General features: G+C 42.1%; 2 protein-coding genes across 6 annotated transcripts; one reads left to right on the forward strand and one right to left on the reverse strand.

Moving 5' to 3' along the window:
- Positions 1-10,762: 10,762 nt before the first annotated feature.
- On the reverse strand, positions 10,763-195,568 carry TTC7A (tetratricopeptide repeat domain 7A). 3 transcript variants are annotated; one of them, XM_064446062.1, is made up of 20 exons: positions 195,374-195,568; positions 192,487-192,650; positions 190,681-190,849; positions 173,821-173,951; positions 172,043-172,164; positions 164,634-164,712; positions 161,211-161,371; positions 160,709-160,772; positions 150,605-150,742; positions 150,102-150,185; positions 138,288-138,392; positions 127,409-127,526; positions 120,962-121,019; positions 117,548-117,620; positions 110,778-110,938; positions 73,421-73,537; positions 69,381-69,478; positions 62,477-62,611; positions 50,262-50,464; positions 10,763-16,058 (listed from the first exon to the last, which is right to left on the reverse strand). In XM_064446062.1, the coding sequence occupies exons 1-20, from the start codon at positions 195,531-195,533 to the stop codon at positions 15,837-15,839; spliced, it is 2,562 nt and encodes an 853-aa protein (XP_064302132.1). In that variant the 5' UTR covers positions 195,534-195,568; the 3' UTR covers positions 10,763-15,836. The 3 variants fall into 3 exon arrangements, with proteins under 3 accessions (XP_064302132.1, XP_064302131.1, XP_064302133.1); XM_064446061.1 differs by lacking the exons at positions 110,778-110,938; positions 117,548-117,620 and having other exon boundaries at positions 195,374-195,550; XM_064446063.1 differs by lacking the exons at positions 190,681-190,849; positions 192,487-192,650; positions 195,374-195,568 and adding an exon at positions 189,900-189,936.
- Positions 195,569-196,939: 1,371 nt separating this feature from the next.
- MCFD2 (multiple coagulation factor deficiency 2, ER cargo receptor complex subunit) lies at positions 196,940-201,349 on the forward strand. Of its 3 annotated transcripts, none has more exons than XM_064446054.1 (4): positions 196,940-197,048; positions 197,722-197,870; positions 198,596-198,755; positions 199,920-201,349. In XM_064446054.1, the coding sequence occupies exons 2-4, from the start codon at positions 197,728-197,730 to the stop codon at positions 200,049-200,051; spliced, it is 435 nt and encodes a 144-aa protein (XP_064302124.1). In that variant the 5' UTR covers positions 196,940-197,048; positions 197,722-197,727; the 3' UTR covers positions 200,052-201,349. The 3 variants fall into 3 exon arrangements, with proteins under 3 accessions (XP_064302124.1, XP_064302125.1, XP_064302126.1); XM_064446055.1 differs by having other exon boundaries at positions 196,949-197,031; XM_064446056.1 differs by having other exon boundaries at positions 196,957-197,048; positions 197,795-197,870.
- The last annotated feature ends 14,224 nt before the right edge of the window (positions 201,350-215,573 follow it).

The raw sequence follows: 215,573 nt of genomic DNA on the forward strand, positions 1-215,573 counted from the left end.
GATATGCCTGGCAGTTTCACAAACACGTTCTTGGTTAAAGTCTGTTGCTAAGCAATAGTTTAAGATAAGGGATATATACAAATCCCCAAATGTTCAAATTTTAGGGCCTTAGGCATTCAGAAGAGAGAGATATAGCAACATCCTGCTTTTGTCCAGAGCACGTAAAAGAAATGTTAATATTTGTTAGCCTGGGAACCGCATTAAATTGCAGGATCTGCAGTATGTTCTCCATCCTGCAGGCAGCTGCAGTGCACAGCAGAGCAAGCAGGTTGGATGAGTAACCAGCTGTACTCCGAATCTAAGGTGACAAGGTACAGAGAAAGGACAACTCCTTCTACCTATGCCTTTATTTATGTCAGACTTTTGCACAGGGGGGATGACGGGGAGGGAGCCAGAGCCTTTCACTACTTATCCCTCTCTCTGCTTCTGTGCGTGCCAGCCGTGTAGCCCTTGTGGCTAGAGGGCACCTCGGCAGTACTTCTGTCACCCGTGTTGCCTTGTGCCCATCAGCCAGTGAGTCACTTTGCAAGCGAAGGGGAACCCTCCAATAGCGGCTCTGTGCTGCTCACATCTCACGAATCGTGTCACAGACTTGGGCTGATTTAATCTAAAAATGAACCTCCTTCTGCATTTGCCACCTGCCCTGTGCTTCAAGTCACCCAGTTTCCACTTGTGCCCCATGAGAGGTTTTCTCTGCTTGCTGCCTGTCTTCAGCACATGCAAGCAACGCTGCAGGGGTTGGAGGTGAGCCCCATCCCTGCATCACAGCAGAAGCCTCATGAACAACCTTCCTGTCTTCCACTCTCCCTGTTTCTCCGGCGCGTGTGAGGGAAAAGCTAATAGCTGCAGGAGCTTGGCAGCAGTGGTGGGCTTGAGCTGAACTGACACATAGGGTGCAAATAGAGTCATAAAGTATATGTGGCGGTGTGATGCGTATTAAAGCGATTCGGAGGGTAATGTTTCCCTGAGTATATTCTTAGTAACAGAGAGAAGTGATCTTCCCACCTTAGCTGTAGGCACATTACAATGCCCACTGAAGAGGCTGTTGGAACCTGGATGCAGTCCTGGCTCCAGAAGACCTCAAAGCCTGTGTTTGCAAGGCCCCCGTCCCTGCTCCAGGGGGCCAGCCTGCACCCTGCGACTCTGTGCCGTGCAGAGGCCCCGTGCTGTAAGCCCACGAGCGAGCACATGCTGTCTCCCGTTCTCAGCTCTCAGTGGCATATATAAAAACATGCCCAAGAAATGACTGTGTTCCCTCAGGAATAAGGAAAGACCAGCCTGGCTAAAAGAGAGGAGAAAGTTTTATATCCATGTAGTTACTAACTCTTTATTTGGAAAAACAGAACTGTTTGTCTGGTGCATCTTGGACCTTTGGCTTAATATTAAAATGACCTTCACACAAACCTTCTCCAGCTTCTTCCCAGAGGAGAATGCAGAAATTACAGTTTTCTTTCCATCAGCTTTTGCTCCAGAGCAGAGGCTTAAAAACTGGGCTGCAGCTGCCCTCTTTAGTGAGGCCACAAAAGAGGCAACTGCATTTTAGTTCATGAGATATTAACCCCTTAGTCTGCTGGGCGGGTCACTAAAATGCCATCTGGCGAGAGGCCTAGCGAGCCTCTCTGGAGTATGTCCTAAAGCAGGCGAAGGGTCTTCCTTCTCACCTGTTCTTTCCAGGTCTGAGAGCTCTGAAGCTCTGGGCGTGGGATCATCTTCTCTTCTCCTCCCTCCCTACATGCGAGCACAGGGATGTGTTGGGGTGGGCAGGACTGGAAAGAAGGAAAAGAAGCTCTTTTCTTTTGGTGTATCTACATGGTTCCTCCAAAGCCTGCTGCCAAACACCAGCAATATAATTTTCTGCCTGTGGCCTTACTTTGCCAACTTCCCTTTCACAGAATCACAGCATGGTTGAGATTTGAAGGCATCTCTGGAAACCACCTAGTCCAACCCCCTTCTCCAAGCAAGGTCAACCAGAGCAGATTGTTGATCTGATGGGATTTTGACCAGTTCGAAGGGTAGTGTGCCCTATAACCTCTCTGGGCAACCAATTCCTGTGCTTGACCACCCTCACTGACAGAAGTTTGGCTCCATGTTTAAATGGAATTTCTGGTATTTCACTACCACCACCAGCATAACCTTGTCTGAGCTGGGCCAGGAGTTCCTTCTTCAGGTATCTGCTCAGAGAAGGAAGGATTGCCTTCCTTCGTGTGCTGTTTCTGGGTTGCTACATTTGCTCTCCTCCAAGCAGAAGGCAGTAGCAATATCTACTTAGTTTCCAGCAGATTTAAAAGTCTGCTCACATATTTCTTACAAGCATGTGAAGTCGTATGTGCAAAACTGAATTTGAAATGCAAGCTCATCTATTTAGTATGCACATTACAGTCTCTGGTGATGGTGTTCTTGACCACCTTTGCACTTTGCTGCCAATGTGAATGAAGGCATTCTGAGACTGCGCCCTACCTTTTCTGCAAGTTACTTCTTACCCTGATAAGAACACTAATATCATTCGCCTCTACAGCCTGAGAACAAAAATGCCTGGGCTTCTGTTAAACATGTTGAGCGCTTTCCTGTGTATTCTCCTGGGAAGGTTTGATCATGGAAGTTACTTCTGTTTTACCCAGTTCTACTAAATGGATCTCCAATTCTCCTGTCTCCACGTCACATATTATATGTTAAAGAGCCTAGAATAACAGCTGCTGCCACTCATGTTAACTGAGAGGAGCACAAGACATTGAAGTGTCTAGTTTCTCATCACTTATGGGATGGATAAAAGTATCTGTTGTACTGACTAGTCCATCAAATATGAATGATGCAGATAGAGTGGCTGTTTACACACAATCTATTTTAGTTAAATTGAAAACACACAGGGGAGTGTTTCAGCTCTGTGGATAGAAAACACTGGAAACGTTCTTTTTTTTTTGTTTCGTCTTTTCCGTTTGCCGGTGACAATTAGCTGTCAGGGGTGCCCAGTCTGCCGCTGGCAGAGGATGAGCTCTCTTCTTCTAGGATGAAGAGCCAAATACCATTAGTTATCCAACCAAACTTCATTAAATTGAGGACAAGGCATTTGCCTCCCTTTATCATTCTGATTTTACCCAAATACTCAACTATTTTGTACACTGTTAACATAAGCATTTACAAAGCCGGTCCCTCTGGAGGATGACAGCAATTGTTTTGCTTAATGTTTAATGGCTTCCTCTCCCTCTGGACTCCGTGCCAGTGCATATTATGATGAACAAGCTCTGGAAGAATATTGTGGCCTCACTTCATCTATTAGGACACTTTACATAGAAATTTATTTTGCACTACCATGAATTATATAAACACACAAATTAAAGATACATACACAATAACTGCTTACATGCTGCATTGTCTGCAGCAAACTCATTAGGAGAATGAATTACTCTGTAGAAAATCACTTAACCTTTGTGGATTTCCTGGTACTGTGTTTATTAATGCACTTGCTTTGTTTTGAAGTAATATCTCCGTGTTATCTGAAAACATGCTCCTGATTTGTAAATTAATGAACAGCACTAAGGTTTCCTCTGAACATGCTAATTATATAGAAAGCAAAAAGTGAGGTCTTGTTCTGCTCTCCCACATCTGTGTATAAAAGAGTACAGATGTGTCCCCCCCTGTGCAAAGACTTTTGAAACCAGAACCAAATCATACAGGGCTAAACTCCTTTGGAGGAGGAAAAGAAAAAAAATAAAGGGCTTTGGTTTCCATGGGCAAATGTTGATTACAAGCGGAAAGCTTTGCTGAATAGCCTTTATCAGGATTCGTCCGCAGGGCTCAGTGGCTAACGTTTTGCTGTGGAAAATATTTCTCCAACAGCAAATGGAGATGAGGGAAAACAGCAGACTAACTTTTTGGCAAAAGGTCTACTTCGGTTAAAAAAACAATGCTCAACATGCACATGTTTCTGTCAGGCAGACTGCTAGCAGGAGTACTGCAACCATAGTAATTTTGCAAGTAGTAAAAAACAGGATGCGTCAGGAATAGCACGCTTCGTAGGGAGTAACCCACACAGAAACGCACCACTGCAGGAAGGTATGTGTGTGCGGAGACTTGCACCAGTATGTATTTTCAGTGGCAAAGCGTTGCTGAAGCTTTACATAGTATTTTTGCAGTAACAAAAGCTAGTGATTAGTCACTGAAAATTTCAAGTCACCTCAGTAAGACGACTTCCGAATTGTTCTGTGGCAAGACAGTGGCTTGTTCTGTTTATTGGGAGAGCAGTGACTGGGGTAACTGAGGAGAAGCTGTTGCAGGTGCGTATCAGGGTGACTCACTTGCCATCATGCTGCTGACTGCACAGACATATGGGACCATGTAATGAAGGCAATGTTAAAATTTAGTTCAGCAGGTTTCAAGTTTGTAGCCTTATTTCAGGGATGTACTAATGGAAATGAAAGCAGACGGCGACCCTGATGTGTGTTGGAGCAGATTGACGTTCCCTGAATCCGTTGTGTTCAGGATTCGTGGGGTTTGATACCTCTTCGGTGGCACAGAGGAGTCCCACAAAGGCACTACCTTTGCTGTAAAAATACACATCATTGTATGCATGTTATATCACTCTTGTATCTTATATAGCTGTAATTATAACCTGGCAGAGTAAGTCAGTAGACAGCAAAGGTTATTGACTTCAACTGATATGTTCCAGGTGATATTAATAAAAATAGAATAAAACTTTGGCCTTGAGGGGAAAACTTCAGCAAAAGGTTATAAGAAACCTATCATACAAGCCATATCATCCTGAAATGAATCGACAAGCAATATTAACCTGACTGACACTCCAGCCTCCTTACAGGTCCAAAGCCCTGGCACTGACTGAAAAGGCTGGCATTGGGGTGGGGGGCTGGGGGGTGTCATCCTGCTTTAGCTGGCAGCACATCCGAGTCTTGCAATTATTTAACTGTAGAGTAAGAATAAGCTGCTTCTGCACATCAGCATCACCTACTGCTTTATCCTTTACATGTTGTGAATTCAGTATGGGATGGCTGCCAGCAGGGGAAGGAGGGTTGGGTATGCAGGGTGTTGCCTATGCTGCCAGTAGTAGAAGCCCTGGAAGGGGGCAGGGGGAGGAATTGAGGTGACGGAGAGAGGAAGATCTGAATTTCTGCAACCTCTGTGCTCTGATGTTTCACTTCCACCTTAGAAAAGGAAGCAGCTTGTAAGAAACTGCTAATTTAGACAGGCTGTAGTTCAACAGATTTCAGTCTCCTATGGATTACGTGAACGTTGTTATTTATTGCTGGAGGTTATAACAGGTTAAACCTGCATATCGGGATTGTAAGATTTCTCAAGAGCAATACAAAGTGTTTCACTCATGGGCCAAACAACTGAAGTGTCTAGTCTGTAAAAGCTCCTGATCCAAACACGGTAATTTGCAAAGACAAATGAAGCAACATTACTTATTTCTGGTGGAGACTTACAGGAAGAACATATCTTGCACATATTTATATCTTTCTCCAATAAGAGGAAAGGGAGAAGATGATACTAAAGTAGATGAGAGGTACATCATCCTTTTGTCTAAGAAAAAATGATGAATTTTAGAACTGTTCTTTCTAGTAAAACCAAAACAGCTCTGATTTTGAAACCAACTTCGTTGTCCTGGAGTTAGAGTACAATGATTTGCATGTTGAAACTAAAACATATCTTTGTATATCCTATCCGCTTTATCTGATCACAAGTGAGTATCTCCTATCTGTAACAGTGGAGTTCAACTCTTGAACAAAAATGCTTCTTGGAGCATCTATTTGTATTTTAGTTTTCGCATAATGAAGTTGCAAGACGCACTGTATGAGGATGAACATTTCTGTTTTCATAGTAGGTTGGTAACAACATCTTTCTTTCATGTGGTAAGACTGGAAGCATGGCTTCTTAGTCAGCATTTTGTTTTTCCTGGTATAGTTATCAACATGAGTGAAAATGTGCATACGCGGAGTTGAGAAAGTGGACAGACTGTCAAATCCATTGATCAAATGTTCAGAGAGAAGTTGAAGACATTTCTCAACGCTGTAAGACAGCTGTTAGTCTCTAATTCAATAGTGAATCGTGAGACCCATAAGGTGAATCTTCTCACAGTTCTTTTGCAAAACATGCATGCTCCTTGTTTTTGCAGATGTTTGGGGGGTTTTGTTTTTTTCTTAAAGCTCTTCCAGCATGTACATATTCTCATCTTCCACCTCACTCTCCCACGTGCAATCATCTCTGTGCTGATTGACCTCAGTGATCACCATGGTTTCCAACTCAATTCAGGTCCCCAAAGAGGACTTTTAATTAAGAAGCTCTAACAGAATCTAGGAGAAAGCTTCTAAGTCCCCAGCCTTCAGGCTGTGAGCTACAAAGATCCCGGGGGTGTCTATGGCCAACTAGTATGAGACCCTAAATGAGCCCTTTCTGGAAAGGTCATAGCCTATGCAGAAATCTGCATGAGTAAACCTCACAGATGTAGACATCCCCTGCAAAATTCCTAGGGATCACAAAAAGTTGAAAAGCTCTGCAATAGGCCGCTGCTGAGCAGTGGGCAGTGACTGAGACAGCGGTGAGTTGAAAGCAGGCGCGCACAGAAGCGTCTGCGTGTGAAGCTCTAACTACAGCTTGTGTGAGGTGCTCAGCCTAGCTCAAAGCCAGCTCAAGTGCCACTGCAGCGCGGGGGGGGCTGTGCCGGTGCTGCAGGTGCTGCTACTACAGGACTTTGCTATGGCTTTGCTCTATGTAAAAGCACTTTTGTTGAGGAAGCAAGACCCAAAATATTTAAGAACTAATTTTTACCCAGACTGTGTTTGAGCCACAGACTTTAACCACCATCACCTGAATTGCAGATGTGTACGTGGGTGGGATTTCCAAAAGTTCTTGGGGTTGGTCTGTATTATTTCAGTGGGGACAATCCCACCTTGTGTGTGCGTGCACGTGGAGCAGAGCATGCTGCTGTTTACTCAGCAGCTCATACTAATCTCCAGGAAACAACTTGTGCTGGCTGGACTGTGGGCGCGATGCTTGGTAATGTTGGCAGAACCACGTGAGAACGCTTTCACACCGGGAACTCCAGCATTAGCCACATATGAGAACAAAAAGTGGGACTGGAAAACACTTCTAAATTCTTTCAAATATGGTATTTGCTGAAAAGCAAAGTTCCAGAAAACTGGAGCCACATATTAACTTGAGAAAACTTTGGTGAATAGTTCTTGGCTGGAAGACAAAATGGAAAATTTAAATGTTCTGTGTAGATTGTTTCAGGATTAAACATCTTGAATTTTTGTTTCAAAATGCTCTCCCTTCTGGCAATTCTCTCAAAACTTCTGGTCATATAAATCTCAGTTATTGAAGATAGTACTTGAGGAATCCTGTCAGAACAATATTTTGCTTAATTGGAAGTTTTTTAAAGCTCTTTATTTAACTGAAAATCTCTGAAATTTCCCTTTGGAATGTAGCTTGAAACAATTTTTTTTTTTTTTCTGCTTATTACTTCTCGGTTAGCTGGCTGAACAGAAAGTGCTTTGCAAGTACCCAAGAGGGGACGATGGGAAAACAGAAGAAATTACTGAATAAAAGCTTTGGTTGTGGTAAGTCATCCCCTTGCTGCAGCAGTGCTCCAAGGTGAGACCTGGACCACTTCTACAGAGATACCTGTACCTTCCTGTACCTTGTAGTTGCTTCAGCACGTGTCCAGTGTGGGCCACTCTGCTGATTTATAGCAGTCATATATACTGTATTACTATAATGAGTACGTGAAAACTTGCCTTAGCTCCTCCGCCACAAAAGAAACCTGAAGAAGGCAGAGCAGAAGCCCTCTGTGGGGGTCTGAAGGAGGACTGTGACTGGCAGGGAGGCAGTACTGCCCAGGGACTGCAGAAAGGAACAAAACCTGAGCCACAGCAATTTAACCAGTTCTGCACAGAAAAACACCCCTCTCTCGGCTCAACTCCTGGCAGACTTGCTTTTCCAGCTACTGAAAAATGGGGATGAAATACCTCCCTTCCTACCCTTCCAAAAACACTTCAGTATCCTCCAAGGAGATATAAGAGCAGCATCATTATAACTGGGAAAGGAATTGCTCGCTTGCTGGATTTAGCAGCTTCCTGTTTTGGAAACCTGAGATCTCATCTCAAATTTCTGTTTGTTATCAGCCTACAAGAAGAGACTCCAAGGCTGCAAAGCCTCTGGTGAGGCGGTGCTTCATTTGCTAATTGTCCCTGCCAGACAATGCCATTTACACTGAGCACAAAATCACCTCTAACCTCCCCTGACCAGAAAATCATTATATCCTTGAACTCCCATCCTTCTGAAACAGTACCCGGCATTGCAAACTCAGGCTGCGTATGTCAGCTCCTCTCACAGGACAGCAAAATACAGGAATGCTTATTGCTGATTAATTTACAAACACCCCTGTTTCCAGACCTAATTATGATATTACAAGCAACTGCTTTATAAAAAAGATGTCTGACTTGTCATACATAATGTAATGGATCTTTTGTTTTGAGGATGGTGCCATCTTTTGAAAGGCCATGAGAGCTGGGCACAGGACTGGCATCTGCCATAAGCCCGCTGTGGAAGGGGCAGGGCCCCAGGCTCTCAGGCTGGCTTGGGGTCTCTGGCTGTGGCACAGGGTAGAGGCAGAATTAAGGTTCAGAGGGGCCTTCGCAGTCAGGAGGCTGGTGAGGGGCTGCTTTACATTTGCTCTTATTCCTGGGATTTTTGTGTATTTCTGTCAGAAAAGCCAGTGAAGCTGGGGTTTGCCTCTGTGAGAGCTTTTCAGTAAGGAGAATGTCTCCCATTTCACAATTTTCATTGCTCTTCTGCTTTCTTAGGACATGTTACAACTCTTACCACTTTTGCTGTATAAAATTCAGATGTTCTGTCTACCTGCTTCTCTTCCTCCATCAGCCAGGTGATTGCAGTGGTTGCATCAGTTCTAAACGGGATCAGATCTGAAATGGCAGCTCTGCAAATTCAGGGGAATGACCTGTAAGGGTTTTCGCCTCCAGAATTCAACATTTGCTTAACTTGGAGCACTGAGAAATCCTTGGATCTTGCTCTTCAGTTGGTGGATCTGTGGGGACAGTTTTGGCTCTGAGACATTGCTCTTTGTTTTGGAGACAACATAACAGTTAAATGCTATAGTGGCTGTAAATGGCAACGGAATAAGCCAGTGATACCTAGGTCTACTTTCTCTAACACCAGTCTTTAAAGAGCAGTAGGCTACGTGTATTTTTTTTTCCGTTGTGCCAAAGACTTGTTCAGGCACATCTGACTGGGATGTGACATCTCCCGAGGGATGTGGTTAGAGACAAAGTCAACACTGCTGCTTTGGTGACTCCACAAAAACCTGACAGCCAGAGACTGTCGTGGAAGTGAGTATCTGGCTAGCAGTGATGCTGCTCATCTCTTCCCCTTGCTGTTTATGGGACTGCTAAATATCTGGGCTTCACATGAGGCAGAAGTATACTGTATGTATCTGAGTTGGTTTTTCCCAATCTGCAGCAGAAAGACAGAAGTGGAGGTATGACTCAATTATTAAAGATTATATAAATTATAGATTTAATTATTAAAAAATATTAAATTATTCTTAACGACCTTTCAAGAGCATCATGTCAAAATTACCACTGAAATATAACTTTGTTCTCTGCAAGAGAAGAAGTGATTTTGAATTAAGGGTGGAGACTACCCAAATAATCTGGGGCTCCTCCCAGCAAAAATGAGGGTTGAACAGGCTTATTTCTTCCCATATAAGCAGAAATGGAACAATAAACACCTGTGTGATGTGGAGAGAACAGGCAGTGTACCAGCCTAAGGCTGGAAGCAAAGATGAGTGGTGTCCCTCAGAGGGAACTGAATAATGAAATTCTCCATTTTTCATTGGGGTTCAGTTGTATGCCTCCAGCTGGGCTCCTGCTCAGAGGGGCCATGACAGCCTTCTCCATCCTTCTGCCCCCGCAGAAACCCCACACCACTGTTTTCCTTCCTCTCTGTATTGGGGGGAAGGGCTGAGGGGGGGGGGGGCGGGAAGGTCAGAGCTAGTATTTTGTTCACTGCAATTTCTAGTTTTTAAAACTTTGTACTAACAGCTAAAGGACTTAATTATCTTATTGCCACACAGGAACCTCGTTCTGCTTGAGTTATCCTGAATACACTTGTAAACCAAAGTAGCCATGGTTATAAAGAAATGCTCTTCCAAAACCCTGTCCTTAACCTCATTTTAGTATGAAACTGAGGGGCTGGCTTTTTAAGAAGGCCCTCTTGAAGCCTGCCCAAAAGATTAATGTGTAAATGCGAAGAATGCTCTGGAAGCCCTTGAATGGAGACGTTTTACTTCCAAATAACCACAGGAGTAACTGTTTGTAGCAAAAAGATGATTAATGGCATTGTGGCCAAAATAAGGTGAGGCTCTAAACTTGACAGCATAGTATTTGCATATTACCTCAATGTTAGAGTTTCTCACACTACCTTTGTTTATTTTTACTGGAAGAAGCACAAGAAAAGCATGATGCTCGCTTAAATCTCCATGAATCCAAACATCTGAAGCTACGTTACTCTTTTTTCCTGGCTGTGTTCCTCTGAAAGCATGCTGCTTGCATGCTCACTCTCATTTTTCCCATGAACTACAGGGTAGGCCAAAATACCCTTTGCAATGGGTAACTTGCTAGGGATGGTAGGTTCCAGTTGATATAACAAATGGTCATTTCATAGTGCTTGAGGTATCTGTGGCATGAACACTAAAAATCCTGAAATTGTCAGGAAATAATGAGGAGCATTTTTTGTTTTCCACAGGGTCAATTTTATTCAGCTGGTGCAAACACCTTACAATGACAAAAAGGTTAAACTACAAGGAAGATTGATTCCGACAACCGCGTTACCAGTATCCGAGTGGCAGGTAGGAAACGCTCGTATGTGCGAAAGCTGGGCACCTCTCTCTGCACTGGCTCAGGGAGGTTCTTACTTGTACCGTCATGGGCTGCTCTGCAGTGGTGTGGTCTCACATCCCTAACGGTGGTTTCAGCTACAGACCAGCTTGCCTTTCTGTGGGGAAACGAGCTGGAGCCTTCAGCATCCAGTTACCTGGAAACCTGCCTTGGTTTGTTGGAGCTGAAGGCACGAGCCAGTTTATCACAGGCAAAGTCAGAGGAACCACCTCGGCAGCTGCTGGATCAGGGGTTACCTCCCCTCCTGCCAATATCAGTGAGCTGATGGAGGTTTCAGTTTCTGATTTCTAAGAAAACAACTCTTCATCTGACCACGCACTGATATCCTGCAGCATTGAACAACAACAACGTAACAGTAGGGAGACCCATCCCCGGGAGCCAGGCTTAGGGAACAGTCAGAGGGCTGGTTAAACCTGCACGAGCGAGGGGTGCTGGCGAGCAGGACCGTTCAGCTGGTGGCAGCCGCCACCTCGCAGGTGGGAGCAGGCGCCAGGGCAGTGTTGATGGGCACCCAGAGGGGTGCTGCAGTTGTCCCTTTGGGCATAAAGCAGCTTTCCTTAGGCAAATATGGGACATGCTGGGGGGCGGGAGAGACGTCTCAGCTACACACGCTTGTGGCATAATTGTCAAATATCCCTGTAATACAATTCCGTCAGAGGCAATTATTGGTGCAGCACGGTTGCTCTGGGAAGCCTTTCTCTGCTAGGCTGAATTGCAACTACCAAACCTCTGTTGGTTTGGCTGAAGAAAGATCATGGCAGTGATGTCTTTTCACTAAAAAGGAGTTTCCCACTCTGCTGTCATTAAAATGAAATACAAACTAGCCAAACTCTGTCTTCACCAAAACTCTCCAAAAATGGAATGTTTTTTTTGATGAAATAACTGTAATTCAAACTGCAGCAGTCAGTGCTGTGCCTACTTTTGTTCCCAGCCTGTGAATTTTAAAGTAAACACCCTCCAGGACTGTTCTCCATTTGGATTTATTAGTCATTACCAAGAAAAGATAATTAGCACTTCTGAAGCATTGTGATAATCAGTAGCATGAACTGTTACCAATAGAAACGGACTGGGGTACTTGTGCAGCGCAGGAATACGGCAGCTCCCTTGTACTCCCTGTACGGAGTGAGTACAGCGGTGGGCAGACCCTCAGCTGGAGGAAATGCTCACAGATACCAACAATGCCAGGGGAGCTGATGACAGTTTACACAGGGTAAGGCAGGGAGCGGGGTTGTCCCCTGGCCTTCTGAGCTTCTCCTTCTCTTATCCTGGAGGCAAAGACATTTTTGTTATGATATACAAACATTGCACATCAAAGGGAACGGTAAATACTACTCCTGTAGTCTGTGCAACAGAAAAATAGGAGCGAATTATTATTCTTTTGTATGCACCCTGCCAACACACAGGAAAATAACCTTGTGGTGGAACAAGAACCTGGGTATACCTGGATCCTTTAGGCAACGATACCTTTTTTTATCTTCCTATTTCTAAACCAATGAGAAAACTCTGTTGGACTCAAGTCAGGGCTAAAACTCACAGAACCGGTATTTCACTTACTGTTCCCCAAACTTCCATTACTTATGATAGTCTGTGACAGTCATGTGACGGACGGGATGTAAATCTGTTCTTAGACTCAAACCCTGAGCGTTAAGCATGCCGTGCTCCCTGCTATACAAAGAAATATTACTTACTGAGCTCAGGGAAGTAGGTCTATTAGATTTCTCAATGTTGCAATCTGAATAACTACTAGAAGGCGCAGGCTTGTCTGAAGCAGTTGTCTTTGTTTTTCTGTACCTGGAAGTATGAACAAAATCCATGCTGAAGAACAGAGGTTGCATGTAAGCCAGGGAAGGCTTCTGTTTTGGTGAGCACTAATAACAAATGTAGCTAGAGGATCTACCCCCGAAATACTTGCAAGTCTGCAACAACCGCCCTCTTTCCTGCACTGTGCAGAGCATTTCAGACCAATATAGCACACCTCCAGCCAAGAGGTGCTTCGTACCCTCTGGGAAGTATGCAGCAAATCTCGGGATTGAGTCCAGTATGCATACAAAGTACCTGGTCTGCCACTGATGTAGGGGCTGTGATGTGCTGTGCTGGTAGAGGGTACCGTACCCGTGGAATTCCTATTGATACCGATGGCACTTACTTGTGTCCATCTTCCTTGCCACACCTGGAGCAGAAGCTCTCAGGACTGCAATTCCAATGCCAGTAACACTCGTTAATGCACATGACAAATTCGGGACCACCCTGGCAACATCTGACTGGTTGATGCACTGAAAGTACTCGTGCACGTTTGCACCTCTCCTAGGAAGGTGACTGCTGTGGCAAGAGTGATTACTGCCGAGATGAAATTTGCCTGATGGTAACAAATGTGATGTGCTGGTGGCTGTTTACAAGCTATGCATGCAGAAGTAAATGCGTCTGTGAGTGTTTGCTTCTCAACTGCTGCTGGGAAACAGGCACCCTCCTGCCAGGTCACAGACCAGCTACATTACAGACCCCTTAAAGCGGTACGTCGGTTGCAGAGGTGAATGCATAGCTTGTACTCAAATAGCTGTCTGGTACACAGAGGTTGCTATGGCAGCGCTTTACAGATATACATTGCACAAGAAAGCGGTGATGTCGGACCAGACTGACTCTTTTTTTGCGTCTTACACAGAAGGCTCGCTCCCACCCTGGGAACTGCTGAGCAGAACAAATATCAGAATCTAATATCTGTCTATACGTATCGACTTAAGTCTATTGTCAGATTGCATCTGACTCTGGAACTGGGTTCAAAACACCTGGGTAACAATTTACATGTTATGTCGTCAACAACATCTCTCCCTCTTCCTTCCCCCCTTTCCCACCTGCAGTGCAGAGCAAGCCAAATTCATAGCATCCTTCACAGCAAAATGGGTCTCTGCCACGCCTTTCTGTCTTCATGAAACTCATTTAATTCTGGTACTTTAACACCTATTCCTTCCTCTGCTGCTGGTGCTATTGCAAATGAGGAATGTGGCTGGGTAACAGTGTCTCCCTGGAATCCTGCCTCTGGCCTAAAAAGCTGGGTTTGGTGCCTGTGTGGCACTGGAAAGCCAGAGACCTCATGGGCTGAGCACCTTTCAGGCTGGCCTGCTTTCACTCCAGATCCCTCGGTGAACAGAGGAATAAGCTGGGCTATGGCACCAGCAAGATTTAAAGGAAAAAAAATATATATATTGGCCTGGGAGTACAACAGGCTGCTGAGAGAAACCTGAGGGGAGTCAGGAGCTGAAGCTGCCTGGGGGCAGGAGCTCTACGATGGTGTGGTCTGGGAGCAGCACGAAGGGCCCACCTCTCGAGTAGCCTGCAGATTTCCAAATAATTGTAAACGATGCTGACTTCAAGTCTGCTGCCAGAGCCTCAGGCTCTTTAAGAAATAACCCCTACCCATTAAGTGCCTGAGGATATTATTATTTCTGGAATGAACTAGTTGCAGATCACAATACTGGGCAGAATTATAGTACAAAGCATGTTTTAGTGCAAACCTACTTATGAAATAGTCACAAATCTTCTTTGGACAGAAATGGGCACAGAGCCCCAACCTTTTGTGTAGAAAAGTGCCTGCAGCTCATTTCTGCATCTTCGTCTTGGGACTGGTCTGGATGGGGCTGGCTCTTGCGCGTCGTGTGACAGCACGATACAGCTCTACCTCACTGCCGAGGCCCTGGGGAGGTCAAGCACAGCTAAGGAGCGGCTTCGCAGGGGGTATGCCAGCTGCGCTCTCCGCCCCGGCCGTGCCAGCGTGGGGACGATGCGCGGATTAGGAGCTCTTCAGATGGCTCTGAAGAGATCACTCTTACATCTGATACATTACACAAAATGATCCTGCTCCGCTGAACGATCGACTCCTTACCTCTAATCTGAAATTTCTATAGACAATCCAAAGATTTGGTTTTAAGAAAGGAGTAATTAATATATACACATACTGCCTTCAGCATACATTCCCTTAAAAGACTGTTGCCATCTTTTATATCATGAAAAGACAGATCTGAAAATGTTTTCTGTCAGGAATGGTAATGCAGTAAAGCACAGAGTTCAGTCACTATACACTGGTAATCGTGATATTCCTCACTAAAAGTGATGCAATAGGTGATTAATAAGAATGAAGCTCAGCGTTTATAATTAACTACTCCATATAAGCCCTTTCAATAAATATGTAATTGGAGATACATATAAGTTTTTAATACTAGTTCACGTGCGAACTGGTTTGGTCTTTGGTCTTTTTGCTTTTGTGACCCATACTGCAATAGCAGCTTTTAAAAAAGAAGTTTTTTTAATTTAAATTGGTCTAAGCAAACAATGCCACACTAAATATAGTGAGCATATGCAGTATATAAGAGCAAGGCAGGAAAAAGGATTATGAAAATAGCTGAAATAGTTTTGTAAATGGCATATACTGCATGTCTATATGGTTTAATTGTCATTTCTATCCCGTCAGATCTGTGTGGAGGCAGCCACATGCTTAAGCAGAACTTGGTCAAGTTAGCTGGTGCATTTACTCCTGCCTAGAGCAGTCCCGGGCTTTAATTCAAGGCTTGGGGTTTTTATCCTTAATGAAAACTGAAAGATGCAAGTGCTTAGAACAGCCATACCCTAGCATGATCTATTCTACAGACAGTCACCTTGAACCAACACTTTGAAATAAGCCTTGAACAGGAGGGAAGCCAGGCACATGAGAAGAAAAAGGCATTCTCTATTTCTGCCTGTTGCAAAATCTTCTACAGTTAGCCTTGTCTCAGCTAACTGTGTGACCCAAGCCCCATCCTGGAATTATTTTGCCCAGTTCCAAGGTACAATGGCACTTTTCTGTTGGGCTTTTTCTTTGTTTATTTGTTTGGTTTTGGTGTCTGTCCATGGAATGAAGGTGCTTAGCTGCAGGGCAAAACTTCAGAGCTCCCTTGGTATGACAGTGAACGGGATGACAGGACTGCTGGATTCGAGGTCCAGAGCGGTGAGGAAGCATTCGATGGCTGCTTCGTTTTTCCCCTGAGCTTGCAAGACCTCTCCAAGGCTCTTCCAGGCCCTGTGACTGGTGGTCTGGATCCGGATGGCATCTCTGAGGACTTTCTGGGCCAGGTCCCTCCGCCCAAGTTTGCTCAGCACCAGGCCCTGTCAACAAACAAGTGATGAGCAGTTAACAATGGCACAAAACAGAGGAAGAAATGGAGTGCACCGAGGTCCCAACAAGTTGGGCAGACATATGAGTGCAGGCGCAAGATTCCTCTGGGGGGGATCTCCACCTATTTCTGGAGAAGAGTATTAATCAACTGTTAATCTCTGCTTTTTTTGATTAGGGTGTGTAAGTTTAAAAAAACCAATTGTGAAAATATTTTTTTTAAGCAGAGACCGATTCAGCTCTGCAAGTGCTCCTGCTGCTTGTTACTGGAAGAGTGTATACTGGTGCTATATCGAGAAAGGCTACAGGCCCTTTAAGCATCCCTCTCTCCTTCAGTTAGGTTACACTGGCTTCTAATCCCCAGGAAAATATGCATGGGTTCAATTACACTGAATATCTAAATAACTCTTGCACATCTGGAACATCCAACCGAGGCTGATGTAAAGTCTCTCAGCTCCTACATCTTGACCATACAGACTTCTCCTCTTGACAAATGGGGCTAGAGGGGCATGACCCCCTCCAGCCTTCTAGGGGCAGGCTGCATGTAACAGCATGGGGCCCTCTGTCCTCCTGCTATTTGCACTCCAGTATAGATCTTAAAGCCGTGTGGGGGAGGAGAAGGATGGAGGAACCTTGTTTAAAAAGCTGTCCTTAGGGTAAGAAAAGACACAAGTGGGTGTAACCATCTGGAAGGAACAGGAGGGGGAAGATGAAAGAAGTGGTAGGAAGAACATGTTTTCCTATAGGGCTCGCATGGATGCGTCTAAACCCACAAAGCATCTAATGAGCCAGACTCCCTTTTAATTATACAGCAGTCAACCACACCGAGCCCAGATGGTCACGTGGGCTTTGCAGGCCACGATGCATTAGTGGCATTTTTCTCCTTCCGCCTGAAGGTGCACCCACCAGGGCGAACCTCTCACCAGTTTTGTCCAGGTGTGGCCTGTGGAGGAAGCAGCCAACACTTCCATGTCGCCTGCCAAGCTCCGCATGGCCTCTGCCTGCACTCACCCACGGAAATGTTCGCAAGTGAGATGGCTGCTTTTGCTGGGACTATGGAGTATGTGGATGCATATATATAAAGAAAAACATTAGCTTAATCTTTAATGTGTCAAATTGTCTTTAGTTGATGTGAAAAGACATAAGAAACCTGAAATCTCTCACAACTAGAACCCAAGTAAATTCCTGATGAAAAAGCACTGATGCTTTTGGAAGTAGTGAAGATTTTTCCTTTGTCTTGCTTCGTTCGCTCTTCCAAAAGTGCCATCAGATGCAGGGTGCATCAGCATGACTAAGACCCTACAGCCAATGACAGTGCTAATACCTACAGAAACACATTACTTTGCCTGAGAATAGAATTAAGAAACGCCCATTTAATCAAGTATCAGCGGTACCATGAAAAATTTCACCGCCTCTTTCTTGCCCATAGCCTTGTCCTGAATAATCAACTCAGTATCAAATCTGACCATCTAAAGATGCAGTGGGGATGTTTTTTCTTTAGGTTTCTCTCTCTGTTGGAAAATGGCAAGGCAACAGGGCCTAACCTTACCATACCCTTGCAAGCAGGCACAGGTGGCTCAGAGGTACCCCGATGGGAGAGGCTGGCTCCTCTGGAGATAGCTGCCTGGAGATGACCGCAGGCACATAATGACAGACTGGAAGGAATTTGTGCAATTATAATTTGAGTCACCCACTTGACAGGGATAATGAGGCACAGAAAGGGCAAGTAGCGTGGCCACAGCAAATCTGCTGCTGAGCCAAGAATAGGCGGGAGCTATCTCAGCTCAAGTTTGTCTTCAACCACAAAACCACTCTTCTGAAAAACTCTTCCCGTTGTGCTGACCGAACAGAGCCAACTGTGCTCTCTGGTGGCCGGGGACCCATTGCTGTCCTCACCCTGACACTAAGCGGCATCAAGCCTCTCGACGCTGCCGGAGGGCTGCTGGCCTTGGAGGCACAGGGGCCAGCGAGCCCAGGCAGCTGCTGCCTGTCATCCCTCTCCAACGAGGACAGGAATTCCCTCCCTAGCTGACATCTCGCGCCTCTCAACAATGCTGCAGTGAAATCCACCTCATCGTAAACTGCCCGTGCAGCACAGATCCCTTGTCTGCCCCAGACCCTTGCTGGTCAAGGACCAGAGGCTGGCATGGCTTTCCCTCCCCTACGGCTCCTCAGTGTGGAGCCGCTGCATTTATTTTGCCTGTGCTTGAGGTTCCTGCAGCTGTTTTGCAGCACTGAGAGGAAACTGTATGCAAACCCCAGGTACTGTGTTCACCTGGGGAAGACGCTGAAGCTGATACCCACCAGTAAGTGCAACACATGTGAACATTTGCTCGTTGGTATTCTGTGCCTTCAAGCATGCCAGTTAGCTGAAAAAACATCTGTAAACCCTCAGAAAGGGTGATCTCAGGCTCCCCAAAGCCAGGGCAAAGCCTCCTGCAGATGCTGCAGTATACTAAATAAGTGAAAACCTGCTATATGTTTTTGGGGAGAAACACAGGAGGAAGCATTTGCTAAAGGAGGTAATGATTTCCCCCTTCCTACTTGCTTACATGTGTGATTATTAGTGCCAAAGGCTGCCCAGATCCATGGCACTTCCCTGGCATGCCCACTATCTTGCTTCCCTCTTGTTCTGACCAGGAATGACCCCATGTCCCCTTCTTGCCCATGTGCCTGGATTTCCACGAGGTGTGGGTGTAAGACACTGTGCTTCAGGCCTCAGCCCAAGTGGGGGCTGCAGTGTGGCCAACCCCCTCGCCAGCCCTGGCCTGCAAATGCTCCCAAACCCCAGCACTGAGACCTATTCCTTCACCCAGAGTGAGCCGTGACAGATGGTGTCAGCCTTTCCAGTGAGGCTTAACTGAACCGGCAGAAATATGCTGCTGGATGTTTAAAGGACAGGTTGAACATCATTAATTCTGCATGCAGGAGAGTTTCTTGCTTTCGCTTTCCTCTCTTCTCTCCTCCCCACCCTGCCCTTGCAAACCACAAGCATTTTGTGAGAGCTGGAGGCTGCACAATGCCCCAGCCTCACAAAGACGCAGCACTGAGCACTTCAGTTTTTTGTTTCCCTGAGGTATTTCCACTTGAGAGCTTCTCCTTGCTACTGAATTTCTTATTTCCCCATGGAGTCTGGCTTGCTATAAACAATGCCTGCATGTTGTTGCTATGTAGGTCCAGCTGGAATCTGCCTACAGTGCAAAAGAAAAAAAATATACATAAATTCAGAAAGCCACCCACTGACAGGCAATTTGCATTTTTATCTGGAAGATATTTTTTTTTAAAAAAAAAGATTTTTCTAATGAAAGTTCAGTTCCTGAGTTTCTATGGAAACTCATCTGCTTGGTGTGCATGCATAATTTCATAAAGTCAGATCTCAGGAAGATGAGCAATTAGTATAAATACAAGCAGGAATGTTATTAAGGGTTTCATCCTCTTATTCCTGCAGATGGAGGGTGGGGTTTGGTCTTGTCTTTCCTTGGTTTGTATTTGTGGTTTTGCCAAATTAACGCAGAAACCAGTGTACGTGGTGGCCCCACTCCTCTGCCACCTCCTGGCTAGCACCGACACTTCTGGTTTTGCCTGGTTATCTTCCTCCCAAAGGTGGCGAATACCTCTAAGTATGGTCTTCTCTGTCAGTGTTGTTGGTACTGAGTCAGGCCCTAAGGAGCAACGAGGACAGGCTTCTTTTTAAACTCAAGCATATTATGAATAGTAAAAAGCGCCAAACCAAACCAAAAGGTGTGTGGGATTCATTTTGCTTTTGAGCTCCTGCGGGCAGCACGTCTCTAGGGCTCACACCAGGCCTGTGGTAGCCACACGTAGGCATTTCATGTGCTGCTTGCGTGAATACAGCTGTATAGTGCTTGGATGCTAACTCGCTTACTCAAGGAGGTCTGAGGGTAACTTGTGCAGATTAATTTAATTTTCTTCTTTAGGTCTAAAGACATCCTTCCAATCTTGTAAACAGAGGCAGAGCAGTGAAGGTTGCACTTTCCAGCCAGACTGTAAAAGACAGCACTGAAAGCACTGGAAGAAATTCATTTGAGGTTAAGGGCTGTGGCACAGTGAAGCTGGTACAGTTGAGCGGTGCATGAAGGCAGAGGGGAGGTAGCAAATTTGAGTTGCTGATTTAGGGTGCCTTAGGCTGGCAGCTGGACTCCTGAATTTATTGTCTTTAAATTCAGGACACGGGGGTGTGTATTGGAAGCTTTTTCAAAGGTATTTTTGACCTTGTCCACATGCAAAACAAACAAAACCTAAACCACTTCTATAGTGACACTGGGTTGGACTCCCTTGCCTTCAGTGATGTGATACTTAGTAATTGATACTTGAGTGAGGCTATTTTTGGTTTAGGAGAGCCATATTTCAATTTAAGTTAGATGAGCAAAAAAGTGACTTGTTTTCAGTTTCCACTAATAAAGACAGAGAGCATAAACCCCACTTGAAGTCCCACTTCAGAAGGTCGTGAAATTTCTGATCTGTGCCTTTATTTCCTTGGAATTTGACAAAACCTTCTTAAAGTTTGTTAGCTCATAAATTCCCAGAAAATAGTGGAGAAAAGACATTATGAAAGACTACAAAATAAGCCTCATGCACAAGCTGGAGTTTATTTTTAGTAATGGAAGTCAAAACTTCCTTTGCAAATGTTTAGTTCAAACACCTGATGAGCAGCGGGGCGTTATCCTGAATCTTGGCATCCTTGTCTTCTTCCACTAAGGTGGCACAGATTTACTCATTCTTTCCTTTGGTGCTTGCTTTGGACAGACATATCCAGAGAAATGCTTTATTTCATTCCTGGAAGACTGCTTTTTGTTTTGTTTGTGTGGTCATCTCATTCTTGGAGAATCTGTGTGGGTGGACTAGGCTCCATCCTCTACAAATTGCTTTTAAGAATTACTTTAAATGCAAGTTCTCTTTCTTTGCATGAGACTCGAATTCTAAAGTGAGGTTGCCTCTGATGCTTTTCTCAACTGAGCAGAGCATTTTTGCCCATTATTGTCTTAGGGTATTTACCCTAAGAAGTTTCCAGAATAAATCAGACTTTGCTGGCTTTGCTGTTGGACTTCTGCTAGTGCATTAGCTCATTAACTTCAAGGTAAATGGGGTATCCTTACTGTCTACTCCAATGTGTAATACGGACCTGTCACCAGTGGTTAGTAGGAGGGTAATCAGCAGCTGGCAAGACCAGGGCATGCTGCAGAAAAGCGCTCATTCAAAAGTGTGCTTATTCAGCAGAACCCTACAAAAAGCCTTTCAAGATGCATTTGGCACTTGGTGATAACAGTCTCATGTAACAGAAAAATCCGCACTGCTGCAGGGCAACATACGCTTCTCTAATTATTTAACAATCAGAATAAGTTGTAAGCAAAATCTGTTGCATAAACCATGAAATAACAGAGTCCTTTTGGAAAATGGCAAAGATTAACCCTGGAAATCCTAGGTCTCCTAGAATAAAGACAGACAGGTAACTAGACAATTGCTCTGTTCTTTCCCCCTACATTCATGACCTTTGCATTTCTGAGGAGCCAGGATTTTTTTTAAGCTGTGAGCAGTGAAGTGAGTTTTTGTTGTGGTACCACTTAGCCATGCAGCAGCTGGCAGTGTGCGGGGTAGCTAATCATCCATTTTGCTGATTCAGTCCAGGTTGTGGCGAACCTGAGCTATACATCTGAGCTTTGTTCTCTGAAAATACACTGTAGGAATACATGGAGCAGTCAGGGTCCACTCGCCAAACACTGATTTAGGGACCGTATCTTAATTTGCTGCCTTAACAAAGGGTGACTGGGATCCGCTTCTGGAGCAAAGCTTGTCTTTCAGTGTTTCTGCTGCCTCTTCTGTTGAGTGCAGCTTTTCCTTCTCTTCCTTCCCCCTCTCCAACTTGCCTGCTGAAGCTGCTGCATCCCCCATCAGTCAGTGACGCTGAAATGCTGCATTTGATAAAGCAGAGGCCGGGAAGGAGAGGGGAGGAGAGGGAAGGCAGGCAGGGCCACTGCAAAATGCAGCCTGTGGAAAGGAAAAATGAAGGAACAGCTCTGCAGGGGGGGAACTGGCAAGTGCTGGGAAGATCAAAACCCCAAGTTTGCATCATGATTTGTAGCTCTTGTACACTGTCTGTGGGTTTCAACTCAGTAGGTTCAACCTGAGGCAACCTAGCAGCAGATGGTTGCTTAAACTTCACTGCAGCTTCTTCGTGTGCTGCAGATGAGTGTGAGGTAAGAAAAGAAATGAGACTGCAAGGAGGTATCAGGAGAGACAGACTAGCTGAGCGTGAAGACAGATATGTCTTAAGCCCACCACAGTTCTGGGCATAGGGATACATGTTACCAACCATACCGAGGTAGCTTTGGCAGAGAGAGGAAAAAAGCAAAAGAAAGAAAACATCAAAAGTGGTGAAGACCTGAACAGAGAAGCATACCCTTCCTTAGCTCCAATGTGTTTTTCAAGGCAGTGTATAATTGCAAAGGCACCATCTCGCCCAGGCCCCCCCGTGAAGCCAAGGTGAGCTCCCCCCGTGCAGAGGGGAAGCACTGTGCTGCGCTGCACACTGCCCTCTGCCCAGCCTTGCTGTCTCTATTTGAGTTCATCAAATGTTAGCAGGGATGTTTTACCGTGTTTGAAGCTTAAATGTGATAAAACATTTATTGACATAAAAAGCAAACCCTAAGGCAGCAATTCAAACCAGGAGGCTCTGATCTCTTCATAGGGAGGCTCGTACAAGCCTAGGGAGAATGAAGAGTTTTTCTGCCTTGTTGGATTGTCGTCACTTAAGCTTCATTCACAGCAGAATTGTTTGCTGCATGCTGAATACTCTCTAGATAGTTCTTCCTTTGCTGAGACCTACATGGAGATGAAGTAGTAAAGCAAAGAAACCTAACAGGATGCCTCAACCACATCTCTGAGACTAACTAAATGCAGTGTTTGTTTGACACTCTCTTTTCCTAGGGAAGGCAAGATTTCTCCCAGCCCTCATCTTAGCAGTTGTCATAGTAATGTTGCAGCAGAGCGCACAGTAGCTTCAACTAGGACTCAAGCTCATGGTCCCAATTCTGTTGTGCACTGTTCCGGCTTGCCTGGCAGAAAGCTTTGTTGAAATTAGTGAGATTCAGCCTAGATATATCCAAGTACTTAAAAATATGGGCAAAATCAAGACTGATCAGCATCAGCAATGAGAGAAAAGGCATGCAACATACATGCAGGATGCTGAAAAGCATAATGTGCTGGCTAAAGCACTTGACTAGAAAGTGGCTGATGTGCTTCACTGGCTGCTAACGCATTTCGCATTGAATAACCTGCCATTACTCAGGAACAATTCAGAGAGCAGGGACAGGGTGAAAGACAAGCTTTGGGAGGCATAAGTCCTGGGTTTAAGTATTCTCAGGCTAAGGAGGGTTGAGAATTTGCCTCTCTTGTGCCCAAGGGGTTCATGCGTACTTCTTGCAAATATTTTTAAGAAGTTACGGCAGCAGTTAAGCACCCCCATTGCCCCCTGGACGGGAAACAGCTCTCTGCCTCTATTTTGATAGTACGCAGGTGTCTGTGTTCTGTTGCACATAACAAGATGTTGCTGCATATAGCTGGGGAATGTCTAGGCTTAAAACTTGGACACCCAATTAATCTGAGTGCCCACAGCATGCTGTGGCTGATGAGCAGAGAATTTCTGTCTGCTTAGGTTTCCTCCAGTGCCAGTGCTGGATCTTTTCGCCATTTTTAATGCACTGCTTTGCAACAAAGGAGGGGCTGATGTGCACATTTCCCATGCGTGTTATCTTCCCCTCTCTGTACAGAGTAAATTTTATCTGAATGTATGAGTCATGAACAGGTTGCCCTAGATAACGGCTTCAGCTCTGCAGAGGGTCTCTATGAACCTCAGTCCCACAGAACTAACTGCTAGAGCAAGTGCTGCATTTAGTATGTCTCTGAGGAAGGGAAGATGCGCATGTGAAGACACGGCTGACAGAAGCACATAGCATGCCATGTAGACTACAGCAGATGTCTTCTGAAAGGAGAGCCGAGATATTTTAAAAATCTTAATTTGCTTAGCTTTCCACTACTGGCAGTCTCTGGGATAGCATGTTATTAACGACATCCTCTGCACAACCACAGCCGAAGCCTCAGAGTGCAATATCTCAGCTGAGCACTAAGCTAGCTGAGCTGCTGAGAAACACAGAGTGAGCTGGGCAGGAACGCACTGCTGTGGTCCAGCCAGTGCCTCCGGCTTCTGCTCTGGGGCCTCTGATCCCGCAAGGAGCATGTTTCCTTATTGTCTCTTAACATAAAATCTCTCATAAATCATGAACCTCCATGCACAAAGAGATTTTGCTGAATTACAGATAGTATTTTATGTTACATGCTCAAAAGAGAATGAAGAAACTAATTGACAAGAGATAATTAAAGACTTTTGATAAATAGTGCACATAACATTGTGTATATGGAAGCTCCAGCGACACTGGAGAGCTGTGATATTTTCATGTTTCCCATTTGTTTGGCAAGAAGGGACTTTTTCTTTCTCTTGACTGTGGCCAGCTCAGTGTATCAGGACAGCCTGCTGAAAACCTTGAAGTCATCTTGCTAGCTCCCACCCAGGTTTGTGCAGCTGTGTCTTATATACCAGGAGGCAACATATTCTGTTATTGTGTTCCATGCTATTTTATACATCACTATAGTCTGTCACTCTGTCCTGTCTTTGGTGTGACAACAGGCAGCCTAAATAGCACAGAATTTAAACTAACTGTAACTGGTATCCTTGTTTGTGAAAAACAGTGTTTGAAGTATAAAAGGGATAGTCATTCCACCCCTTCTCCCTTCTGACAGTTCCCTGAGCACTTTCTGAAGTACCATTTATGAGTTCAGCTGTAGACCAACTTGACTACTACAATTTCTATGCTTTAATTTGATCTCAGAGCAAAGTACAGCATGAGGACAATACTGATTAGTAGACCTGCAGGGGTATCTCGAAGGCTGTGGATGGGAAACCACAAATAAAGCTAGTAATCTTGTGGAAGATCAGGCTGGAGCTCAGTGGAGGGGCATCTGATGCAGGGAGAGATCAGGCCAAGGACAATGTCTTTGGGCCTGGATGCAAGTTTTATTCTCCAGAGATGACTGAACCACCCCAGGAACTTGAGGGATTTAAGAAAGTATCAGGTTCTTCTCTTGCAAGGTGTAACAAACACTTTAGAGAAGGGATCAGAGAAGAGCTGGGGAGTTTTGTCTTTCAGGATTTTATTTTGGTTTCTAAAGTTACGTAAACAGAGCCTGAATAATGTGGTAATGAGCACCTCAGGGACATGGAGAATAATTTACCACAACAGAGGAATGCAAGTGATTGGCACAGATAAACAGGAGCTACAGATTCCCTGGAAACCGGGATAATCCACCTCTGAGAAGCAGAGCACCAGCCCTGCTGCTAATGGACTGAAATCTCTGCACTGCGCAGTGGATCAGATTTTCTCCTTCCAAAGACCCCAAACATCCCAGCAGATCTGCTCTCTCGCTGATGAGGGAAATGCAGCTCCCCCAGGAGCAGGAAAAAGGAGGAGACACTCATAGTGTCTAAGTGATGGCTTTGGTGTCAGAGAATCACTTATCACCTTGTTTGTGATGACTCCACTGTCTCCTCTGGATGGAGGAAGGAAGCCTGGCAACTGCAGAGGAAGAGAGTGGGCAACAAACCTGTAAAACAACTCTGTCAGCTCCTAACTGGTGTTCAGGAGCTGTCATCCTGCTGCACAGCCAGGGATTTGCTCCCATGGCTGGGCTACTGAAGCTGCCAGCTAGCTAATGGATTTGCAGAGAGGATGGTAGTGGGGGAGGGGTGTTCCTGCAGCAAACAGAAATGAGAACAAAGTGTTTGCAATTCCTTGGACAGTGAGTGAGCTGATACACAAACTTATTAATGTGAGCATCCAAAATGCCCATTTCTCCTGTGGGAACCAGGGCCTAGTGGCAAAGACAAGTTCTCTCCCTCAAGCTCAGCTGCTTCAACACAAAAATTTGAGTTAAGAGACTGCTGTAAGGATTGCTTTTCCCCAAGGAGAGCTTAGGGCAGTTATTTTGGGATATCTGAAGTGCAGGAACATTCCTGGGATTCTGCAATAAGGCTTAGAGTTGGGAAAACAGAATCTGCTAACCAGCCACGGCTTGAAAGGAGGCTACCAATCACCTCCTAAAGCCAAATGTAGCTTTACTGTTGTCCTGTTTGGTGGAGCTGGAAAAGGTACGTGCCAGGCAGGCATAATATCCATTAGGAAAGCTTCTCTTAGGGTCAGGTTAGAATTAGTTTTGATTGCTCTCTCCTCCCTAGCCCAAACTCAACTCTCTGGGACTTGCAGAGTAACGCTGCTGTACCAACGGGCAGAAAGCAGCTGTCCTGATTATACTCAGCACGACTGGGGATGCTTCCTGCAACCCCAGCCTTATGCACAATGAAGTGTGCGATCACTTGATGGGGGATTCCAGTGGAGAACACCATCCCACAGGAGGCTGCGCTGATAGTCCACCAGCAAGTGTTGCGATGCTGACATGCCATTTTTGGGAGGAGGTGTAACTAGCTATGTCACCCTGCAGAGCAGGCTGAAAATAGGATTGCACTCACTGTGCCATGTGGCTCAGTGGTACGTCAGGACATGTATTTTTAGGAAATTCCTCCTTTGGGCAGAAAGGGTGAAGTGCTTGGCCTGGTTTGCAGGCTGCTGTCTTTGCCCAGATCTTTCATACTAGAGTGTGGGAACATGTTAGCCACTGGTCAGTCTGTGGATGCCCTTAGAGCCTGGATACAGTGCTAGTCCTAGTTACCTACTGATCAGAGTGGCTGTGGAAGGGTAAAAGACGGCTGGTCTGCTGCTGTGCTTTTCTTTGTTTCAATGCATGCATGCTTGCTCTCTCTCTTTGCTGGTGCTTTTCAGAGAGGGAACTGACCTCCAACAGATGGAGAAGAAAGGAAGATCAGTGTCTTGGGAAGAATATGGTCTCTGAGGAGCAGCAATAAAAATGTACATTGCAGAATGAATGTGTGAGGGGAATAGGGAGCTCAGAGAAGTTAGGTCATGCAGAGAAGAGAGGGAAGGAGGGAGAGGGAAAAGGAGACGGTTAAGTAGAGGATGTAAATAAGCTTCTGGAGAGGCGAAGAGGAGTCTGACTTGGTGAGGTACTTTTTGGGTGCAGCATAATGAAAAAATGCAGTACATCTCCATGCCCAGCCAGCTACTGATGCACAGACAGTGCTGCGACTTGTCTGACCCCAAGAGAAGGACGAGGTAAGGCAATGCTGGACTCAGAATCAAATTCTTCTCTCTGACAGACACTTGCCAGCTTCCTCTTTTCCCCAGAACATCATTCCTATCAGGCAGCATGTGTTCAGCTCCAGCATCTGGGTTGTGATTTTTTGGCAGCTGCACAAAATCTATGCTATTAAATCCCACCTGCCAGTCTCATGCCTGCTCCCACAGACCTTTGCCTGTTAGCAAATGTTTCAAAAACACACTCCCAGGCACAGCACATCATTCTGCAATCCTACCTCAGGCAAAAACCCCTACACAAGGACTCCTTTTAACTTCAGTGGGCTGCAGGAGAGAAAGGTTAGAGGACAGGCTGCTGGATTACAGGCAGAAATATTCATTTAGGTCATGGTTTGCACTGCATTCTTTTCAGCACTAATGTAAACCAGCTATTTTCCCCCTGAATTATCTGAATAATACTATTTTGTCGGTGACATTTTAAGAAGCTTTCTTTTGAGACATGTTCCGTGCTATAGCTGTGCAGTAAGAGAATTTGTGAACTTTAACAGAATGTGTTCATGTGAAGTCGTTCTTCCCTTCTTTACAAATTCTTTCTTTCCCCTCTCCTGCTTCTTAGCAGTCCCAGATAAGCAATGCCACCAATGTGATGTGTGCACACTGTTGCTTCATTGTTGAAACAGTTTATTAGTAAACAAAATGCTGAAATACCACTTGCTCATCTATCCTGGATAAGAGATCTATCCACCGAAATAACTGCTATTTTTAATTCTGTAAGGGGAGAAAGGCCTTAAACTTCCATATAAATCATCTGCTATATTATTTCACAATCAGACTTTCCCCAGAATGAACCTAGGCAATGAGGCTGTGCTTTTGGTGCAAAGGACAATATCTCTTGGAGATGGTCTAAGCTACTTGATTATGGTATCTCTAAAAATGCAAGCAAAAGAGACAATCAGTGCTTTTTGATGTGGACATCTGTCAGCAGAGAAACAACTGCTAATTGTCATGTAATAACCACACCAGACACTTCCATAGCAGTCATCTTTCTGGAAGTCAAGCATGAAAAAATGTGTTACTCATCCAAGCACCAAGCATATTTTGCCCGGATCTGGCTGCATTTCTGTAACTGTTTGAAACTCCGAAGTGATATGATGCTCTTTCATAGATGGATACCCGAGATCAAAATATTTAGCCAAAATATAGGAGTCAGTAATTGTTTTTGTTGGCATGTGATTAAGGTATTTAGCTTTATACTCTAATATTTGCATTTTAGTTTTGGAAGCAATGTAGGTATATGAGAAAAGGTGCTAATATTCTTACATAAATACAAGCCCATGGGATTTGTAGAGAATTGGTTCAGCAGCAGAACTAACTAGTTGCACTTCATCAATCACAGAAGTCCTCCCTCCTACAGAAGCACCATAGGAGCTGTCAGTTTGGCAGGTGCATGGTTCTACACGAGCTCTGAACGGTGTTAAAGCAGTACAGCACTGTCTAAAACCATGTGTGGGGAGGAGTAGCTAATTCTCTTTTTATTAAAGGATTGACTCTAGACAGCCTACCATCTATAAAAAACATACATGTGATTTCCTAAAGCATCTGCATACCTCCTTTGCAGGCATGGGCATACCAGCCCATCACTTAATTGAAGAGAACAGAAAAAATGCCTGCAACCTCTCCAGAGACACCAGGCAAGGGGATGACTTCTAATGACCACTAACCTGAACCAGGTTTGAATTAACCAAAAACTTCTGTAGAGTATCTCTTCTTTAGATGGCACCAGAGCTGCCTGCACTACAGACCAGTTATTTTGCTGGTTACACAGTTTGGCAGTGGTCTAATGGTGGATACTGTGTTTGGAGGAGGGAAAAATGCATTTTCTTGAGAACTGCCAAAGGAAAAATATTGGATCATCAGGAAAGAGGGTAAAATCAATCTCTCATGATTTTCAGCAAACCAGTGAAAAAACTCAAGTCCCTAAATATAATGAACTAACTCCTGCAATCACACAGAAATGTACACATCAGATGCATCTCAGTGCTGCCCACAGACCTAAGCAAAAAAAAAATTAAAAAAATCACAAACATTGTGAAGTCTTTTTAATCCATATGGAGTAAAGAGGACATTTACAGAGCAGTACAACCCCTAGCACTGCATCCATTCCTGAGTCCAGCAAAGACCTTTCACTTCAATGAGGTTGGTCAGCCTCTATGCTAGGAGGAATGGGCATGGGTAGACTAAATGAACCAGCCTCCGCCTCTGAGATATGGAAGGAGGCAGCAATGTGGAAAAGACCCTCTGTCTGTGGAACACTGGAGACAGCCAGCAAGGGAGAGGGGCATCTTCAGTTGTTGTTTGTCAAAGCCTCAACAAAACACAGGCTCTAGCAGCAGCCCCGGATGGGGATGATGTACTTGTAAAATATTTACATTTTCAGCAGGATGTTTCTAATTAAACTCAATAGGTTTGAACACCTGCTGTGAGTGACTGCTCTGCGCCTCATCTCCCTCTCCTACTTGAGCACAAAGAGGATGCAACTGCCTAGGCTACCACATAGCATTGTGTTCCTTTTGTGCACTGACAGTAATTGAGAAAATGGATGGCAACAGACGTGTTTTGCGTTTGCTACTGCTCTAGGAACCACTTTCTTTGCTCTTCCCCCCCCGAGCATAAGCCTGCTCAGGTTTTAGAGCCTTTTTGCAAGAGCAGGGGATTGACAGGGCTTTGTGTAGTTTCCTGATTGTAGGGCATCATGATTGATACCAATAATAAATCCCTCAGGATTGAGGGAAGTACCCATACATATCCTGACTACAATCAGATCGATGGGGAAAGGATGGTATTGAAGCATGCTATGGTTAGTAGTGCAAGGCAGAACAGCCAGCAGTCACTTATTAAATGCTTTTTAGCCTGTACTATGAGCTCTGCCTGACTTGATCATTTTAAGAAAAGGTTTTATTGATACTGTGTTATATTGTCTGAGGTATTTATGGTTTTACCCAGAAAGGTCCAAGACAACCAAACCTTCAGAGAAAGCTGCTGGAATTGTGTGGACAGCCAGCAGGACTTCTGGTTTGTGATTGCTGTCCTAGGCTCCCTTTCTGCATCTTCAGGGAGCCAGCACTTGCCAGTGAGATGTAAGTCATGCCTCAAAAGAACACTTGAATGTATTGGCCTTGTTGTACTGCGGCATTGCCCTGCTGTGAAATGAGAAAAATGCATTTACTGTGCCATGACAGCAGGTCAGCATCCCAAATGTTCTCCCCTCCAACAAGCTCGCTGGGTCAGAATAATTCTGTTTTGGATTGTACAGGACAGTCTCCCGGGTAACATGCTTCACAGCAATGCTCGGGGGGAACACGCCCTTGAATGCAAGGCAGTCAATGAGATTTATAATTACCGCGTTTTATAACCTTGTTCATTCAGGCAGGGAAGGATACTGCTGAAGGGATCTCAAACAACAGAAATGATAGATTTGTAGCTACATATATAGTTGCTGTTAATATGATTTGAAACCTGGATGGCAGAAGGCGCCCTTTGGTTCACTGTGCTGTCCAGCGTAACACAAAAAATGCACAGACTAGCTTTAAACTCAGGCAGCAGTAGGGCATAAAACTCTGCCTTCAGCTACCCTCTCCCAGAGAAGGGGATGTAAAATCCACTCTGTATCACCGAAATCTTCTGATTGCATTAAGCAAGGTCTTGGCTCAAGGCCAGGTCCCAGCTGTCCCTGTAGTGATAATGACCGCCCTTCCCTCAGGGTGCTGAGCACGGGCAGAAGCCAGCTGCATTTTCACACAGGCGCACATGTAAATTGCCTGAACATGGTGGTGTTAATGCTTCTGGGATGACAAATCAAACCTATAGATGTCTCATCAACAGCAAGCTCCATGCAGAATGGGTTTTATTTTTGGAAAAGCCCGGAGGTAAAAAGAATAAAATCTCCTGGTACAGTTTATATGATGCTTTGTTTTTGAGTGTCCTTGATGCATAACAGCATGCCATCATCTCTAAAGATTAAAAACAATCCCTTCTTATTGCTCTGCTGGGTATTTTCAAAGAAATTCATGTGCAGATGAAAACAAATAAAAACAATGCCCAATGGCTCTGCAGAGATCCTGGGCCTCTTGTTTCAGGTAGTCTGGAGACAATTTTAAACAAACATGGACTCTTAAATCCTTGGCTACAGCTCCAGTGAGGACATGTTGGCAAAACTTCCGAAGCTGTAATGGGGTGAGGCTGGTTGAGGATTTTCAACATCATCTCCATTTTGTGGTTTTTAGGGTATAGCTTAACAAGGATCTAGAGCTTATTGTATACAATACTGGATTTTCATTATTTTCTTAAACTGGAGCTTCAAGTTAAATAATAACACCTTTGTTCAGGCTTAAACAAAAATTCAGTGTAACTAGGTTGGTTTTCATGGTGTTAAGGTCTGGGTTTTCTGATGGACTAAGGCGTGGGTGGAGAAAGTCACCAGTGCAGCATTAGGGCCCAAAATGACAGAATTAAATGCAGTATAAACTGAGAGATGCTCGGGCACTGATGCAGGAATAGTTCAACTCACTTCAGTTAACATGTCTTCTGCTTTTAGCCACTTGGCTTTGTTATTCAGAGGACCTGGCCCATTAGGAAAATGAAATCCCTCCCCCAGTCTCCATTCTGCTTCCAGCCCTTGCTGCTGGCTAGCTCTGATGGACAGCTGCAGGAGTTTCTTCAGGAGAAATTTGTGTGACACTCCTGCACTTAGGAAAACTCTGAAAACAGGCTTTCTTCTTTTTCTTCACTCCTGTTTAGGCACTAGTTTTGCTCAGGCTGAAAACCACTCTGTAGAGGTATACTTGAAGGTCTGGTTTTTAAAGGTTGGGCAAACTCATTCACAAAATCACTTCCAAGGAAAAATAACTCCAGACAGAACTAGCATAAGATGGTCGTGCGAAAGACATGGTGTGAATACTAATTTGGCAGGGTGGTGGTAGGGAGAATAACAGGGACAATGACGAAAGCAAAACCTTGCTCTATTGCCGATAAACAGCCCCACAATGCAGTGTATCGCAATGCATAGGAAGGAAGCCACAGCAGATCATGCTCAGACTATCTGCTGCACAGTTTCATTCCATTTAAAATAAAAATATATTTTTATTTTTTCAATTAACTTTATAATTGCTATGCACTGCCCACCTGCTTTGCTGCTGTTGAAGTCTGTATGCTGGCTGGATGTTGAAACCACCCTCAAGTTTTTGGACAGCGATATCTCAAAAAATCCTCCCATGGCCTCTCCTCACCCTCTTTAAGGGGTTAGACTTGTTGCTCAGAAAATACTTTGTCCTCGTTACCCTTGGCCATGCCCTATCCTTTGCCCTGGAGGCCAGGGCTGCTGACCATAACTGCTGTTAGTTGGCTGTGTGTAGTGTAAGAACACTAGCAGCAGCACTTAAGATGTACAGTATCACAGAAAGCCTGTTGCTTTCAGGGCCATCTTTGCCTCTTCTCCTTTGGACGGGGATTAGTGGAAGCACAGCCGCTTTGTTTGGGATAGTTACTTTTTATCTCTTCCCTGATTTATCTCTTGAAGTGCTGATTTCGCAACAACCTGAAGGAGCTGTGGAAGCATCAGGTTCTTGTGTTATGTGCAGTAAGTGAGGGACAGTAATATTTTAAGCACAGCTACTTAGGCTTGTCAAAGCTTTATGTAGCACTGCTAGCCACTTGGGGAAGGGGGTGGCATCTGCACCTACAAAACTGCTTCCTTAACCCCCTTCCCTGAGAACAACAAATCCTACCTAACATCTCAAGCCTAGGTAGTGTTAAAGGCACAGTATAGGTTTTTCTTCCTTGCCCCAAGCACTAGGATATGCTGCCATAGATACCTAAAAGTCATCATAATTCCTCTTAATTTGAAAGGTTTCACCTTTCACCATCAGCTCTGTGGTGTCTGAGCAAGGGAAGTCTCTTCTAAAGGGAGCTTTCTTCTAACAGGAGACGCAGAAAAGCAGTCCCTCTGGTTCTTCTCAAACTGTGACAGGCTCTATGACCACTGAAATGGAAAAAGTTAACAAGTCACCTAGTTCAAAGTATGCAAAAATAGCAGGGTTGCACTTCCAACAAGGCTGCTCTTCTGCCTGTTTGACGCCAGCTTGTGAGAGTGAAATTGAGTAGTGCAAGACCATTAAGATTTAATCCATTCACAGAATTTCAGTTGTATGAATTTGATTTGAAAGAATTTGTGCTTCACGGTTATATCAAGACTTGTCATAGCTGCCTGCATTGACGCTACATTATGTGAGCACTCTTATTCCAGAGACTACCTACACTGATAAAATCACTTAGTACAGCTGACCAAGCTAAAAATAAATTTATAAAAAATAGGCTGCCTTTTGGCTCAAGGACCTCACATATATGGCTTTTTTACTTTGTGATGCTGCTGTTTTCGATGCTGCTATTTTCTATTTGCTGGTTTGGGAAAGCTCATTTCAAACAATGGGTTACTTCCAGAACATTTCCTTTGATTGTTCTTCATTCACTATTCAAAGTAAGAGATTAGTTAAAAATGGTATATGTTTCCAGTCTGTCTGATTTGCTGTGTCAGCCAGCAAATAATATATTATAGAGAATTTCTCAGAGAATACAAAATCTTTGAGCTGAGAAAGTCTTCTAACCAGTGGTCACTATGGTGATATTCAAAACAAAATAACTTAAAGCTGCAGAAATGTGAAATTAACACTTAAATACTTGCACATCATTTATCATTTGTGAAAAGCAGTTCTGAGCTTTTAATGTTGCTTGTTTGACCTATTTGTGGTATTCTAGGAACAACAGCAAGGAATCCTAAAGTGAGGGTTTCTGCTTCTGAAGCCTGGAAATCTCCAGGGCTTGTGGGTTTTATCAGTCTCTCTACATTTACTTTTCTTGCTCTCAAGGCAAGACACTTTTCAGGCAAACAGGATACCCAATGGTCTATGAACCCAGTACCAAAGATACTGCAGGCACTTTTGCTCTTAATGTGCATGAAATACGTGCAGAATCTCTTACTCTCACTGAAGTCACAAGGAGAACTGATACCTACTTGTATCTGCAGAAGCCTGTCCTGAACTATCCTCACATATATAATCTCAGTTCAGAAAACAGTTAAAAGCTGTGGGGTCTGGCTGCATGTTAACAAGTTGATACAACATCAAGCTGTGAGCCTTACAATGCAGTACAGGATCATACATGACTTTAGAAATGCTTTACTGTGACATCTGTTTAATTTTACCTACCTTCTTTTACCTGTATTAGTCACTCCTGTGCTCTACCAAGCTGCAAGTGACAGCCTCAAAGAGAAAATATCACTGCCTGCCAAGATGGCACAAAAATTACTGTAACTAGAAGTTCAGACATTCTAGAGATTTTGTTTAGATGCAAGGGAATAATACTGCAGTCTCATTAAAAACCATACAATCCCATAGAAGTGCCAAACCTACTCGCCATTAGCTGTTTTGGGAAACACTGCCCGAGGAATATTTATGTAAGGATGAAGCTAACCTTTCTCCTTGTTTAAAAAAAGAATCACAATCTCAGAGCTGTTCTGAGAATTTAAATGCAATTCATAGTTCATCCTTTGCTACCAATTAGGTTTGGTATCTTATGCATAAATGTGCTGAACAAGTGCTGTATTTCAGCTGTACACTGCCTCTTTAGTGCTGGTTCATGTCATGTTCAATGCAGGTGTTAAGGTCTGCAATACACAGATTGGCTTGACAGGACGTGGAGAAGAAGGGGGAGCTGTTGCTTGTAACACAGTGAGAGACAGAGACCACAAGAATAAGTTTACCACTGAACGGCAACGGTATTTGCTGTGCTGATACATGGAATAACAGCTTTTCATGGCCCCCAGGGTTAACAGCCCCCGATGAGCAAGCGCCAAAGCACGGGTAGTGGTTTCCCAGTGGCTCTCCAGTTCAGGTATCCAGTGTTGCTCTCACTCAGCCTCCTGCTCTACTCACTTCAGGCTCACTAACTTCTTACCAACAAGGTTCCCTCTTTCAACAAACTAGACTCCTCCTGCCCTGGCCTTGCTAGTTCCGCATGGCAAGTCCTCTTGAGAATCTGGCTCTTATTTTTCTTACTCCGCTCTACTTTGGGGCACAGCCCCCTTACGAAATGGCACTGGGGACCTGTCCCCTTTCCAAAGCACCAGACCCTAACCAGAAGAGATTGCTCAAGGGATGCAGGAAATGCTCCTTCCATCTAGGGTTTCATAACCAAATTTGAGCCTGTTAGACCAGCTGACACTACCTTTCTTGTAGCTCTGAGGTACACAAACGTGTGTGTGAACACATACACACACACATACTTGCCTGCTGTAGGCCACAGAGGGTGCCAGAACCATTCCATCAGCTTGCCTGTTTACAAACAAACACTGCAAGTACAAAATCATGAGGTCACACCAGGTTCCCTCCTACCGAAAGTGTCTTACTCCAACAGCCTTCCAATGACTAGCGATTTCCCAACAGGCCTAACTTTATCACATTTCTCCGCTTTTGTTCATGTTGCCTTGGGCAATACCATTCCTTACTGTCTACAATGTGGAAAAAAAAAAAAAAAGGAACACTGTGGCTTTCTGTACAAAGGGCACTGTGGGTTACTGAAAAATTCAGAGTTGATACCAAACTCGCAGCATAACTCAGAGATGGCACCTCTGTATTTTATTTAAGCATTGACCAAACTTAATCTTTTACTTACTCTGAGTGTAAAAGTCTTACTTGCTGTAAGCGATCATTATGTGTGATTCGCCTCTGGCCCTTAATGACGCAGGTCTTGCTTGTCGCTTCAGTGCCCCAGTCTTGTTGGAGCTTTAACAGAAATAGCATTTGCTGAACAGTGACATCTTGCAGCTGTATTTGAATAACTCCATGCAACTGTACAGGCTGGATGCCAGCTGGGGAGAAGCAGCTCTGCAGAAAAGGACTTAGGGATGCTGGTGGACCACAGCTGAGCAGGAGTCAGCAGGGTGCCCATGCAGTGCTGAAGGCTAATGGCATACTGTCCTACATTAGGTAACGCATCACAGCACACTAAAGTAATTATTCCCTTCTATTTGGTATTTGTGAGACAGGATCTGGAGTGCTGTCACCAGTTTTGGATTCCCCAGTGCCAGAAAAATGATGATAAACTGGAGAAGGACGGTGGAGGGCCACTGAGATGGCTGGGGGCACCACAAAAAGTCAGAGAGGAGCATTTATTCAGCCTTTCCCTCTCCAGGCTAAGGAGGTATCTGACTGCCATCTTCAGCTACCTAATGGGTGACTGGAAAAGAGATGGGACTAAACTTTTCTCAGAGGTGCTTAGTTGCAACAGATTAAGGTGCAGCAAGGGAAGTTTTGGTTGATTAGCCAGAATCAGAAAGAAAAGCCATAAAGAAAAAATTCTTCACAAGCAGTGGTGCACCATCAGAAAACGGGCCCAGAGAGGTGATGAAATATCCAACCTTGGAAATACGCAAAGCTCAGCTGGACATGGCCCTGAGCAACCTGCTCTATATTTGAAGTTGGCCCCTCTGAGAGCAGGAGGTGGGACCAGATGACCTCCAGAGGAAAAGTCCTTTCTCACCTAAATTCTTCTATGATTCTAGCATGCCTCATGACCTGCGCACCAAGACATTAAGTGCACTTAATATATCATCACTGGTGTCAGGTATCATCAATGCTTTCATCAGCTGGAACACTGCCGAGCTGACTCAAATACTGTACATCTTGTCTAAAGGCAATTAAAAAGGCACATGGCAGTTTCTGTGTATCTCAATTAGCCTTGTACCATGCATGCTGACATTCAAAATGAGCTGACGTGGAGCCATGTTCCCCACTCCATTCAGAGCTCATATTGAGCTTGCCTGGTTTGTTGTAAAACTTAATAAGGCTTACAAAGTAAAGTGACTCTGAAGGAAAGCCTTAACCACAATTTGGATTTTGGGGGAATCAAAGCAAAGTTCACACAGTACAAACATAATGAATTAAACCCTACAAGATTAATGTTCCTGAATAAAGCAGCAAACCTCACATAGAGCTCCACAGACCTGCCTCTTCTTTTATTAATCTGCTCTTGGGATGTAAGTGTTAAGAGGAGCAGTGGGGCAGTGAATTTCTCCCACATTGGCATCTATTATTGTAATGCTAAGTGCTAGCTCCTATCACCCCCATAATCCAGTTTGGGAAGCTCTCCTACAGCATTTACGTTCTTATCTTTGTTTAGTCAATGCTGGCAAATAAAACATAAACAAATAATCTCCACTGTACAGCTTGGCACTACGGAGATGCTGCCATGTGTGTTCCAGTTGATTTTTATTTGCAGTCTCTTATGCTGGTGACAATCTTGGAAAGCAGATACAGCCTGGTAAGTGATGCAACTGTAAACCTGATGTTTTTATGAGCCCACTCTTTGTATTAAAATGAATGCTGAAGGGGTGAATTCAAGCAATGAGAGAACTGGGCTAAATATGAAAACACCGATGCAGTAATTTCTCTGGAACAAGTCAATGTAATTTCACCTCATTTCTTGCCTTAGGCCATGCACTAGATACTCAACTGCCCCATGTGACTGATTTAAAGAGATATGTGATCTATACAAACATAGACACCCACTTTAATTGCACTGTCTCCCTATATCTTCAGGGGAAGAACAGAGGTAGACTCTTCCACAAGGCAATGCAGAGCAGGAGCCTAACAAAAGGGGCTGCTCTGCATCAGCCTTGGATAAGTCCCTTGCTCTGGGCAACAGGTGTCAATGCGTTCTCCTACAACATCAAGCTCTAACACGTCTACCTAAGCTAAAGGCTGAGCACTAAGCAACATGGATTTTCACCTATGACTTAACAGCACTTAAAATGGAATTGCCACCTCAGACTCTCAGAAGCAGAAAGGAAGTATAAAAGCTCATTGTTTTGTTTATTTCTTACAAAGCCGATGGCTATTAAGTAAAGAAAGACAGAAAAATTACTACCCACCCGACTTCCAAAAATACTAGCAATGAGGACCGATTTAGGCAAACATTATATTTGACAATGCCAGTGAACTGCATGACTCCAGAGAGCAACCGCAAGACAGAGATGATCAAGCCTGTTTCCGATTAAGCAGCTCCCAGTTGGTATGCTGCACCCAATGACTGTCTCCAGTCCATGCCCTTCCTGATGGAAGAAAGGCTTGGCTAACTACACTGGTCATAAATCTCCCCACTGAAAGGTGATTAGCTTGAAAGTCCCCTGTTCTGTCAGGAAGCCACACAGAAGAGTTGCAAATCCATTAAATTACATCTTGGAAATATATATCTAAGGAGAATACATAGCATTCGGTGATACATAGAAACTACCATGTTATACCTTCAGACAGCTCATAGGAGTATCTCTTTCCAAATTAACATTCTTGCCATCTGATTCTCATTAGACTCACTCAACTGTTCCATTAATCTTATATTTTTCCTCCCAAGGGATTAACATTGATTTTTTTGTCTTGCACACACACAGGAAGGTCATGCTGTTTCCTACAGGGTGGATTCATTCAATAAGGAACTACACTATTAAACCTGACTTGACATTATTGTCAATAGAGCTGAGCTGCCACAATGCTGCTTATTTTTAAGAGAATTTCAATGCAACTCTCCTGGGTCCAGCTACATCCATCATTCCACTCCATGATACACACAAGCCACTTGACAACTCATTAAAAATATATATTAAAAAAATGGAGGTCAGGGCTGTGTGCCAGGGAAGCCCTACTAACATTCAAACTCCACATCTAATTAAAAAAATAATAAAACTCAAAATAATTACAAAATGCTTCTGGGAATAAAAGTTCTTCAACAGAAAAAGGAGATAGGAAGGCAGGACTGCAGGTGGGCCTGCAAGACATTTTTAGCTGGACACTCTGGGTTTCAGGTCACATGTGAGGAGGGAATGAATTCAGTCAGTGGCAGTCTCAGCAGCGCAGCCTGCACACCACAATAGGCAAGCACTGTTTTGGGTCTAAGTCCTACTTACAGGGACCTTTGGTTCTGCCCCTTCCCTTCCTTGTAAATCGATCCAGCTGCAGCCTAAGAGGGGTCAGATTGTTTTTCCCACATCTCATCCTGGAAGGCTGCTCCAGAGCCTCTCTGCACCGATGGCTGGGAACCCTCTTCAGTCTCCACTGCCCATTTACAGCAGATAAAACTGCATCCTTCAGTTGATTCAGCTTTTCCCTCCCCACAGCATTACACCATTTGTTTCCACATGTACCTGCAGAGAGCAAATGTATCCCTTCCCAGTCTTTGTTTTGCTACCCTGACAAGTCAAGCTCTCTCTTCCCTATCCCTGACCATCATAGGTGGTTTTTCCCCCTGCTCTTTTTCCAGCCAGGGCTTCTCTCTTGAGCACATCCACAAAAACATAGGCAAGAGCCACATTAGCAATACTAAACAGCAGCTCATTGATAGACTGGAGCTTTATAGAAGCATGGGAAAGGACAAGAGGAAAGGAACAAGATGAGAGTTTTCAACATAAAAAGAAATGCATGTTTAGATGTCACAAACAGGAAACCTGTATTAAGTTCTCACCTCAAGACTAGAATTTTCCAAAGTGCTGAGGCGATCCTCCCAATTTCTTGGCCCTGGATTTTCTGTTCTGTTGTTTTCAGACACTCCTTCAACACCACTGAAACAAGCTTCTGGCCTAAGTGAACTTTCAGATTCTTTGTAGTGAATTTTACCTTTCTTGGATAAAATAGCAAATATATAGCATTGAAAGAGCCTTCTGGGGCAAATCATGCAGAAATCTGCAAGGCAGAGAGGGATGGAAAAGGAAGAAACAACCTGTTGAACAGCTAACGGAAGAGAAAATAATTTATTTTAACTGTCTCTGAGTGGTCAATGCTTTACTTCGGTATTTTAAAGTAAGCATCAGTCTGTGCTTTTTGCTGTTTATTATTCTATGTCCCTTCCCATTCTTTTGCCTCCCCTTCACTCTTATACACCTATATCAACATTTGCCTGTTCTCCAAATGTACTTGAGAATAGCAGTGCGCCGAACAGAAAAAGAATTGTGAGAAAAATTGTTAACAGCATATAGGGATTTCCCCACATCAAGAGAAAACTAATGGGGTGGCCTAAACTGTTTAAATGTTTTGTACTATCAGAGTAGTCCAAAAATATCCTGTTGGAGACTAGGACTTAGCAAATTCACCCTTCCAGTGTTTTCTTGTACACTCCATATTAGGTAGACCTAAGAGAGTCCCAGAGCCTGTAGCTCTCTGAGCTGCATCACAGAAGACGTCACTGGTCTTCCTTTGGGTTGCTAGATTCTCCTGTTGACTTTCACTATTACTTACTTAATTAAGAAAAGGGAAAAAATAAAAAAGGCACTTTGTTCAAGGTTGCTCCATTTTTGGAAAGGCTTGTAATGACTGTCTACTTGACTGCTTTTACTACCTTTAGGTCTGTCATCTCTCTCTCAAAAATCCAACCCCCTTCTCACCAGGGGAAACTGCATAACTGTACTGGTACAAAGATGTTCTGCTTGCACTGAATTTGCAGAGCAGAAGGATTCATTCACCATCAGAGAAAGGAAGCACCCTCCCTACCCCGCTGCAAAAAGCTTTTTTTTGCAGGTGTTGTCATATCTTATCCCCAGGAAGAGGACTGTGCTAGAAAGTCCTCAGATCCACATTTGCTGCTGCTTACTCTGTCCTTCACAGCAGTGCTGTAACAATTTATCAATACAATGGAGGGCAAGGCACAACACACATGCAAGGCACAACACACAGGCAAGGCAGACTCCTCTAATGAAAACAAATCCTTGTGAGAGGAAGAAATAGTTCGCAGATCTGCCCCCTAAATCCCACTCCCGCCGCAATAATGTTTTCATCTCTACTTACATTTAGGGATATAAGGGTACTCAGACTTGTAAAGCACATAATTTGTGCTAAGCAGTCGCAATACTTTGCCCAAAATAATTTGTGGTCCAAAAGCCCAAATGAATAAAGCACCACAGGAATCAAGACATATAATTTGAATAAATAAGATTTTGCGCTTACAGAGCACCTGTCACCTGAAAGTATGTGCAGATATTAATTAAGCTCCAAAAACCCCAGACGAAATATATTAGTAGCTTCATCCCCATTTTACAGAGATTTAGCATAAAGTGTGACACAATCACAGCTGAAAGTGCAGCAGAGTTGGCCGTGCTGGGGATGGTGAGAGCCAGGGCTCCACCTCCTCTCCAGCCCTCTTCAGCGAATTGCCTTCAATGGAAAATGACTGAGTTGCAGTTCTTCGCCCTCTGGAAGAGGAAGGACCCACCCCTTTGCACAATAGCAGCAAAACCCTAGCCTGAAGTGTTTTGATAGATACCACAAAACAGTGCTTACTTTGGGAAGAGAACCCAGGAGCTCGCTCTCTCTCACATTTGCTTTGGGTGCTCTGTCTCGCTCTTTCTAAAACGCCAATAGATCGCCTCTGTGTCAGCACACCCCACAAACAGTCCTAATAACATGGCTTGTGGCTTCTCAGGTTTGGAGGACATGGTATACATAATATCTTCAGTACTTCAATCTGTGATGTTGTTTTTTATTTTTCTACTTCCATGCGTTTTACTATAATATAACTCAGAAGCCACACCAACCTAGGATCACACAAGACACAATGTAATTCAAAACTATAGTCAATATCCACATCAAAACCTTAAAATAACCCTCTTTTGAAGCAGGTTTTACATACAGAAATTCTGGATAAGAAATATAAATAAACATAGCTGATACAATAAAAAAATATTTAAAGTAATAAACTCAATGTATATATGTATTTAAGAAAAAAACTTAAAAAAATACTGTTACTAGTAAAGCTCCAATTGTTTTGTATGTCAAAGAACAGTTAGAAATTAATTTTGCTGTCATTAACTACTGATATTCAAGTTCTCATGACAGCAACTTTCTTAAAGATTCCCTTCAAGTATTTAAGTAGTAGCTGTGATGATGAAAAATATTCTCAGTATCACAAAAGCAGTAGTACAACTGTCCACTTAATCAAAATTACCCAGCCCCTAACTCTGCTCACCACCTTTGCGAAAAAAAAAAGGCAGGGGAACATCAAATGCAGTTAGGAAGAAATAGTTCCAGAACAGAAAAAAACAGGTCGCTCATTGCGTCTCTAGACACAATTATCCACCTAATTACACTCAGGACAAATGCACAGTTTTCCTAACTACAGGGGGATGCATTTCAATTGTGAAGTTCAATTCTCTGTACACAAATATAAAAAAAGAGCAAGAAATGTCACTAGAAAATGGAAACAGACCATGACATACTTATCTACAAAATAGCAAACAAATTTGATAAACTACAGACATAAAGCAGCAGCCCCTCAGATGATAAATAACTCTATTAATGTGAAAACTAGACTCTTTTGCTCCCACATTTAAGCACAGAAATCATTCTAACTTCAGCTTTCAAGGTAAAAGTGCTTTTAATTAGGGTCTTAGCTACCTTACAAGACATACAGACCTCGATATGATGGAGCTATGATAATCTACCCATGCTGAGAATCTGCCCCATGATTTATATGATTACTTCATGGCAGCATGAAACAAATCCCTAAGGAAGTAACGCATGTCGTCCTTAAAAATATTAAGCAATCAAGCCATGTTTTTATTATGTGAATGGATGCCTTTGAAAACAAGGATACATGCACCATACTGTGAGGTAAAATGAAATAAATGAACAGAAATAATTCATTTCCATGTTCTAATCAGTGGAAACTGTAGTCTTCAAATTATCCTGATGCTACCAAATGCGAGTCTGGAGACAATAGGTTGACTCTTCTACTATAATGCACATGAAATTGCATCCTAAGTACACAATGAAGGCCAAATTAAACAGTCCAAGTTTCTTTGTGAAGACTCTTTTTACTCAGCCCTTGTATCCAGCTGAACAATTAAGAGCAGAAGATTTAAACAAAGCATCATATAGTTTTTAAATGCTCAAATCTAATTAAAAGCAATTTATTTATCTTAGGCAAAAGGAATATAATCTACACAAAAACCTGTCCTCAATCGAGCTCTTCAGCTTCCAGCATTACCAGCAGAGAGAAGTTTGTGTTCCACCAGCTAAAAGAATGTCTCTGGCAAGCAGAATGAAGAGTATGTATCAACGACTAGAACTGCATGCTTGTTGGCTGTGTTGTATTCACAGACTGGGACACTGACATCTCTGCAAATACCTGAGACAACACCATTACACTGCTCACTGCTATTATAAATCACTGTGCACTCACTAGGGATGCTGGCTGTTCAGAAAAAATATCTAGCCCCTACAGGCACAGGGAGATGGAAACAGAGCTGTGATAATGAGATCAGGTGAATACAAAACATTTGAAATAAAATGTTGTATTTGTATGAAAATGTATATAGGTAATAATTATATGAATAGAACAACATGGGACAGTGAGCTGTTTACTAACACTGAGGCTACAACACTGCTTTTGAATCTAAGCTAATTTTTTGTAAGTGCATTATTTGCTCTAGCCTCATCTTGAAAAGAACTGTAAGAAGTTCAGAGAGAGGCAACAGCAATAATGAAAGGAATGGGACTGTTCTGGTGATAGATATCTATGAAATCCTAATAAGAGGATGAATAAGAATCAGTGGTGTGTTATGTCTCCCAAAAGAAGAATAAGGTGCATCAGTGTGGCTAGGAAGATTTGCATCAAGAATATAAAAAATCTGGGAGTTCTTTGTACAGCAGAAAGCAGACCTGCAGGCCTCCTTGCCAAAAGGTACCATGAATGCTGAGAGCTAACATAGGATCAAGACACGTTCATGAACAAGAAATCCACTGTGAATTACTAAGCAGGTAGAATCTATGTCTACTTCAGGATGTCCCTGAGCTAAGTCATAACCTCAGAAGTACCATATATGCCTGACCTGCTCTCATTCTTTCCTAGGCACTTCTTCATGCTGCTGTTGGAGAGAAGGACTAGTTGAACCGCTGGCCTGACCCAGTATAGTCACGCCAATGTTACATTTAGCATCTACTTGCAAAAAAAATTCCTGGTATTAGCTTCAGATTCACTTTGGGGGGATGACTGGATGGAAAACAGCTTTGCAGAAAAGGACGTGGTGAATAAGCTGGCCATGAGCCAGCAATGTGCCCTTGCAGCAAAGGCAGCTAATGGTATCCTGGGCTGCATTAGAAGGGGTGTTGCCAGCTGGTTGAAGGAGGTGATCCTTCCCCTCTACTCAGCACTGGTAAGGCCACACCTGGAGTACTGCGTCCAGTTCTGGACTCCCCAGCACAAGGAGGACATGGACATACTGGAGAGAGTACAGCAAAGGGTCACTGCCATAATTAAGAGACTGGAATGTCTGTCATACAAGCAGAAGCTGAGAGAGCTGGGACTGTTCAGCCTGCAGAAGAGAAGTGTCAGGCGGGACCCTACCAGTATGGTTAAAAATCTGACCGTAAGGTGTAAAGAAGATGGAGCCAGACTCTTCTCAGTGGTATCCAGTGACTGGATGGGCACAAACTGAAATACAAGAAATTCCATATAACATGAGAAAAAGCTTTGTTTATTGTGAGGGTGATCAAACACTGGAACAAGTTGCCCAGGGAGGTTGTGGAGTCTCCATCCTTGGAGATATTCAAACGCCAGTTGGACATGGTCCTGGGTACCCTGCTCTAGCTGAACTTGCTTGACCAGAGGGTTGGACCACATTATCTCCCAAGATCCCTTCCAATCTCTACCATTCCATGATTCTGCTAGGTGGCTGATATCTCCCAAACTGTATTTACCACAGAAACTTCTCCATAAAATAACTAGGCCTTCCTAAGGAAAGGCCAAAATCTACTCTAATCTCAGAAAACAAGGGTCACAAAACGGCCTACAGTCGATTTGTTGGCCCAGCTTAGGTGACTTAAACTCAGGTCAGTGGGAAGCTTGTTTTTTCCAACTTCAGTTGGAGGGTACTATATGACGGTAAAGCCCTTCTGCATGGCTGCCAATCTTATGTTTTGTGGTACAAACGACAGTCTCTCTAAGAAAAAGCAGAACTCTCATCACTAGCACAACTGGTGTTACCTGTATATTCTTTTTGATTTGATTATGGAACAAATCAAATACATTTCACTAGATTATGTTTTCCACCCATTTATGTGGTCACAACAGAACACAGAAATACATTATGAAGACTGCTTTCCGTTTTAACCTTCACAAAAACTCACCAAACAAAACTCAATATATATTTCACTTTGTTTTGCTATCGAGCATAGGGATGAGGCAGTGCAGACAGCTATGTGGCATTCTGATAACAACCTTATCATCCTTGCCCCAGCCTTCAAGAGAAGTCAGGAATCATTACGATCTTCCACTACAAGCAATAAGACTCAATTATGAGTAAAGCAAACTTTTTCTTTGTTTTGACGGTATTTTTTTGCTTGTTTTTTTTTTCTTCATTAAATCTGGCACAGTGACGGAGATGAGGGTGCCCATTTCCTTCCCTTTTAAATACATGATTCTCTTTCTTCTTCCCTGAACTAAATCATGTTGAGAATTGCTCTAACTTGACAAAGTGCTATGTGAGATGCATGCTGGGCAGGAGTCTTCTGAATGTTCTGAATGTCAGTCTGTTTTTAGTTTATCTTGCAATATTACTTATGGAGCTTTAGGACTCAAATCCAACATGCTGGCATTGATTTTCTCCTCTGAATCAACAGGGAAAATGGTACTGAATGCACTGTGGCTGGGAACTAGCAAATTTTGATGTCTTTCTCTAGTGACACACAGGTAGGTGGTTTTGTGTATAGCTTTACAAGGAGGTGTCATCTGCCCCAGCTTATGTTATATTTTCTGACTTTGTTGGGCACATGTCAGTTTTGTTATCACCGTCCCAAAGCTGTGTATATCATGATGTTATATAACCAAATTTGGTACATACTGAAAGAAGTAAGCCATGGTTACTTGGTTTAAAAACATGCTGTCAGATTTTAGCATCTGGCACGGCTACCTAGTCACAGTGTAAGATAAGGGGATAGGGGCTAAGCTCTTGTTTCTGGACCAGTGAAGATACCTACTCAGTGGAAACTCCATGAGCCCCCCTGGGAGAGGGAATTGCTCTATGATCTTAGCAATCAGGCCCCAGAAGGAGCCAATGAAAGAGAAGAAGGAGGAAAGAACAGTACTGTTCCAGTAAAGAGAGTGACGACGGAAACATGTGAGACAGAATGAGAAGAAATGTGGGAAAAAAAACACTAGCAAGTCGTACTTCCTAAAAAGAGCTGTGGTCTTAGAGTATGTACAGTTTCTAAGGGCCAAGCCAAGCTAATTGTTTCTGAGAGCAAACAGTTGTTCAACCAAAGAAGTAGCTCCATACCTCACCAGGAGTACTTTGGTAGGTAAGTATACTCCTAATAACCCCAAAAACTAATTCTGTGTGTTTTTTTTCTAGATGAAAACAGAGCTCCTCAACAAATGTGCTTCCTTAGATTAGGTATTAGCCTGTAGTATTTCCTTTGTAAAAGCTGTTGGTGGATACTTAATACAGGCTTAACGACCCTGTGGCATCATTTACAAATTGCAAGTGCTAGCAAGAAGCAGCATGACTATGTGGTATTTTCAGTGTGCCTGTGATTTCCTAACCACAGCATTGGACAGTGAGTGCCAACAGCCCTTGCAATGAAGCAGAATGTGCTACCCACCTCATCAGATGCGGTCAGCACTGCAGTCCTGCTGTACAGTGCTGCACTTTCACGCAGCAGCATGCTTTATATGGAAAGCACACTGATTTGGCAGCTATTGTAAACACCCTACTGCCACAGTAAAACAGCCATTTTCAGCTACACAAATAAAGAGCTTGTGTTTATTATGGTGGTGACTCTACCCTGTGTAAAAGTGAAGTTATCAACACCTGATGGACTCACTCATTGCTAGATTTGTACCCTTCATTTAAAGCCAGCAATGCTCTTCAGGTTGGAATCTTCCAAATATAGCTTTGACAACCCAGTTCTGAGAGCCCAGGGGAAGAGACATGACTACTTTTCTAATTGATGCTGATACACCAGGGATCTGCACTGTCTACAGCAGAGTTTTCCCTTAAAGTGGACTAGGTCAGTTGGATGGCAATTGTAATCCAAATCAAACAGTAATTCTCATAACCAGACCCTCTCTCCCTAAATTATTACACATCCACAACAGTATTAGTACAGTGGGAAAACTATGTACTCAAATGTTTTGGAAGACCAGCACTGAAACAGCATGCGTGAATTCAATTTCAGCTGCCTGTGTATGTGTCTTGCATAGTTTCAAGCCACTTGGAACTAGCTGATCATCTAGTTTGGCCTCTTGCATAATCCAAGACATACATTTCCCTCTGGTAGGGGACTGAACATACTGTGCTCAAGAAATTGTATTTTTAATAACAGTACAGCTAGTACTTGGCTAATACATACGTTTCAGAAAGGCATCCAGTCTTCTTCTGATGGCCTTGAGGAGATGCAGAATTTACCACTTGTTCCATTATATCCTCAATTGCATAAACCTTGTCTTAAGTTCTCCATGGGGATGCTGTCTCATTCAGTACACAGGACAAAATCACTTAGCTAGCAGCCATTCAATATTTAATTTTTGCCCTCTTTATTTGATGCATAGCCCTAAAAGCCTTGTTTACTGCACATTATTCCAGCTCTGTTCTGAAGGCAGAATGATTAATTTCTTTACAGGCTTTTCTATAGTGCTCATCAGATGCTTCTAATTTGTTATGTGCAATTTCCTAGCTTTTGGAAAAGCATACAAAGGAATGCCGTTATGTGGCACCCTATAACTACTGCTATGATTCATATCAGCAGGGATAGACCAAACCTTTGCTATCTTAGCTAACAGGTGTAAACCACAGGCTGCCAGCATGGCCAAGCTAAAGGGAATGAGGCACATGCTTATGCAAGTGATTTTCACTGATATTTGCTGGCACCAAGATGGGAAGATTCAGAATTTTAAGGAGCTGAAGGCTATGAAGTGGAAGTACTCTTACAGGTTCATGCTCCTTTGTCTCTCTTGTAAGACCGACCCCTTTAATTCACCCTTTCCAACATGACCAACCCTCAACCCACGTGTCTCGGCCTGGTTCCTTAACCCAGTCTCACTCATCTATCCAGTCTTATCCAGTGTTACCTATCTGATCTTGTTTTCTATCTAGCTTTATTTCTCTCACTTTGTTATTCAATTTATCTTTCCTCTTCCCTACTTGCTTATGGACTGAGTCTCTGTCCCCAAATTCCCCATCTCACTGTCTTTTTAACCTCTCCTAAATTTTACTTCCATTCCTTGACTAAGAGATGATGGAGCTTACTGTGATTTGAGGGCAATGAGCATTCACAGACTCCTTAGAGATTTCAGAAATACACATCTACTAAGCATGTATAAAACATGTTTTTTAAAGATTATAACTTGGATAACCTAGGAAGGATTTTTCTTAGGGACGGTAAAAAGCACGTGAGTATTTTACAAAGACAACCAATTCCTGACAAAACCTGGAGACAACAAAGCACAGTAAAGGAGATGTCACAGCAGCCTTTAAGGCCTATTCTTGAGCCTCATTTTCAGAAAGAGTTAAGCCACGCTGGGTGACATTTTCCAAAGTAAACTGGGCCAGAGCAGATGTGCATCTCAAATTTTTATTTCAAATGACTATAGTTTCAGAAAATTGCAAGCAACTGAAATGGGAAGACACAGTATGTGGTTCCGCCCATAAAATAAGTCAAAAATGAAAGATATTAGTATTGTGTTGGCATCTGATTTGATGGCTGCTCAGATATCAGTGACTTGTCTGAAATCATGACACTAACTGAGCAAAGAACACAATTCTACCTTGTTAGGCTTTTACCAACCGATTTTGTAAAGGTTGGATCACACCAACAAAGTAATATTATTGACCCATATAAGCCTAACGTGCACAGCTGTTTTGTAACTTCTCCTGATATATGCACCAGCTATTCATTTGCTGGTTTTGCACTGAACGTTCATTATTAACAAATACCTAATCCCTTGCCTGTAGGTTCTACTATTTTCTCTCAATTATAACTTCATTTTACATTTGTCCTCTTGTGCACTGATACGCCTTCAGTTTTGGAGTTGCCTGCAAACCTCATCAGGACAAAATTTATGCCAGGAAATACAAATCTGCTAGCAAAGACACAAAATGGTCACATGGATATAGAATTCCTGTAAAAATTAAATTAGTCAATAAAGACTTCTAAAATCGCAGAGTAAGGGCTACAGTTAACAAGACACATCACTGATGAAATATGATTAACTGTCCTGATTTCATAAGAGAAGTGGGTTTAGTCTTCCACAAAGCTCCCTGTAGTATTATTATTTTTAAGCTCTAGGGCCTGTATCTGTAAATAAGTTTGTTTTGGGGATGGTGCAACAGAAAAAATACTTGCTGGATAGGAGTGTTACCAAAAACCCCACAAATGTGGAGTCACTGCCCCTACACAAGGCTGGAGCTAAGCGACAGTTTAAGACAATAACAGATTCATTTTATCGTAAACTCATAGTTTATCTTGATTTGAGTAGACACAAGACTCCAACCCAAGGTTTACAAACCTCATCTATATATTCTGTAGTTTTTTAGTTCAGATCTTTCAAACATAAGTGTACTCTTTATTTAAAATGCATAACAGTTCACAGAAAAAGCAGCAAAGACAAAGCAATGAATTGACTTCCAAAACTATCAGCCTTTGTCAATTAAAATATTTACTTTTGACACAAGTCCTAATTAGTTAAAAACATTCAATCCAGTCTTAAAATAGAGGTTCAAGCTACCCAATTTATTCTTGGAACAGTCACTTGCTCTCAGGATTAGGAAGACAATGGAATCCAGAGGAAGCATGAGCCCTCTTCCCTCTTATTACAGTTAATCAGGAACATAAATACTATAATGGAGCTGAGCCCCTGCAAACTCACCAGGCTGTGCATAATTTCCACTCCAGCTGGATTCACTGTGAGCGCTTCATCATACAATTGCCTAGCCTCCTCCAAATTGCCTTTCATCTCTGCAAGCCTCCCACGCATGTACAGTACAGCATGAGATGTGGGGAAAAGACTAGCTGCCTCCTGGATACAAAAGCCTGCTTCTTTGAGATGCTGTTGTTCCATGAAGAGTTCAGCTAAAAACAAAAACAAAAACCAAAAAACACCCTACCATTAGTTGAAATAAGTCAGAGACCTTTCTTCACATTAATTACGTATCATCTCCCTTAAGCATATCAAAACATGAGTCTATGATCCTGCACAGTGCTTACTACTATGGTTAGTACTTACTATCACAAGTGGATTCACTGGATGGATCTTTTTTAATGCTAAGGGCTCTATACGGATGTTCATGGTCTTGTCCTGACACAAGATGGACTTAAAGATTCCTCAACCAGGAATGTAAACAGTGCCGAACTGAGCACAAGGAAGCAGGGCTGATAGCCACTTGGAGCCATTATATGTATTTCCAAATAATCTGGGCTAAAGAAAAAGATCAGAATAAGCCATCACTGTCTACTGAGAACTTTAAACATGTCAGAGTAATAGGATACATCTGACTCAGCGGGATATTAGGTAACTCGTTTAAAAGAGTATTTCCACATTTTAAAAGATGATTAAAAGTGTTTCTCTCTGCTTATTTGTCTAGTTTATGATATCTGTCTCTTAACTTTTCAGAGACTATTAAAATCAAAAGACTTTTATCACAGAGACTTATTTATATTGTGTATTCACACATTTACTTCCTCATATATACTCCGCAGAAAAACCAAAAAAAGCTCTTGGAAGAGACTTTTCAGTCAGTTCTTCAACCATCAGCAACTATCTTAATGGTTTGGGGTTTTTTAGGAAAAAACAAAACCAGGCATATTAATGTGCTTGACTGTCAATTTGTTAAATAGTTTCTCAAGTTAAACATAAATTTCATTATGTATCTCATGGTTAAATGTTAACATTTCTTAGGATTTGGACTAGATCATTGTTGGACTAGAGGATCATTGTAGGTCCCTTCCAAATGAAATAGTCTATTATAATTCTAGATTTATTATGCATCAAATCCTTGCAAAAGGCTTCAAAAGTGATACTCGGTTTTCACTGCCACATGGAAATGAAAAGAGAAACTGTTTATAGATATATATGTATATGTATGCATGTACGTATGCACATACGTATATAAAATAATTCTCTCTCTTCATACAGCAGCCACTGCTCTTTGGTCCATAACCTATTTGTGTTCTACACATTATCACTGCAAAAGCTCAAAGCCTCTTTTTTTTTTTTAACTGATGTAGCAATGTGGTAAGTATTGACAGTTTAAGAGTCCAATTCGAAGTGACTAATTCAGGCTCCAGATTTACATAAATAATTCTGAAATTAGACACAACCTTAAATGCCCTGACTTTTAAAGGTAGTGAATATTCTCAGAAAGTCTCTGTGAGGGGGGAAATTACCCTGAAAATTCTTATTAAATACCTTTGAAACTCTGCCAGTTTCAAAACACTGGGAGACACAGATGGCTGCGGGGACTTGGCATGCTAACATGGAGCTTGCTGGGTAGAGGTGAGGAGGAGAGCATCTCACAGGCAGTCCATGGAAAGGCTCCTCCTTGGCCTATCTGACACGAGACTGAGACCACAAATAGCACTTCTATTGGCATACTGAAAACGATCATGTACTGAAATGACAGCATGGCTGAACACCCTTCCCCTTCTGAAGTGGTCCTTCTAGAAGATGGGCAAGACATCATCAAGAAAATGCTTGAATATTTCTTAGCCATCCCTAGGTTGCAGTGCAGATAAATGGCATTCTCCAAGGCTGTCAACATGAGCAAAACATTAGTTACTTGGTAAGAGCTATACTCTTTAAAAGTGACTCATATAAATTTCTTTCTGGTTAATCATCATAAAATCTCGGCATGTATCCCTTTCCTTGGCTCCAAGAGGCTGCAACTATCTATAATAACAGAAAGCAAGGCCGCGTACCTTGTCAAGCTGAGTGTGTGCACAGCCTTATTCAAAAGTTTGTGGGAGGACAGTATTTTACTTGCACTTCCCAAGTAACAGAGTATTTTCCTGTCAACTGCTGCATGGCAGCTGATGCCGTGCATGTGGCAATAATGAGGATGGGGATGTGCAAAGTGACGATTCCTAGCCTAAAGATAAACACTTCATTCGCAAAGTTAGCACAAACTTAGCGGCACAAAAGAAGGGGTGAAATCCTGGCACTGTTTGAAGTCAGCAGAAGTTCTGGATACCGCCATATTAAAAGCTCTATTAGCAACTAACAGCATAATGTGACTTGTTTCATTTCAGAAAAGAATCAGGAGCAAGGGGGTTTAGATGTGAAATCATGCACAGCCAGTGTTTCAGTGCATACAAAATGGAGAGTACTTTTTCTTTCAGTGGTGCCTGTAAATCTTCTTCAGTAATAACAATTATTTAGAGGAAGTGCAGCAACACAGAATCTAAATAAGATCTACAAATTGTATTTTATGGTATGGTAATGTAGCATATTAAAGTTCAGTCCATTTCTTTGCAGGCTCAACAGTCAATAAAAAATGATTTAATGGTGTGGGAGGCCTAATTTACATAAAAAAAAAGAATGAGAGAGGTGCCTCTGGGTTACAAAAGGAAAGGAGTGCACCCACCCAGCTAAAAATAGACATTAAGGGAAATCGTTTAGGCCTGCATTAAAATGTGTTTTCTGTAAACTCATTTTTCACTTCTATCACATACTCATTTTATTTACAGATTAACCAGATATGCTTACACAACATGGAATAAAAACACAGCTAGAGGCAGAAATCAAAACCAAAAACCAAGGACTCATTAAATTTATCATGGCAATACTCCTGCCTCCTCAATGGTACCAAAGGTACTGAAACACCTGCCATTGCATTACCTGGGTTAGCAGCTTCCTGTCCACTGGATTATTTAGTGTACCTCCTTATATCACATAATCATGCTGTAAATAAAACCTAACCAAATTTGCAACCCTTGCGATGAAGTTCTGTTATACAGACATGGTGCCCGATTCCACTCCAAAGCAGAGGGTATCTCCTCAGGATGACACAGGTACAGAAGACCTGTAATTCTTATCCTGTGAAAGGTTCAATGCTTCAGGGAAACCATTTATGAACCTCCAGTTGTTGGACTACATCATTCTTGTTACCGACATTTTTCACAGCTTTGAATCTAAAGGCCACGTTTGCAAGCTTCCTTGCTCTCTCTCACTTAACACCATCTTCATCAAAACTTAAACAAATTTACATTCTGTTTTGAACTAAGTACCACCAAAGGCTCTCTAAATGCTACCAAGCAAAGAGAGATGATCATCCTGGATGTACCACCTCCTCTGTTAGCCTCTCTGGAATAATGCTAGCAACTCTGAGTGTGAATGATTATTAGGAAGTATTTCAGCATTTTTACCTATAGGTATGAACTGAGACAGTGCACTGCATGGATGGGCAAAGACAGGATGAATTGTGCACTGTCTCCTTTCATTCACTAATTGAAGCTTCAGCCTGTACCCACCAAGACCACGAGCAGCTATCCAGCTGACTCCAAGGTCCAGCCTAGCATGATTCATTTCTTTCTCATACCTACCTTATGCTTCCCATCTGTGCTCTCTTGCAGTACTTTCCAGCCTGCTCTGCTGTTCTTCCAAACAAGTGTTGTCTCTAGTTGTGGCTATGGCCTCCATTGTCCTGACTTGCAATGCAACTTCCAGTTATACACCAGTCTTAATGATGGGCCCACTCCCTGAGAGCAGCATGCATCTCCACTCAGATTATCAATTAGCTCCTAATATGAGCTCCTAGTTCTTCCAGCTGTTTCTGCTAGCATTTAAGCTCATCTACAGTGAAGATCCTTAATCAAGTGAGAATTGCCAGAAGCAACTATCCAAAGACCAGTAACAAACACACAGAGCAAAAGCACTTCCCAGAACACTGACAAAGGTGGGTCTAATGCTGTCAGGCTCCTTTTTTTCATCTCCACGATAAATTATTTGACAGAGCTCTGTTAGGGAGTCCATCAGAGGAGTAACAACAGCGTAATCCAGTCATGTCTTCATCACGGTGCTAGTCTGAGGAAGGGAGATGCCTGCCATCACCTTGAACACTGACTCTATTTCCCACTTCCTAAATGTTTGAAAGCACTGTCAAGGGTGATTGTGCTTGTCACCACAGAAGCAGAAACAACTATAATTCTAGCCAAAAAAATTAAACTTATTTAAAATGTATTTCTGAGATGTGAATGACCCAAGAGTTAAAATTTTATTCCTTGTGAATCACGTTCAGTGTTATCCAAGATGCAGCACTTAACTCCCACAAGCAGACTGCTCCACAACACTTGGTAGTGTACGTCCACTGGATCTAAAGCACTCATCTACTCTTGTCCACCCCAAATATGCTACTGCATAGCAACACGGCCAGCTCAATACAGCCAGATGACCAGCAGGATGGTATCATGGGGAGCAGCCCTTCACACTTTAGGAAGGTGAGAGCACCTGTGAGGATGTGTAGGGAGAGGATTTCTGTTCCACATCATCTGCCTTCAGGAGCTCTTAATGCTTGTTACTGCAGCAGCCCTTAGCCAGCTGGAAAGACCCGCTCCTCTTGAGACAGCTCTGCATTCAGCAGTGAGTATAGTTATTACCATGACAAAGGGTTCCCCCCCCCCTTTCTGGCAGGTAACGCTTAGTCATTGTTCCATATTACGACAAGATTCCTCAATCTGTACCCTGACTGCAATAATTTTATTTGATGCAAACCTTTGATACAGAAATGAAGGAGAACAGAAACTGCCACATGTTCCCATCCACCTGAGCTCAGCTGCTTGCTCTTTGAATGAAGCAACAGATTTACATCCTCAAAGTCTGTCTTTGCATGCAAACTAGTAGTTAACTGGAGTCCAGGGACCCACATTAAATTTCCATGCTCAGGGTTTCACAGGGGCTGAAATGGCCACTAAGCTTATTTGCAAATGCAGCATTAGAGTGAAAATTTCTGGAAGCAACACAGAACTTGTTGTTTGTTCGGCCTTGAGAAAAGGAGGCTCAGAGGGAATCTCATCACCATGTACCAGTACTTAAGGGGTAGCTACAAAGAAGATGGAGACTCCCTTTTTACATGGAGTCACATGGAGAGGACAAGGGAGAATGGACACAAGTTGCTTTTGGAAAGATTCCGATTGGACACCAGAGGGAAATTTTTCACAGTGAGGACAGTCAACCACTGGAATAATCTCCCCAGGGAAGTGGTTGACTTGGCCACATTGGACATCTTCAAGAGTTGTCTGGACAGGGTGCTGGGCCACCTTGTCTAGGCTGTGCTCTTCCTAGAAAGGTTGGACTAGATGATCCCTGAGGTCCCTTCCAACCTGTGATTCTGTGTGATTCTGTGAACTACCAGAAGCTGGGAGGGGAGGGGGCACAGCCAAGATAGCTGAATCCAAACTGACCAAAGGGATATTCCATATCATATGATGCCATGCCCAGTATATTAACTGGGGGCAGTTGGCCAGGGGAAGCAGCAATCATGGCTCAGGAACCGGCGTCATTGGTCAGTAGGTGGTGAGTGGTTGCATCACTTGTTGTTTGATTCCCTCCCCCCCGAGGATTTTTCTTTCTGGTTATTTTTCCCTTTTGATTATATTATTAGAATTATTACTACTGTTTTATTTTAATTATTAAAGTGTTCTTATCTCAACCCATGAGTTTTCTTACTTTTGCTCTTCTGATTCTCTCCCCCATCCCACTGGGGTGGGGGGAGTGAGCGAGTGGCTGTGTGGTGCTCAGTTGCTGACTGGGGCTAAACCACGACACCCAGCTAGAAGAAACAGGCCACCATCTTCTAGGCAATAAGGCCACGACTGATAAGGGTGACATAAAAATGTTTCTGTGGGAAGGGCACCTTTTGGGTTTTCTTTTCTCTCAAAACACGTATTACTGGTTATAGTCAAAGGACTTCTGAGCCTTCATATTCCAGCCCAGTCAAGTATAAATTCCTGTTTTCTGTCTCTGGTATGAATAAATGTCCTGCTTCCTTCTTCGTGACTGTGTACACTTTATCACTAGCCCAAAAGTTACTGAGCCGCTGAGGAAATGCTAGTATTCGGTACCCCTGTCATTGTCTGGGTACCACTGCTGGTGCACCAGGTTTCTCCCCATCTTTCAGCAAAGGCTCTACAGACTGCTTAACAAAGAACATTGCTAGCTGCTGCCTGTATCCTTCACAAGCAAGCATTCACACACATGTGCACGTCTGCATGTCCCAGATTTCAAGAAATGGCATGTGCTCTTTTAAGCCTGCCCATGCCAATGGATTATCAGTCCACAAAGTTTCACGTCCTGCTGCAGCAATGAGAAATATCCAGAAGCCTCAGGAATGGGGGAAGCAATCCAAAATGCCCAGTACTGACATAAGGCCAAAACTCCTTTTAACTTTCTAAACATATTGTTGATAGAAATAAAAATAAACCAAGTTGGAGAGTGTAGATCAAAACCTAGTATCTCCCTGAGGGCATTCAGATGAAGAGAAGTGGGGAATTTGGTCATCCTTAGCCTGTACCAGAAAAGCCTAGGACAGAGCTTGCTAAACCAGGGCACTTAGCAGAACCACTGCTGGCTTAACTTCACCAGTCACATTTCAAAGGGGACCAAACCGGTTCACTTTATCATTTCTATCTCCAGTGTGAAGTGTTCCTAATCCCTCCTAGTAAGTAACACTGCAGGGCAGCCATCTTTGCAGTACATCTTTATTCTCCTCGGCAACAGCTGTGTAATAAAGGACTCCCTCCTGCTCCCCCTCTCCAGGCACCAGCTTTTCACGCTGCTTTATGTCACTGTAAAGAGCCACAAAAATCAGATGCGCTTATGGAGCTCAAAAACTCAAGCAGTAAATGGGGAAGTTCTAAATTTGAAATTCTAAAATTTGAAAGCACTTTTTTTTTTTTAACAAAAAAGAGAAATATTACAATTGCTTCAACAACCAGCGCTGCACCACAGGACAGTATCTGATCCCAGCTATTCTGGCAATGTCAGTAAAGATGACTCCCAAACCTGATAAACACCTTTAATATCAGAGCTAATAGCTTGAAGGGACTTAGGATTGCTAAAAGCTTCAGGAAGGAAAAGCATTTAAATACCCATGCGCAAGCTGTGCAAATATCAGCTGTGCTGGGCGAGCTGAGGGGAGCAGCGGAGGGCCTGGCCATGCCCTTGGCTGCTGCTGGGGTGCCTGCTGTGCGGCTGTGCGGCCGCGGGCCAGCCAGGGTTGAAGATTCCAACCCAGTGGCCCCGACGACACGTTCTCGTGGAATGAAGCCCATCTCCTCTAACACAGCTTTTTCCCAGGAATTGGCCCATATGGAATAAAATAAATAAATCACAAGCGTTTTGTGAAGGGAAAAAAAAAGTTCCTGCTGTACATAACTCAGGGGAGCAGATGTTTTTCCATTAGCTCACTGTTCTCTGCTACACTGGCTCTCTTTACATTTCTTGTTTGGCATGTTCATTATAATATTTTTTTCCTAGGGTAAACTTTAGCACGTTACTGAGACAGCAGGTAGCCTACTGCAACCCCGCTGTGAGTACGTGGAATAGTTATCCTAGTAATTTTTCTTTAAATGTTCCTTTAAATTAGCCCTAGGTCTACCTGGTAAGGTTCGCAGACTGTGCTTAGCAGGCATTTAGCCAATCTTAGATCAAATTACCAGACCTACTTTGCTGTGAGTGGCCATATTTGGTAAAGTATTGGGTTAGTCAAGAAGCTAAATTGTCAGATATAAAGTACTAGTAAAGACAAACAAAGTGGACACTGTAGTCAAAAGTATAAGCTTAAAATAATATAGCAACAGGAGCTGGAATATTAGAACTCTTATTAAAATTGCCTTGCAGCATTCTAAACTGCTCTGTATAAATAGAGCATACATTTATTACTGCCTGGAAATATAATCACACATACTTCAGATAAGAAATCACTCCAGTTACCCAAAGTGCTTAAAACTATTAAAACTATTTATTTTCAGTACTGACATGCTTTGCTCTTTAGGTTAAAAGTGATCTAAGAAAGGTCAAATGAAGGTATATTTTGGTCATAAATCTGAACAACTTCAAGTACATTTTCCTTAGCCGAACAGCATGATTGTATTCGCTAAACAGAAAAGAGGACTACTGGCATGATTTTAAAAAGGAAATAAGGGGCAGAAATAGTTCCTAGGACAGACATTTCTTTTGGTAACACAAGCAGTATCATCACCAGTAATCTCTAGGATTCCCCTTGCAGGTCTTCCTACAGTAAGAGGTGGAAGGAGTTAACCTGCTTTACCAATACTGTGGAAGTTCCTTCTAAGTTGAATTCAAGCTCTCAGTCATGAAAAGTAGAACAAAGAGGAAAAAACGGGCATATGGATCACATAAAGACCACCCCTCCTGGAGCTGCACCACAGCAGCATGTGCACTGCAGCACTCTTCCTGAGTACTCCTTGAAATAACCTGTTTCTTAGACTTGGGGCCAAGAATAATGTTTAGGCTTATTAATGTTATAGCCTAATGAGACAGCTCTCTCCTTTTAAGAAGCCATTACATTTCAAGAGGACTGGGAGGTTTTTGTTAAAAAGGACCAGACAAGCTGTGTTAATCACAGTCTTTGCTACAGAACACTTGAAAACAGAGTATGCCTATTAGTATTCCTCCAAGCATGCCTGCCGCAGGGAGTGGACAACCTCTCTAGTCTTTGGGGACAGCAGACCTTGTACTCTTCCAAAGGTAACTGTGACTACTCACAGGGAAAACAAGATATGGAAGCCCACTGAAGAAATGTACTAAGTCCCCTGCTGCAGATGACTGTACTCCCAGCTGGTCCTACATGAGACGGCTGGACTTAAGATTAACAGTGAGGATTCACAGTTTTATTTGGATGTGTGAAAGAGAAAAAGAGGACTTTTTCTAGAGACCACAGATCCAACAAGTAGCTCTTTGGTTGCTCAGTAAGCCACAAAAAATTAGCTTGCAGAAGTTCGCTAGGCACTGCTGCACGGTAAGCCAAGGTGCAGCATCCATTATAGTAGTGCAGCAGTTTTGGACTTAGTGGCTGCACTTACGAAGATGCTGCTTTATCACCTTCCCTACATAACTGTGCTGGTCATAAACCCAGAAAAGTTACAGATAAAAACACTAAGTCTATGCCCTCTTATGTGTGAGATAAGTATCTTTATCACAGGACAAAAGCGTTTAACTATTTGCACAGGGTTCACAGCCTCACTTGCCTTCAGCCACTGTTAAAGAATGCACATGTTCTCATGGACTGACTGTGGGACCTGTTAGGAGCGCAACAGGGGCTCTCTAGCTCTGAAGGACTGAGGATGCTTCTGCAAAAGGCAGGAACTCCTATTGCAGCTGCAAGTGGAGGGTGACACAGTAACAATTCCCTTACATAAGCACCTTCTGATAGCTGCCACCCACTAACGATCCCCTTGCAAGCATATGTGCTGGCTTTATGGCCTGGCATGACAGCTGGAGGGCTGTGAGAACAGCCTCACATAGCTGTGGGATAGCTGGTTTTGTATGCCTCTTTCCAGTCTAAGTGCAGAAAGCTCTAACTGGATCAGTTGGTTGGTACCTTTAATTTTCATGCCTTGGGATATGAAGAGGCATGGGAACTGTAATGGCTCTAATGAAACTCAGACACATTGCAGCCTGGTGTTCTAAATCCATGGCCGGCTGCATCCTGTTGGTGTCTGAAAAGGACGGATGCTTTGTTGTAACTTCACAGTAGTATGAGGTTAGGAAATTGTAATAATTTTATCTAAAGATTTATGATTCATGCTAAAAAGGTTAAAGTGTTAATGATAACAAAAACAATACATGAGACGTTTCCCAAAGGCAGATTAACATTTTTTCCCTTTAGAGACAGGACACTGAGGTATGAAAAAGTTAGGCAACTTGCCTAGAGTCACAAGATGAGTCACTGACTGAAAAAGGACAAGTCTAAGTTAAACCTGATATAAATCTACGGCATACTGGTGTGGCTCTATCATGAATATGAAGGGACTCCGGATGCAGGCATCAGAATGTTATGCTAATCGCCTGTTGCTTTCCACAGCTGTTGATTTTGGGGTGAGCTGTAACTCAAAAGCATGTGACTACCTCAACTGTTTTTAACCACACCTTTCTGATTAATTGGCTGTTTATGACATATATCTATTTTGGAAGTTATTAACTTCTTACAAATATACCTGTTCCTCCTTTCCCCTTCTTCTAGACAGGAAAGATTCTAGCACAGAGGGTCAGTGATACCCTTTTGGACTACTCCATTCACAAAGCCCGGTGTAAAATCTGACCCACTTCAAAGAAGTCCTCTAATTATTCAGGCACCGTGTCCTTCTCTGCAGAGAGTAAAGACTACTCCAAAATACCTGCATCTCTCCTCATACCTCAGGATACCAGAATGCAGAGACTTCCACACTACTGCGAGAAAAGAATGGGCAGTGCCTCACCGAGAGCCCATTAAGCTACATCCATAACAGTAACTGACTTCAGTAATGAAATTACGAGGCAGTCACAGTATGTATTTTCAGAATATCAGTTCTGATTCAAGTCTAGTTAAAAGTAAGCTGAAATGAAGATTTTAACAGTGATCGAATAGGACAGAAAAGTTACAGCTTATAAAAATAAATTATTTCTAAAAGAATTAATTAACACCTTCGTGAAAGGCACTGATTTACACTGAAAAGTAATCGTAGCAATTCACAGCTAGGTCGCAGCAAGCACTAGGTCTTTATTGCTTTTGTCTTTTCACAGAGCACCAAAAATGTAAACAGCCTAGAGGTATCTGCAGGATAATGGACAACAGACACCTGACTTCTCATCACAATAAACTCAATTTTTTTTTTTTGCTCCCCACCAGCCTCCTCTGCAGCTTTACATCAGGAGCATAAACTGAATAAAGCAAAATCTTGCTAGTGATTTTGAAGCCCACAGCACATCATTGAAATTTACATACCTGCAAGCCATTAAGTGAACCATGTGATTAACTTAAAGGATGATGCATTCCATAAGGTAACTTCTTTTGTTCTTTAATAGTTAGCCAAATTCTAACAAAAAGAACGTCATGTATTTTTGTTCCAGAACTGAAGTCTAATTGGTAGGAAATGGCCCACAAAACCCGCTATAAAAATCTTTGCTTAGAAGTAGGGTGAGACTGCCAGGTTTTATGTGAGAGTTGTCAATTGTACAGATTAGCTAAATGAGAATTTGAAAGGTTCTCCTGCATACAGAATATCAAGTTATCAGCAAAGTTCCAGTGGGCTCGGGCTCTGCTTTTTTTTTTTTTTTTTTTCATGGCAAATGGTAGCAGAGTCATCTATGAAGCAATCACAGCACTCAAATGAGATTTCAGGCCCACAACTGTGGGCCCAGTTGGGGAAGAAAAGCTGTGTCTCTTAAGAGCAAAACTGCAGGGTCAGAACTCTTTCTATCAGTCCTGAAATGCCAGAATGCAAATGGTAGGATGTACTATGCAACTCCGTTCCTCCCCAAGTGTCCTATATAACATCTTTTTACGAGATTGCAAATCGCCTCTGGGTAGAGTTCCTTCTCACTGTTCTCTTTTCCCTTTATGTGCTCTTCTGTAGCATCTCTGCATGAGTGTCTCAATCTGACATTCAACCCACAAGTCCTTGGGAGATTCAAACAGTCAACGATAAAATTAGTGGAGGACTTGTTCTTTTTAATAATTTTCACTTAAACCTCAGCAAAGATGGGAAAGCTCCCAGTCTAAATAACATTTAATACACAGTTTGCCCAGTTTTACTGGGGGGAAGCATGTATGAAAAGGAGAATGAAAATAATTGTCCAAATGAACTACCATTTGTTAATGAAGAACTACCTGCCCTCCTCTTTTAAAAGCATAATTAAATGATGACTGAAGTTTTCTGTGTGTTACAGAAAAAGAGAGCCGAGCTGAAAAATCGCATTACTCCAGTACTTTTTTTTGTTATATTGAATCAAGTAAGTGGTATTTTAAAAACCGTCGGGGCTAGATATACAGATTTTCTGCCAAAATAAGGTGTTTTTCAACTACTTCATTAATACTTATCTCATTCACCACTGGAGGGAAAAGGAACTCCAGGTGGTCCAGGACTTACCGGCTTGTAGCCAAATTTGTTCAAGAGCTGTCCACAGCTGCATAGGTCCTTGCTTCATTGCGCTACTCTGCATAGTTATTTCAGACATGGCCTGCTCCAGTCTTGATGCAGCAAGGGAAGAGGCTCGCTGTGATCCTATGGACCAGACAAACAAGAACAATAATGCATTTTATACTACTATGGGATATTTCTTTGAGTCATTAAGGCAGCAGGTCTGATTCTCCACTCACTGAAACTGAACTCTGCATCAGTTTTATGTAGCAAGAACTCCACTGAATTCTGGCATGACCAACTGGAGAACCATGTTTTATGAAAGGTTAATTTACTCAAAAAACCCCACTAAATTACCCAAGGGCTGCAGCTCAAACAAGCGAATTAAGATACAGACAGTGATTTTATAAAGCTCTGCTTAGCATTTATCAAGGAAGCAACCGTATTTTGCTCATTTGGAAAGCAGAACTCTACCATCAAATATTTCCCACAAACACTTTTTAGTACCCCATTTTACAAGCACACTGTCACCATACAAATACAAAATACGTTCCTCTAATGTAAAATCTTAGTACAGCATTACAGAGTAGCTTGGCACCATTTACACAGCACACACATTTCAAGTGACATCAATATTTTTCTACTGGTTTAGAGGCAGCATGGTTTTTCATTTAACCTTGGGGAGCAGAGAGCTCAGTGCTTTGACTATATTAACCTTTAGTATGCACTGCAACATTTATGCAAGAATAAAGCATTTGGCACCCACATCTCTGGGACAAAGCATCACATCAAAAGCTACTCCCAGAAAGAATACATGGGCAGAGAGCATGTTTGCTAGTACAGCAAGTGGGATTATACTGGTGAGCCGACCTGTCAGAGGGCTACTAAGAGGATGGTAACAAAAAAAGAAGCTACAAAATGAGATTTCAGAGTTGGCTTTGTAAAGCTTTGGTAAAAAGTATTTTAATATACATAGGTTTAATGTGACTTCAAGGTTGATATAAGCTCTTTCTGTGAAGAGCTGCTGTGATTGAAGCACTTGCGCTGATTAGCATTACTCTTCAATCTATCCTTACAGGCAGACCTTGTAGACCACAAGATCCCAAACTTAAAGTCCTGCTTTCTCTCACCACAGCCACCCTGAGGGAGCAGCAGAGCCTAGGAACAGGTACTTGTAGAACCTGGGATGGCTCTGAGCAAGGGAAGGGACAGAAGGGCAAAAAATCCGTTACAAGGCACACGCATTAAGTGGTCTCTGAGACAGACAGAATGCTTTCCCAGCTGGAGTGTGCTGAGGAGAGGGTTGCCAGACCACAGCTCCTTGTGAGCAGACCATCACTTGGAGCCAGGGTGCCGGCAGGCAGAGCAGTGTGGTCCCGTTGCCATGGTTCCCTGGCCAGAGCTCCTCTGAACGCTGAGCTGGGACCCAGTCTTCTGCAAGGTGCGAGGGGAGGCACATTTCTGCCCCACGCTCCTCTGACACCTGTGCAGCACAGTGCAGGATATGGCCCACAGCTTTTAGCTCACCCGAGGCAGTGCTGCCTGCCTCAGAGCGTCATGGCTAGGGAAAGGCCACAAGTACAACTAGAAGCCTAAAACTGCTATGGGAAATATTTTTCCCATTATCTCACTGCTAACTAATGTCATTCATTTTAAGCAGGAGAACTTCAAAACAGCCCTGCAGCGCAAGCACCTCCCACGGCTCCCTTGGAAAATGCAAATGTGCTCTTCCTAGATGCATTTCTTAAATTCCTACATATTTTCAAAGCTATTCCTGATCTAATGTTCCAAGAGATGACAGTGCAGTAATGTAGCAATTATGGCTTTAACGGTACGGTAAAAGCCATTCTGCTTTGCACCAAGAATTTATTATATTTAACAGATTGATCTTCAGCCTGTTTCACTGCACAGGATTCCTCCCCCTGCCCTGCCCACTGACACTCCTCTTCCCTCATTCCTCCTTCCACCTGGGAGAAATTTCACCAAAACTCCCAGGAATTCAAGACAGACAAGGGTTGTTTATCACAGGGAAAACTACCAGGCACTCACCCCCAGCCATCCAAAACACAGACAGCTTCTTTGCAGGGCAGAGGCAAAAGAAAACAGTCACATGAACAGCTAGTGATGTTATTAGGAGCCCTCTGAAGTTAGGGCAGACCTCTTGCATTCTAGATTGAGAAACTTGGAAAAAATTACACGGGCTTTGGGGATTTTGCAGTCAGCCTAACCAGATTCTTATATTAGCACTCCTGATCATGTTAGCATGCTCTGAAAGCAACTTTCAGTATTACATTTCTCTGCCAAGACTGCCCTCTTTCAGACAGGCTTTCTGGAGCTGTGTTTCTTGCAAGCACCCATACATAATGCTGGTCTGATTGCATTAGGTGGGCAGATGGGCTGGTGTTTTATTCACATCCCCACAGAGCTCAGGGAAATCCTCTTTTCCTTGCAAGTCAATCCAAGGAGACTGTGTCACTGTAAAGCACCTTTATTTATTTTGGAGAGGTTCACTCACTGCTGTGAGGCTGAACAGCCACTTACGATCTACTAAAGCATCCTTCCCTCACAAAGCAGGCTTTACAGGAATATCACTATGAGCTAGCTGCACGCAAATGAACACGAGTTAGCTGCTCCTCTTCTCCTTCTCTTCATTAGCCAGGTAGTTGCCAAGGGGGAAAAGCCTGCAATTTGAGACTGATCTTGCCCAGTGCTGTGGGCTTCAATCTCCACAGCAATAAAAAAGGAACCCAAGTTATTTAGAAATTTACAGCAGAGGCTCTCTGCATTTAACAGCCTTTGGCATTCCAGTCCTTTGATGTTTATTTTCTTTTCCATTTCAGCCCACACAGGGAAGGAAACCACTCCAGGCAGAGACCAGCCAATCCCTCCCCATCCCTGCTCAGCCTCAGACACAGATACGTTTCTTGTTCTAAACACGCACACACCAGATGATAAGGTGTCCATCCCAGCCCATACCCACACGTTTGCTACCAGTTCTTACCCATCTCTGCTGAACCGCTCACAGGAGTGATCCTTAAACCTTGTCTGCCCAAATAATGCCCTGTAAGAGGTGGTCTTTGCCAGCCTGGCCCCTCAGGACTGAAGGTGGCTCAGCCACAGCTCTGAACCTCAGGCAAGCAATATGGTGACTCTGGAGGTGGGCTGAGGGTACTGGAGCCAGAAAAAAAGTATACCTCTAACACATACCACCATCTCCTGAAAGAGGCATGGTATCACTCTGACCTCAGGGTGGCGGGGGAAAGCTGGAAAAACTTCAAGCGACATTAAAAAAAAGTCTCTAAATGTCCCATTATAAAATGCCTCTTCCTAAAGAAATGTAGATCTTTATATGCTAAAAGAACACAGAAAACCTGTCTCACAGAACTTTAATGTCATGCCTCAAAATGCATACAAATGTTGGCATAAGAAGATATCATATCAACTTGTTATTTTAGTGCAGTCTCTTTCTCTTTTTAACAGCTCCACTAGACAGAATATAAACTTCACATTTTACAATAAAGCCCTCCACACATTTTGGAAAGAAATCATAAAAATAACAAAATTTATTTTGTCGTGATGAGCTCTGCGTATAAGCCATATGAAATTTATCTAAATAATTTTAAAGCACCGTTCTAGGGTTGTTGTAAGACCAAGAAGGACCAAGTTTAATATTTTGCATCTATGAAAAAACTGCTATCAAAATAGAAATGTACCTCAGTAGATTTACTAGGCTTATAAGAAACACAGAATTCCCTAGCCTAAATCACTTCAGGCAAGAGCATTATAAGATAAGACTAAACCAAAAAAAGAATGAAACAGCAAGGCAGCTGACTGATATTGGTGAATTTAGTTAGGAACACTGCTTCCGCTAGGAGAAGATGAAGAAAATAAAGAGGAATTAATCTTCCTGGCAGCAAACCTAAAATTCTGGCACAGCAAATAATCTCATTGTGGTCTGAGGGAGAGGCCAGTGTCAAACCCGACTGCAGTAATCCCCCGTTCAGTGATGAGCCCAGAGATCACAGAGCACCTGTGCTTTACAGTGATACTGCCGCACGCTCCCGGGAGATTTCGCGATGGAAACCAGAGCCTGTTCCAGGATGATGCAAAAAAAATCAGACCACCTCCCTCCTTCAGAGCAGCCAGCCAGGCACAGCTGCAGCTCTGGGGAGGCACAAGGCCAAAAGGTGCTAGAGCTGTACTCTCTAATCTTATCTCCTATGGTCTTCAAAAAGGCTCTCAGCTGGGACAAGAGACCCAGCTACCTCCTTTCTGCACATGGAGAACAGCAGCACCTAGAGCCTGCAGAGCAGCAAGCCACAGACCCTTCTGAAAACAGCCAGCACTGGCCCTGCGCTGAGGCGGATGGTATAATTTCAGTACAAGCTCTATGCTTACGTCCATTTTGGGTGCAACCATGTTAGCATGGAAACCTAGATTCTCAACGTGGAGGAGGAATACATTTCTTGGCTAAAATCAAACTGCATTCAGTGCAAATCACTTTATGTGCATGAAAAGCTGTTTTAAAGCTTGTACTTTACATTAATTTGCTCTTTCTGGCAGGCAGTACCATGGCATGCAGCATTTTCTGCTGAACTATGGCTGCTCCATTGCACACTGGCTGCTAAAACTGGGCTAAGAGCAGGCTGGAACAGGCACCCAAGCCAGGTGCTTTCTGAGGAGGGCACTACACAGAGACCAGTCCCAGTGCTCTGCTGTGACTCTAGAGGAGGTGCTGCAAGTCTGCAGCAGAGGACCAAGCAGGAGGCAGGAGTGAGGTCTTAGAAAGGTGGCACCCCAGCACATCAAAATATTACAGACACTGCTGGTGACAATGCGGTCTTAAAATCTCAAATGATACTGTGAAGTGGGCATAGCCCAAACCTGGCCATACTCCTTTCTCCTGACAATTACAAAGCCAGGCAAGAGCACAGGATCCACACCAGGAATGCCTTTTACATACCATTAAGCATCAGCTAGAGCTGAAGGTGCAGAGATTAATCTAGGCTCAGCCCCACAGTCTACCCACTATAAACCACTCACTGTTTCAGCAGCAGAGTGGGAATTGCATGGATAACAGTAGTACTGTGACAAATAATATTTTTTTGGTTTTATTGCTTTCCTAGTAATGCCTAGTGGCTGATGGATTCTGCAAACTACCTACAGTGTTTTCCAAGCCATTTTCATATATTCACTGAAACTGAAATTCCATTTTATTGCCCAGCATCAGGGTTGATAGGGGCTATTTCACAAATCTTCACAATTAGCGAAGTGATGACTATCCTAAATTATTTTGTATCACCAGGAAACTTTCATTTCATAACCACTCTCTTTTCCCCATAATTTTTAATATGTCAAAAATCACATATTTATATAGTAAAGTATCACAAGGTTTAGGTGCAAATCCTAAACCAAATCACCTTCTAATAGGAATTGACACTCTCACTGAACTTTCCAAAACCACAGTAATATCTGGCTTGATCAAGACATCTAAAAAGGATTAAAAACTGGCTGGATGGCTGAGCCCAGAGAGTAGTGGTGAATGGAGTCAAATCCGGTTGGTGGCCAGTCATGAGTGGTGTTCCCCAGGGCTCAGTGTTGAGGCCGGTTCATTATCTTCATTGATGATCTGGATGAGGGGATTGAGTGCACCCTCAGTAAGACTGCAGATGACACCAAGCTGGGTGGAAGTGTCGATCTGCTGGAGGGCAGGAAGGCCCTACAGAGGGACCTGGACAGGCTGGATCATTGGGCCAGAGCCAACGATATGACATTCAACAAGGCCAAGTGCCGGGTCCTGCACTTGGGTCACAACAGCCCCATGCAACACTACAGGTCTGGGGAGGAGTGGCTGGAGAGCTGCCTGGAGGAAAAGGATCTGGGGGTGTTGGTTGACAGCTGGCTAAACATGACCCGGCAGTGGGCTCAGGAGGCCAAGAAGGCCAATGGCATCCTGGCTTGTATCAGGAATAGTGTGGCCAGCAGGAGCAGGGAGGTGATCGTGCCCCTGGTACTTGGCACTGGTGAGGCTGCACCTCGAGTACTGTGTGCTGTTTTGGGCCCCTCACTACACAAAGGACATCGAGGTGCTGGAGCGTGTCCAGAGAAGGGCAATGAAGCTGGTGAAGGGTCTAGAGAACAAGTCTTATGAGGAGCGGCTGAGGGAGCTGGGGTTGTTTAGTCTGGAGAAGAGGAGGCTGAGGGGAGACCTTATCGCTCTCTACAACTACCTGAAAGGAGGTTGTAGCGAGGCGGGGGTCGGTCTCTTCTCCCTAGTAACAAGCAGTAGGACGAGAGGAAATGGCCTCAAGCTGCGCCACGGGAAGTTTAGGTTGGATATTAGGAAAAACTTCTTCACCGAAAGGGTTGTCAAACATTAGAACAGGCTGCCCAGGGAGGTGGTGGAGTATCCATCCCTGGAGGTATTTAAAAGAAGGGTAGATGTGGTGCTTGAGGATATGGATTAGTGGTGGACTTGCCATTGATAGGTTAGCAGTTGGACTCAATGATCTTAAGGGTCTTTTCCAACCTTAACGATTCTATGATTCTATGAAATCTGGGGGGAGGTGAGGGGGGAAAGAAGAAGGAAAAAAAAGGACTGAATCACACAGTTCTTGCAGAAGCATACTGAACTCCCATCTAATACCTTTCATGCCCATCTCAGCTTTGTAAAAGAAAGCAGGAATCCATATCTTTGCTTTATGCATGGGAAGCCAAGGTACAGATAAACTACAGTGACACCTTCTGCAGCGGAGATGGCCCTGGAGACAGATCTGGACCTCCTGACCACCAGCCCAGCAAACACATGTGCGTGCAGCCCCCTTTCCCCCCCACCTCGCCAAAGGAAATAAAGCATTCCTCCCTCGCAAAAGCATGCATTTAGGATGGGAAAGCACAGTTCTTGTTTCCTCACCAGAATCAGTATCATGAGCATCCGGTAGCGTGAGATGCAGCCCGTTATGCTTTTTAATCACTGGTGTTTCGGTCACACTACTTCCTTTCTCAGAGCCACTGTAAAGAAACAAAACTGTGTTACCTGGCCACCTTCCAGTGGAGAGACAACATCTCCTCAAAGTCAGCAATAGTCTCATCTAGCTGCTACTGGAACTGAAAACTCAAGCTGTCCAGTTGCAGGCAATCAGCTTCTTGAGTGTTGTTTTAACACCTGCACCCTGCCAAAGGACAGGAAGCTCAGAGAGACAGTGCCCAGCAAGGGCTCCAGGGCAAATGCCAGTATCAGTTTATGTGGCTGTTGGGAGTCTTTGCAAACTACTGGATGAGGAACATGTTGGCAGCTAGAAACCAGACCAAAGGAGGCCACGCAGCAGCCCCATGCCCAGGAAGAACCATCATCCCTTGGGCTTGTCTGCAGAAGGATTTGTTCCCAGATCTGCTGTGCTGATCCTTTTGAAATAGACCAATTACCACCTTTCACCCAGGTGCTAATTTCTTCATTTCAAAGGGACTGTTTTCTCCTCTTCCACCTTAGTTCTGTTCAGAGGAGGAAGATAAAAGTTACCACATAGCACTACTTTATGAAAGGAAGACTGTCTAGTCTGCTCTTCTACCAGATTTCTGTCCTCACAGGAGACATCCTCCAAAGGGAATCTCAAAATAAATTAAAAAAAGAAGTGCTTAACAAAAAAACCCACCACCAAACCACCAGGAAAAAAAAAATTACTGCAGACCTCCTGAGCCTTCCTGTCACCACATACTCTGCCATCCCTCCAGGATCAGACGGTGATGATATCTCCTCTCATCATCCATTAAGGGACAAAATTTCATAAGGAAATGTGACTGCCCTGGCTACTGTTTCTGGCACATTCCCAAGCCTGCAGCTCAGCCTTTGGACAATAGTCCGCCCATGAAACAAGCTTTCAGAGTCATGATTGCTGTGGATGCCCCATCTTCCAGTCTGATCACTCATTTGGTAGGGATTGCACAGGATTCCCTTGGCTTTATGTTAATCTAGCAGAAGAATTAGCTGGGGACTGCTCTTTGGTTTTAAGCATGACTATTCTGTTATCGCAGAAACAATAGCAAAAATAAACCAAGTCTTGTCCTTCACAGCTAACAATCTAGGACTGAAACCCACTTACTGTCATTCATCATAGTGGTAAATCATGTTTCAATAGCTAATTAACCTTTTACGTGGGCTTTGGGATCAAACATTATGGTTTCTATTAACAGACCCTGAATTCTTGGGCATTTGACTGCTTGCACAAATCTCTGGCCTTGACTGGGCCTCCCTCCCTTCCATACTGGTTCCCACACTGACATCTCATTTGAGACTATCATGTGGTGACAGATACAAGGGAAAAATCAAATTCTCTGTCCTGCACCTCTGTCTTGCCCAGCCAGGATTAGCTCAAGCGTCATTATCCTGACTGGGGGCTGCTGGTGGAACCACAGGGGCATTTCTGCCTTGCTGGGGTGTTGCACATGCAGGAACATGGCAGCTGTGCTTCAAAATATTACTCCCACAAGGCAAGCGCTGCGTTGATGCAGCAGCCATCACCACAAAGTCACTGTTCAGGCTCATGGCTGAACACCAGCTTATACACAAAGGACAGGTTAGGAGATTGGTGGATGGGGTAAGTTTGGCCACAGTAAAAACTGACCACAGGAAAGCATGATGAGGTGGCCTCAGTTAACAAATATTCATCTCAATACAGTCAGCAGCATGGCCTTTCAACTGCAAAAACAGACTGAAATCCCAGCCTGAAAACCAAGTGGACTGCATTGTGCAAACCTGCAACTCCCAATGGCTTTATGCTGGAGATGGGCTGAAGATGAACTGCTCCTACCAAGCTGCAGTACAAGGCCTTCAGCCAAGAAAGCTTTTCCATGCGCCACAGAAGGGACAGTAGCCAGATAATTTGCCTTCTGCATACAACGCTGGAAAGGCTGACAGTGGGACATTGCCACTCCACTGCCTGTATTTTTAAAAGGTAGTTGAGACAGTGCATAAAACGGTCACAAAAATTGCTGAAGGAAACACTTGGTTGTGAGAGACTGCAGAGGCACCAGTTTATCAGAGAGAAGACAAGAGGGGGCTTTGAGCATGGCATATGAATAGTTGCCTGGGGAGAAAATACTGGGCCCAGAGAGACACTTTAGTCTAGCAGAGTCATAGTAAGATTGCAAAGCAGGGAAACTTAGGCCAGGCAAACACCAATAAATGTAACTAAAGTGCAATTTAATTGTGTAGGCGATTAGCTACTGATTGAACTAGTAAAGAGTATTGAGTGCAACAGCTCTCAACTTCATGTAAATACAGGCTTCTCTTTTCCAAGAGGCCCTAAAAAATGTCTGTGTCCAAGTCTCACTGATAAGAATTCCCCGTAAGTTCCTTTGCAAGCCCAACCTGGAATAGTTTACGTATTTGTTGGCTGATACTGCTGCAATTCGCTTAATACAAGGGGCTTCTTGGGTCACATAATCAGTCTAAAACTGCAGGTGCCAAGTTCATTCTTGTTACCTTTCAAAAGTAGTACTTCCCAATACAAAATATTTGCACAGTATTTTTTGAGAAAGCCAAAAAGTCCCAGTGGGAATAGCAGTGAAATACACATTAGAGTTCCTAAGAGCAAAAGAAAAGCAATTTGTTTTGTTTAGGCTTCTATGGCTAAAGCTTATCAAAAGCCTCTAAAGCTATCACATCTTGGGTTTTAAGTATAATGGCCAAAGCACAGCTTGGGATCCGAATGAAGTCCAAAATTTTTTGTCTGTTTTCCAGTGTACTCTCTTCAGTCTCAGGTTTGCAGCTCCCCCTTGCAAGAGTAAATCTTACTCAGTCCTAATTGTTCAGCATGGATTTGACCAGCTTCATGAGGACTACTCGTGGGTATAAAGATTATTCATGTGAGATGTACATGACTGAATCCTTAGCTAAAGAGACTAGGGCCTAAGGAAATCAATAATTCCAGCCTTTAAGAGACCATTTCTATGCTGCTATGTAAATATCTTGATTTTTGTGCTTGGTCTGCCTCTTATTAGCTAAATCAACAAGGAATTACTAATAATCCCTCAAGGACAACGTGTATATAGACATGCATCATTCTGTACATATACTTCTAGTGTTTATAAAGCTTATGTAAATGTATACAGAAATTGAGGAACAATACAAGCTTCATCACTGTGCTGTCACGACTGTTGTCATCAAGCATGCTACCCTTCCCATCAAACACAACCTCTATCGACATTGAAGGTGAGAGGTAAGTACAGTCTTGCGATAACATTGCCAAGACAGTTGTACTGTGGTAGCATGACTGGGACAACATCCAAATGGTGTGGGAAGGAAGAAAATCCAACCTGGTAACTTCCACGCTTTCTAAACTTTTCCTTTTGGAGGGGAGCAGATCAGAGGGAGGGAAACAAACAGGGAACCTAGCACTGTTTAAATGCAGATTTACTAGGACAAGGGAAGGGAGAAAGATGCTACACCCTTCATTCCTTTCCTTGTCCAATTAGCAGCAGGCTAGGCAACCAGGGTGCAACCACAGCATATGATAGAGTCTTGGCCATGTGCCTTTCCTTAGCTCACTCAGTTCAGGACTGTGTCACCCCCACAAATTCCTGTGTGGTGCCAACTACTGCAGACTGTGAACAATAGCTGATGGATGCTCAGACTATTGGTTAAAAAAAAATCACAACTGCCCTCCATTCTGGACATCTGAATAGAGATGTTTAGACATTCAGATCAGAAATTCTTGGTTCAAACTGCTTCTTTAATGTAAAAATCTTGATGTTTTGTTGTGTTTTTTTTTTAATCATGCCTATTAAAATCTTGCCTTTTTTCTTTTAATCACAGCTAGAAACATTACTTATGTTTCTTTTTAAACAGTACTGTTTATTACCCTTTTTGCAAAATAACTTAAGTATCTAGAAAATTGAAGATAACTGCATCTCCATTATGAAATGTGAACTTGTTAGACATTGGAGCAAGCCTACCTGTGCTGTAAAACATTATATACCATCTGCCACATCTGCAACATATGTCTGCACGTCACCAGAGCCTCTTCAGGTCCTTTATGTATCCATTCCAGTTTTACTTTGGTGAAGAGTAAGCTGCAGAAAAAGAGTAACTTCTGTTTTACTGGCATCTCATAAACGTGAAGAAGCAGTATCACTCTAGCAAGATCCTGGCAGCCAGCATTTTTACTTGCTTTGTATGTACAGCAATAAAAGAAAACACCGTAGCACAAAACATTTCATTTGGCTCAACTTTGATTCCCTGCAAGGAGATGAGAGGATTAACAGTATTCCTCAGTTGCAGTCAAACTTGCATCACAAAGTTGGCAGGACAGTGTTAAAAGCAACACATTGCAAAGCTAACAAGGTGAAACATACAGTGAATCTTATTTTATTTTGGACAGCATTAAAAACAGAATAAAAAGGAATTGCCATAATACATATGCCAGACTTTTCTTAGTCTGTTGTCTTCCTATAGCACTGGCTTATATAATAAATTTCAGACAAAAAACCCAACACACTTAATATATGCAGACAATTATGTAATGCCTCACAGGAAGGAAACATGTTTTCTTAACCCCAGCTGGCGATCATCTCATGCCCTTGGCAAGACAGCTGATAGCCCTTGTACATTCTTATTCTAGGTAGTGTAACTGCTGCTACTATTCTTACACCTAGAGAATACATGCTTGCACAGGCCACTGGAATTCAGCAGAATTAGGTCAAGTAGCGGTTAGAAGACAGATTCGGCAATGACACAACCTACCAATTGCTGCTAGCGTGGCTTTTAACACCATCCTTCACAACACCCATTTTAGTTTTTTTTTAATTGCCAAGATGATTGAATTTGTTATTTACTAATGTAAATGTACTTCTCTGCTTTAAATGTTTTCATAAAGGCCAAGATCTACATATTTTGAATTAGCTCAATACGGCTAGCGATTAATCTGCTGGATGCACACATGCATCCATACATGCATACAGCATTAACAGCTGAATGTTAAAAATCCTAAAACCAGTATTGTAAGTGTGACCTGCAGGCTCCTGGGGAATCCAAACAACTTAAGAGACAACTGCAACTGCATAGATGGTGTTAGAGAAGACTTTACAGCTGAATAAGAGATCCTTCACTTGCAGTAATTTGAAATCCGCAGCTAAGGCTCTGTGGTGTGTATCTACAGTAATGTGCTGACATGGCAGTCCCATTCTGCACTAACAGTTTTTTCCCCAAAAAAGCCCTAAGGTCACTGAAATGTGGCCCAACTGTATCAAGCGCTATACGGAAGTCTATTCATGGCCACTGCTACAGTTTGACCTCACAGGACAAGCATTCAACTAAATTCCCCAGATACAAACTTAGGCTAGAAAAGAAAGATCAAGATTCATAATCAAGGGAATTTGTCTTTGTCCTTTACTATTTTATATCCCTACTTTATGTTTTCCTTTGATTTTCTTGTTACTGATCTGAGCAAAACAAATGCTAATAAAAACATCCCCTGCTCATGCAGATACTGACCCCCTAACTGAAAGGAAGTGCCCTCATGATTCAGGTAGTTATTTTTGGGCTAAATCCATGGACTGATCAAAAATTTTGCTGGGCAAAGAATATGATAGCGGACACACTCTTTAAGAAAAATGAGACTGAAAATGAGCAGTTAACAGTGGAAACTGGGCAGTGATGCATGCTGCTCTGTATCCCTTAGTTAACTGGGCTCATAAGAACAAAGATTGTTCTAATACAACTGAACATAGAATCAATCACTTAGGAGCAAGAAATAGATATATACATATATATATTTTTTGCACTAGCAAGATGAGAGGTTATACCCTGGAGTGTAACAGTATTATAAAAGATAGCTTCATGAACATGAAGTTCCTGAACAACAATGCAGTCAAGAGGTCAAGCAATCCTTAGTATCCATATACGGAAGTACAATCAAGTAGGAGCTGGAAGATGTGGTTATTCCTTTTCACAGCATCAGCAAGACACTTACTACAATCCTGTTTCTAGTTCTTGCTCTTTAACTCCAAAAGAAGACTAAAAATGGGATGAGTTTCTGAAAAAGGTTGTGCAAGTGATCTGAGTGTTAGAAAAATGTATTTCATCAGAGGCTTAAGAAGCTCAGTTTATTTGGTTTAACCGAGAAGCAGCAAATAAATTATTTTGACCCAGCCTGTGAGCACCTTCATGGAGAAATATCTAATTATGAGTCTTTGATCTAAAAGAAAAGATACCAGAAAATCCAGTGATTTGTTGGAAGTTGAAACTAGTCAAATGGAGATTTATAAATAAATGCAGACACATAATTATCAAAGCAAATAATCTTTGCAGCAGCTACCTTGCATGCACAGTAAATTTTGTAGTCTTTAGAGCCTTTTCAGCAAGACAGGATAACATCTGGAAAGCAATGCTAATGCACCAATAGAAGCTATGGGTTTGATACATAAGCTCATGAGGGAGCTTCTTCGGACTGTGCTGTGCAGAGGGGTGAGACTGCATCATCACCTTCCTTCTGGCAATTAATCCATTAAAAATATTCTACTAGTCCAAGAAACTACCACATTGAACAATCTATGCTATCTTAAGCATACAGAGTATTTTTTTAAACCACTACAAACTTTCAGAATGAAAGACCTTCTAAAGCACTGTATGACCCTCCTTGCAGCAGAAGAGTGGTGGTCAAGGAGCCTAAGGCCTGGAGAAGAGTTGTATTACATCCCTGTATAACTCCATGCTCTTGAACGCTGACAGATACCACTCTTAACATTAATGAAATAGAAGAATATAGGAAAGAAGAATCTGTTAACAGTCAAACAACTATATAGGAGGGATATATTAAGGGTTCCTCCTCCCTTTCACATTAGTAGGGATATAGATAGCTTAGTTATCTGCAGGCAATTAAAATCATTATATAGTATATTTAAACACTGCAGTTAAACATTAAAAAGAAACATTAAATTCTCCTCTCCACCACTCTGATGCTTACTGTTTACAATGAGTATATGTCAACTTCTTTGGATGAAGACACAATGTTCTCTCTCAGGAGAGGGAGCAACTAGTGAAACACAGGAAAAAAGCACATCTCTCACAAAAGCATAATGAAATCTCAGCAGAGTATTATCACCAGTCGTAAAGCACAGGCACACAAAAGTTAAAAACAAACAAACAAACGTCATGCAACTTCAGCAACTGTCTGCGGTACAACATTACCAGACCTCAGAGATACCACACGCTGTTAGCTGTTGTGGTAATTCACCTTTGGAATAGTGCTATTCACATTACCGTGCAATAATATAATGAACCAAACCAAAAGGCAAATGGGAAGAATGTAAGGAGCAAAAGGAATCAAATCATACCAACAATAGTAGTAAAAAATACAATTCAACACGATAATTAAAATGAGATAACTAAAATCAGTACATTAGGGTGCATGTGTTGTTTGTATTTCTCAGCTTCTAATAAGTTTTGTAACAGCAAAACCAGATAAATAAAAATATAGGGGGAAAACTGAAATGAAGTAGGTGGCAGTATCACTTATCTCAAACTTATTTTATTACTGAGATAGCACTCTTGCTACAAATAAATCTAATGGGTATTGTGTCATATCACTGTTCTTGTACAACTCTCAGTGGCATACATAAAAATGACGTATGCACAGATGTCACCTTATTATATTTTCTTAATATTATTTTATTGTACTTTTGTATGATGCTTGTAATATTAAGCACAGCAGACTCTTAAAGAGATTCAGCATATAAAAATAGCCCCAAGATTATCAATACAGTCACTGGTAATTCTGTTAGCCTCTGAAAATGAAAACAGAGTAATTTGAGCTAAAGCAAACATATAAGTTACTACTACATAAGCATAGGAAAAGAAAGTAAAAAATCCACAAAACATTCTTCCAATGTGTATAATTTCAGGGACAGTAACAATGGAAAATTACCAGTGCTTACTCTTGATAGTGGACTGTAAGCTCCCTCTCAGAACAGATTTTCTTTTATCATCTATGCAGATAGTATCCAAAGGCTTTTATTCCCTGATGCAACGTCAGGTTACTGCCACAAGCAAACATACATATCTATCACAGTAACAACTCTAACAAATTAAAATCTGTATACAGTTGACTTTGCTGCGATATGAAGCTCTGAAAATTCAAAATTATGTTTCCTAAGTATCCCAAATTTCAGTAGTATAAATGACAAATATCACTATAATATGCCATGCATTCACAAAAAATTAGGGACTGGAATACTGGAAGGCTGATGGAAATTTTCAGGAGAAAGCAAGCTGCTTTGTTTGATTTCAGGAGATATTCAACATTGGTCATTATGAAGACTGATTTCAGCTGCTGATACCATGTTTCAAGGCCTGGCCAGGTACACCTATCTAGCCCTCCTGAAAGTCTTCTAATCGTACATGGCTAAATGCTCAGCCTTTAAGTTCTTTAATAATACTCATGAAGAAAGGAGGCAGTTCTTTGCTGTCATTAACAACCTAATTACTAAGGTTTAATAGTTAATACTTACTATCAGAAGGTTTCACATATGCATATGGTATACTATAAATGCTTATAAGCACATCTGTGGAAGAAGTTGTAAGTTGTTATGTTTAGTAATAACCTATTGACTACTTTATGGATGCTATAGGACTATATAAAGATTTATTAATCAGTTAATTATTGGGACTTTTTAAAGCTGCTTTAAAACTGAGTTTTTAGCATGAAATGTAGTCCTTTAATGACACATTTATACAGCACCACAATGGTATCTCTGTGCCCTATCATCTGACAAGCAATAAATAATGCTAGTACTATAACAAACAATAACACATTCAATTCATTTCAAGGCTGAGAGACTAAATTAGGAATAATTAATATTATGCAGTCATTTATCTATATGTTTTGCCATTCACTGGCTGCTTATAACCCCTTCAGTTTTTCAGAGCTTGTCAGCAGCTGTTCAAATATCTACATGTCTTCGAGCTTTACCACATCAGGGCCATCATTCCCCAAAGTCTTTCATTATTGACCCAGATTTGCCTACCTACACACAGGGCTGCTGAGTTGCTTTGGATTTTGAATACAAAAGGAAACAAAACAAAACACCAAAACCAGCAGCAATATGTCCCAATTCACAGAGACAATTATGTACATTAGCATGAACCATCGAACTTCTGCAATAAATATTTGTTTCTTTCATTAAATGACAGATGCATCCACCTGTTTGTTTGTTTACAGACATTTGCCTGGAGAGAGAAATTGGAATCCTAGTCACAGCTCCTAGGACAGCAAATGCACTTTATTGAATGACTGATTGATTGGGTGTTGGAGCAGCATGCAACTGCCACTGGACAGCAGAGCCCAGCTTACCCTCCTACCTCTTTGAAGCCCAGAAAAATATTCCACATCAGCTCCAATGAAAAGCAGGAGAATGTCACAACCTGGATGGGTAGACGGCCGAAGGATGCTCTCTGAGGAACTGGGAGGCATGTATTCAAACACCCAGTATTTTAATCACCGAACTCTTGAATTGGTTTCTTCCCCTTTAAGGTAGCAGATGCAAAAGAATACAGGTGGATACAGGATATAGACTGACCTAACAGAGCTGGAAATAGGATCGAGGAGATAAGAATGATCAAGGTTTTGGAATGCTTGTGTTATATGGAGATAGTAAATAGAATTCTCATCCTGGAAAAGAGATTGAGAGAAGAGACGACAGATTTATAAAATCATGAATAGCATGAAGAAGATCAGGAAATCAAAGCAGTCTGTGTTGCTTCAAATAAAAGTAGTAAGGAATATCCACTAAAGCAATCAAGCAGTGGATTTAAAATGAGCAAATGAAGTGCTTTTTCATACAACACAAAAGTAAAGTGCAAAACCCATTTCTACAGGATGTTCTGGAGCAGATACATAAATAGGTTCAAAATGGGATTAGATAAATTCACGGATGACAGGCCCATCAGGGGCATTAAACACAACCTAATGCAATCTCTGGCTCCAAAAGCCTCTGAACCACTCAGCTGACAGAAGCAGGGATGACATATGAGGGGTAGGATCATCCTACTGCCATGTATCTACATGCTTTTCCCTGTGCACTCACCAGATGCCCTGCTGAAGAGAGACAAGCCCTTAGTTTGATCAATAATGGCCATTCTTACATTTTGATATGGTAGAAATATGATTGCAGCCCATGTTCTTTTTATAACCCAGATTGTCTGGTCTTGTTTTATCTACCAGTATGAGAGGACGGTGTATCTGGAACTGTAGTATCTTCACAGCAAATTAGCTGCTCAGTTTATCAGTTGCTGAGTTTAGCTTCAGTGGTGAGTCACCTATACAAGCCAAATAGTTCATGCATACTGTTTCACCATAACCATTATGGTTTCATTAACCTTCCTAGAGCACCTGCTAAAGCCCTAGTCACATTATCAATAAGAAAGTTGGCAAAATTGGGAAGCTGCTTTTAATCTCCTGCATTTTTGTTGAAAAAAAAATCATAATCAGAAGTTGCTGTCTTCTCAAATAACTCAGTGCTTCTTACAGTCTCCTGACATTTAAGGGCACATTCTCTAGTTAAGTTAATGCCAGCAGCACTGACTGCAACGTCCTTTTATAACTTCATGCTGTGCCACGTTATCTATCACTTTCCCTACAAAAATAAATTGATCATATACTTTTACAGACATACAGTCCTTTTTTTTTGGTGGCTCACTGCCCATTTACTCCCCAATATGAACAAAAAATAAAAACAAGCAGCCTGGTGGCATGTCCAAAGAACTGTTGACTTAATTTTCCCACCCAGGAAAATTAGCAGACTCAGAACTGACATCTCCTTTAAAAGAATGTCCTGCTTAGAGCCCCAGTCTTGCATGACAACAGCAATTCAGCTGACGTTGCTCCATGAACAACGATTGCAACAGCACAACACAGAATAAGAACACCTTTAAGAGAGGTAGATTCTAGGCTATTTAAAAGTTTACATGATGAAGACATGCAGGGAGGAAATACGTGTGGCCGAAGCTCAGAGTTGAGGCTGGCCAGTACCATGAGGGACAACAAGAAGGGCATTTTTAAATACATTAATGGCAAATGGCAGGCCAGGAGTAACACTGGACATAGACAAGGCAAAGACATTTAATGCTTTCTTCACCTTGATCTTCAACAGCAATGGTGGGCTCTGGGCTAGAGAACCCTGACTGTGGGAATGATAAACTCCTAATAAACCCTGAACTTGTGCAGGAATTGCTGTTCTAGCTAGATCTAGCTAGTAAGTCGATGGGGCCTGATGGGATTCATCTGAGGGTACTTAAAGAGCAGGCTGTTGTCATACCAAGATCTCCTCAATGCATTTTCAATGCTTTTGTGTATCTGGAGAGTTCCCAGTTGACTGGAAGCTGGCAAATGTTGTCCCAATTTTCAACAAAGGCAACAGGGTGACTCCAGTAACTAGGCCCGTCAGTCTCACTTCTGTGCCTGGCAAAATTATGGAGAATAACAGAATCTCAGAATGGTAAGGGTTGGAAGGGACCGCTGGAGGTCATCTTGTCCAACCCCTCTGCTTGAGCAGGGACACCTAGAGCACAGGACTGCTCTAGGTGGGTTTTGAATGTCTCCAGGGAAGGAGACTCCACAACCTCCCTGGGCAGCCTGTTCCACTGCTCTGGCACCCTCACAGGAAAGAAGTTTTTTCTCATGTTTAATTGGAACTTCCTCTGTTCCAACTTGAGCCCATTGCCCCTTGTCCTGTTGTTGGGCACTACTGAAAAGAGCCCAGTCCCACTGTCCTGACACCCACCCTTTAGATATTTATAGGTATTTATTAAATCCCCCCTCAGTCTTCTCTTCTCCAGGATGAACAAACCCAAGACTCTCAGCATTTCCTCATGAGGGACACACTCCAGTCCCCTGATCATCTTGGTAGCTCTCCGCTGGACTTGCTCGAGCAGTTCCCTGTCCTTCTTAAACTCGGCGGCCCAAAACTGGACACAGTACTCCAAATGTGGTCTCACTAGGGCTGAGTAGAGGGGGAGGATAACCTCTCTTGACCCACTGGCCACACTCTTTTTAATGCATCCCAGGACACCGTTGGCCTTCTTGGCCACAAGGGCACATTGTTGGCTCATGGTCAACTTGTCGTCCACCAGCACTCCCAGGTCCTTCTCAACAGAGCCGCCTGGCAGTAGGTCAGCTGCCAACCTGTACTGGTGCATGGGGTTGTTTCTCCTCAGGTGCAGGACCTTGCACTTGCTCTTGTTGAATTTCATCAGGTTCCCCTTGGCCCAGCTCTCCAGCCTGTCCAGGTCTTGTTGGATGGCAGCACAGCCTTCTGGCTTATCAGCCACTTCTCCCAGTTTGGTATCATCAGCAAACTTGCTGAGGTTACACTCCATCCCATCATCCAGGTCACAACCCTCTGAGTTCTATTGTTGAGCCGGTTCTCTGTCCACCTCACTACCCACTCATCCAACCCACACTTCCTTAGCTTGCCTATGAGAATGCTATGGGAAACAGTGTTGAATACTTTACTGAAGTCAAGATAGACAACATCCACTGCTCTCCCTTCATTCACCCAGCCAGTCACACCATCACAGAAGGCTACCAAGTTGGTCAAGCATGACCTTCCCTTGGTGAATCCATGCTGACTACTTCTGATAACCTTCTTGTCCTCTACATGCCTGGAGATGACTTCCAGGATGAACTGCTCCATCACCTTTATGGGGATGGAGGTGAGGCTGACTGGCCTATAGTTTCCCAGGTCCTCTTTCTTGCCCTTTTTGAAGATCAGAGTGACATTCACTTTCCTCCAATCCTCAGGCACCTCTCCTGTCCTCCACGACCTTTCAAAGATGATGGAGAGTGGCTCAGCACTCACAGGTGCATCCCATCAGGTCACATGGATTTGCAAAGATCTAGTTTGTATAGATGATCTCTGAGCATATCCTTCTCAACCAATGGTAGGTCTTCCTTTCTCCAGATTTTTCCTCTCTCTTCTGGGGGGCTGGGATGCCTGAGGGCCAGCCTTGGCAGTAAAGACCAAAGCAAAGAAGGCATTCAGTAACTGCCTTCTCTGCATTCTGCGCCAGCAGGGCCCCTTTCTTGTTCAGCAGTGGACCCACTGCATCCCCACTCTTCCTTTTACTGCTGATGTATTTAAAGAAGCCCTTCTTGTTATCTTTGACATCCCTCACCAGATTTTGTTCCAAGTGGGCCTTGGCCTTCCTCATCATACCTATGCATACCCAGAACACATGTCTGTATTCCTCCCAAGTGGCCAGTCCCTTTTTCCACATACTGTGAACCTCCCTCTTCCATCTGAGTTTCTCTAGAAGCTCTTTGCTCACCCACGCAGGTCTCCTGGCTCCTCTGCTTGACTTCTTCCTCCTAGGGATGCACCGATCTTGAGCTCAAAGGAAGTGGTCCTTGAATACTGTCCAGCTCTCTTGGACCCACCACCTTCTGATGCCCTAGCCCATGGGATTCCTCCAAGCAGGTCTTTGAAGAGGCCAAAGTTGGCCCTCTTGAAGTCCAAGGTTGTAACCTGACTCATAGCCCTGCTTCTACCATGCAGTATCCTGAACTCGACCATCTCATGGTCACTGCAGCCAAGGCTACCCCCAGCTCTCACATCCTCAACCAGCCCTTCCTTGTTTGTTAGGATAAGGTCGAGCAGCACATCTCGCCTCACTGGCTCCTCCACTGCTTGCATCAAAAAGTTGTCCTTGATGCTCTGCAGGAACCTTCTGGATTGTGCATGGCTCGCTGTGTTGCTTTTCCAGTAAATATCAGGGTGGTTCAAGTCCTCCATGAGGACCAGGGCCTGCAATTGAGAAGCTCTTCCAGCTGTCTATAGAACGCTTCATCAGCTTCCTCCTGATCAGGTGGCCTGTAGCAAATGCCCACAACAGTGCTACCCATATTTGACTGTCGCTTAATTTTTACCCACAAGCTCTCAACTGGTTCTCCTTCCACTCGAAGGCAGAGCTCAATGCATTCCAGTTGCTTCCTCACATAAAGAACAACTCCCCCACCTCACCTTGCTGGTCTGTCTTTCCTGAAAAGCCTGTAGCCATCCATGACCACATTCCAGTCATGCGAGCTATCCCACCATGTCTCTGTGATTGCAATCAGATCATGGCCCTGTGACCGCACACAGACCTCTAGTTCCTCCTGTTTATTCCCCATGCTGCGTGCATTGGTGTACAGGTATTTCAGAAAGATACTTAAGCATACAGGTTCTCCTGGAGGGGTGCACAAGGACCCACTATAGCCATGCAAACGCTTTAGGTGGTTGGTCTCCCGGTTGCCATCACATGAGGCCGCTACGGCACCTTTATCACTGCTCAGGTTGTCCTGTCTTATTCCCCTATTGTGTGTGATGGCATTAGCATTGCCAGTTTGTCCCCCTACCCCCAAGTTCCTCAGTTTAAAGGTGAAGAAGATTATTCTGGGAATTATTGAAAAACACCTGAACGACAACACAGTCATTGGTCCCAGCCAGTATGGGTTCACGAGGGGAAAGTCCTGTCTAACAATTTTGATTTCCTTCTATGACAAAGTTACCCACCTAGTTGACCAAGGAAAGACAGTCGATGTGATCTTTTTGGATTTCAGTAAAGCCTTCTAATCTCTCACAGTATCCTCCTTGTCAAAACACCCAGCATACAGCTAGATAAACACATAATGCAGTGCATGAGCAATTGGCTGATGGGTCAGGCTCAAAGGGTTATATTAAATGGGGTTACATCAGGCTGGCAGCCAGTCACTAGTGGGGCTCCGCAGGGATCTGTCTTAGGGCCAGTACTCTCTTATGTCTTCATAAATGACTTGGATGAAGGACTTGAAGGAATACTAATTAAGTTTGCTGATGACACAAAACTGGGAGGAGCTACTGACACTCTTGAGGGCAGAGAAGCCCTGCAGAGAGATCTGGACAGACTGGAGAGCTGGACAATCACCAACCATATGAAGTTTAACAAGGCCAAATGCCAGATTTTGCATCAGGGGCATGGCAACTCTGGATGCACATACAGACTGGGGAACGAGAGGCTGGAGAGCAGTTCCACAGGGAGTAACCTGGGGGTTCTGGTTGGCAGCAAGCTGAACATGAGCCAACAGTGTGCCCTGGCAGCCAAGAGGGCCAGCTGTGGGTGGATCAAGCGCTGTATTGCAGCCAGTCAAGTGAGGTGATTGTCCCACCTTACCTCGAGTACTGTGTGCAGTTCTGGGTGCCACAGTACATTAAGAATATAAAGCTACTAGAGAGTGTCCAGAGGAGGGCCATGAAGTTGGTGAAGGGTTTAAAGGAGAAACCGCGTGAGCAGCGGCTAAAGTCACTCACTTTGTTCGGCCTAGAGTAGAGGAGACTGAGGGGAGACTTCATTGCAGTCTACAGCTTCCTCGCAAGTGGAGAGTGAAGTGGATCAGAGCCCTTCCTGCACTGATCACTTCTCTCTGGTGACCAACAGGACCTGAGGGAATGACCAGGGGAGGTTTAGGTTGGATATTAGGAAAAGGTTCTTCATCCAGAGGGTGGTGGAGCACTGGAACAGGCTCCCCAGGGAGGAAGTCATGACATCAAGCCTGACGATATTCCAGAAGCACTTGGACAATGCCCTGAGAGATATGGTGTGAATTTGGGGTTGTCCTTTGCAGGGACAGGAGTTGGACTCCATGATCCTTGTGGGTCCCTTCCAGCTCAGAAAATTCTATTATTCTATGACTCTAAGACAGTTTGCTAGGCTTAGCCTCCTGACACAAGGCACCTAGAAGGCTCCTGTGCATGGAGTAAGAGCGAAACAGAAGAGGTGATCAGAAGAGGTAATATTGCAGCCCAACCTGTCACTGACTGCACAGCAAAACCAAATAAGCAGGCACTGTCACAGCTCAGCTCTGGGTGTTTTTTTTCTTGGACTGCCTCCCTCCTGTATGCTGTGGCACATGTGTGATGGCAGAAGAGCCTCCTGTCAGGTGAAAGTCCTGCCAGTGGACTATGTTGCCTATCTGTGCATGGACCCAGATGTCACTTCCCAAGACAAACATGTCTGCACCAGTCTAGCAACCTCATGCATCTATTTCAGCATTCAGTTCCATCAGATGCACTTGTGATGCAGAGGGCAAATAAGAGTCAATATTGATGCGGCCCATCCAGAAACTGCCACTTACATTGGATGGAGGTCTTGTAACAAACCCACTTTATCCACTAAACCCAGGCAGGTTGTCACTTGAAGGAAAAACAACAACTAAGTAATAGTCTCATGAAAGAAAAAGCACACTGATTTGCTGGAAAAAGTAAAACAAAACAAAGTAAAACACTGAAAGTCTTCCTTGTCTTCACCTTTCTTCAGAATCAGGCCATATCTAGTTATACCCAAGAAAGGAAGGCACAAAAAAGGGTGATCAGAATTATTGTCTCCTTTGCTTTTAGTTAGATCATTCATTTTGAATCCCAGACTTGCAGTTTTTTGCTTTTTGTTAAGAATGTAGGAATCAAGCTACTTGTCAGTAGAGCTGATAAACCCCTTCTCTCACCCTGTGTGACAGAGAATCCTTTGGGTGATACACCTGTGTTGTGGTTTAGCCGGCAACTCAGCCCCACACAGCCGCTTGCTCACCCCCCCACCGGCGGGATGGGGGAGAGAATCAGAAGGGTAATGCTCGTGGGTTGGGATAAGCACAGTTTAATAATTAAAATAAAACAATAACAACAGCAACAATGATGCAATGGAAAGGAAAACAATGAGAGAGGCGTGAAACCCGGGTGGGGGGGAGGGGGAAGGGGGAAGTGAACAACGAAAACAACCCATACATGACGCAGCCGCTCACTGCCCGCCGACACGTCAACACCAGTCCCCGAGCCACAACCACCCCGGTTAACATACTGGTCATGGCGTCCCATGGTAAGGAATGACCATGCCATTGGCCAGTGGGGGTCAGCCACCCTGGCTGTGGCCCCACCCCTCCCCGCCTCTTGCCCTCGTGGCAGAGCGCGGGAAGCTGGAAAGGTCCCTGACTACTACAGGCACCACAGTGAAGAGAATTAACCCCTTCTCAGCCAAAACCAGCACAACCTGAAAAGGGTTTTTATCATCTTCTCACCCTGATGAGAAACTGGCATCAAAATTATTTTGTGCCATTACAAATCATATGTATTTCAGTCCATATCTCACCTGAATAAAGACAAAAATAATTTTCACAATTATGTCTTACAGCAAAATCTAGAAAAAAGTATCCCTTGTTGCTATGCAAAGTGTTTACATCAACTTTTTATACACAGTTACCCTCCATAAGGACAGTCCATTAAACTTCTCCTTGCAACACTTCAGAAGATGTTAAGCTGAAGTTTAGTTTGCCAAGCATCCCCCACACACTGTTTTGTGAATTGTTTTTTTTCTCTGACAGGCTCCAACTACCCAGAATACTCCCCATTGCACTGGACACTGCACGAGCACATTTGAAAATGGGGGCCAGGTCTCAAGCATCCAAGGCTAGGAGCTTAGAAGTCTACCTCCCAATTAATTTCAATCATTACTTCGGTAGGAGTTCAATGCATGGCTTCTCCAGCAGATCCGAGTCCTGGCACTTAAATTCAGGTGACTCCGTGGTGGAGTATCTCATTTGTGTGTGGAAGCAGACACCTACATGGCAACATGCAATCTCAAGAGAGTACTGGAAACCATGGTCCACTGCCTTCCACCTGGGTGGCAATGTGGCCAATGTACTATAGCTTGGGCTGGGGACACAGGAGAGCTATGCTTCGTTTCTTGCTCTCGCATGGCCTCTTGGCCAGTCACGGGCAAGTCACTCCAGCTCCCTGTGCTTCAATTCTTCTATCTGCAGAGCAAATAGCAGGAATGGCCTTTGCAAAGCATTCAGAGAACTAGATTTCTTCATCATCTCCTTCCCCGTATCCTTCACATTTAATCTCTTAGTACTGGGCTCTCAACTTCAGAGTTATTTGTGGACAGGAAGGAAAGCAGGTTGAGCTCCTCTGTAACTGACACAACTTTTAAAACATTTTCTTATCTGTTGGGCCCAATCCTTCAGAATTTCAGGGTAAATCCAGCCAGCCCTGATCAAATGGAAATTCATTCGGAAAGGCAGAGCTGAGAGCTATCATGCTGTCACAATCACTGGAATAACTCTTGATTTACAGAAACAGAAAAGGAAACCAGGCCTAGGGTCTCTAATTGCTGAGCTGAGATCCTGCAGACGAGAAAAGAGCATTAACAGGACAAAGCTGAAGTACTTAATATGCTGCCAGTACTTCCTAGCCCCAAAGGCTGCACAACTGGATGCTTCGCTTGTACTTCTAAACTGATGTGTTTTTCAGAAAAGCTTCTATGACATACATTTTAGGCAGCTTTTAGAGGAAAGGACACCAGGACTCTGGCTAATGAAGTGACATTCAACATCAACCTCCAAGTCACCTCAATCTGCAACCAAGAACACATCTTCTGTCTGGAAAGATATGTCAGAATCCCGTTTCACATATTTAAAATAGAGTGAAATACCTTCTTATTAACCCAGTGTCAAGGTAATAAAAAGTGATAGCATACTCATATTATAGTTGCATAAATTATGCAACAAAATACAATAAAGCAGAACCCTCCCACCGGATTAATAAAACATTTCTACCAAACCTGACACATTTATGAGACCTTGTGTGTTACTGATATTTGGAGCCAGTCTGAAACTGCATCACACCTCCTCTGTATTAGTAAATTAGAACCACGCAAAATTTGGCTTCAGTATAAAAACAATAGGGTTAGTGTAAAATAAGCACCTTTTTTTAAATGCATTACACGATGTTGTTAAACAGACCTCACTCTTTCTATCGTTTTATTTTGGGGCAATATAATTTATGCCACTTTGGCACCAGTCCAGTAAAGCACTTATAAGAGGTTGTCATCTTTAAGCATATGAGTAGTCCTGCTGAAATCAACAACTCATCAATTATTCCTCTACTTAAAACTAAGCACGTGCTTGAGAACCTTGGTAGATCCAGCTCTTTATGAGAAGGACTGTGATAGTATCTTCTAACTGCTTAACTTTAAAAAGGACAAAGCGTACACATAATACAACAAGGACCAGAGTCTGAAAATATTTAGTTCTATCTGCATGTCTCAGGTGAAAAAGATGGAAATCCATCTGCCAAACACCACTGAATTTCACTAAAGCATGCTGGTTCTGGGGCACATGTGGGCATGTTTCAAACTACATCCTGGCTAAAACAACCCACCATATAGTTGTGACAGTTCAGAGGCAGTGCTTATTACAAGTTTGTTCGGTGAGATATGGAAGAGCAGGTTTCTATGCCAGTCTGAAAAAAGATGGGGAAAGACATGCTTAAAAGGTGAAAGAAGTGAAAGAACTGAAGAAAGACAAAAGCGCCTTCATTTCAGAAGAAAACCCACACAATCTAGGAAAATACCTGTGTTGCAATAAGCAGACAGAAAATTGCTAGCTTCACCAAAAAAATCCTAGAGAAAGAAATGGGTATTTTGCTACCAGCAGGAATCATATTTGTCTAAGCCTGCAATGCAAAACCATGATGAAATTGCAGCCTACGTTAGCACCAGTGCCAGCTGAACACAGTTAGGGTAGCAACAGCAGCAGGAAGACACAGGAGCATGACCTTTAATGTAGAGCTAGCAATCAGCGTACAGACCCAGGTCTGTCCTTCGACAGCTAGATGCGCCAAAGACTATGCTACTGCAGTTTCACTCACTCCTTCACTGACACAATTAACCTAACACAAAACCTGTGCTTAACATTTGGCTCAACACAGCACCCACTGACTTAAAAATTAGACACGCAAAACTGTATTCATGGTAGTGCTACTCTGCTTTTTCACCAAAGACAGTGTTTTTGGAGATGCTCTAAATTTCTTTGTAAAGTTCCTTAATAGTTTCTTCATCCTAGACAAAGCTAATTGCAGGGTCAGGACTTGTAGCCCTTAATCCTTGTCAGGTTTGAGACCATGCAGACTGGCTTCAGCAATGATACTACTTTTGTCGTGTTGTTACCCTCTCACACAATACAGGTTTCCCACAGATCTCAGGCCAACCAGCTGAACTAATATCATGATAGCTCTCCTTACGCCTCTGAGACAAAAATCAAACTCAGGATATAACAGTGAACAGCTCTATATGTTTCCAGTCATACTGAAAGTGGTCACCATGTTTTAAATACACACTGGAAGCACAGTCCAACTGACTGTATTTTTTAATAAATCCAGCTTCTTCAATACATGTAGAGACATTCTTCTCTGAGTGAAAGTATGTGTGCAGCCACTTAAGCATTTTGGTTTAACCTAAATACTTTGTTTTCTTGGCACAAGTATAATTAAACATAAAATGATTCTTTAGATTTTCTTTCTAAAAATTTCTCAACTATACACATCAACCCAAGGATACTGCCTACTTACAGACCCAGTTCCACAGCTTGCATCCTTGACTACTACTTCAGCACAAGGTTTTCCTAGCAGAGAGCTGTGCCCAGTTCAGCTGAACACTTATATAGTTCAGGATCTTGCAGGCTGTATTTTAAAGGTGAAGCTTAATTTCTTAGCCTTGCTGGAAATGGTAACTTCACTGCTGTGCACCTGCTGGAGTCACGTGTGCCTTACACTGTACCAGTAAGCTGAGTCACTGCTCATGAGTAACAAAGGAAAATCAGCAGTCTCTCAACCTGTCAGAAATATCTAACAAATTTCAATTAGAAATGCCAACAAAAACTAAAAGCCTCAAGAGAAAGGTGAGAAGCATATGCACAGCTAAAAAACAAAAATATAAAGAGAATCTATGGCAGATTGAGCCTAAAATCAGATTAATGGATTATTTTTCTGCAATATCTATTACACCCGAATGTGAAAGACCTTCCAGATGTGCTGAGAAAACATGACATAATATTACAGATTCCAAGCACTGCATGTGTGATTAAAGAAAATCCTTTGGGAAAATACGCAAAGTTGTTACACTTTAAATTTTGAAAAATAGCAGTATTTGACCTTCTTTCAATAATAGCCTGAAAACACACCTCAGTAAAACTGAAAATACAATTTAAATGCTGGATAGAATAAAACAGGCTTCACTGGTGAAAAACAGTCTCATTCATACAGTACAGTGCAAGTGACAGGATTAGTGGGTTTGGATTTATGTTTGGGTTCTTCACCCACAGATTACTGGAAGGCTGCCTTTTTTTTTTTAACCGGTCCAGCACTTAGCAACCACTGACCTTTACATATTTTTAATGCCACAGTGCTTTATAAAACTGAACCCTGTTCCAAAATTTAGATCTAACAGCCGCAATGAAACAGGTAAGAGGAACTAAATATTCAGGGCCAGACAGTCAGGTAGAAGGGAATCAGCTCTGTTCAACTGAAGTGAATGGATTTTTGCCCTTTTAAACTAGCTGGGGATGTGGCACTCAAGCTTCAAGTCAGAAAAGCTCAGGCAGACTGTCTTCAACTCCCTAAAAATGAGCATCAGATAAACACAGAAATGAAGTGCAGGGTTAGTGCAGTTTGGTCAGCTTGTACCAGCTGACTTCCTACTTTATCCGTTTAAGTAAACCATTCATTTGCAGAATTCTAGCCTGCAAATTTAAAAAAAGAAATGAGTTGCTTGAAACATTCCCAGTGACTCACAATGATGTTCAGTTCTTCCATAAGGATCCTGCATCTGAAGAGAAGAACAGAAGTGACGATAAACAGCAAGCCCCAGCCTTTCACAGGGAAAGGCTTTATACTTTCCCTTCTTCTTTCTGGAGAGAAACCCAGTGTGGAAACACCTGGCTTCTGCAGGGTTGCCAGCTGTGCGGGGCTGCTGGCGCCAGTTGGCAGAGAAGCCCTGCAGCAGGGCTGCAAGGTGGCAGAGGTCAAACTCTGCATCTCCACATCTCAGCCAAGGAGAAGATAGAAAGAGGCTGGACTGAAGTCCTTCACACCAGCTCCTGCTGACAGGACACAATGAAATCCCCGTTTATTGTTTCACATATCCTGTTAATTCAGTACAGAGCTCTCTGCAGAATAAGAGATCAGAGCACACTAGGATAAATCAGAAGTGTGTATTTATAATCTCTGCCTTCTGATAAGTTAGCAGCATGTACCAGCTTTTCCTTGAAATAAGTCTGAAGGGGAGGAACAGATGTCAACCTGAAAGCATAAGAGTATTATAACTGCCCTGTGTTTTACCATTAGGCATAAAAAATGCTTTGCATTTATGCCTTAAAAGCCATTGTGCAAGCCAGCTGTAATTCAGAGCACAAAACCCAATTTCTATTTCCTTTCCTTTCTAAACCAATATAACCAAAATGCAGGTATAGTGTTCCTCTCCATTCCCACCACACTGAAGGCATTGCATCTGCATTACTATGTCCACACCTTTCCTGAAGTACCTTGCTGAAAGGATAACTGAAGTCATTGCACAGAACTCCTTACTCCAAGGCAACTGAAAGTGCTCAAGTTCTCTGGCAACCTGATTGGTAGTTTTGCCTCCAGAGGCTTTACAGAGCCTGTCATTATGTATGTGATATATCCTACCATAATTAATGCCCTCAGGGGATGACATCCAGAGGAAGTACGGTTCAAATACATAGCATGCACCTGAAATTTGACATTTTGAATCAGATTCCCAACAAAAAGGTACATCCATGCAAGGTCTGACATTTTAATTTTCCTCAACTGTAGATACATGGCATAAACTAAATCCTGCCCTAAAAAGATTGGCTTAAAAATGGTTGAAATATACAGATAAAAATCAGTGTTCTTTGTTCTTGAACAGATTTGATTTAATTCATTAGAAATGCAGAAGGTGTTTAAAATTACCATGTGCCATTTAATATAAGATGAAGTAATAGCCTCCTTCAGCCTTAGTGGAAAAGATTCAGAGCTGCAATCCTTTTTCAAATAATTACCCTGTTCATCAGACTCCAGCACAAGATGACTCCAAGCAGAAGAGAAATGGAGAGACTGGTTATGAAAGCCTCAGTATATACACGTACCAAGCTGAATGGTGATGAGAGCACTTTGAAGGCGTTTGTCAAGTCACAGGCCTGAATTACACTAAAATTAGAACTGCGAGGGAAGGGCAAGAGTGTGTGAAAGAATTAAGTCCATCTACCATATAAAAGGGTCTTTGGAGAAAAAAAAGTAGGGAGGGTGGGTAGGGATGCTGACTGGGCGAGGTAGCTCCTCAAAGCTACAATGGTGAATTCATGCTTTCACACACATAACCTGTGGTTTTGACTCAGCCATAAGCTGGCTCTGTGGCTACCCAGAGAAATGAGCTTGTAGAGAAGGGAAAGTTAGTGGCTGAAAAAGAGCTGGCACAGCTTACTGCCGCCCCACCTCAGGAGGCGCATACAAATATTCCACTTGTGCAATTCCAGGGCAGTGCAACTATATCCTTACTCAGGATAACCATAGTGTTTGCTACTTAGTGCTCAAGGAAATCCTGCATCAGTTTGCATGAATGATTCTCTGCAACAGAAATGGCAATATAAAATCCAACATGCTGACTGAATAGTACTGCAAACTACATCCTTGAGGTCAAATCCTGTACAGAGCATTCAGGACAGCAGTCAATAAACTTCTTGGGCATCTTTTTTCCTGGACGCACTAGAGAAGTTAGTAAAAGCGTAGACACGTGAGCTGCAGTGTGCTTTTAGCATGAATGAGACAGAGAATGAATTAATTTGGAGAAACATCAGCTCTGATGGGAGCTGACAGATTCCTTAATGCATCAGATTTTTGATTGCTTATGGCATGACTGATTCCCCCACGTGTGTGTTTTTCTTCCATTTTGTTCCTTATTTATAACAAGGTTCTAAAGTAGCTACATTTGGCAGATTTGATAGAGATACAGGCCTTTCCATTAAATTTTCCCCAGTCCCCTTCTCCTCCCACTCTATGCCAAGACCACAGCTCTATCTGTCAGGTTTCTCCAGGTATAAATTTGTTTTTCAGGTAATATCTGCCATACAGTCAGCCTCAATGCAGAATTTTTAGTGTGATTCCAGTTACCCGAACAGTTTCATTTCTCCACTGAAATCTGTAAACAATAACATAATGTGATTGATTCACCCAAATCTGGTGAAGTCTGCTTCAGTAAACCCTGCAGATCCACATATTCCAGATTGCCATCTCTTCTGAGAAGTCTGCGGTTTCCAATGGATACAAATTCTGATGTTTATATTCAGGATTACAACCAATGGACAACTGAAGCCTCAAGTACAAAAAATATCACCTTTACAAAGCCATTGGAATACAACAACTGTAGTGCATAAACACCCAAGTCCATAAAAACTATCATCTAAGACACTACTTAAGTTGCAGAACACATCATCTACTTGGTTTGCTCCATAATACAGTTCTGTAGGAGTTAACCTACCAAAGACTACCCTGGGAAATGGGTTAAACCACAGAAACATTTCCGCTGTCTAAGACATGTGTTCCCTCTTGTTAAACCAGCTAATCACATCGATGGGGTAGCCTGGCATGGCTTGGTACAGCTCTGCACCACCGCAAACTGCTCCATCCAACTTAAGATATTGTGCTTCACTGCAGGCAGCATCTGCAGCAGCAGACAGAAGAGGCTCTGTTCAGAGATACCAGCCCTCCTTGCCTAACTGTGTAACTGTGAGAGTCCCTGTGTAACTGAGAAAACACAGTCAGGGCACTGGACTCATCCCTCCTTCTCCTCTTCCATAGGTCGTGCCTCAGGACACATCTGGGTGACTAATTTTTCTTTTGCTGCCATAAATAAAAGTTAAACTGCAACCTACCTTGTCAAATGAGTAATTCCATGGTTTATTATTGCTACTCAGGAAGCAGGTCTAAATTACAACAGTGAAAGAAATACCTTAACTGCTCTAAGTTGTGTCTCTGCTTGGGTCCTCAGCCAATTTTTCTGAAGTTTCAGAGTGCAGCCCAGTCCCAAAGCACCTATGAGTACTTTTTATGAGAATGTGGACTGGCAGAAAAAGGAAGGGACAACTTTGGCAGCATCTCAGGCCCCTGTATTAATGGAACTGAGCTATGCTGGCTGCTGTATTGCAATCTGTTTTGAACAATACCACCATCCTGAAGAGAACTGCGATCTACAGTTTTGGGAATTTTGTTCCAGGGAATCCAAGGGATGAACCTGTTGAACCCAAAAGCATTAGTTTGTGGACCACAAATCACAAGCACAGTTATGCAGGAGAGACTGTGCAGAAACTTCTGTACTCTTACAGCTGCTATAAAGCAACACAAAGTTAAATACTCTTGGGAAAACAACACAAACCAACGTGATGTAGAATGAAGCCTGAAACTTACTCCTATGTTAACTCATCCTATTACTAATTTATTAAAACAGAGAGAAAGGCAAAAGTTGAGTTTTTCATTAATAATCCCAACCAGAACTGCACAGCAAAGATGGAAAACTCAGCCAGTTCTACTAATTTTAGAATATCTCTATTATGGGAATTAGTGTGGTAGCTGATTTAAGGGGGGGGGGGGGGAATCTTTCCGCCCTCAAATGAAAGAGATGGATTCAGTTGTATCACACCAGCTTTCCTTCGTTGAAATAGGTTGCTTTTATTTGGGTCTTTAAGATTACATTTGTCCGCTTAAGATTCATCTTTCTTAATACCTGTCCCATCCCTTGTTAGGATCATTAATTCATTTTAAATGAAATGTAAAACCCAAGTTTTAATTAACTGAAGATATTAAGCAGCCTAAGTCACATTTTCACATGAACACAGATGTTAGCTCATATGACATGGTAAAACTCCAGCTCTGGCCTCTACATTCTGTCTCTCTACAACCATCTCGCCAACTTCAACTAAGAAGATTATTCTTCCTAACTTCCCAGCCTAATCTGATACAGGCTACTGTTATTCCCTGTTAAAGTGCTGTTCTACTTTTCCCCAGTCACAGCTGCGTTTCACTGGTGTACAAAGTCATCATAAAATGTTTGATGTGTCACAGGGCTGCTGGGAAGTTCAAACCGAACATCATTGCAGAGTCTGGGACTGAAATGGTTTACTACAGTTATACACCATCTAGGAAACATGCTTTTGCAAAAAAACAGCTTATTGCTTCCTGTCTACTGGTGGACAAACAGCATTTCACTATGCAGAAGGGGCAAATTACTACATTTTCTGATTTGCAGGAACAGCCCCACAGAACAAGATTCAGATGGATTTTCTACCTTCCCTCAAGTCCAAAGATCAGATTTAATCTTTCTCTCACTTTGTTTTCCTTTCTATTTTCCACACCTCTGTTTCCTTGCCTGGTGCTCCAAATACTCTGCCATCAAATGGCTAGAGAATTACTAGGAGCAAGAAGCTTGAAAAAGGAAATACATGGAATGGGAGAATCCACTCCAGTGCAGTAACAGATTTAGTTTTATTGGAGGCTCATAATGTGAATTTACGTCTCATCCACTTGAAGAGAAAGTTCCTGAACTTTAGAAAAGACAGTTATTCACAGACAGTAGAGAAGCGGTCAGGGATCTCTTTAAAAACTAGCACTTTTTTGGTCTGTGAAGCCAGGATGAGGAAAGTTACATGTAGACTGTCCAAATGCAGTCACAGCTTTGGAGAGACAGAGCTAGGGCCCAGTACTGTGGTTTCAGCTTGCTTCAGCAAATGCCATGCTTCCTTTAAAAATGTCTTCCTGCTCCTCATAAAACATTAGTTTGGCAACAGAAAGGCTCTCCACTGAAGGTTTACAAGACCTTTTTATTAATGGAATAATAATTCTTTCTGCTGTTATTTAACCAGGCTGTCACTTTTACGTTAGGACTTCTGTGAAAACCCAGAAGAGGTGCCATTCCCTGGTTTCCAAGGGAGGCCAATTCCTGCGGGCCATGCTGAGACTCCAGCCTTTTACTGCACCTCCAACATGGGCAGATTTGGTTAAGCTGTGCTGATTACCTACTTGCACCATCCCTCATTATCTTCCTTACTCATTCTGCTATCACTTATATACTCATTTGCATGTGTAACAAGACACAGAAACAAACAATATGTATTTATATACTCTTCACTTAAATGCCACAAACTGTCCCTTCCCAGGTGGTATGCAACTTCCTACGGATTTGCATCCTCTGCCCCTGTCCCCCATTGCAATCTGTCTCTGCTCCCTCCCTGCCAGCCCTTTTCCCAGAGCCCTCCAGGAGACCTCATGACAGTACTGCTGCCACATCCCTGTGTGTCATATCCACTGCACGTGTGCTCGTGTCCTGCTGGCAGTTGCCAACCACGGCACAGCACGGCTTGGCTCTGCCCACCCCCTCCAGCCTCAACTCAGCCAGCTACTTTTAGGAAGCTTGCAGAAACTAAATTATCTCCAGGACTTCTAACACACTGTCAAAACTTGCTTTAAACCAGCCAATATTATCAAAAGTGCTCAAGGTATAAAAAACCCAACTGCAAAATCCCTATTTCTTTAGGAAATCAAGTTAAAAAACCAGGAATATAATTAGAACATTTCCACTTTAAGGCAAAAGGAGCAAGTCCCTCTATAGGTTTTAGGTTAAAAAAACCCACACTGAAACCAAACAAATGAAAATTTCTAAATAGCTTTGAAAATACAGTAGTAGCTATTAAAATAGCATTGCACACAAAACTGATAAATAAGCATATTTCAGGGGCTGGATTAGAGACTGATGTCCTGCTCATTGGAAATACTCCTTCACTAGCTAGAAACTTTGTTTTGTTACTATAGTTACTCTCGCTACAAGCAGCCCTGACTAAGGCATGAGGTATTTGTTATATAAAACCTCAACGCAACTGCAGCCTTAAACTCCAGAAACTACCAGCTCTGTGCTCAGGCCCACTTTCAAACTCTATTCCAAGCCCAAATTCAAAATACCTTCACACTGATTAGGGTGTACTCTTGAGCAACAGTTTAATGGCACTATTTAAGTGCTGAAAACATAATCAACATTGTTTACAATATATACTAAAACTGTGCAGGAATTTAGATGGACTGTGCACTGAGCAAGACAAGCAGTGACTTCCTCCCCAAACAATTATGCTGTTAGCCATGGCTGTCATGTACAGGAGAAACTGGCAATACAGTTGAATAAAATTTGCTGAGAGGCTGTTGTGTAGCCAGTTAGAAAAGCACCAGGTAGAAAGCCCATATCCTGCAGCACTGTGATTTTTTGTTTTGTTACATTTTTATAAGCTCAGTTTGATAAAGTTTAACATCAGTAAGAAAAAAAAAAATATCCTTTCTTCCTTGGCCTTTAATGTATTCTGGTTTCATACAATTTTTTTCTTGTTCTCCTAAGGGATATTTTCAGCCAGACAAACTGCTATTGTGCATAATTTTGGAAAAGCGGCTTATGAGATCCCCAGCGAAAACAGGGAGATGACAGGACCTCACTTTTTAAGGTAGTCAGCTGATGCTAATACTCCAGTCCTATGTGCCAGTCTGATTCAGGCCATCTGCACCATTCTCAGCTATATTTTTCCCCTACTTGGGTAGGGGTAAAACAGCGTGGCTTTCCTTTTCTTCAGCTTGAAATCTAGACACTAAGCTTTTTCTTAAAATGCCACCAGCTGAAACAGAACCTGCTCGCAAGTGAAGAAAAGCACTTACGAGTGTTGAGATGAGAAAATACATCCGTTTGTGTGCTTGTTTTCCTCCAGTAAGCATCACTCACGTTGCGGCCAAGCCAATGACTACAGATTTTTCTACTACAGCACTGGTACAGGGCTATTTAGATACTTCTGAAATGGCAGATATAGCCATTTATGCTACGCTGGTTAAAGCTTTAAGCAATTTGTATGCTACAGAAGACTGGAAGGGTATCTTTCTCTTTTCCTTTCCCTTCCTCCCTCAGTGCTGACACCCTGTACTATTCTTAGTGTGCAGAAATCAGTGGTGTTAATTTTGGAGTTCACACATCAGAGGAAGCATTTTAGAATTTATTCATTCATTTCTGAGAACCTGTATATGGCTTTGTCCTTAATGATAGAGCAACACTTTTTTTTAGCTGTGACATTATTTGCGACCAGTCTTACAGCTTATTACAGCCTTGTAAGTGCTGAAGAGCAAATCTGCCCTACCTTGTAAGAAACATGATTTCCTTAAGGTGCTGTTTGGATACAGAATTGCTTCATCTGTTCTTCCCTGTAATAACAGTGCTCGCAGTGACACCTAAAATCATGATTTCTGTCTCTCTCATGTCTTGCAACTAATCCCAGACTAATGACAAATCCCAGACTATGTAGGCAAATAACGAGTACCTGCTGGAATACATAATTTGTGAGCGCTGCTTCCAGCTTTTTGTGGCATTGCAACTTTACACTGTACTGTTGCTTTACTGTGTTAGAGAAACAATAAGTTATTGTCCAGCTACAATATTGCTTACATCCAGAATTCCCAGATTCAGGGAGCGCATTGCTATACCTTGTAAAATGAGGCACAGGCTCTGCCATGTGCAGGGGCTAATTAGATGAGATCAGAAGTGGATACTGCGATATCTAAAATACAGTTTTTGCATCAGAAGTTTGCAGGAGACCTAGGTGGAGAAATGAGCAAGCTCTAAATATACCTGATGCACATCCAATTAAAAAAAATCATATTGCAAGGATTAGGTATGGTCTAAGATGGTAAGGCATCTGAAGAAGTTATTTCATTCTTTAAAGACCAGTTTGACCTCCAGAACATCAAAAATCTGTACCAGAATTCTCTGCATGCTTTCAAATATTACTATCACAGCTAATGAGCTGAATAAAATACCCCTGCAGCAGCTTATTTAGATACTGTCTTCGCAATATCATCATAGGGCTTAAACAATAAACTAACATTGCATGTGTTTGTTTCTAGATCCCCCAAAATTTAACTGAAAGGGTGAGTCTTAAGCCAAGCTTCCTTTGCTCACTTCCTTTCTATATATATAATCAGTCAATCCTTTTCAAAACAATGAAGGTTTGGTTCAGATGCATTTAGCCTCTGTAAAAGTTTTTTTAAAAAATTGTAAGAAATGTAATGGGGCTTTGCTCAAAACCAGTCTTACATATGTGGGACAAAATATGGCTACCAAAACTAAGAAATACACACTGTCTGGGGTGGCACAGAGAGAAGAGAAATAACACCAAAGACCACAGGCCATCAGATGCAAGTTTTCCTGCCCTGCAAAACCACAGATAGTGCACACCACACACACACACGGACATCATTACCATACAGACTCTCCCGTCCTCTTCCCCACAGACGTTTTGCACAGGACTACACCCCTGCTATGCAAACCCTCGATATTTGCAGGTGACCAGGAAAGCAGCAGGCAACTGCTGGTTGCCACTAAGAAGCAACATAATCCCAGATTTGCTGGTAGGACAGGCTTCAACCCCTGTTAAATTTTAAAATCATCTGGTGTTAAGGCTCCAAAGAGTGCATATCAAAATTTTTTTCTTTCTTTTTTAAAGTGGACTTGAAAACTAAAACCTTTTTCCAGCTGGCGTCTTCAAACTGACAATGTACAGCCTCTTCATTAAGATATGACATAGTTTATACCCCTGGCAACAAAGGATACTCCAAGCATTTCCATCTGATTTAACACTAGACAAATAAACAAGAAAATGTACCATCCAGTTCAGTTTCAGAAGAATGTTTTTGCTTGAAAGATAATTTACTACACTTATCCTGACTCCTACATGCAATTGTATAAGAAAAAGCATGAATTCACACGAGCACTTTGGATGCAAAAAAACCCTCCAAACAATAAACTCCCAATACTACTGTACAGAGCTCTGAACAAGCCTTTCTACAGAACAGTACTACAGCAATGGCTCAGAAAGGCAGGGGAGGTCTCTGCGCTCTCCCTCTCAGGGGCCATTCCTTCTGGAGGCATAGGAAGAGCACATATTAAAGCAATCTCAGGTAGATTAAAGATCCCCCACAAGTGAGACCAGCACAGCTGACTGGCAGTGGCATGGACACCCGAAATGAACACCGGCCCCATGACACTTACCAGTGGCTTCCTGAGGTGCACAGTACTGGTAGCTTTGTTTTGTTGTAACCCAGTACATGGGACATCTAAGCCTTGGGGACTGCTCTGTTAGCGTCACCCACATTAGCTCCATTAGCACATGCTTGGTTTGTGCACGCCAGGAAAATCTATGACTCTTTTGCTCTAAGAGTTTCTGTCTGCTACCTAGTGCTAGTTACCACCAGTGTTTTGCCTGCCTTGCTAGCAGTCACTGCAGCTTGATACATTCAGGCTAGTCAACGCCTAGCTGAAGAGCTGCTGTGCAGTTCAAGGCAGCCCACGGGGTCCACAAGGCTCAAGAGTGCAAGCCCAAACAGCTGGGCAGTTCGCCCACACAGATCCGTGTCTCTATGGAGACTCTGTCAGCAGCAGTCCAAGGAGCTGGGCTGAAGGCGGCCCAGCAACATCCCTGTGAGGAACAGCTCAGGCAGTGTGGACATACCCTTTGCAACTGATGCTCCCTTGTATGCACCAGTTGTTTCTTGCTCCCTGTGAGGCTGGTCTAGCAGCCTGTGTCTATTGGTTCTGTATCCTTACTTAGCAGGCGCTGTGGCCGCTGGCACACTCACCTGGGGGTGGGCATATGCTGCACATTCCTCAAGTGCCATTTTTGTAACACTGCATCACAGCAGCCTCTCCACTGCAATCGTCTGGGGACAGCTGGAGGAGATTCTAAAGATGATCCTCATTCCTGTATTGTATCTCTTTATTTCATATTGAGTTGCGTCATTCCTACTTTGATATCTTTCCCACTTTATTATTACTGAAATTTATTAAGCCAAGCAAAAGATTTTTTTTCCTTTTCTCCCCAACACAGCAAATGCCTAATTTTTGAAGAATCAGACAAAATGACTGCTTGCTGGAACTTAGTAGCACAGCTCCTTGCAGCTCCCTTGCCCACCTGTGGAAGGGCCAACCGGCCATCTCTCCTGTTCATTACACAGACTGCATGGCATTCTATATTCCCAGCTGGGTTCAGAGCCCCGCTGCGCTACATACTCTACCAACATGGGAAAGACATTGACCTTGTCCTGAGAAAATACAAGAAAAACTACAGAATTATCTCAAGTCATTGCAAGTGCTCAGATGGTAGACGTGAATGGCCAGATTCCAGGGAAGAAAACAGGTCCAGAAGTCTTTTCACCATTCATTTTGGAGCAACTTCTTACTTGTATGATCTTCATTTGAGGTGCTAGTTCTCAGCCTCCTGCCACTTCTCCAGCTGATAGAGACATACTGAGTAGAGGTCACTGCATTCAATTCCTAACCTGCCAGATCTCCAGCAGTTTGCATTTCCAGCCACAGTGCTGAGAAATGCAATTCTACGACATATTACTTCTGGGTTGAATTTTCTGTTGGCATACATAGGAAGAACTCTGCTAATGACTGTGACACTTGATTAGACCACTTAGCTCTCCATGCTCATGTTCACCCTTCCTCCTAAAACACAGTCTTATGGCAACTTACTGCTGAACTATATACATAACAGAAAGCTTCAAGTCAAAGTAAAAATGAATAAAGCATAGAGTAAAATGATTCATCTTATCTGTTTTGTGTTGTAAAAATGTTAGCATATTAAGGAATATATCTGGACATTTTTAAAGACATGTTGGCAATGCAGAACTTCTATGTTTGTCTCTCTCCATTATAACATCTCCGTTCATCATTCCTTTACTAACAGAGACTAAAATGTTAAATAACATGAATATTGACTAATACGAAATAGTAAAGCTGTGCCTGCTTACATACTTGATTCTGCAGACCTTAATGACAATGGAAACAGAAGCAGACTTATCATCTAAGACAATTATTACCGATGTTTCTGAGAGAGTGGAGGGCAAGGGCTTTCCCTGTTTCAGAAGGTAAAAATCACATTCGTGGCTGAAAAATTACCATACTCAGTTTCTGATCCCTGGTGAATTCTTCAGAAAGCCTGAATATTTCCCCCTCCCCCTTCTTTTTGAAGAGGAAAATAATAAAAATAAAAATATTTTGTGCTCTTCTGATTAGATAAATACTCCTAGGACTTTAGAGTAGAAGTCATCACTCGAGTCTGAAACTTCCGGCTGGAGATTAAAAAAACGAATCCGTTATTAAGCAATCAGAGCATGACACCCATCTGAGAGAAAACACGGCTTTAATGCACTGCAAACTTCTTCAAAAGTAATTTACTGCACTGAAAAAAAATTTCGCTAAGCATAACATCCATGCCTCTCTGTATTTCAGGACCTGTGTTTTCCAGAAATTATTATCAACAGTAATTTTCAGTGAATGCTAATAAAGCTAATGTTCCTCATTCTGAAAAATAAATTCCCAATCAAAAAATGAGACTCTTGATCATCCTTGCCTTTGAAGCTTTTTAAAGGTTTCAGAAAATCCAGGAATGCTTCGTAAGAAAAAAACCCCCAAAATATCTTCCTCTAGTCCTCTGGTGATCTGCTTCTGAGATCCCCAGGAAACAATTTCAGATTATCAGATCTGTATACATTTGACAGCAGACTTTCCATAGCCTTCACCTTCACACTAGGTGTACAAAGATGAAAATAGCCAAGCAGGGCATTTTGTTTCCTACTTTAATCCATATAATAAAGGAGCCTTGGAGGAGTTCAGTTCAAGAAGGTTCTAACCATTTTGTCAAGCAGAAACTGATGTCTGAAGCTGCTAATAAATGGTGGCAACCTGTGCAGGCCCCCTCTGTATGTATGCAGCCCCAAAGCAGGAAGGGAAAGTTTAGAGCTGGGCTTCCCACACTGGCACCACCTTTCCCCCTTGTTTCTTTTTTTGATTTCCAGGCAGCTAGCATGCCTCAGAGGTTCTCCTTCCGATCTCCGTGACCAGGTCTAACTTTGGAGTTCACAAAACCGCCTGGTAGAAACACAGTGATCCCAATCACCAAGTCCCTCCTCACCTTCGATACCCCCCACCCAGGTACTACAGCTAAGCTCCAGCCCACAGAGTTCCTGCTGCCCAGATATTACACACATGCTACTTTTTCAATACATTCTGGCATTCAGCATAGACAGTCAGGGCTCCTAAACACTTTCTTTGAATATAAAGCAGAACATCCTGCAGCTGGCACTTAGCAAGGAAAAAAGCATGTGGTGGACTAACTCATTGATATGGCAGATACACACAATGCACTGAAGTGAGCCAGCAGGAACCAAAAAGCATCCATTTCTCCATCCAGGTGAGAAAGTACTGGTAAGAAGTTAATTGCATAAAATAAATGCAAGTAGAGGAACATAAAATCGACATTTTGCTCTTTCAAAAACCCATTGGGCTGAACCGTCAGAGTTTATTTATTTAGGCCTGACCCATCAAAGAAACACAAATTTTAAAGATCAGCCAGTAACTCAGTCAGTTATTACTATCACTGAATGGTTTGCAGGTTTCATTTTCCTCTAGCTTACTAGTAGTCACTAAGCCTTAAATGTCATGTCAAAAACAAGCTAGTAGCCGCAACAAACACATGGAAAGAATCTATGGGAAAACCCACAAAATCTGAGCTTGAAGTCTCAAACATGGAGTTACTGACATTCCCTTACAAACTTCCTGCTTTTACACAAATAAATTACTCTGAAGTACAGAACCTGTGGGTGGTAACTATCTCATCTCAAATCAGCCACGCTATTCCTGCATTTTGGAATTTATTCCTACATTTCTGAATTAAAGCCTATGCGTTTGCAGAACTTGTGCTACCTCCCCAGTGCCAAAACCAGCATCTATAGTGAGCTCTGCTGCTCACTATAAAGGTCGGAAATGAATGAAGACAGTAGCCATTTACTCAGGTGGTAGAAAAAAAGAGAAGTTATTATTAAAACTGATTTTTCATCCAGAGGAAATACTTGAACCATTGCTGCTAAGGTTGGAAAATGGTATGGCTGTTCCCTCTTTTTATATCATACAAAAAAGTATGCAGTAGGTTTCCTCTCTAAGCTCTGTTTAACTCCTTTTATTCATATACTGAACCCTGTGTTATGAGGGAATGGAATTTTCCCCAGGTACCACTGAATCCATCCATATAGTTTTAAGATGAATTGGTATGTACACTAACACAAATCCATTCCTGGCACAAACAGACATGAGCTAGCTAGGGAGATGCTGCTTCCTACTACATTAAGGTGGTGGATAGAAGGCTATCGTGCTTATCTCCTGATTTTTTGACTTAGATCAGACTAAGAAACCCTTAGAAAGGGGTGCATACATCTGTTTGAACCTGCCAAAAGGAATTCCAATCCTGGGTACCATAACCCAAGAATTCATTCTGTTTCCTCAACATCCGGGGCAAAAAAAAAGAAAAGGAGGGGAGGGGAAGCTAAAAATGTGGAAATAAATAATCATCAGAAAAAAACCCCTTAGATTTCTATTTCAAAAATTCTTTTAGCTTTAAGCATCTGTGTTATCATTAGTAAGAGTCAGGAGACTAGCTTAAAGCTTTCCCTGCTTTCCCTTCACATACTTGGCATACTCAATATCATTACCAGTTCCAGAGAGTATAGTCCTGATTATTACAATATATCATCAAGGGGTTTTTAGGTTAGTTTTGTAAGAACAACGAGGGATCATAACATGCCAACAAAAGCAAACAATCATGGTTACTATAGAAAAAATCCAGCTCAACCCTTCAAATTGCACACAATACATCTCTCTTGTTTAAAAGAATCACAGAAACCTAAAATATGTTTTGTATTCTTGTAGCACAGTACTATTGTATCACGCAAGTACATACTTCCATTTTTTACCACTTTGTATTATCTGGGGCATCAATATAAACAAAAACATTTGTGGGTCACTCTCACCAGCCAGGGTATGAACACAGCACTACAAGAAGTCACGTTACAAAAACTCTACCCTTAAGAGTTTTAAATATCCTATTTGTAAAAGTTGTCTAGCATGATCAAATGCTATAGCCAAAATATTAATTTATCCCTGCTTTAAATCCTCAGACTGTGCACCCTTAAGGAATTCAGCAAACAAAAAAATATTCTGAGAATTTTAACAAGCTGTTTTATCACCATGCCTGCTCACAAGATGTACCAGGCTTCCTTGCCTAATGATGAACTGTAATCATATGAACAGACTGATTTGATTCTCTAAAGCCATACTTCTAAAGTTAAGTGAGGTCACCACCACTTTCCTGAGAAAAGTGGTAAAACCATTCTACAAAATACACAATCATATTGCCTGGTGGTGAGGTGCAAGGGATGGGAGGTACAACCATCTTGACACAAAAATTGTAGTACAGACTAGGCATAGCACAAAGGTCTGCAAACCATCAACTGAGAAAAAACTGACTCCTTGTTCCCTATGAAGATTATAGGCAAAAACACAGTGCTACTTTATGGCTGTCAACAATACTGTGGTACTCCACTAGTGCCCATAAAAATATTGCTCAAAGGCAGCAGTTGTTTATTTTCAACATACAAGAAATAGCCTGACAAGTAATCAAAAAAGAATTAAAACTGGAAATGTCAGTTTAATCATGCATTTTGAGATCCTGATTTTACCTTGGGGTTTGGGGGTTTTTTTGTAGCAAGTGGAAGCACCTGGTAAATGACCTTGCTTATATACCACAGAATAGCTCTCCCCACAGTAAGTCTGCACTGACAAAAAAATCTTGCCAGACAATTACCTCACAGGTCCTTAACGAAATTAGTGATGAAGTCAAGGACATTTGCTGTCAGTAAACCAATTCTAATCTAGAAGAGGACTTTGTATTTTGAGGGCTAGCTGCAACAAACAAACAAACAAACCACCAAAATACCCCAAAACTTTCTGCTAAAACACCACCAAGGTGACACACACAATTCCCCATGCGAAATTTACTTCCTTTTTTATTGACCATCTCCAAGATACACATTTAATATTTCTTGGCCTTCTGAGCTTTTTGTGATACTTTTTACAGTAACTACTTTTGTGATAGCAAATATCTGGGTAGAACAAAAGCATCTGCATTTGACAGCTACAGTGCTCCGAAACACCAACCCAGATGCTTCTTTCTGAGTCTTTATGTGTGGAATAGCAGCGCTTCCCAAAAGTTTTCTGTTATTTCTCTTTAAAACTAGTTTTGAGACTCTGAAAGCAACGGAATAGTGACATATAGTTTAGGAGGAGAACAAATATTAACAGCTATTAATTTAGAAGAGTTATGACTCCTGTGCCAGAGGCAGAACTGCTACAGATGTAAAGACATGATCATTTAACAGAACATTCACCATCACATTGGGCAGTGATTAGAAATTGTACATTATGCCAGAAGAATCTATTCTTCTAACTTAATGGAGCGCCATCCAGGAGACAGAAAACAAGCTGGCAAACAACAGAACAGGTTTTCATAAGCAGTCTGGGAGCAATTATAAAGCAATAGAGTATCCATAAAATTGATATCCTATTTCCAACCTCAGGCTAGGTACAGACCTTAATTTTTTTCAAGTGTTGGGAGCTAACCAATTAGAGCTAAAAGATGACCAGAGACCAAAACAGTCTCTGGAAGAGTGGGCGAGTCAGGAGGACAAAGTCAATTTTACATGAGCAGAACAGGAAGGAGGAAATATTACCAACTGAAGATAAAGTACTGTGTCAGCCATGCTGTGATGGGTTCTGCAGGCTGCCAGACCTACGGGACTTCTGCATGGAACATTTTGTGAGATGTGAACACATGCTTTAAAAAGGGAAATACTTTATTTCTAAATAAACAATGCATTATTTTAAGAAGATCACTGGGGGCCAAGAGGGGCGCACGCTAGTATTATTTCTTCCAGGTAAAAGATCTATCCCTAAGACAAGACAGGGAAGGTAATCACAGCCGGTCCCAGGTAGAACACTGCCCAAAAGGCTGGCCTTTGATTTGGAAAAAAAAATTGACGGAATCCATCTTAAGAAAGGCTTACGATCAGCATCACTGACCTGGAGGGGAGATACCTGATGCTATCAGGAGTCTTCCTTCCCAGATGTGCTGGAGACAGTGCTTTACAACATATACCAAAACCAACTGTTGGTACTGAATTAATTAACTTCTAAAAGCATACCAATGTTGACAGGATGCAAAACCACTAAGTTTTATCCTGGGCAGTCTGCTTCCATAGGAGTCTGATTTTTCAGGTGATACCTCCCATGTAAAGGTTGCTATAATTTCTATCTTTCATAGTCATGGCAAGGCAGTGTATTTCTTCTGGCTCATTCCATCTTGCAATACATCCAACATAGCTAGCTCTCATTCTTCCTCTATCCAGTCTTCCTCTGTCATGTACATCCAAGTGCTCAAATTCAGTCATTCACTGACTGTAATGTAATGCATTTGTTACTACATGCCACCTTTCAGGCAGAAGTGATCTTCTCAAGTTCATTTTTCTGAACAATTTGTGATTTTGGATATCCAGCTGTTTTTCAACATTCTTCTCCAACAGCTTGATCCAAAACACTCCAGTTCATCTCTCACTGTATTCAGTGTCTAGCTTTCATATCCCTCCCTCCCTATGAACTACAGCAACCACTGAAATGTGAAGTAAATGTTTAAGTTTAAACACTCCAACAGGGGGCACTTCTAGACATATTTGGGTCAGTATTATGGGGCTCATGTCGAAGGATGTTGCCAAAGAATCAGCTGAGCAATGCACTACATTTTTTCCAATTGCTTCAACCACAGACCAACTATATCACATCCTGAATGATTCCTTCTTTAAAATATATAAAGAATTTAATATGAAAATTAAAAAAAGCAGGAATAAACGCATCTTAATTATATACAGTCAGAGACCAATGGAACAGTAGGAGATGTCTGTAGTTTGCGCCAGCTAAGACCTTAATTTTGAACATATTATTCTTTCTTTTGTTTAGGATATACATCCAGGTAACGCTTACGTTTTTTGCCATCTGCAAAGCCCTAAGGACCTAAGTTCCCTTAATGTAGCTTTCATCTTCTTTTCTTGATACGTACCATCAAACTATGCTTCCAAAAAGAGTTGTCATTAGGAAGGGAGCCCCCAGGCACCACATTACAAAGTTGCCTGGTTCGTATCAATGTGAATTGGGAAAAATAATCAACCACTTTAAATACAGCTTTAAAATCATGCAGTTGAACTTGCCTATACTATTTACATGAAGTATCCTGTAGTCATTCCATGCAGCAGTAAAATTTATTACAATTTTTCTATAAGGCAATAACAACTGGAGATACACAATAGCATCAGCTCTTTCTCGCTTCAAAGAGGTTTTACAAAGTAGTAAAGCCCTCCTAGCATAAACAGGACTTTAGACCTCCAGAAAGTCTGGAACAGCTTCAGATTTGGTACAAACTATAGATGTAGTCCCTTACTCTTCTTGCTTTCCCCCTCATTGGATTCTGTTCTTTTCCTTCAGAAATGCTGTTTTAAATGTATTTATTTTCTGTCTTGCTCCTCTGATACTCTCCCTCCATTCCCTCACTCATCAGTTACTTGCTGGCTGTTTTAGAGAAAGACCCACACTGAGACCAGGCTAGTCATAGCAGCAGAGGCAATAAGCCAGCCCCTACTCCTGCATCCCTGGGTACCCATGAATGAGTCTCACTGCCAACTGCATTACGTACCACAGTGCATGCAGGGAGCAAAGAGGGGTTTTTCCAAGAGCACACACTCTAGCAAGTCTGTGTCTAGGAGTAAGCATGAACTTGCGACCATTGCTACCAATATTAACTGTTTCTACCAGAAACAACCTATTCTGCTATTCCTTGCAAGGTCTTTCCACACATGAAGATTGGCTCCGATAGAAGGGCAGATAATATTCTTTCCTGCTCTGGGGAAATCAGATTACCAGACAGCATAAAGGAACCCACGTAGCAGCCCTACAAGCTACTTTGCACACCATGTTCTCTTTCTTTTGTCCTCCTGTGAAGCCTAAATTATCAGTAACTGCTGGAGGACGACCTAGGACTTGATGGACCAGCTGGTTGATCTGACATGGCGAACACACTGTTCCTCGCATAAACAACCAGTTTCTTCTTCCTCTTCCACCTCTGTCTTATTTATCTTTTGAGTGTTTGTAGTCCTCAATGAACATCTGATCTTTGACTGTATGATGTGACCGTTGACTGTACGACATGAGGTTTTTTACTGTTCTTATTACTTTCAAACCACAAAACACATTTTAGCAGCCACTGGAGTTATTTCCTGTTTCAATCATACCCATGTTCACAGTCTGAAGAGATGTTGGCATCATTTTAAGAGCTTTTCCATTGCTAATTTTCACTTGACTCTTCAAGATGTGCACTGACAGCCTTAGCTCCTCACATACACAAAGTCAGTAACCTCAAAAACACAGGCAGAAGAGCTATTTCAAATGGCAACACGTAGCTTACAATGAAAAGCATTATATGCTGATATAGCACCATAGTTCTAAAAGATCATAATGCATTCAAGCTCACATTTACATAGCCTCAATCTCACTTGTGACCTTCCTTTGCTCTGGCTTAGACAATGTCCCACTCAGCTGCTGGACTACACTTATGGAGGCCACTCCCGCTCTCCAATGAGAGCACAGGCTGCCTAAAGACAGCACTGCCTGGGTTTAAAACATCAGTTAAATACAGGCAATTCTGAAGAGATGCAGATTGTTCCAGCAATGCAACAGGATTTTCTGCAGTTTGGCTGAGAAACTCAGTTAGTATGTTATCACCAGAAGATATTACAGTAGCTTTAATTTTTGTACAGAACAGAAAAATTCAATGTTTTGAAAGGTCATGACAGTAAATCACAAGGAATTAAGTTTCCTTCCCTTAAATGGATGAAGGACTGAATCAAACATGGAACAGTGGAAACCTCTGAGTCCAAGAAGTCTGTGATAGTTGAAACCTGCTCTTAGGCAGCCAAACCATCCTTTCAGCTATACATTATTACAGCCTGTGATTTTCAACTATCTTTTTTCCCCAGCTGTGCTACTGCAGCAAATTGTGTCACACATGAGCATCAAAAGAAGGGTCAATACATGAAGAATTTGTTTGTCTTTAACAAGGAAGTTCAGCAAATATAAAATTATTTGTGATACAGACAGACATCATAGCTGTCCCACTCATTTCTCCACACGTGAAGTGACATACAGAGAGATATATATGGGAGAATACACCATCAGCACAATACAAAAAGACAAATACTGGAAAAGCAAACAAACACAAGGATTTGTTTCAAAAACAGAAAGACCATGAAGACAGAAGATCAAAAGAATACCCTGAGCCTCACATGTTTTAACTTCAGAGTACACGCAGGAGGAGCACACCTGATTTAACAGGCTCCTTGTGTATAACTGAGAACGGAGCTAAAGAGCAGATCATTCCTGACTGGATGTTTTGCATCATGCAACAGTTCTTACCTAAAGCTTTCCGGGTATTCAACAACAGCCATGTTGATAACATCCAGTGCATGCTGATAGTGCTTCTGAGCTGAAAAGAGGAGGGCCAGTAGATGAAGTGAATTCATGTCATCTTTGCACAGTTGCAGTGCTTCTTGAAGATGTTCTATAGCATCAGAAATCTGGGAGGAGGTGGGGTAGAAATAAAGAGAGAACACATTTCTCCTTCAGTCCTACATTATATCCCAAAGATAAGAACAAATACAGTCATTAGAAGTTCTGAAGAAATCCTACTTAGGCACCTATGAGAAAGACTTCTACTATCTGAACAGTTTGACAAAATTAACAGACTGCACTGCTTGATAAAAACCACACATTCTAGAGAAAAGAGTCTGCAGCATTACTAAATCACTACATATAAACAGTGACAGCAGACCTGATCCAATCAACCCCCTCTGACTTTGGCATGGTGCTTCTATGCTGTAAACAGATCCACTACAGAGGCCCAATACTCAACTCTGTTTTCTAGGATGGGTGGCTGGCTCTTCATCTGGGAGAGAACATAGACACCTCTGCTGCGTTTTGTCTCTTGTGATGGCCATACAAGGCCTTTCATGATTTGGATCAAGAACATAAAAAATAAGTTTAAATGTTCAAGGGTAAAAGAGTCGAGATTCAAAATGCTGTCAGAAAACAAAATGTCTTTGCAAGCAGTGTTGTATAAAGCAGTCCAGACACTCACAGCAGCAGCATGTCATTAGAATCAAGTCTCACTTGGCAGAAAACTTAACATCTATAATGAATGCAAGTATATCACATGCTCTTTGTGATCTAATACGCTATTTTAGGTTGTCTGTTCAAAAGGGAACTTCTTAGAAGATTTTCTTTCCTTTGGCTACCAGTAAGTTTTATATGGAGGATTTTCTTTATGAGTCTCTAGTGTCTGAAATTACTGTTACTTAAATTATTCCAGATCTGTGTTTGGTCCTGGAAGCCTTCAGAAAACAAAACAGAAAAATGTACAAATTTCTTTTCCTCATATATACCTTCCCTCTCCTTTCCGTAAGGGGAAGGAGAACATAGCTCCTTTCCTACTACAAGAACCTCCCACATAGCAAAGCTCTGCAGACATTCTCCTGCCTTGGTATACCACCAGTGTCAAACTTGCACTACCTCCACAGATCACTCAGGAAAACAGGTAGCACGTAGCTGAGGAAAGCAACAATTACACTGCTGCAGTTAGAACAGAGGTTGCTGATTATCTAGATGCCAGGTGTACTTCTGGGAGCATGGTACATATTCTATTCACGGGACAACTTCATCCTAAATGTCCAAGTGACATTTCACTTTTGCTATGCATATGCAAGCCAAAGTACTTAGCTACTCTAGTACTGGTGACCTCATGCAAGTCTGGAGATCAGTGCAACTGCTCCAGACATAACCCCAAACTGGCTTCTGGCCCACAGCTTCAAAACTGCTGAATATCCTGGCTTAGATTCAGGTTGCGATATATGACTGAGCGCTCAGCTTTAATGAATTACTGCTTGTCAGTGCAGCTACTTTAACCACATGTGTTATAGCCTACTGCAAAGGTAAACTCATTGGCTTAAATCACCAATGTTCCCTCAGCAGCTTACTAGGACATATTTTCTTACAATGTAAAAACACTAGCAATGACAAGACAACTTGGAACTAGAAGAACAGGCATGAGACTGTAGTGGGCCCAGATCTACCAATCCACAAAGTTCTTCAGTACGTCTACTAGATGTATATAACCTTGACTTGCTAAAACAAAGCTGCTATCAAAACTCTTCTTGCACTCAGGACTAAAACCACCTCTTATTTTTTTCTATTCTTATTTTTCATATTTCTATTCTGTCCCAGACCTGCACAAGTTTAGGAAATTTAGGAAGTTTAGGGGAAAAACAAGTTCATTAGAACAAAAAGAAAATCTGTAAACCAAACTGGAGGGGACTTAGAGCAATCTGTTCCAGATGACCCTGCTTTGAGCAGGGATTAAACTGTGTGATCTCCAGAGGCCCCCTCCAAACTATTCTACAATTCTATTCAAAGACTTGAGAAGGTGATCCTAATTTGCTAGTATGAACTAGACGAAGAATAACACTTGCAGCTAGTGTCTTTACTGACTGACTTAGAAACTGGAAGGATACTTGACCTTACTTGCACGTGAACATGCTAGCTAAGTCACTTAGACTTTGCTTCATATGTGCAAATGTCCAGCAATCACACAACTGCAAGTTCATACCCTTAAAAGAGGCCAGCTATCAAAGAACATCTCTGACTCTGTTGCAACGTACATGAAATAAAACAGCACAGAGGACAGTTGTGGTCGCTCCTGTAAACCTGTGCCTGCTGAACAGGCAGCCACAAACTGTTGGAAGACATAATCTAAAATAATTTTCCCCTGTTCTGTGGCATAGGGCTTGCAGTGGTTACATCTCATTTCAGTGCTTCCCTCTAGCACCATCGGAGTCAGAGACAATGGCTGTTTTTGGAAGCTAATCATGCTTCTCTGACACCTGATTGTTTAACTTGAGCCCAAAAAGATTCCTTAGTGCTGTAACACCATTAGTAGTCTACACAGTACTGCTGCATAATTAGAAACAGTGGGCAAAACACAGGTAAGAAAAATATACCCTTTAATAACATGAAGAGACTCTCTTCCTTTATGGGAAGCATTATATAAAACAACAACCTGCAACAGACCAGGTGCAACAAAATACAAACTAAATTTCTATAATAAGAACAACGAGATATTTGGCAGCACTTAGCACAAACTTCTTTTGAAAACCAGAGATCATCAATCTATTGACAGATGCCACAACTTAAGTAAATAAGTAACTATGTAATATGAGAAAGATGGAAGCTGGCAGCCCAGATGGCACCCTGAAACTTCAGGGCTGTATCAGAGGTAAGTTGCCAGTTGAAATTGCTTACAAGTACTGCGCTTTAAAGTAATCTTATTTCAGCTGGACTGCAAGTTCAAGTGGAACCTGCAATTAGAAGATGCTACCCTTCTCTGATTCATCCTTCTGTTAATAAATATGCTACACATGTTCTGCATGGCACACAGGTATATTCAGATCACACTGATTAGGAAGCAAAGATACTGCAGTAAATCAGAAATAGCATCTTGCAGCACTACCAAAATAATGCTACAATATGGATTGTTTAGGCTGCCTCTTATATAATAGGATTTGTTTCAATAATTCTATATGTTCCCTTAAAAACAATGCTGGGATGTTACTATTGTAGGAATAAAAAGGAAAACAGAACCAGTGTTAAAAGTAATTCCCAACTGTAAAAGGCACTTGCATATTTAGAATGGTAAATGAAATAGGATCTCATAACAAGAGTTTTCAGGCCTTATAATTTCACATCAGTTGTGAATAACAGTTAATTAACCATTAAAACTATCCTCCCCATCTCTTTTTATAGCACAGGGATTATAGAAAGGAGAAAGCTTTATTGACTGGCAGGAGCTTCCATTGAAAACGGACTTGCTGCAGTTCACTAGTACTTCAGGAAAGCAGGCACAGACATATCTGTAAGTTATTAGTGAATTCTTACTACAAGCTGGTTTTGATCACCAGAAAAATCTAGGCCAGGACCTAGACAGAAAAGCTGCATGTTGCTGTTCAGCAGAGGAGGCACTAGCTGGTCTGGGAGAAGCACAGACCAGAACAACCCACATCCAGCAGTCACTGAAAGAAGCACCTCTTGATACCTACTAAAACAGAGCTCTCCTGGGGCAAAGAAAAGACAGCAGTCTCGCCTTCTTGAAACCAAAATAAAAACTGTGGAGAAAACAGCTGAAATATTTTCTCTGGTGTCTTAACCAACATTTATCTTATTTTTACATAGAGACACTCTGGAAGGCAGTAGGTGTTTTTTGGATATTGCCACTTGAAACTTCAGGTCTGTCGGCAGCCCACAGATGAAAGTGATAAGTGAGACCTCTAATTCTCAGCTGCTGGCCCCTGGCTGTCTTTCCCTTCCTATTTTCATGCAAAGAAAGGTCAAACCAAATCAAGTATTAAAATGGAACAAAACCCCCATATGTTGTTTTTATGTATCCGATACTGATTTACATGGCATTCAAGGTCAAAAACAACAGCACCACCCAAAATGAGAAGGGAACCAGCACATAAAAGTAACAGGAGCGCTGACTCTCTGGAGTCATTTCCATAGAAACTGGCCTGCTAAAAAACAAGGCAAGGCATTAAAATCAGCGAGCTTTAAAATGTTCATTCTACCTTGTTTTTTCTGATCCAAATGCTGTTACCACAGAAACAGAAGGAGCCGAACCAGCCACCAGGAGCTGCGAGTTACAAGTCATTTGTCCATCCGCTCGGCTGGCTGCCAGCCAGGTGCTGCAGGTGGAGATAACCACCACAGCAAATAGTGACCTTGGCCTCCTGGCACTTCAACTTTGGGGGAAAACCCGATTAAGACCGTGTCCTTACAGAAGGGGGCATCCTGCTCTGTATTTTACTGAAAAATCCACCCTAAATGCTGTGGGTCTGACCTAGAGCATCCAGGAGTCACTGGAGTCCTCCCAGTGACCCCAGTGGTCTTTAAGACACAGAGCCACACACACAAACATAAGCACAAAGCACATCATCATCATCTTTCATTTTGGTTGCTGGTGGTTTTCAACTGCCAACTCCGCAAAAACCTTTTATAACCATTCTTCTTCTTTTCATGTCCTCATTGTGTGTCAGAGGGAAGCTTATGCTTTTCCATTTCCCTTCTCCCTTGCCCAGTGCTGACAGAGAAAAGTGCTATTGGAAATATTTTACAGAGTCTTCCAAGGAAGATCAATTGCTCCAACTTTGTTTGGCACTCTACCGGTCAGCTGCCTCTCCTGCTTTGTTCCATGAAAATGCTCTCTTATCTATGCAAGCTGATACCTAGATTTTTCAGTGGTGAGCAAGGTTACCTCATTTATTGACCCTGACTATGGAAACAAAAAGGCCTATTTGTTGACAATAACGTTTAGGTATTATATTATAGCCTACTGTGTAGGAATGGCCTGATCTGTTGATACTGTAGCATCACCTGATGAAGCCCTAACTGTGACATTCAATAGGTAATGCAATCTGTCAAAAAAGGTATCATTTATCTTTCAGTTAATCAGAAAGAGAATATATTAGATACTTTAAATAATTAAGGATATTAAAAATGCATTACCAAATGTTTATCATTAAGTAAACTGGCAAAAGAGTAGGACATTTTACAGCAGTCTGAAAATAAAGATGTTTCAGGTATCTCCTCTCTCTCCAAGCATGTGTTAAAGATTTATATCTCACTAGATGGAGAAGAGCAGGAGCAGCATTGCAGGGGTCAGGCTCATGCTACATAACACACTTAGATCACACATCTATGGTAGCAAGGGTGACTGGCAGAACATCAAGCATGAAAATACACAGGTGAGGTAGACAAAGGAAAGTCAATATGGGGACAAGAGACTGAATGGAAAGAACAGGAGGGAAGGGAAATGATGAAATGAGACATACAAAACAACATTGTAAAGATAGGCTACAACTGGAGAAAAAAGAAAGGATAATGAGTTAAAATGTAGTGGATCAATAACAGTGAAAACAACAAAGAACCAATGACCACAAAAATCTTGATTTTATTTTTAAGAATAATAGCTGAAAAGCTGTAATGCTTTTACTCATGGCAAGAAGCAGAAGAGGCAGCAGATCAGACAATGTCTCTAAGAGACAAATGCTGTGAGAGAGAAAAGGATAGCTGGATATTCTTTAAATGAAAGACCTGCAAACTGCATCATAAAGCAGCCAGTAGGCAGATGAGAAAGTTAAATAAGCCATTTTAATTATCCTTTCTTATTGTAGGCTTCCTCACAACACATTGCTCTCATTAGGAAAGGGTTACAAAAGTGACATTATCAAGAGTGTGCTCTCTTGGAACAATTAGTCTAACCTAATGAACACACACATTCCCTAATTAGCTCAGGAAAGTAAGAAGGACCCAACTGTTTGACTCTGTAGTGTAGACTAAGGAGAAAAAACTGCAGCAAGCAGAAAGCTTGCCAAGGAAGGAAACTATGATGATGAAATTTCAAATCTAGCTAGAGAAGCATTTAAAAAATAGGGGCTGTTCCAATAAAGGCTGGCGTTTAAACAGAAGGGACAGAGAAATAAAAACACACCCCAATTATAAAAAAGACTGAAAAATAAAGCACAGCCCAAAAGCTTTTTCTGAAAGGCAGTGCAGCATGTTTTCTGATCAGCCCAATTTTTATGAGTTAACACCTGCAGCAGCATTCGAATGCCAACTAATCCCACTCACTGCAGAGCTCCAACACCCAAAGCCTAACGCTGAATGCGCCGAAGTATGGAATAAACCAATGCCCAGTACAGACAGCATGCGATCTGGCATGATACAGAACTGGGCAGTAACGAGAGAGCCTTTGGAGTGACCTGCAGCAGGACCCAGCATGATACCCAGGGAACAGGAATAAACACACCTCGCTCACCCCACCCAAAGTTGCTCCAAGTGGGAACAGCACTGCTCATGAGTTTAGAGCTGAATGTATGCCCTAGGGAAGGTCATTCTATATGCTATGGAATTATTGTTTAAAAATAATAATAAAAGAATATCTTACAGAAATATCTTCTGATTGTTTTCTATTACAGTGTAGGAAGGAAGGGACCCCTGTTTAGCAAGACTGGGTCTTGTTCAATTGGACTGTCCTTCTCCCACCCTCTCATAACTCAGTGGCTGCCAATCATTGCACATACCTGTCTGACAAGAGCCAGCTGCAGTGATAGGTAGAGAATGATTTGGTGATCTTCCGGGGCCAAGTCACGTGCTCTTTAAGGATGACCACACAATACAAAAAGAAAAATGACTGTTAGATTGTACTTTGCAGAACTCCTCTGCTGTGAGTCACAGGCAAGCACAGAACAAAACCCAGCCCTCTCCTACAGAAAACTAGTCCAGTAACAGGAGAGTACACCAAAACTGGCAAACAGCACATCAATGCTAAGCCAGGTTCACTGGAACAAGTATGAGAAACACAACTGCCAGGATGTAATACAACATACATGCTCCTTCATTAAATGCCATTTAATGTTTTGGAACTTGGATTACTGATATGGAGAAAGTAGCTCTTAACTCATGACAAACCCATTAAAGCATTATTTTAAGTAATTTAGGTGAGGGAGTTACTCACCCAACTTGTTTTTATATTGCCATTTTTCAAACGATAGGAGAGGGTTAGGTTACACTGAAAAAAGTAATAATTGTTTCTGTTGTTATTGTGACTATGAGCATGTAGAGGACTAAAAAACAGGAGCCCATGACGTGAGCTGGTGTTCAAAGACATAAAACATCCTCCACCCTGCAGCTTCTAGTCTAATCGTTGACAGCAGTCTCCAAATTTGGAAAGGGAAGACACTGAGGGAGGAATGAGGATTTGATGGCAGGAACTGAGTCTGGACCAAAACCAAGCTCCTTACTTCTCAGGCTTGGACCTCTTAGACATTACCTTCTAGTCCACAGCAGGCAACAGTGCACACTGCAGTGATCCCTTGGCTAGTGAAAGCTGCAGTGTCTCCAGAACTAGATATGGAGGCCCTTCACACAGGCTTGTGCAAGGCAGGGAACAGGGATGGACAACCAGGGTAGAACTGTTCTTCTCAGACCATGCTAAGCATGAAACTGCAGTCTGAGTGTGCTAGCCTGTAGAAAAGCCATTAACCAATGCAACATGAAGATAGTGTTTTGGGGACCTAACCTACGAGCAATGTTGGGCACTGGCTTATGCCATCCTGGCAGCCCAGCCAAGGGTCCAGAGGATTGTCCCCTCACTGACCCACAGAGCTCACTCTTAGCTCTGTGGCAGCGAAGTCATTCCACAAGGAAAAGATGGGGAAGAGGAAGAAAGGTCCCTCATCACCAACCTATGTTCCTGACCTCTTTTTGGGCTGAGTTCCAGGACACAAGGGAAGGCTGCACCTGCTTCGCCCTGCCCAAAGCGAGCATGACTAACATTGTTATGAGGGAGAAACAACAGGCTGACAAGGCTGGTGGTTAAAAACCCTGCCAAAGCTACTCATTTGCTAAGAATAAGCAAACAAACAAATAAATTACTTCAGGAAACAAACCACACACCATTTTAATGGCAGCCACCTCTCAAATGCTGTCTTGGCCTGTCAGCAAGAAGCTGTTCGAGTTGACTTTTATAGATCATGGACTGAATGTGTTCTGTAACTCTGCAAGTAAAGGTAGTACTCCAGGATTCTGAAGCAATCCCAAAGACATCAAGGTGCAATTAGTACAGGCAAGTCAAGTCACTGATTTCTTCCCCCCACTTGAAAAAATGAATACATGAACAACAACAAAAAAAACCCCAAACTAAAAAGTCCCAAGAACAAAACCAACACAAAAACCCCCAAAACCAAACAAGACTCCACAAGACAGAATCCAGCTTTGCCCCAAGCTGTTGGAACAAGGCAAGCCGCCTGTGAAACCTCCAGTAGCCTCTCCAACAATAAATAACGGGAAAGTTCACATGGCTGTATGGGAGAAGAGATTAATGGTGCTTTTGGAAAGAAACAAAGGGTTGTTAACTTTACTGTTCTGTTTCCTCAAAAGGTATTAGAAAAATATTTGATCCAATCTTCCAGCTGAAAAGGCCACTTACAAAGATGGATACAGGCCAAATCATGGCATGAGAGATCATATATGTACTTTAAAAACATGTGAAAAATAAGGAAGAGAAAAAAACCCAAAGAAACCAAACTCAGGCATTTAGGAAATCACTAGTAACCAGCTCGCTATCACAACATCCCTGTTGAGTGAAGTTTGAGTAGCTAATGTTCGGCTAGAAGCTTGTCTGCTTCCTAATTAGAGTTAAGATACCATGAAAACAAGCCACAGCCAGTAAGAAAGGTCAAAGTATAAAAATACAAGCAGATTAAAAGCACTGCAGCACCACAATTACATCAAAATTAGGCAGTAGTGAAAGTGTTACATTGGAGCCCAGGAACTAGTGTGACTAGAAGTATACTCCTGACGTAAAAAGTGACCGAATAAACAGCGTTTTAAAATTTTGTCTTTCAGATCTTTATAGGGTAAATATCCAGAATTACATCTGTAGTTTCAGGTTACTACATGCTCTTGCAACCACTGCAAAACCAGTGCAAGATGAACATGCTGGACTCCTCCTTGCTCAGCATCAGAAAAACAGCTAAGATCCAGTAACACGTTCAACCTGCTACATCTATACTTTGAGATACCAGAGAACTCAAATTTTCTTCACTTTTGTAATGTATTTATGACCACAGCAAACCCAGAATTAGATACTTCAGCCCAAGACTTAGACCACATAAGCTTCCATTTAGTTGGTATCTAAAGTCTGTAGGCATCTGCATTTACTATGTTAACAGCCCGAACACCACCTAGTGTATTTTAGGTGGTGTAACTTAGTTTTAACAGGGTCAGGAAGGTCACACCTCACCTCTCTACCACAACAGAACTGACAAAAAATATTTTTATCCCAAGCAGTTTTACTTGAGGTAGATGTAGTTGCAGAGGAGTTTAATTCACAGGTACTTTCAGGGCAGAGCCACTGGATCAGACTCCCTCACAAAATACAGTGGTGAAGAACAGGCGAGTGGTGACTGCTTTGTACTGCTAGCTCCACAGCCCCCTTTTCATACAACAGCTCATGTAAACACTCATTAGGACAGCAGTCTTTCCCTCCCCTGTAAGTGCACTGATGCCAGGTCACCCCATAGCAGCCTAAACCCTGGTGGTGAAGGTACTTCCCCCCTATGAGGGCAATAGGAGTTTAGGCTTGCTTCACACAGGTATGGAGACAAAACTAGCTTTCCACGTTTGCCTGCTGGCATCATGTGAGAAAGCTGCATCTCCCAGCACTGTAGATCTCACTGCAGCTAATTTGGGGCTAAGGTTATTTCTGTTTAGCATAACAGGTACTCTTACCTTGGATAGTCAACCAAATTATCACTGCATTTAGCTATCACAGGAATGGTTTTGACAGGCTATTGCTGAAATCTACTGAACTCTTTTGAAGCTTTCAGGCAAGGAAGCCTTATGCAGAAGAAAAAAATATATTAAACCCAACAATTATTCTCAATTCATCCAAAGAAATACACAATGCAAGTATCCACAAGTTTTCTACTCACCTCTCCAAAGTCTGAAGTGCTTTCTTGTTTAATTCATCCTGAGTGCCCTTCAGAGTAGCTGTTGGACAAGATAACAATGCCATTTAAGTATTGAATTCAATGTTTCAGTTTAAATAAATAAATAGTTACACAAGCAGAGATTATTTCAAACTGGGAGCATAAAAACTGTGGAAGTCTGGTAGTACATGTGTTCATGGCTGAAAAATATGCCATTTTGTTTTTAAACAACAGCACAAAATCAGTATTTTAACCTGAATTCTCAATTTCATTTTTATTAAAGACTCTTCCAACTCCCTTGTCTGAAATGCTGAAGATTTTTTTATTTACATATGGCACTGAAGGAGTCTGGGAGGAGAAGGGGACATACGCTAACTAGATAAGAGTGTAACAGGCCCTCTGCCAGGCTGGTGTATATGCTAAAAGCAGTAACTAGCAGCATATTCTGACTCAGACACCGACCATCTCCACCACCATCTTCACGTAGGAGGGTGTTGCAGGTTGAACAGGGAATATCAGGAGCCAAATTTGCAGCTTTATGACAAAACTCTTGACAACACACCACCTCCCTTGAGACCACAACAGACTTTTAAGCTACTTCAGGTGTGGTATTAGCTGCTAATGCCCTCCTTGGTGCCTCTAACTGCTTGACCAAAGCATCCTCCCCACTACGCTCACTTCTCAATGCGCAAATTAACTCCTAAGCCAAAACCATAAAAGGAGGAGAAGAATCAAGTTCTTGTTATGCCAGGGTATCATAAGATATCATCGTCATCAAGGGCAAGGGGAACGGAGGAAGATTTTAGAGAAGCGTGATTTTTTCAGATCCAAAATATCTGGAAAGCTAGTGATAATTTACAGAAGTATATTGGCTGCCTTCTTCTGGTTCTTAGTTTTCAGATTTTGCATAACAGTTGTTTCTTGTTCCACCTATCCTGCATTTGAGAGCCACTGATCAACAGCACAAAAGCGATGAGTAGTTAATCCATCAGCAAACATCCACCTATGAATATATTTGACTTCATATATCAAGTCAGTGTAAGCTCCAGAAAAGAAAGTCAGTAAGTAATATACACTTAAGCAACAAAAGCAGATAAAATTCAAATAGTCTTAAAAGTTATTAAGAAGAAAGGGTTGTGTTCTTCCAAGATGTACAAAGGTAACAATTTCTTTGGATTCTGCAACATGCTAGTGAGTGAAACTTTGCAAGCAATTTATTTTGCCAAAGTAGTTACAGTCATCAGACCTTTTTTATTCCTACATCTTCCAACAGCTCTTCAAACAGCAAGTTCATCTGGGAGAAACAGCAATCTTCAGGATTTTCCAAATCATAAAGATCAAAAATTGCTTATGGCACAAAATCTACTCTAAGTAGTAAAAACTGAACAAAAAATTTGCAGTTTAAAGTATGAATTTGAAGACATGGACTTTCGTGCAAAATGCAGCATTTATTAGAAGTAGCTGGAAATGCTTCACTCTCAATAGGCTTAAATCTAGTATTCAGGCCCATTGCCAAGTACTGGAAAGAGGTAACAGAGGAGGAAAATTTAGAAAAAAATTAAAAGAATCAAGATTGATGTAAACACAGAAATACTTCACGAGATATTGGAAAGTATTGGATCACAGCTATGAACATTAATCCAGAAAAATACGTCAGATTCTGTTTCTCATGGAAACCACAAAGTTCCTTATGTAAGTTACAGAGCAGTTCTGCAGATGCCACACATCGAGAAAGACATTTTACTATTTGCCCCCCAAAATAAACATCAAATGGAAAAACTGGGAGAACTTTTACGTTCCACCTGGTAGGACATTTGACTGCTTGTAGTCAGAGCACAAAATATGTTATGGAACTGAAGTGATTACAACTAGTCAGCTTGGCTTTTGGCACTACTGAGAAACAGCATGTGAGTCCCACCTCCCACAATATGAACTGCATCTTCAGCTACAACTAAGAAGGAAATTTGGTTGTCCATCTCTAGATTTGTGTCTGACTTGGATAAACATGTTGAAATCTATGTTTGACAATACTGAGGACTGATGCTGCAAGTTAACCATGCCATTTACAGGGCCTTTACAGCTAAAAGAGATAGTTTAGGAAAAAAAGCAATGAAAATTTATTTTGGGATGGATGCATCAAAAAAGCTTGGCCAGCAGGTCAAGGGAGGTGATTTTCCCCCTCTGCTTGGCTCTTATGAGACCCCACCTGGAATACTGTGTTCAGCTCTGGGGCCCCCAGTACAAGACGGATATGGACCTGTTAGAGCAGGTCCAGAGGAGGGCCATAAAAATGGTTAAAGGGTGGAGCATATCTCCTATGGAGAGAGCTGAAAGAGTTGGGGTTGTTCAGCCTAGAGAAGAGAAGGCTCTAGGGAGACCTTATAGTGGCCTTTCAATACTTAAAGGGGACTTATAAGAAAGATGGAGAAAGGTTTTTTTTTTACCAGGGCCTGTAGTGGTAGGACAAGGGGCAATGGTTTTAAATTAAAAGAGGGAAGATTTAGCTTAGATATAAGGAAGAAAATCTTTACTATGAGGTGGTGAGGCACAGGAACAGGTTGCCCTGAGATGTTGTGGATGCCCTACCCCTGGAATTGTTCAAAGAAGAAAAGCTCTCACTTCAGACAAAGGAAAGCTTGCACCAAGAAGACAGAATTAGGTGGGTCTGACTAAACTTTTAAAAGTTGTGCTCCATTCTCTGAGGTTGACAGCACTAATGAATTCTTCAGCCTCTACCCAACTTTACCCACTGTGAGCATGGTTGCCGCAGTTCTACCAACTAAAATGCAGTATGACTTATTACTTAGATTAAAATAACATGCAAAGCAGTCTGACCACAGTAAGGCAGAGAGTACAGGGGAGTTTAAGTTTCTCAAACTTCAGCGGTTATTCCTGTAAGTACTTTTGCAAATGCCACCTTAGGAGCCCAAGGTTTATTTTCTAAAGCACTCTGGGTTTATAAATGAGCTTAAGCCTTACCAAAAGTCAACAGGATCTTCAGCAACATGTTGGCACCAAAATACGAAGCTCTGAAGTCACATTTGAAAACAGGGCAGGACAAGTTCTCTGTTAGTAAGCAGGTGCAGCACAGTAGGTGTGAATCCATGGAGTGAAACACTTATTGCTGAGGATCAGCATCAACGCTACAAACATGGGGACAGGGGTCTAGTTCTAATCTTGTCCCACTGACCGAACACCCATTAGCAGCTGCAGCATAATCAGGTCTATTTATGTAGCACATTAGTTTTATGGGAAAGAATTCAGTTTGTTCCATTACGTGAATCACAATATAAGAAGTGGGGATGATGGAGAGATGGACTTCAAACACACATTTCTAATCCAAACTAAAACACAAATGCACATGCACCCTTTTGCACATAATGAATTTAGAAGAAAACATTCCCTTGTGTTAAGGTGCCTAATATGGCAAGGTGTACAGTTTTAGTACCCAGAATTATAATTAAAGATTGCATGTGTTGACTGTTATCTCCAGAAGCAAAAATGATGGGTTTGTTCCCTAATAAGCAATGTCTACCTTTTTTTTTTAACATTAGCTAGTGCTGTCAGTATACTGATTATTTATAAAATCCACAAGGACTGATAGAAAAAGTTTCCAATTCAGTCCCTGATCCACAGTCTTGTATCAAAATTCTAAGTGAAAACAGAAATACAGCATACTCTCTCATCTCTGAAAGAGTAAGGGTCTGTTAAATCTACAAAGAGTTCACAAGATGTGAGGTGATGATGTTAGACAGGAAGAGCACTTGTATTTCACAGTGTATTCTTAACCTGGTCTTCCCTCTTTAGCCTTTGTTAAATGCATCTCACCTTCCCCTGTCTTCAGCGGATTCTTCACCAGACCTAAGGGAGGCAAAGTTGACGATACAGCTTATGTCAAAACTGGAACTACAAGAGGAAGAGAAAGGATTGCTGTTGACATTGACCCATTGGGAACAGATCTGCAGAAAATTTAGCATAGCAATAGATAGACATTCTGTATGAACAAGAGATTTGTGCTTCTAAGAATGAGGCAAAAGCAGCAATGACTTCCTCTGAGGACACATCTTTCAGCTACTTCAATGAGACTTATTTCAAGAAACGTGTAATGAGACACTAAGAAGAAGGAAGCTACACATACTGCTACACAGCATAAGTTTCAGGAAGTCTTATTTCACCCAGGAGCAAATCTAATAGTTATAAGGGGAGGGGACTTTTTATCCATTGCTCGCACAAGTTCTTTGAATTGCCATTCAGTAGGATTCTCTCTTCTGAATCCGCTTCTTAGCAAGTGCTTTTTGCAGGTCACAAAGAAAAGGCTTTAATACAACTCCACAGTGCCTTTGTCACACAGGAGGAGAAATATTTACTAAAAGGATATTTTAAATAAGAAAGCCTAACCTTGGCATCTTCATATAATGCTATAAGCTTTATAAGGCAATTGGTCAAACATCTGAGAAACACTTAGCTACCATTTAAAATGCTGGCTCACTGAAAGTCAGGTCAAGTGGAAAGTTATGGAAATCATATATATACACAGATGTTTGTGTATCTGCATATGTCATTATGAACCAGTATAAACACAATGATAAACAAGATTGACGGTATGAGGCAGGATTACATGGGGGAATGGCTATCTTCCTTTCAGCACGTTCTACTTCCTCACTTTATAAGCTATTTTTTAACTATGCTAATGAAAAAATGTCTTGTTAGTGCATATTTGATGTTTTCTAGTAAAATGCTGTTCCATATTCACGATCATTGTAAGTATGCTTTTAAAGGACTTAAGCCATTTTATTAAAATATAACCTGAAAGATGGAAATACACTCTTCAGATTTTCCTCAGATAACTGAGTGACTGGCCCTCTTGACTTAAAGGCTAGAGATATGAGGAGAAGGCAGATATTCCACTGTTTCACAACGTAAATCAGATGCTAATCTAGAAAAAAATCCAGCAAAAAGGACACTTATTACAACATCTGAACCGATCTCCTGAAAACTCAGAGAAGACTTCTCTTCCAGAAAAGAAGTTTCCAATGTGCATTTTGCTGCACCAAAGTATTTTTAGAGTACAGCCCATGCCTCTACAACTCCATTCGTTAGAAATCACCTTCTTTCCATGCTAAGGATAACAAATAGATCATAATGAGCAAACATAGAAAACCTGTCTCTGAAAACAGTTTCTAGGATCTTGTACAGCTTTAGGCACAGTTTAAAGAAAATCTAGGCAAAATGCCCTAAAAAGCTAGGTAGTTAAGCAGAACTGAATGGTTCATGAACTTAAAAAAAATATATGTATGAGAAAGTTCAGGCTAGGAAGGACATACATTTCTTGACATGAACTTTCCAGAGGGAACTATTCTAAGGCAGAGAAATGGAGAACTGGAGAGAGCTACAGTGCCTGTTAGCCTCCCATGTTGGAAAGCAGCTCTGAGAACAGCTGATCAGATTTGACTGGTTGAAAACATACATCAACTTGCACTACTGAAGAGTGCAAGCCACTTCCTCATACATGTGCCTTGCAGAATTCTGGTGTAACTTGCAAGGCCAGCTTACTTCCATGATACTACACAGTATTTTAGCGTTGTTTCAGGCTCATTTGCTGAAAGAAGTTGGTTCATTTCTGTGGGACCCATCTGACAGAGAAGCTATTGCTGGCATGCGGACAAACTGATTACTGCCAAATTGATTAGGAAATACACTAGGCTCAACCATTATTTTAAAAAAAAACACTATGGTAGAAGGCCTACCTATGTTAGAAGTCGAAGATACAAAGACCATTCCCACCTGTAAGCTTGATGAAGATCAGAGCTAGAACTCTCCCAAACACTAGGACTTCGAGCCCTTCTGGCTACCAAGCACCAAATCTACAGAACCCCATTATCCAACCATTCAAAACCCAAGCAAGCAGCATTAAAATAAAATACTTCTTATATTTAGTGGTCTATATCTAGTCAACATCCACATATACCAGTGAGGTAGATATTTTTATCTTGTTTACTTCTAAGCAGAGAAAGAAATTACATCACAGAGAGGTTGAATCTCTGTGGGGAATCAGCATCATGCCAGGAACTCCAGTTCTTGGACTGTATTTCTTTGTGATTTATGAGTGGGTGACAAAAATATGAAAATAGATGGAAAGTTTAACTTTTTGTTGTGTAAATAAGTAAAAGTAGTACATTACAAATATTCAAGTAAAGCACACCAAGCATTGTTGGCTACAGTCAGATTATCACCTGCTAAGTAATGATTTGCGTTTCTTCCTTTACCTAAAAAGTTCTCTTTTATTACCACAGAAGAGCAAGTGACGGTCCCCATTTGTCTTGCAATCCAATTGTTTTTCATGTCCACTCAGCACTAAAAGCAGAGTTTCTAATAAATTTCTATTGCTTGCATGGAAGACTTTGAACAGCAGCTCTCCATACAACATACTTGACAAATAGGATAACTCACCATCGGTAGCTTGAAGACTATATGTCAGGCCCAGTGCCAGGTAACCCTTTGCTAGGGACTCTCCAGCATCCTCGCCAAGGTCTATCACCATTTTAGCAAAGATTTCTCCTTCTTCCAACTGAAAAAGAGGTAGGATGAGACTTATAGGCATTTCATCTATACTTGCTTCAGTAAGATTATGCCATTAAACTTATTGTAAGTGATCTGAGAGCCATTCATATAAGGACTTTCAGAGATCACAGTGAACACTCGTAGCAAGGAGGACGTAGAATATTAGATCAGCGGACGCCGGTGCACATGCACAGTTTTGAGAAAAGTTTTGGTTTTGTTTTAAGCATCCACCCCAAACCATTTCCAGATGTTTAATGTTAATGAAGGACACTATCTTATTTTCATATTTCCCTTCAGGCTTCAATCCTGCAACCTTAAGCACAACGCTAGACCACCTGACTATCCCAGCAGTACATTGAAAGGTCCAACAAATGTCTTCCTTTGAAGGAAGACCATCTAGTTTTGCTGTATTATGTTTTTAAACCTTAGCAAATTTTACTTCCTTTTAAAATGTTACAAGAGTAAAACAAGAAAGCTCTTCACTGCAGGCTGAGTTCAGCTACTGCTTGCAGTTCTGCTGCCACAGGAAGGAGGCAGCAAATTCAGGACACAAATTTTGATCTGAAATACCACACTACCGTAGCAGCTCATGCTGTACTAGACACATTTTACACCTTTTGCAAAGACACTATTTCCTTGAAAATGCATTTTATATTACAGTTCATAATGGAAAGAGGAAGCAGTAATGACCTCTCAGGATCAGCCTCCAAAATGGCAAAATACGTAAGTTGGTCTCTTCTACTACAGTACAGACTACCTCCCCCCAACCTTCCTTTCCAGCTGACCACACAAACCTAAGCCTAATGAAAATATAAAGCTTTAGTATCTTTAGAAAACAAGTTAATGATAATTTTAAACAAAAATTAATTTGAATATTACAGAATAGAGTGTTACTCATTTCTAACCTTATACTCTCATTAACATCACTCACCCATTATAAGTGGAAAAGACTATAACCTGTAGACTGCACATATCTAGAAAGGTGTAGGCTGGAGAGGTACAGGGAAAAGCCGTAAGTGATGCTTGAAAGACACAGAACCTACAGGAAGACCTCATTTCTGTACAAGATAGTCTGCAGATCCTGTCAAACATAATCAGAGTCATCCCTAATGAAGAACCAGACACCATTACTTTGTCTGAAAAATCCTCCTTTTAGGAATTTTTATTACATGACAATTGACTTTCTGGGATGGGTTTTTTCTAAATTTGAGTAAATATATTTTTGTTTTAAATCCAACTGTTTTAGATGCAAATAATGCAGATTTAACTGAAACATGCTCTCTTAATAATCAGCTTTGTTAGACTACAGCACCTCACAGTTCCTTAACATCTAAAAGGAGTCACCGTAATGAACTAGAATCAAAACCAGCAGACCAGAAATTTCCCTTCTGTAGTGATCTGTTGATATGCTACCTATGAACAGAATCTACTTGACTTGATATACTATCCTGTCAACGGATCTCCTAGTTACATCACTTGAAGGCATTCAGGTGACAACGTTAACTAGCAGCTTCATAAACAAAGGAACTGGTATTTATCAGACAATATCAAACAAAAAAAAAAAAATTTACTGTTAATGGGAGCATGAAGAAAGGCTAAAAACTGAAAGTGAAGAAACAGTCTCCATTGCTTGGGTCTTTCCCTCACTTGAACGGCTCCCTGAGGCTGTACAATTCAAACTAGATGTAGACCATCAGTTTCCAAATTTCTGAAACATCAGTCAGACCAACATATGTTTTATCATCAAACTCTTCCCTGAAAGCACTATGAAAGCATTACAGTCTTGCTGATTACCTACTCAACTATGAATCTGGAAACTACTAACAGAAACAGGAATCCCCGCTTGGGGCAACCAACTAAATTGCAAGGACTGCCTTTAATGGCATAATCCAAAGTCTACTGAAAACACTGGAAATAGTCATACTGACTTCAGTGATGCTCAGATAAGACCCTTTAAACTGATCACATCAGGAAGACTGATATTTGTTCCAGGAGATTTCTTAATCCTGTCAGTAGCCCTACTGACTTCCCTGCCACATCCTGAAGTGTGTTCTGGACCAGAGCCTAGGACAATGGAAGAAGAAAATGTCCCATGACTTGCCACACAGTGAAAAAAACACCAAAAACCAACCAAACAACCACACAACCTGAAACAACAACAACAACAAACCACCCTTCCTGTGAAACAATAACTGAATTCTTCAGCTCTCAGGAACTTTTATATAAGAAAAAAATCTCTGCAGCTAGAAAATTAATTATGCACCTCTTTTGCCACCATAAACAGCTACATCCCCACTCCCTTTCTTCATCGTTTCTCCTCTTCTCCCCACACACACTTTTGTCCAAGAAGCCTCCATTAGATGAAGAAAAGAGCTATACAAGGAATTCTAATGACCAGCGAACAAGGGTAGGGGTGGGAATGCCATATAAAAAAAAAAAGATTAAATGAAAGGTTTGAAGTTGAAATGGAGAGATGTAAAATAGGAGAGATTTTTCTCCATTGTTTCTCTAAATGGTCACCTGATGGTGTTTCCAGTCTCTGACTGATGGCCTATGCTGCATAAATCAGCAGCACACCATTCAGCTTTCTTGCCTGCTAGTTATCCAGGGCCACCTGTGAGTGTCAGATTAACCTAATGAATAATTAGAAAGAAATGTTTTCAAAATGACTGAAAGAGCACTTCTAGCACAATGCCGTAAACTTTTATTCATACTAAACACTAATGGCACTTTGATCAGCCACAAAGATTCTCAAGAATGCAAACTTGGGTCGGCTGAAGGCTGCTTTGAAAATAAGTGGCCTTGCAAACTCCAACACAGCTAGTTCTGTTCATGAGAGCATTTACTTTTCCTTCTTAGAGCACTCAGCCACTTCGCCTACCAGCCCTGTTGTGGCTGCCATCTGCCCTCTCTTCTCCCATTCTCTTACTCTTCAATCATTCTAGGCAAGTGTGAAAAGCCAAACCTTTCATGCACATCACCCACTGTGAAGTTTCAATTCTTCAGTGCATCAGTCTTGCTGACTGCCTAGTCAACTATGAATCTGGAAGCTACTAACTGAAACAGGAATACCCACCTTGGAGCTGCTAACTAAATTGCAAGGACTACCAGACTGCAGTCTGGATGAAAACTCCCTCTCCATACACCTGAGGAAGGGACCAGTAGTGAGCCTGAGCCATGATCTGCCAGTAAAGCCGTGTCCATTGGGGTCCTTAAGCATATGAGATGTCTCCACTCTGTGCTGTAGTTACGGGAAAGACGGGGGGGGAAGGCATCCAAATGAGGCATCAACCCCTCTAGAGTCCCACCAGATACAACCATTCCCAGATGCAGCTCCTGCATGCTGCCACATGACCTGAAGCAGCAGGAGCTGCTTCCTCTTTCTCCTCTTTCCATGTGGTGCCAGGTACATGAAGTCTCACCCTGTGGGACGCCCAGAAATTGTGAGCTTGAGGTACAAGAATTGAGCTAAGTGGCAGAAAGCTTATCAGGAGAATCAAGATGTCCATTCCTACTCCTACTGCATAGCCAGGAGCCAGCCTCTATATGAAGGGAACCTAAATGATTCATTCATTTCAGAGGATTCCAATCTTAAGGTGATGAAACACTGCAGTGGAAGGGCAAGGATTATGGATCAAAACTTCTTGTTGCAACTTACAGGCCCTTGCTAGTAAGCTCTAAGCCACAGGATGCCACATGTCGTCCCCCACAGCAGGCATGGCACAGCACCACTTTATGATTAGGAAATGCAGCTCCCAACACCATAAAAAAGATATTTCTTTGGGCATCAAGAGTGCCAGTAACAGCTTAAATTCAGTTTCCTTAGAATCACTATTTGTTATTCTCTCAGAAGCAAGGGAAAAACAAAGTCTCAAAGCCACACAGATATACATCCGATTGGACCCTTACTATTCTTACATTCTTCTGCATACTTTGCACTGAATAGCTGGTGGAGAGAAGGGCAGCACCACAGGTTGCCGGGAGAAGTTCCCTGCCTCTGAGACCTGCATGGGAGAAAGCTCAGAAAGCAGGTGTGGGGAAAAAAAAAAACCCAAAACAAAACAAAACAAAAACTAAAAGGAACTTTTTGTATTTTGAACTCAAGTGGTATAAACTGTCAGGAGGCACCTGGAAGGACTAGCTAGCCAACCTCTCCACCACACCAGAAACAAGCACACAACCTGGCACCTGGAGAGACGCAGGCTGCCAAACAGTGAGCTGACACTGATAAGATTGTAATACTGTGGGGTTGGGTGGTTTCCCCCCTCCCCCTTCCACACCCTCCATCATCTTTGATGGAAAAGGAACAGTTGTTAGTCGCATAACCCTGAGGGATGTTTTCCCTGAAACAGAGAGTGGCTGTTCCAGCCACCCTTGTTATTTGACCGCAGGTTTTGGTGTGTGCTCGAGCCAAGCCTGGGGGCACACTGAGAAAGGAGTGGGGAACAGCAGGTGCTGTCCCCTGGCCCGTCGCCACCCAGCTGGTTTCCAACTGCCACCCAGCTTGTTTTTAGAAAAACTCAAGCCCTACCCCACTGAATCAACACCCTCCAGGACTGTAAGTGGGAGCTGCAGTTCTCACCAGCACAGATTTAGAACAATTGAGGACAAGCAAATTGATGATGTACAGCAGCATGGAAACAGCACCTTACTGCACTGAAAAAGAGGATTGCCCAAGGGAGGAGGCAGAAAACACATCAAATGACACTGGATTTAGGACAGCAGACAAGGTTAGTGAATCAGGGGAGTCTGGACACCAGTGAGACCGAGTGATACCTAAGCATATAAGAGACCCGAATCTTATGCAAAGCATACCTATGCAAAGTTATGCACGATACGAACTAGTTGGATTGGTCTCTTCTTACTGTTTTCATTATATTAGGTTGTAGGTATAGAGACTAATTCAAAAAGGACAAAAAATTAAATACTGGGAAAAGAGAATGAGAAGAGGAAAAATGCATAGGAAGAAAACGGCCAGTAAAGAGTTTGTCCCACAGCTGTTTACAGCATACAAAGCAAATGATGTTACACACAGGGAAAAAAAAATCCTGTGCTTTCTGTTGTTGATCTTGTCAGCATTTTCTCCATGTGTCACCAGTGCTAAGCCCACCAACTTACCCTGCATGTAAGCTCAGCCCCCAGCACTTAGGAATACTTGGGCCTTTCCTCCACTGTACAAGAGTGGCTTGTTCACAAGGGAGATGTATAGAAGGCAAAATTCTTGGTCATTTTTGATGTCTAGAACCCTTGGGATTGCCCAATAACAGTAGCTATGATGTAAGCAAGAATGTCTTCTAAAAGACGGAAGAAATGTCTAGCAGCTCCTTACCATTCACTGCTTTCTCAGTAGCCTCTTGCCCTAGCAATGTCGGTCCTCTAGAGTGTCCGCTCAGCAGGCAGAACAACTCCATTAATGGGACTAGATTTATCTTTCTATACTATTCATACTGCAGCAAGACCTAAGCATTTCCATGCGACTCCAGGGCTTCTAGGCGACTTGGTACAAGCACATGCACAGCATTTATTATCTATAGTGACAGGGTCAACAACAGACAGAAGGGGAGAGAAGTACTCTTGGATTAAGTGGTCTGTGAAAGCAATGAATGATAAGCTGTTACCTCAGAAGTATGCAGCTCTAAATCTATATCCTGCCAACCTCCCCCTCACAACACACCATGATGTACTGACTTCATGGTATGTCTTACTCACTTTTTATGACTCCATGCACGGTCTGGCCTGGCCCAACCCCACTCTCTTCTCCCTTTCCCTGACCGATGGCATGATCTCTGTCTTCCCAGCAAAGTGCTGGTGCACAGCACTCCACCATGCTCACTAGGATCAGCAAGTTAAAAGAAATGAGGGAATTGTCTGAGCAGCACAGCACCATCTTGCTCTGCAGCTTTTGCCATGGGGTGAAGTCCCTCCAACAGCTCTTAATAGCTGATAATACTGGCATCATTTGGTGCTACACAACACCACTATTTCTGTTGTATCAACTGTGGGACAATGAAAATAGTAAGAACATACCTCATGCCTTCCTACTGTCTGTCACACCAGACTCTTAGAAGATTCAAGTCTATTCTAGGACTATAGTTCATTTATCTCTATGTGTATTTACAAAGTTTTCAACATGCATCCATTGAGACCAGTGAAGTAAAAGACTCAAGAAAGCATCATAATAACCCTAAATGCCTTTAAATAATACTCCTAAAATGGAGAAATTCAGTATTTAACTGGAGTTATAGCAGAAATTCTGGTTTTAGTATTTTCACAACACTTGCCTTAACAGGGTCCTGGAGAACCCAGATTAGTAGCGAAATTAACAGTACTGTACTACTAAAATATTAAAAATAACAACTCATGCTGCAACTCAAAGTCACTGCCAAAACAGGCAAGTGAGCATTCAGCTGAGGCCGTGCCAGGGAAGGCTGAGTTAAACAGGAAATTGCAGCGAGCCTTTTAGTAAGTGGAACTCTGAATTTATACCGGACCAAGGCAGGACAACCTCAGTATGAACATATTCTTCTGCTGTAAGCTACATTAACTCTCCTATGAAAATTTAAAACAATACTCTGAACTCCAATAGTCAAAAACCTCATAGTGCATTCTGGAAAGCTAAAAGACAGCTGGCTAAAAACAAACGGGCTTTGTGTTCACTTGCTAGAATCATTCACATGTGAGTTCAGCAAACTGGTATGCTGAAACCCTGGCAAACTGGAAGGCGGGGCAGCATGACACCTCAAAAGGAATTCCGAGCCCACTACAAAGACATTTAAAACACCTGTGTAATACGCTAGATACAGTATAAGAGCTCTAACTTTGCTGAAAACTTTTGTATCTCATGAGCTTTGTTAAGTACAGGTCCAACTGCTTGCGGACCAGACAAGCATGGTCTATATATGTGCACCAGTTTTGGAGCTTTCCTGGTCCTCCAAGACAACTGGCATAAGCTTTAGAATTAATGAAGTATTGATTTACTGTTCACTCTGCATTGTTTTTTAGTTTGTGAAAACCTGTAATTCTGAAAAAGGAAACCAAAACATTGCTTATATCAGTTGTTCACTGCAGGTCCAGTCCTGAAAGCTAGTGGTTGATGGGGCAGATCATCTCCTGATGTAAGCCAGCATGATGCCAGTAATATGCCAGTGCAGTAATGCCAACTTAATCAGCTAATAATCTGGCCATACTGTCACAACAGAAGCTGGGGATGTTTAGTTCTTTTCCACATCAAGCCCTGTAACATATTGATTTGTATGGCACAGTATGAATGTGTGCATGTTTTCACTTGGATTTGTTCTGCATCGAGAGATTATTTCATAGATGTGATATGAGCATCCTCAATGTCGTAAATCACTATGGTACATTTCAACTAATTTTTTGGTTTTGCTGGTTCTTAAATTGCGCTGAGACACCATGTACAAAGCCAGCAAAATGAGTTAAGTGACCACTAGATTAATCAGGAAAGAAACTGTTTTGTGCTCCTCATGACACTCTGTAATTATCCAGCTGCATACATGTTTGGGGTTGGTTTTTTTTATTGCTCGTAACTGAAATAAGACTAAAGTATGCTTGTCCATGGACCATAAACAAACTGAGTACGATACTGCACCAAAAGCACATAGTAGACAGACGCAGGACACACAAATTAACTGTTTCATTTGGATAAATGGTGATCTGATTTCACCCTTTTCCTGCCTAGCCAGCAATCAAGTACATAGATATATTTCCTAATTGGGAAAGTAATCATGTTGTATATGTTCTGAAAAGCAAGATATTTGAGTATTTGTAACTGTTAATATTTGTCCATTAGACTGTTCCCATGCCATGTCTATCCTCCTTTCTATTTATACTGGCATTGATCAGCTTGTTCACTTCCAGTTTAAATGATTCAATTCTGATTTGATTGCCATGTAATTTAAATGCAAATAATTACTGTAAGGATGACATTTGGAAAAACAGCTCTGCTAAGCAGGAAGATCTTTATTAGGCACAGGAGTTTGCCAGTAATATCAGAAGCATCCCTTTGACTCTGAGAGGTGGGAACCTATCATTTCAGTTCTTTTAAAATGTGCTCTGATTTCCTTCGGACTCCCCTTCATTAAAACTCTTCTGTACTGTCACCAGGTTTGGTATCAGAGTAGAGCATAGGCCACTGAGTGAAAGGGAGAGGGGAGAGGACTATTTTTAACCTTGTTTTAGTTCATAAGGTTGCACTCTAGATAACTGCAGTAAAATTACCCTCTCATGAAGTCATGTTTGTATCTCATACTGCACACCAGTTCTGAAACAGAGTCTGACAGAAAACACTGAAAAGTGTTTCAGAAAATGAAAAAGTAGTTGATAGAGGAAACCAGCTTGTTTCTTCCTTCTTTCTCTTATTTTTTAGGTTTAGACTGTGCTTATCAGCTCTGCCACGTATGAGAAATCTGGAGATACCGGATTGCCACAATTATAACTGAATTACAGTCTCACCTTACTCTCTAAGTGTCCCTATAACAAGGTATCCTTTATATGCTATATGTGCTATCAGATCCAAAGAGGTGTTGGGGAAAGCACTAGTGACAAATCCTGACTCCACCCATTTCCTGGCATAGCAGCAGCTTAAATGTGAAGTTATGAGACCAAATTGAATTCCTCATCCATCACAGTCAGCAGACTTTAATAGCATCATTTGAAACTTAGTCCGCAATACTGAGAGCTGCATAAACACCAGGGTAGCACATGAAAGAAAAAGGATTCTATGTCATTTCTTTTCTCATAGCACAGAAATCTTGTCCTTTCACCTCAACACACATCAGCGACCCAGTGTTTGGTAGACTGCCTCTGTTAAAACTTTATTGCTCCTGTTAAACATAAGAACATCCCAGGGATCTTAATTTTAGCACGGAGTGTCACAAAATGCAATTCACTGTATTTCAGTTTTGTCCAAAGGCTAGTTATGGCAGAGGTCACATGATAACAAGCATCAAGAGACCACAGCCTTCTTGAAGTCACTGATTTGTGTTTAGAAGTGGTCAAAGTCAGTCAAAGCATGTCTGAATGGACCATTCTGCTAACTGCCTTGCTGACTTCTCTCAGGATCCTGAACTTCACCACCTCATAGCCACTGCAGTCAAGACCTCCCCCAAACTTCGCATTCCCAAACAGTTCTTCCTTGTTTGCAAGCATCAGGTTCAACAGAGCATCTTCCCTTTTTGGCTTCATGGCTCCAGTGCTTTCCCCTTGTTGGATCCATGTTCACAGAGCAGGAAGGCAAAAGAATAAAAGATTTATTTGCAATATGGAGATCCCAAGTTTGTCTCCTATACTAAAATTCAGGCTCCTAGACAAAAATTAGCCTGATCTCAGAGAAAGGTTTTTCCTCATATTTAACACAACTGTTCTGTTGGGGTTTAATTTTTTTTTCTTCTTGGCAATCATTGAGATAGTGGAATTGCCAGGGGAAGCTGTCAGGGTCTTGCAGTCCCTGACTACAGCGCCAAGTGAATGCAAGAATTTAGCCCATGAAGTTCCTCTAGCTTCAGAGACTATGAGTAAAAATATAGTTGCTGATGTTTTGGACTAATGATAAGTTGATCTTGCTTTGAAAACTTCGGTTACTAATAAGAGCATTCAACACAGTTGTAACACGTGGCTTTCATACTGTTTTAACATCTCTAAGAATGGGGAAAAAACTTACTTGCTTTATTAAAAAATAACATTCACTGTGAATGTTATTTTATATCACTGAATGGACTTTTAGCACTCAAAATTTAGATACTGAGCTAAGGGTACAAGAGAGTTTAAATGCTCTATATAGAGAGCTGAGGTAGGTTGTTGGGTAGTTCAGGAAGGATTCCCTCAAGGCCCTCAGACCTGAAAGATTTTTCCTAGAACAAGATACTTCCCCGTTTTTGCTGATTCACAGGTAAGTTTAACCATCATAGTTTGAACAGTATAGTTCATTCAAAAACACACATAACCAGATCTCCTTGCTGACAGTGGTGTAAACTGCTACAACTCAGTTAAGTTTAGCTGAATACCAACTTTTACCAGATAGGGATGTAGAGGATGGAGATGCAGGGGGTAGGGGTACACAGCAACTGCAAATCTAGCCCTTACAATTTTTCACCAAAATCTGGGCAGATTCTTGTAGTATTTTCTTTCATGCTTTCTCTCATTTTTGTTTTACTTATATTAGAAATTATAATCCTTCACTGACTGTAGAGACACCTTGTGGTGAGGGCAGGTGAAAACAGCAGGCTGCCATTCAATTAATTAAACCGAACAGCAAAAGACTGACAGATGTTTCTGCTCCTTGGGATAATCAGAATTTCACAGGCACAGACTTCCACCCTGCTTCTGGGGCATACATTAACACACCCAGAACAGATAACAGAGGTCTACTGGACAACTCAGTCCTTTGTTCTTGAAGTTGCTGTGCCAGAGCTGTCTAACAGTCCACTTGTAATTATTAACTTTTGTCTTCCAGGGGCTACAAAAGTGGCTGATTCAACTCAACGCTCAGTTGAAGCAGCAGTCCCCACAATGGCTGCTATGGCTTTCCCCCTCCTTCTTTGTTTAATGTGCCAGCAAAATGCATTTCAGTGACTCACCACAAAATTTCTTAATTTCTTGCTTGGATTTTTTTTTTTTTTTTAAGAAAAAGGCAGGGATGTGTGTATGATTTTTAACAGGTATTCCCTTTCTCCCCACTGCAACTACACTGTGACATTGTCACTGCAGCACCTGAACCATTACATAATAAGAATTGCATCAGCTTGCTTACCCAGTGCAGCGACCCAATGCAGACCTTGGCAGCCAGAAGAGGAACGGTGGGATCTGTAGGTCGCAGTTTAGCACACTCTTTGAGCACTGACACCGCATATGCTGACTGGAGGAGAAGGGGGAGAAAGGAGGAAGAAATAAAAAAGGCTGATTAGACAATGCTGTTACAGAGTCCAAGCAAGATATTTCAGTGAAACATACAAAGAAGTGCTATGAAGAATCACATGTCAGCAACAAGTTAGCAACTTTATTCCCACCTCCACACAAAGACACATGTGTCCACGCATGCGCACGGAAACACACTTCCCACGCTTGGAGGAAACACGCCAAAGAACCAGCCCTGGCTGTACACTTTACAAGAATCTTTTTTCCTTGGCCACTAACACACTGGCTATTTTAACTCTGCCTTCCCAATTCCCAAGAATTCTGCTACAGTTTTCCATGCACATGACCATCTTGCAGTAAGCCGGAAAAGACTATGAAGATCTTATCCTCCAGTACGTCAACATTTTAGGCCAACTCTACTCAGAGAGGTCTGTGCAGCTAAAATGATCTGCTCTGTACATTGTTTTGTGTCTTTTCCAGTTCTAGAACATACAAGAATACAACTGTGATCCCACCATGCAAAAGCTGCAACAGGCAACTGCAGAGCAGAACACTGTTCAGCAGGTGGTCTGAGTAGCATATGTTAGAAAGGCCTCTTGAAGTCTTTCTGGTGTTTGGTTACTGTTAACAAGTGATATTTGTTAAGATTGCCTCTTGTGATACAATGTGCACTACAAACATTGCTTTTTACAGCACATATTCATGGCTGCCACATATCAGAAGGTTTAAAGGGGAATGAGGAAAGCTGTGGTCTGGGATGCTAGTGAGAAGGTCTGGTCAGCCAGTGAGGAGGTGACAGAAGTTGCCCTGCCACAGTTTCCTAGCCCATCCCACCTAGACCAGTTTCTTTCATGTTTCCAGCCTTCCTCACTCCTGAACCTGGATCCCCCCCAAATTTTCTAATGCTTGAGCTCAAGGGGAAGTTTTCTTCTCTCAGAATTTCTCCTTACATGCCCCATTCCTCCCAAACTCTTTCACACAGTCCCAAGACACACACCGGTCTTTCACTCGGTTCCCTCTCAGAAGCACATTAAATAGTCATGGCCTTTCCATTACATAGGAGAGCAGCAACAGTAGCTTGCAAAGTCAAACTAACCACTGTTCCTACCAGGTCCTGGCCATCTCCTCCTGACCCTGACCCCCAGGGCCTGTCCCCACCAGAGCTCCTGCCAGCACAGGTGGCTGGTTCTGGCATCTGCTCCAGTCTCCTGCAGCTGGCAGCCCTGCACCACAACTTCACGCTCCTGCCGGTCATCAGCACTTCTCCCTCACACCACACCAAAGTGGGCTAGACCTGCCACCTCCTTTCTCCTCAGAACTGAAGGTCCACTTCTTGCTCAGGGATTAAAAAACCTGAGTAGGAATTTGCTTAGAAGGGAGCCTGGGAAGAGGAAAAAATACATGTACAGCAGCCCTGCCCATGCTAAGGCAAAGATGGGTTTCATAACCAAGACACGAGCTCCACAGTAGCAGAGAGCAACCCCTCCTGCTTAAAAAGCTGGGTACCTGTTAAGTTGTCAGAAAGGTGACGGCATGCCCTACATTCTTCAGGTTGCTCCCACCTACCTAGGGCATCAGCTATCATCAATAAAAGTAAGGAAATATTTGCTATTGTATACAATTGCAAATGCAGTTTACCTAAAGCCAGAACGAAGCTTGTCTCAGAGCAAAGACAGGAATCAATAAACTTTGTCCTAGAGCTTAAACCATTACCTCACCCCTCTCAGAAACAAAGACTTGGGTAATTCAACCCTGAGGTACAGGAAGAAACACATCACTGCACTCTGCTGTCACAAGGTAACTAGCATCCCTCAGAACGAACCTCCCTGACACCTATTTGTTCCAAACAAGGAGCATCTCAGGTTTTAATGGCATCCTATTCCTCCTTCTCACAGAATGCTATCTGTGCTGCAGGCAGCTAGTATTCCCAGTAGCAATGCTCAACATGTTCAAAATGCAAGCGTAACCCCTAAGGGTCCTAGCCTGGCACATCATCTTCCTGCCCTCCTGCCTACATTCCAGCCCCACAGGTGCTTCCAGACAAGAAAAACTCAGAGTAGAGCAGGACAGCATGCACCTTGCTGGTCAGTGTACCTGCAGCTGAACCCCCACCAACCTTAGTCATATCACCATGCAAAAGTGAACTGAAAAGGCCAAGTATGTAGAAGACTGTACTCTAGAGAAGACTCCAGAGCCCAGTGCTTTCAGAAACAGATGCAAAGTGAACCTGGTGGTGGTTTCTCAGCTCCCCATTGATAGCATGACTGCAGGGAAAGAAGGCACCTGGGACTTGGTGACAGGCGCCCCATACACCAGCACAGCCCAGAGCAGTGGGAGGCCTGTCTTAACTTTGGCCACAACTGTAGGACCTTCCAGGGTCTACACCAGAAGAGAAGTGATACAACCCAGCCCCTTGCCAGCAGCTCTTGAACCCCACACCTCTCTCCCCATCTGCAGCCTGTCCATTGGGTAAGGCTGGTCCTCAGGACAAGCCAACCCTGCAGCCTTCAATAGCTTCAAACCGCAGAGTGCTTCTCATGTCTGTCCTCAGTCTGTTCAGGAGGCAAAAGCAAAACAGTGACTACTGAACACCGCAAAGCGGAAAAGCCTACCCTGTGCCTACACCCAAACACCTCATGTGTGGAGTCACTTTATCGCATGCACTCAGGAAATTCTGAACATTCATTTACTGCGCAAGAGTGAGTTTCCACACTGCTTCTAAAACATTTACAAAGTTATGTTGCTTTTAAGCTTACAAAATTTGCAATTAAACATACGGAGCAGAAGCTGTTTTAGAAATGGGGTGGCCTGGAGCCTTTCTCCCTAGCTACATTTTAAAAATTCAAGAGATGTATATAATTTCATGTCGAAAACTTTACTCAGCAGAAGTTATATATAGATAATGAAAATGTTATCCAAGGAATGACAGTAGAAAGAATATCCCACTCCCACAGTGACCTTACTCAAGGGGCACTAGCATGACATAATATAAAGGTGTTTTAAAGATATTAGTTACAGACATTAATAAGAAGGGAACAAATATCATCCACTTAATATTCAATACAGATGCCACTGGTTTGTAAAAATATTTAATATGTAACAGTGTTTATGTAACATTGAAATAATCTGATAATTAAAACGTACATATTCTTTCACTTAGTGTGGGTGGGTCAGGCAGCCATGCGCATTGTTTGCGAGATTCACTGAAAGGCAATAATAATTAGATTTATTGGTGAGGCATGTTTTGAGAAGAGCAGAGCTTGAGCTCCAAGTGAGTGCATGCTTCCTACTCACAATTCTGAGCTTCAGAGGGGCTCACATCAAAATTCAAGCCAGGGTTTAAGTTCTTTCTGTTTAGCCTGCTAATTCCTGGATTATGATTGCACTAGAACCAGTTCCCAAGGATTTCAGAAAACTAGGGACTTGCCTCTCGGTCTCATTTGGCCTCTCTCTGGGAAAAAGGCTTGTAAGTACCCCCAAACACACACAAACCCATTAAACAGACACGGTTTAAAGAAATGGCAAGCTTGCCAGCAGCTGTCTCATGGGGGTTCCAACTTTGTTTATGGGAGGTCTAATGCTGGAGTTCTTAGCCTTGGGAACATCATCAGGTTTAAGGAGATTCATGACCATCCTCCCTTTGTTATATCCAATCAAGCACAGAGCTCAAATAAGGTTATGGAGTGAAAACACGGCTTTAATGGGAATGTTCAGACATTTTAAAAAAAAATGTGAACTGTGTAAGGAACTCAATAACTTAAATTACCTGGAGTTGGGCATCTTCATCCTTCACATACCAACAACTTTGTGGTTTTTTTTTTTTTGCAGTAGAGATGGAGAAGGACATGGCATTACTGTTCCATATTTAAATCCAGTATCTATAGGAAGCTGGTTTTCTTTGTCATTTTTTTCCCCTCACCTAATTTGCTTGCATACAGTATTTTTTTTCTGCACAGTTCACAAACATCCTCCACAATAATTCATGAAAAGAAAATTAGGAGAGGCAGTTTCTGGGAAGTTGCAAGCAATACTGACAAATGGCTGCTTTTGATATGGACTTCTGAAAGAGCTCTGTGTACCACATCCAATATGGGAGGGGGGGAGGCACTTCTCAATCTGCAGTGAGAAATCACAAGGAAGCGACGGGGAAGGAGAAGGATGGAGAGGACACCTCCCCTTGAGTAATTACAGCAGCCATGGTTTTGAGTCCTATATGAGAGTGAAGAAAAACTATCCAAATACAAAACACAATTCCCATTCCCCATTTACTAATTATACAATGAAGCATGCAGGCATACTCCTCAAAGATGCTTGTGCATGAGCAGTACAGAATGAAGAATAGTTTACAGTTAATTCTCTCTCTTACTTTTCCAAGAGGCTCAAGAGATCCTGCCATCAATTACAGTAAATGCATAGATGCTGCCCAAATGCTGGTTTTCCTAGCTCACTCAATTTTCATTCTTTCCCCCTCCTCTTCTCTCCCACATACCAAAGCAATAAAAGAAGGACGTCAGAGATTCGTTTCATATTTATAAGATAAAGAAACCATAAATATAAGTAAAAGGAAGAAGAATTTCCAGACAGTAGATCATGCCTGGCAGACTTGACAACCATAAACAGTTGCTTTTCTCTTGCAAAGGTTCCAAAAACCTTTCTACTTTTTTGCTTCTTTGACAAGACTTTTCAAACAGAGGGAAAAATGCTCCTCAAGGTGGTGGTTTTGGTAGACAGCCTCATTCCCCATTCACCTTGCAGTTTAGTACACAGATGAATCTCCACAACTAGTACTGCTTTATTTCTAGCATCATCCTGTCTGAATTTTTTAAATTGCACTATCTCAAAGGGATTGTGGGGAAGGAGGGGAAATCTTTCATCATTATGCAAGAATTAGTATTCCCTGTATCCTGGGATTCACAGCCATTTAACTATAAATGACCTTGAACCGACACAGGAAGATGACAGAGCAAGCTGGCAATTGAGAACTCCGGAATTAGTTGTTTTGGTGTTAGCCTTCCACTGAATTTCTAGATTTCAGAGAATCTCTTAGCATAAGCATTTCTCTTTCTCATTTACTTCTCTCAACACAGGGACCAATCCTCCCCCTTTTCTTTTACCCCATATTTAGCAAATTAAAGCACTGAGTTAAGCAGTTTCAAATATTCACTTTTAAAAATTATCTCTTAAATTCTAAGATCTATAAGCATAAATTTGTCCCTGCTAATGTGACAAATGCCCAACTTCACGCTTTCTGTCAAGAAAAGACAGTTAAGCCTGAAGGCAATTTTATAACCCACCTAGGTATCCTCCTCAACAGTCAGGCATCTTTGGAATCTTCAGTTTTAATTTTTTTTTTATTATCTACAGTACACAGGCACATCCCCTTCTAATCTTTCTTTTGCACCAAAGGAACCAAGCTATTGAATATGCCCTAGATAGCTGACCTTTGTAACAGGATCTTTCACCAATGAATGTTCAATATTTTAACTTTCATTCCCCAGCAATGCTATTTAAGGAGCCATCCGAGGCCTCTGATGCTCCCAAGGTTCCTGCCTGCAATACAAAGAGGAATGTACTTTTTTTTAATGCCAGTTGCCTAGCAACCAGCCTAAGCTTTTGCAAGGAAACCAACAGGAACAGCCTAAATCATAAAATTCGTCTGCTGTTGCTGCAGAATTATGTATCAAATATATTTATAACTTTCCTTCTAACCTTCTGGAAAGCTGTATGTTGGCAGTACAGACATGGCTGAGTCAAACTTGAAGCTCCTTGAAGCTGTTAGAGACATCTGCTTTTGCTGCACTATTTAAATAAGAGGAAGTATTCCTTTTTTTAGGTGCCACAGATATGACTAGCTCAGACATTAGCTTGTCATTATTTTCCTATGACCAGTACATATAAGCACCTTGCAAAGGGATAAAAAAAATTTAAAAAAAATAATCAAAGTTCATGTCTGCATAAGACTGGTTTCAAAACCCTAAGAATGCTGCCAGCACAAGCCCTGGGCAGGGCTGCAGTATCTCCAACTGCTGAGCAGCCAAGGGGAGCACAGTGACACTGCAAGATTGGCTCTGGGAAGAGCTGAATCCTACTCCCCCAGAAGAATAGCTGAATGACAGATGCCAAAAAGGACGTGATTATTACCCTATAACACCAGATACCTCCTGAAGTGTTATGTTAAGAAAACCGTTCAGGTAGACAAGCATGACTTTCTTCCTATCTGCCTTAAAGATGAACAAACATAAGGAATAAGAGCAGAGAGGAGCATTTTGTTTAGTTAAAAGCTGCTTTATCTGCCTGGTTTTGCAAGGTGCTGTGCTTGAGGCTTAAGACAGGCTGGCAGTAGGGGGGCTTATCTATATGGTAGCGTCTACCAACTGTCAGCCATTGTCCCTACCATGCCCTCAGTACAGGCTAGCAGGGGCTGGGGAGGATCAGCAATGATGCAGTTGTATCTGAAATCATGCAATTGCTATCCTGAAGGCCAGCGCTGGGCTGATAGTGTTCTGTCAGTGCTGGTTGAGAGGGGGTGAACAGCTGTGTGCCAAGCACCCAAGCAACACATAACCACCCATCAGCAATCCCAGCACAAGGCCTGCTGAGCACAACCCTCACCTCCAGGTAACTGCCTCCAGCTCCACTGGGCTCTCACAGAGGCTCTTTCCCATAGCTCCTTCAATTACTCCTGAGCTCTTTTATGCATGTTTTGCTGCACTTCATCCCCTAAATGAGTGCAAGGGGTGAGAGGTAAGAGCAGATTATCCTCTCCTAGCAGATGCTCCAAGACTTCCCTCAGCTGGCCTGAGACTCTGCCACTCCCCACGCCTCCTCTCAAGAAACACATCTCCTAAAGCTTTTAATTCACTAACCATTGTCTGTTGTGGGGAGTTTTAGGGCAGAAACACTAAATATGAGCATGAAAATTATTTTATGCACTGCATACACTAATAATAATAATAAACATCCACTGGACATGAGAGATCAGTGTAAGACTGCTGCAAGCTGAATGGCTCAATCAGGGTATTCAGCACTTTTAAGACTAAGTAGACTCAGTATTCACAGAATAATTTCCTTGAAGAATCGTCCCTCGCCATCCTCAGGAAAATGGCACATAACTGTCACTAAATGTAAATTTTGTCTCCTTGGCTGGTAGGTAGAAGAGAGGCACCAATGTTGCTTCACATTGTTCAAGACATTATTTTATCAGTTTATCTTTCCCTTAAGCGGTATGACAGGTAAGACAGACACTCATGATGCAAATCTAGAAGGCTTTCTGAAGTACTGTCAATTTAAGCTAGAGCCAAGTCCCACAATGTACTTCTGAGTCTCTACTCCCAGACAGCTCCAGTGACACTTTGCAGCACCAAGGCTGGGTCCCATGCGAGGCTGTGGAAGGGGTCAGAAATCTGAACAAGGGAACATGTAACTGATCCAACTGGTCCGAGGCCAGGGAAATGCTCGCAAGTGCACAGGGAGGCTATTTCACATCCCTTGTGCTTGGCATGTATCATCTAGACATTATGACAATTTTGCCTCCAACTTCAGATATGTCAGTAGAGCTGCCCTAGTCTGCAGGAGTGCTGTGTGCTGGTAATCTCCATGACTTCCAGTGGAAACTGTTTAGCTGAAAAGCATCAGCAGAGAACAAGTCTGCCCCAAACAGCTGTGTCTCTCTTCACTACTGTAAAGACTACAAAGTCTTCTCTACTCTGTAAGTAACAGTTTGGGGGAAAGAAGAACCATTCTGCTGAATACAGGTCACTTTTTTTAAAATCTTGAGACTGCAACCTACTGCACTTTTTTTACTCTGGCAGCAGGACAGCAGCTCATCTCATTGCCTGAGGATTCTGGCAGATGGCATCTGGCATCATACCACTTGCCACTCAGACTCCAGCCTGTCTATGCATGGCAGCAGAGCCAGGGAGCTGCAATGCCCACTCAGCCTCTGGCTGTCATATTACCACATCATGACGGTTATTACCAGCAGAAGCAAGCTGAAGCAGCTGTGAAGAGTTCAGCATTCAGTTTTCCAGCACCAGTTCAGAAGAACAGGGGTGCTGCATTAGACTGATTTAAACCTTTCTCTCACCTGTTCAGAACTGCATTTGGTGACACAGGGCATCTCACCATTCTCCTGCTACAGCAGGCATGCCTTTGCCATTGTCTAGGCTTTTCCCAGCATTTCAACTAAAATTGCCTACAGAAGTTTCAAATTTCACTGTGGATTTTAATCATTTAAATAAACATGCTTCTTTTGTTCAAAAAAAATAGACAGCTCAGTAAACATGAGTCCCCAAGAATGGGTTAAAAAACCCAAGCAGACCACACCATCTTTCCTGTTATGCAAGTTGTTGAAAAGCACAGGAAAGTGAAATGGCTGTCACACCATTATTTCCACCGATTAAGTGGATAGAAGACAGACAGGAAGATTATGCTTCTCTGAGCTTTTTGATTCACTGTTTTACTAAGCCCTAAGGCCTCACTTGCTCTGTAAGAACTTACTGAAGTGATGCACCTATTTTTGTTAAGACAGATGCTTTTTAAAATAATGCGTAAACTCAAGCATACATAACAGTAATGAGCCTAGGTGCCTGGCTTGACATTCAGACTGATCACTTGTGAAGAACAACAGTCACCATTTGGCAATTTTTTGGCTGGCAGATGAATACAATAGTTTGAAGTTCAACTTGATTGACTTAACCTGAAGATGATGAATATACAAAATAAAAGTAACACTAGTCAAATGCAGCATAGAATACAGGGCAAGATAGGATTTTACAGCACCTTTAAGGAGGTCAGAGTTTGCATATCCTAAAAATGTCTTTAAAAAGAGAGACCAAAGTTTCCAGCATTTACAGGTTGATAAAACTGTTCCTGTCATACCCAGAATTTATGAGCATGATTTGCTGTACTGCAGAACAAGTAACGCTGCAGGATATGAGATTTCATTACCAAGGAATGAGATCAGGAGTTGGCTGTGACTGAGACAGGTGAAAACAGATCTTTTACCTATAAAAGCTCAAGTATACTCTGCATTCTGCAGTCTAGACAGACAACACTGTTTTCTCATCAGTTCTTTCTGCTACACTGGAGCACTTACTTTTAAATGAGCTCAGTCCTGCTACCAAGCTGTGAAGCAGTATAAAAATGTATGCCACATCTCCCATTAGCAAGATGACGCATTGCAGAGTACACAACAGGAATCCCCAGGGAATACTTTGGGATTAGAAGTGAAATACTGCACAGATGGGATTGTTGGGAAAGGGAATTCCCTCTGCCCCATATAGGGCTCAGAACATCTAGAGCTTTTACATCAATAGACAATATCAGGCCATTTTACCATGTAAATATTTGAAGTACAGGCAAAAAGACATGACATACTTGAAAATCTGAAAAGATAGACAATTAGAGAGATACAGATACTTGTGCTGCTCTTTTTTTCCTCCTAAGTATCAAATATTCAGTAACTTATAGGGAAGCTGAAAATGCATGCAAACATGTAAGAAGGACAGAGTTCTCATGCAAATTATTAGAAGCTAAAGATCAGGCCTCATTTCTCTCCTCCATACTAACCTAAGACTGAACCACAACTGCTCTCTGGATACACTCACTCTCTTAGACAGTTAAAATCTAGATTTGCTCTCCGGCAGATTACTACAGCTACAGTATTGCCTGCTGTTGAGAAACAGGTTACACAACCTGTAAAGCCAGTAAAGCTCCCAGACAAGTACTGTGAGTGTTTACGGGAAGATACTGCGCCCTTCCATCATAGCCTATCTAGTCATTGTTCTCAGTATCAGGAGATCAGGTAACCAGGGGATTTGCAAAGGCACAGAGGGCAGCAATGTGCTAACTCCAGCTGAATGCCAAGGGGAGCTGGACCTGACTTGTAAACCCCGCACCTGACATAGGCCAGTGCAAGGTATTAGCACCATGGCACCAAGTTCATTGTTCAAGTATTCCACCAGCAGCTTCAGGTTTCCCTATACATGATTGAGCCTAGCCATCAAGTTAATACTTGGAACTGGATTTTGAAATGCTTGTACTGAACACCTGTATGAATCTGTGAGCCTCCTTCTCACTAAACATCCCTCTTCTGCTCCCCACCAATCTAATATACTTTGTCAAAGTTTTGATGTCTCCTTTTGATCTACCCAATTTGAGGTAACTGTGGAGTCCCAGAACAAAGAGTTTGCAAGGTCCCATCAAGTACACCCCTGGTGCCTCACAGCTGGGTCACTGTTGACTGATACTTGCCTAGGGTATTCCACAGACCCCCAGTGATGCAGGCTCCACATAATCTCCACAGGCAATCTTTTTCCAGTGTACCACTATCATTTTTTTCTGCCTCTTAATAGGAAACATGAACTTGTGTTGCTGAAACTGAAAGCCATTATGTCTTGTCCTGTCCATCATAGACAAGATTAACCCCTTCTTCTACGAGTTTCGAAGACTTGTTTCTCTCTTGGATTTTTTTTTTTTTCCCTTTACAGTAAAAAAAAATTCAACTCTTTCAGTATTTCCAGTCCTGCTTACTACACCCTTTAGCCATCCTTGATGCTCTTTATTAGACTTCCTCTTGTTGTTCTGCCATTTTCTTGAAGTATAATGCATAACAACAGTCTTCCAAGATAAGGCATTACCCATGCTCACAAAAATGAGGGAAACCCATCAGACATCTTCCAAGCTTTGCTGCCACTTAGACATCACAAGATGACAACTTCTTTGTAAATGCATGCCACTCTATATTCATCTCCAATTTCCAATCCAAAGCCACTATGTCCAATTCAGTTTATAGCCATAAAACACCAGTAGTAAGTTATCATTTGGGAGATGACTGCTAGTTGGTGGTCTCCGCCCAGTTCCACATGGATTCCCCTACTCTCCATAGGAACAGAATGTAAGACCATGTTAAGTGGTCTACTACCACACAACATTAATTTGCTTACACCTCCTAAAAGTGTAGCCTGTTGTTTCTAGGGTCTGCACCTACATTTTGCACCATCCTCATTTCCCGCAGGAAGTCCACTCTTAAGACTAATGAAGAAAAGCTCATGCTGCCTCTACCTACCTTTTGCAGCCAGACTTCAGTCATCTCAGTGGTTAACTAGTAACTTTGACAAATAGCATACTAATTAAAACAAAACAAAACCGAAAAAATCCCCAAAAACTTATGCTAGAACACATGCCCATGGAAATATTCACACATCATTTCTTCTTCTACAGTAGCTTTTGCACCAAGCACTTCAGAAAAATTAATCCTCACAAGCTCTGTATGAAAAAGCATTAACTTTTCCTTGATCAGATGGAGAAACCACAGCTTGAAGAGCAGTTAAGTCAGCTGCCCGAAGACATAGAGAGAGTTGATGACAGTTTTAGATATCAGTATCTTTCTTATGCTAAGCCCATATTTGTTGAACCTGCAGAGCACGGACAGCTATATAACACTTTGCAGTCCACAGCTATGCAAAAAATCTGTTTTCTCCGTGATAATGAGAGGCAAACACTACATGGGAAGAACACTATTGAATACCAAATGCACATACCTGATCACAAACAGCAATCGGAGTCTAAAAGCAGAGCACTGTCCTATGTAGCTGTCTCATGGAACCTACCCCCACAAAATACATGATTGTGCGCATTCAAAATAGTAAGCTACAGACACTGTCAGAGGAAAATTTGCCCTTTCCAAGTCCTTTGGTTTGAACCTTACCTTTCCACAAGACACCATGGACAGGGCAAGCTGGTACCAGAGGTGAAATTCATCAAATGCAAACTTCATAGCTCTCTCCAAGCACTGAGAAATAAATGTTGGGAAAAATGTCAGAGGGTTTTTTTTTTCCTTTTTTTTTTTTTTTTAAATACTTTTTGTCAAGACTGCTGCTTGGCTCTGTAATCAAGTCTGGGGAAGTAATCTCTTGTGGCCCAGGTGATTTTTTTAAATGACATTTTCCTCTTCTCAGTCAATGGGTCTTGCTAGCATGTACCATCACTTCAAATGATGGCCACTTTGTTCAAGTGCCTACTTATAAATTATTTTAACGTCTCAAACAGTTCTATGTACATTTCTCGCCTGTGCTGCCACAGGTCTGTAGCTGTGTCTACTCATTGCCAACTAGTGTGCTTCATTTTCACCTTCCCCAAGAAGTTACTGCAAAGACAGGCTTTGTTTGCACGTTTCAAGTGGAAGTTTCAGCACTAGCCAGGAGGAGGTACCTCAGAAAGCATGACATACTGCCCTCTTCTGCCCAGTGTGATACTGAGAAGGTCGTAGACTGCAGACGCATCCCGGAGGCTGACAGCTCGGTCATCCTGCTGGTCTGGGGCTCGGCTGATCACTGCGTCCCGGTTTGCCTGGCCACAGACACAAATGGAGCATCAGACCGCAAAAGAATGAAAGAGAACCAACTTCTCCGTAGGAAGTTCCACCCACCATCCGTGGCATTTTGCTTAAAATCATCTCGAGATTTTTTTTTTAACCTTATCCCAACATACTAAAGGTATTTCCATTGAGTTACTTTTTCTCCACATGAAGCAAACTCAAGAAGATAGCTGTACATACAGAAAGGAACTGCTAGGAATACCTTACCTGGATTTGTTTCACAGAATTAGAGCATTAGGAAACAAACTACCAGATCCCATTTCCTCAATAATTAGAAATTCAAGGCCATCCTTAAACCATATTTCTAATTACTTCAATTGAATGCAACTGTGGTAACTGCTTCCATGGTTGGTATTTTATCTTCTGTGTCTGCACTTGATTTCTTCCCAATAGCATGTGGTTTTGTTCTTTTCTGCTAGTCACTTCTTATTTTTTAATTTGAGCAGGTTGCCTTAGTAATCAGATCTGCCTCTCATCAATTTAATGCAATTAGAGGTCTGGGCAACGCACTACCAAATAATTGCAAAAAAACCTACCCCACCTTAGAAGTGTTAATTTTGCATAATCTACAGTGCATTGCTCAGCCTAGATCAAAAAGAAACATTATTTCTGACAGAAAATAATCAGTCTAGCAATTTGCGTACATGTCCCAAAATACCATATGCCATAGACTCAGATTTACCTCAAGAACCCAGCCTCTCTTTTATTAGCACAAAGAAGATTTCAATCCCAGAGTAAACAGAAAAGTCCCTCTGATTTCCAAGCACAGAGGACTTCACCCAGACTACCTAACCTCTGAGAAAGGCGGTGTTGGATGCTATTGAGCCCTAGCACTGACTGATAGCACAGATACATTGCCCTGTGTTCCTCAACTGAAAGAGGGGCAACATCAAACATTCAGGTCTAGACATCTAAAAGATCAGAAAAATTAGAAGATTGCCAGCAGTTTCACTTGGGGCGAAGACAAACAAAATGTTCCCTCCCTGAAGCAGAGAGGTTATGAAAGTTATTTTATAATGCTACTATAATCTTACATCTTTTTCTTTCTAATTGCAGGGAGAATTTTTTCCTAAAAAGGTTAAACATGGGAATTAAGTGTAATAAAAATTTCCAGAATACACAGCCCTTAAAGCCCACGCATATTTTATTACGATTAAGCTGCAGATGTTCCATCATTATATTATCTGTGTAATGCCCCAGTTCCAAGCACTCTTCATCTCAGCCTCCAGCCGAGACAGCAAACAATTACTGACAACTAACACTATCACAACCAAGAGCTAAATGGCAACTGCAGTTAAAGGCAAACTGACAGGTCAGACTCAGACTAGTGTTTGCACAAATAAACTTACATTAACTCTTGCAGCAACAAGAGCATTTTTCACATTACTACAAAAGACAATGTGATTAAAAAAAAAATAATTCAGAATTGGTTTTATTCTCTCATGCAACCTAAGAGAAAATCCTGAACCAGAGTACAGAAGAATAGCTCATCTGTCTTTATTAACAGAACTAAACAAACAAGAATATAAAAAAAAAGATGTTTGAGCTCTGTTTGGATTTAACCCAACACTGCTACTTTAAAAGGAAAAAGGAGTTAAAGACATATACAGAACAATCCATATTGTCGAGTGAATCCTCCTACATATATACAATAGCACTAACTTTTTTTTCTGCACCAGTTACATTGTTATGACAATTGTTTGTAGAAAACAGCTACTGAGAAAGCACCCCTATACTCTGTAATCTCATCATCAACCTCCCATTAGAGTCAGCTATAGCCTGATGCTTTTTTTGGGTATCCGTCTAGTATCAAGCTATGATTTTTAAGATGATGCATTAACATAGATAGAAAATTAATCAGAACTGGTGAGTGCCCATTAGCGTCTGCTAACAGATATTCCCCTACTAGAGGGAACAGTATGCCCAAATCCTGCAATAAGCAGGAATATAAGACATATTACAAGGATATAACATTCTAAAATTGCAGTCATACTGAACATATTGTACATATTGTACTTTACCTAAGCAGACAGCAGTTAAAAACAACACATGCATAGGCATGACTAATATTCATTCCAAGAAGGTCATAAACCTGCTTCTTTTGTTCAAGCTTTCAAACCTCAAAGCCACAGAAGACCTCTGCAATCTATCACACTCTATACTTGCATGCACAGAAGTTGCCACTGAGCAAATTCATCATCACTTCTATCAAACAAATTTTTGTACTACTGAACCTATTTCCAATTGCTAATTCCAGCTGCTCAAAAAAAAAAAGTCAAGAAGTTTCTTCATTATCACAGATAGCCAAAATCAAAAGGTGCAAACCTCATAAAAAACTGAGTGAACAGCAGCAAGAACATGGAGTGTGTCTAAGAGTCATGTAAATCATCATCCCAAGACTCAAAGTATCATTTACTACACTGCAGTGCTACATACAGAGGGCGGAAAAGGGAATGTGAATCACTTTGTTGAAACCCACTCAGGGCGATTGGCATGTTTCTGTGGTGGCCTGCAGCCACACAGAAGGAAGGGTGCTGTGACCCAGACTACCATTAGCCAATTTTTCTGTCTTTACCTTGTTTATGTTTTTATAAACCTCAGTTTGGCAGTGAGAAATCCTGGCTAAGTACAGGCACAAAACAGTTGTAGAGTTACTGAAGTACAGCATACACCAGTTCTGTTGGATGGGGAATTTTACTTACTGAAACATGCACAGAGAAAGAGATTGCATTTTGCATTTGAGAATGCATAAGTTCTAAGCCATTTACACCATTTTTTTCAATACCTGTTTGTTGTTTCAGACCACTAATTTTCCTGAACAAAAACGTAAAGAGGGTTATTTGTAGAACACTGATCTCCAAACAGCGTATCAATAACATAAACAGCAATTCCCAGTTCATTCTATTGCATTACTTCCTCCTCCTCTACTACAAGCAGCAGTAAAACATAGCTACAAATACATTTTCAACACCCCCAGCATGACTCTTCCCTTTAAGCTGTTCCCATCGTCACACAGACATGCCTCACAGTATACAAGCAGGATGGAGAGAGATGGTGAGTCACACCATTAAAAGAAGAGAACCTTTGTTCAAGGCTGTTGTGTGGGATGGAGGTCATTAATGCTACCAACAGGAGTTTCACCATCGGGAGTTAGAGTAATTGCATTGCACAGACCAAAAATAGCCAATACCCCTGGTATTTGAGGCACTCCTAGGTAATGGAGCAACCCAGAGATGCATCATATTTGCATATTTTAGGATTCATTAGACAATTAACTGTGCATGCAGGTGGCTCAGACATGACACTAATCCTATTTTGGGAGATAAGACACATCCTGTAGTCAGCTCAGACTGAGCAGCACACACAGGATAGCAAGCATCTTCAGCCCTCCCTTGCCGCAGCCCAGGGACACAACACAGCCCATCCGTAGGCCACACGCATCCAAGAGGCTCCAGCACAGGCTGGTATCCCCAAGCAAACTCAGTGCTCAGCCATGCTAATGGCTCTGTATCATGCTTTAAGCCCAACTCAGATGTTCAACCTGACCAGGCACAGGACTGCCTGGGGTTCAGCAGGGCTTTTAGGTTCCCTGCTGCAATACACCAGTGTGTGACTTTCAGACTCATGCTGGCTCTGACAGCAGGAAAGAGATCTGCCTTTCTGGGGATCTGCAATTTAACTAACGACCCTGCTGAGTTACAGACAGTTTCTGCCTTCCTATCCACATAAACAATATACTTACCTGCAAACTAGATAAGCCATCTATACACAGAGGTTTTGCTGTACATCAATGACCCTGATAATCACCGCTTAATCATGGCATGTTTATTACATGTAGAAAGCAAAAGAGCCACAGCAAATCCAAACAGCCATTACTTCAGCAGTTATTACGCACGCAGTTATGTTGCAGAAAATTAAATTTTACCACGGTACAAAGATGTGCTTCTTAATAAAACATCAAGCAATCATATGAATTACAGTAGAGCATATTCCATGTAGCAGCCCCTTCTCACAGCAATTAGCTATGAAGTATCCTTTAATTCCTCACTTTGAAACATGGCTGTCCCTGCTTTTTTTCAAAGAAGAAAAAGAAAGCAATTAAAATATTTAATGAGTGCCTGCTGCCTGCCTCCTAATTCATGGGCATTCTAATGTTCAACTTGTGTCTTTCATAATAGATGTAATTGCCAGATCCACTGCAACCCATCTATACAGAATGGCAGCATGTTTTACACAGTGTACTGTAATAATGTAATTGGTGTGATTCAATACTAGCATTAAGAGAGAAAAACAAATGCTGTGTGTTTAAGATCGACAACAAGCCTTTGAAATCATGCAATTGATGCCTCTACTGCTAAGAGCTGGGAAATTTTAGACCATGTCCTTTGGATCTCCATTCTGACTGTTTTGCCTCTATTGCCAACAAAACGAATGAATTCTTCACAAGGGCAAGGACCCATTCATATGGAAGACACTACTGATTTTTCACTTAAGTTACTGATGATCTCTACATAGCACCTGAAGGTACCACCCACTAACATATACAAAGAAAATATTCAGGGTTGACTGCAAAACTGCCGTGAAATTGGGAAGCAGGTAGAACAGGGAAGAAATACCATACTCCAGCCACTCCCAAAACTGCTTTTACAGAGATACCACAACTTGCTTCATTTCAGACCAGAAGCACAGCAAATGAAAACTTATTATGAACTGTGTGGCATCTGTCTCATTCCTGGTAAGCAACAGCTCACAGGTTACTTGTACCCCATTCAGATTTCTCAGCAAACCAGCCCATTATTATTGGTTATTAAATATGGTCATATAGCTATATCTTATCTCTCACCAGCTATATTTTAACATCTTGTACTGTAGCAAACTCATTCTGGAAAAAACATCACTGAAAGCAAGACAGACATACACACCCCACCCCCACCCCTGCCAAAACAGCCCAACAACCCTAGACGAAAGGAAGAGAGGTGGAGAAAGTAATGAAGTTTGTTATCAGTAATCTGCATTTAGAAAGCTATTTTCCAAGAATCTACATCCTCCTTGCAAGTTCAGAAGCAAGACTTCCTACTGCAAAGCAGAAGAGAAAAGCTGCCTATCCTTTCTCCAGTAACTCACATCAGAACTATTTGTTCAAGAGAATTAATAGAGATGGTGTATTTCCCACTAGAAACATCCTGCAATCTACCTTTTCAGGTCCCAAACACGTAGCTTTGCCTCACAAACCAGTTAGAGTGACAGTCAGGCTTGCTATTGTAAGTGCACAGCCGTGATATGGCAGGAACCAACAGAGCAGGCAATCCTGTCCCCAGTTGTCTCTTTCAGCTGCCACAGTTCGACAGCCCTAAAGAAAATACTCGTGATTGTCATCCAGCTGTTTTATCATCACTGGGCTTGGTGTCATTAAAAAAAATCCTGCAGAAGTAACAAGAGATTATTCTCCTTTGCCAACCCATTTGTTGGACTGCATTATTTTATAAAGCTAAGAACTGTGGAGTTAACAGGTTTTAATTATTTCTGTGCTTAAAAATACATGGGTTTAATCTTATTCCATTAAAGGCATGCTCACAGCCAGGAGTTTGCTCTCACCAGTAAAAAGAACAGGACAAGTCCCAGTATCTTATTTCCCCCCTCACCATCTGTTCTGTGCTCTCAGGCTCTCCAAGGTCAAATCGCTTTTACGGATTCAAATCAGAAATAAGATGGGATGACATGTCTAATCTTTGTTACACAGGCACAGAGTTTATTAGTTTTGGATACAACGAGCTTCATTTTCAGTATGAGTAAACACAAAGCCAAAAAAAAAATTTACGTTACCTAGTATGTTTGGTGGACTGCACCAGCCAGAACCCCCAGCTGTAAGAGCCAGCATTGCCAAGGGATGAATAAAGGGATTTTAGACTGTACACTGGACCTCAGATTCAAGAAGGCAAGGTCTTAAAGTACAAACAAATAATTTTTTTTAACCTCAAAAGTAAACACAAGAAGTAATAGAAAGAGTTCCATTCCTGGCTGCGAGAAACTTCTGCCTGACTTAAAGGGGCAGTGCAGTCATCTCAGAATACTCCTGAGAATGGTTATTAAAACAAAGCTGTGGTTGCCTACGCCCTGCAGCACAAAGCACCAGAGTCCCTGATGGCAGAACCAGTGCCATTCCCACTGGTAGCATGATGCAAAGAAACCACACCGCAGCAAGTGACAACATGCCCTTGGTTCTCCACACAAACACAGTGCCACTGGTTTTGATGGGTTAAACGCAGCAAGAAAGAGGACTAGTGTTTTAAAAATAGCCCTTTTTCTCCCCCAGTGTGTGATAGGAACACATCATCCTACCGCAGCCTGAGCCTGTAAAGGCTGTCACCATCTGGCCTTCTCCTTGGTCTGAAGGAGAAGCATTTTCTTTCTCTCACAAACTCAGCCCATCCATGCCATAACTCAGGCTGTGCATAAGGAATGAGAATTTAGCCAGAAGGCCACAAACCACCCTAAAGACAGCACCGGCTGTGGTAATCTTCAGGCTGCCTGATTTGTTTCACTAGATTCCTTCATGAGAACGTTACAGCCAGCCACCATGACTAAATAACAGCTGGCATGGAGGAGGAGCACTTGCCAAACTCAACAACCAGGATGCTTTTCATTGTTTACTGAGATGCCTTAGCTTATGAAGATAGGTTCCCATTTTCAAATGGGAGAGAAAGCATGCAGGAGGCAACTCAGGAGAGTGCCATGAGAAAAGAGGACCCAAGCTTTCACTGTAAGTGTTTATATACCCACAGAAGCATTTTCAAAGCTATGAAAGAGGCTACCATGTTATTTGGCCATCTGAAAAACCGTTACATACGTAGACTCAGAGGCAAAGTGAACGAAATGCTGAAGCAACCCTTAATTATCCCTTTAAAAGATATTCTCATTTCATCCCACCAGAACATGCAAAGTGGCTCCCTTCCAATGCAAGGTAAAGGGATAAGAAGAAAAGCTGGGGCAGCATCACAAGCCAGAACCCAGTACCACTAAGAGCCAGAGATGTGCTGGAATGTAGGGTCTGGCTCACAACACCTTAAAGGTGATTTCATTTCTTCCTTTCCCTCTTACAGTAACAGTTCTTTTAACACCCGTAACATCTTCTGGAGAGTTGCACAGATCCTGGTGAAGTAGATGTTATCTTCACCTTAGGAAGGCAAGACAAACAGAAAATAGAGCGAATTTCAGCAACAAACTACCTAGACCTGATCTATTCCTCCCCCTTGGGGCAGGGGCAGGTGGTGTTCCAGAGGTATAAGTCTTGAAAAAGCTACCACATCTCCTTTTCAAATTTATCACATATTTACTTTGAGGTTCTCTAATGATTTATGCTCCTCCCCAATATATCTTTGCCCCATGGCCCCTCTGCACGCTGACAATTCTTCTGTCCCTCTGCCCCGCAATTTTATCCCCCTTGAGCTCATTTTGGAGCAGCAGAAGTCAGGAACAGGCATGTGGAGCAGCTGTTTGGCTTTACAGTCCTGCGAAAGAGTTATAATGGCATGGTTGCTCTTTTGTCCCTCTAAAAATCAGCCAACAAAAGTACCTTTCTGGTGAGTTTTGCTCTGACAGAGCAATCAAAAGTGTTGAGAAGCTGGAGAGCTCCCAGCAAGCCAGCCTAATTGTATATACTCCTGTTTCATTTTAAGGGGTACATAATTGTAAAATCTGAAAGAACGCCTAATCTAGCCAAAATCCAGGAACACCAACTATGCTGCTTACTGGCCTACAGAAACATATCATTATCACTTGCCACTGACACTCTCCGGGAAGGAAAGTGAATAAAACATAACTTGTTAACATTATATCATTAGGAAAACCTCAACTGGAAATCTGCTTTGTGTTAACTCATTTTCCATGAGCTTCAGTAGGTTTTAAAAAACAAAACATAAGCTTCAGTCAAACCCATACATGAGAAAACTTGCTAGCCTGCAAAGCTGTCATGTAAAAGATGTCTTATGTCATAAATTAAACAAAATTTCCCCTTTTTAGTACCATAACAGTAAGACTACAGGAAAATATTTATGGATTGCAAACATATGTAAGAATCAGGTTACTCCCTCTGTTCCTTCACTTAGGAAGCACATTCCTATGGTTCCTAAGTGCATTTTTATACACAGCTGTATTTCTATAGACTTGTCCTGTATTTTTGTTAAAACGATAAACTCATGGCAAGCCTATTGCTAATGAAAGAGGAAAGCTCAGATGTTCCATTTCCCAAAAGAATGGAACGACAGTTACGGTTCCTGCAGCACTCTACTACAGGATCTTTGATTATTTAAGTGCTTTATAAGCAGCAGATCAAAATGCCTTGCACCTACTTCCAGAAAGTTCCTATATATAGAAGATGGCATTTCAGCAAACACAAGCTTATTTATTTAGCCTTGAAGTCAGCAGAGCAGTCCAGTTCCTATCAACAGATTTTTCACACTGCTTCATCCATAACTTAGTTACAGGACCAGTTTGTCATTTGGCGCACTATTAGTTAAAACAGGGGTAACTTTCATTCACCTCAGCAGAACAAGATTATGGAGTTTAAGGTCCCACAAGGCCTTTCTGACTGCAAGTTCAGTCCCAGAAAAGGCTGGAGCAGCCAATACTGTAACTGCTTCAGATCCTTGATCCTCCTCCTGTTTGGATCAGCCCTGAGAAGCGATACTGACATCAGTCCTCCTGATTTTAATAGAAGTTCGTGTGGTGTTCTATAATCACTCACTCCTGGAATCTCCACTTCCAATTATAAAAAGCCCTTAAAACTGCAGAAAAGCCCCTGAAAACACAACCCAGCTTTACTGTAGAGGCTTACTCTAGAAAGCACTAAAAAGCACAAACTATAGTAAAACTCAGATGAAAGTGATTAAGTCAATTTAATATTTTGGGGTGGTTCTGCCTCTTCAATTTTTCCCCAAATTTTAAAAGCAAACAATATTAAATTGCCATGTTCTGAAGAAGTTTGCTGGAAAGGGGAAGGACTTGAACTAGAAGAACCAGACAATGAAAAACTGAAGGAAAAAAAACGCACCAAAATAAACAAAAAAACTCCCACCAAAGCAAAACAAAGTTTCCACAGTTATCTCTTTTCAACTTGTCTGAAAGCTGTTTAAAAGTTCCTAATAGGGTCATTGATGTTCCAAGGTTTTAAAAAATCTCTCTTTGAGCTACAAGTGACCACCCAGTATTTAAAGCAAAGTTACTTTCTTTACACTTTTTCAGGAAACATTCCTTACAGATTTTCTGTACATTTGCATCTTCTCAGAACATGAAAATGATCGAAGGTTACTATGCAGTTTTCCATGCAGTTGATTTTCTCCACCTTTCCCCCTTCCTCTTAAAGGGATTTTTTTAAAGCAACTGATGTTATAAAAAGAAATCTAATTATTTCACTGTAGTTCATTATGAATGTTTCTGCATATGACAAAACTCCCTGTTTCATCAAGCGTCAAACTGCCAAAGATCACTCAGGACTGAAACAGCTAAAATTATCCCTGCAGACTAAGCAATGTAAGCAGGATATTGTATCTTGCAAATGCCAAACAGCGGGTACCACCATCACACCTGGCTTTAGGCAAAGCTCCCTTCCTCTCATTGCTGATCCATAAATTCACACAGATGTTTTGAATGGAAACATAAGCCTATTGACAATGTATCTGGATGGCAGAACCTGCATGCAGCTATGGTGAATGCAGTCACTTCCTCTTCTTGACAATTCCCAAAACCCTTCACTGATGTTCCATTTAATAAAAGTAGTGTCACTAACAAAAGATTAAATAGCAGTTCCTGTTCAGCAGCCGAATCTTGGCTTCTGTTTATCTAGGGAAGATTCTGTAAACAAAAACCAACCAGAAGACTTGACATGGAAACACTCGGTATTCCTCTGTGCTATTAGTATTACAAACTCATTTTTGGCTTACCATGGATTCACTGATTAAGAGAAGAAGAAGAGCCTCTTCTACGTTGTCTTGAGGGCAGTACGCACTGAAAGACAGAACATAATTTTCTGGGGAAGGTCAAGAATTACCTTGTCAGCCTCTTTCTCATGTCACAAGAGGAGCAGTAACTTGAAACATCTCATGCATAATTCACTTGCTAGGCAATACCTTCTCTTGCAGGTTCTCACAATTAAAAGCTCTGCAATATATCCTAGATGAGCAATACTGAACGATAAATAGATTATTTCCATTTCATAGCAAAGACAGCCATTTGGTTTTATTTTCTTCCTTCCTGGGAAAAAAAAATATCAAAACACTCAAGGTTTAATGCTTTATTTTTCCAGCAGACCTTCTAATGGGAAGTTGAAAACAAGAACACAAAGAAATACTACATGAATCAGTGACACAATTAGCAGTACCAAAGAGTTTTCAAACACACTCCTTCCTCCTGCCAATAAATTGAAATAAAAAAAAGAATACTTACTTCTCTTCTGTGTACAGCTCAGGCCTCCGACAAAGAAGATTGCTAATGTAAGACTGATCTTCCTTGTTCATGAACTCAGGAAGCGGATCAGATAAAGGGCTCCAGTAACAGTCTTCACTGAGGGAATGGAGAAGTACTTGGGCTAGCTGTTTGGCGGCAGTCTAGAGATCAGTGAACAGTACAGAAAAAGACACATCAGTGAAGTCTTCTCCAACACAAAAGGTTGACCCCTCCCCGTGTTCTGACTTGGGAAGGAGATGTACCAACAATACGACAGTACCACTTTTCAGAAAGCTAGAGTAGCTAAAAGAGCTGCTAAAATGTCTACAGCAGAAAGTTTCTTCCCTCCTCTGAAAAGGCCAGCCTTCTGCATATACATGGTCTTGCCACAATGCTGTAGGAAAAAAATATCAAATGGGCTTGACAGCAAGGGACGCTTTGGTGAATGAAGACAACTAATTGACACACAGACCGCTGAGACAATCTCACAAGTGTTACTCTACTAGAGTATGATGGCACTCCACTGTGTTCTCAGCCTCAGAATTTTGCATGCAAGTCTCAACCCAGAGGCTACTTTTGTATTAGGTTTAAACAATCAACCCTTCATCTGTTAATATCGTTCTTCCTGCAGCCGTGTATAGCTTCATCTTGGTACTGCTCCTCTCTTTCTGTTGCAGTAATGGAGGGAGACGAGCAAAGGGTTAAAACCTTGTATTGAGACAGCAACATCACATGCACTTTTTTGACCATCGAGCAGCCAAGGATCCTTAAATACTTGCTATCTGGTTCATAAACATGGCTGGCAAGCTGGGCCCAAAAGGGGGCAAGTTAACTTGACTTTGCAAAACTATCTTTGGCATTTGTCCTTGTCACCCTCCCAACAAATCTCTAATTTTTTGCACTGTAAATAGATGATCATGCAAATAAGCACAGACATCAAAATGGGTGGTATCTTTTGTGAATTCTAAGCAGCATAGCACTCTAAGCTGTAAAGTAAATACTGCACAGAACAGAGGCAGTCTGAAACTTCAGCCCTTCTGTCCTAATACTTGTAAATATTATTTTGGAACTCTGACTACTGCAATACGTATTTTATATGCAATTTACACTTTGAGATGTGTTTTGAGGCCACCAAGAGTAATTTTCTTTTAAATACCAGGATAGGGGGGATTGCTAAACTGAACCATTACTCCACTTGAGGTATGACATCTACAGGGCCAAATAGATCATGCTGAGGTCAAAGTTCCCGTTATCAGATTCAGAAAAATAACTTCTTTTGATGCAAGGTTCTTCATTTTCATCTACATCACCATACATTAATTCATTGTATTAGTCTAAAATGCAACCACGGGGGCACGTGCTGTTTCTTGAACACCAGAAGGGAGGCTTCACAGATGTAGCAAATGGCAAAGTGATCTAAATGTATCAGGGTGCCTCAAAGAAACATTGTCACATACAACTCCCTGGAAATCCCAAGACCTTCTGTGCATACCTACCAACAAGTTACACAGAGCCTTCTGTTTCTAACTAGTCTTTTCCATGCTTTTTATAGCAAGTAACCATGAGCAAAATGGCCTAGGGCACTGCAACATTAGCCAGTATCATTTCATCGTCTCAGCGTGTAATTATTTAGTCAGTTTTACCCTAAGGAGCCAACTCTCCTATATTTTTTCCTACAATCTTAGTGGGGAGGAAAAAATAATATGCCAGCAACAGAAAGATCTCTACTGGTTCACACAGAAGTAGGAGTACAGTTTGTGATAAGCCTTTCAAAAGGCAAGCACCAAATATGTTTAGTGTCTTTGATTTTAACATACGGTACAATAGCTGTGTAAATTAGCTTCACTCTTGTTTTGAATAAGACCAAACAAACCAGAACAGGCCAAGACTCTGACTTATGTTATTACCGCCTTTGGCTAAAAAAAGCATCATTATGCTTGAAGAACACTGTGATCCCACAAATTAGGAAAAAAAAAAAACAACCCCACATGCATTTCACTTTCATGCTTGAAAAACTTGTTTAATTAAGCACGTTTCTCCCTTTGCCCTCTTGACAGCTCCTTAAAAATAAGAAAATGAAAATGCAACTTCCTGTAAAATGGACATCCCAGGAAAAACTATTGGATGAACACCTTCAAATTTCCCCTTAAGGATAAATCCCCCAGGGGTGTTGTACAGCTCTCCCCAGTTGCACAGGGACAGGAGCATTTGAGCGCCACGTTCTGTCATAGTATAGGAACAGCAGATGGTTAGACTTATTTCAGGAAAATGATAAAACAGGAGAGCAAGAAAAATGCCCTGAACCCTGATCTCAGTCTGGAAAAGGATGCAACCATTTGAGTGTGACAATTCAAGTCACCTCTTCTGATTCCCTGTGCAAGCTTCCACATGCATCTGTATTCTCAGTTAGGCATATAAGGTGATCCCAAGGCAACGAGATCATTCATTTCCAGAACAGAAATACACAGATGTGAGGAACGTAGCAAAAAAAGTACCCAGGATACCTTTTCTGCTTACGCTTTCATTTTAGCTCTGCATCTGCATGTCAGCCAGCCAGTCAGTCTCTCCATTGCAACTTGGCACTCTCCATCTCCAAAACGCTATGCAAACCCATGCCTACCTCCTTTGCTGAACTTCTCTGGAGTTACACAAAATACAAAGGTAAACTAAGCACAAAACAAGTTTAGTCATAGCAATGCCAATGCTTTTACAGCTGCAAAGTTTTCATCCATGTTCTCAAGACTGCTATTCTCCATGCAGTTGTCCTTGCCACCTCCTGAGTAACTGCAGGACAAGATCTCTTAAAGGGGAGACAGGGAAGAACCAGTTTAAGGTCTAAGAAGTTGAACAGGTACATAAATAACTTTCTACATTATTTCTTTGCCAGAGGCACCCAGGATAACGGAATGCAGAATACAAACACCAACAAAAAAACCAAAAATATTAAAATCACTCTGTACTGTATTGAAGAGAGTTTTACAGGAAGAACACTGAAGCACTTGGTTCTAAAAAAAAGCACTGCCTGTTGCAAAAGCAAGTAATACTTAACACTTCTACATGCAAGTTCAAAAAGGTGTGCATGCACACACTGAAAAGCAAGAAAGAAAACAAGTCATTATCACCTGAGGACAGCACTGTCAAACTAAATACATCCCTATTTCTACCAGGGCTAGAAAAGGCACTGAAAAAAAAAACCAACCCAAAAGTAACTAACCCACATACCCAGATCTGGAGGCTTGGAGGTTTCCACTGGGCAGGTCTCTGAATTAAACGCTTCACTTGACATATCATTTCCAAAAGTAAAAAACAAAAGGCAGCAATCAAGTGAGGACAAATACATTTTTGTCTTACTGCACTGGCTAATAAACAGAATCCTGCATAGCAGATTACCCCACCTTTCCACCTCCTATTCATTCCCCTTACCATTTTGAAGGTCTGAGTAGCTTTTGTTTCCACAGTCCGTAGTATTTCTCGCAGACTCCTCATTCCTTTCACAATATTTCTATGGGGAAGGCAGGAAAAAAAAAAATCATAGAACACCCAAAAAATCAGCACACTGGAGTCAAAACATTATGATGCACCAAAGCTTATCAACAAACTTGACATTCAAACAAACCCATGAAACAATCACTAATATTGTGTATGCAGTAGTGAGACAAGCCGCTCTGAGGCACAGATAGGACAATGGCACCGAGCAAGGCAGTGACTGTAGCATGCCTACTCCAGATGGCTTCCTAAGAGAAGATCACATTCACATTTGACGAACAGAGGGGACATTTGGAAGCCTTTTGTAGCTCATATTTATAAAGCAGATGCTTCTTCTTAAAAGCATCCACGTCTTCATACACACAGATTATACTTGTTTGAAATATACTGAGTTACGCGATGCTTTTGAATGACAACTCCATTTAGGTGGTGCTTAAACGCCTTGTGTCTGATGATCCAGACACATGATGAAATTGCAGTGGTTTAAACAGTTTATTATCAGGCAGCTAAGTTGCAGTAACTGCAAGCACAGCTTAAACTGCAATAAAATAGGGTTAGGGATGGGAGGAAAAAAAAAACACCACATTAATCTACATACAGCATGAGCAATTAAAGGAGACTAGTTGCCAAATGGGATCTTAATCATGTGTCTGAGTGCCAACAGATGTGGAGAGTAAAGATTAAACACTGGACATACTAGTTAACACACTTACAGCCTATAAGCTCTTCAAGGCTAAGGACATGGCCCTACAACCACAGTAACTACAAAATGGTTCAGTTCACTTTCATTGCAGGGTGGAAACTACCCAAAGAAATACAAGCTATCAGACAGGAGCAGTGCTGTACTGAAATAAAGACAACCAGATAAGCAGTTGTACTGTTACACTAACTGCCACTTCAGCTTATTCCAGGAGAACTTTCTGCGCAGACGAAGCCTAGATTTCATTAAAAAAAGCAGCCATGCACCATAACAACCCTTTCTGTCAATCTCATTAAATTTTGAGGATAAACAGTACAGACTCGCCTGTGCCCACTTTCATGCACTGCAAACCTTGCACTCCGGAATCAATGGCAAACATTTGAAGAAATAAAAAATTATTTTCTGGAGAAAAACAAAAAGAAGTGGACATGTTTACCATGAATAGTGGCTACATAAAATATCACCCTAAAGCTTATGGTCACCATGTGACAGAAGGCAAATGCATGTGGCCTTACTTTCCCATCAATACTCAAATCAAAATTTTAAACTTTGAGATAATCTGTAGATTACCTAGTTGTGGACAATCTACAGACGAACAACAAAGTAAGGCAAGAGCAAAAACACTGGAGACTTGCCCCAGAAGCTCTCTTGTTTTCCTTCCACTTTCTTATAAGTAAAATATGTGCTTTGAATTTATTAAGGGAAAAACACTCCAGGAAGTTTTTGTAAGTTGGACTTCAATGCTTCAGCAAGTTCTCCAATTACAGGGACCAGACATCTGGTGCTTTTCTGTGGGTCTAGGAAAGAATATACCCACAAAGATGCAGTTCTGGACCTTAAACTGAGCAAAGCAATAAAGCACATGTGATATTTATGCACACGAGTAGTTACACCAAATCCAACATAATTGTTCACATACTATTTGTTATCAGATAGTCATAATCAATAAACTCCCCCATCTAAACAAAACGCAGCTGCCTAACTGCTCTCCTCAGTTACTGAAAACTACTGGCATTTCCTGTGCTTCCTTGGGTTCCTTAAGAGCCTGGACAGACGAGTTATGGTGTATAACAGTTCCTCAACATTTTCAAAAATATGTATGTTCAGATTTCTTGTTAGAATAATGGTATTTGTCTTAATAAAGTGTCAATGAATTCCATTAACTAGCCTCAGAAAAGATTAGTGACCACTTGCAAAGCCAATTCATTCCACATTTGCAACGTACTTAGATTTAAAAAAAAAAAAAGAGAATGTGCTACTAAGAGACAGTTTTGTTCCCAGAGAACTGGAGCACCATTTCAGTTACACTTTTTAGACAAGGCCACAAACCCAGTTAATCTTCATGGCAGGAACATGAAGCTTCGGGGGGGAAGGGGAAAGGAGAAGGAAGGAATATTGGCACACTGAAGTGAATGAAGGAATAAGAAAGGAAAAGGAATAGTGACACAGTGAAGTGAATGAAAGAATAAAAAGCAAATTGCTGCCCATCTGCAAGAAGTCAGGGTTGAAACTGAACCACATGACAAATGCCTAGGAACACCTTCAGCAGAAGGTAGAAGTGCAACACAGGCAGCACAGGAGGAGGACCCAGCACTTGCGTCCTCCAGACAGGTGCTTGTGTGGTCAGGGTCTCTCAGAGAGCACTTGCTCCACACTGAGCAACTCAACTCTGAAACATGCAAAACATCTGACAACAATACCAGTTCTACAGGACTGAGGATTAGTTTGGCAGCTTTTATATTTTGAACTTTATTGAACATTATTGAGCCATGACAGGAGACAGAGCACACCTGCCAGCAGCCTGCAAACATACCTCACTACAGGAGTTTGTCTTTCCACTCTACTGTTCCAAGCCAGGAGGTCATCTGAGCACACATTTCTTTTTAAATATATGAATTGCTCTACTCATAACAATAATGAACTTACTGTTCCATTAACATATGTCCTTCATATACTAAACATGCACTTGAAGAGATATTTTTTTTAATTAGGACCTGAAGAAGTTAACTAGAAGAAAACTAGGTATTTCAACAGAAATATGTGTATGTAGATAAGTGGATGAGGATGCAAACATAAAGGCCTCTGGCAATCTATAGTGAATCCATTTGATCTTGTCTAGATCAGAAAACGAAGTAATCTTGAGCCTCTGTAGGACTCGGATAGAAGACTATCTGGAAATCCCAGGTACTGTTGCCTCAAGCTATGGCATTATAAGTGAACATCTGATCACAGAAATTAAATGAGTTGTAAAAGTCCATGGGCCCCTATTGCACTGCTAAGATGCCAGAAAAAGAAATGAGGAAGAACAGGAAGAGAAAAGCACATGGTCATAAACTGCCTTGGTTTTAGCCACAAAAGTGGCAAGAGAAGCATTTAAAAAACCATGATGAAATGCAGGTTAGGATTCAATTATAGCTGATCTAATAAAGAGGAACACAGAAAATCATGGGCACGAACTGTGAAAAAGAGCACCTGGAGTCCAGTCAGTCCAGCTTAGCATGAAAATCTGTTTTGTTTGTACAAGTACCCTGCTAATATAGGGTAATTAATTACCAGTCCATGAATCAATGCAGTCATATTACATTTATGTCATACTTTTTGGTTAACACTACACGAAATTTTAAGATACAAGAAAATAAAGAAATACACTGTTTTCTAAGCAAAATGCTGGGAAAAATATTTATAATGAACTAGAGTGGAACGTAAGGACAGGGGTCTGCAAAGACAGTCCCCCAACAACACAGGCATCAGAAGATAATGGTCTTATCCCCACTCATTAACTGTTAAAACAGTTAGCTGCTAACGGAGACCATCTTGAGATGACCACATGGCAGTTTGCAGAGCCACCTCTCCAGAGGAAAGCGGTACCTGAAGCACACAAACAACAGCAATACCATTGCCTCTGCCCAGCTCCTTTTGCATTTTGCCCAGGTTTCTAAAAATTCATACCTTCTCCTTAAACAGCTGTTCATGCATAAGCATAAAACACACCTGAAGAAGTAAGCCTCAGATCCTCAAGATTCCTATGAATGATTATACTAAACAGGTAACTACAACAGAACACATTAGAGTTTCCTAATGGGAGCCTGTCTAACAGAGGTGGGACACTCAAAAAACCCAATACAAAACAAAAGCTTAGCACTTATCTCGATCCGTCAATAGGGCACTAAGACTCACTACCAAATTACCAGCTGCAGTGTCCTAGTGTCCTGGATAAGCTGCTAGATTGTGAGGGCTGAAGAGTACATAAGTGACAAAAAAAGCCCACATAATTCCTCAGAAGAGATGAATAGTCTGGCAGAGACTGGGCTGCCTGCCTTTGTACATGCTACTGTAAAACAACATAGATGAAGTTACTCTTTCAAAGTGCCCTTGCAACAGAAGCCTACAAAATTTGAAAAAGGGAACTGATCACTCTAGAAAACTGACAGGAGAAGGGAAGAGAAAGAATTGTGTAAGCTTTCTCTACTAGACATTTTCATCAGGGTTTTCCAAAGTAATTTAGGTCCTAATTTGAGGGATCATAATGAAATCCGATTTCTAGTAAGTGCTTACTATTTTTCAGAAATTAATTTTCTTCCAAGGTGTCCCATCAAGAGCTCCCAAAACCAACCACATCCTCTGGAAAGCTCTGACTATTTGTCTCACCTGTGAAACTCCACACATACTTCAAGTGCCATTAAGAGTGTAGCATCATATAACCATGACTTCACACAGGTGAAGCCTCTTTGCCCTAGGAAAATTCTAAGATTATCTTGACCAAAGTCCCCATAACAGTATAAAGCAGTAATAGCTGTTCAATAGTCTGAGAAGAAAGGCAGTAATAAATTAGCCTGATCTTCACACATCCACATAAGAAAGAAAAAAAAAAACAACCCCAAACCCCAATGCAGATGCTAACATGAAAGACAACTGGCTGCCTCCTACAGTACAACAGCATCTGCCTGCCTATATTCTGCATCCGCAGCATCAACATTGCTCACTGGAAGAATAGAAGACAGCTTTCTTGGAATGCAGCAAGGCAAACAACTGCAGGAAACGCGTCTTTAGTGACACAATATTAAGTAAACACCTTATTAAAAGCACCTGAGACTTCCACAGCTGCAACACTCACTGGTTCTTCCAGCCAGCAGCTCAACATCTGAAAGACCTTTGTTTTGTACTGGTGCCTTCTATCTACTGCACACTGCAAGAGAAAAGGGCCTCCCTGACCATACTCTGAGAAAAGTATGCCTGTTCCTCCCAGCAGGAACAAAAGCATGGCCACACTACTCATACCCCTCAGCTCTTCTGCCTGGAGAGACAAGAATAAAGCACTCACTATTTCTTTTGTACGCATGTGCCACTCAGAACAGGCATCCCACCTGATAGGACCTACCCCCACCAGCTTCAGCAATCATCCTAGGCTTATGTCCTACCTGAACATGCTGGAAGCAATAAAGACAACAAAAGCATTTCTTTGAGTTGTTCAATATCAGGTGCAGAAATATATTATACAGGTGAAGCATCATATAAAGCCTCTTCCCACTTCCCTCCTTTTTCCTTAATATATCCCAATGCTGCTTATGCCCTCTCGTGGCAGAAACCACACATTAATACCAGCTGGGTGGCCAGAGACAAGCTGTGGAGTCCCACAGGGCTCCTTTCCCCCCCCACCAGACCTTTCATCTCTCTGGCTGGTGTTTCTCGTTTGCACTGGAGGAGGTGAGGTGCATATAGGGCTCCGCTCTCGTCCCAGCAACGGGAGCTCCATTGCACCGACTGGGATGCTCTTTCATCAGGAGGCAGCTACAGAAACATTTTACTATCAGTGCAGCAATTCAGCTTATAATCAAAGCACTGCTTAATTCACACATGTATTTTGATTCTAAATTGTTTTCCTATAGGCTTTTTTGTGGGTTGTTTTTTTTTGTTTTGTTGGGGGTTTTTTAAGACTGTCGTTAAAATAATGTGGGAAGGGAGCAAGAAGGGCCCACAGTAATAGCTGAAACAACCCACTTGATATATTGAACTGATGAAGACTGAATCTAAAACATTGCTGAATAAAATGAACATGAGTGAATTTGATATCCAAAAGGTGTCTAGAGGACATTAGCGCCATATGTTGTAAATGAGATTTTATTTTATTACATAGTTAATGAGCTTACTGGCAAGACCTGAACTTTTTGTTTGCATGAGAATGGCAAAAGGCTAGGGAAAGCACATGCTGTGCCACAGCTGGTTAACCACCAACTCACCCAGGAAAACTACATACCTGTCCCCTACTGCCGAGGTGATATTGAGACTACACCTTATAATTCCATACTTTCTTTACACATCAACTTGTACCCACTTGACTAAAGGGATCATTTCACAACATTTGGTCTTTGTGTATTTGTAAGCCTTTAGGTTAAACAAGGCTTACCTGAAAGCACCTCTCAGATATGCTTACGAGTACAGCTTCACTGTATGTTCAGGCTTTTAATGAATGAATGGGGACATAGAGGCTATTCACGGATGCATTTAAAGTCATTCTTGGGAGACAAAAAATAGCAAAAAAAGCCCTAAACAAGAAGCCATGCCTCCTGCAATGGAGTAAAAAATGGCATCAATTACCTACAGAATTTAAACTGATTTTTGCTGGAATTTTTTCTAGTTTTCATCCTTTCAATCTCCCTATATTTTTTCACTTTTATCTCCATTTTACTCAGCAGGAAGACAAGGAGGAGCAAAGAAAATGAGAGAAAATATCTTTGACTGGTGGTGAAGGTAAAAAAAAACAGCCAAAATTAAATACTTTCAGAGATAGTTTGCTTAAAGGTTATAAAACTTTGACCACCAATATTACACAGTACAGTGAGAAATTCTGTATCTGATTCCTTAGGATGGAATAATATGGTGTAAGAACAGGACTAGGGAAGGATGGATTCTTACAAGTAGTGTTTACACATGATGAAAAGACACTCTCCCTACATGGCAATCTCTCCATTAGCTTCGAGTGTATTATGTTTGAAGACATGGCCTGTTTTACGACACAGCATGCCCTTGCTGATAGCCTTTGGAAGAGGGAATTTAGTGTCTGTCTTTGTTGTTCTTGAGAAGGTTTTTCTCAGGTGAAAAATCACTGTTGGCTTGCAGATACCAACTCCTCCTGCCCTTCTAAGTTTCACTGGGAGCTGTATTTCAGAGGCAGAATAAATACCCTGGAGCAGCACTGTTCCTGCATGCATTCTCTCTAGTAAAACCACACAGGGGTATTGATCAGGACATTTAAGACCTTAAGTAAACAAACAAAAGAAACTACCCTTAAGACTTAACCAACCTCTAAACCAGGGCCCATGGCTGAACATTTTAAGAGCACACAGCAGTGTAAATTTAACTCACTCTTTACACTCAAACTCCCCTTGTCTCCACAGGGAACAGAGCTGAGTCAAGACAAGAAAATTGTTCTACTCCACCCTACTTGTGGGTCTGAAAAAATGAGGCTTAGGACTCTTGAAGAGACACAGAGACACAAATAGGAGGGAGGGAAGGACACGGAAGGGACTTAAGTGAGCCAGCCACAAAAAAGTCACAACAGAACACATATAAAGAAACAAACTTCCATCTGTTCTGAGACAAAAAAATGCAACATTATCTATTTTTATTAACATCTGCATCCACCTACCCCTTCTTTAAATGAGTCACATAGGCACTCTGTAGAGCTGCTTCCAGGAAGTAGGAAAGTTCAAACTCAGAGTAAGTCATGTTGCTGCCCTTGATACTTCTTGAATGTGTGTTGTTTAAGGTCTGTGAGGGGAAGAAATAAATATATTGGATTACAGACAACCGTTTGAACTAGCTAGTTCGTCATGAGCCAGAGACATCTCCAACAATAAAGTGTTGGCCTCTGCCATCAGATTCCACCTCAGACTACCTGAAAACTTGCCTTCATTAGCTATTCAAAAACCTTTCAAAGTCATCTTTGAAATAAAGCTACACAGTGACTTCCGTGAAATATTCTGCATGCAATATGAGTTTTGAAACACCATCCCTTATTATCTTCCAACCTTTAATAAAGTAGAAAGCTGCATATTAATACCCAGGGCTTTAGAAGTACTAGGTCCAACATAGATCCAGCATCTTGTACAGAAAAAGTAATGCAATGTTGGAGTAGGTATGTCTAGCTTAACATAAATATTTGTTAAGAGTTAGCAAGCTATCAGGGGTCCTGATGGAAGAATCTTAGCCTTTCCTCTATTTCTCCTATCAAACCATTCTTGCTTTTGTTTCCTTACTGGTAACAAACAGCTTTCACTGCTGAAAGTTGCCCTGCGCGGACTCTCTAAAGCGGAGTTTTACATCCAGGACTGGAGAAGGCCTATGGACTTTTAGTACATCTGTCAGTTATCCTTCATCCTTGTCTCTCTGTCCAGAAGATCAATGAATCACAGTTCACTCTTTCCCTTCTTCAAAGATACAAGCTGTCAGTAAAAACCATTTACAGTACCCAGTAATGGCAGGAACTCATCTTTCCACAAAAGGACAGTACTTAATTTTAAATTAAGAAAAAGCCATTCAGCTTTTTCCTACAAAGAAACAGACCAGACAACTTGTTAGCTGGCTTCCTTAATGAATTTTTATATATTCACTAAGCTCATTTTTTCTTGTTTTAATGTGATTAAAATCAAAACCTGGAACAAATGCACACTTTTGCTGCTGAGAAGAGAAAAAATACCTGGTCTGAAGGTCAAAGGTTGTTAAGTTACAGAAAAACAGGTAACATTCATTGCCATCAGCGCTGCTGCTATCAAGTACAACACGTGGCAAAGGAAGGGCATGAAAGCACATAGCGTACCCTGTTAAACTCAGCTAGGCAAAGTTACAGAGATAAGAGACCACTGAGCATGCACCCGGCTATAGCTCAGTGGAGGGCTCACAGTACTCATCTTACTCAGCATCCTAGCCAACCACTGACTAATCAGTTACTTGCGACTAGTGATCTAGGTTCCTCCAGTTTCACTTGGAAAAGGAGAAGCACTGGCAGTTAAACTGCTATGGCTGACCCACACAGGTTACTTTTAGTGTGTTAGGGATCTCAATATCAGTTTACACAGCAGGTATGTAAAGTGTCTTGGGTTCCTTCATGCTGGTACTTGCTATGCAAAGTTTGTAGTCCCTCTTTAGTAAGAGCTAAACTTGAGATACAACCTGAGCATATCTGAAGTATTCAGTGCTTCACCACAGGCAAACTGGCTCCCAGGCCACATTCTCAGAGGAAACAGAGACCAGAAAAATGGCTGGTTTTCAACTGCTTATACTGAGACACCTCACTCCTTCCAACTTGTTCTCATACTCCTTATTATTGTCTATGATCACTTGGCATTTCCCCATAATTTTTGTTGCCAAAACCCTGGAAATTCCACCCAGGCCACCAGGTAACATCCTGAGCACATTTCTTCTTACCTTTTCAAGCTCCTGCAAGTACACCTGGGCAATGACACACGCTGTCTCAAAACAAGCCATGACTTCCTCCTCCCTTTCGCACAGTCGAGCACGTGAGGCAATTGAGTTGGTTGAGCGCTCCAGTGACAGACCTGCAAAATGGCAACACCTTCTTTAACTGGAGCCCACCAACAGCAGTACAGCCGTGTTATTCCTTCATTTACCAGCTGACAGGAAAGTTTTTCCATAGGTGGGCTTCCCCCTTATTTTACGGACTCTCAGGAAAAAATGCCCAGGAAAATATAATTCCTACACATGCAAGGCATTTTTGTCATGCTGCTCCAACACACAGAGCCAGTCCACGCTTCTACAGCAGCTTTCAAACACTTAATGAAAAACGGTCATACAATCCCTCGGGTAGGGATGAGCAAGCAGGAAAATTAAGACCTATATTCCTAATAGCAGCTATAGGTTTTGGGTGCTTCAACATAAATGCTGTTTCAGAAACACCCTGGTACTGGCTTTCAGAATTTCTAAGCATCCACTGTTCTGAGTGAAGCTTTCAATAATCAGCAGTTTTGAGGGAGAGAAAAACTGGAAAATTATACCAAAACAAAGACGGAAGATCTGAGGCTTCTCTTGGAAAATCTGAGCACATACAAATTGCACATGGACACACAGCAAGCTCTTGGCAAGGCACAAGAGACTCTTAACTACAAGATCACCCTCTTTTCCAAAGAAAGAAAAAACCCTGGGTTTTGTACTACTAAAACTTGCCATCCAACCCTACTTACTAACAAAGAGCATGTTAATTCAAGACCCACAGCTACTGTCCCTACATGGAAGTCTATTATCAGATTCTTGTCGTGCATCACACTGTGACATCCTTTATATCTCAAACTATTTTAAGAAGCTGCACATCCACATACCGATTTTATTCTGATCAGTGTAGGTTCTCATACTGCACCGGATCTCCACAATACCACTGATTGGAAACTCTGGCCTTCTACACCAAACACAACTGCACTGATGCCCAGTAACCCAACACAGGTTGTAAGAAGTTCAGCATGTTTCCCAATGAATTTTAGATATAACAACACTCCCTAATACCAACAAAAAATGTGTAAGATGTAACATAAAATCCTAGTGTTTCTGACACAGATCCACAGAAGTGACAAAAAAAGAAAGAGTTCAGCTGTCTGGACAATCTCTCCAAGGAAGCTATTTTGACTGCTACAGCGTATGGCAAAGGATTCCTGCTCCACATAAGAAGCCACCATGCAGACCAGGAGCCATGTTTTACTGGGACCCCACAATCCCAGGAGGCACAGCACCTCAGAACAGCTCATTTCAGGAGTCTGACAACTAACCACTGTGAGATGGGAAGCCAGGTTTCCCCGTTATGAATGATGCAGTATGAGCACTCATGCTGGCGAGCCTGAGGTTCCCAGGCAGTCTTAGCTTTGTTTATTTCTCTTGTTTAACATTTCTGTTTTGTCCCCTTGGTTACTCTGATGGGAGTTTCCTTATTTCATGTTTTACTTCTGAGCCAGACACAAGTAGTTAGTTCAGTGGGTTGAGAAGATAAGATGCCCCACTGGTGCAAACTCAGGACGTGGCTCCCCACTCCTTCTGCCTTCTCCTAAATCAGAAGTGCACAGCACGTTCCCTCAAGGACCTGTATTTTGGAGGAACACACATTAGTACCTTTCACCTTTGAAAATCCTGACCAGAGTAGTGCGGGGGAATGGATTTACTTCAAACTGACAGTGTGTGGGAGACAGGGACAATGAGCACTTTGCTGCTTTTAACTAACGCCCATTCTGTGTTCTCTCCTTTCTACTGGCATTACTGACATACACCTTGTACAGCATCCAACATAACAGGTTTTGCCTTCCAGTCCATCTATGAAGTCTCTGGCTTTATATAATGGGTTGTTTTCCTATTACTTAAAAGCATCCATTTCTTAACCCTGTTGCTATGTAATGAAGGGAAAAAGAGGACGTTAACTCTCTATACAGAAAAAGAAACCATCCAGTGCTGAAACTAGAACAATCAGCATACAAATATTCTTCTCAGATCTGTCTCAGGTTTTTTTCTACCTCTGAATTACTAGCCATTCCCCTTAATTGAAAATAAATTTTAAGCGTTGCATTTCAGAGTCACCATCCCCTTAAGTGCAAAGTGGGGCTAGGTGCCCTGAAAGAAATCCAGAATAATCCACTAGCATTCATACACATGCAGCATTTAATCAAACTGCAAGAGCCATCCTAGCACAGTCTGTGTGGGGGTGGTTATCGTGGGAGGTATCATACAGAGAAAACAGGCTGATAAAAAGCCATTTACATACATGCTACAGCCCACTGCAAGGAGCTACTACCTCTAAGCTCTGACTTGGGGGAGGAAAGCAAGCAGCCTTTACCAGCACCAAGTACTGACAACAAATGTGCCCATCCATGCAGTCAGAGAAACAGAGCTATGGCTGATCAGAGACGGGAATGAACATCTCCAAAAAGGTTTCTTGCCACAGTAAGTACGGAGCAATATACAGTGTATTAAAACAGATATATGCTATATTGCACACATTTTTCTACTCGTAAAGGGCAAGAATTAAAAATGACCCACACAACATGACATTAGTCATGGTGATTTCTGCTAATACTATATGCACTGACCTGATCTCCTCAGAGTATAAAATCATCTACAGATTCCAAACAGGGCTTCCCTACCACAGAAATGCAATGAAAAGAAAAAAATCAGAGCAAGCAGAATACAAATCCAGTAGACAAAATGAAGAACAGAAGAATAACAATAAGAGTCCCCCACGCTTGCAGCCACCAATTCAGTTCTCACAGTCCAAATGCCCAACAAGTACAGATTTGCTCAAGGTGCGGTAGGACAAGACTGTTCACAAGCCCTCCAGTCCTGAGAGCACAAACTCCAAATTCCACTAACTCTTCTCCATGCCCCAGTTATCAGCACAGAAAAAAATCTTTGCAGCACAACATACATTTTAAATTCAACTCAGTTCCCAAAAAGCTTCAGAAGGCCATGAAAGTGCATGCTACTTCCACACTGGATGTAGCAAGAAAAGTGTATCTCTTGCTAGGACAGAATTAGCTTCTGAGTAAAGCAGAAAGCCATATGCTTTCTTGGTAGCTGGTTAAGGTAAAGGGACTTGGGTATTTTTCACAACCAGTTATGGTAAGATAATACCATAAGATGTAAGATAATCATGTAAGAGAAGATTATCATGTAATGTAAGATAAGATGTAAGATAAGATAGTGTAAAATAATCCACACTAAGATTTTTCTCATATGAATCAGGTGCCTAAATTTAAATATATACATATATACACCATAAGAACGTTTTATATAGCAAAGATACAGATTTCCAATAGAGTATGGCCCAAGCTCATGATTTAAGGAGACATGCATCCAGATTATCCTTTTTAAAAGAACAAACTCTTTCTACCCACTTCAGAGGCAGTAACTTCCTATACATAGAAACACTGCTTTTCTTTCCTGTATAAAGATAAGGCTTCCATTCACCTCCTCTAGCTCTCCCAAAGATCCATCTCTGGCTCTTGATCTCTCTATAACCTTTGCCCCTTCTTCTCCCTTTCTAAAGCTAATCTGCATTTATGTCACACACACAAAAAACCCACACCCAAACCCATAAGGTTTCTAAGAGGTGTCACTGAACTATTTCTTCCCAGAGCTGAAATGCATTGCACTGCTCTCATTTATGGAAATCTGAAAGGGGAGATTTTATTAAGGCTTATTTCCACTTTCATCTCACTCAGTCCTTGCCAAGGGATGACAACATATCATGTAGCTCCAGTGCTCTGAGGTTATATTATTACCAGAGCTGGAACATACATGTCCACATGGACATGCAGCATCAGATTCTCAGCAACATAAATGAGGCAAAAATCCATGCTGCAAGGGATCCTAGGGGGTCCATGGTCCAACCTTCTGCTCAAAGCAGGGCCAGCTCGGGGTGTACCCCAGCCTGGTCTTGAAAGCCTCAACGCAGAGATGGAGACTGCACAACTGCTAGGGAGAAGAGGAGGCTAAGATGGCATTTTCTTCTTTTACTCCAGTTCATAAGCTAGTTCACCAAATAGCAGCACTCCTCCTTCTGAGTAGGAGGAATATACCAATCCACCACAGATTCTTTTAATTTTCGTTTTTACACAGACTTCTGGCCTGGTATTTGGATGACTTTACACAACTCGGGAATAGTGGGTTCGTAGGTGCAAGAATTCAGGGTCAACAGCAGCAGCACACTGCTTTCACCAACAGTGTTAGCCTGCAGCTGCTAAAACCCCATAGCCCAGGAGCATCAGAGCCACCTAGCAATCTAAGGAAGGAACCAAAGAAACAAAACAGCACACAGAGCGCAAAGCCTACCTCTTGTGTTGTGTCCTGGTGCTAGACTCATGTTGAACACAGCTGTGGCAATTTGAAGCAAAAGACAGTTTAGGGAGGAATTTACAGCCCTGCCAACAGCATCAGGCCTAGGCTACAGAGCAAGGTTACAGCACCCATGCTCCTGTGCCATACAGATAGGTCATCCTGGCCAGAAGCCAATGTGCTGCTAAGCTAAGTGCATGCAATAGTTTTACTCTAGCTGCAGGGAATATGAGTAATTTGTCTTGAGGTAAGCTGGGTGTAAACACATCACATGGCAACCACCGCAAAGAAACTGTTTGTGTGCAGTCTCACTTTGTGGCAAACACCATGTCATTCCAGGTAGCTATCCCCAAGCGGAGGGTGCACTTAATTCCTAGCATGCAGCCTTCAGCCTAGTTTAGAAGTGTGACTCTAGAAAAATCAATTAGCATTGAAACAAGACTATTTTTAAGACTATCTCGTCAAACCTATACACACGCACACTGACTAATCAAAGAATACTAAACGCTCTTCAAAGACAAAATTCAAAAGCACAACCAAACCATTTTAGAGATGGTATTATGAACAGCCTGCCCCACCAGCTAAGGTTTACACAGCTCTCAACCAACCTATTACAGTTCAGTGTCCTGGAAGGCAAAACAGCCTGAAACTCAACAAGCCAAAGCAGCAGTCAGGATTAAGGTGATATAGGCAAGACCCAGCACTATGTGTTATTTCTGCCACAATTCACAGCAGTTTAAATAATTCACATCATGGGTCTTCGAACTCATCCCCCCAGCAATTAAGCTATGATTTTTTTCGACAGGATTTGTTTGCAACGCAAATAGAAGAGGGGGAAGAAAGGCCTAGAAGCCCTTGGTTTTGAACACATTAATTCATACCGCACCTCATGTAAGATGGGGAGGGAAAGTTTTGTTTTGCAAGAAAGCTGCACAAACTTCTTCACCATTGCTTCCTATTATATAGAATTAGTACTACAGAACAGCCCAGTATATTCACAGCAATCCATTATTGTCTTGGGGTATTTTTCACGTAAGTCTCAAAGGCAGAAATGCAGAAAACTCCAGTAACCCTAAAGAAAATTATCTGAAGACATTTTTGCCCATAAGCAGGGAATGAAGACTGAAAATTTAAGTAATCTGTGCAAGGCTGCTTATTTGCATCAAAGCAGAACTCAAGCCTCCCCACTAGATCCAATAAACCAATGCTAATGATATTACTCCAATTATTTTGAAATTTAGAACTCTATCTGGTTCAACTTGTAATTACAGCTAAAGCTGATTGTTAAAATAGGACAGCTTTCTGAGTGACTGTGAAGCCAGAAGGTAGCAAGCACTCCCGAGATTCAACCTCAGTCACCTACCCCGAATCAATGCAGCATAGGTTCTGCATCACACTCTGTATCTTACCACATAGCAGAAACCAGCAACCTTAATTCAAAGATGCTCATTTTCCTAAGCATACCAAGAGCTGCTGCCTATCCACTGGCTGCTCTTAAACTTCATAGCTGATCTCTGAACCTCAGCTTTAAGCTGTAATACAGTGGTCTCAACTTTTTTGATCATACACCCCATGAGTAAAAAAAAAATAAAAAAAATTGAGATATATATAGCTATATATACACAAAAAGCTTTAAAATGTTTATTATATATTTATGTGGGGTTTTTTCCAAAAATACCAGCTAGCTAGCATGCTACTGACAGCCATGTGTCATCACTAAGAAGGTCAGCAAATTCAGAACACCTGACTTTTTGTAAAAACAAAAAGGCATAACTCACGTTTAAGTTTGATAAGTTATTTTAAGCACTTTGCTATGAGACAACCAGGGAGCTTTGGTTTGGTACAGAAGATTTTCATAGTCACTCCCTGTCTCATTACAAAGTATTGTAAGGATTCTATGTAAGAGTCTTGCGTTTATAAAGTTAATCTCATGGATGACATCCCAATGTCATCAATCATCACCCCACTTTGTGCACTGCTGGGTCCCACTTTGCTGCTAAGAAGTTCTTATAGTGTACTTCATTATCAAACCAGAATCTAGCAACCTCCTTGAGCTGAGACATATTAGAAACATTTGTACTGTCATGCAACTGTATAGCAAACCTACCACACTGCATAGTTTGTTCTAATACTTGTCTCTTCAAGTCTCTCGCAATGTCTTCTATGTGTCTTCCAAAGCAACACATTTTAGTTTGTCACCATATTGTCCTTTGTGTATTATTTCAGCCATTTTGCCACGGCAGGAAAAACAAGTGTTTCCCCAGTGGTATGTGGTTTTTCATCTTTTGCTCTCATGGTTTCTTAAAACCTCAAAAGAGGCTTCTAAAAATTTATCATTAAGTTTAATGACATTTTTTGAAGTACTGAATTGAGTATCACTGGACTTTAAAAGATCTGATTAGACTGTCATTGCTTTCACCTCAGAATGTGGCTGACGAAGAAGAGCTCATGCTAGGAGGAGCCTCAGCTCTGCCATTTTCATATTGTTCACTTCTGCTTGTATTATTAGCATTACCTGCAATCTGCAGTTTCTTTGATGGAACCTTTAAGCTACTTGTCTATTTCATGAGGGTTAGTTTAGCTATAACTACATAGTATAATACATAAATCCACTTAACCAGGCACACGTGAACTGCAAGGCACTGGAAGTGAACGAGCAAGTGAGGGTGCTCCTGTGAGCCTCTCCACACTGCGGGACACCCACTCTTCCACAAGACACTCCATGGGCTTTACATGACACAGGACCCTCTGACATACAGACTGAGCAAGGGCACCACTGTCAATCCAATACACTAGTAAAGCTTAATTTTAATGAATTATTTTTTTAAAGAAAAAACAAACAGAAATAGAAGTCCCAATATTTTTCTTTCAGTGGATCATCTTGTACACCCCTTGTGGTACCCACACACCACTTTCAGGACCACTGCTTAAACATATTAATTGTCCTGGTACAAGAAGCCATCTCGATTCCAAGACATATTTGATAGCAGTTAAGGAGATACCTCTGCTGGAGTGATGATCTGGGGCATGGCAAACACAGGACAGAACAGCAGTCTCTTACAGTCCCACCTCTAAAGGTCTTCGTCAACACTATCCACATCCATAAACTTTCAGGGCATGCTGCACGAATTACTTTTTTTCCTTGGTCTAAATACAACAGGCAGAAGCAGAAGAAGAAACAAAAGAAAAGCAGACGTTGCACAAGGCAGAGAGATGGTGCTGATGACCTAGTATTGGGATTTATTCAGCTTGAGCATATCTGCATCCCTGCTGGGCAGCATCAATAGTGAGCAAGTCCTCTTTTAGCTGCAGTCAGTGTCACTGAACCAGACTACCCCACTTTCACATGTACTTTGGGAGCACGAAGGAGTGGAGGGGAAGATTATTCAAGTTTTACTACGCTGGTACTAATTCTACAATGCAAACAGGAAAAAGTAAACTACCCTATCAAACAGCAAAGAAGAGCTCACAGAGTATAGCAGCAAAACCTGCACCCCCAGCTGCCCCAGGAAGCCTACATGCACCAAGAATGCCAAGGCTTGGCCTGGCAACTCTTTCACATCCAAGCTGGAATGAAATGGCACTGAGGCACACAATTCACCAACAGGCCACAGCTTCGAAGACATTACTGTCACAACATAAGAGCAACTCCAAACTCTTAAATTTCTATTCTGAAAACCCAAATAAGACATACTAATACTAAGCCCTTTTATCAAGGCATCAGCATCTACAAACTGGGGCTTTTGCCTATCAGACAGCTACTCTGATGACAACATGAATAAACAGCATGCCTCCTGTCTAGCTGGCAGAATTGTGAACACCATCACTTTGAAGTGTACACCAGGTATAGAACAAAGTCTTTCTCTCTCTCTGATGTGGATTAACATAAAAGACACAGTTTTTGTCAAGCAAAAGTGAAAACAAAGTTCTGCCAACAAAATGCCTCATCCTCAGTTACTCAGTTTCTAATGTCATATTGCATCATACATCCTTGTGGCTGGGACTCAATTTTCCTAACGGTCAGGCAAGAAAAGTAGTTTTATTATTTAGGCTCTGTTTAAAGGAACCCATCTCCCCACAGATCTCAATGCTCAGAGATACGAATCTCACCCATTTTCAGTCATCAGAGAAGGGTTCTAACATAAAGGAATTTGTGTCCTGCCCACGACTGGCCCTTTTAAAAAATAATTTAAAAAAAAAGCAGCAAACAATTTTTCTCCCATGGCAGTTCTACTTAGTCACAGCAGCAGCTGAAAATACTGGCAAAAGGAAGCTCACTGATTAGCTGCCATTAAAAGAAAGAGCAGTTAAGGAATAGGAGACTACTACAAGCCAGTATGAGATCTCAAAAGCAACGTTTAGGTTAACAGAGCAGCATACTGCCAAGTGTCAAATATACTAATGAAGCTCATTACCACCCAACAGCAATATATTTATACAAGAAAAGTGAAAGCAAAGTTTTAGATAATTCTTCCCAAACCTACGCTTTTCTTAACTTTGTGCCCAGTATAATTCTGGCTCATCACAACAAACATTCCTAAACACTATAAGGAACACTGGTGTTGCCTTTGAGAAAGTCTTAGCTGCTCTCCTGACTACTACAAGTAATTCAAGCACCTCAACCAGTATTGTCGCTTCCAAGGTAGGCAGGTTCCAGACAGCAATGAACTGGAGCCCCAGCAAACTCAGGAGACTTTAGAGTCTTCGTCTAAATAGGATGACTAGGGTAGAGAAGATTTAGACTTTCAAATAAAAGCCTACAGTAAGCATGCCATGATGTCAACAGTGCCTAAACATAACAATTGACACTGAAACTAATGGGGAGAGGCAGGGAGAGAATTCAGGCTCTTAGGATTTTCCCTGCCCTTTTCTGCTAAATGGGTACATTATAGCATATTGCGCCCACCCAGGGAAGTCAGTAGTAGTAATACAGGCAGTATGGACACTCAGCTGTTTCTTTTTTTCAGGGGTGGAGGGGGGGTGTGTGTCAGTTGTGCTGAAGGAGGGGAGGAAGAGCTAGTTCCCTCTTTTTTTAATTATTAAGAGATCTAGATATTTTCCTTGTAGTCATGTGGCTACTGAACAATAATACGGAAATGGATCATCCTTATCTTGACGTGTGCAATTACAAGAAGGTTTTCCATTAGTGCCCGGAGAAGACAAAGAAAATTATCTATTTGAACATGGAAAAAATGCCATCAATCTTCCATTAATTTATTTCCTACACTTGTCTCAGTTGACCAGACAAGGTATGTCCTTACATAGTAAGACTCCCCACTATCATCTCTTTTTAGGTATTACAGCAAAGTTTTTCTTAGAGAACTTCAAGAACTCTTAAAAATCAGCCTACGGAAAAGATACCAAGCACAAGAGCATGCATAACTACAGGGAGGGTTTTCTGGCATTCAAGAGGCAGAAGAGTATTCCAAATGTTTGTCTGGAAAAAGGAGAACACACCTTGTAAGATGCCATGCCCTCTGAAATGAGGAGCAGGTTCAGAAAGCACACACAAAGCTTGTTAACAGGTTTGTAAAACATGATCTGAATTTAAAAGTGCTTCCTGCAAAAAGAAGTTAGAAGTGTAAATTCACTTTCAAAAGAAGATAAAGAAATAAATTATGACCTTGCAAAGCTACATGTTTCCAAACTCAGTTCACCTCTACTTGAAATTGTTCAAACAGCTGGCACTCATAATCATTCCACACAGTCAGTATTCTAGTACACTCGATAGTTTTGATATTGCCATATCATTCATCAAAACCTAAGTGAAGAAATATCTCATCCCAGAAAAGCTAACTGGAAATTCTGTTTTCAGAAGGTCTCTATTTAAAAGTAAGGCTGCTTAAGTTAAGCCTGTAACACACAATAATCCATTAACATAGTTTGAATGGAATATATCCTTGCACTATAGGATCAGTAGCATTTAGTAAAAAGATATATATATATATAAACTGGAGAAGTTACTGGCTTAGTTACTGGCTAAGGAAGTGAGGTTTGGATAAGTGGACAGTAAGGTGGACAGAGAACTGGCTCAACAACAGAACTCAGAGGGGTGTGACCAGAGGAGCAGAGTCTGGATGGAGGCCTGTCACTAGTGGTGTTCCCCAGGGGTCTGTGCTGGGTCCAGTCCTGTTCAACATATTCATTGATGACCTGGATGATGGGATGGAGTGTAACCTCAGCAAGTTCACTGATGATACCAAACTGGGAGAAGTGGCTGATAAGCCAGAAGGCTGTGCTGCCATCCAACAAGACCTGGACAGGCTGGAGAGCTGGGCCGAGGGGAACCTCATGAAATTCAACAAGAGCAAGTGCAAGGTCCTGCACCTGAGGAGAAACAACCCCATGCACCAGTATAGGTTGGCAGCTGACCTACTGCCAGGCGGCTCTGTTGAGAAGGACCTGGGAGTGCTGGTGGACGACAAGTTGACCATGAGCCAACAATGTGCCCTTGTGGCCAAGAAGGCCAACGGTGTCCTGGGATGCATTAAAAAGAGTGTGGCCAGTGGGTCAAGAGAGGTTATCCTCCCCCTCTACTCAGCCCTAGTGAGACCACATTGGGAGTACTGTGTCCAGTTTTGGGCCGCCCAGTTTAGGAAGGACAGGGAACTGCTCGAGCAAGTCCAGCGGAGAGCTACCAAGATGATCAGGGGACTGGAACATCTCCCATATGAGGAAATGCTGAGAGTCTTGGGTTTGTTTAGACCGGACAAGAGGAGACTGAGGGGGGATCTCATCAATGCCTATAAATATCTAAAGGGTGAGTGTCAGGACAGTGGGACTGGGCTCTTTTCAGTAGTGCTCAACGACAGGACGAGGGTCAATGGGCACAAGTTGGAACACAGGAAGTTCCACCTCAATATGAGGAAAATCTTCTTTCCTGTGAGGGTGCCGGAGCAGTGGAACAGGCTGCCCAGGGAGGTTGTGGAGTCTCCTTCCCTGGAGACATTCAACGCCCACCTGGATGCGGTCCTGTGCCCCCGCTCAAACAGGGGGGTTGGACAAGATGATCTCCAGAGCTTCCTTCCAACCCTTGCCATTCTGTGATCTGAAATAAGAGTTTGATGAGGTACTGAAATAAGTCCTTAAAATAGAGGCACTCTCTTCCAGGGAAGACAGGAAAAAACACCAAGAAAAAACACCCACTTTTCTTTCTCCCTTTCAGTTTTCCACATTGATTTAGTTCAATGATGAGCTTTTCAAAACTAATGAACCAACAAACCTTTGGCTAAATAAAACCAAACAGGAAAGCTTATCTTTCCCATTTTAATCTATGAATTAATTTTTTTTAAAAAATGCACACCTAACAAGAATTTTACCAGTTTTCACACTTATCAGAAACATTGACTTACAACATCATCTGTAGCAAGCGAAATTCATGTTTAACTATAAAGATTTTCTTAAACTCTTTAAAGAGCAGAGGAAAAACTAGATTTATCAGAACATAGCTTTGCAATAAAGCTATCTTTAACTGTACATTTTATTCTAATTTCCAAACAAATGCAGCTGAATACAAATCTCACCTAGGAAGTTAATCATCCTGTAGAAAACCATATTAGAAAATGAATGCCATGCAAACAAATGTCAAAACAAGTGGGTGATATATCCTTTGATTAGCTAGAATGAAAGATTTTAATACCAGGCTTAAAATTACAAATGCAAACCTACATGTTTTTAATAGTTCTGCAAACCACAAAAATAAATTAAGTGGCACAAGCACTAAGTAAGGTTAAAGTAGGTTATTCAGATTTTGAGGCTTCAGTTGGTCAATTTAAAAGTCATGATTAAAACCAAGCAGGTAGTTTTCAAACCAACCAAGTAAAAGGTCATTTTTTCTGTTTATTATCTCTGTGTGATATCACCATTTTCCTTTCAGGACACAACAACCTCCAAACAAGCACTTCCAGTATTACAATCCCAAGACAAAGATTTCACATGGGGAGAAAGCAGAACAATATACTTCCAAGCAATACTGACCTCAGTATCATTGAGGCTTTAAAAAGATACAACCATAAGAGAAACAGGAAAACACGTAAGATCAGCAGCTTGTCCTAAAAATTAACAAACAAAACCCCAAAAACCCACAAAGAGCTGGACTGAACCCAGAACCCTGGATGCAGGCTCCAGGCTGTTTATCAAGCTCAGTAAAAACCCGCAGGTAGTGGTTTCAGGGTGTTGCTTTCAGCAATAGCATGCACAGCTCTTAGGAGGGCTCTAAAGACCAGTGCCTCAATCCAGCAGAGTTTCTCACGATCTTACAGTTTTTCAGAAGTGTCACTCTAGAGATCTTAAACCTCTTTAAATTACTTAAATGGGTTCAAGAGCAAAATACAGATTGCTGTGAGCCACTGAACAAACAGAATCTCATTTCCTTGAATATGTGACTCGTGGTTGGACTTGTTCTGACAAAACACAGAATATGATCAAGGCTTCTTACACAGTATCACCTGTTCTCTTCCACGTGGATTTTTCAAAGGTCTAAGAAGGCTGAGCTCACACTGCAGCCTTTTGACACAGTGGCTCTCGTTTCTAAAGTTTAAAAAAAATAAAAAATAAACAACTTTTAGAAAAAAATTTACAAGGGATTCATCTTCCCCACCTTTAGACACCCATGAATAAGTTAGTCTACAGCCTCCTCTCAGAGTCACCAAAGAGGAGGTTGTATTGTACAATACCACGCACTTCATCCATGTCAGATCCCATTTGAAGAGGTGATTAATCACCCCAGAACTACCAACCTCTGGCTGTAGAGACCTCAGACTGGAGCTGCATAAATTAAACCCAGCTGAGCTGAAGATGGCCTCTAACAATACAAAAATTACGGCAGGATGGACTGGGAGAAAAGGAGAAAGAGAGGCAGTGGCAGTGTTAAAGCTTTAACTCACTAGAAAACCAGCTAGAAACCATTTGCAATCCTATGTCATTGTTGCACAGATTTAGATAGCTACCTATCTCTAGGCTTCCCCCCTCCAGGTGGAAGAAGTCCAGTGCTTGGCCTGACAGCTGGTCTGATGGACACAGAGAGCTCCTCGGCATGGGGCTGACTCATCTTGCAGCTGCTCTGATGCCATACATCCTGACCGCAAGCCAAAGACTCTCTCAGTCATTACAAAGACAGGACCTACATGCTGCATCAGCCCTGCCTGAGCCTTCATCCCTCTCAGGCTGGCAACAGCCTCCTTTAATCAACAAAGATCTCAGCATGCTCTCGCACAGCACAGCAAGAAAGGCTGTGCAACAAACATTGCAACAACATAGAAGCCTTTCTACAGACTTCGAATTTAGGTACGCTGAAGTCCTGGCTAGATTTATACTTTGCTTTGTAAAGGGTTAGGCTGCAACCTACCCTATTAGCAGGAAGATTTATTCACTGGGAGCAAACAGGTATCTCTGCAGGGTTTCTGCAGCAAGCACAGCCAGAGTGAAACCAATGGGGTCTGGCAGTTACACATGTTGTTCTAAAGTCTTTTTCGCTTGCTTGCTTTGAATGGACACCACCAGGTAACAAAGCCACAACACGTCCCAAGTGAATTAAAGCAAAATGAGAGCAAGTTTCCTGTAATACTCTCTTATGCAACCAACAGAACCGCTTACATCAGAGATTGCCTGCAGTACTGTGAACTAAGCAGAGGTTTTAAGGAGAGATTAACTTCACGGAGGATGGTGAAGGAAGAGACAAGTACAGACCTATTAACTAACCATTAGTCATCATGAAAAAAAAATTCAAACTGTTGTCAGAGTTCTACTTACAGTGCCCATAGAACTTCTCACAATGTGGGGATTTAGAAACAGGACAAGCAGAAGCAGTCAGTTGAGAAACTGGAAGAGTCTTGCCCTCTCTGCCATTTCTCCTGTGATTTGTCAACTGGCTCAAGTCCCTGTGTTTATAAATAACTTCACTGATCACTGCTTGAGGCTTACCTCATGTGGAGATCTACTGGCAAGGCAAGCAAGAAACTTTTTCGCCCTGTTTACCTTCTGCAGTCTAATCACATGGGTGCAAATCCATATTGCTTCTTACCATAATATGAACTTACTACATGCTATGGACCCCTAGTGAAAGGCCTCAGAGATTTAGCTCAGTGCCCAGCCCTAAGTGTTGTGGAGCTCAAAGGGTGCTCAAAAAAAGCAGCAAACAGTTTTGCTGGTTCACATTTCATTTCTACAACTGACTTCATCTATGCAGCTCCTCCCAGTGTATCCCATATTTTTCTCATTACATTTTTGTTTGTTTCCAACAGTAAAAGGATAATTGTAAGTGCCATTGATTTGACTTTTCTTTCCTCTGTGGCCTTTCCAGCCTCATCCTGAGAGCTTGAGAACCTAGACTGGCATTCTGCATATAGGCACAACCCAGCAGTACCAGCTACACAAAACCAAGGTGGTTTCAGGTTCATACTAAGAAGCAAAACAAAGATCTGGTATTTAACTAATGCTGGATGAACAGGGATAGTCTATTAAGCTAACTGCTTTCTCTCATTACTGAAAATCTGAGTAAGAAATTAAGCAGGGAACCTAAGTTCGTGCCAAAATAAAGACAGGACCATGGCTTTTCTGGATTGTCACCTAAATGATTCCTGCAAAAAATTTTACTACAGCAATGTTTAAGCGTACCTTTAAAGAAGGTTTCAGCTTGCATAAGTTAACAGTAGTTCAATCAAAGGCAATAATATGGTATGGATCAACAGAATTTCTGCAGTTACTAAATGAAAAAGGGGAATAAGAAAAATCTTTAGCATAAATTACTTCTAAATAATTCAACTCTGTGCTGTTACTTGCCCTGCAGAGGTAGCCTGGACAGACATGGTTTGAAATGAAAATTTAAATCCACCCTGCCATTGGCAGAGTTACCCATACAAATTTATAACATTTAAGGGCTTATTTCTCTAAGACTGGAAGGTCAAGCACATAGCATGGGGGAACAGTGATCCTAGCAGTGAATGCCCTCTCCAAACTCAGCTGGACATTTCTGTGTCACAAACTTTGGTAGAATACCAAGTGCCTTTCTATACCCTTGATATCTTGGCTAATCGGAAAATAATCACCATGGAGGATAAAAACTGTGGAACAGTAACAGCACAGAAGTTGCTCTGCAATGGCAGGGGCTCCTTACAGTTTATGCACATACACAGGGGCAACACAGTATTTACATTCTGTGCTAAGCTACACGGGAAGAAAAAAAAATTACAGTCTCACCCTCCAAGGCAAACACCTCCACCCTCCAATATCTTCATATGTAAGTGAGGTAGTCAATACCATAGTAAAGGCCTTACAGGAACAGCGTTCTTCTATCAGTGTTCACACATACCTTATTACATTCACACCTCACTAAGGGCCATACCCAGTGAGGATAGCACATCTCCTTCAGACTCTGGAGTACACCAATAGTTGCTCTCAAATACACTGCTATGAATGCACCGGCAGTTACTCACTCCTCTGTGCCATGCAAGCTTTAGTGCGAGTTACAAGTAAATTAGTCCTGCTTCGCAAAAGCTCATTAAGAAAGCAGATTCAACCAGTGCCACAGAAAACAAAACTAAAGCAAGCAAAGCAGCACAAACAGGTTTTCAAAAAAGCAGAATGAATGTGTGAGACTATGAAACAACGAAATTATTATCAGTAATAGTAGCAGCCCAGTCAAACAGTATTTTGGGTTGATTTGGTTTCACTCTTTTACATACCAGTTGAAGGTATCTGATCATCAGAGTTCTCATTCACCTAATTAGCTGGTGGACATGCTGGAAAGAGTAGAAAGCAGTAGATAGGTAGCAGTACTTGAGCAACATTTATAAAGGAACTGAAAGCAAATGAAGGAGAAGATTACTGATTTTTCTTCCCCCCAAGTCAAAAACTGACTAGGGTCTTCCTTTCCCCCACTCAAAAGGAAATGCAATTTCACTACCCGTAGAGGCAGTTTTTATTAGGATCTCTCAAACTCAATGTCTTTAGAATTAAAAGGATAAGGAGAGATTCCTGTTTGTACGTAAGGCCTGATACTGTGTGACATGCATTGCAAAAATACACTACCTGCTTTGAAAGCACATATTCTGTTAGTCCAGAGTTTAAAACTTGGAAGTATCGTCCTTGCTTAATTCACAGAAATTATAATTTACAAGTAAATTAACTCTTTCTAAAGGAAAGCATAGGCCCCAATGCAGCTGAGTGCTTGATTTAGATTTTCTCAAAATGGATACACAAGCTCAAGTGTGTTGCTGATTTACAGCCAACAGTAACCAGAAGATTTCCAATTTCAAGCTTTTCTTTATAAGCTAGCCAAGTTTAAAAACCATGGACTAAGACTCCATAATGCCTTTAAGTTTAAACTACACAGACCATACCCAGTAGGATTTTCTAAAGCATACCACATTGCCCTAACTCTGCTCCAATCAAATTACTTGGAGAAATATCTTCAACTTCAACCTAAACACAGCATACTTCAAATATGCATACATGGTCTTTTACCTTTAATCACGAAGGCTTCAGTTACCAAACGCAGCATGTACAGAGGTTCATCTTTTGTTGATAGGTCATCAATTCCTGCTCTTGCATACATGCTGATGGCATCTCTGTAGGATCCCTCCACATAATGAAGCTTTCCTAGAATCAGCATAGCTTCTGTCATATACTTAGGCTGAAACAGAGGTGGAACAGGAAGAGAGTGTTTACATAGTAAAATACCAGACAGCAAGAATGAGGCACTTCGGAACAGATTAAGCAGATTCAAAATGCTTTCCTCTCAACATTGCTAGCTCTGCAGGCCAGAGTAGGAAGGATTTAAGCATCTAGAGCATAGCTGTAGCATCTCATGAGAGCAGCAAGCAACAAAGACCAGGCAACTACTTTGGAGCTCAGTTTGGAAATAGACAGCTTACAAGACACCTCTTTGGTTTCAGCTGACCCACTCTTGATTCACCAGCCACAGATAGCACTTAAAAGCCTGCCATTGTTAGAACTACCTACACAGACACCAAGTAAATCCCCTGCTTTTAAACTAGGCAGAAAGCATCACTTTTTAGTCAAGTGCTCCCCTCTCCTTTGCACATTCAGTTGAGGAGCAAGAAAGCTCCCAAATTTTCTTATCAAAAAGTTTTCAGGCAAAAATAGAAACACAGAGGAAATGCCTGTTATATCTGACATTTGTTTGGTTTCTTAAGGATTGAAGACGTTCATGCAGATCTGTGTGACAACAACAAAAAACCAACAGTAAAATACGGACGTATCCAGACCCTTTTTATGCTTTGGAAAGCACAAAAGTGTTCCTAGCCTTCATACTCCTTTTTTAAATATATGCAGTCAACACAGGGTCAATTGTGCATGAGTAGGCAAATTACCAATAACAAAAAAATAGTAACAGCAATTGATACAGCCAAACTTAAGCAAGACCTGGAAGAATTCAGTGGTTCTGGATGTTACTGGCGCTAAGCTATAAAGAAAGAGGTTGGACAGAATCCTTTTCCTTCCCCCCTCCTTTTTACTTTCTAAATACACTTCTTTCAAGAAGCTAAGAACAATAAGCTCTGCCGAAAAGCCACTGCACCTGTGCTCCCTAGAAAAATAACATGATAAAAGTGTAACGTATACTTCCAAGCTAACTAGCCTGTAAGTTTCAGGACCAAAAGTAATACCAGTCTGGAACAGAGTTTTGTAATTCATTGTGTTTTTAAAGCCAGTTATGCAACTGTGTGTCCAGGACACCAACACAGCAGCAGCCATCGAGGCAGAATCTTAAAACACTCCTAAAGCTCTGCAGCTGAGTTGGCAGGCAGCTACCAACTGTGCACCCAGGCCAGAAAATAAAATAAAAGCATAAGTTCTCATAACTTCTCTGGCAGAGACTGAAAGCAATGCAAGACTGTAATCCTGGACTTGCACCACAACCTTAAGTGCCTGACAGCAGCTTGCAGCACATTTTACCTCTGATCTGGAGCTGACCAGGTGTACGCAATTCCCTCAGACCAGGAGCAACAGTAGCTCACTCAGTTGTGCCAGCCTGACAGCACCATTATATGGCCATGCCCTACCACCCCAGAGGATTCTTAAATATTTATCTTCCTTCTTTCTAATAAAAGATAAACAGAATATATACTTGTAGCACATAATTTGTTTGCATATGCAGAAGACACTGCAAAGGGGTATTAAATTACCAGTCCATTAGTAATACCTATACATACAGCACTGTACATAAAGCAATGACCACACCTTCTGCCAGGCTAATAATTATATGAAAGAAGCATCCAGTCGGCAAGAACTATGACAGACCCCACTTACTCGTAGTTTTCCTCTGCTTAAGATAGTGGTCAGACGTTGTTTAGCTTCACTCAGTTTGGGCTCATTCTTCTCTGTCAGTGGAATGGAGTCCTTCAGTTTGGCAAAGTTTTCCTTCAAACATTCTTCCAGCAGAGCCTCTGCAAGCAGCATATTCCTGTAGTCATCTGAAAGCACACAACAACCAATAAGGAACACTGTTTAGTGCCATACTGATGATAAACAGCATTAAAAACTAAAACAACACACCTGTGAGACACACAAATGGTAACTCAAAAGAGGGGATAAGGAAGAACTAGCAGACAGAAAAAGTTCCATTAACTTCCAGCTATTGGAAACAGTACATTTCCTATATAAAAAGAAACTACATTTTGTTTTAACTTGAAGATTTTCCCTAATGAATTCTTAATTTTGACAGCACAGCTAATTTTTGTTTTGTCACTAATGTAACAGTTAAGAATTTTCATCACAAAACCCACATTCAAAAGTTAAGGACCAATCTTTGCAAACATTTAAGTGCATCCTTTAGATTTACAGATGCATGAGCATGAAATGCATGCTTTGGACAATGGATAAGTTATGAATTTCACTGCAGAACAGTATCCACGTGAGAAACTTCTAAGATTTTGCTTAAAGTTCACAGAAAAAAAAATAGAGTTCACAAACGTTCTACACATCCATTATTAAAGACACACAAGGCTTGATCCAGTGACATTAACTAATATGCCACATGTAATTCCTTCTACATTAAAAACCACTCCTGTTCACAGTTTTACAAATGAGGAACTCAAACATAGCATGAAGCATCATGCAATGTTGCAAGCATGCACTGAAAAAGGTTTCGTCTGCTTGGAGTTCTTGCATGATGGGTCCAGTTCTGCAGTTCATTTATTCATAGAAGTAGTACGCCAATCAGCCGACTAGTGGGTCAAGCAGGGTAAGAAAATAGTTATAAATCAAAGAGCCAAGCCCTGCATTTCATATATACTTCACATTTCAAAGGCTGAAATTCTAGAAAGCAGGAAACACGATAGTGTATCTATTTCTATATTTTCAGTCCATGGGACAGCTTATCCCCACTTACTATCTATATGTTACATACAGCATTAATAATCAACTGGGGGGGGGGGGGTGTTTAGATTTGTTGTTGTTGTAGCTTAATTGTTCAGCTGCATATGCAATCATAACCATAGCACTTCCTGCTCAATTGCAGATATACAATTAACTTGCATGAACAAAGTATATGTACTTAAAATGGGAAGTGTAAATGTTCAAGTATATTTCCCCCCCAACTTCTTATGCAATCATTTCTACACAACCCTAAAGAGCTTTCAGGTAGTCACTAATTTCTTAGCCAAACTTAAGAAATTATAAGATCATGTACAATGAAGAAATAAGTATACATAATCTGTCAGTTTTCAAGTTTTTCAGTTTTGTCAATTTTCACTCTGAATTGCTTCAAAAAGCAAATACTACTATTTAAAAAATCCCATCCAGACACACTATTGTTTCTAGAAACACAAAACTGTAGCTAGTCCCTTGTTGCAAGAAGAGTTCTGTAGCAACAAAAAAAACCCACATTACTCTCTCATAACTAACAAGTTACGATGACATAGCAGCAAATTAACAGATAATGTTTTTACAGCAATCATACTGCTGTTACACCTCTTAATTACAAAGAAACAAACTAATATGAACTCTTTAACTATTAATGCCCCCAAACTACCTGATTACACCTAGGAAGCACTGCTGAAACCTGACTAAAGTTCAAAGGTTGACAGGGTTCGATCTGCATCACATAGATGCTTGGAAAGCCTCGTAAATAAACATGTATTAGGCTACCAACATCTCCCCACCACCATGCTTTCTCACTCTGAAGTTTACTGCGCTCCAGCAAGCTTCAATTAACTCTCGAGTCACACCCTAGAAACACTCCCCTGAAGAAGTCATTTTATTCATCGAAATAACTCATCTGACCTCAACGGCAGAACCTCTTGTACCAGTGCCACGGCTAGGATCAGGCCCTCTTCTCAACTTATTGCTGTTGACTCCAGACACAGAATTTTACATTTCTATGTCAGGCTACCTCACTTTTTACAAGCGATTTCATTTAAAAACAGGCAAAGCCATGTGTTATACCAGGCAAAAATGTAAGAGCACATTTGCTGTTTATGAAGCCTGTCTTGCATGTGAAAGGATATTTGGATGAGCCTAAGCCTTTAAACAAAGCAGCCCTCTTCAAAAATATAGGGAGCTAGGGGCATCCAGAATGGAGCGGGGAGGGGGCAAGAGGGAATCGGCATCACAGGTATCAAGACGCTGAAGAGAGACACTTCCAACCACGGAAGACTACTACGGTCAGTAGCCCAGCCACAGCCCTGCCGAGCTTGCTGAATTAAAGGCAGGCACGAAGCACAGCCACCACCTGCGTCCAGGTGCTCATCGAGAGGCGGGCAACATCCCAAGCGGGGAGAAGCCACCGAGCGAGCGCTGCCGCCCCTCGCTCCCGCCGGCAGCCCCAGGCGATGCGCTTCCTCTCGCACTCGCAGCCCGGCGGGCTCGGAAGCACTGACATGCAGAGGAAGCCCAGAGTTTTCTTCCTTAACGCCGTCTCCTGGGCTCCGGCCGCCTCTCCTGGGCGGCCCTCCCTCCCGCCGCGGGGTCAGGGCGCCTGCAAGGGACACCGGGCGACACCCCGCTCCCTCCGCCGCCACTCCGGCGCTCCCCAGCCCTCTCCCGCAACCCCGGGAGACTGGGCAGCCGCCGCTCCCGCCCGCCTCAGCCCACGGGCAGCGGCACGGAGAGACAAGTCGGCGCCGCCCCCCCACGCCCGGACAGTCCGGTAACGGCGGCCACCCCGCCGCTCTGCCCCATCCCGCCCGCCGCTTACCCGCGTCCTGCGCGCCCCCCGCCGCCGCTTTGCGCGGGGGCCGTGCCAGCGGCAGCAGCTGCTGCGCCAGGTGCCGGAGCTGCCCCCAGTGTCCCTCCGCCCGGCACCGCTCAATCTCCCCCTCCAGCTTCACATGTGAGTGTGAGCCCTTCACCGCCATCTTAGCGCCGGGCCGGCCCCGCCCCGCTCCGCCCCGCCCGGCGGGGAGTCCCCGGCGGCAGCGCCCGGGAGGCGCCCGCTGTCTCTGCGGGTGGCCCCGGCCGCCCCAGGTGTGACTCCTTGCCCGAGGCCTGCGACCGGGGACAGCGGCTCCTTCACGGCTACCCCTCCCTGCCGCCTCTCACTTGATGCCCGGGCCGGAGAGCCGCACCCCCGCTGTCCCAGCACCGCCGAGGGCATCGCGCCTACTCGGCCGCCCTCGGCCCACTTCCCACAGCCGGCCTGCAGGGCCTGAGAGACTCTGGCATCACCTCACCTTGCCTCGCTCCCCTCAAATATATCTGGTATTTCTAGGGGAACAGCTTCTTTTTACACTGGCAGTAATGGCCAGATGGTGCCTGGCAAGGTAAGGTGAGGACTCACCTCACCTTTCCTCACTTTGCCTCAAATATATCTGGCATTTCTAGGGAAGCACCTTCTTCTTACACTGGTAGTAATGGCCTCTTGTTGCCCGGTGAGGCGAGACAAGGCCTTGCCTTGCCTTGCTCTCCTCGAATATATGTGCCATTTCTAGTGAAACACTTCTTACACTGGCAGCAATGGCCTGCTGTTGTCTGGCGAGGTGAGGCGAGGCAAGCCGATGCAATGCCTCGAGTCGCATCACCGTGTCTCAAATATATCTGGCATTTCTAGGGAAACAGTCTCTTCTTACACTGGCAGTAGTGACCTGTTGTTGACTCACCTAGAATATATCTGACATTTCTAGGGAAATAGCTTCTTCATACGCTGGCACTAAGCGCCTGCTGTTACCTGGCGAGGCGAGACAAAGTGGGGCAAGGCCTCGGCTTGCCTTGCCTTGCTCACCTTGAATATATCGCCACTTCTAGCAAAACACTTCTTACACAGGCAGTAACGGCCTATTGTTGTCTTGCCTCGAATGTATCTAGCATTTCTAGTGAAACAGCTGCTTCTTACACTGGCAGGAACGGCCTGTTGTTGCCTGGCAAGCGCAAGCGAGGCAAGACACGGCAACGCCTCACCTCCCCTCGCATAGCCTCGAATATATGTGGCATTTCTAGGGACAGAGCTTCTTACGCTGGCAGCAATGGCCAGCCGCTGCGAGGCGAGGCGAGGCGAGGCACAGCCGAGAGGGCAGCGGGGACAGCAGGCTGAATCCTCACGCCGCGCCCCGTGCAAGAGGGGTCGGGCCGCGCGCGGCTGCCCGGCGCGCCGCTGACGGTTGCTCCTTCCCTCCCGCGGCCCCGCCCCGCAGTGGGCGGGGCGCTCCACCTGTCCCTCCGCGAGGGCTCCACGTGGAATTCCAGGAGCGGTGACGTAGTCCCGCTGGGCGGAAAGGTGCGGCCAATAGGCGGGCGGAGGGGGCGTGGCGGGAGCCCGGCGCCTGCGCCGGGTCAGAGGTGAGGCTGTGGACGGTGGCCGCCCCTCACCCGGAGCCCGCGGCAGGGACGGCGCGGCGGCGGCGGCCGCTATCCGCCCGGGTGCGCCCGCCGAGGCGGTGAGGCTTGGGCGGGGGGCGGAGCTGGGCGAGCCCCCTTCCGCTGCGGTGGGGGGTTTCCCCGGGGGTCCTGCCGGGCGGGTAGGCAGTGCCGAACCGGCTGCACAACCGGGGTTTGCTTCTGTGGGCGCTGCGGGAGGAGGGAGGGAGCGCGAGGAGCCGAGCCCAGCAGCCGGCTCCCTTGCACCCCGCGCCGCTCGCCCTGCCCGGGCGTTTTGCGCGCCCGCGAGGCGAGCGCTGTAAGGACCGGTGCATCTGCAAAGCTGTGTTATTTAGGGCATGCAGGCTTGACAGATCTGCTGATCAGACGCAGTCCCTTTGATACCGTGAGCGACCTTTGCTCCTGTAACTCTGGGGCAGGTTTGCTTGAAGCTGGCGTGGTTGGCTGGCTATAAACTATGTGAAGGCCCAAGCGTGGCTAAAGAGTGCACGTTCACTACGTGAAAATTAGTTCTTTGAAAATTACTGCATGTTTTCTTGAAGTAGATGCACTCATTGAAATTCTTAATTGGAGCTCTCTGTTTTTCTGCTTGCTAAGTGCTTGAGAAGAAGCAAGTTCTTCTAACTTACCAGGGGTATTTCTAAGCGCTCTGTAAATCCCCTGAAAGTAGGTTGTGGTTTTCATCTGTTTCCTTTTGTCTTGGGGGGTTGGGGGATATTTTACTTTTTATAGGAGATCATGATGTCCGTGAGGATTTTTAGAATACATCTGCTGATCTGCTTTCTGGCTCCACTCGTCATTTCAGCCCTAGCTGAGGAACGTGCAGGAGAGAGTCAGCATGCAAACATTCGCCTTGATAAGAACTTGGTACAAGATAAAGAGTATGTGTTCCATGTTCTAAAAATGTAAACTTTGCTTTCTTAATGATTTGCTTATCTTCTAAGTCTTGTTACATGAGTTGGACTTAAGCCTAGGGCACCTTCTCTTCCGAGGATGTTGTATGACTAGCTGGAGTCAGATATGAGACATGCTTACTCGCTAAGTTTCTAGAGATACTGGACGTGGAAAGGTCTCTCTGGAGCCCTTAGGCCTACTCGTACTATAAAGATTTTCTTACAGGAATCCTGCTTACTTAGATCAACATACTATAGACAAAATCATATTCTGAACAGGTAAAGTGAGAGGTGTGGTTTTTTTCATTTGCTTCTTCATACTGACAAAACAGTGGTAACAGCAAATAAAACTCCCTGGAATACTTTATGCTTGACTAGGAAAGATCCTTCTCCAGCGCCTGTGCTTTGGAAGACAGACAAAAGGAGATTTCAGGCACTGCTTCAGCTGTTTTGATAACCTGCTAAGTAGGCCAGAAGAAAGAGAAATAGCTGTCTAAGGTGTTAGAGGCCACTAGAGCACCTGCACCAAACAGCCTGCTTCATCTTAGTGTAAAACTGTAGCTTTCGGTTGTCCAGGGTGCTTTTAGAAATACGATATTTCATGTGTATTTGACTGTCTGATGAAAGACTAAATTAGATGTAAACAGAACATCAAATATTAACTAACTGATGGATATGTTGTGGGGTTTGGGGTTTTTTTTTTCTTCCCTTAGCCACATCATGGAACATTTGGAAGGTGTTATCGAGAAACCAGAATCTGAGATGTCTCCGCAAGAGTTGCAGCTTCATTACTTCAAAATGCATGATTACGATGGCAATAATTTGCTAGATGGGTTAGAGCTTGCTACTGCTATATCGCATGTCCACAAAGAGGTAGGTGGAATTTTGTAACAGCATGTGTGTTTGGAAGCAGCCCTGACTCTCCAAAAGCAGCTTACAATAGAACAGAACAGTTACAACACATCTTCAGCGCAGTTACAGTTTTTCCTGAAAATGAGATAGTTTTGGTTTGATTTATAAATGTGCTAGCTTTATCACAGCTTTTCATGTCACATTACAGTTTTTGAGAAGTCTCTGTTGTAGTTTAAACTTCAGAGCGGGGAAGGACCGTCGAGTGAAAATGACTTGACAGAGGGGATAGTGTGGTAGTCAGGGATGGGGAGAAAGGGAGAGTATCCAAAATGGGATAATGCTGATGAGGGTTTATAGAAATAGCATGTGATATGATGCTGTTCGAGCTCCTAAGGCTGCTGCTCTCAACTCCAAGCTGTTACTGCTGTGCATGCACAAACTGTAAGAGACCTCTTGTGCAAAATTAGTATTAGAAGAAACAGTCACAGTCTGCCTTCGTTTTCTTCCCCTTTTGCTAAACACAAATACTCTTTCCAGCTAGGAACACTGAAGGGACAATACAATCTTTAGTATGAGATAATGTGTTAGTATTGGCTTCCTGACCTTTTGGAAGTTACAATTCAGAATAGCATAATTTCCTGTGTACACTTGTGGCAAAAAGTATCTAGCTGAGAACAGAATAATGACTTGCTGGTTTTTGTACAAAGGCACCTCTTAGTATTCCCCTTTGCTTCTAAGAGGTGACACTAAGAATTTTACTGACTATAAGCTGCAGAGCTGGATTTTTTCAATACTCTGTTACTGTCAAGCTCTGTATTTTGCAAGTTCTGACACACAGGAAGATGTTTCTGTACTGTATGGAAACTGTACTGTCTATACTACATCAAGATCCAAATTAAGAGTACATCTAATAGTTATTATACATGGTGCTATTTAGCTTTTAGAACTTTTGGCTAAGAATATTAACTGGATAGAGAGTGCTTGTTCTGAAGTTGAGAGAACTTGGACTTCATAGCTTGCACCTAGTAAAAGTTGCTTATATTGGTATAAATCATTACATAAAACTTGGTGCCAAATTAGGCACCAAACAGGAATAGCTTAAGAAAAAATTGTCAGTAAACTGTCATTTGTGTCACTGGATGGGAAACACTGCTAAACTGTTCAGTGTGTTTGTGTTTTTTGTAGGAAGGCGGTGAGCATACCCAGGCAATGAAAGAAGAAGAACTGATTAGCCTAATAGATGATGTCTTAAGAGATGACGATAAGAACAATGATGGATACATTGACTATGCAGAATTTGCAAAATCACTGGAATAAAGTTTTGCAGGGGGCTTGTTTCTCCTTCTAACCACATGGAAATGTGAACCAGTATAATGTGATTCATTACTGTCTCATATCACCCTCTGTGCTGTGAGAAGGAGAGGTGTACCAGTTCCAGCTAAATTTATTTGGAAGTTGTATGTGTTAAGAGGCTGGCTAACTCTGAGCAAGGGCCATGTTTAGTCAAACATAGCAACACATTTGAATCTTGAAGATTGGAAGCATCAACAGTACTCACATAGGGTACAGCTGGCAAACTGTTAAGTAGCTGTTTAGGAATACTAAATACATTGCATACAATCTAAATTTCAGTTTTTCTGTCATTGGATTATACAGTACTTGTTTGCTTACATCTTCTATTTAAACTTAAAAAACACCTAGAAAGCAAGAAAAGATTACTGCATATAGTTGTGTTTCAAGGGTAAATGTCCTTAACTTCCCGTCAATTGCAAAGGAAATTTGCAATTACAAGTGCTTGAAACAGCAATTTTAGAGGAAAAGTGTTTGAATGTGGCTTATGTTTGTGGTCCACATGATACCATATGGGTTTTAACACAGTCTTTGAAGAAATTGAGTATTTTTAAATATATGTACTTCCTAGCACACCCTTACATTTTACGTAGAAATATATATACACATGGTTTTCAATTTCTTCTAGTTCTTCACAGATTTTATATCTTAATTTACTGATTTTTTTTCCTCTACCTTCCATGGTGTTTTCTTAAGAAAATGAAAGTATTTTTGTGACATTTATATGTTGTATAGCATTTACAAGAGTAGCTTCTGCTGTCTTGTTTTGAAGGTCACATTAACAGTAAACCAGCTCAATATAAAAGCTTCTGTTCAATTTGGTTTTCACAGTATTAGCCAGCAGGATAATCTAAGTGAGCAAGTAATGCTGCCTTGTTAAGGTTTAAGTTCATATTCCTTGGCACTTAAATTGCGGTATTACTTTCAGGAAGTATTTCAGAACTAACAGTTTCAAGATACTTGAGTGTGTGCAAGTTAACGTGGTTCTAGGAATGTTTTTACTGTCTTGACTCAATATGTCATAAGTCAAGCAGTTTAAAGATATTAGAGAAGTGATGTATCACTGTGTTATTGATGTTTGGTGACTAAAACATAACTGAAATCTTAAATTGTATTCAATCATTATCCATTAATACAGAATCTAAATGTTAGTGTATTTCTGTAAAATGTATAAAGAGCTATTTTCTGTACAAAGTTATTCTTATACAAGAAAAACACATTTGTAAAAGAAATTATTTCCTCTGTTTAAATGTTTGTGCAATGAATTCTGAGTGTCAGACTTTTTTCTTGTACTATTTATTTTCATACCTTTGCGGCCAGGGTTGTGCTGGTTGTACAAGCAATAAGAGTAAGTTGGGGACCGTGCACTTGAGTTAGACACACACGGCTGGAAGTCCTAGTGAGAAATGTACCTAATTTTCTGACGTATTTTTAAGCCCAACTCTATTACTAGCAGTCATCTTAAAAGAAAGTTCTTTCAGTTAAAGCATTTTCTAAATATCTCTTTTTAGGGTAATTAACCAGGAGTGAATGTTGAATCAGAAGAAATTATAGAAAATACTTGCGGGGAGGGGAGAAGAGGTTAAGCTCATCAGCTTTGAGCACTTAAAGCAGGTTGCCTGTAGACCTGCCAACTCTTATGTTCTTATTCCATAAGCTTCCAAGTTTGGATTTATCTGGGATAAAAGAGCAAGACCAAGGAACTGACTTTTATGCATTGCTCTTAAAAATCACGGTTTTCTTATCAACTACAGTCTGTAAACTTAGTCCAGTAACCACCTGTGGGCACACTTATGCATACATTTTATATACATAGTTTTTAACTGCTATTGCATGTGTACACCATGGAAGCTTTATAACAGAAATAATTATGTTAAACACGGGTAATGTGAACGTTGTTTGCCAACTATATTAAATTTGTTTTTAAGGGTTCAGAATTATGTATAAATAGAAAAATTATTTACTGAAAATGGAGAGTAAAATTGGCACCTTTGATTTCACAAGGCGTGAAGAAAGATCAAAACAAAATTTATGCTTTCCTAGAACGAACAGTTGAAGAAATGCTATCCAAGCTGAAACCTGCGTCATCAAGTCTTTGCTCAGCCTCCTGAAACAAATACACATACTTAATGAAATGCATTTAAAGGTAGATGATTTAACAGCTGTCCAGGGAGCTTTCTCAGTTATTAAATAGAAAAGTGTAAAATTGCTGAGAGCAATGGTGAGTCAGACTTATTTTTTTATTAAATATAACTAATTTGTGTGTTAGTTGTAGCTCATGCAGTACCCTAAATATGCTGGTACAGGTCATACATACAGATAGTATTTCCTATTTCATATATAGTATAGAAAATGCAGCCTTTATAACAGGAGTACTCATCAACTCTTAAGCTGTGTTAGTTTCCATAGAAAGTACTATCTCCATTTCACAGACAGATAAATAAGAAAGCAGGAGGAGCGTATGATTTACTGAGGGTCAATCACATCCCTGGCAGAAACAGAAAACGAGGAGAATGCTGTTGCACGTGATCGTCACCTCTTGCTAGGCTATGATCTCAAGGGGATTAGTTTTCTCCATTAGAGAAGAACACATCTAGCCTTGCATTACTGTGTACTTCGCACCCAGTTTAAAGTATCTAGATTATCTGGTTTTACCTCACAAAAATACTGCATAAGCTAGCAGCTAGAGAAAATACTTAAACTTGTTATTGAAACACTTTTATTAATTGATATAGAACATAGTCTGTATATGAAGCAGAAAAAAAAATCTTAACTGCTTGTCCAGTGCATGTCAGAATGCTGTTAATGACAAGAATAACTGCCTAGAACTTGCCAGCAACATTTTTGTCTGCATATTCATGCAGACTTTACTACCTTTATTAAATTATTATTAATTACCTATAGCCTTAAAATGTCTTAGATTCATTAAGGAATAGTTACAGGGTTAGAAATCCTGGTTTCACCTGAAGTAATTCTTAATACTAAAGTCACAAGCAGAGCAGCAATTAAGGAATACGGTCATAATCGATACAGCCGCTAGGTAGCGCATTGACACTGCACATTCGTTCCCTGCGGTATGTTAAGTTGGCGTGATTCAACAACCTGGATTTCTCTAAACCATCACCAGTACTCTGATTATAGGCAAGGCTTGCTCCTCTGTCTTCCAACACCACATTGCCATTTTTATTCATTTACACCTGTCATAAAAATTGACCATAGCTAGGACTGGTTACTGGAACTTAATTTTCATTGTTCAGGGAATCTAAATTGACTCAAAGCGATAGTAAAGAAACTTGCATTATAATATTGCCAGTAAAAATATTTGTGTAACAGGAAGGCTTTCTAATATAAGCACCAGCCTTGGCCTGACTTTCTGACCATCTCTAGCTGACCTAGGAGGTCAGCCATGAGGTATTTACAGTGGTCTCAAACAACATTATTAGAGGGTTTTAGTAGTAACTAAAGTCTTGCTGGTTTTGCATTAGATATCGGTAAGAGCTTCTGTCACTGTTCTTACAAGGCATAGGTCCAGTGTGGACTGATGAGCCATTTTTGTTTAAGGTGAAGCTTACTGCTTTTTTCTTCCTCTCCCCCGCTGTGGTCTCACTGTCTGCCTGTTGCACCATGAAACAGCTGCATAATGTTCTAAGTTTTTAGTAAACAAATTAGAGCAAGGATCATTGCATACTTTGGTCTGCATTATTTATTATCAAAAAGAATTTGTGTTCTAAGCGTTTCATCAGCACAGAGCCTTTGTCCACATTGAATGTGATCCATTATAAGGGCAGTTATTAGTTATTAAGGGCCTTACAGAAGGTTTCTCTGAAGTTATATTTTTCTTCCCATTCTTTGTGCTAATTTCTGAACAGCATCCTAAATCTTAAGAGCTAATACTGTAATTGTCACTACCTCCCTTAGCTGAACAGCAGTTTCACATGTAGGTAGAGGGCAGTGTAACATATGACTCACAGTCTACTGCCAGATACGACATTTGACAAGAAATCAGTACTGCAGCGAACATAGTGTCAACTTCAGCCACTTGATCCAACTGAGTGACTGACAGCACTAGATTTCAAGCAGGCAGATGTCAATAAATTCAGAGAGTAGGTAGTGAAGATCTTGTAAGAGGCAAATCTAAGGGAAAAACACATTATGGAGAGCTGTCAGTTTCTTCAAGAAATGCTAATAAGAAACCAATTTAAACCTATGCCAGTTTAGAGAAAAGTAAGGAAATTCAGCAGAAGTCGGCTAATTCACAACCTTGTAATTGACCACAAGCATAAGAGAGAGAGAGAGAGATGTAGAGTAGAAACTAGGTCAGCTGGTTGAGAACCCAGCATAATAATCCATTCATGGGGATTTCGAGGGAGTGTATGCAGTTAGTAAAGACAAAATGCACAAGATGCAACTAGCAAAACTTACCAAAAGTAAAAGAAATTTTACAGGTAAGTATGTAAGAGGAAAACAAAGGGAACTTTGGACCACTACTCAAAGGGGGGCTATCAGCAGAGGACATTAAGAATGCCAAAGAGTTTAATGTCCATTTTTCCCTCTCTTTTTCATCAGTCTTTACTAAAAGGGTCAACAGCAAAAGGCAGTTCCATTAGTAACAGGAAAAAGGGGTAAAATTTCGGCCTAAAATATGCCAGACCTGCTTAGAGAGTAACCAGTTAAGTTAGATGTTTTACAGTTGCCTGAACCTGGTCAACTTAACTCTAGGAGGTGAGGTAATGGGAGGGTGAAGTAATGGCCACAGGTGTCATATAGCTTGAATTTATTTATTTTATTTCATTTTTTGCAAGGCCTTTAGCAGTACTTCCTATAATATCCTCATGAACAGGCTAGTGAACTGTGATTTACATGAAACTGCTGTGAGAAGGGGCAAGAGGTCAAGTCTGGTTGGATAACTGTATCCATGGGGTAATTCCATCATAACCTATCAAAATACACATGTTTTGCAAGGAGTTCTGTGGGCCTTCATCCCATATAAAGTTTTATGTTATGTTTTCATTGAAGGCATAGAAGATGGAATATGAAGTATGATTATTAAACTTGCAGGAGGAGCAAGGAAGGACTGCAGATGTTATAGATGCTAAAAGATCAGAATTTAAAATAATCTTGATATATTTAAAGAGACATCTAAAATGGATGGAATGCAACAGTGCAAAATACCATTGTAACACAGAAATACTCATCTGTACTTGCGTAACTGTCTAGGTACTGGTTCACAAGAGAAAAATCCAGGGACTTTGGTGGAACAAGCTGAACATGAATAGAAAAGCCCTCACATTGGGATGTCTAAAGGGTCTTAAAGACTACTGAAAGGGTCCATGTGGGCTGATCCCCACTGATAAAGACTCACCTGGAAGACCATGTCCTTAGTGCACTGCTCTTCAAGAAAGATATGAACTCGTTGGCATGAGGCCAGAGGGGATCAGCAGAAATGGACAGAGGTCCAGAAAACATGAGGGAAGATTGCAAGAAATGTGAGGGAGGTTTGCCCAAGAAGTAACAACTGAGAAGAAGGCAGGTTAAGATTCTTCAACTAAAATGGTATTGCAAAAAATGAGGAAATAATATGTTCTTAGTGGAAAGATGAGGAAGAATAAAACATAAAGAAGCATAAACCAAACAGCTTAGGAGATTTAGATTAGACATTGGACAAAACTTCAATATCAATGATAAGATACTGTAGCTTGGGGTGACATGATTGTAACTTGGTCTTGGGATAGAAAGGTAGAGTTAATGACTTCTCCAGACCCTCTCCAGTGAAAGCCTGTCTCTCAGTGAGTCTATGACTGTCAACAGCTGCGTGGACTTGTATCGGAAGGAGAAGTCCCTTATGGTAAGTCCATAGCCAAGAGCCAAACATAGAAACTGAACACAGGAAGCCTGTGCTCAGCTCCAGGTCTCAGAGAGGTCTTCTCCAAGATCACAGACCATCCTCCTCTCTCCCTGCTGTAAGTCTTTCCTCTTCTCCTTATCATCTCTGTAGAGCCAGATCATCTCTACTGAGCCAGGCATGTTCCAGTTTTCCCCTAATCCATCTAGATGTCAATTTTACATCTCATCTTCTTACCATCATAACCCATTTTCCCTCTTGAAAGCCCCTGTAAACTTGTTAGTCACTTCTGCCTTCAGGTCAGGCAGTTCTTCAGTCCCAGAGGACAAGAGCCATTTGGACAGTCCTGCTGTACTCAGTTCCTGCGCTGTGTGGCAGAGCAGTCTGCAACCAGCAATGTCCTGCTCAGTCCTGTCAGGGTATGCTCCCTGTCAACTGCATCTAAGTGCAAAACCTTACCAAGTTTCTAGTGAGCATGTTCAAAATGTGATTCTCAAGAGCCAGAAGTGATCACTTGGAAACAAAATGGAGGGAAAAAGCATATCCCTGATTCCAACTTAATGCTTTACTTAGGGTTCAAGTCCTAGCTCCCGAGCACAGAGATACCAAAGCTTCTTCACAAAAAAGAACAACAGTAAAAAGACTATTAAGAGTCTTTAAAATGAAGTGAATTACTAGCCCTGTTTTCAGCAAATAGCTAACTATTTTTGTTGACACTGAGACTATAATGTAAGAGCATCCACACTATGTCAAAACAAAGGTCCATCTAGCCCAACAGCTTGCTTCAAACAGTGGCCAAGAACAGATGCTGGTGAGATAACAGACAGAGAAAGCATAGTGTCATGCTTCTCCCAAATACACAAAGGCTCCAGCAATTTGTAGGTCTGCAACCTAACTTCAGCAACAACAAAACCAACTAAAGTCAGGAGCTCAGAAAGATCAAGGCTTAAATGTTAAAGTCTGGCAACACTATTAACTAAAAACAAGGTCTCACGGGATATAGGCAATGTCCCATGATCAATGGTATGTGCTGGGCAGACTTTACTGTCGATATTGCTATACCATAACCTTCAGTACAAGCTAAGGGGATGATGCAGTGGGTAAATAGTGATCCAGAGACCACATTAATGCAGTGGTATGGCACAACTATACCATTTCCAGATGTCACATTCTTCTTACTTAAAGTGAGAGACACTGAAAATTGTCTAATGAATCTGTTTGCCTCTGGTTTTGGTCACACTTCAAGAACCATCTTTAAAAATGACCCAGTTAAGACCCTAAGCACATATTTTGAGATAAATCCTCTTTAACAATAGTAACATTATGCCTCAGAAGTTATTTTGTCATAAAACCAGAAACAAGCCACAAAACTTACATGCTGAAAAATAATATTGAGTCAAGTCTCATCATGTGTGGCTCGCAGCCATCAGAGACTGACATATTGGCACAAATCATGATAGGTATGAGTTTTTTGGCCCAGGAAAGAGTGCTGGGATAAGTAGAGTAAGATTTGAATGCTGTTCCATTTGGGAGATATCTCCAGGGACCATGCAGAAGAGACCGTAAAGCCATGCTGTCAGCCTCAGCACAGACTGCAGTGGCAGTCAGGAAACACACCGGTGAGTATTTTAGACAGTAGTACACGTAGATAGACTAGGCTCAGAGAATGAACATGTCTGTTTAGGATACATGCAGAGTTGTTTAGAAACTTTACATATGCCACCATAAATTTATGAGCACATTGGCACTGAGTAGTTGAGTAAAGATCTCCAAAGAACACATAACACACATGCATACACACACTGAAGCAGGAACCACTTTCAGTAACCAAATAATTCTGTCACCAGACAGCCTACAACTATTCAAAGACACCATTTCTAGCCAAGACCAACAGATCTGAAATATTTTTGAATCTCTAGGCAAATGAATTTTCAGGACATGACAAGCCAAAAAGTCTTTAGGAAACTCTCCAAGCAGATGATCTCATTTTTTTTAGCCATCATCTCTCTTAAACACCTTCACCAGTTTCCTTCAACTCTTCCAAAAAATCTGTCCTAGAATAAGATTATGCCTGTGAAGTTGTAGGTGTATAAAGCTAATTTTGGCAAAGTGAGGAATAGGAATAAAATCAAGTTTATAATGGAAACTTAAGGACATCTGCAGTTTACTGAATACTGTTCAGTGCGATCTATATAATGCATGATCTTTCCATTGTAGCAAATACATAAAGTGTTTTTATTATCACCAAGGGAAAAGGCCACTTCCTTCATATGAAGTCCTACCTATGAGACAAAAAGACCTGGCAGGTCATGCAAGTATTTTTTCTTTCTCCCACTAAAATGTTTATAGGATCCAGATTCATTTCCCAAGGTCTGGCTTGAGGATTTGTGCAGAGTATTATACCATGTTGGCAGTGCAGAACAATGACAATTTCTGACTGCAGATGTGTCTCTACCACACACCCTATTAAAATTGCAGCATGGCACTGACATACCCAGCTAGCTTTAAATTAGCCAGCTAAGGTACTGTGAACACTATGGCAATGCCCTTACAGAATACAGCACAACTGCAAAACCCACTGTAAAAGCAGAGTACAGTAAGTGGTCAGATATGTTTTGCAGGCCATCCTAAATACTTTCTTCCTGGGATAATGTTACTAATTGGACCCAAGCTATCTAGTTTAATGGTAATTCAGGTTTGTCAGAGCAAGCTCTAAATCATCAGAAGGTCTGGTAGTGTGGGTAGTTAAATGAAAATATTCTGGGTGGTTGTCAAGTTTTCCTCTAGATAGTTCCTAGCCAATAATTCCTAAAATTCAGATTGATGCCCAGTTTGGGAAAACATAGCACACACGGACTTTTTATTGAGATGTGGAAATTTTCTGGGTTGCGCAATGGTTAAGGAAAAACTCCCCTAGGGACCTTACACAAGCCTTCTCAGATTCCTGTGGCAGTTAGAGGTCCTTTCTAGGGGCTTGTAAAGCTCACTCTAATAATATCTGTAGAGAAAGAGAAAGGGTTATATAGGCAGCAGATCAGAGAGCACATTTCCACCCAATGTGCAACCAAGCTGATGCTGCTGATTTCTGGTCACCAAATGGCCTCTCAACACAACCACCTCACCTGGGGACAACTCAGTTCAGCCTGAAAGCTGTTGCTCTTGACTTCTCCAGTATTGTTTGGAAGTGCAGAGGAAAAAAAAAAATGCATTCAGTGGACCAAATTGAAGTAATTCTAAAAGCTGCCCAACTAACTCATCTCCAGGAAACAGCAACTTCAGCCTGATGCTCAGCCCACTAGGAGATCTGAAAACCTGGTCCTGATCCCACATGACAGGGAATGCTGGTCAGAAATACGACAAATGGAAAACAGTGGAAAAGGTAAAGGGTGAGCAGAGGAGAGCTACAAGCCATCATATATGCCCAAACCCGAGATGTGCTCAAACTTAAGTCATTAGATGCCATCTTCCCAAATTGTGCTCCCTGGTAGCATAATCTCAGTCTGCTTAAAACAATTTCTGTCAACAACATGGGCTACAATATAGGACTAAGCATGTCAGAGGACCAAAGTACAGCCTTGGAAGACATTGGTCATTTTGGAAAAGGTTAAAACTATCAAGAACACTACCAAGTTGAGAGCCTTGGACAAGGAACCTCTTGCACTGAGGCTGTTTAGCCGCAACTCCAACTTCAGCCTGAGCACTGACCACTGGGGAGCATCTAGCTCCAGATGTTTTTCTTTCTCCCTCGGGAAGGGAGAAATATATGGTTACTCTGAAAATTTGTGTTCAAGTGACTTTTCAGTGATACATGAACTTGGAAATGCCATGACTATTCATCTAGGCCCTTCCACACAGAAAACTTCAGTTTGTGGTGACATATGGCATGGGAAATTTCAGCTCAAGCAGCTGAAGCCTGGCAAAATTATAAACAATCAGAAACAAGGCCTTCTAATGGAAACTGTTAGACAGCATTAGCTATTGGGCCACTGTCATCTTCACAGCCAGAGAGTGATTTAATCTGTCAGTTATGTGAGCACTAGGAGTGATGAATAGGTCTTTGTATTCATTCACAGCAAGTACATACTCAGAATGACATATGATGTGGGTTGGGGTTTTTTCTTTTGATTTTTTTTGTCTGATAGTCTACTGGATCTCTAAATAGCTGGGCATTTGAACACCACGGCTATCAAAAGCAGTGCCACAAAAGATACTGTCCACATTCAGAAAGAGGGATTCCCAAGGTGGCTGACTAGTGTCCCTCCTCCCCAGCTTAACTTGTCCATCCTTACCTACACAACTTAAAAGCCCATGTCAACAAAGCAGCCCAGTTTTTGTCTCAGTTCTAGCCATCCCTGATGGCCCCAATTATAATCAGAGTGGCACAGGGGCACAAATGCAGCTTGTCCATGGCTGCCAGCACAAGGTACTGCAGCCACGGGGCTCCTCCGCTAAGCCATGCCACTCAGGCCTGCCAGTGCTATGCTAGCAGCCTGGAGTTTTTGGGTGACCACACTCCCAGAGGTGCTCAGCTGTGCTGGCAGCACTGGGAGCAGAGCAGGGGCACAAGGCTGCCCAAGCCAGGTGACTTGTTTTGCAGAACAGCTTCTCCACGCTTTATTGGTGAGCACAGTTTTCTGACTCCTTTTTGTTGCTGCAGCAGCACAAAAGTCTGAAGCAGGGCCAGCAACTCGTGTCTTGTTTTTACCTGGTGTAATGCAAAACAGATTATGCTCTATCTTATGTTAAAAAAAAGAAAAAATAAAAGCCTTTAAATAAAGCTGGTTACAACTCTGCCAAGCTCTGGTGGACATACTGGTTTGCTCTTCCCTGGCAGCTGCCTGGGCTGGAAACTGGCTGGATATAATGCCCTGTGGGGAGAGCCACAGGGGCACAGGGGACAAGAGTGAGTTTTGCCATCTGGTCAAGGTCACTTATTAGTTTGACTTTTCTAATCCTTGAGAAGCTGTTGGCAACTAGTCCCAAACTACTTCTTCATTGCCATAGCTACAAATGCTAATGCACACCAATTTGAGAAAAGTGAGATGATCGTAAATCTTCCAAGGATATTTCCAAAAGCCAGCCAAAAACTCTCTGAAGAGTCTCAGTTTGAGATAGATTACTACATGCTACCCTACAACCCCTATTCCCAGGACAAGTACAGCTTCTGAAATCATCTCTGTTGTAACTGATGTGAAAAACTGGAGTCTATCACTGGCCACACCTCAACACATCCCATTTCATTTTTGCACCACCCCAAAGATTATTTCTACCATTCAGATTAATATGGCCTATTTATTTTTCTCTTATTCTTGTGATGTTATTTCTTAGCATTTAATCCCAGTGTGGACAAGGTACTCAGGCTTTGTTAGCTCAGTCAGACCCTGAACAGCATGAATTATGTTTTTCCCCTCTGTTTTCACTTCCTGAGCTTCCCTTAAACATACATAGTCTTGACTCTTCAGGGTGAGCTGATCCTGGGAGGAGGCACAGCAGGGAAGGGATCTGTGTGGGTGACTGGGGATGGTGGTGTATGATTTGGAAGGGATAGGGCACAGCTGCCTCCACCAGATCTGTGCTGGGGAATTGAGGTGTTATGGCCATGGCATGAAGGCTTGACTCCCTGCTATGTTGCTGCGGTGTCCTGCTCCAGCAGAGCATGGTGCTACCATTAGGCCACAACCAGAGAATGTGGGGGAATCTTTCCCTCTCTTATTTTCCTGCAGGTCAGACCTAGGTTTCTGGGGAGCACCTTTCCTCCATCCTCAGTGTGCAGCTGGACCTAGGGCCCTGTCCATCTCTAACTTTGGAGTATCAGGAAATGTTTGAATGGTGTTGTCCATCGCTACCAGAAAGCAAACAATCCCTCCAGCCACAAGACTGTTAGGGCTGGTTCCTAACTTATATCTTATCTGGCCACTGCAAAATAAATGGTTGAAGTGCTGGCAAGCCGTGAACTACAAGTAGGCACTTAAATCCATCCCTATTCAATGAAATGACAGGAATTAAGTGCTTAGACCTAAGTGTATGCTGAAGTGCTTCACTGAAAGGTGTAAACCTTGAACCAAGCCAGTTGTCAGAGGATAGGAGATAAGGGGAGAAGGGAATGTTCACATACAGCCGTTTCTTCTGAAGGCACACGAAGGGGTCTATTGCCCAACATGAGCGAAGCCAGCTGCATTTGGGAACCATCAGACTGAAGGAGAAGTTAGACTGGGACACTGCACGGGGTAGGATTTGCCATTTAAACGTTGCAAAGAAAGACCATGAAGTACTGTTCACCAATTTCAGTGACATAAAGATGCAAGTCATTTCAGGTGGTTAACAGGTTCATTAAACAACAATCAACAAGGATAATTAGAGAGAAGGTACCAGTTTCTCAGTGTGTTCTCTCCTTTTGATAGACAGCTCCCAGAAGTCATGCATGATTTTCGTAAGGTGAGATAATAAGGTGTCAGTCTTAGGAAGCCTAGAGTGAACCCTACGAAAAGTCAACATGGTCTGAAAACAACAAACATGTCAAACTGCAAAAACAGCTTCTTTCTTCAAAAGCAAAATAAGGAAGTGATTTGAACAAGTAAGCTTTGAATTAAAGGCGATATTCTAGCCATCAACAAAATAGGAGGAGAGTACATATTTGTGTGATTCGGGAGTGATTTGATAGGAAACATGCGGAAATTAATGCTTGATATGAATTTGCCCACTGTCACCCTTTGCCTTCCAGGCTGCATGACTTCACCTTCGGTTCCTCTTCTTTCCTGCAGACACCAAGTTAGAGAGAACAAGGAGGAGAAAAAGGGAGATCTCATTACAGTGAGGTGGATGAGGAAATCATAGAGGAACAATACATAATACTTTTGAAAGATATATCCTATGTATCATATACAAGTTTTGACTATCAATAAATATATTTATGTATTTGCTTACATAACTGACAGGGAAGAATTAGATGGCCATTGAGCCCTGTGAGCACAGGACATCAGCTCAAACAGAAAACACATGAGAAAACTCATGTAACCCATGGCCATTGCCAGGGCACTGCATGGGCTGTGGGGATGGGATGGGATGTGGGCAAGCCCGGTTTGGTGGGGCCCATGGCCAGGCAGAGCCATGGGGAGCTGGAGCCTGGCCCTGCTGCAACATCACTGGGGCAGGGACTGATGGCCCTGGGGGGCTGCCATGGGGTCCCAGGCCATGGGCAGGGTGGGCAGGGGGATGGGCAGGGACACTAGGGCCCCTTAGTGCCTCCAGGGCCCTGGCAGCCATGGCTCAAACACCAAAGATATCCCAGGCCTATATGAAGACACCTGAGTTAGAGGCAGGTTGTGCAGATATAGCTACCTCCAGCTGTTTTGGGGTGAATCCAGCAGTGCTGGTAACGGGAGGATGTAAACTCCATTATCCTGATCCACATGGTGGAGGTGACCCAAGCAGGGCAGATGCCGTTAGCCACCAAGAGGCCTGGCACCTCCATTCCTAGCAATGGGGAAGAACAGGTTTTCCATGGACGAGGGCCTCAGCAGAAGAAAGAACCAACTTGAGTCAAGTGCTGTCATCCTCTGCTACTCCACTCTCATCCCAGTCTGGGACCGCCCATGATGTTGCTTTCCAACCTGCAGAAAAGAGGAGGTTGGAAAACTGAGGCTATCACTGCCTTCTCAGCACATTATTTACCTTGAGGAGGACCAGACACCTGGGTTTATTCAGGTGGAATATTCTGCATGAGGCCTTCATTTACTACTTCTTGTTTTTTTTCAGAAGAGCGAGTAAAAAAAATTGTCAGCAAGTGACAGTTTGGGTTGCTGGGTTTTAGTGGTTTTTATTTTTCTCCCCTTAGTGATTTGTGCCAACTGTTACTTCATGCATATGAAACACAAAACTTCCAGCCTTTGCTTAGTGGTGTAAAGTAAGAGTTTGGCACGTGTTGAAAACAACAAGCAGAAATTAACTTGCTCTCTCCCATCTTTAATGTCAATACACGCCAGCAGTTATTTGGAGAATTAAACACATAGTCATCTTACTGTCACCTTAATTGTCCACATTAAAAAAGGCTTATATAACAAATTAGCCTGATTTAGTCTATCTTCCAGGGGCTTATCCAGTGGTTCGCTCTTCTTTATTAAATTAGCAGTCAAAGAAGCTTTTGACTTTCAGACATGTTATGAAATCCTCCCCCAGTTGAGACCACTGCTTTTAGGAACTGCTGAAGTGCTTACTGCTCTGGAACCACCTCCTTGGTATTTGCAGAGCCTGAACTCCAGCTGACCCTCCACGCAGTGAAAACACACCGGTAGCCACTTGTAATCTGATCTTCCGACATTCGCCTCCCAGTTTAGAAAAACCAATCCCCCAATTCACTGGGGTCATAGAGTCTTTAGACTCATTCCTGTGCTCATTTAAATATAAGCCAGCGTTCAGATTCGGGCTATGTGGCAATGGAGTCCCTGCTAATTCTTTCTCTGGTGATGGCTTAGTGGGAAGCAGCAGTTGCAAAGCACGGCTAGATGCCTTTCCACCAGTTGTGCAAGAACATCTTCATTGCCTTCAGTGACAGGGATGTCTGCTGACCAAAAGGGTAAGTTGCAAAGACACAGAGTGTCTTATTCTTCCTCAGCTGACCATACATTGGAGAACTAACACTTCTTTCATACAGAATTACACAGAATGAAGTCTGCTGATTACTAGTCATCTGAAGACCTGATGCAATGCGCACTGAAGCAAAAGGCTGCTTTTCTTCTGCCTTTATAGCCTTTGGATCGTGGCCTTACGCAAAACACTAAACTTTTGAGTATTTCAAGCTTTAGGATCAAACCCCCTTATCTTCTGCATTCTTTGCTTCTAGCTGTAATAAGTCAATGTCACCACCACAATGCTGGATTTGACAGCAAACAGATTTGTGACTCAGTACAGAAAGTATAACTTGCTGCTGTTTTTTCACTTTCCTTTCTTCAACTTCTCCCTTGAGGGTACAAAACCAACTGCTCCAGATAGGCCCTTCTCATACTAATTGGAATTGCAACTCCATGTTTTACTGTCCTAGAATCAGATAAATATATTAGCATGGCCAACAGATAACTTCTACTGAGACTTACAAATATTAGATATTATTGCTTGATTTTAAGCAATAATTCCCAGATGTCTTACAACAACAACAAAAAGGTTTATCTATTTTAAATAAAAATGCTTTATAAGAAGAAAAGAAAAAGGAAAAAAAGAAAATTATATTCTGATTTTTCCGAGACTAGACAGTAAGCCTGGCCTCCTGTATGGATCCTCCCAATTCAGTTGGCTGAAGTCTCACAATGTCTAGCCCTTGTTCTCGTGGGAGACTTCAACTTACCAGATATCTGCTGGAAATACAGCACAGCAGAGAGAAAGAAGTCTCAGAGGTTCCTGGAGCGTGTGGGCGATAACTTCCTGATGCAGCTGGTAAGCGAGCCAACCCGGGGAGGTGCCCCACTGGACCTGTTGTTTACGAACAGAGAAGGCTTGGTGGGTGATGTGGTGGTTGGAGGCTGTCTTGGGCTCAGCGACCATGACATGATAGAGTTCTCAATTCTTGGAGAAGTAAGGAAGAGGGTCGGCAAAACCACTACCCTGAACTTCAGAAGGGCAGACTTTGGATTGTTAAGGAGTCTGGTTAACAGAGT

The sequence above is a fragment of the Phalacrocorax carbo genome, chromosome 3, assembly GCF_963921805.1.
Source record: "Phalacrocorax carbo chromosome 3, bPhaCar2.1, whole genome shotgun sequence".
In the NCBI taxonomy this organism is placed as follows: Eukaryota; Metazoa; Chordata; class Aves; order Suliformes; family Phalacrocoracidae; genus Phalacrocorax; species Phalacrocorax carbo.

What these genes read in the sequence shown, in the direction of transcription:
- MCFD2 (XM_064446054.1), top strand. Translation starts at nt 197,728, where the DNA reads ATGATGTCCGTGAGGATTTTTAGAATACATCTGCTGATCTGCTTTCTG. An exon ending in AACTTGGTACAAGATAAAGA is followed by an intron (nt 197,871 to 198,595) that starts GTATGTGTTCCA and finishes TTCTTCCCTTAG; the next exon opens with CCACATCATGGAACATTTGG. An exon ending in TATCGCATGTCCACAAAGAG is followed by an intron (nt 198,756 to 199,919) that starts GTAGGTGGAATT and finishes TGTTTTTTGTAG; the next exon opens with GAAGGCGGTGAGCATACCCA.
- TTC7A (XM_064446062.1), bottom strand. Translation starts at nt 195,533, where the DNA reads ATGGCGGTGAAGGGCTCACACTCACATGTGAAGCTGGAGGGGGAGATT. An exon ending in CTACTCAGACCTTCAAAATG is followed by an intron (nt 161,372 to 164,633) that starts GTAAGGGGAATG and finishes ACTGATCTCTAG; the next exon opens with ACTGCCGCCAAACAGCTAGC. An exon ending in GAATACCCGGAAAGCTTTAG is followed by an intron (nt 73,538 to 110,777) that starts GTAAGAACTGTT and finishes CTTTTTCTGCAG; the next exon opens with CTTACTCTTCACCAAAGTAA.